The sequence below is a fragment of the Arvicola amphibius genome, chromosome 9 (assembly GCF_903992535.2).
Source record: "Arvicola amphibius chromosome 9, mArvAmp1.2, whole genome shotgun sequence".
NCBI classification, from domain to species: domain Eukaryota; kingdom Metazoa; phylum Chordata; class Mammalia; order Rodentia; family Cricetidae; genus Arvicola; species Arvicola amphibius.
The window spans coordinates 8,458,197-8,746,554 of NC_052055.2; the positions used below are offsets into that span (position 1 = coordinate 8,458,197).

The 288,358-nt window shown below is 37.9% G+C and overlaps 1 protein-coding gene and 1 long non-coding RNA gene across 3 annotated transcripts; one reads left to right on the top strand and one right to left on the bottom strand.

Annotated features, from left to right (window-relative positions):
- Positions 1-16,169: 16,169 nt before the first annotated feature.
- Positions 16,170-118,329, bottom strand: LOC119823417. The gene is made up of 5 exons (XR_005286949.1): positions 118,271-118,329; positions 109,122-109,258; positions 72,659-72,817; positions 20,782-20,877; positions 16,170-18,933 (listed from the first exon to the last, which is right to left on the bottom strand). It is a non-coding gene; the product is annotated as an uncharacterized LOC119823417 (long non-coding RNA).
- A 220-nt stretch (positions 118,330-118,549) lies between these two features.
- Emc2 (ER membrane protein complex subunit 2) lies at positions 118,550-149,462 on the top strand. Of its 2 annotated transcripts, XM_038343423.1 has the most exons (12): positions 118,550-118,619; positions 119,234-119,354; positions 124,239-124,352; positions 125,534-125,598; positions 125,937-126,022; positions 127,814-127,871; positions 139,281-139,366; positions 139,510-139,569; positions 142,351-142,432; positions 143,176-143,286; positions 145,383-145,487; positions 149,101-149,462. In XM_038343423.1, exons 3-12 carry the CDS (start codon positions 124,241-124,243, stop codon positions 149,185-149,187), a joined length of 852 nt encoding a protein of 283 aa, XP_038199351.1. In that variant the 5' UTR covers positions 118,550-118,619; positions 119,234-119,354; positions 124,239-124,240; the 3' UTR covers positions 149,188-149,462. The 2 variants fall into 2 exon arrangements, with proteins under 2 accessions (XP_038199351.1, XP_038199350.1); XM_038343422.1 differs by lacking the exon at positions 119,234-119,354 and having other exon boundaries at positions 118,552-118,619.
- The last annotated feature ends 138,896 nt before the right edge of the window (positions 149,463-288,358 follow it).

The window sequence follows — 288,358 nt, forward strand, 5'->3', positions numbered from 1 at the left end:
GCTTACTTAAAGAATAAAATTCTCATTTTGTGGATGAAGGAGAACTGAGGCCGCAGAGAAGTTAATTAATGTTGACTGATAGCTAGGATTTGAACATTCACAGTGCTTTCAAAATCTCCATTTTTATCAATTTCTGTGTCTGGTTTTTGGTTGGTACTGCAATGGGGGCAAAAAAAATGTTCCAAGACAAGTCATAAACACTTTCCCGGATGTTGGGTGTCTTTAATGATGTTTTTAAGAGTTCACAGGATGCTTTAGCTATGAAGCCTAAAGATTCTAATTAGTATGTTTTAATTACAGTGGTATAAACTGGCCACATTGTGGCATTGCTCCTCATCAATGAAAAGTCAATTGATGTGTCACAGTGGGTTGATATTTTTTCCCTTTGACTTTTCTTTGCAACAATCTTATTTCTCTGGAATATTTTAAAAACTGTTCCAACCACTTCCTGTTGGGTGGGATATTTTTTGGTTATGCTGTTTGCTTTCACTATGAAGCCATTTCATGTAGACATGTTTATCATCCCTTTTCTCCCTTCAGAGGCACCTCCCTACAATTTAAGGCTGTTAATAACCTCACCAAAGTGACATTTCTAGTATTTATTTGTTTTCCTCATCGGAAACACTGAAGGAAGGGTAGTGGCTTTTCAACAGTTCTAACTCCAACCTATTGCAAAGCTGTAATGAAAAGTGATTATGTACTCTCCCAATGAAATTATATCACAGAGGGAGCTGTTTACAAATAAATATAAGAAACTAAGTCCTTTAAATATTAGAATTTCATACATACATGCAATGTATTTTGATCATCTTTACCACTTAACTCCCCCATTCATCTCCCATCCTTGCCTCACTCCCAAAATCCTGTCTTCCCCCGCCTTCCTCTTTCTCATCCTTCTTTTCCTAAAGCACTGAAAAGCACTGAGTCCAACAGTTGCTGCTCACATACACATGGGTGTGGGGCCATCCACAGAAGCCTGGTTGGCTTACAGGAACCACACCCCCAAAGAAAACACACTCTCCCACTACTAGCTGCCATCAAACTGTCCATAGCTCCTCAGCTATGGGTGTGGGCTCATAAGCCTCTCCCATCTCTGTGCTGGAAGGTTGACCAGACTGCTCTTGTACAGGCAACCACAGCTCTCTGTGTTCATGAGTTCAGTGGTCACGTCATGTGCAGAAGACATTGTTTCACCACACTCTTCCCCAAGCTCTGGCTCTTAGAATCTTTTTGCCCCATCTCTGCAACGTTCCCTGATCCCTGGAGAGAAGAAACACGACGCAGCTGACCCATTTGTAGCTGAGTACTCCACAGTCATTTGTTCTTCCTACTTTGACCAGTTGTGAGTTAAGGCTGAGCACCCTTGACCACACAAAGAAACTCTTTGATGAGTTGTAAGAATGGCCTAATCTATACACAAAGAGACAAGTATTTAGAGAAGAGTTAGATACCATGTCCTTTTGGTGAAATAATAGTAGCCCATGAGATCCTCAGCCATGAGTTCTTGGTCAGATTTACTGCATCAAGCATGTGGAGTAGGCCTTAAATCCTATCAGAAAGTAGTCTGTGGCTCCACATTGTACCAATGGACATCTCTGGCTCAGCCAGTCATTATTGTAGCTTACAGAGTTTATAGCCAGGAAAGACCATTGACTACGGCATCTCCCCAAAGCCTAGAAATCATTTTCTGGTATTGTGAAGCTAGTCAGCAGGGAGGAAGTGTTCTGGTCAATACCAACTTAATTTCTCCATGTCCTGGTACCAAGCATGTGGTGTCTGCAGCAATAGGGTCTCACAATCATGTTCTGGTGGGAGAAAAAGTCAATAATCTCAAGGTATGTGAGAGAAATGGCAACTACTAAAAAAGGTTTATTTAATGACTTAAAATACAGGTCATCCATTTAGGACTGAAAAGCTAAAACATACTTCCAACTAAATTTCTTTTGAAGAGTAAACAGCACCAGGAAGAAATCCCTTACACAAGTATTTAGGATGCATTTGGCTCTATCAGCCCCATCATCATTAGCCAGGGTCTGTGTTCACACCAAGGATGTGGCATATGCGCCAATTTATACTTCATCTAATTACCAACTCTAATATTTTGCTCTTGGGGAAATATATCAATAATGGCTGCCAAGAAATAGAATGGACCTGTTGAAGGTGGAAGACAAAGTCATTCTTTTCCCTGTCTTGTATTTTACAAAATGATCCCAGTATTTCCTGTTTCATGGAGAGAGAGAGAGAGGTTTACTATTCTTAGAGGAGAGGTGGGCAAGTTATTCCCATCCGTAGAGGAGTTATCGGCAACTGATAGCTACTAAACGAGGAAGAATCGGTTTCTGTTAAGGGCGTTGCTACTGGCAGGTGGACTACGGTCCAGCGAAAGGCCACACATCTGTGTCTATGTAGGCAGTGCAATCTGGACTTCATCCTTGAGAACTAAACTGCAGGGCACAAAGTTGGGTGAGTAGGGAAAAGTGTGTGAATGAGATGAGTTAGGATGGGGGTAAATATGATCTAAACAGTACAAGATTCTCAAATAGCTAATTCAAAAAAAATCCCTTGCAGTAGTATCCTGATTTGTAACACATTATTATGGGCTGTAGGCCAGGATGATAATAATGAAAGAAGATGAATTCCATTGTATTCTTCAGTCACTGTCTTAATGTGCTCTAATGTTCTGCACCTGTTAGAGTTAAGAGTATGGGAGGATTGTGAACCCTGGGAAAACAGGTCATCGTGCGTGCTAACCTAATGTGAGCGAGCAGTCTTCTTTATTTACACCAGTGGTTGAGAACCCCCTTGGGGATCAAATGAGCCTTCCACAGGGCTCGCTTAAAGCCATTAGAAAACACACATATTTACATTATAGTTCATAACAATAGAAAATTACAGTTATGAAGTAGCAATGAAATAATTTTATGGTTGGAGTCACTACAGCATGAGGAAGATTGAGAACCACTCCTTTCTGCGTGTATTGAGTGTGCGCATTTGTGTGGGAGTGTGTGTGGAGGGGGTTTAAATTGTGATTGTATGTCCTCAGTCACTTTCCCATCTTGTTTTCTGAGATAGGGTCTTTCATTGAACCTAGAACTTTGCAATCGTAGGAAAGCAAGTCCTTACCAGATATGTCATTTGCAACTACTTCCTCCTAGTCTATAGCTTGTCTTATTTCCATGATATTGCTTTTCACTGAAAAGCATCATCATTTTTTTACAGTCCATTTTAATAAAGATCTATTTCGCAGTTCTTCATGGACTATGATTTTGGTGTTGTCTAAAAAGTCCTCGCTATACCCCAGCTCACCTGAGACATTTTTGTTTTATCTCTTAGGAATTTTATTGTTTTACATTTCATATATATATATATACATATATATATATGATGCTTTCATATCTATTTTAATTTTTTTAAAAATATTTATTGGATTACAAATAATTAATTTATTATGGGAATATTAAACAAAATGTGTTTTTGATGTTTTCCTCCAACCCTCTTGCCCATCTTCTCTCTCTTCCTTGTATTTCCACCCTGACCAGCCTGGCTATTTTCTGTTAAAGCACTGGCCAAAACCAGTTTCTTTATTAACCAATAAAAGCAACACATTTACAGAAAAACTTCCCACACTAGGAAGAAGGAAGCGACAGTTAATAAAAAAAGTTTTGAAAAGCATTTTGTTTTCAGAGAAATACAGCACATTTGAAATTTTACAACTACAATCATTTATAAGACATATATAGGATATATAATTCTTAACATCTATTTTCTTTTATAAAAATGAATGAAACAGAACATTTATAATAGTAAGAACTGTTAATTTCTTAATATGAGAATATAGTTGTCATATTTAAATTATTCTGTCTATCTACTGGAGATAGATTTGCTGTGTATTTGGTAGTTTAATTATGATTTACTTTAATGTAACTTAACAAATATTGTGTGGGATATGTAGACAAAGTGTGTCAAAAATTTGATGAATCTGTTTGATCTCCTTTTATACAGGTGATTTTTCCATAACAAAAGATTGAAGTATCTTTTCATCAACTGAACCAAATATTTCTAAGTATCTCATGATGTCTATAAGAAATAACTCAACTGATTGCCCATTCTTGTTTTCAGGAAATCATGGAGCTTTGTCAATTTTGACACAGAATTTTCTTTGATCCTTCTTTTTTTACAGTAATTTCTACAGTTTTATTTCTTGTCTTTGTCTATATTTATAGTTTCAGAGCATACGAACCATCATGGTTTATAATTTCCCCTTCAGGAGACAGGAGGTGTTCAGTGATGGATGAGAACCAATGCTTTGTGTACATTTTCCACCGAGTTTTATTTAACCCAAGTCCCAGATTCTAAATGCAGAAGTGGAAGTGTCTGAATGTCTTCAGTCAGGAAGCCTAAGTTTTTCCATGAGAAACCTGGACAGAGCATTTGTTTGGAAGCTGTTTTTTGGCTTTCACCTGCGGCTGCTGTCCTAACAGTGAAACGTGCTTTCTCTTCTGGATAAGAACACTTTTCTCTTACTCACTCTCTGCCTTATTTGCAAGTTGGAGGCTCAGAGGAGACTGCCTGTCTACCCAGCTGCAGAATGTGTATGCTATGCTTGCATTTGTTGCCATGGAAGCTGAAATATAACCGATAAACTATACACCCCTAACAGATTAAAACTGACTTCGGAAAACTCTGTAGGATTGTTATAAAATTTATGATGAAATTATCTGTTTACTACCACTCTCCATACTTAGGTGATAGCTTAGGAAATATAATTTTTTAAAAATAGAATCCCTTCTCTGGAACAGTGTTTTGATGGCAGCAAGATTACTGATGAATAAATTCAAGTTCCAAACCTGGTCTAATACAGTTTTACACCATAACAAACTTATGAGCACTATAAAAACATAGATGTTGAACATAAGAAATATTGTATTTATGAGAAAATGAAAGTTCCTAAAATCCAAGCCTAAATGTATATAAATACACGAACAGTACAAATTATTTCTACCTTAACATGACACTTTTGTTTTACCCATATTTACCTATGACTTGTCTCACTACTGAATTGTTCAAAATGTAACACTAGCTACCATTTATTCAGCATTTATTACCAATAGAAAACTAGGTTAGTTAACCTCATTTAATTCTCGCTATTTTCTGGCAATTGGATCTTCTTATTTTCATCATCAGTGTTGAAAAGAGATGAACCCTTGAAAGATGACACATGAGAGGATGGATTGTGAGATGTTAGTCTTGGTCTGAGGCACGTTAGGTGGGAGCTGGATGAACCCCACTAGACTTTCACCTCTACTACTTTGATAAAAGCACACTTATAACACAAGCATCATCAGGTCTCCCACAATACATTTATAAATAGTTCTTACTGATCCCAGCTAGCACTGAGTTTCTTAACAAATCATGCTGTGATTTCTCAGGAAACAGGAATGAAAACTTCTGTAGTTCTTAACTGAGGGTTGTTATGTGAAGAATACTCAAAATCTTACAGATAAATGAAAATGTACACCCTCCATAAATGTGGCTGTCATGTTCAGGTGGATAAAATTGGTTATTTGGAAACCTGAAAAAGTACGGGATGATAACTCTTTAGTTAATATGTGTTTATATTATTTATTTATGCTAGTAGTTAGGATTAAAGTAATTTGACAGCAACAGACAGGTGGACCAATGGAACCGAATTGAAGACCCAGATATCAATCCACACACCTACAAACACCTGATTTCTGACACAGAAGAAAAAAATATAAAATGGAACAAAGAAAGCATAGTCAACAAATAGTGCTGCATAACTAGATATCAACATGTGAAAAATGCAAATACATCCATATCTATTGCCATGCACAAAACTCAAGTCCAAATGGATCAAAGACCTCAATATAAAACCAACCACACTGAACCTCATAGAAGAGAAAGTGAGAAGTATGCTTGAACGCATTGGCACAGGAGACCACTTTATAAATATAACCCCAGTAGCACAGACAGTGGGGGAAACAATTAATAAATGGAACCTCCTGAAACTGAAAAGCTTATGTAAAGCAAAGGACATGGTCAACAAGACAAATGACAGCCTACAGAATGGGAAAAGATCTTCACCAACCCCACATCAGACAGAAGTCTGATCTCCAAAATATACACAGAAGTCAAGAAATTGGTCATCAAAAGAACAAATAATCCAATAAAAAATGGAGTACAGACCTAAACAGAGAACTCTCAACAGAGGAATCTAAAATGTCTGACAGACACTTAAGGAAATGTTCAACATCCATAGTCATCATTGAAATACAAATCAAAACAACTCTGAGATTCCATCTTACACCTGAAAGAACGGCCAAGATCAAAAACACTGATGACAACTTATGCTGGAGAGGATGTGGGGTAAAGGGAACACTTCTGCATTGCTGGTGGGAGTGCAAAATCCCTTTGGCATTTTCTCAGAATATCAGAAAACAACCTTCCACAGGACCCAGCAATACCACTTTTGGGTTATACCCAAAGGATACTCAATCATACCACAAGGACATGTGCTGAACTATGCTCATAACAGCATTGTTTGTCATAGCCAGAACCTGGAAACAACCTAAATGGCCTGCGACTGAATAATGTATAAGGGAAATGTGGTACATTTACACAATGAAGTACTATACAGCAGAAAAAAATAATGACATCTTGAAATTTGAGGGAAAATGGGTGGATCTAGCAAACAACACATTGAGTGAGGTAACCCAGACCCAGAAAAACAAATATCACATAACTCATAACTCATAAGTGGTTTTTAGACATAAAGCAAAAAAAAAAAAGCAGCCTACAAATCACGATCCCAGAGACCCTAGACAGCCATGAGGACCCTAAGAGAGACATACATGGATTGAATCTACATGAGAAGTAGAAAAAGAAAAGATCTCCTGAGTAAATTAAGAGCATAGGGACCATGGGAGAGGGCAGAAGGGGAGGGGAGAGGCAGGGAGTGGAGCATAGAGAAAAATATATAGTTCAATAAAAACAATAAAAAATAAACACTTTATGGGGGATGCTGGAAAAGAAGTAATTGTTTTTAAACTTCCTGGGAAAATTTATGGTAGTACACGCTAAGTCAAAAGAGGAAATGAGAGAGGGAGAGACAGAGATGCACAGAGATAAGACAGGAGGAGAGAGAAACACGCGGAGAGACAGAGACCTCTCTTATACTCAGGATTTGCCTGTGCTAGCCAAGTGCCCATCACAGAGCTCCAGCTCCAGGCAGAGGGGTGATTGGGATTGCACTGGAGCCCGTCAGGGTTTTCACTGCCTGTTGGATTCATCCTGAGTCAGGATAAAATACAAGCAGCAAACCGCACAAAGGAGAACAATGCTGAAGGGCATGGCCTGTGGAAATTTTGAAGGGATTATTTTGTCATCTGCCCTATTTCTTGGTCTCTTTGCCCATTGGCTGCTCTGAACGTTATTTTAGAGATGGTTGAAACACCCCCTTTCCAAAGACAGCATTCAAAATTCTGTCTTTGGAAAGGGGGTGTAGTTGTTGAAGCAGGCTTTTCAAATGATGCATACATGGATATATGAAATATGCAAGAGCCCAGAAATTGAAATAGCTGGATCTTAGTCTAGACTCTGTTCTGCCATTATCTGGCTGAGTATCTCAGACACTGCTGGACCATGGTTTTCTCATCTGTCAGATATCAGTAGGGGGTGCCAAATAATTTTTAATGTTCCTTTCAATTCTAATTAGTTTCAAAAGTTGTGGTACAATATGTCTGGCAGACATAAATTTCTTTTCCAGTTCTTCTCTCATGAGCTATTTCCAAGTATTGGTCCTCAGGCAAACACATGTCCATTTCTAATCAATGAGCTGCTACTGGCTCTCTGGTAGAGGATCTACATTACTTCTTTTTCTGTTTTCCTTTGGGACCCACCCTGTCTTCCCTCCCTCTTTCCCTTTCCTTCTTTCTATTGAAACCAGGTTTAGTCCTGTAGTCTACAATGGCCTTGAACTTGCAATCTTCCTGCTTCAGATTGTCAAGTGAAAGGCAGAGATGAACAACCACCCCTGATTTCAGGGCAGCATTTAATAATGACACACAAGGACAGAACAGTGTTTTGGGTCTGTAGAATCTATTTCCTTCTGGATTAGACAGGTGCAACAACCGTTTGGTGACAATGGGATGACAAAGTAAATACTAAGACGACAGACAGAAGCAGAATGATAGGAAGAGCACATGTGTCCTCACCGGCTTTCTTGAAAAGCCGCTCCAAACTTAGACTGCCTTTTTATTATGTGAGAAAAACGCACAGTTTAAGCCACCCTTGTAAGGTTTACCCTTATTTGCAGTGAAACTTATGCCTGACTGAGCCTAAAGAAAAACCACATGGCTTGAGCCAAAGAAGGGTTAACAAGAGAGAATGAATAGCATGTTTATCATCTCAAAGAGCTTATGATAAATAGAAGGTAAGAGACAAGCACTGAGCTTGCCATAGTGCCTGACTGAATACATGAAGAAGACGGATGATACGAACAGAAGCAGGGTGCAATCATATCTGATGTCAGAGAATATATGGGGATGTTAGAGCTCATAACTCTTAGAGGTTTATTCTGCCTCCTGGTAATTCCATTATTAGTGATTAAACAATTAATGAAAAATTAACAACTAGAAATTGGGTTAAAAGCACTTGCCTGGTTAAGTTGGTCTAACTCTTAGGCTGGTCTCACTAGAATGTTCTAGTTGTCTAGCTGGCCTCTGGAACTGAAGTCTGGAAACTCTTTAACAAAATGTCCTTCTGCCAGGCGGTGGTGGCGCACGCCTTTAATCCCAGCACTCGGGAGGCAGAGGCAGGCGGATCTCTGTGAGTTCGAGACCAGCCTGGTCTACAAGAGCTAGTTCCAGGACAGGCTCCAAAGCCACAGAGAAACCCTGTCTCGAAAAACCAAAAAAAAAAAAAAAAGTCCTTCTAATTTAAGTTTCTTTTACTTAATGAAATGGACTGTAATCACCTACTTCTTTCTCATAGATTAGCTAATCTCTTATGCAGTTACTACAGCACCATATGTTGCTGTTTTATCAAAATGTGTACTAAACTCAGTTGTAGCCCCCACTTCCTTCACAGACTGTCCCAGGCTGCTCCCGTGTCCCCTTAAACAGCTTGTGCAATCTGATATTTATTTATTTATTTGTTTGTTTGTTTGTTTATTGTGGATACAGTACTCTGTGTATATGCCTGCAGGCCAGAATGAATTAGTGAACAAAAGTGACAGCATGCTCTCTCCCTTGATATTTGTACTTTAAACATCTTGCCGAAGTATAGTACAGTCTGGTCCCATTTTAGAATTATCAGGGAAGTTTTATAACTGAGCCTAATCCCTCCCCTTCAACACCACTTGAATGTAACTGGCCTGCAGTTGCTTGCATGCAGAAGGAGATTGAGAAGCGCTTCAGTGACCGCTAGTGTGAGGGAAAGGTTACCAAATAGCACTAGAAATGATTGCTAAATTTATAGCCACCAGGAGCCAATTATTTGAAGTCTCTGTTATACTCTTGGCTTTGAGGTATTAGATGACTAAAAACATTTTTTATCTTAATCTGAGGAGATTTATTGAAAAAAATCCTTGATGTTTTTGAGGAAAATTACAGGGAAAAGTGATTCTACCTGCATCAGGTATCAGCCAAGCTAATGGAAAGCAAGACGTTCTTTTTCTCTCCATTCCTCCCTCCCTCCCTCCCTCCCTCCCTTTCTCCCTCACTCTCTCCCTCCCTTTCTCCCTCACTCTCTCCCTCCCTTTCTCCCTCCCTCCCTCCCTCCCTCTCTCTCTCTCACACACACATACACACATACACACACAGACAGAGAGACATACACAGACACACACACACACACACAGACATACACAGACATACACACAGACAGATACACAGACACAAACCACCAACCTCCCTCCAGATTTTAGGTCTATTCTTGGTTCTCTCTTTGTGCAGCCTTGCTCTCATTGCCTTGCTAGAATGCTACTCATATTTGTGATGTACTTTTTTTTTTTTTTTTTTTTTTTGGTTTTTCGAGACAGGGTTTCTCTGCAGCTTTTTTAGAGCCTGTCCTGGAACTAGCTCTTGTAGACCAGGCTGGCCTCGAACTCACAGAGATCCGCCTGCCTCTGCCTCCCGAGTGCTGGGATTAAAGGCGTGCGCCACCCCGCCCGGCTTGTGATGTACTTTTGTACGCTGCTTCTCCAACTGCACCAAGCTGGAGAGCTGGTTCCTTTTTATCTTTCCTTTTTTTTTGTTGTTGTTAATGAATTTCTGACATTTGTTTAATAAAGAAATGATACCAATCCATGTAAGTTATTTATTTTTGCTAAGTTTATTATTTGAGAATTTCATACATGCATATTATGAAAAATGATCATATTCACCCCAATTCTCCCTTTAGCTCCACTCATATAAATAGTATTCTAGTATGTTCCCCATCTCAAATTTATGTTACCTTATTCTTTTTAGAGAAGAACCCCACTAAGTCTAATTTGTTTGTCTATATCTAATGGTTGTGGAACCACCCACTGGAACATGGGAAAGATGCTAATGGCCACACCCGAAAGAATGATTGTACACCCCTACAGCAGTTAGAAGTTAACAGCTCTTCAGCTGGAACCTGTGAGCTCCTCCCTATGCATGCTGAAGATTTGGTTTGTGTCGATCTTGCACAGAAAGTCATAGATGTTATGTGTTCATGAATGCAATAGCCTTGTTATTCCAGAAGGCAGCATTTCATAGCACTCACTCCATCTTCCAACTCCTCAACTCTTTTCATTTCTTCTTCAAAATGTTCCAGGTCTTTGAAGGAAGAATTGATATGAATGTCCCATCTAAAACTGAGCAATCACTATCATTTGTTCTTTGCATATTGACCAGTTATGGATCTCTGAATTGACTACTATCCACTGCAAAAGAAGTTTCTCTCATCAAGGTTGAGAATAATCTAGGCTTACAGGTGAAAACACAAATATTTAGAAGGCAATTTGACAGCATGCCATTTAGGAAGATAACGATAATAGGGTATCTAGCTTCAATAGCCAGTACCAGGAATTAATTTCTTCCTGTGTAAGAGACCTTAGATCCAGTCTGAAAGAGGTTGGTTACCCCATCACACCCATGCCATGTTAGCACCCATACCTGGCAGGCTGTTATTATAGCAAGCAGGTCCAGCACTGGGGAAGACCACCGATGACTTGAATTTCACCTGTACACCAATATTTCCCTGCTTCTTTTTAATATAAACAAAGACAAAGAGCTTGCTCAATGGGGACAGCCTCACAAGTCCATGAGGGCTACTTATCGACAACAGTTACCTAATTCCAAACCTCCTTTGATGAGCCACATACAGATTAAGAAACTTTCATATTAAAAGTACACAGTTGCTGGAGACAATCTATAGTCTTGGCATGGTCAGCAGCTTACTACTGACCTAACTGTGTGTACCGAAAGAGGCCAATAGGGCAGAAGGACAATGGCAGGTGACTTGTTCCTTTATAGAGAAGGAGAAATAACAGTAGGATTACTTAGGAGGTGGGAAGTTGGGGAAAGACCTTAAAACTGAATTCTGCTGAATACGGGAGTTAAGTTTCAAGTTCGAATAGTTTCTCCTGCAGTTTACGCCAGTAGAAATATGTGGAGAGAAAGGAGCATTTTTGACTGGTGCATTCTCGGCAGTTGGCATGGAAGAGAGTAAATTTCGTAAAGGTGAAAAGAAGAAGGCAACAGAAGGACAGAGGCACTGAAGGAGCAAAGACACACAGCTGAGCAAGGCAACTGCATTAGACTGATCAGGCTGTAAATTAGAGGGCAGAAGGTTGATTTGAGGAAAGACTTTGGAGACTTTTGAAATTCTGTCGGTAATAGAGATTCTTTCTAGAAAAATATCACAGTTTTTGAACAGGATAAATATATGAACAGACTAGAATTTTAGAAAGAGGAATCCTCTCCCAGAAGTACGCTGCTTAAAAAAAGAGGGAGAGGAGAAAATCTGAAAGGATCTCATCTTTCCCGGGGACACCATGGACAGAGAGAGAAAGCATCATCTAGAGAGCCATGGGGATGCCAGACGGAATATTGATGGCAAGAAGAGAGAAGCCCTGAATTAGCATGTTACATACCCACAGCGTTCATGCTGCAGACGTGTGCTAAAAACCAATCTCTTGTAACAAGTTTTTTTTCTCAAAGTTCCTTGTTAGGGTTATGTATCTCACCCCATTCCACCCTTCACTCACTCGGGAAGCACTGACCGCACTCTGTTAAATTCTATTTGATAGTATTAGACGACTGTGCTAAGATGAACAAGACTAGTCTCTTGCAATGAAAGGAGACATCAAAACAATGAGTGAGAAGGCACCATAAAAAGCGCCACAATGACCTCACAGGGCTGCTGGGTAGATTAAATGAGGTCGTGTCTGTAAAGTGCTTAGTTAGGCACAGTGCCTGGTACCCAGCAAGAGCTCAATAAATAGCAGTTCGTATTCCACATCAAATCCCACGGAATACAAAGAGACTGATGAATTGCGGAGGACGTTGAGGACAGCTTCAGGGAGGAAATGGGATAACCATCCAGGCAGAGACAATGATGGCTCTTCTAGACAGAAAGACTCTTAGAAAAACTCTGGTATCTTCTAAAAAAAAAAACAGAGAAGGAGGGATGGCGGGTAGCACTGGATGGGTATTTTGGAATGGTGGAGTGAAGACAGGTAAGGTAGGTTGGGTATAGATTTTAGAGGCTTTCAACATGCAGTAAAGATTAGACTGTGTATTTCAGAAAATCAAAAGTAACCATTGGTTTCCACAAGAGCATGAGAGGGCACACTGCTTACTGGAGAGATTCTGGGAACAGTTCAGAGGTGGTATGTCGTAGGGTTGGGTAATGCAAAACCATCAGAGGCAAGGGAACAACTAAGTTACAAAATTGTTTTGGCAAATTTCATGAAGTAAACTTAATTTTTTTTTTTTTTGTTTTTCAAGACAGTTTCTCTGTAGCTTTGGAGCCTGTCCTGGAACTAGCTCTTGTAGACCAGGCTGGCCTCGAACTCACAGAGATCCGTCTGCCTCTGTCTCCCGAGTGCTGGGATTAAAGGCAAGCGTCATCACTGCCCGGCAGTAAACTTAATTTTTAAAAAAATTTTGTTTCTACCACTTCACTTTGAAAACACATTTACCCCCAAAACATTTGTAACAACCTATATTCTTCTAAAGTTTTAAAAGGTTTTGAAATTATGTTTAAATAGTTTTTATGTAATTTAAAATTCATTGCATTTTTACCAGCTCATTATCATCATAATAATATAGTTAAATTAGAAAGCTCAGGTATGGAATATGTAGTATTCTAAAGACAGACTAATAACTTATTAACTTTCAAATAATCTTATTTTTTAATGGGCTTGCACCATGGTATCAAGGCTGGGCTGCAGCAATCCTCCTGCCTCAGTCACCTGAGTAGAAAATACAAGCATATGCCACCATGCTTAATTCCAATGATGTATCCCAAAACACAGAAAATATCATAGTTTAGCACAGAAACAAAACACAACGAAATGAACTTTACATGTGCAATATTCATTATAGCATTTGGTATTGAAATAACTTTATACAGAGCATGAAATGATCTCAGGGAACTATTTTAATGTTGTGTCCGTGTCCGATGGTAGCATCTTGTAGGAAAACAGTATGTCAACCACAATATGGCTAATGTCATAGTGTGATTTCTGAGTTCTTTATCTCACTGGGGATCAGTTTCTTTCATCCTCAGCACATGGGCCAGCTGTTATCACTGCTGCCTTAAACGTGGTACCTGAGCAACTGCCTTACGCTCTTTTCCTTTTCAGGATTGTTTAAGGAAATGCTCACTCCCGTGAAAAGTGAGGAGCGCTGCTATATAACATATAGCCACTATATAACATAGTAACTGGCTGTACAGTGTGATGGCAAATATTTTCAAGGTGAGAGGATCTGGAATCACCTAGAAGTTGACCCTCCAGGCACGTGCATGAGGAATGCTCTAGATTAGATTAGCCCAAACCTGTAAGGGATTATCTAGTTTACCTTGTTAAATGAGGTGGTAAGAACAGCCTTAACTGGGAGCGGTCTAGACTACAGAAATGAGAAAGCAAACTGATCGCTAGAAATTCTGTTTTCTGACTGTGTGCAACACGACCAGCTCCTCAAACTCGTCCACCAGACTTCCTTTGTCTCAACGGACTGTACCTTCTGACTTTCAAATGGGTCTTTCTCCCTTAAGAGCTTTTGTCAAGCTGTTTTATCAGAGCAAGAAAAGTAAATAAGACAGCCAGAGTATTGTGAGTTGTTAGCATTTTCCCTCAAAACTAATTACATAATTTTTATCCCTTAACCTTAAGGTAGAATTACCATAAGATAAATTTAAAAAGAATGTTATGGAATCATCTCTGTAACATTTGTAAAATATTTATTTCAGTTTAGACATGTAATGAATATTTCTGGTCTAAAATGACTAAGCTATTAATCATCTAGAATAATTCTAAATAACAGCACTTACTATTTATTGAACAAATGGAGGTGTTCTATGAGATGTTCTGTTCTCTTGACCTGTAGCCATGCTTGCCTACCTAAATTAATTAACAACCAAGAAATGAACATGAACTGAAAAAATGCCAAGACCAGCTCTCTGAAATGCTACTTTGTCTTTTAAGAATCTACTGTATCATTTCCTTTTGGAGAAGAAAGGCCAAGAAGGACTTTTTTTTTTTTAAAAAAAAAAAAATTGCATCAGGAAAAGGTATTGCAGTGTGGTATGTATATCTTTTCTCATGAGAATGGATATTTCTCTCTTGTGGATTTTTTTTAATGATTCAAAGATGTGTTGCATTTGTTTAGCTATGTAAAGATGTGTTGTTGTTTTACCTTGCCTGCCTAAGACACATTATTGTTCTAATAAAAAGCTGAATGGTCAATAGCTAGGGAGGAGGTATAGGCGGGACTTCTCGGCAGGGAGAGTAAGTAGGAGGAGGAATTTAGACTCCAGAAAGAAAGAAAAAGAGACAGCATGGAGCCACCAGGGACCAGCTAACTAGATACAGAGAAAGCAGGAAAGCAAGACATACAGAATGAAAGAAAGGTAAAAAGCCCAAGGCAACATGTAGATGACTAAAAATAGATTAAATCAAATTAAAAGAGTTAGTGAAGCAAGCAAAAACCAAAGTCATGCATTCATAATTAATAATAAGTCTCTGTGTCTTTATTTGGGATCTGATTGGTGGCCCAAAGAGAATCCCAATTATACCTCACCATGGATGAAATCTCATAATTGCTTGTTTTAAGATGAAGGGTGGGCTTGGAAAGATGGTAAATTTGCAAAATGTTGAAGAAACTTTATCAACTATTGATCTTTCTTCTTAAGTGCACTCATGAGAATGAAAACCATTTTATTTTAAAATACTTTCATGAAGGAGGACAGTTGTCTACCCCAATGAAACCTGGAAGAGATTTGTATTTATACCAAAGTAGTCATAAGATATAATTTTAAATAATATTTGGGGAAAGAAGCACAAAGACCAACATTCCTAGTAACCACAAAATCACAGTAATACCCTGTTGATGTCAAGTAAATCCTTCAGTCTGTAAGTTATAGAGCCACCAAGGAGGGCAGGAGTAGCCTCAACGTCATGGCCCCTAAACAATATTTGTGATTATGTAAATAATAAAACAATCATTTGGAAAAGTAATCATTTACTGTTGAGAAATGATACATTTAATTATATTTAAAATGATTATAGAACGTTGGAGAGAACTCAGAATGTAACAGAACTTGCTACTTGTCTAGAAGACTCACGTTCAGGTCCCAGCACCACACTCAGCCTACCATGTTCCATACTCTGGCTTCATGGCATCCAAAGCTGACTTCTAGCCTTTGCTGGCACCTGCACACATATGGCATACATATGCATGCACATGTGTATACCCACACATGCACATTCATGCACGCACACACACACACACCTTTCAAAGTCACCATATCATATAAGCAAAGGAAGGGAATATAAAATACAAAATGTAATGCTTTTAATAGCTAGTGAAGTGTTTATGCAAGGAGATAACAATTTTTATAATTGCTAGTTTGACAAGTGTTAGAGATACAATGGATTCAAAATGAACTCCACAACAAAGTGTATCATAATCACCAATAATTTATTATACACTTAAAAAGTGTTAAGATTATGAATCTTATGATGTCTTTTTTACCTCTATAAAAATGTAAAAGCGTGTAACTTTTATATCTCCATTGTCTGAAACCATCATGACAAGCTATATAATAACCACATCCATTGCTTATTTCTCTTTAAATTTTATTTCTAATTTTTTATTTTTATGTATATGGATGCTTTACCCGCATATATGTATATCTATATCTATGTACCATGAGTACATGCCAAAGTCAGAAGTGGGCTTCTGACTCCCCAGGACTTAAGTGGGAGATGGTTGTGAGGTGTGATATGGGTGTGGGAACTGAACCCCAGTCCTTGAGAAGAGCACCCAGTGCTGTTGACCTCTGACCTATATCTCTAGTCCCTCCAGTGCTTTCAAAGGTTCCTCATTTCCACTGTTCATTTTTAACGTCTCTATTAGCATATATTATTAGAACATATTAGTTATACATAATAATGGGTTCATTGTATTTTCATGTATATATATATAATATATTTTGATCATATTCATCCTTATTTCTTCACTGTCCCTTCAAATCCTGCAGATTCCATCTTTTCTCCCCAACTACTTTCCCTTCTTTTTGGTGTCCCAGTGAGTTTAACTAGTTTTTAATGTGTATGGTTATGTGAATGAGAGGTTATTTACAGGAATATGAACAGCTTGCTAGTGACTACACCACTGAAGAAAATGTCTCTCCCTTCCCTCCATGATGGGTAATCCTAGCTCCTGAGAGCTAAAGAGTGCAATGACCAGGTCTTGCCCAAGAGATAGCCTTCCACACACCCTCCTCATCTTTTGACTCTTCCCTGACTCTTCCCACACTCCCTTCGATGATGTTCTCGGAGCCTTGGAGGGGTTGTATAGATGCCCTTTTAAGGCTGAGCACTTCACCGACAACTATTCACGATACCATGGACAGTTCTGAGTCTCTGTTGTAATGCTGTCCACTGCAAATCTCCCGTGATGCGAGTTGATGCCAGCAACAACTCATAGCTCCTGTATTCATAGCTTCCTCTTTCCTGTCCCTGTCTAGGCGCCACTGATCAGCTAAATTTCATAACTATATATTTGCTTTCTAGAATTACATGTAAATGAAAGCATACAACGTTTACTGTTATAATTGTTTGGCTTCTTTTACTCAGCTTAACAATTCATAGGTTTATCCATGTTGCTGTATGTATTAATAGCTCATTTTATTCTGAAATTTCAATGTACCAGTATTTGTTAATCCACTCATGAGTTCATGAGGCATTTGGGTTATTTATAGTTTAAGGTTATTGCAAATAAACCTGCTAAGCACATTTGTCTTTAAATCTTTGTTTATACTAAAACTTTGATTTTTTTTCTTTAAATACCTAGACGTGTAACGACTGGACCACATAGTAGGTATATTGTTAACTTTTGAAGAAGTTGTATAAAACTTTGCAATGACTTGGAACTTAAACTTTAATCAGTGATAGGTGAGAATTCAAGTTGTTCGACATTCTTGACAACACTTTGTACAATCTATTATTTTAGCCAGTCTACAATGTAGTATTATCTTATTGTAGTTCTAATTTGTATTTGCTGAAGGACTGATATTGTTAATCATCGTTTTTATGCTTTTTATTATTAATATTATATATCCTTTTTATGCTTTTTATTATTAAATTAATATATCTCTTTGATAACTTACATATTCAGACACTTTCTCTTCCTGAGTTTTAATCAGTTTGACAGTTCTTTATATATTTGTATATTAGCCCTATATAAGAATTAAGATCTCCAAAAATTTTATCTTCCCGTAGAGTGTCATTGTATTCTCTTGTCCGTGTCATTTTACAAGTAAAATTTCCATATATTTTAATTTTTAAGGAATATGCCTTTAATATTTGTCCAACATCTCTTTTCCTTTATATTATTTACTAAAAGTCCTTTACTTCTAGATTTTTATACTCTATCTGTGATCAAGTTTAAATTAAACCTGTGGCGAATAATACAAATTAGGTGTGTATTTTTTCATCCAAGGATATTTCAAGCAGCATTTACTTACAAAAGTATCTTTCCACTGAGTCACCTTAACCTTGTCAAAAATTAATTACCCGTGTTACACATGGATCTGTTTTAGGTTCTTTGTCTATTTCATTTAGATATTTGGCTATCTTTCTGGCAAGGATGTTGTCATAATTAATGTAGTATTATAATAAGTCTTGAAAACAAATAGTATTTGATTTTCTCCCTTTTCATTTAGTTATTATACATATAATGATACAAAAATGTAAAAACTCTCTCCGTTATTCTAGTTTACTCTGAGAAAATAAAGGTAAAACCTTCAGTTAAAGTGGTTTTATATGGGGTGGCTCTCAGTAGATATATTGCGGTGATTTTTATTTCTACTTGTTCTTGGACGTTAATGATTATTGGGTTATTAGTTCAGATCTTGGGTAGAGATTAGGTTAAAACATATGCTAGGCATAATTTCCAAAAATTATCCTTTCCCTTGATTTCTTAGATGTACATGGAATGAAAATGAGTGAATTTTCATGTAAAATTCCATTCAAACTCTGCAGAATTGAGCACCATTATCCGACATGATTACATGTAAGAGATGAGAAATATTTTTAATCAAACATAGTTCCTTGAGACAATCCTCATTAGTCTTTACTGTCTGTGATGGTTACTGTTGATTGTCCATTTGCCAGGATCCAAAATCACTAGGGGAACAAATCTCCAGGCACACCTGTGGGAGATAATTAAGATTACATTGTTCTATGAGTACACTTATGAAGGATATCTTGATTAGGTTAATTAGGGTAGAAAGATCCACTGTGCAGGGTGGCCAGCACCTCTCCATATGCATGTGTACTAGCTGCATAAAATGAAGAAGCACCTGAGCACACACTCTCTGCTTCTTGGTTGTTGATGGAATGTGACCAGCCACTGTGACTTTCCCACCATGATGGACTGTACCTTTAAACTGCAAGCCAAAGCAATCCTTTCATTCTGACCACGTGTTACAAGCCATTCTGCGATGAGACCAAACACATCTGTAACATATCAGGTATGTACTATTAGGAGTTCACATGCCTTTGAAGATTTTTTCATTCTGTTTTGTATAAAACTGAAATTCTCAGTATATTATACATCAACTGAATTTGTAGAATTTATATATAGGAAGTTAGTTTGGAGCCAGAGGATCTTATAACTGAAAGCTATGAATTTGGATTCAGACAAAATGGGTTTATATCTTGAGTCTTACTGGCTGTCTGGCTCTGATTTTGTTACTAATACTCTCCAGACTCCTGTCTATAATTAGAAACTTAGCAGTAATAAATATGTTGGTTTACTCTTAGGATGTTACAAGTATGGAGTTAAATGTTTATAAAACTATTGAACTATAATACTATCAGTAGCTGTATATAGGCATAGTTACACATAGTTATGAGCTCACTGTATGAGTGATTCCTAAATGTGTCTACATACCAATGTTATTTAAGGATCTTCAAAATATATCAAATCCCAAACCATACCTTTACCAAGCAAATTACAATGTCTTTGGAAGGGACACAGGCCATTTTAAATCTCCTTATAAACTAATCATTAAATGATTTATATACATTATCTTATTTAGTTATACAGTTCTCTGAGTTGAATTTTACCTCTGGTTTATAGACAAGAAAGCAGAAAGCTAACTTTAATCTTGAGAATGCTGAGAAAAATATTCTCAAGAATGTGATCTCAAGTTGGTTTGGCTTCAAAACCCGACTTTTAACTAGTTTGCTGTATTTAGTCAAGATTCTTAGGGAACCCCAAATTCATGCTTTTTAAATGAACCACTAAATAGAGCATAGATACATGGTTATAACTGCCCCCATATAATACAGGAGTATACTCTCTGTTACGAACATCTGACCCACCAATGTGAAGAAAGAATTAAAGGAACTCAGGACATTTTGATTTTATTTGGAATGGAATATAACTAATTTATAATTTATAAAATAAACGAGAATTTTTAACTGACTTTCCACTATCTTATGTCAAGGAGTTGTTTTGGCATATGATACTCCATAATTTGGCATGTGCCTTATTGTTTTCCAGACTTTGGAATAGCCAAATAATAGCCAAACCACTATTCAGAGCTTCCATTCAATGTTTTTCTGAGAATCATTCCTGATGTGCTGCAAGTACACTGGCCAAGATAACCTGATGACTGCTTTCTGGAACATTATGCTATTTGCTATAAAATGCATTCCTCAGTCACATCATTTACTCTTTATGCACCTAATTTAAAGCTCAGTTTAACCAATATCTCTGCTCTAGTGGGAACACTACAACATGTTCTGTTGTCTAAGTGGCAGATGGCTTTGGACATCATTGGCTATTGCTCTTCCAGGCTTATAAACAAGTTACAAGAACTGAGCGAAAGAATGACACTTTTGTGGACATGATGACATAATTATGGGTGTAGACCTAATCATAGAGAAGAATTCCCAAAGAGCTTCTGTGAGTATAAATTACAAAGATCCTGCCATAGGGGTATTTTTAGGATTTCTTAACTCCCACTGTAATTGTAAAACCCCAAACTCACTTGAGAGATTGTGAAGGCTTTGGACTTGACGTGGAGGCAGCTGTTCTCTAGCCCTATCTGACCGTTTTTGGCTGAGGGCTCTCCAGAATTCATCCCCTGAAATGACAGTGGTTTGTTTTAGTGTAACACACTGATGCAAATCAAGAAGTTAGCAATACTTTGACATTTTCAGTGGTGTTTTCCTAACATCACAAAACATCATTTTCTAGTAGGCAATGCACTAAGCCTCTGAAACTGTAAGCCGGCCCCAATTAAGTGTTTTCCTTTATAAGAGTTGCCATGGTCACGATGTCTCTTCACAGCAATAGAAACCCTAACTAAGGCAGCTTGTGTTACTTTTTTATGTTCTTTTCTATCAGTTTCAATTATATTATACTTTCATTACTACTGGTAACTTTCTAATTTTAAATATTATCGGAAATTATCAACCGTTGAGTCTTCATTTTTCATGTAAGATGATATTAACAAGTATTCAGATCTCCATTTCTTCTGCCAATTTTTAAATATCAGTTTCCCTGTTTTTACAATGCCAATGCTTTCTTTTCCTTTGTTCTTGTTCTTTCAGGGTTCAAAAATCAAGGGACCATGTTAAGCCAGTATCTTAATTAGAGCACATATGTGTAATATAACTGTGCTAGATTTTAGAAGTGACAATTGAATAAAAACAAACAAACAAACAAATAAATAAAAAGAAAATTATATGAGTGCCCCTAGGTGTGAGAGAAGAGAAAGTTTGTTGTAGACATGTGGGAGAGCACAGCCACAGGCAGGGATCGATGTCTGGAAGACTCCCTAGTAGACATTACCACACTGAGTTGGGCATGTAGGGAGAGAGGGAGGAAAAGGGAGAGGGGAGAGATGGGAACTAGGTACAGCAGCTAGAAGGCCAAAGGTACAAAAGGGGTAGGTAACCAAAATGTCAGGATTATATAGGGAAGAGCTTCTGAAGAAATGGTGGCCCAGCCCCTGGGTTGGAAAGTTCAGGGTAGAGGGCAGGGTAGAGGTAGCCATACCCTGTAACAGGTAGGTGCTCAGGGATGCTGGGAGAACCTGGAGACCAGGTGTTATTCTTTTGGTCCCTGCCCCTTTCCACGCCCACTCCCAGCGACCTCTGGTCTCTTGGAGTCATCCTCAATCTCTTCCCTCTCTCTCTTCTCACTGCCCCCCTTTTGCGTGTGCACACGGCCCCCCTCTCCCTCTCTCCCTCTCTCCCTCTCTCCTTTAATAAAGCTTTATGTCTATTTTCTGTGTCTGTGCCGTTAACCCGCCGCTGCACCGCCTGTTCACCCGCCTCCCTGGTTGCGCGTGTTCCGCCGGTCTCCGCGCAGCTGCCCAGCTACTAAGTCTTTAAGAATAAAACCAGGTCCACTTTGATTTGCTAAATAGGCATGTCAGTTGTTTGTCCCAGGTTTGAAATTTGGCAACTATGTGGTTTTAATTTTCAATTCCTTAATGATATATTTTGATGAGAAGATGAAATTTTTCTGTGTATATGTTCATGTGTGTGCATATGTGTATGCATGTAGGATATGTATCTATATATATGTTTAATGTACATATATAGAGGGAAGAGGTTGACATCTGGTGTTTATCTCAATAAAGATTGTGGTGGTTTGAATGAGCCATGTCTCCCACAGTCTTGAACATCTCAGCACTTATTCCCCAGTTGGGGGCACTTTTGAGGTTATGGCCTTACTAGAGAGAGAATATCACTTGTGATATACTTTGAGTGTTGATAGTCTTTGTTAAATTCCTTTTCCTTCTCTCTGTTTCACGCTTACACGTGAAGACATGGGCTTCCAGCTTCTTACCCCTGTTACCCTAGCTACCACTTGCTACCTTGCTCTCCTGCCAAGATGAACTCTCGACCCTTAAAATCTCTTAAATAACAAAATAAACTCTTCTACAAGTTGCCTTGGATATAGTGCTTTGTTACATCAGCAAAAATGCAACTAATACAGAAGTTGGTACCAGAGTGTAGGCTGTTGCTGTGAAAACCTAACGATGCTTTTTGGAAGAATGTTAGAAGACTTTCGAATGTTGGGCAAGAAAAGGAAAATAAGGCAACCAGAGCTTTCCAGTTCATCATTGTAGTTGCCTGGGTGACAGTAGTTCTTATACCAGTGTAGACTGTGAAGGCCTACATCAAGAGATTTCAGAATCAGTGTCAGCCACTTGGCTAGAGGCCATCTGTGTGATATTTTGGCAAATAACCAATCTGTCTGCCTTTTGCCCTTGTTCTAAGAACTTGTTTAGGGTTAAACTTAAAAGTCATGAACTAATTTATTTGGTGTAGGAAATTTCGAGAGTGTAGAAGGTTGAGTTTGTGAAATGGTTATTGTTGATAATGGTTATGCAGGTCTACAATGGAGAAGCACAGTGGGGCTGAAACAGGAAATGCACAGCTTGAAGGAGAGAATTCTGGGATGTGTAATGGTAAAGCCAAGGTGGGATAAAGGAGAGGATATGATTCAGGAAAGTTGGGTAGGAGGACTCATTCCAGCGGCCTGTGGAGAGCACAATAGCCTGCCTGAATGCTTTTGATGTTGCCATTTTCCTACCAAGGGTAAGGAAACTTACTAGTAAGAGAAAAATTGACTCCAGTTTTTGTTTCTTTGTTTTTAGCTTATATAGAAGGTCAGTAATTTCCATCAATTAACTCTACTAAGCAGACACTGAAGAAAAAGCGGCAATGGCAATGCAATTTTCCTCTATCAATTGTTAGGGGCGTGGATTTGAGTTCGATCTGAGCAGACTGAATGAATCACAAGAACGCCTCTATTCTGTCCCTTAGCTCGTATTCCTGCCAGCACAATTACAGTATGGACAGGCCTCTTTGTCCCCGTGGAATGAACAGGTGGGGAATGTTAGCATATGACGACAAGCACAAAACAATAGCAACACTTCCGGCTAAGTTTATCCTGCTGAGAATGCATTTTTAATAGCAGCTGTGAACTGCTCTCAGAACAGGGTTTGCTAAAACATGCCTTTGCAATGTAGACCTGCCAGGCTGAGGAATTTTAAAGTATTCACTGTTAAGGTACACTGTTGATTTTCCTCAAGTATTATTGCAATGATGTTCCCTCTGGTAAAGTGACCACAGGACTGGCCATAGGAAGAGGACATGGATACCCTCTTATTAGTAGCAACTTGATAGATATTAATAGCTAATTGAGTGTTGGACCAGGGATTGAGTACTGTGTTAATTGATGTATATACATTACATAACCAAAGAGGGTAGGTTTCTTACTTAGGGTAACCCCTAAGTTATTGCTGTGATGAAGCACCATGACCAAAAGCAGCTTGGGGAGAAAGCATCCCCCAAGTTCACAGTTCACCACCAAGAACAGCGATGTCAGAACCACACTCGGCAGAAATCTGAGGGTAGAAGCTGCTGCAGAGGTCATGGAAGGGGGCTGCTTACTTGCTTATCATGGCTTGCTCAAACTGCTTTCTTATAGAACCCAGGACCTTCAGCCCGGGATAGTATCACCCACAATGGGCTGGGTCCTCCCATATTGATCATTAATTAAGAAAATGCCTTTAAGATGGATCTTATGGAAGTACTTGATTCTGTCCTCTCTGATGACTCTATCTTGTGCCAAGTTGACATGAGACCAGCTGTGACATTAAGTATCTTTCTTCCCTTTCACAGAGTAGGAGATGCAGACAATTCAGATGTAAATTTTCTCCAGCTCTTAAAGCTACTGGAGCAGCGGGGGGCAGCCCTGCAAACAGATCCCACTAATTAAATATACTCTGACTACACCACAGCCCAAAGTGCAGTTGGTCTAATTTTAACATTTAATTAAGAACAAAGACGTGAGAGAGAACACTGATCTGCATGAAGAGCTGGCATGTTAACGCATGTTACTATTTTCCCGAGAAGACGCACAGGGTGTTAGTGACAAAGGCTACTGTATTAATTCATTTTATATGAATTTACTCTTTGATGTCACTAAGACTTCTCGGGCTCTCATTCACAGCTTGTTTAGCAACAACCTTTACTCAACCTTTGTTTTCTAGCTGTGTCTTTAAATTATACTTCTCACCATGCTGGTAGGCAAAAACTAGAGCCCTGGCCCTTCTGGCTGCCATCACAGAGGACAATCCCTTTCATGTTCTTTTTCACTGGAAGCATGGATTTTATTTTGTTTCGTGTTCCTGACACACTCATTTCCTCACATAGCACAGTTCTTACACACTACATTAGATTTTTGCACATTACTTAAAAAAAAAAAAACTTTACCAATTTCCCAGAGTCTACCCTGACATACACTTTTAGCTAGAGAGCATCTAGCAGTGTCTGGCACTGATTAAATGCTGAATTAATAAGCATATAATTTCTGAGTCTATAAGTTTGTATTTGAAAAACAATCACCGAAAGGTCAGTGTAATTTAAGATATGTCCTGGCCGAACTTGGCCTTTTATCTTTATGCTGATAATTCTCCCACCATTTCTTTGTCCCCGTTGCTTGCTCGCTCCCTCCTGCTTCCTCTACTCCGAGGCCCCACTTTCCCTTATTTGCTCTCCCTCCCCCTCTAGCCCTACTGTTTCTCATTAGGGGTTGTCTCTGCTCAGTGTCATTTCAAAGACAAGCTGCTCACGGTGGCAGGAGGATGCCACTGGCATCGCGGCTGAAACTTTCACACCTCACAACCTGAGCAAAAAGGAAAGTTGTCTCTTCTAGCATTGTGCATTAATTCTGTGTGGGTTGTTGCTTTTCATGGAACATATTGCAATATGAGAATAACTCAGGAAGACAGATCTTAAGTTTCTCGAGTTGTACCTGCTACCCTCCTGGTGGGTTAACTAGGTTTTCATTGCAACTGTACTGTATCACAGACAGCCTCTCAAGTCTCCGGTCCAATTACAGAATCTGCTGCTTGGGTCCCAAGCTGCGGTCACGCGGTCCTCTAGGCTACATCCATCATTCCTCACCAGCACGCGGTACTTCTCCTATTCCCTTCACCTTTGATTTAATGTCTCGGGATTTACTCCTCTTGCAGTAAATTAGGCCATGCCACTATCTCTGAACCACTTCTGAAATGGTTACAATTTAGGCTAGCCAGTCGAGACTTATGTCACGTGTGCCACTTACAGATAGGAGGTAGGGTTAGCGTTCCCGAAAGCAGGGAAGCCAGAAGAGTAATAAGTGGCTGTCCAAAGACCATGTGAGCCAAAAAAGAAAGTGACAAAATGAACGAAAACAAGCAAAAATTCAACACAGAATAGTATGCCTCCTTCGTATACATACATACATAATACATACATACATACATCTATTAATTTCAAGCTTATAGCTTAGTTTGGTTTGGTCTTGGGAAGGAGGGCAATGAGAGGTTCATTTGATCACTTTCTATTTATGCTGAACTTTTTACTTGTGGGCAGGGCTCCAAAGATGGAAAAGAATACACTTTCAGAGTGACAAGGAAAGATGAAGAAATATTGAATGGCAGACGTGTTTTGCTTCTGTCACCTGACATACAGAGAAGATGCTACTCAAACTTAAACATTTAATTTGGAGAGAATATCAGACACCCTGAGTTAGAGCTATCTGTATGTATTTTGTTCTAATTCGAGTGGCATCAGTGGCAGGGGGTGGAGTGACATAATAAGACATTGCTAATAGTATTAGACTAAAAAATATTCATAATTTTTTTCTGGCAAAAATAGTATTAGAGTAAAAAATATTAAATATTCATAACTTTTCTGGTATAAAAGCCCAAAATATATATGTTAGAAATAGGAAATACCAGATGTTAACAAAAATAAAATTCTAAAAAAAGTACATATAAATTTCCAAGGCACTATGGATACTTAATAATGGTTAAGGAATAGTTATTTCTTAATACTTTTAATACTTAATAAAGGTTAAGAAAAAATTAACAATTTAACAATGCTAAATGCAAGATTACTGTTACTTCTGGAGTCATAACTAGAGAGGATTTTGTTATTTGGATTTATTCTATTATTTATTTATCAGTATGTGTGTCAGTATGTGTGTATGTATACAAGTGTACATGCTTATGCCTACGGAGGTCCGAAAAGGGTGTTGTGTCCTATGGAGCTAGAGTGATAGGCAGCTGTGAGTTGCTTGACATGGGTGCTGGGCACCAAACTCGGGTCCTCTGGAGGAGCAGCAGTAATCTTAACCACTGAGCCATCTCCCCAGCCTCCTTGAGAGTGGTTTAGTGGATTGCTATGAATTATTAGTGAAGTATTTGCTCTTTAGAACACATTTCAATTCTAAGACTTCTCACCTCAATATTTTTTTCTTTAGAAAGAAACAGGATATTAATAACACACACACACACCTCCTTTGTAAAGGCATTTGAGTTTCATAAGCCTTTTGTTGTGTTCGTCTGAAAGGGGATTTTAAAACTACTTTAAAGATTTACAGTATTATAACTATTCTTGCATTTATGTCAGGAAGGCCACAATTTTCTATATGTTTATTGTGTTGAGATGAAATTAAATAGTTAATAAATCCTGGTTAAAATAGTTCCAGTGTTCTTGAAATTGCTCAGGGAATGGCATAGCCAATTACTTTTCTGATGGCTTTTATTATTTTTGCCATGACATTTGGACCATTTTATTTTTCTCTGCAGGAGCAAATTCTCCATTCTGGTTTCTGTTCCACGAAGCAGGTGAGGAGAGGCCACAGCCCGGCTGGCTGATCTTAGAAGGCAGCTGGTCTCCACCAACACTTCCTTCATGGCTCCTGTGCCACCAGCACTTCAGCTCACATGCAGCTGTGACTCTTGGTGGCTTTGGAGACAAAGACCTCAGACATCTCCAGAACAACAGTTTTCTTTGGCAACAGTATCCATGTGTCTCCAAGTGAAAATTAAATCCAAACTTTCTGCATCCTGAAACCCTTGCCATTCTTCTTTGAAAACCCAGTGAATCTGGTACTCATGAAAACACGGGTTAGGGAGGCTCGGTCTGAAAGGCCAAGGAACACATGTCTGTCTTCTTTCTCTGCGAGGCTTTATGTTCATGGCTCAAGAAAATCCCCAAAAGGAGGGACAAGAAATCAGTGAAACATGAAATAGAAATGATGCCAAAAAGGCAGGGACTCATCCTATGGCTAACATAGAGGAATGGTAGTTTAACGCAACCCAGACGGTGCGGGTGAGAAGTCCTGATCACTAAGGCACAGTTCAGGAGTTTGCATCTTCACAATCTCAATCTGACTATGTGAGCACTAGTTGCGCTACGTGTTTTATCTGCATTGCTCCCAAACAACTAGCATTCTTTATTTTTAGTTTTTTTAAACACCCATAATAGTGGTTTTCAATGATTATGCTCAACATATAAAAATTGAAACTAGGAAAATAAGTAATAGATATTTTAATATATATTCATGTTAATAAAAACAAAAATCCACATGAGATTTTGTTTTTATTTGTTTCAAAGTAGTCAGCTTGGTCCAATGGAGGATGTGGAGATAAGAAGTTCAGTGGTTGGAAGGGCGAGTCATTGAGATTTGGGGAAGAACGGGATGGGTGGGAAAGGGGAAAAAGGACTGAAGGATGACTCTGGTGTAATTAGTTTGAGCATCAACCAGCAAATTCAATAAGGAAGCATAGCACATTGGGGAAGACTCATGGAGAATTTGAATTTAGTGTAGAAACAGTTGTAATTTGAGTTTGCATAATAAACAGTTTAACATTGGGTGTGAAGATATACATCCATAATCTCAACATTCCAATGTCAGGGTCAGGAAGACCTTTAGTTTGAGATCAGCCTGTCCTACATAGCTCAGGGCTAACCTGGGCTACAGAGCCAGCCTGCACCTTAAACAACAATTAGTCCAAGAAATTTCCTCCTAAAGTAACTTTGAATGCATCCTTTGGATCCCAGACAACAATATTTTTCAAGTCTAATCTTTCCTAATGAGGAGATCTTGTGTTTAATTAGATCTTGTGTTTAATCTCTAGAGTTTGAAAATTATATCAAAAATTTGACACTCTTACTTTGGAAAACAAAACAGTGTCCCATAAATATATAGTAACTCCTAGTTGTATCACTACATATTAAGCAGTATGTAAGTTCTCAGATATTCTGTCTAGAGCACTGTGAGAGGGTACTTTCACTTGCCTTGCTTTCCAGAGAAGGAAAATGGAAGCTTAAAAGAGATCTGGGAGGGGCTGCAGAGATGGCTCAGCAGTTGAGAACACTTGGTTTTTGCAGAGGATCCAGGTTCAGTTCCTAACATCCACATGATAGCTCATAACCACACACACTCCAGTACAAAGGGATCAAATGCTCTCTTTGATCCACTGTGGGCACCGCATACTCAGCACAATATATATATGCAGGCATTTGCACATGTGTCCAAAATCAAATCAAATCTTTTTTAAAGGCCTAGGAACACACAGTACTTAGTAAAGCTAGTGAGATCAATTATACCCCAAAGACCATATTAAAACCATTAATACATCCTTTATGCATTCACATACTTATTTATGTAGAATGGTATAGCATTAGTCCAAGCTGGCGCTAGACACTGTGTTGAGTCTGCCGGCTTTGCAATCTCCCATTCTCTTGCCTCAGCCTCCTGTGTGCTGGGATTAGGTGTGCAACACCACACCCTGGATTTGTTTTCATTTGCTCTTTTCCAAAAAGCAAATTACTATTAGGAATTCATCCCAAAGTACTTTATATGCTAGGCAAATGCTCTACCAGTGAGCTAATATACTCAGCCCATTTAAAAAAATGTTTTGAAACAGAATCATTCTAAATTGCCCACGATGGCCTTGAATTTATGACCCTCCTTTCCCACTCTCCTGAGAAGCTGAAATAATAGGCAATGGGTCACCAGGGCCAGCTTAACTTTCACTTGTTCAGTTTGAAATATTATAGTATTGATTTCCATCCATATATTCACAAGCATTTCCAACTTTTATCTATCATGAAAAATTTACGATCATATTTTAAGTTTCATGCAAAACAGAAGGAAAAAAATTCCAATGTCAATCATAAAATACGTAACATATTTACTGGTTACAATTCAACAAGTTATTTGGTGTAAGAAAGTCCTACTACATTGCCATCAGAATGTCATTAAAATAAATGCCATGGAGCTAAAGACATGGCTCTAACACTTGAGCACTTGCTGCTTTTTTCAGAGGACCCGGGTTCAGTTCCCAGAATGCACGTTGGCTCACAATAATCTATGAATCCAGATCAAGGGGATCTGATGCCATCATATGGTCTCTGCATGCCCCAGACATGCACATAGTATGTAGACATACATGCCAGCAAAACACTCATCCATGTAAAATAAAATCTAAAAATAATACATTCTTAAAATGTTACTGAAGAAGCTGAAAAGTACTTCAGTTATATACATGAGACAACTTTTTACTGACAATCAAGCTTGTGAGTAGTATTTTGAGTGTGTGTGGTACAAGGGTGGCCATATGCAGACATATGTGCAGATGGGTTTACCTGTGTACCTGCATGGGCAGACCAGGGAAGAATGCCAATTTCCTGTTCTATCACTTCTTCCCTTGAGACAGGGAATCTTGAGGTAGGCTGGTTGCTAACATCCACCAGTCCTGGCCCCTAAAAGCAGTCGGATTACAGGTGTGCACAAAGCCATTCCTGCTTTTATGTAGGTGCTGGGGATTTGAGCTCAGATATAGCAAGAATTCTTGTATAGCAAGCGCTCTCTGGTCACTTCCTTAGCCTGAACAGTATGTTTTTCTCAAGCTGAAAATGTGGACATTCCAACAGGATGAGTCTGCTTGCTTATAGGCACTCTGTCTAGATGTTAAAATATCATTGTAGGTACCTTAGTTCTTAGGGATGAACAAAAGCCTAAATAAAGGAAAGGAGATTGATTAATTACCAAGTTGACTTAAAGAAAAGTGCAATCACTGGAATTTATTTACTTATTATAGAAATGACCATATCTCCAAGCATTCTTCTTCACATCAGACCTGAGAGGAATCTTGTGGCACAAAATTCAAGGATGGATTATTAGTGACAAGTTCTTTGATGTTCTACTCCTGCTCGGTTCCAATCCCTATTAAAAATGCCAGAGACTGCCACCTCTATGTCTAATTCCACAATATCCCTTTATTAAAGCATTTTATACAGATAAGATTATATTTAAAAAGTCACCCTTCTAACACATTGGACTCTCAGAGGTGAAAAAGACAGGTTTGTTGTTATTTGGGGAGTTTTACTGCCCTGCCCTGGTGATAATGTAGTTGCAAACTAATTCTCTAAATAGAATTTTTGTTATGGAAAGTCTTCATATTGTGTATAAATTATAGGATTTTCTTTGGAAAAATATTTCTCCATGTCTCTGACAGGTATTACATAACCAAAAGAATAGCAAGAAACAAGCCCAATAAGTGAATATACAGGCGTGGTGGTACCAATATTTTCGGCACCCACAACAGTGAGCACAGCTGTGAAGACAGACCGCATCTGTGTCTCCATCTTTGACTTACACGCACAAACTCTGAGTGTTGGTAATGGAATTGTTATGACCAGGCAGATTCTTCTAGAGTCATCCTTGCTGTCTTTTCTTCATAAATAAATCTTGATATTCTATTCTCTCAGATTGCTGCCTGCCCTTTTCATTCTGAACTGGATACGTCCGGCCAAGTGAGACAAAGCAGAACAGCGGCCCCCTTCTCTCACTGTTCCCAGCCTGCTGGGATGAGCTCCAGTGAAATTAGCCCATTACATATTCCAAAGATCAGTTTTTTTTGAAAAGTGAAAGAAGTGATTGTATTGTAACCTTATTCTTAAGCGTTAGTAAGTAGAGGATTGGGGAAGTCTGTAAATGAGATTATCCCTTTTCAGGCTTTAATTAACATTAATCAAGGTATCCTCGTGTGCCTGACTCACACAAAATTCCATATGATTATGCTTTTGTTCAGGCAAGTGAAATCAATCTTGAAACCAAATTTTCTCTTTTACCTCAAATTATTAGGACCTGAGACAACCAAGTTTTTTCTTCTCTATGATTAAGGGGTCATTTCTCCCTTTTTTGTTTCTGGTTGATGGTAATTGTTCTAGTCAACTACTACTCAACACTAATATAGTTATGCATGCTCTCTCTCTCCCTTCCTTCTTCCCTTTCAAATTGAATGCATCTGGAAAAGTATTTTTTAAATGATGAATTGACAGTACATTGGGATTTTGAAGACAGTATGATTCTTTCTCTCTCCTTCCCTTATTCTTACTCTCTTCTTCTTCTTCTTCTTCTTCTTCTTCTTCTTCTTCTTCTTCTTCTTCTTCTTCTTCTTCTTCTTCTTCTGCTTCTGCTTCTGCTTCTGCTTCTGCTTCTGCTTCTGCTTCTGCTTCTGCTTCTGCTTCTTCTGCTTCTTCTGCTTCTTCTGCTTCTTCTGCTTCTGCTTCTGCTCCTGCTCCTCCTCCTCCTCCTCCTTCTCCTCCTCCTCCTTCTCTCTCTCTTGCCGCTCATGTCACAGCGAACATATAGAGGACATAACTTAGCTTTTATTGTTTGTTTCTGAATGTACCAGATAAGCTGGTCTGTGAGTTCTCAAACATCCTCCTGTCTCTGCCTTCCAGTTTGCCTTAGGAGCCCTGGGATTATAGACACAGACTACTAAATTTGGTTTAACATGAGTACAGAGGATCTTAGCTCTAGCCCCCCTTACACTAGCATGGCAAATACATTACTGATTGTGTCACTTCTGCCCAATGATTGTTTTAAGTCTTTCCTACATTCAAGTTAAAATAGTGAGATATAAGGAAAATCCAATTTTCTCTTTTAGAAAAAAATTAATTAATTTAGAAATTGAAAAAAAACAATGCTAACTAGCAGGTTAACAAAGTCTTCTTTAAACTCATACTGTTTTTGTTCTATTCTTCTTTAATGTTAATGTGGTGCATTTTTAGTTTATATTTTAGATGAAGTTATGGAGAGGGAGGGAGGGAAGGAGAAGGGAAGGGAGAGGCATGCTGGTTTACTTTGGAAATGTCAGTTTGTGGTTTATTTTTTCATTTCCAATTTCAATTGCTATAATAACTGTACAATCCATTCATAATCTGAAACAACTCGAGATTTTTTTAAAGTTATGACAATGCACAACTTAGAAATCTGGTGCCAGAGAAATGGCATTTGCCACACTGCCCTTGCTTGACTGCCTTTTGATGTCTTGGTGCGTAGTATGATGCTTTACTGCCAGTCTCAATGAAGGCTCAGGCTTTGTCGGGAAGATTTATCAGCATTAACTTAGCACAAAGCTGTAATTGTCCCAGAGAAAACATTTGTCACTATAAATGTTTGTTTTCAGGTATTGGGACACTTTCCAAAACCAGGCTTCAAGTAGAAAAGAGAGTCTCAGTTCAAGTCCTTCCTAACAGAGTTTCTCAAACATGTTTTAAAAGTCCATCATTTCTATGAACATTATAGATGCGCCCAAGCACTTCTTCTGGAAGCCATCCCTTGGTTTCCATGAGACTGGAGAGAGAACCACAAGCGGGTATGTTAAAACAATGGTCTGAGGAGATTCTGTGGCAGGAAGACTGAGAAACACTGGGGAAAGTGTGTCCAGCTTTGCATATGAATTCGTGTATAGCGCTGAGTGAGTTACAGAGCCCTCTGCCTCACTGTTTCCTCTTGCATAGTTCCTTATGCGCTTTCACCAGGCAAGTGAAAACAAAGCGGGTTTTGTTCACAAATATAAAGCTTCAAGAAAATAATGTACCAAACGTGAAGCGCATACACAAAGCATGCGATATGTTTTAATTCTCTCCTCTACAGTTTATGGAAAAGAAAAAAGAACACAAACAAAATTACATGTACGTACAAGTTGTTCTAGCAATTGTGATTCAATCTCTTGATTAGAAAGGATGACAAGGCCATGTTGTGGCAAACAGTCAAGATCAGAGGACATAAGCAAGGGTTAATGTTTATAGGACGTGGGGCAATCAAAGTCCACTCACAAGGAAGTCCAAGAAGATGAAAACACTCCTGAAGCGTCAATGACAGACCCTCAAATTTGAGCGGAGTTTAAAGTGCCTGATGCACTTAAGGTAGCCTGAAATGGACATCTACTGACCATATCCGTTAACTTGTCAAGATGTGGAGACTTTAAAACCTGTTCCCAAATTAATTAACCCATCGTTTATTCTTATCTGTGCCACAAATCAGAGGAGTTCAAAAGTCACTTTAAATGGCACTCATGCATTTCAATTGATTCCAAATGTTGGTTTATTATACCATTAGATTTGTAACAAAATAAGACACATCCTTTGTAATGCAAATTTTTGAGACTGAAGTGAGGCCACTAATTTATAGTGTATAAATATTTTATTTGTTATAAATTGCAGATCAAACCTAGGACTTTGTCTGCCAGATAAACACTCTACCATGGAGCTATATCCTTGCTCTTAGGTGATCGCTGTATTCTGCCTCCTATCTGAACTTTAAAATATACAAAATTCCCCTAGCCAGATTTAGTTTTTTAAAAATCACCCAATTTATAGTGAAGAATGTAAGATATACATACATTCTGGGTAGAAGTGGATAAGGAGCTGTTGGGTTAGGCATTATGCATATGCTGTGACGGGTTAAAAAATGGTTTTACAAAAACTCAATTCCCTGGAGAACAGTCCTTGGGAAAGAATAGGCATTTTTTTTTTTGAACTAAGATTGAACTAAGAGGAAAGTGGAGTGTATTAGGTGTGGAGAACTTGAACTAAGTCATGAGAATGCATGCTTCAACACACACCAGATGGTTCTCAAGTGGGCATAATGGATGTCCTATAATTTAGCACAGTTCTCACATTGTCTGATGTTGGCATGAGGTCTCACAAGTTAAGAACTCAGCCCCATAAGACCATGCTTACTTTAGATGTCATTATGAAATCGGGGCCTCCACTACTTCTCAGTGATAGGTTATAAATATGTGTTGAAGACCCTCCCCTACTTTTAGCTAGATAACTTGCTAGGGTAGCCCACAGAACTCAGGGAAAGGCTTTACTGAATATCTACCAGCTTATTGTAAAGGGTTCAGCTAAAAAGCAACAAATAGAATTGCTGCAGAGGGCAAAAAAGGAGGGAGGGATGGAGGCTGGATCGATAGCTCAGTACAGCAATCTCTTAAGAGTATTTGCTGCTCTTTCAGAGGACACAACTTAATTCCCAGCATCCACATGACTGCTCACAACATTCTATAACTAAGTTCCAAGGAATCCAATGGCTTATTTCTTCTGGCTGCCATGGGCATAAGGCATGGAAACGGTACACAGACAAGCATGCAGGTTAAACATCAATACAGATAAAATAAAACAAATTGTCAGTGGGGAGGGTAGAGCTCCCATGCCCACCCTGTTCTGGTGTACTGCACCTCCATAACAGTTCAGCATCCTGAAGCTCACCACATCCTATGTGATAGTCTTTACAGTGGGTTCTAGCTTCAAATGTTCTGTTGGGTATTTAGCCTGGAGTACATTTGGAAGTCAGGAAACTAGTAATGGGCCAGCGGGTTAGTGGATGCCTTTAGGGAGGGGAGTAGCAGATTATAGTGAGATGAAGGATAGAAGGGAAGTAACAGAGTTAAGAAAGTTTCAGTCGGACAGTCGAGTGGCAGGGTAGAAGAAGCCAGAGGGCTAGAGAAAGCCTAAACAAAGTGAAGTTCGCATGAAGCAGTCACACGGGAACTTTTGGTCCAAATAAAATTATAAGAAAGGGGACAGTTGAACATATGCTCCTATGGAAGAATGGCAGGGGACTACTGGGAGCAAAAGGGAAGGGTATGGTCATGGGGAAGAGAGTTGTGTAAACTAAAGGTGTATGAAGAAGCCTTATGAAACCCCAGTAGCTCAAAATGTACTTACAGTTCTTTTAAAATAGTTTGAACAGAAATATTCCACATGGACCAACAGGGCTACTTCATACACTGAGACATGCTGACATGACTGGAAAACATAAACTTATAGTAACTGTGGTTGTCCATCCACAAGATCAAGAGAGATTAGAAATTCCAGCATGAATGAGAGATACTCTCTCTAGATCCTAACCCTAGCTGAAGAGCGAATAGCATTTGACAGCTGTCAAGTGAGGTCACTTCTCTTCAGAGGTAGCTTTTGGTAGGTTGCCTATATCCAAGTGGCCCCACATCCATGTGCATTTGGTCAGCATTAGTTGTCCTTACTGTGTTATTTTATAAAAAGATATGAAGTTGGGAAGGAATGGAAAGTAATGTTGGGAAACAGTGCAGCGCACAACACGTGTCTGCGCTCTATGCACTACCATACAGTTTGTGAGCTTTGGGCACTACCATACAGTTTGTGAACTTTGGGCAAGGGGCTCGAGGCTGAAACACACACAAAGACACACAGACAGAGAGACAGAGACACGGACCTCTAGTCACTGGTAAGAAGCCCTTTATTCAATGGCACCACGGAGGCTTATATACAAAACAGTCAGGTGGGCCAACAGGTGAAAACCTTATCCTCTGATCCTCAAGGTCAAGGCAACACGTGCTTGTGAAGCAGAGCTGGTAAACAACATTGACACAGCTTTCAGTAACTCAAATCAGAAGGAAAGTAAAGATCTCTAGCAGGGAAGAGCAGTTGGAGGCCAGGACTCCAAATGGTCCTAACAAGCCAGATAAAGGAAGCTGGAGGGAGGGAGTAAAGGATGGAATGACCAAAATACAGTGTATACATGTAGGAAATTTTCAAAAACAGCTAAATAATTAAAAGACAAAGTAAGGCCAAGACTAATTGTCTTGTATTTTTCAAAATATTAGACTTTTTACTTTTATTGATCACATACATAGCCATTCTAACAGCGATGCTGTCTAGGAAAAGCCAGAAAATATTCTGAGTCGAGTACCGTGTCCTGGTGGTTCTGGTGTAAATGGACCCACAAGCCCTGATGATAGAGCACAAACAAAGCCTTGTATCAATGCAGAGATTTTTCCAGAACCAGATGCTTTCCTTCTTCCCAAACTTTACACACCACCCTCTCTCTGTTTCTTAGGCCAGGTATAAGGACACAAGCAGGGAAAAGCTACTTCTTCATGTCCTGAAATTATCAGTCATTTACTGAAGCAAAAGAAAGTTTGTTTTCAACCCATAGTCTCTGTGTGCTTTCTGGAGTTTCCTTTCTCATTTAAGTTATCAGCATGCATTTTCCTCTACACTGTAATATGGCTGTTATTTTATTTCCAGTTCGTGAAAAGAATGCCTGAAAGACGTTAATGGTATCAATCTCAAACTACTTCCAAAACCCGCATGGTACAAATTTCCAGTATCAGAAAATAACACACAGTCTCTCTATATACGGGAGATAGTTTGTGAATTATTTTTAAAAATTTACGTATTATTAAAAACCCACACATATACAAGCAATATAAAATAAAAACAAAAGACATTATTCAATAAACATACAAGATTTGACCATTTTTAATACTTCATTTCTTTCACACTGCCCATCCATCCATCCATCCATCCATCCATCCATCCATTTATCAAATATAAATTTACTGAAGTATCATCATGTATAGAAAACTCCAGATTCTAGAACCAGACTCCTTATGTCTAAGTCATATTTAACCCATTTGTAGATTGCGGCGTCTTGGTAATGCCATAGTTTTCTCACAGCTGAAATAAGGATAGTAATACTATCTTTTTAATGGAATTAATATAAATATTCAATTAAGGGTGACAGAATGGCCAAGAAGCATAAGGAACTGAACTCAGGACTGCATGTATGTTAAATTCTTAGATCATCACTTAGCATTATAAATGCTCTATTTGTGTTCTTTTTGTCATTTTATAGAAAAGAACACACACACATTTGAAGAGAGAGACTCTCACTATGCAGCCCCTGCTGTATTAAAACTCACTATATACATCAGGTTTCCCTAGATCTCACAGAGATTGGGCTGCCTATGCCTCTGCAGTGATGGGATCAAAAGCATGTCACCATGCCTGGCCAATTTAAATCTGCTTAAGATAAACACAATTCCTTTAAAAATTTCCTCCCTAAAATTATTTTTATTTTTTAAATTATAAAGTATGACAAACATTTGGCAGACTTGCTTCTGAGAGAGACTTTGATGAAATGGTAAGTTTTATTTGGGTTTTGATTTGTTGAAAACATTCTCATCAGATATATTATGTCCTGCATCCTAGTAGCATCTACGTCTTATCAAATTCATATCACTTCAATATCTCTAGGGTGCCAATCCTCATATCAGAGAGTAATTAACATTATGAATTTTATAAGATGGAAAAAATTAACTTTCTGGACAAAACTAGGACAACAAAATTTATATATTTTGGGGCGAGTTAAAGAGTGTCCATTGCTACTAAATAATCAACTCTACTGATGCTTTGGCTGCAGTGGGAAGAAGAAAGAAGTGCATACCACAGGCCAAAGGCAAGCACTAGCCTGTCTCCTTTCCAATAACTGCTCGGAATTCCTAAAGATGGCGGTGCAATTATCTTCTATGTTTGGAGAAACAGACTATCCTTTCTGACTTTTTTTTCTAGACTCCTTTTACTTTTCCTATTCCTACTCTTCTTGATTTGAACATGCATTTTATTGAAAGAGCAGGATTAGGGCAGGTAAACCATCTATTTTTCAACTTCCCTTTTCCTCTTTTCTCAAGACTGTTCCATGTTCTGGGTCCTTTGTTTCACAACTGCGACTCTCTCACACAGTTTTGTGTGTCTAATGAGTATCTATCATCACTGTCACATGAAAAGTACTCTGAGAAAAACCAGAAATTGCCAAGGGAACGGTTCTGGGGCTCTCAAAGTGCCAACTGACATAGTAAACGGGTGAGAGAAAGTGTGGGGCTGAGGATCAGAACCAGGCAGAGTAAACTCTTGAGAACTTCTATTCAGTGTCCTCTTGTGAAATGCCACTTGAAATATGAAATGTTGACACCACACTTAATTATCTCTATTGTAGAACTTTAAAAATGACACTTAAAACTTCTCTAGAGTGGCATTCTGGTGGTTCTAGGGAAAACAATATCCTCACAAGATTAGCATCTCAATGTGGCTACAGGCTCCTTGTTGGGTCATGGTCTGTGCTTCTCTGGGGATTTCTGCTGCTTTCTGTGGTTTGAGCTCTATTCTATTCATCCTACAAACCTTACAAAACAATTGGTAAACCTAACAGTTTTATGGAGTTGGAGTCATTGTTACTAAATCAAAATTCAATGGGTCTCTTTAACTTGACAAGAGAGGCGAACAATCCCTAAGCAAAATTATTGCTTTTATTGTACTCTTTAAAACTACCCATTCTTATAGAAAGAGGAGAGGAAGCAACTTGTGTAATTTCCAGCCTTAGGCATCCAACTTGACATGTCAACTGTAGTTTGAGGTATGGTGAAGTTTTATTTCCTGATAATTGAGGGGTGATAGGCTTTTTAAATGATTGTGATGTGTTACTTCAAGTATGTTTGACCGTGATGTGTCTGCCATGCAAAACCTTTGAAAAATGAAGATGCACATTTTCTGAGCCCAGTCATCCCCCGATGTCACCCCAAATTCTGTGGAGTAAAGAAATCAAAATGAAGAATGAAGCACAAGGGGCTGGGGAGATGGATTTGGTACGTAAATTGACTCCATGCAAATATGAGGACCTAAGTTCTGATCCTCAACCATGGTGTAAAGAAGCAGACATGGCTGAACAAGTCCATAATCCCAGCTCTGGCGGGACACAAACAGGCAGACCGCTGGAGCTGTTGGCCAGTTAGTCTAGACTATCAGTGAGCTCCAGCTTCTGTGAGGGATGCACATAAAGCTTAAGGTGCCCAGCTAAAAAGGGAGACACTAACATTAGCATCCGCTATGTTAGCATAAACAGGCATGCACATACACTACATCACACACATGCAAGAACAAAAAGAATGAGGTGTGAGGTAGATGGATGGTTATGTGTGCTCTATCTCACTCCCATTTCTTTCATGCCTAAGCGTGATTTTTCTCGCTTGGAAGCAAAGACGCAAAGAAACAGGCAGAAACCTCAATGTCCCAAAAGTTTTTATTCATAAGGACATCTGTTGTTCCTACATGCAACAACTATGACAAAATATGCTGGTTGTTATCTCTCCTCTTTTTATAAGAAAGGGTCATTTTTAAGAGGTCAATGAAAGCAGTAATTTTGCTTAAGGAAGAGAGATGCTGCATGCTGGCTCATGTTATTTGGAGATGATTCCAAGGGGGTAAAGATGGTTTGATGGAATGGTTACTGAATTATCTGGGGGGAGAAATAGAATGTTACTTAGGAGTATCTAAGAAGATAAGGCTTCTATAAAATATTAGGGAAACCTATTTATAAAACAATAATATTTCAGAGTAGGCCTTCTCTTCCTTATTAGTATGATAGAACATTTGCAGGTCTCTGGAAACTATTTGAAAATCAAATAATTGCTCCTTTATTTAAAAATATATCCAGTGTATTGTGCTGAAATAAAATTATGATGAAATTGGAGATTCAATTAGCTTTAGGAGACTGGGGTGGTAGAATAAATGAAATTAAGCAAGATGTGAGGTCAGTACCCATAACACATTTGGAAAGTTCTGTACGTTTGCTGCAGCAGAGATGGTTATGTGTGTTTGCATTCATGTATTTTAACTTTGCCTTTTCTTTTAGAATCAGATCCATGGGACTGGATCACCTAGTCATCCAAGATCCCCTTTCGTACATAGCTAAGCATTTGGGTTGCTACTTTAAATAACGGAAGGAACAGCCATGAACTAGCCAGCCCAAGTGCCCTGCGCCAAACCAAACTAAAACAAATAAGCAAAACCCCAAACTAGAGGCTCTCGTTTGACTCTAAGCTACCTAGCAACCAAAGGGGAAAAAAAGCGAGGGGAAATGAAACCAGAAACATTAATTTCAATTGTAGCAAAGCAATAACAATGACAAGGATTATCCCCGATTAGACTTGGAAGAATTTTCTCCTTCTGTTGTACAACCAGGAGGAAGAATTTTCCTAGGATCTGAACAGAGTATACAGCAACCACTTAGCTGTCAACATTGCTTCTGTCTCTTAGATTCTTAGCTTCTATTCTCTTTTTATTTTTTCTTTTATTGAAAACAGATTTTTTTCAATACAGTAAATTCTAATTATGGTTTCTCCTTCCCCATTTTCTTCCAGTTCCTCTCCCTTTCCCCTCCTGTCTGGATCCACACTTTTTCTGTCTCCTGTTAGAAAATGAACAGGTGTCCAGGGAATATAATAAAATAAAATAAAGCAAAATAAGACAAAACAGGACATAACAAACAGAAGAAAGAAAGCCCAAAGGGAAAGCACCAGAAACACATATGACACAGAGATGCACAAGTGCTCACACATGTCTATTTCTACACAGTGGTTGGCGCGACCTTGCTGGGTTGTAAAATTTCACCCTTCTATTTCAAGTCTTCCAGGGGCACCCAGTCTCCCAAAAAATCTAAAGATGGCTTAGAAGGCCTCTGGCAACAACTTAAAATCTGATGACATTGAGTTCTGATAAGGTTAAGAACTTTTGTTTTGTTAATTTTTATTTTTCAGTTTACTTTAAAATTTGGTTTGCTGTTACCATCCCTTTGGAAAACAATCTATCAGTATCTAATGACTTGAAAACATGTACTGTAAGGAATTTTGTTCTTGTATCTGTACATAAGAAAAACCTCATTGATAGAAAGCAACATAGACAACAATTTTATCAAAACATGAAGTATAATAATTAATAGCTATATTTATGACATAGACCAATAAGTCTTGGTGTGTGTACATAGTGAAACTGGGTGGCTGAGGGGACTCTGTGTGACAGCACTTGCTGTCAAGCCTGATGACCCGCGTTACGCCTCCAGAGCCCGCAGGGTAGGAGAAGAGAATGGACGCCTCACAGCTGCCCTCTGACCTCCACACACATGCCAAGGTCTCCAGCAGTGCCGGAGTCTAACTTCGTGAACTAACAGCAGGCTGAGTGAGGGGTGAGGTTACATCAGATTTTAGAGTCTTTATGTGCCTTTAAATGCACCATAATTTTTAAAGGTGATAAATGGGAATTTCAAAAATGAAGAGAGAGCTTGTTGGGGAGTAGTGGTGCCTAGGAATGAAGGGACTTGACTTCCTCTCCTCTGCATGTCCACTGATCTGGTGTTTTGTCTTAGTAGCCCCTGTCTGCTTTACTTCACTGGAGTCTTGTTCTTCACTGGGTTTGTGTGTGTGTGTGTGTGTGTGTGTGTGTGTGTGTGAACACAAATTTAATCATGTTGATTTTTCTGTTTGCACATCCTAAAGAATTTTTCATTGGTTGAAATGAAAATAAGTATTCTTACTGGGATACAGGGAGGCTTTTCAGTGCAGGCCAGGTTACACTTTCTCTTTCCAGAAACCTCCATTCACAGCCCTGTGCTCGTTCTCAAGCTCCTCCCTCTTGACGCACTTCTGAATGCCAGCATCTAGCACACTTCATGGGTCTTCTAGCTCCTCTAGAGGTGGCAAGCTCTTCTTCTCTCTCTATGTCTATAGTCATATTGAATATTACTTTATTAGGTAGCTATTCTTTTTCTTCAATATATTGAACTAAAAGGCACAGATATTATAGCTGCTTCACATTGTTTTTTTATTTGCAATTAAATATTGTGGTGGTTTGAACAGATATGGCCCCCATAGGCTTATGTGTTTAAATGCATGGCCATAGGCAATGGTACTATTAGGATAATTAGGATAATATTGGTGGCCTTGATGGAATAGGTATGACCTTACTGGAAGAAGTATGTTACTGTGGAGGAAGGCTTTGAAGTCTCATATATGCTTAAGCACACCCAGTGGCACAGACTCCTGCTGCCTGCAGACCAAGATGTAGAACTCTCAGCTTCTTCTCAAGCACCATGTCTGCCTGCACACTGCCATGTCCCACCTTGATAGTGGACTAAACCTCTGAAACTGTAAAGCTACCCCTAATTAAATGTTTTTATTTAAAAGAGTTGCCATGGTCCTGGTGTCTCTTCACAGCAATAGAAACCTAAGAAGCTGGTACCAGGGATTGGGGTGTTGCTACGATAGTCTCGACCATGCTTTTGTTTGGAGGGATATAGACTTTGGGAGTTTGGATTAGAAAAGCAGTTGAATGCTTTAAGTGGGCCTTCTTGGGCCATACTAGTAGGAAGGTGGAAGACAGGTGCTGAGAGTGATTTGAATTGTGTGGGCCTGGCTCAAGATATTTCAGAGGTGAAGGATTTTAGTATACTGTCTAGAAATTGTTCTTGTGACATTTTGGCTACTTTTTGCCCTTGTTCAAAAAACCCTGCCTGAGGTTACAATGGAGAGTTTTGGATTAATTCCCTTGGCAGAGGAAATCTGAAAACAGCCTAGTACAGACTCTGTCCTGTGTTTTTGAGTAGTAACTCTAATGAAGAATTACAATGAAACGAAGCAGGCCAAACAAGTCAAAATACAAACTGTACAGACTGAAGAGAAAAGGGACACCAGGAAGTAGAATGAAGCGAAGTCCTGTGGAGGGGATATTTGTACACTATGTGTAGGTGTATTGCTGTGATCTGTGTAATAAAAAGCTGAATGAGCAATAGCTAGCTAGGAGATATAGGTGGGATTTCCAGGGAGAGAAAGGAAGAGGGGAGGAGGAGACACCGGGAGACACAAAGAGAAAATAGTAGGTGCAAAATGGAACAGAGGTAACACCATGTTATGGAATGTATATTAATATAAATGGGTTAATTTGTTATAAGAGATAGTTAGGAACAAGCCTAAGCTATAGGTTGAACTTTCATAATTAATAAGAAGTTTCCATGTTGTTATTCGTAAACTAGCAGTCCAAAAAAAAAAAATCTGACTAAACCTCTGTTGAAGATTAACAGATTAAAACATGGAATAAAGGGAGTGGTGACCTTAGGACAAGACCCCACCCAGTTAAGCTTCCAGTTTGTGAACTGGAATTAAAGAATAGTTTAGGCCAGCTGTGCTGTGCACACCTTTAAGCACTTCAGAGGCTGAGGTTGGCAGATTTCTGAGTCTGATGGCTGGTCTACAGAGCAAGTTCCAGGACAGTCAAGCTTCCTCAGTGAAGGAAATCATTGAAAACAGAAAGCTGAAGATGTAATTGGACGAGGGGGCCATGTTCCAGCCCCAGTAAGTGGCAGAACTTGGCAGCTTTGGCCTTGTGGTTCTGGCGTTAGAGTTAAGGATACAAGAAAGGGGTTGTGGAATCTTCCTCCAAGACTAAGGAAAGCTGCTGAGGCCAGGCATGTGTTAGGGGTGTCCCTGAATGAAGGCCTAGAGAAACCATTGTGTGAAGCTTTAAAGATGAAGCCTGGATTGCCTTAGGGACCCCCAAATTCTAGTGATGTCAGAGCTGTGGGACAACTGCTGAGAAGAGCTGCAAATACAGACTGAAATCAGCTCAAGAGAAAGAGGTATGTTGCAGTCAACAAAGCTGAAAGGGGTTGGAGATCTGAAGAACGCTTTGACGATGCAGAGTTTGGAGTTTGTACAGCTGGTTTTCAGTCTTGCTGTGGCTCAGTATTTCCCCAGTATTTTCCTTTTCTTTCATTTTGGAAATGAAATGTATATCCTGTGCCATTTTATGTATGTGATATATTTTTTTTTGATTTTGGCTTTATAGGGGATTACAGTTAAGAGATTGTAAGAATCTCTGAAGAGACTTTGAACTTTGGATTTTTAAACTTGGTTGAGACTATGATAGACTATAGAGACTTTTGAAGCTGGACTTAACGCCTTCTGCATTATGATATTGCTATGAGCCTAAGGGATCCTGGGAGTGGAATATGATGCTTTGAAAAGGTATGTCCCCCACAGACCATGTGTTTGAAAGCTTGGCCATACGGAGTGGTACTATTAGGATGTGTGATCTCGTTGGAGTAGGTGAGGTCTTTTGGAGGAAATGAGTCACTGTAGAGGCGGGCTTTGAGGTATGATATATGCTCAAGTCACACCCCGTGGCACAGACTCCTTCTGCTGCCTGCACATCAAGGGGTAGAACTCTTAGCTCTTTCTCCAGCACCATGTCTGTATGCTGCCATGTCTCACCATGATGATAACAGACTAAATCTCTGAAATGGTAAGACAGATCCAATGAAGTGTTTTCCTTTATAAAAGTTACCTTGGTCATGGTATTTTTTCCCCCAGCAAGAGAAACCGTAACTGAAATAAATATTTATGTACTTTGTACCTGGCAGTACCAAGAACTTATTTATACACTAACTGAAAGAAGTGACATCTATAGTAATACGATAGATGGCAAGACCATAGCATCAGGTGAGAGTGAAACCTACTTTCATTGTTTAGCTATTTATTTGCCCTTTCGCTTCCTTAAAACCACGACTTTAGCTTACTTATATCCTTGACACTCACTAGTTCTAAGAGAGACAAAAATCTTCATGCAGTATTTTGTTTGTGTTAGCTAAGAGTTAGCATAAGATAAACTGGCAATTCAAGAACGCTCTTTTGATGGGTTGAAAGATACTATGTTTGACCGTCTAAATTAAGATAACACTATCTTTTCTTCTAGAAAGATATACAAGCCGATCTGGCTCCTCTCTCATGGTAGGTAAGACCTGGCAATATACCTGCAGGAAAGACTGCTTTCCTCAGGGTTTTACTTCAAAATACCAAATTACTTTCTAATTTGAAAAATAAAATCCTGCCTCTCAGTTGGGTGTAAAGACAATCAACTACGGCAATTTCTGAAAATATGTCAGGCTGGGCAGTTACTTATAACTGGACAAATTCCATGTTTTCAAAATCACTAGCTATTATTCTAGCCCTGAATTCCAAGCATCATGAGTATTAAGAACTGATTTTAAAAACCAAACCAACAAAGTGCTCCAGGAATTGTTAATCTTTCTTCAATTTTTCAACCACCAAGGCACTTCAATTTAGGAGAAAAAAAAAAAAAAAAAAAAAACAAGATACTTTCCAGTTACTCAAGTCAAAAATGCCTTAATCCAGCTTCAGATTGAGGACAAAATACGCCAAAGAAAGAAAAGGAGAGAGGTGGGGTGTTTTTTTTTTTCCTTTTTCTATAAGAGGAAAACTCAACATTTTTAAAGAATACATTTTAAAGTTGAGTTCCTAATCATTACTGCTAGAGGGGCGGGAACAGAGAGAAGGAAAGTTGTCTGAGATGGAAGAAATATACGCTTCCATCTAGATGCCACAATAGTTACCCCCAAATTCTAGAGATGCTAAGTCTGACTTCTAAATTGTTTTCTTCAAAAGCATTATGATACTGTCACTGTGAGTTTTTTTTTTTTTTAAATAGTTTTGCCACTGTTTTTATAATTTCCCTGCTTGGTTGAAATATGAGGCCATGGAGTATAGCTTGGCCCTGGTGTTTTTTCTCATTTAACCTTACACATTAAGCATGGAATGGCCCCATGCTGATTTCTGTCACACTTTGTAGGAGGACCCCAGCCAGTAAGCATTCTTTGTGTCTTGCAGAGAACTGCTAGCTTAACTGTTACTTGGGAGAAATAGAGGTGTTTAAAAGTTGAAAAGTCTCAAACACATCACTTTAGGTCTGCCTGACAAAGTCTCAGCCACAGCACAACCTACCACATCAGTAAACACGATACTTTACAGCATTATTTTGATTGTTTTTTTCTTTTAACTTTTTCAAAATATCCAAAATATATTATTTGAGTGAAATTAGAATTTCATGATTATAGTGTAACTACCAACTTTACAAATGACTATTAATTCACTGTGAGAAATACACAATGTAAACATAATTTGCAGTACATTTCAATGTTTCCACTTGAAAAACAATGAGCTCTGAGAACGTTTATTTATAGCGTAGTTGCATCTAGACTAAGTGATACTGAGGACTTGGAAAAGTTGAAAGAAAACCCAGTTCTTTACTATAAACACATTGGCAGTCTTAAGAGTCTCTTGCTAAGTGGAAGCAACATTTTCTTAAATGGTTTTATGAATTTTTCAAATTTTACTATATTTATTCTACTAATTGCAGAATACTTGTTCTCCTAAGAAAGGTAGAAAGAATGGTTGATCTAAAATTTTCAGATATCATATAAGGAAAGAAAAGCAAAACCAAATATTCCAATACTCCAATGTTTTTCTGTGTGTAAGTTTTCAAAAAAAATATAGCAAATTTAGCATTGGTTGCAACCAAATTTTTACATCTAATAACTATATATGCTTTGTTTTTATTTTATTCCTAGGTAGCTAGACAATGTACATTTCGTTTTAACTAGTTTTGATTGTATTTTTTTTTATTAAAAATGATTTTCCCTAGTGACAAATGAAACTCAAGTGATGATTACAACAAAAGAGATTTGAAGAGGTTTTCCAGAACCAGGGTCATTGGTGACATTCCCATTAATCACACACAGTCTCCACACAGGCCGTCTCACAGAGAAGCCTCACTCTAATAAGCATAATATGCAGAGGTTAAAATGGCCCTGTTGTATTTATCTTTCACGGCACAGCTTACCCAAACCAAATTTCTGTCATCAACAATTATTAATCATCCATATGCCCTGCAGAGAATTTTAATAAAGCATATTACGAACCTGAGGGTGGTGGTGTTGTCAGAAAGACACAAATGTGACTCGGATTTATAAAAGGAGATGAGGGTCCCCCTTACTCCACCACATCTGTTTGCCACATGTTCATAAATCACATCAATGTTTTGAACATTTCTGCTAGCACCTTCCTGTCACCTCAGTTTTATAGTTCATAATTCTACCCTTCACACACACACATACACGAAAGGAAGGGAAAGAAGGAAGGAAGGAAAGACAGACAGACGAAAGGAAGAAAGAAGGAAAGAGGAAAAAAGGGAAAAATTCTCATTACATTTGGGATTGTAAGTAACATTTGACCAGGTAATGTCCGGTATGAAAAGAATGCCCATTTCTGGAGATTTGGTCATAGAAAGCAAGTTTGGTAGATCAAATAATTTCTTATTTATCCCCAAAGTACCCTTTTGTAATATAAAAGCACCAAGGACCACTCCTGCCAAGTCAAAAGGAAAGCTGCATCACGTTTAAATCCATGAAATTCTGTTTCCAACAAGAAAGCTGCCAACTTAGAAACTTAAGATTTTCTGGTCAGTGGGATATTCAGAGACTCTGTAAATGCTGCTCCGTGCATTTTTACTTCCCGCATTGCAAGTGTGTGTCTACATGTGTACCGTGGGATAGTCCTTAAGAATTTGGCATCTGTAGACAATGAGCAAGTGTAAATCCAGATGGGTAAGATTCAAGAGTACATTTTTCAAAAACAACCAAGGTGATCTATTGATCTATTTAAATATAAATAAATAAATAAATAAATAGGAACAAATTGAAAAAGCAGATGAACTTAACAGAGCCCTGTAATTTCACAGTGAAACTGAGGTTTCTAGGTAAAATATGGTATATTAGCTTCTCCTATTTATTGCTCCAAACACGGATTATTTCTGAATAGATACAGTAACCACAAAATGGGCATATTCCTCTCTAAGTTTGAGAAAACAGAAGCTGTGTAGTACTGAGAATAAAAGAGTCATTGAAGCTAGAATGGGAAGTAAGGCCAAATGGCCCAGTCTGGACATTATCTGGGGTTGTGATGGAGGTTCAAGCTAATAAAAATGTGTTGGCAAATAAGGCAGGGACTGAGTCATAGGTTTGGTTATAGAGAAACACAATGGTACAATACCACTTAAAGCTTAAAGTGAGAGCCTGGGTCTGGGTGTATACTTTCCATCCCATCTATATGAAGGCAGACAGGGGCTTTCTTGAGTCTGAGACCAGCTTGGTCTACTTATAAAGTTCTAGGCTAGCTAGAGCTAAAACAAACAACACAACAACAACAACAACAACAAAAACAAAACAAAACTCCAAACCACAACAGCAGCAACAACAAAAAATTGTGACAGCTTACAGAGATAGTTCTCACACTGCATTGGTGATTTGGCAAGAAAAAAAAAATAAAAGGAAGGGGGCTTCTTATTATAGGTCAGTAATATGTGGAATCTGGGATGGAATCCATATACCATACTTGGTGGAGAAACTAGGGTCAAGGAAGTAAACATTTATTCACTTATGATAACAATGTCATAATATGGAACTTAGGCAGATCCTTTATAAATTATTCCTCCAACGATATCCCACATCTAGGACTTAAAGCAAATAGACCTTCATTTGAGCATAGAATCTCAGCAAAAAGGAAAATTTAGTACTAAACCAATAAAATGTATGATAATGTGAAAACAAGTTCATTTTAAATGTTCAAAGATATAAATAACTTTTAAAAAATCATAAGGACTATGTCTAAAAGAATCATCTTTGAAGAAAAATGAAACAGATTATTTGAAATGATAAGCAATTAAAAAGAAAACTATGAAATCTTCTCTGTAATACAGAAAATTAGCAAAGGCTTTTAATACATTATCTAATATACTCATGCATATGAGTTCCCAATGAGTTAATTATTATTTCACTATTAACTCACAAGCAGTATTATACAAAGATGCAAAGGATGGAATGTGAATATAAGAGATGCCTACTAGCATTAACATTCTGCCCAGAATGACAGATTGGGAGAAGCAAAATTCTGAAAAAAGGAAGGTGTCTTAGTCAGTGTTCTATTGCTGGGAGAAGTCACCATGACCAAAGTATAAAGCAATCATTTGAGTACTTGTATTTATTTATTGGAAGAGAAGACTCAAAAGGTAATAATGTTGTTTACCCTTGGCTTTCCTATGCACATTCCATGTTACCTCGTACACAATTGCAATTCATTAAAATCAGTTTGTAGATGAAGACATGAAAATTTTTGTAAATCTGCTGGCATTTGGGTAATGATCTATGTAAATTCATTAACAGTTTTCCCCTAGTCACAGAGAAAGCAGATTATTCTCCCTATCTCACATCTCTCTAGTAAATGGAGAGAAAAGGGGAATTCTAAGACTTATGAAGGAACATATGCCTTCAGAACCTTTAGGAACAGACCTTCCTGCCTCGGATCCAACGTCTTAAGTTTGAAAGCATTAAATACATAAGGTACATTGCTTCGACTGGACTATGAAGAAGCTGTTGGCTTTGCAATTCTTGAAGACATTTGTTTCTTTGCTACAATACCCAGAATCTTATGCTTCAACGGGTCTTGTTTTTCTCAACACACTAAAGGCAAATGCAATACACAACGTGTGCTGACTTTCATCTTTACTAAGGGCTTTTGTGTTTCCTTCCTTTCCCCTCCACTCCTACATTGTTCCTGTGAATTCCACATTACCATGCAGTCAAGAGCTATATGACAAACCAGTGTCTAAATATTTCATCCATGAAGGAAAAGACAGCTTTATTATAAAGAGCAGCTTAAGCTACACCTTCCTCTCTGGGTGCAGCGCTCTTAGATGCCAGATGGCTTCGCTTCCACATTAAGTTGCAGATCTTCCCATGACACTTGCCAGGAGAAAGTTTGGGACACCTCGTCACATGTTTCTTGAAGTAGCCTCTTGATACTAAGGAAACTTCTCCAGATGTAGCCAGTAAAGATAATACCTTGCGAACCGTAAATAAAATGACCTCTACTAAGCTCACGTCAGGAGACTGTCATTCTGGAGGAAGACGTGTTCCCCCCTTCACAAAATTCCATAAGTGATTGCAGAGAAGGAAGGTAGAGCAGCATGAGTTCTGGGCTATGTTTTCACATTAGAATTATCCCAAAGCAATTAAATAGGACATTCTCAGGAAGGCAGAGTCCAGACGCTGGGAGCTTGTGTTTGGTTAGACTGAGAATAGGTGGTACAGGGCCGAGGGGCAGGAGCATAATACTCTTTAAAAGTAGGGTTAAAAAAGTACACACAGTCATTGGTTTTAAAACGATAGTCATAACTAAGCAAAAAAAAAGCATAGCAAAAACTCACACGTGATCGTGATTTCTATAAATAAAAAATAGTGACCTTGGTGCATCTCCTTGCAGATATTTTGCACAACAAATATGTGTCTGCATAAAACTGTTTTGTTTCTTAAAATTTTTCCACTTCATATGTCATAACAATATTTGGGATTATTATTCCATGGAAAACAGGGTTAGAAATGTAAGAAGAATGTCCAACATCACCTAACTTACATTTATGTCTCACCTCACATGGTCTAATCTACAGTAGAATAACCCTGTAAGCAGGCTGACTTCCTCCCTCTCTCCATCCCTCCCCCTTCTCCCTTCTCTCCCCTACTCTCTGCGTGTTTTAAAATGTGGGCTTTCTTTTCTTTATTTTTAGGATGTAAACTTAGAAAAAAGTATTGCGGGGAAACCTGGAACCTTCTTACTTTGCTGGTAAAGATGCAAACTGGTACTGGTCCTTAAGAAATCGCTAGGCAGTTCCTTATAAAAATCAACATGGAATTATATGTTAGCTGCCTGACATGGGAACAAAATACCTGAGCTATAATAAACTTGACAAGAAGAAAGGAAGGCTTAAGGCTTGTTTTTAAGATTTCAAGGGTTTCAGTCCATTATAATTGGCCTCATTGTTTTGGCCTGTGGCAGAAGAGTACGTGGTGGTGGCAGCTTGTGGTAAACTCATCTGCCTTGAGGGCAGATTTCTCAAAAGAGAGATGAGGAGCAGCAACATGGATCAGTAGGTAATGTCACTGCAATCCAAGCCTGCTGACATGAATTTGATCCCAGGAGCCAAGATGGTGGAAGGGGAGAATATACTCCCTCAAGTGGTTTTGTATACACACACACACACACACACACACACACACACACACACACTCTCTCACACACACACACACACTGAGAGAGAGAGAGAGACAGAGAGAGAGAGAGAGAGAGAGAGAGAGAGAGAGAGAGAGAGAGAGAGAGAGAGAGAGAGAATTCTTTAAAAGGAAAAGGAATGAAAGGAGAGTTATTACTATCCTCTTCAAGGATGTAGCCTCAGTGACCCAGCTCTTCCATTTAGGCTGGAAGTCTTAAAGGTTCCGCCTTTTCTAAATAATGCCACTCTAGGGAAAATGCTTTTAGCACACGAGACATCAAGACACATTCTCGTTAGCAGGTAACCACACAATGCAATGCCACCCTGAGCGCATAGCCAAGATAAATTAACAACTGATGGTATCCGTGAAAAACACGTGCATATTCAGAATAGACAAACACAGACTGGGAGTCAACCAGTGACTGTTCATCATGGAAGAGAAGAAAATAGAGGATTGATTCTTTAAAGGCAAGGGCGTTCTTTAGGAAGAAATGGACACATTCCAACGTTAACATAAATTCATGGCTAGCCATGGCTTTGAGTATGTCTGAAACGGATTACTCAAAAATAGACCGCAAATAAGCGAACTGGGTGGTGTGTGAGGAACAGGTTCATGCAGTTGTTTTTTTTTTTTTTTTTTTTCCATGTATCCAAAACAGAATTTTTAATTTTTTTTTCCTCATGGTTTATTTTTTTTATATTTAAAAATTTCCATCTCCTTCCCTCCTCCTCCCCCCCTCCCTCCCCTCCTCCTCCCCCTTCCCTCCCCTCCTTCTCCCCCTTCCCTCCCCTTCCCTCCACCCATACCTCCCCTCCCTCCCTCTCAAGGCCAAGGAGCCATCAGGGTTCCCCACTCTATGCTAAGACCAAGGTCCTCCCAACTCCCCCCAGGTCCAGGAAGGTGATCGACCAAGCTGAGAAGGCTCCCACAGAGCCCGTCCATGAAGAACAATCAGAGCCCAGAGCCATTGTCCTTTGCTTCTCAGTCAGCCCCCGCTGTTGGCCACACTCAGAGAGACGGGTTTGGTCGCATGATCCATCAGTCCCATTCCAACTGGAGTTGGTGATCTCCCATTAGTTCTGTCCCACCGTTTCCATAAAAAGATATAGTAATCCTCCTGGATATTGGAAGTAGACACGATCGCCAGGCAAAATTGGGAACTTGAGGGTTGGGCAAGACTGGGCCAAGGGAAGATGGGGAGAGAAAAGTGTGAAGGGGAGAGCGGGGGGAGCTCGGAGGAATGGGGTGCTTGGGATATAGGAAGGGTGGATATGAGAGCAGGGAAGCATATATCTTAATTTAAGGAGCTACCTGAGGGTTGTCAAGAGACTTGACCCTAGAGGGGTTCCCAGGTTTCCAGGGAGACGCCCCCAGTTAGTTCCTTGGGCAGCTGAGGAGAGGGAGCCTGAAAAGGCCAGTTCCTATAGCCATACTGATGAATTTCTTGCATATCACCATAGAACCTCCACCTGACGATAGATGAAGAAAATGACAGAGCCCCACATTGGAGCACCGGACTGAGCTCCCAAGGTCCTGATGAGGAGCAGAAGGAGAGAGAACATGAGAAAGTCAGGACCGGGAGGGAACCTCCAGCTGGCGACAGATGGGGAAGGTGACTGAGCCCCACATTGGAGCACTGGACTGAACTCCCAAGGTCCCGATGAGGAGCAGAAGGAGCGAGAACATGAGGGAGAAAGTCAGGAACGAGAGGGGTGCGTTCATGCAGTTGTTTAAACAGAGGTGCTGGAAATCCTTGCTCTGCAATTCGGGGTTGTGAGGGCGGGAATGGGGCTGTCCTTTTTTACTCGCCCCCCCCTCTTCATTTTCTCTGTGGTTCTCTCGTGAGTGCTATTCGGTGGGGACTCCTTTACCGTCTGCACATTAGCGTAGGGATGATACTGTCTCAGTGTTAGCACGTGCTAATACTTGGTTCTGGCTTAAACGTTTGATATTGTAAGTTGCCATCTCATGACAGTTCACTTCAAACCCAGCCCAACAAAAATCGGAAGTAAAGTCTGTGTCACTCAAAGACACTGTCAACTTGCCACATCAAGAGAACGACATTTTGCCATGTGTGGTGCATTGTATGTGTGCACGTATGTGTGCGTGTGTGTGTGTGTTGTGTGTGTGTATGTGTGTTCCAGCGCATATGCATGTGGGGGACTGAGGTTGTCAGTCTTTCTCAATCATTCTGTAGTCTTTGAAAGTCTCTCACTGGACTGGGATCTCACTCACTGACTAGGCTTGTTGGCCTACCTTCAGCGATGAGCCGCTGGCTGTCTCTGTGTCTGCCCTGCAAGGCTGGGGAGACTAATGTTTTCACTATATGTGTCTTTATCATGTGAGTTTTAGGGATCTGAGCTGAAGTAACAGGGTGCATGGTAGGCACCTTATTAACTGAGTGATCTCTCTATCCTTAAAGCAACTATCTTTTAAGATCTGAGTCCTTACACATCTAGTTAATTGTGTTTCTGTGTTTTCTTCTTTATATACACACTTTCAAATAAATTCTGTGTTATTATAAAAGAGTTTTCATTTAAAGCCGAGTGGTGGTGGCACATGCCTTTAATCCCCTGAGGTGCACTCAGGGAGGTAGAGGCAGGCAAATCTTTGTGAGTTCGAGGCCAGCCTGGTCTTATAGAGTGAGTTCCGTGACAGCTACCAAAGTTACACAGAGAAACCCTGTCTCGAAAAAAAACAAAAGTTTTCACCTAAAAATTCCATTCTCTGTAACTGAATTTATCTTGAGGTCTTTAATTCACTTGGTCTTGGATTTTGTGCAGGGTCATAGATATGGATCTATTTTCATTCTTCTACATGCCGCCATCCAGTTATGCCAGCAACATTTGTTGAAGATGTTTTCCAGTGTGTGTGTGTGTGTGTGTGTATTGCTTCTTTGTCAAAAATCAAGTGTTTATAGGTGTGTGGGTTTATGTGAGGCTATTGAATTTAGTTCTATTGATCCATGTGTCTGTTTTTATGCCAATATCAAACTGTTTTTATTATTATATCTCTGTAGTAGACCTTATCAGGGATGGTGGTACCTCACAAGTTTTTTATTGTACAGGATTATTTTAGTTATTCTGGGTTTTTTCTTTTTCCATATGGAATTGAGTATTGCTCTTTCAAGGTCTGTGAAGAACTGTGTTGGGATTTTGATGGGGATTGCAATGAATCTATAGATTGATTTTGGTAAGATTGCAATTTTTATGAGCATTTCTATTTTCTGACCTCTTCCCAATTTATTTCTTCAAGGACTTAAAATTCTGGCCATATAGGTCTTTCACTTGTTTGTTGTTTGCTTAGTTATCCCAAGATATATTATGTTTTTTTGTGGCTATTGTAAAGGGTGTTGTTTCTATGATTTTTCTCATCCCATTTATTATTTGTATATATTATTTGTATATATGCTAATGATCTTTTTGACTTAATTTTGTATCCAGCCACATTACTGGAAGTGTTTATCAGCTGTGGGAGTTCTATGGAAGAATTTTTGGAGTCACTTATGTATACAATCATATCATCTGTAAATAGTGAAAGTTTGACTTCTTCCTTTCCAATTTGTATCTCCTTGATCTCCTTTTGTTGCCTTATTGATCTAGCTAGAACTTCAAGTACTATGTTGAGTAGATTTGGAGAGAATGGACAGCCTTATCTTGTTTTTAATTTTAATGGAATTGTTTTGAGTTTCTCTCCATTTAATTTGATGTTGGCTGTCGTCTTGCTGTATATTGTCTTTATTGTGTTTAGGTATGTTCCTTGTAGCTCTGTTCTCATCCAGAGCCTGATGGAAGTGGATGCCGACATTCACAGCCAACCACTGGCCGAGCTCTGTGAGTCCAGTTGAAGAGAGGGTGGAGGGATTATATGAGCAACGGGGGTTCAGATATTGATGGGCAACCCACAGAGATAGCTGATCTGAGTTTGTAGGACCTTACGGATTCTGGACAGACAGCTAGGGAGCCAGCATGGGACTGACCTTGACCCTCTGCATCTGGGTGACAGTTGTATAGCTAGGTCTTTTATAGGGTCCCTATTAGTGGAACCAGGACCTGTCCCTAATGTATGAATTGGCTCTTTGGAACCTATTCCCTATGGTGGAATGCCTTGTTCAGTTTTAATGTAGTGGGGAGGAGTTTGATGCTGCTTCAACTTGATTTGCCTTGCTTTATTGATTCCCATGGGAGGCCTTAACCCATTTGAATGGAAATGGAGAAGGAGTGGATGGGGTGGGGGTGGTAGGAGAAAGGTGGGGGGGAAGAGAATGGGAGGAGAAGAGGGTAGGGAAACTGTGGTTGATATGTAAAATAAATATAAAAAGATGAATAAAAAATCCATTCTCATGGTTAATCCCCTGAAAAATATAGATATATAATGACTTAGATGGACAATGGTTGGAAAGAGGAAGTTGGGGTTGCTAAAAGTACTGGGGAGAGTTATGGAGTAGCCTTTTATATTGCTAAGAAGTACCCTTTTATATTGCTAACAGCAAATGCTGACCTCTTCCCTATGTGTTGAGATTTACTAGATTAAAGACAGGTTTAGAGTCAACTGGGTTACTCCAAACTAGACAAATTTGACTATTTCTTGAAATTATTCTTGGATACTTGAGACAGCAATTTGGGGCTATTTGGGGATTTTTTTTCCTTCCATTTGGCTTGCATGTGGAGCAAAATAATGTCAAATTTTCTGGCCAATCATTAATTGATAAAGTATGTATAGTAAAAAGTCAACCACTAGCTAATCTCCCAGGCAGACATCCCAGAACTAGTGGGTACATTCCCATAAATTAAATTACCAGTTGAAGACCATGGAAAGAGGGACACAGGACTCATTAATTTAAATAAAAACTTGAAATAGTTTCCAATCGTATTTGGATTGGAAGTGATTTAAAAGAAACTGTGGGAAGAGAACTTTTCTTTTTTTAAGTCTGTACTTAGTAAATGAGTCCATATCACAGTTGCATTCTGGATCCACTCAGGATGAGAAATCCATATAGCAAATGAATGACACAGAACATAAATATTATACTATGACAATCTTCTGATATAAGTTATCCTTATTTCTTGAAGAACCATATACATTAATTCAGGATGGGATTATTACTTTTGGCAAAAATTAAAATAAAATAAAATGCTAAAACACTGCCCCTGGCCAAAATACAATTGTAAAATGTTAATCTGTCTTCCAAATTAATTTTTCAGAAGTTTGTAATGTCCTGAAATCATGAGCATGAAGTATATAGACTGCCCGCAGGCCATCCATCCAACCTTACACTACACACAGGTATTTTTTTTTAACATTTTCCTGTAATATTATCTTGATTATAATTGTTGAGCCAATACTGATATAACTGCGCCTTTTGGGTGTTGTGTAATAAATGCTTAACTATGCAAAGATGGGTTGTATTTGTTTAATTATGTAAAGATGTGTTGTTTTATCTTGCCTGCCTAAGGCACCCGATTGATCTATAAAAAGCTCAATGCCCAAAAGCGAGAGAGGAGGTACAGATGGTAATTCTGGTCAGGGAGAGTAAGCAAGAGGAAGAATTTGGCTCAGAAGAGAAAGAAAAAGGATGCTAAGGAGATGCCAGAGGCCAGCCAGCCAGACACAGGGAAGCAGAACAGTAGGACACACAGGATGAAAGAGAGGTAAAAATCCCCATAATACAGATGAGTAGAAAAATGTTAGATTAAGTTAAAAGAGCTAGTTTCATAAGCCTATGATAAAGCCAAGCATTCATAATTAATAATAAGTCTCCTTGTCTTTATTTGGGAGCTGGTTGATGGCCCAGAGAATAATTCATTGAGGTTTATTCCTTATGTTGTATACTTGTATAATATCACTATTAATCATTTGTAATACTTTCATTGCCCCCTCATTTCCTATCATTTTTCCTGTCTTACTCTGATCTCCTGACAATATTGTGTTATTTTTTTCTGACTTTTTCTTTCTCTTAGTTCTTTTAGAATTTCTTGAATTTCTTTTCTTCTTCCTTCCTTCCTTCCTTCCTTCCTTCCTTCCTTCCTTCCTTCCTTTCTTTCTTTTTTTTTGAGACAGAGTTTCTCTGTATAGCCTTGACTGTCCTGGAACTTGCTTTTTAGACCAGGTTGACCTCAAACTCAGAGATCTGCCTGCCTCTGCCTTCTGAGTGCTGGAATTAAAAGTGTGCTCATCAGAAAATTTTTTATATTTTTTTTACCTTAAGTTTTGTTTCTTTTAACAGCATCTTATAATCATAATTGTACCATTGATAGCCTTTTCTGATTGATTTCCTTCCCATTAATCAGCACGATGCACTAAAGTTTCTACCATGTCCTTTTTGTGGCCTAATAGCAAAGTTTTATTTATTAATGAGTAATGCTCCATCGAGTCTATGTATAATTTATTTCCTTGCTAAATAGCATCTTGGTAGCTTAAAAACTTTAATAATTATAAATTAAAGTTTTACAAGAGTTTATGTGTAGAGTTTTGTGTGGACATGCTTCCAACACATTTCGGTATACCAGGGAGTGACAGCTGGATTGTATGAAGTTTACCTATTTAAGTCACTGCCAAACTGTCTTTCAAAGTGGCTATACAATTTTGTATGCTCACCAGCAATGAAGGAGAACATTTCTCACTCTATGACAGCGGCATTTGATATTATCTAGGCTTTGGATTTTAGTCTTTCATACAGTAATATCATAAAACAATATGATCTTTTCCTTAATTTGTAATTTTTGTGACAAAAATTGCTGAGCATATTTCCAAAGCTTATTTGCCTTCTGTATGTCTTCTTTGGCGAGTGGTCTATTCATGTTTTTCTTTTTTTATCAAAATTTTAATTATGGTATTTTATTTCTTATTAAGTTTCAGTAAGGTTCTTTGTATGATTTACAAGCCACTCCTTTACTAGATATGTCTACAAAGATTTTACTCCAGTGACCTGTGCTGCTACCTGGAGCCATGGTGGCCTCTGGGCTTGAGTTGCTACCAAGGGCCATATCTGGGTCTGTGGTCCTACAGGAGCCAGGGTCTGAGCTGGTATTCATGGCTCCTGTTACCGCCGAGAGCCATGTGGATATCTGGGCTCTGGTTAGCCACCTGAGTCGATGTTAGTGTCCTAGGGTCATGCTCCTGGTGGAGCCATACTGATCTGAGTGGCTTGCACTGCCTCAGGGCCCAAGGTGATGTCCTAGCCCAAGTTGCAGCCAGGGAACATGTCTGGTTTAATGGTCCAGTTGCAGCTGGAGTCTGTGTTGATCTCTGTGATCCATGTTACTACAGGGGCTCATAGGAACCATGCATGTTGGCATCTGAGGTCCATGCTGAGCTGGCACCATCTTTTACTGGCCCTGGGAGAGCTGACCCTGTCTCTCACTGGCCACTGAAGCAGAAGAAGTGGTCCCACACCTCATAGGAAGCAGGCCTCATACTCAGGAAAGATGGCTTCATCCCTCACCATGGGTGTGAGAGAGCTTGTCCCATGGCATGGGCATAGAAGAGGTGGCTACATGCAGCTCCTGCAGCACCCTTTAGAAGCACCTCCAAAAAGATGTGTGATTGCAAAGGACATCAAAAAGCTGCCTTTCAGCTTTTCAGCTTCCTAGATGACTTACGGGGAATCAATCTTCTTATCCTGCTGAGACGGTAGACTAAATCTTCCCCCTTCACAGGAAAATCCTTGGGCCTCTTGTACTTGACAGCTAACGGCAAGCACTGCGTCTATGGTGATCTCCAAGGATTAGGAGAAATTTGGAATTGCCTGCGTAGCTAAAAAAGCTGTCTCATTTTTGCTCATTTATCCTTCCCAGGTCTGTCTAATGGCATTTGATGGCTTAAGGTACTGGTAGCTCATTACTTTATTTGTTAAGTTTCCTGCTAAAAATACAAACAGGTATGCCTCCTTCACAGGCTTCATAGTTCAAGATTAACAGGTTTTAGTTATATCTTAAAAATCCAGCATTCCCAAATCGCCTTAATTGTCTGCCTAACGGTGTTTGATGACTTAAGGTAAAATACAGAGAGGTGTGCCTCTTTTAACAGGCTTCATAGTCCTGGACTAACAGGTTTCAGGTGTATCCTAAAAGCAATAGCCTTTTGCAGTGACATCAAGATGTAAATCTGTTCCAGTTCTCTTACAGGTTCCTGGGAAAAAGTTCTACTTCTACATCAAAAATCAGGTCTGATTAAAAAACAAACAAAAAAAAAATCAAAAAAAAAAAAAAACAACTGTCTCCAGAGTCTATTTTAAGCCCTGCCAGTTTCAAGCATATTTTACTGGTCATTCCTGCTATCTGGGCCAAGAAAAAGTGCTCTCCAGACAACTCCAAACACCTGCACCAGCTCCTGGGCCATCATCGTTGGTACTAACTCTCCTGGATCAAGGACACCTATCAACTAAAATATGGTTTTATATGCTATTGTGTCCCAATTATATACCCGAGCCTCACCTATACAACCAGGGCACGTTCCTGTCTCATTCTTTGTAGCAGTTAATGACTTCCCATGGCTAGCCCCATTTTATAGGGTCAATAGTAACAATATATTTTTTCTCCAAGCCACCTGCCTTCTCATCTCCCTCAAAAGGCAGCTGCCTGAGGACTCCAGGATGACAGCAAACTGGATGCCACTCCAGCCACTCCTTTGACTGAGCATGAGCCCAACTCCCCTCTCTTATGTCACCCCATGCCTGCAGGAAGTATCCAGACTTGAGCTGACGTCCCTTTATCCAAAGAGAGCCTAAAATGTTGGTCATAAACATCATCTTAGCTCCCTGTTACCCCTTATACAAAGAGTCTGTAATGTAATACCCATCATCCATCTTTGGAAACCCCCTCCCCCTAGAAGTTGCCTTGGTCCGGACTCCACCTCCAGAAAAGCCTACCAAGCTCTGACCCCGTCCCACTGATTCTCAGGACCACTCATACAGCCTATTGAGGCCACTGTCCAAAAAAGGAATATGTGGTTTTCGGGTTTTGTGTCCCCCCCCACCCCCACCTTGCTTTTCTGGCCTGACCACCCGGGAGCACTGCAGTAAACATGGGCATTGATTCGGTCTAATTTAGTCTGATTAGAATTATTTGCATCGGCTGAGAGGCTTGTCTTAAGAATATTCCTAACAAGTAGGATATCAGAAAGGAGTTCCCATGAAGGTCCAGTATCAAGCCGGAGGAGGCCTTGAACCAGATCAACAATTCATTGCAATAAACATTTGCATGTAAAGTTGAGTGGATAAAAGGGTATATTGTGTGACACAGCTCCCCAAACTACTAAGATAAATGAAGAGGTGATGAAAAAGTGGGAAAGATACAGAGGTGAAGTAGTTTTGTTTGTTTATTTTTAATTAATAATTAAAAAAATTTCATTAGGAGGGTAGGGAGTGGATATGGAGGGACAAAGACATGAGTGGAATTGGGTACATGATGTGAAATTCCCCCCAAAATAAAAGAATTATGATAACAATAATAACAGTAATAATAAAGATTTACTCTAGATCATAACTTACCTTTTCATCTCCTAATAGCATTTCTTCCAGTAGTAACATTTTAAAGAAAGTTCTAATTTATGCCATTGGTGTTGTATATAAGAATTAAAATCCAAAGTCACACAGATATTCTACTGCAGTACTGCTTATTATCCATGAAAATTCTTGTTCTGAAAGTATAATATCTAAGTTTTCAAAGTTGCAACTATAGAAATATGGCTTGGCAGAGTCCTTGTGAATATCATGGAAACGAGTTCATGATAAAAATGAACAGCTTTTACTCTACTCCGTTGTGGAATATTACTTTAACTATTGTGGTAGTTTGAATGTAATTGGCCCCCATAAGCTCCTAGGGAGTGGTACTACTAGGATGTGTGTCCTTGTTGAAGGAAGTATTGGAGGAAGCTGGATGACACAGGCCTTTAATCCAGACCTTGAGGCTGGAGGGCACATCTTTAATCTGGGCAACACCTTCTGTTGGAAGTGTGTCAGGGTGGGCTTTGAAGTCTTTTCCTAAAGCTTCTCTCAGTGTGACAGCCAATCAATAGACTTCTTGTTGCTCTCGGTCAAGATGTAAGGATTCTCAGCTCCAGCATCTCATCTACACTGCCATGATGATAATTTACTGAACCTATGGAATTGTAAGTGAGCCATCTCAATTAACTGTTTTATTTATAAGTGTTGTGTGGTCATAGTGTTTTCTCATAGCAATAGAAACCCAAACTAAGACAACAATGTAAAGATGTGTTACATTTGTTTATGCCATAGAATGTTACTTTAACTGTGTAAAGGTGTGTTAAATTTGTTTATGCTGCTTTTGCTTAATGATATAAGTGTGTGTTACATTTGTTTGTGCTGCATTTGTTTAATTATGTAAAGATGTGTTACATTTGTTTCACCTTGCCTGCCTAAGGTGACTCTTTGGTCTAATAAAAAGCTGAATGACCAATAACTAGGCAGGAGAAGGACAGGCAGGGCTGGAGAGAGGAAATAATAAATGGGAGGAGGAATCTAGTGCTCAAGAGAGGAGAGAAGAAGAGAATGAGGGAGAAAGTGAGGGACATGCCCATGGCCAGAAGTCAAGCAACCCACCAGCCAGTCATACCTGTAGGAAGCAGGAAGTAAGATAAACAGAAAGAAAGGTAAAAAGCCACGAGGCAAAACATAGATGAAAAGAAATAGGTTAAGTTGTACGAACTAGTAGAAAATGAGCATAAGATAAGGCCAAGCATTCATAACTAATATAATTCTCTATGTCATGGTTTGGGAGCTGGTGGTGGCCCAAAAGAAAAAGCCTGATACACCACTCTCTTGACATGGCATGCTATCAGAAACTCAATGAAGAGCTAATACCCATACTCTTCAAATTAATCCACAAAATAGAAACAGAAGAAACATTGTCAAATTCATTTTATGAGGCCATAATAACCCAAACCACATGAAGACTTAATGAAAAAAAAAAGAGAATTACAGACCTCATAAACAGAGATGCAAAAATTCTCAATAAGGTACTCACAAACTGAATCAAAGAGCATGTCAAAAATATCATCCACCATAATCAAGTAGACTTCATCTCAGGGATGTAGGGATGGTTCAACATAAAAATATGCCAATGTAATCCACCATATAAGTAAATTAAAAGAAAAAAGCATGATTATCTCATTAAATGCTGAAAACATCTTTGGTAAAATCCAACATCCCTTCATGATAAAAGTCTTGGAAAGATTCGGATAAAAGGGAGATACCTGTGTATAATTAAGCAACATACAACAAGCTGGTAGCCAGCATCAAATTAAATGGAGATAAACTCAAAGCAATTCCACTAAAACCAAGACAAGGTTATCCAGTCTCTCCATATCTATTCTACATAGTATGTGAAGTTCTGGCTATAGCCATAAGACAACAAAAGAAGATCAAGGGGATTCAAATTGGGACGGAAGAAGTCAAACTATCATTATTTGCAGATGATGTGATAGGATACATATGAGATGCCAAAAATTCTATAAGGAAACTCCCACAGCTCATAATCACCTTTAGTGAGGTGGCTGGATACAAGATTAAGTGAAAAAATTCAGTAGATCTCCTATCTATAAATGATAAATGGACTAAGAGCGAAATCAGGAAAATAACACACTTTACAATAGCCCACAAATCATATAGCATATCTTAATGTAAGTCTAACCCAGCAAGTGAAAGACCTGTATGACAAGAACTTGGAGTCTTTGAAGAAAGAAATTGGAGAACATATCAGAAGATGAAAAGATCTCCCATACTCAAGGATTGGTAGGATTAACATAGTAAATATGGCCATCTTACCGAAAGTTATCTACAGATTTAATGAAATCCCCATTAATACACCAATGTAGTTCTGTACAGACCTTGAAAGAACAACACTCAACTTCATATGGAAAAAGAAAATTCCAAGGATAGCTAAAACAATCCTGTACAACAAAAGAACTTCTGGAGGTATCACCACCCCTGATTTTAAGCTTTACTATAGGGCCATAGCAATAAAAAACTGCATGGTATTGGTATAAAAACAGACAAGTAAACTAATGAAATTAAATCAAAGGCCCAGGCATAAATCCACAAACTTATAGATACCTAATCTTCAACAAAGAAGCCAAATTAATAAGATGGAAAACCCAGACCCAGAAAGACAAACATGGTATGTACTCACTTATAAGTGGATATTAGCTGTACAGTAAAGGATAACCATGCTACAATCCACAGACTCAGAGAGGCTATGTAACAAGGAGGGCTCAAGGGTGACACTTGGATCTCCCTGGGAAGAGGGAAATAGAAGAGATTTTCATGGATGAACTGGGGACAGGTATGGAGGGGAAATGAGGGATCAGGTTGGGGTTGGGGTAGAGTACTGAAAGAGATGACTAGAAATTTATTACTAAGAAGTGCCTGGTTTCTGTATAGAGGCCAGTTTAATTTTTTACGTTTTTTCCTACATTGACTCCTTCTTCATAAATCCAGGTCTTTTTGGAAATCGGCTATTCAAATTCAGATGTTTATTTAAGTTTGTAACAGCTAGAATGATGTGCTATAATACTCTAAAACAGTGTCTCCAAGCTTCTAATTCATATCTAGAAAAGGCATCTCTTGAAACAGGTTCCCCATAAAATGTGTCTTGAAATAGTTTATGCAGTAGCTTACTTTTGCTCTAAAGAATGTAATGACATATTATAACATATTAACATCTTTAAAACCTTGCCACTAAAACCACCCAGACACTAACTGGCTTGGTCCTTCCCTCACTTATTTTCCTCTGACATTAATAATCATCCCATAAAACATACTTTGAGACATGGACTTAACTTTTTTTCAGTAATACATTTTTGGAAATACTGTGAGGTCAAAGCTGTGTTAATGATTAACTTTGTGGTTGTGTACGTGTGTATGTGTCTTTGTGCACATGCCTGTGAGCATGTGTGCATATGTACTGTATGCCATATTCTTGAGGAGGAAGGTACAAAAGGAATACAGTAATCTACAGTGACTAGCATAAAAATCCCAGTTATTTTATAATGGATTTATAAATCTATCTACTGTCTATAATGAACCAACTATAAGATTAAGAGAATATCCTACAACATAAAAGAAATATGATTTATGACTTGCTGGGAATAAATGTATACTTTGACTCTCCTTCCCCTTAAATATGTCTGTACTTCTGAAGCTTTTAATCTAAAAACCATACAGAAAACTATTTCACTTCATGTTTGCTTTTATGGGGATATATGTCATGTACATGAAAATTAGGGTGTATAATTGAGTGATGACTTTGGTCTTTAGTAAAACCAGTCAGAATAATATTTGGGCACAATTGTAACAAAGTTTAATTTTACTACTTTGCTATTTGTAAAAGGATTGTGCGACATCTTGTTAAAATGAAATCCTCTTTACATGTTCAGGTAGCAGCCATTCTGAGTCACCGATTTTTTTAGAATATCTTTAGTGATTTAATATCATGTTTAACATAAACAGCTGAAAGAAATAGATCAGTTTAGCACTCTTTATAAGAAACAAGTTGTAATTAGCAACGTTTTGGAAACCAATTTTAAGACATTAATAAACATGGAACATACTAACATGAAGTTATTGTCTTTGGTAATTAGAATGTTCTGTTTAAAAGTAAATTTTACTAGAATACCTAGAATGACTGACAGTTAAAATAATAGTGTATTGGAAAAATGTTTTGTTTATCGTAGTTCATATTATCATTAGGTTGTATGTTTCAACAAATAACAGGTAGAAGTATTTCAATAAGAATGAAAATTTGATGCCTTTCCTATGTACAGTGTATTATTCAGAGAAGAAACTGTCCTAGGAGTTGGTGGAGGGAAACAATCCAAAATGAGTCACTGGTATAACCACAGTAATTGGATTAAATGTACTATAAAAGTCCCTTCAAACCTTAACTGTCATATGATATGATATAAGGCATAGAAAGCACACGCAGTCTTGAATCAGGTTTTGTTTGAATTTTGCTTCCAGTAGTTAACTGTATGACTGCAGTTTGTTTAATCCCTCTCTTAGCTTCCTGACCAATAAAATGAGATGAAAAATAAAATATTTAGGGAAAACAATAGAATGAACATTACAGTATCTAGAAAAAAATCAAAAAGTTTCTGGTAATAAAGTATCAAGCAAATTGGGTGTTCTCTGATGGTCCCAGAATCAGAATGGCATCAGCTTTCTTAGGAACAACACGCAAATATGCTTCCCAAACACTGAAAGAGAATTATATTCAATTAAAACTTCTGTACCCAACTGACCTTTAGGTCATGTCTATAACATGTCTATAACACAGAAACCTTTGTAAAATATAGACAAAATCTAACACAGGATGGTTGTCCAGGGTAATTCTAGCAAATAGCAAGTAAAGTTAGAAAATAATCATCAAATTTCTTGTTAACCAGGCACATAAAAGATTCACTCACAAACAAAAAACTCACTTGATGTGGGATGTCCTTCTGTATCTGTGTTGCTTCTATCGTTTAATGAATAAAGCAGTTTTGGCTAATGGCTTAGCTGAGCAAAGCCAGGTAGAAATCCAAATATAGATAGAGAGAGTAGGTGGAGTCAGGGAGACGTCATGGAGCTGCCAAAGCAGAAAGACACCCAGAACCTTTTTAGTAAGCCACAGCCTCGTGGCAATACACAGATTAATAGAAATGGGCTAATTTAAAAATCTAAGAACCAGCAAAAAATATTCCTGAGTCATTGGCCAAACAGTGTTGTAATTAATATAGTTTCTGTGTGATTATTTGGGTCTCGGTGGTTGGGAAACGAAAGTGCAGTATCCTTTCACAAAATGGCACCCAATGTGGTTTTTATGATTTTGCGCTTTTAGAATTTTTTCTAAAAAATTTTGTTTTCTTTCTTTCCTTTTTTTTCCCTAAAAAAAAAAAAAACCCGTTTTCTGAAGAGAGAAAGAAGGGGAGATGTTCGGTACATGGAAGAGGTGAAGAGGAACTGAGAAGAATTGGGGAATGGAAAACCACAATCCTAATACATTGTATTAAAATCTTATTTTCAAAGAAAGAATAAAGAAAAACAATGGCCAAATTCATCTGCTATCATCTGGTCCCTGTACACTGTCCTCAGCAAAAGATCTCCACAGGAAATACAATGGATCACTAGGCTGCAGTTCTGACAATATGATCAGCAGAGAGAGACATTGTTGAGGCAACACACACATGCTCACTGTGAGGCATGCACAGCCCACTCTGGACTACGGTGGAAAATAACTGACTCTTACTTGGTTGTGCTACTCATCCCATGCTCAGCTACCGCCTTCTGTGTTGTCACTCATTTTATAGCTAGACTAAAGTGATGAACTGTCCTGAGCCCTTACTGGAATGTTTCCAAAATTTCCTTAGTCATATATTTGCAAACCATCTTTCTAGCGTAAATTACTCTGAAAATTTAATGATTATTTTCTGATTCTCGCATTTTTCAGTCCAAGAAGGTGACTTCATTCCTGTCTTTTGAAGGCATTCCAACATATCTTTTTATGTTGGAATATCAATCCTGTTGTAGTATGAGTGACCTCCCAAAATACATATATACCCCAAACATAAACACACACATATTTACATATATACATATGACTATCCAAAATCAACTGAACACATATGTCAAATTCTGAAAACAAAGCTATCATAAATGAAATATAGAAGTAGGAATCTTCTCAGCACTCATTTTATCCCAAATGTATTCCTAGTGTTGGAATAGAAATTAGTCCTATTAAAAGATAGTAAATTATGCAGACATATTGTATAGCAGCCAAGGAAAATCTACACAATGAAGGGTAAATGCATAAGACCGTTGAGGATCTTGGCAACAAGAAGTTTTGTATTATAATTATAAAACTTTACCATTATTCAGACCTAGTATAGTGTTTCAGCATTAACATGACTCAGATGGACTGCATCTGACTATTATTCTTATTTTACAATCGCTTTGATTTTAGAACACATAATATATGTATATACATATACATATATACACATACATTTATATCTATGGACCACAGCTAATTTTAAAATCACAAACATGAACACACACACACACACACACACACACACACACACACACACACGGGTCTCCATCTAAGCTCAGCCCCAATATTAGCAAAGAAAAGCTGATTTAAAGGTACTGTAGAACAGAGGGCAAGTTTCAATAGCATTTAAGTCTCAAGCTGGAAAACATTAAGTACAGGGTCAATTCAAAGTTCTTATAGAGAATCGTTAAGTTTGACCTAATCTATAAGCGCTGGTGCTTCCACTAATTCCAGTCACCTTGATCCTTTGAGTCATTACTCACAGTGGGGATCCTGCTATAGCATGAGAAGATCAATGTAAGCCCATCTCTGTTACTGGAATGTCTTACACTGGAGAAGTTAACATCTTCGTATGGAGGAGGTTAATCACAACCATCTCTAAGTCAAGATGAAGACTATCAGGAAGCCAGACTAAGAACAATTAAAATGTGGAGAGATTAGAGAGCAGGGCAGCAGGAAGAGAAATGCTAGTTTATAAAAAGAAAAAAGATGGAAAGGAAAAGCTCTGCCAACACAGAATGACGGAAACAAGAGAGTAGAGAGACAAAGGGAAAATGTAATATGGCAGATGCCTTGTGTTCGAAAAGTTAGGTAACCACATGTACTTTCAAATGAAGGCCTGGTTAAAAGACAGTAACCTGGAAAACATGGGCACTTTCCCGTATGAGTCTCTGCACACACAATTCCATATTTCTCAATGGATTGAATTTAGAAGATCTATAAACTCAGATGAGAAAGGCTCTATTCTTACTTTCCTTATAGCCAGTCAAACCTAGAACTTCCTATAAAATGACCAACAAAGCTCACTTACTAGTAAGCTTGGAGCATGTCATGGGTTAAAGTTATTTGTATTTTCATAACTATAACTGGTAGACACTGTAAATTGCCTTTTACACTTATTAATTCCCTGGAATTGTACTGGTTTCTACATCTGCTTTTTTAAATAGCTATATGAAATGTGTCAATAAACAACTCTATTACCACATCATTGATTTCTATATTAATATTTTTATATCTGTATTATTATTGACTTCTTTTGTGCTGTATGTGTTTTATCTCCAACATACAAAAATACATTTGGGAGCAAAAGTTCAGTTGCCCTTAGATTATTATCAATTTAGGAAGACTTTCATGTTTATAGCTTTTTCTTTTTTAAGTACAACATGATCATTTTTAATAAAAAAGAAAAATTAAATAATATAGGTGTGTGTGAGTAAAAAACAAATGTCTTTTGTTATTTGCACAGATTCTTCTCTGTCCAGCTCATTTGTTATGAGATTTTTCTAGACATATTTAAAATTTTATCAGATAATTTACTTTAAGTATATAGACACAGGTAAACACAAACACAACATACATAAAATTCTACAGCCTAATAGGGTTGCCCACAGATTTACCTTATTTTTTATTACAGATTTTTGGAAGACAGGGTTTCATGTAGCTTAGGAGAGCCTTGAGATCTCTATATTTCACTGCGGGAAAACTGTGAAATCTTATCTGTCTTGCCTCTATCTGCAGAGTCGCGGAATTCCAGGCATCTATAACCACACCCAGTTTATATGGTGCTGGGAATCAAACACAGGCCTTTGTTCAAGCTAGGCAAGCAGTCTGTCCACTATGCTACATCCCTTGATGTCTCATTATTGTTTCAATTGATGCATAATACTTCCTAGTGTTGATATAATTACACAAATTGTTTATTTTTATTGTCAGAGAAACAATAGGCATCCTTTCATATAAGTGATATCAAAAGATTTTAAGATTCTTATGACATAGGTACTAATTGATGTTAATGGGTCTCTCTTTAATAGCGAAGAGAGGTCCTAATGGTCCCTACCAGTAGGGAAGTTATGAATCCGTTATTTTCTGGACCACAGAGAATTCCAACACAGAGAGCTAGAAGGCTGAGATACAGAAAGAGACACCCAAGGAGCACAGTGCTGTAACTGTTTCAATGGGCAAAGAAGTGTGTTGATTGTTCACACGGCTACAACTCTGCCAACTGGATATAATTAATGTCTGCTTGAATACGCACTTCTGGGTACTTCTGAATTTATCTGCTGCTTAGACTGCTCCAGTGCAATTGCTACTTTAATGGAAATTTGCATTGTTACACTTAAATATTTATATTGTTATACATAAATTACATTTGAATGTAATTTACATTATACTGTTATACTTAAATAAAAATTGCATTCAAAAAATCATACTTCTTTATTTTCTGAGAAAATCATCAATGCTCTTTTCATGTTTTCCTGTGTGAAATTCATTATACCAAATATTAATCTTATATGTTTACAGAAAATTTTATTGTTCTCTTTAATTTTGTAGTTGTAAAACTATGCTTGTCTTCTCAGTGTTTATAGAATGAGTATTTTCTTTTGATGCCAAGAACTTGGCGTAACTTTGTGCATTTTTATTCCTAGGAATAAAAAAAAAATTTTTCTTTAAGACTTTTTATATTTTTCATTAACGAAAAGCCAGGCTCCTGCCTACCATATTAGTCTTTTCCTTTTTAACTCCGCTCCTTTGCTAGCTTTAAAGGATTAGCTTTCGTTTCTCTGTGGTTAGACTGATCAGGCTTCCCCGCTTGGAATTCTAGCTATGTGTCACCTTTCAAAGCCTTTTCTATTGTAAGTTTATTAAAGACACTTATCCAGGTTCCTTTTAGACTACTTTTATGGCTTAAATTTAATATTTTATCCATCTGGAATCTATTTTAGGATAATGAGTTAGGTAAAATCTGGCTTAATTAGTTTCCAAATGGCTAGCCAGTCATCAAAACACAATTTATCGACTAATGAGTGTTTCTCCAGTAGCTTGTACTGAATTCTCCAACATGCTCAATGCTTTCTGACACGTGCCAGTGATCTTATTTTTGTTTCAGTATGTGCTGTTTTAAGTCCTGAAACTTTGTAGGTATTTTATATTTAGCAATGTTATCTGTTTCTTGTTTTTAATTTAGACTTTCCCTGGTAATACACAGACACAATTGAAACAATGGTTAAATCCATAGGTTAGAGATAAATGAAATAACACTTAATCTCTTTAGAAAATAAATGTGTTTTCCTAAATATTGATATCTTCAGCTGAGTTTAATGTTTTTGCACTTTTTAAAGAAAAGCTTGGTTCTGATTCTTAGCTTCTATTGAGACTTACATTTTTTCTTTGTATAAACTTAAACTACTTTTAAATATGTATAGGAAATCTATTTATTATTATGATTATTTTATTATTTATCTTTTAAACTAATAGTTGAGTTGTCATTGCTGGTTTGCCTCTTTGGATCCTACTAGACAGATAACTATAACACTTGAAAATACTGGCTCCATATTTTATAGTACTGTATTTTTTTTCATTTTCTTGCTTAATAACATATTTTCCAAGATAGGGAAAACATCAAAGTGTAAGGAAGAGGATGGGGCAGTTTTCTAGGGACCATATCATATTATGACTCTTACATAAAAGAAAATGCTACGTACTTTTGATCCAGGGGAACCACTTTTGTGTGTAGTTTTCACCCTACAAATCATTAGGGAGTCATGATGTTTTCTAGGTGAGCATTCACCTTCTGCTCATAACTGCTTCAATAATATTAAAGTAAAAATTGATAGTTGTGGACAGCTATAAATAACCAACCTAAAGGCACTCACTCAATCATGTTTTTAAACACTTGTTTAGCTTCGTTTTGCCAGTAACTTAAACCATGTGGAAAGGACGCATTTTTCTGTATATATACATTTTTCAAATTGCTTTAATGGCAAATGACAGCATTGGGTATGTTTTTATTAGTTTGTATACTTTCAGAGATAGAAAGGTGATTTTTTTTATCAATGTAACATTAAACAACAACAAAACCATGTACCTTCTTAAAGCAATGACTTTTTTTTTTTTAACCTGTGTTAAATCGTGTTTATGCAGCAGAAACTTCACTGGATAGCCCGCTGAGCATTCAGCTCTATTCCATCTGCTGGAAGCTAATGCGTCAGTGACGAGACACATCTATTAAAGACCATTTGGTGACTACTCTTGGGACCCTGGAGTTGAATGCATGAATAGATTTCCAAATTCTCTGAATGTCTTCAGAGATCTGCTTGTGAAACTGAAGACTGACCTTCATACCATCTAAAAAAAACACTCATTTAGTTTGCTGGCAGAGATGTTGTGTGGCAGCCACAGGATTGGATAGGAACAATACACAGAAAACATCTGTTTAAGAGATCAATAACCTAATCTAACAGGGGGTAGGAATGAGAGTACCACCGAGTACGAGACTTTGAATAAAAACACTTATTTATATGACATAAAACTAGCCATTTTCTCCTTGGTTAACTGGCAATGGGGGTGTAGAGGGGGAAGATGGGTGATGGGGATATGAGGAGTCAAAAGGTTAAGTTAGAGCAGGGATGGAGAGGGAGAGCAATGGAAGAGATATCTTGATAGGGGGGTTATAATGGGTTTGGGGAAAAATCTGGTGCCAGGGAAACTCCCAGGAATCCACAAGGATGAGCCCAGCTAAGACTCCTAGCAGGAGAGGAGAGGGGCCTGAACTGGCTTTCCCTGTAGTCAGACTGGTGACTGCCCTGCCCTCAGAGCACTTTCACCCAGCAACTGAAGAAAGCAGGTGCAGAGATCCACAGCCTTGATGCCCCGGGAAGGATCTTAGTCCTGCCTCAACTTGAAATGCCGTGCTTTATTGACTCCCAAGGGAGGCCTTACCCTTTCTGAGTAGTGGATGGGGGGAGGATTAGAAAGGAGGCAGGGGGAGGGAACAGGAGGGGAGGAGAGGAGGGAGGGGAAACTGTGGTTGTATGTAAAATAAATATTTAAAAAATGAAGAAAGAAGGAACATTGTCCTTTGCTTATGTGTATAAGAGCTCTTTTCTGAGCTATTGAACACTTGGGCCTAGACCACGAACAGAGATGAAAGATGTGATAGATGTTAGAGGGTAGAGGAAGCCGTGGTGGTGACGGCTTAAACAATATGTTGGATAGCTAGGTGATTCTACAACTTTCCCAGGCGAACATAGGGGGCTCTCATCTAACTTGGCAGCGCTACGGTATTTCCCCACCATTAGGGATGGACTGAATTGGTAATATATTTATACTTACTATTACGTTTTCGCTGAAAAATTGGTCTTCCTGCACAGGTTCCTGCTCTAGATGAGAAAAATGTCAGAGTGTCAAAATTTGCTGTGAAGGGTCAGTATTGATGCTTAAGGAATCCTGAATCCAGTCGCAAACAGAAAGATTTTCATAAGGCCCAGGAATCTAGGAAGAAGAAAGAGAAAAAAAATTAAAACTACCAAGTTGCAGTCTATAGTTTGAGCATTGCAAAGCTAACGGGGCCTACTAAGTGGTGAGACAGCACCACGAAGGGCGTCGTTCATGCTGCCGATGCTTCAGACACTCGGACACTCGTAGCTGAGCTATCAGTTAGCTCTGGAAACCCGAAAACATAGAGAGTGCAGGACAATTGTTTTTTTTTTTTTTTTTTTTGGTTTTTCGAGACAGGGTTTCTCTGCAGCTTTGGAGCCTGTCCTGGAACTAGCTCTTGTAGACCAGGCTGGCCTCGAACTCACAGAGATCCGCCTGCCTCTGCCTCCCGAGTGCTGGGAGACAATTATTTTTAATAGCTTTTAACATTCTGTCCACTGATCCCTAAGTAGATACATATGATGCCATTATATGACCATGTTCATTTTATCAAACTGATATTAGGTTAAAGGTATAGGATTTTTATCAATCTCAAAATTGCATAAAATTTCCAATAAAATGACATATTTGGAAAGCATCACACACACACTTTATAGAAACCCAGATTTCAAACATACTATGATGATTAATACTGCTAGTTGAGTTGTAATTCTGAATTTAGTTATTTCCTGACTAATTATTTTAATATCTACTAGAAAAGTAATAAGAAATAGACATCATGATTTTAAAAATGAGTTCTAGAATTTAGTCTCAATAGACTGTATTCCCTAACTTTAGTTCATGGGAATTTGAATAAGAAAAGAACAATTAAAATTGTAGTCTTTAAATGCAGGTACATTCCACTGAAGTGCCCAGTAATTATTTGGTTTATTTAGGGACTGTATTAAACAGGTTTTTGTTGTTCCTGTTGTTTTGTTTTGTGGAATATTTCTGAAAAATATTCTTCAAAAGGAAGGTTTAGTTTGGCTCACATTTTCAGAAGTTTCAGTCTAAGCCTAGCTAGAACCTCTTCCTTGAGCCTTGGTTGCTTGGGTGGTAGAAGTATGTGGTCAGAGTCTAATTAATTCATATTGTCAAGGACTCAGAGAGAGACAGGGACAGACAGGAGATGAGGATAATACGTAGTCACTAGGACACAGTGCCACTAACCTTGACTTTGTTCACAGAGGCTTTAACTTCTAGCTTTTTCTAGGTCCTCATCATGCTATGATATCCTGAACCTGTGAAGGCACAAGGCCAATCCCCTCTTAATGATTGGACTCATCACTTTGAGACCAAGACATTAATACATGAACCTTTGAAAAGGGTGTTGGTATCCAAACCAACATTTTGCCTTCACCGGAGAGAAATGCCAAGCTAGATATAAATGTCCTTATAATTTCCTAGCAATTAAAATATTCATTTTAAACATACTAATGAAAATCATCCCCTCATTCTTAGTACCAGAAAACTGCTAGTAGTTTATGGAATTAACCAGAGTAGTTTTAGTAATGAGACAGAAATTCAATTTAACTGATTTGGGGGAAACTGGTAATTCATTATTGATACACAAAGCTGTGGAGGGATATAAAGATAATTCATGGAGTGAAGGAAACATTGAACTGCTACCAGGAATCTGTTCATTTCTTTGCTCTTAATTGATTTTTTTCTTCCCCCACTCTTTAGCCTTTGCTTTGTTTAGTAAAACAAAAAAATTAAACAACAACAACAACAACAACAAAAAAAAACAAATGGTCCATGCAGAACAGGGAAGTAAGTTACTGATCAGCAAGCCACTCTGTCTTTCTATTCACATCAGTGCCTACTGTCTTAGATCTACAAATCTTAAGTGCTAAGGTTGATCTTCTGAGGTCAAAGACTGAAATTTCCTAGTTTAGGAAATCAGATGATTTGAAAAAACAGAAATTTGTGGCTAATTTTAAAACTCTATTAAAATTTCCATTTTTTTAATTATTTTTTATAAAAAATTTCCATCTCCTCCCCTCCCCCTCCCCCTTCCCTCCCCTCCCTTCCACCCATACCCCCACTCCCTCCCTCTCCAAGCCAAAGAGCCATCAGGGTTCCCTTCACTATGTTAAGTCCAAGGTCCTCCCAGCTCCCCCTAAGTCCAGGAAGGTCAGCAACCAAACTGACAAGGCTCACAGAAAATACGAGGCTCCTCTGAGCAGTAGCGGATTAGGGACTCCATCTGTGCAGGATCCAGACAGACTGACAAACTCAGAGTGATATTACTACTTTCAACTAAAAAGAAGACGAATGAACACATACCCACTTTTATTTTGTCCCCAGCTCCACCAAAAAGGATGAGAAAGTGAATTTGCATTAAAATAGACCCCAAAGAAGAGAAGACAGAGGAGAAAAAAATTAGCACAAGATTCTTGAAGCTGTTAAGCAGCTCATTAGGTGGTAATGATTTAGCCAGTCTGAGAATGCTAAATCTCAAACCAGCAGCAGAAATAATGAAGTTTATAGCCTAGTTAGCATCACAGAATGCCAAACTGCAAGGAATTAGTAGCTTGAACGTAGAAATTATTGGCAGAAGGATATCTGAAAAGCAATGAAATGCTCAACCTCTTCTCTGCAACTGGAAGATTGCACCAGCCCATGATAACTAAAACTCTGAGGTTTATTGGTTCTCAAGGAAAATACAACAGGGCTCTAGAAGGTAGTTCTGGAAAAATGGTTGTCCCCCAAAATGTGTATCAAATCCTGGAATTGGAAGCATATCAACAAAGTATCATAAAGTTATTCTATTGTGAAGACAACGGTCGTTAAATTACACCTCATGGTCAAATCTTGTCAAGTGTTGGTCTCTGCGTTTTAATATGAGCAGACTTTCAAGTTTACTGAAGATGAGAGCAAAACAACTTCATGAGCATAGAGGAAAATAAAAAGCAAAAGGAAAAATGTAAGGTATTGGAAGAAGCAGAGGCTATGCAGTGGGAAAAAAGATTGATAAACATTCAAAGCCTCAAGAGATGTGACGATCATGTAAACTGATAATAATCTAGAGTTCTTAGGAATTAAAAATATAAGCAGGAGAGGTTAAATGGGGAGGGCCATGGGAGGGCAGTGGGGAGGTGGGATCTATGTGATTAATCGACACTGAAGACTTTTGAAATGCCATAAGAATGCGCAATACTTCAGAAACTTCCCCAAATACATGTACAAAAGGAATTTAGATGGAGTTATCCTATAACAGAGGTACAATGCCTTCGCACCCCAAACATTATATACTTTCCCACGACACTTCCAATTTTCACCATTTCCCATCACCATTCCTTCCCAAATTATGTGCTCTGTTTAAAAAATATTATTTTTATGAACTCTCTGAAAAATTCAGAGAATTTATTTTTAACTTATTTGCCTCAGTCATCTCCCTATTTTCTCCTAGATCCACCTCACTTCCTTACTCCCTAACCTACTGTCCTTTTTACTTTAATACAACCTATGGGATGTGTTGGTGCTACCCTTGTACTCATGGGTTTGAAACCATCTTGGAGCAAGGCCAACATAACTGGGCCCTCACTCTTTAAGAGGACTAACTCTCCCTTCCCTGGAGGCCACCAGCTGTTTATCACTCCTTAGTTAGGGGTAGAAGCTAGGAAATGGCTCCCCAGGCTGGAATGTTGACTGACTTGGTCTTGCCTAGGCCTTGTGCAGGCACCCACAGCTGCCCTGAGTTCAGGGTGAAGCAGTGTTGTCATATCCAGAAGGCACACGTATAACTACACATCACTAAGGACTGGTCAAGGTGCAGTCCCCCATCATCATGATCCGGGCTGCAGACTCTCTGCCAGACGTCTCTAACAAGTTGGCACAGCTGCGAAATTTCTCTCTGAAAGACAAACCATCCTTCTGCATGAGTTTCTTAGGTAAATTCCAATTTCTTGGGGTCCATTATTTTAATAGTTTGATAGTTAGAGAAGCCCAAATGTCTCACTCGAGTATTTTCATTCTTGCCATGTAAAATACGGGGTAAGTCTTTCCACCTCACTCAGATATCTCTGAAAGCACCCTCACGCCATGCGCAGACATTTTCTTCCTAGGTGATAGGGTTAATCAAGTCTATGACTGATCAGCTATCTTAAATCCACTCCTTGACAAGCTGAAGCCCAAATATATCACTAACATCTCATTTCTGTTCGCTCAAGTATCATGTTTATCCCATAATGCAAAAATAAAATACATTTTATGCATCTCTAAAAGCCTCCAATATCTCATTAATTTTAAAATTATTCAGACTTTAAGTTCATAATCTTGTCAGAGACTCAGTTAAACTCTTAACAGTGAGCCCGTACAAAAGAAAAATGTTATATAATGTCTACACATGACATAGCATAAATATTCCCAACCCAAAATGAAGGAATGGGGGCATTCCGACTTCAGATTCGAGCAAAGCAAGAACAAAACCCCAGTAAGACGAACACCAAACCCTACAGCTCTATGTTGGTCATCTGAGACTTCGATGGCGGCCTCTCATCTCAGGAGCTTGGGGACTCTGCAGTTCTGCTTCCTGGAGCATACTTGCCTACTTCTAGTGTTAGCTCCACTTCATCCTTGTGGTTTTCTCAGCTCGTACCTCACTGCCCGCCATCTTCAACATGCTGGAATCTCCACTGCAATTTAGGCTTCCCTAGCTCAAGGCAATGGCCTCTTAGGTTCCTTCGAAGGAATCTGTCCTTGCTTCATGTTGCCTGGTTTCGGCAGCTTTCTGGAACCTTGGTTAAGTCTTCATCGTCTTTGCACTCTTCCGTTTTGTATGCCTGTAAAATGAACACCGTGTAGAGCATGCCGCCCTGTTTCTCCGCAAGCTCAAGATGTAGTCTGGTCCCTTTCGACCCAGCGGTAGTGTTCTCTGGGACTTAAATGGCTGAGGTTTTTGATGATTTTTTTTAACGTTTCTAAGCCGTTGGAATTTCTAAAAACTAGAAAAACCCTTTAGTGGTATATTTTTTTCTCAGTGTAGGTCCTTTCAAATGAATTTGCACTTTCACAAATTGTGGCTCTTGATAGGTAGAGTCTTATTCTCAGGACACCTTCTCTATTGTCCCATTGAACTATAGGTTTTCTTTAATGACGTTGATCCTTTTAGTAATCACAGCCGCTTTCTCCAGGAATACCTTGTCAGCAGCTCTAAACTTGTTCACACTCCTGTCTTCCCCGACTGCACTGTTTCCATCTCTCTCTTCTCCCTTTGCTCTTCTCTTTTACTCGTAGTCCTGGGGAAGGTCAGAGAACTAGTCAGGCTGAAACCTGAATGCTGTGATAGCTTGAATTTCCTCCAACAAATGAGTTCCATGACTTTTAAATGCCATTCAACTAAAGTGCTACAGGACATGGCCAGAATGAAGCAAACCCATGTGAGAATTTACATTAATGTCCTCCAGCACAGTTCTCAATAGGCATCCTTGCTCTGCTCTGAAACTTCCCAAAATAAGCCTTCGATGCCTGTATTAAATTATCTATCTGCTCTTCCAAACTCCCATAAGAAGTACTCACCAAATTTTCTTTCCATCCTAAGACTTTTCTAGACTTCGAGGCCAAGTTCTCCCACATTCTCTTTTCACATGCCAGTTCCAAATATCTTAGGACCAGTCAGGCACCCCACAATAGCCATTTACCCTCAGTATCAATTATAAGTATTCGTCACTCTTCTCATTGCCATCACAGCACAGCTGACCAAAGGACCTCACCAAGGACCTATGTTGGCTAGAATCTGAGAGTACAGTCTGTCACCATGGGACATACAGGGCCTTGAGATCAGCTCTAGCTCAGGCAAGAGGTGCATGATCACACTGGGTCCAAATTCAGAGGGACTGAGAGATGAATGTTGGTGCTTGTTTCTTCCTTCTATTGAGTCCAGTACCATCTGCACTCAGGGTGTATTTTTCCTTCTCAGTGTCCTCATAGACATACTGTGAACTCTGTCTTCTAGCTGACTGAAATTCAGCCAAGTTAAAAATCAAGATGGTTCACGATAAAGAACATGCCTTTGAAAAGCATCTACAAAGTGACAATGACATCATCAGTGAACAACGAATAACTGAAACTGTGTCATATCTATAGCAGAGAGTTATGAATGAGAAACAAGTATATATATGAAGAGATGGAAGACAAAGGAGATTAATTTGCTTGACTACAACAGGAAGATATCTGTAATGTTTAGTTTTTAAATGGTAGTATATTTAGATATAAAAACAACAAAAATATTTTCCCCAACATTGTTTTCCATAATAATTTCTTTCCATAATACAGCTTATATAATCTCTATAGAATTTATTTATCTTTAACTGTTAAAAAAAGATACCTAGTGATGCATGATGGCATATGACTTTAATCTTAGCACACAGGAAACAGACAGGGTTATTACTGTGAGTTCAAGTCCAGATAGGTCTACATGACTACTTTTTGGACAAGCCAGAACAATATAGTGAGATGCTCTCTCAAAACAAACGAACTCACCTTAATTATTAATAGTATCATTATCTTATGACAGATTATTTGTGGTGTAAACTGAAAAAATTTAGCACAATTAAGTCAATACATAATATTTTTTAAATTATAAAAGTACATATTAATGTTCTATTTTATAGAATAAAGTCAAATAACCTTCCGAATTCCTTCATTTTTTTATTTTTTGATTTCTCAAGAAAGTGTTTCTCTGTAGCTTTGGAACATATCCTGGAACTAGCTCTTGTAGACCAGGCTGGCCTTGAACTAACAGAGGTTCATCTGCCTCTGCCTCCCAAGTGCTAGGATGGTCTTCCTTAATGCATTCAATATTCTGATGTTTTATCTTCACTGAAGTTTCAAAGAATAAAAATTGTTTTTAATTGCCTAATACCTCTTTAGGAATTTGGACAGTGTAGCATGATTAGAACATTCTAAGTTTGTTTTCCCTCATGCCACAAAATCTTGATGAATTTCTTCAAGTATTTTTAAAATAACAAACAAAAATCCCCCAAATAATTTGAGAATCTGCAAATTAAATAGGTCAAGAACGTTGACACTAATATAAACTAATTTGACAAAGGCACAAATTTTTGTTAGATACAAAATAGAAAAAATCAGTTTCCTCCAAATCTATTGCAATTATAATAGAACAAAGATTATTATAAATATGTAAAACAGATTGAGTGAACAACTGATAAAATCAAGAATATAGTCAGTAAATGTATACTGGCACAAGACAAACTATTGTAAAACTATGAAATCAACAAAGGGGAAGAGATGAACACAGACACATTTATTCCAATTACTTTTCATTAGTGGAACTGATTATTTCTGTATTTAGTGTTTCAGTTCATTTGTTTTAGGGCAGAGTGTTCTTTAGATATAGATTATATGGAATATTAGAAAAATTAGTTGATAATGTTAATACAAAATGAGAGAAAACCAAATAGGTGTGAGGCTGATCTGAGATGATACATGCTTAGAGACAGACGAGGCAGTATAGGGAGCGTGAAATAACAACAGGAAGCAACTGTGCAACATTTCAAGACATCTAAAAAGATGAGCTCTAAGTGAAATGCTTCAGCTTACCTCCTTTTTTGCTAGTTAGCAAACATAATAATATATATATTGTATATGTAATTAAATATATATTTAATTTTCCCCATCTCTTCTCTCCCCAAGATCCACTCCCCTCTGTTTCCTCTTCAGAATAGAGCAGGCCTCCAAGAGACAGCCAAGTAGGACAAAACAAGATGCAGTAAGACAAGGCAAAAGCCCTTTAGCCTCCATGGATTGCATTTTTAATGGTAAGTTTGATAAATGTATATTTGAAAGAGAAAATTGTGAAACAAAATGCTATGCATAGCATACGAATAAGAACTTTCAGTTGATTGGTCGTAGAGGTACAAATTTAGGATTTTGAACTTTAGGACAAGGAGAAATAGAGAAGAAAAATAATGATGTGTATTCAAAGATGGAGAGGTAGCTTAGTTCAAAACAACCTTCTAATGGTTAGTTTTCTATTCTTCCTGTTCTGTGTTGGGCATATCCCCTCTCTTCAAATGTTTTGTTTAATAAAATGTTGGCTAATAACCCAGTGGTCTTTTGTTAGTAGAGGGGAATGAATAGAAGGCTAAGTGCACAAAGAAAGGCCATGGAGGCAAGATAGTGAATCAGGATCAGGATTGGGAGCAGGGAGATGACTAGAATTTGAAGACTTTCCCATCCTCCCAATCATCGTAAGGAATACCTAAGTTTCCAGTGTATTTAGAACATAGAGCTAACCAACTGTTTTTGCTCACCATACTAGGCTGACAATGTTAGGGTCCTCAGAACTCCCATCAGTAGTTCTTTCCTTCAGCTCAAATAACGTGAAGCGTACGAGTTATAACACATGATAACTAGCTGCAAGGGAATCATGTCTTTGAATAATGACATGTCACACATAGATTTTGATGCAATAAGGGGATTAGATTTAAAAGATTTAAAATAACCGACGCTCTATTTAAGTGTTTCACAGCATTAGCTCATGTAGTTGGTACAAAAGGTCTGAGGCCATGAGTGCCGGTTCATTATTTATGAGGAGAGTAGATCTGCATACACCATAACACTTTCCAAATGACGGGAGTGAGTAAGAGCCTTCACTACACCACAAACACACATATCCAAGTCTTATGGGGGAAGGGACTTTAGTCTGCTTACTGTCGTTGTACTAAATACCAGCAAATTTATATAGGAAACAGGATCAGATTTTCGTGTATGGTTTTAGAAGTTCTGGCTCGTGATTAGACAGAATCATTCCTTTCCCTAGCCAGTGGGAGTGCGATGGCAGAGAACATGGGTGGAACAAAGCTCCTCACTGGTACAAACTCAAGTGAGACAGATGGCCCAGCGGAGAAAGGTGACTGCCACACAAGTGTGGTCACTAAAATTTGATTCCTGCAGGCACCTATGTAAATGTGGAAGGAAAGAAACAACCATATGAAGTTGTCTCCAGGCTCCCCTCCCCAACTTATAATTAAAATTTAAAAATTTTCTGGTCATGAAGCAAAAAGGAGCCAGAGTTGCATAATCTCTTTGTAAGAGCATTTTTAATGATCTTGAACACCTCTTGCTAGACCATCATTGTTCTTAGCAAGCCTTCAGCACGTCGACTCCTGGTGGCCACTTAAGATCTAAATCATAAGGAGAAGAGAGAAGACAAATCAGGCTTACTTCAAATTTGTGTATTCTCCTGAATAGGAAAATTGGCTTAACATATTATATGTAAATAAAAAAAGTAACTATTTTAAAATGTCAGTATCTCTCAGTAATCAAGATGGTGTAAAAATTGCTAAAAGTTATTGTTCATGCTTAAAGAGGTTAATCTCCCAAATGCTTCTTTCCACTGTACTTTCACGACAAATTTCCATCTACATTAACAATCATATTGCAAGCAATATTTCTTTTTTCTGTTATAAAGAGAATTGAATTTCCTAAGTGAAGTTCTATGAAGAATCTTTAAGCCAAAGCTATTAAAAGTTAGTCAATAAATATGTTATTTTATTATCAAAGGCCTGATGAAAGTATGAAACTTTAATACAAATAAGGGAGAAATTTAATGCCATTTGATTTTTTTTTTGGTTTTTCGAGACAGGGTTTCCCTGTAGTTTCTAGAGCCTGTCCTGGAACTAGCTCTTGTAGACCAGGCTGGCTTCGAACTCAGAGATCCGCCTGCCTCTGCCTCCTGAGTGCTGGGATTAAAGGCATGCGCCACCACTGCCCGGCATTTAATGCCATTTGAAAGATTGGAATAAATATTGGACTTAGGAACTGAATCACTAAAGAGAACAATTACAGTTTCTAAATGAGATGTTCATGTTAAATTATGAGTTTGTTATGTGTCTAAAAGTCTATGCATGAATGGGTGCCAAATGTGGACCTGCCTACCATATAAAATTTGATTTTCTCATAATGATCCATTCAAAGCACAGTTTTTATGCTGATTTATGTTTCCAAAGCATGCAGTCTTCCCTCCTCACATTGGTAATAACTGCTGTTTTTATAGGGTTGGTGTTGAAAAAAACCAACTGAGCTTTACTTTCTTTTTCTAGTTATAATCAAAATGAAATCTATTGATTAAAAATGGTGATGGCAAGGTTTACTTAGTGTTTTTATTTTTGTTAGTTTTCATTTAAATTGTATTTGGGATAACATATCATTTTATTTTTAATTAACTCATTCAATTCATAAATAAATCAAATATAATTTATTTATTGATATATTACACATAATATATATCATATATATAACACACACACACACACACACACACACATATATATATATGACATGGAAAAGATTCTCTTTAAGTACTTACCCACACTTAGAGCTATTGAATATAGATCAGTGTTCTATCAAATTTTCATTAAAATTATATAGCAAAGGAACCAAAAGCTACTGATCAAAACAGTACATTTTCCATTCAGATTTTCCTTTATGCATGCAATATTCCTAGGAGTCATCCACTATGATTATCTTCTTTTATCAACAGGGGTGCTATGCTGAAGAATAGAAAGGTTAGCAACGCAACTGGTAAATGAAGGAAATGAGTCCCTAACCGTTTACAGTATCAAACTTGAAAGGTCACTTTAACTTCACAAAGACCAATAAAATGCTTACTGAAGAAAACATCAAAGAAGATGTCTCAGAGTAATCTATATGAACAAAAGTATAACGATTTCTTCTATAGATGTCCCTCTCTCCAGACTGTATTTGCTCTTCATTAGTTCTAAAAATCAGAGTCTGGCATGCATTGACTCAATCAATATTTGTTCTTTTTGGTTTCTAATTTTCTTTTTATTACAAATCCAAAGCATGAAGAAGCTGGCAGATGCTTCACCTAAGGAGAGTGTCCTTGTGTTTTGTTTTTCTTGTTCAGGACTGTGTGCTCACCTGTGGGTCCTATGGGAATGAGATTCTTAAGATCTACAAATACTGCTACTAAGAGTCTATCTCCTGGGGCTGGGGCTGGGGTTGGGAGATTATCAACCAAACAATCCTATAGCCTTGTTTGCAAGACAGAAGAGTATAGTTGGCAAGGCGAACAGCAGAGTGGGCCCAGTTTTGTTCAAGGTTTCTCTGTGATCGAGGAGGTGATTTATTTCTGGCTGGATAGCTCCTGTTATTTCAACATGGAGCAAAAGATTGCCAAGGCTTATCATTAGGTTTTAGATTCTAAACAATAAAGTAAGGAACTTGCCTATACAGTTATATAAAGAAATTTAATGTTTATAAACTCTTGTCCTTGCTGGTGTTTTGTAACTTTCTCTAACCTATCCAAGTGTTTTTATTTCTAATTATATTCTGAGTTTATTCACAGTTTCTCAACATAAACATAAATTTGATTGATGAATATATTAAAAAGTACGATGACAATAACCCCTAACCAGTGTAAGGGTTTTTGTTTTGTTTTTCTAGGTTTTTTGACACAGAGTTTCTCTGTTTATCCCTGGCTGTCCTGGAACTCATTCTGTAGACTAGGCTGGCCTCAAACTCAGAGACCTGCCTGCTTGTCTCTTGAGTGCTGAGATTAAAGGTGTGCACCACCACCACCCGGCTAAAATTTTAGTGGATTTTATTGTTATCATTATCAATTACAAAGTTACTCAAAGCAATTGGGATTTTAGATGTTGTTTTACTTATCTTTGTTGTTGTTTTCTAGACAGGGTTTTTCTTTGTAGCCCCGGTTATCCTGGATCTTGCTCTGTAGATCAGGATGTCCTCAAACTCAGAGATCTGCCTGCTTCTGGGATTAAATGCATGTGATACCACCACCAGGCTAATGTGAGTTTTATATACAACTGAGAAATAGTAATTTTTCTATTTCTACAGCTTTATCCTTTTTGGAGGACTACTCTTGAAAAGAAGTGTTTGGTGATACATGTCAAATAAATGGAATTGTAGGCAATAAATCACACTATTTCAGTAGTAATATAGTTATTTGATTTGAAGACTTTGATTATTGTGTTTTAAGGACTGTGGTCATATGTTTTAAGGAATCTTATTAAACCTTATTATACTATGAATAATAGTCAAATTTGAGAATGTCTCCTTATGGAGCAAATTGACTTGGTTTTATATGTACTTTGTTTTCCACTGGGCATTATTTCAGCATCAGTACTCTTATTGCCCATTCCCCCATGCCTTATGTAAAGCACACTAAGAGTCTCCAGTTAGATGAGAATGCCCATTTACCCTGATTGTTTCTAAGGTATCATAGCAGCTGGCAGTCACACACATAGTCATAAGAACACTATACGGCCATTGTCCCTCTTGTATGACTTTGGCTTTCCCAACCCCATGTCACTAGTAATTTATTACGACTTGTTACTAAATAAATCTGATACAAGGATTCAAGAATACTCCAAAATTTTCAATAATAAAAACATGATGGAGGATTCTCATTGGCTAATAAACTGCTTTGGCCAGCCCTTAGGTGGGTGGAGTAGACAGAACAGGAAGAAGGAAGTGAGGTAGATGTCTCAGTCAGATGCCACGCCCCTCCTAAGTGAGATAAATCGCCATGTCTCTGCTCTCTGGGGCAGACTGCCATGCCTCTCCTCAGGGACACAGATGCGATGAAACCAGCCACCAGGTCAGACATGCTGAATCTTTCCCGGTAAGACACCATTCGTGGTGTTACACAGATTATTAGATATGGGTTAGTCAAGATGTGAGAATTAAATAATAAGAGGCTGAAACTAATGGGCCAGGCAGTTTTTAAATGAATACAGTTTGTGTGTTGTTATTTCAGGTGTAAAGCTAGCAGGCGGCCAGGAGCCAAGTGGCGGGATGCAGCCCACAGCTCCACCCTACAAAAACAGGACTTAAGAGGTGCAAATATAGAAATGGAATTCCTTTAAGAAAGACTAATTTTCTAGCCGGAAAGTCTGTGTAAGTGATGGAAAGCAATACTCCCTTGAAAGATTCCACAAATAACTTCTAACACAACACCGAGATCTTTTAGGTTTTAATAATGCAGGTTCTGACAAGTGATGTTCATTAATTTCTTCACTGGGTTGGATTAACCTGGAGGAAAGCTGTACAAGCAAGTCACATGGGATGGCAAACATAAGAAGATGTATGAATTCAACATCTAGGCAATCGTTTCTCTTTAGGAAATACGTGGTTCCAAAATTCCTTCACTAAAAATTAAAGCAAAACTTTGTATAAGTAACTTCCAACCCCAGCATTATTTCTGATGAGGAGAGAATAGAAAAAAACCACCATGGCCATCAGCCCTGAGAGGTGTGGCCGCGGTATTCAGAGACTGTCATCTGTGAGCTCTCCAGCTCTAACTGGCCTCCCGAGGCACTGAGGATGCTCTGTGTTTGTCACACTTGAAGGGATCTTGGCATAAACTGTTAACAGCTGTTTGGATCCTTAGCCTATAATACAAAGGGCCTGCTGGGTCTGGCATTTGCTGATGCAGTCTTGGAGTCAATGGAAAAGTCTGGCTTCTTTTCTGAGGTTCCCACAGTGTAGAATATGCAGACTGTAAAGTATACAAGAGGTTAAGAATTGCCCTTGCCTCAGCCAACTCTCTTCTCCAAGGGGACTCCAGGACTGGTTAATAATACTTCTTTTTCTTCTTTTCTTAAAGAGCTCTGGAATATTTTCACCTTCTGGATTTGAATAAAGTTTTCCACAACACAAGCACTACAATATCGCTGAGATTTATCATAAAAAGAGATTGTGATGGGGATCCCAGAGCAGAGGCGGCAGAATGACAAATTGTAGGGTGAATACAGGATACAAGCATCTTACGCTTTTTTCCCTCCTTTCTCTGTTTTCTCCCGGCCCCATTTATATTCTCATAGTGTTTCATTTTACTTTGTTTAGTTAATTTGAATTCATTGCCAACTCTTTAAAATCAGGATATTCCACGTTTGGAAAAAACCCAGCAAAACACCAGACTATTACCATTCCCTGGCAGCACAAAGTCTGAGTTCCTACCTTGCAACAAATGAGGGCTGGGCAGAGGCTGCCCTATGATGGTTGCTTGAGTCCTGAATGCCAAAGACTCACTGAAAGGTTCTTGCTTATGCATGCTCCAATGGGCTCCACTGCACCCTTCCATTAGCAATCTTTATAAGCAGAACATGCTTTTAAATATATATGTCTAAGAATAAAGAACAACTTTTCGAATAAAGAATAATAAAGATATTATGCAGAACACAACTCTCTTGTTTGAATGATAATGTGTTCTTTATTTTGAACATTTTTCTTTTAAAGAAGCAAATTATTATACATAAATCTTTATTCCTTCCAATTTGTGATCATCTTTCTGCATGTATGTTGACAACCGTGATCTTCATTCTAACTTGTTTGTTTACTTGCCTGGTTTTCTCCTATCTTGGTCTCCATATAACTGTTATTGAAGTATGGAAATACATTCACAACATCTCTGTCTAAAATTCGATGAGGATGTTCTGTTGAATTATAAACAATTCTGAACACTTTTTAATGAAGACTCTTTCATCCCATTCATCATTGTCCCTTGGGTATTATTGAGCTAGAGCTCTTATACCTCTTGATAACGTCCTGAGCCTTCTTACTATCCTAAATAGTCTCTCCATCTCCGATGTACCCTGTGCTGCTGTTTCTAGTGTATCATGTGAACAGTAATAATCACACCCCATAAGAAGGCTGTTTATCTAAATCTTTTTCTTTAACGAAATATAAATTCTATGAAGGCAGGGCACGTCTCTGTCTTATTCCTGATAACATTCTAATCACTTATACTGGTACCTGACACATAGGTGCTATTAATGTTTCAGTGAATCGATGAAAATTATTCTTCCTTCTTCCAGATGAAAGTTTCCCAGTATGTAAGCCCTGAATTCCATCCTTCTGTTCTGAAAGGAGGAGATGTGTCATCAAGTGTTGGAAAACTGACCAAGAATAAGAATGCAGCCAGACTTCTCTTGACAGCTGCGGAAAATAAGCACAAGTCTTCCAAAGTTTTCAGGAGATAAAAGTTAGTGCATCCCTCCCTTAGACATCCCCATACACTGTGCAACTTTCCAAGTGAGCTGGTCCATGGATGTCAGCTTGGATTAGGTTATGCATTCTCACAGATTCTGTGTGAGAACACAGCATCCCAGCATTAAACTATGTCCATCCTTGTGTTGCCATTCTTGTTCAGTAGCTCCAGGGCCATCCTTAGATATGAATAATTGTGAAAGAAAAGAGTTCTGGTATCACTGTAGGAGACAGAGTTCCTTTTGCAGATTCGTAGACTCATCAACACAAGAATTTAAAACAGACTCGGAGAGAAATTCAAAGGTGATGTCTTCAGTTATAGAAAGAAGAAAGAAACTACAAAAGAAGATACAAGGAAGCAGAGACTTTAGCAGCTTCCAGGAGACATGTCACTCTTTTTGATACAGAAGTCAAGCAATTTGTGAGGTTCCACAGTTGTGAAAGTCTGTGAGTTCTTATATAGTGAGAGTTGGGTAGCTGTAAGGGGACATTTTAGAAAGAATGAGAATGCATGTGTGCCAGCACAAGCAGTGTTAGGCAAAGGGAGAAGAGAGATGGAAAATGCAGGGAAGGGAGAAGGCAGGCTTAGCAGTAAGTCTGAGAGTAACTGCATGGAAAATGGCTCTTTGTGGGATATATGCACATATCTCACTAAGGAATCAGTTATTATTCCCATTTTCTTATCATATCTTTAGGCATTGCATATTATTTTTATGCTTTGACTTTGATCTGCTCTTGTGGTCATTTTTTAACTCCATCAAAGACTTCAGAAGGATATAATATTACCTATGTAAACTGGAAGTGCATTATAAACAACTTACAAAACTCTAGAATTGACAGAGACATCTTGCTGCCTGGACAGTCACCCAAAGTTCTTAATGGGATTAGTAATGGGTCCCAGAAAACAATGAATGCTTTACTCCATGGAACTGTTAATGTTTTATCTAGTCACATGAATGATAACTTTTGGGAGTGAACAGATAAACAATGAAGAGACCATCACCAGCAATCAATATCCAAGCAGGACAAGTCAGCCTTGATTCCTTCCTCTGCCACATTGCCTTTAAAATGGCCAGGGGGCTCACCCTCGTTTTCATGTTCAAGTCTGGGTATTTCCAAGGTTATAAACTCAGCAGCTTAAAGAGATGATCTGAGCCTGGGTTTTCCTTCCATCGCCTCCATCATTATTCCTACAACGGCTCGCACCTGCAGACCTTTCTGTCTCAAGATGAGTACTGCAGCTCTAAGCTGTACATTTTCATAATACCCCATGAAATGTCCAAAGAGGTACACATCCCTGTTTCTGTCACATTTTAAGCTGAGGGCAAATTTTCCAAAAGGCTCCTAGCAAATCTCCTATTATGTTAGGCCTAGTATTTCCTGCTTTTACAGGATCAATGATAAGAGAAGTGGAATAATCATTACGGGTTTACATGAATCAACATTCATTCTCGGTGCTGAAGTGAGTAGCCTATTGGGTGCCATACTGCCAAATACCTGAGCAAAATGAGCTCTATTTAGAGGGCATGGAATGAGATGAAGAATAAGTATTGAAGAGACAGTGTTAGCAACTACAAGTGAGCATCGCAATGACTCTCTTACATCTCCATGGCCTCCGGTTTTACTCTGCTTATGAGTGTTCTTTGCCTGGGGGAGTGTGACGAAATTCTCAAGTTATGAAACAGGAAGTGGATGAGCGTCAGCTTCCTCCTGACTAGAACATTTCTGAGAGAGTTCTGAGTCTTTACCAATACAGTGATGCCAGTTACCATAGTGATTAACTACCCATTCCTGCACCTTCATCATCTTCCCTCATACTGTATCCTGAGATTACACCAAAATCTTTGATTTAAAGACAGATTTCAGGAAAACTAAAGTCAGCAACTATGAGTGGCTGTCACTTGAACTCAGATGCTCATCTTCTCTGATGTCTTCCTTCACATTCAATCAAAAGTTACTTTTTCCTTTGTGGGACTCTTATATAACATAAAGCACAAAATACCATACTTTGAGTATAATCCTCTCCTATTGCATTGTAAATTTTTTTAAAGTCAGCAGTCTTTTATTACAGTATCTGTTAAGACAGTAGGTATTGACCCAATGTCTCATACATGAACAGAGTCCACAGAGCCCAGTTTATGCTTCCTGAGCCAGAGACTCAGCGAAAAACGCTGAAAAGGAACCATAATTCTTGGAATACCCAAGCCATGCCCTTGCTTGTCATCACTTCCATTACTCTCCGCTTCAGCTATTGCCTCAGAGGTGAAATATCTGGGCTTCCCCAGCCACACAAGATATGCATGTGGGGTAAATATGCTCTCTGTAAGTTTAAGTCCCTCAAGACATTTATTTTCTTTGCTCACGTTTCAACATTCCCCATCTCTGATGCAGAGCTTTTAACCTAAACATTTCCTCACAGATGGCAGATCGTCTCCAGACACACTGAACTCCTCACTGTGAAAGCCCGTAAGTCACTGGACTAAAATATGGGCAGCAGGGCAGAGGGCTCAACCGCTGCCGCCGAGAGGGAACTCTATTTGAGGAACTCTAATTCTTAGTGACATATTTAGTATATTTCCTTTTCTTTCTCTTAACTTTATTGCCTCATCAGTAAAACTGAAACTGTCTCCAAGTATTGAAACAGAGTATTTGGTATATAGGAACTCAGTGGGCCACTGTGCATTGGTTTTACCATAATTCTAAAATTTTTAATGATCCCTGGTAAAAAATATAGAAACATAGTTAATTGTTAATAAAATAGATGACAGTTCCTGGTGTAAAATGACAGTGAAAGGAATAAAAGAGAAGCAAATATGGAATCATGAGTCAAATATTTTCAGACCAGGTCAGACCCAGAGTCATGCCTATGTAGTAAGTGTCATCATTGGGTTAGCATTGGCATAGTCACAGCTGTTTTGATGCCCAGTTGGCATTCTGTTGCATTAACTAAACAACAATTATGGGAGTATGGAGAAAGGGTGAGGTTGCTCAAAGGTCACACAGAACGAACTGTGAGATGAATGGTGCCCTAATGTTCTGCCCTGCAATTGCAGGGCGTGAGGCAAGAAGAAGTTATTGCAGTCAAGACTGAGGTGTAGTTAATAGAGAACTGATGGGAGAGTTACATGCACACTTAATTTTAGGCTGCTTTCATTTGTACACGTTCTTTCAAAGGAGCAGCAACTAATTTCTATTCATTATTTTTTTTCTCTTTCAAAACACCCCTCTAGTGAAGTTCTCAAAAATTGAACATAATATCTATGTTGTAAAGACAAAATAGCATAACTAAGAATTCATAATGTAAGCACATACAAAGAGCTATTGCCCAACACTTAAAAATAGAAGATATTTATTTAGCTAATATTTATTAATTTTAACCTGTGTTCCAGCACTCTACCAGCCAATGGATATCTACAGTTAACAAACAATGCGATCAGTCTTCATTCCATCCAATGGGAATGGAGTATTTTTTTAATGAATGAATGGAGTCATTAAACGTTATGGAAAGTTGGTAAGGGAAACATTCAGGATGCTAAAACAGATTAAAATGGGAACATCTTTTAGGTTGGGCAGTAGTCAACATTTGAGGTGACATATCTGAAGTTAGTAAAAGAGATAAACTGTGCTCTGGGTTGGCACATAAACAGTGGAGTGGGGGCAGCTTGGCTCTCTTGAGCAAGTGATGGGAAGCCTGTCTGAGGAAATTGAGTGAGTGGTCAGGGGCAGGAGATGAAGCAAAGACCTGGTAAACGCTGCTTTTATCTCTGAGTCATTTCAGCTCTTCCTTCCCTTGAGAAGTGATAGGACTGGGAAACTGACATTGTTTTATTAGTAATGTTAGTACAAGTTCCATCTATTACATTCAAAGTTTATAAAGCTAAAAAGCTGAGCTTGTGTTGTGCTACAAAATTCTTATATCAGATATTCTGTCAAAAGGGATATGTGTATGTTGATTTGTCCTTTTGTGAATTAGAAAATGGTCAAAGGCTTCTTCTCAGAAACCCATACAATAAATATTATAACTATATTTATGGGAGAGTACTTGGGATTACACTTTGGGCCTTGTACATGCAAGGCAAGCACTCCACGACTAAGCTATCTCTCTAGCTGGTCTCTTTTGTTTTATATTGATATTGTGTTTTCCTAGGTTGTTCAGTCTGACCCTGAACTTACTCTGCCATTCAGGTAGTTCTTGAACTTATGATACCCTTTTCTCAGCACTTAGAATAGCTGGTGGTGCAGATCTGCTACACCAACAATGGCTTGTAGTTAGATTTAAAAGCTATTACTCACGTGGGTTATGAAGGGGCAGTCAAGGCTGCACCACACACCCTTAACTTCGAAAGAAGCTGGTAAAGAAGTTCTGTGAGCCATATTTACAAAACTTTAACACAAATGACCTCTGCTTCATCTGGGGAATAGGAATGACAACTTCAATAAGTCAGATGCTTCAAACTACTTAGTTTTATTTATTATCATTATGTGTGGATGTAATTATATGATGTATGAGCATACGTGTGTGTGTGTTGGGCACACGCACCAACACATTCCTATGGAAGTCAGAATTCAACCTAGTGAAATCAATTCTCTGATTTTACTGCTAAGCTATCTTGCTTCTTCCATCTTCTGATATATTTATATTTATATCTATCTATATATCAGAAGGAATTATGTAGACAAAATTTCACTATTACTCAATATTAACTTAGACCTAATTTTTTATTATTTTTGGCTGATTTATTTTTTATAGAAAAAATAAGTAATTTCTATGCACTTCTTAAAGAGAAAACAGTTAATTATGGTTTGATAAGAGGTAGAGAGAGAGGTCCTATTATACCTGGTTTTGAAACTGGATTTTAGTCTGAATGCTATTGATAGCTACTGAAAACCTTACCAAACTGTGGTTAAACTGTTTGGAGAGTCAGTACATTTTAAGATGTGGTGCATACCTGTGATTGCTAGGGGTCTTAGCTGGGGTCGTCCTTGTAGCTTCCTGGGAGTTTCCCTTACTCAAGGTTTCTGCCTGACCCTGAAATGCCTCCTTTCCTTGTTGGCTCTTTCAGTAATCTCCCCCCTCTGCACCCACCTGATCCCTTATGTTCCCATCCCCATATGCCATCACTCCACCCACAAAATCTTTTCTATTTCCTCTTCCCAAGGAGATCCAAGTTGGTCCTCCTTGCTACCTAGTGTCTCTGGATCTGTGGGTTGTAGCATAGTTATCCTTTACAGATAATATCCACTTATGAGTGAGGACATGCCATATTTGTCTTTCTCGGTCTGGGTTACCTTACTTGAAGAAGAACACTAAAAAGAAATCCCACACTAGCTCAGAACTGAATATAATAAAGGGGTATTTATTTAGGGGTAGACTCACAGATCACAGTCCTCTGCACGAAGAGGGAACAGGAACAAAATCACACCACTGGAAGAGAGAGCGTGCTTTACATTGGCATTTATAGTATAATAGGCTATGCCCAAGTGGGTGGGTAACTTAAAGGCTACTGGAGGTAAGAATTCCTATAGCACTCACACAGGGGATTTTTTTTTTCTAGCTCCATCCATTTGCCTTTGAATTTCATAATGTCATTGTTTTTAACAGCTGAGTAATACTCTATTGTCTTTATCCATTCTACAGTTGAGGGCCATCTAGATTGTTTCCAGGTCTGGCTATTACAAATAAAGCTTCTATGAGCATAGCTGAGCAAGTGTCCTTGTGGTGCACAACTGTACACTGAACTTCTCATCTCCTGTAACCAGGCAAGATTATCAGCGGAAGTACTGGGGCACCAGCCCAGGTACATAATTTTCAACCTACAGTCTGTCCTGTCTATGGGATGTGCTGAGGTACGGGTGGTCAGAGACTGGGAGTGGCCAACCAATGACTGCTCCAGCCTGAGATCCATGCCATGAGGTTGAACCCACCCCTGACACTACCTGGAGTTCCAGGACCCAGAAGCTGGATTGCCCAGAAACTAGTATAGAATCAAACACAACTGGAGATAAAAATCGTCAATGTAATGATGCCTAGCGATACTCTGCTATACTTAAAGACTGGTACCTAATCCAACAGTCAGAAAAGTTTCATCCAGTAACTGATGGAAACAGATGCAGAGGCCCACAGTCAAACATTAGGCCAAGCCTGGGAAATCCTGATGAAGAGAGGAAGAAATAATTGTAGGAGTCAGAGGGGTCAAGGATACAAGCAAACAAGTGTGCTTCTGATACTTAAGGACCTAGTTGCTACAATGTTTTAAAAGCTCTGATGAAAAAAGGGATTAATCTCTTAATCCCTTTCTTAATAAAATATTGCTATAATTCAAAAATGGTTTTTAGGTCGTTAATATTATATATAATGTTATATATAATGTTATATATAATGGATATTAATAGATACTTAGCAAAAAAAATCTTGGACTTTTCTGTTTTTACTCTTTTGAGATCTGGTCTCACTATATAGTTGAGGTTGTCCTAGAACTCTCAACACTGTTCAGCCATTTAAGTGTTGGCTGAACAGGTATATTAAAGAAGATAGAAATATATACATTTCATAGGGAGTAGAAACACAGTGCAGCATATAAACAGACACGTCCTGTTAACAGCAAAAGACTTCTCTTTCTGTGACTATGATGAATAAAGGAAATATAAAAGACAATTTTTATTTATAAGATTCGCTAAACTACTCTGTGGCTACATTGACAAGAAATAGGCTTAACATTAATTTATAGGAAACATTGTGATATTTATTTATTACTTTAAGGTAAATGACACTGGCTGTTTTAAAGTTAGAATCCAGTCTTAGCAAGTGTTCTAAGAGTCTTACAGATTAATATTCTACTATAATCAGAAATAGTGAAAGCAGTGTGATTATTAATACAGCACTGAAGAAAATAAAACACTTGCTCCAAGTATTTCACAGCCTAACTTTGACAAATGAGGCCCATGGGGGAAATAGGATGACCAGGAGGTACTGGAATTGGATACATACATCCATTGCTACATTACAGCTTGCTGATCCACGAGATCTCAAAGCAAACACATATCACCACGGATCAGCAACTCCCCCGAGGGCTATGTGTACATGTGTAAAAATAACAGAATCTGAACACAAGTGTTTGTGCTTCATCAGTTAGTCTGAAATTCGATCTTATCCACTCAAGCCCAGAGAAATGTGCTGTTTTAGCAAATAAAATAAAATAAAATAAAATAAAATAAAAAATTCCCTCTCCAGGAACAAAATATTAGTATTACCACGGATGTGCCCACTTTCCTGGGCATTCTCCATTTCAGATGTTCCTAATAGAACTCTGACATTGCATTTAATCAATCCATATTAAGGGGGAAGCAAGAGGACTTGACGTTTCTTCTGGAAAATCACACATATCAGTATAAAATCTTGGTATTTGCCACAGAATTGTTCTGTATTAAGTGAAAACTGCTGTTTAAGGAAACAACAAAATATTTCCTGAAGAAGATTTGGAACTTTTTACCCAACTTAACTTGATATAAAAATGCCAAAAGTGAGGCAGGATAATAGACAGCCTTTTCTGTGTTGGTATTTATTCACTGAATGAAATTGCTTTTGTTATTTGTGTCTTTGTTCTTTCTGTGACACAGTTCATCCCATATTATATATAACTTTAAAACAATATACTTTGAAGACAATAATTATAAAAAACTTAGCCAAGGAGAAAAACTCAGCTAAAATTTGGGTAGACTATGCTAATTGGACAACTAGACATAGCATCTTCTAGACAGTCTGTGGTTGCACTGTGGGTAGCTTACAACTGTTCTTGAGATAGAAGATTATATAATAGCAAGAAGAAATGCAACTCTTGATAATTTATCTTGATAGGATAGCTGTTTGTAGTGCCAATATCATCAATTTTGGAATTTCAATATTTAAGAGGATGTTTTATATAGACTGTCCTCCCTCTATTATACACTGATTTGTACTGGCCAAAAGATGATCATTGACACTCTTAATCCAATATGTATTTATTCAGTTTTTATGAGCTATAAACACACGTTTGAATTAAAATCATATGTGTCAGAGTCACATTTAATGACAATAGATTAGACAGATTACCATAAACAAGCAAAGTCATAGGCATCTGTACATCATGCCTCACAACAGCCAAGTCTCTGGTGGCCAGACAAAGACTAAGATTTTCTTTGATTTCACTCTTCTCTCCTCCTCTGTCCAGCTTTTGTGTATGGATAACTTTAGCTACTAGTCCTGAATCCTCTTCTAGTTTCTGTCAAGACACTATTCCTAAACTAAGCATTGTACTCACTTACTGGGCTCTAAATAGCAACTCTAGAACAACCACTCACCGGAACTCCTTCTCATCCCCACTTGGATATATGTCTTTATTCGAGTCTAGATTTCATGGGGTGACCTTTCATGAATGTGAATGTGATCATCAATCTTTTCTGGTTGAATATCTTCATTGGCTTCCACTTCAAACAGAATAAAATTCAATATCCTTACCATATTCTAAAGGCTTTGCCTTGCCATTTTCTAACTCTTAGCTTCCTTTCTCACGGTTCACAGCATTCCTGGTCTTTCAGCTCCTGCTTTCTTCAGGTCTGGACACATTTGTGCTACTCTTTCCTCACACTTCTTCCCAAGGACTGGCTTAGCTTCCATACCTGTGTCAAGTGACAAGATTAAGGTCTCATGACCTCCTCTGAAAATCTTCTGAAGGCCTCTTGTGTTCGTTGAACCCTCTCACGCCAATTATTATTCCTCTGACTATTTTCTTCTTTCCTCTTTCTTCTTTCCCCAGACTTGGCTTCATATTCACAAGAGCCTCTACCACATTTATTTTCTATCTTTTAAATTAGGTGTTCTTGTTTGCCTATACTGCCTAGGTAAGCTCTATTTTCTCTTTGATTATATACTTCAAAGACACATTGAGTACTAGACTAGGGTCACTGTAACAAGAATGCAAGGACAAGGGAAGAAATCTTCCTACTTTAATGATACTAGAAATGTCATTTGACCTCTAAGGACCAGGAGAGGGAGGGGGAGTGGAGGAGGGGAGGGGGAGGTAAATGGGAGGCGGAATTTTTTTGTTGTTGTTGTTTTTCGAGACAGGGTTTCTCTGTAGTTTCTAGAGCCTATCCTGGAACTAGCTCTTGTAGACCAGGCTGGCCTCGAACTCAGAGATCCGCCTGCCTCTGCCTCCCGAGTGCTGGGATTAAAGGCATGCGCCACCACCGCCCGGCTGAGGCGGAAATTTTTAATAAAAAAAGGAGGGGGCTGGAGAGATGGCTCAGTGGTTAAGAGCATTGCCTGCTCTTCCAAAGGTCCTGAGTTCAATTCCCAGCAACCACATAGTGGCTCACAACCATCTGTAATGAGGTCTGGTGCCCTCTTCTGGCCTGCAGACATACACACAGGCAGAATATTGTATACATAATAAATAAATAAATATAAAAAAAGATTTTTTTTCCCAGAAAAAAGTGTCTTTTTAAAAATGAAGGTTCATTTTTTGTCTAATCTGTTAAATTAGAAGAAATTATTAATAATAAAATAGACTGAGAGCTCCAGATTGTTATAAAAGGGTTAATAAATGGGAGCATGGAAAAGTTTCACTTAGGGGCAAGACTGTGTGGAGTAGGAAGTTTCATTTGATCTCTCTCCACAGGCTAAGTTCAGCAACGAGAGAGCCTGAAGGCCATTCCTTTGCCTTTAAGAGACTCAAGAGTCAAACTTTATGGGACAGCTTTTGGCCTACTATCTACCAGATGAGACACTCAGTACAATGCCTGAGTTAATTTTCTTATCTATAAAGCGGAATTACTTCTGACCTCATAAGAATCTGAGGAACTTACACTTGTGCAGAAATTAGAATGGGAGGTCTACTGGGGAGAGCTCAGTGCTAATTAGTACTTCACTTTCTGAAGCTCTCTCAACATTTAAGGCTGTAGGTTAGGTTTCAGTGCCTCTTGGAACACTTAAAGGCAACTCTCTTTCTAGTCTGGTTTTTCTTCAAGTCTTCGTGTCTCTATACTATGAATTTGCTTTGATCATTCATGAAATACTCACTACCACCCACCAATTGTTAAGCTCCACAAGAATGGGTGATACCCCATTCAAGTACTTCTTATTTCTCTTTAAAGAGCAAAGGTTTCTGTACCAGCCGTGCACATATAAATTGTGAAATTATAAAAAAATTTACCTTCTCAGTATAGTTTATTTTTTCAAAGAAACTTTATTGGGCATTCTGGTAACTTAATTTTTGAAATATCTCAAGAGGAGTTTATATGCTATTCTCAAGTGTTATACTTTTATAAACTGAAGTTTCCTCTAACTGATTTATTATTGGAAGAGTATTACACTCTCCTTATGTTCTGAGTCTAATGTGAATGTCCCCATCTCGTACTTAATGGCAACACTTTCATAACAACATGAATTCATAGCCTAATTATTCTCAATTGCATGTTGCTACACCCCTTTCTTCTGAGAGACTGCTTCACTTAAGAGAATATCATATTCCTTTGTGAATGTAGAAGGAGCAGCAGAGTGGCGGGCTGCGTTCCTGCCACCCGGCTAGCTTATGCCCTGAAATAATTACACGGAAACTGTATTCATTTAAACACTGCCTGACCCATTAGTTTCAGCCTCTTATTAGATAATTCTCACATCTCGCTTAACCTATTTCTAATAATCTGTGTAGAACCACAAGGGGTGGCTTACCGGGAAGATTCTAGCCTGCATCCATCTCGGAGAGGAGAGTCATCGCCATTGCTCTAGGCATCTGCCTCACTCCCAGCATCCTGTTCTGTCTACTCCACCCACCTATGTTCTGACCTATCAGGCCAAACAGTTTCTTTATTAATTAACCAATGAAATCATCAGATAGATAGAAGACACACCTACATCAGTGAAACTTCTAGAAATCATACTAAGAGCACATGGAAGGGTGACTGAGCACTACAGACTTATTCTACAGGCTATTATAGTTACCTAATAGATGATCAGAAGCAGAGCAGGAAAAATTAAATAACCCTTAAGTCAGAGGAAAGACAAATTTTAAATCTGTCTCAAAGATAATGTGTATTGGTCTATATTTGTCCATCTTATTTTTTGATCTCATTACAACTCTCACTGCAACTGGATCTTGCCATTTCAGCTAGACTGGCTGCGCACCAAGCCCTAGGAACTTCCTGTCTTCGTCCACCTCCAGTGTTGGAGTTCCAGATGCTTTCAGCTATATGTGATATTGTATGGGTCCTGGGAACCCAGATTCAGGTCCTTATATTTGCATAGAAAGCCCACTGAGCCATGTCACAAGCTCCATGGAAAAGCGTTTTGAAGGTCTGCTAAATGTGTCTTGGGATATTGTAGCACAATTAAAATAAAAATATTATAAAAATAAAATAAAAATAAGTATTACAACTTGACAGAAATAGAAAAGATTTGGAAAGATGTTTCTTAAATACATTAAGTGAATGGAAATAAAAAGAGTAACAAGATTACTTTGCAACACCATTTACTTTTCCATAACTCACAACCTCACGTTTGTGATCTGGTATATTTATGGTTACATACGACTGCAAAGGCTAAAGGACTACACAAAAAGCATGAAAAATTGATATTTTTCTTGGAAGAAAAAAATTTTAATTTGTAATTCTGAATTATTTTCTCTAACATTATAAAGAATCAGATAAATTAATCATAAACACTAATAATTACTTTCAAGACTCACCTGATACCAATTAGCTAAGCTGAAAGTACTTAGAAGCACAATGAGAGCAAACAATGTCAGAAGTTATATATTAAGCACACAATTCATACAATCAGTGCAAGGCTGGAGAGATGGTTCAACAGGTAAGAGCACTTACTACTTTTTAGAGTGTCCTCTGAGAACACCCACATATGAGGAAGAGTCTTACATAGATAGACATACAGAAAAAATTTAAAAATATAAAGAAATGGATGTCAGTCATTTAGACCATGGGTTAAAAAGAACAGAAACCATTTGAAATAATTTAAAACAGTTCTTTTATTAAAATTAGTAAAATTATGTTATTGTTTTTAACAGTTAAGTAATATTCCATTGTGCAAATGCACCACAATTTCTTTATCCATTCTTCTGTCCATAGACTTCTAGGTTGTTTCCAGTTTCTGGCTATTATGAATAAGGTTGCTATAAACATAGTTGGGCAAGTCCTTGTGATATGGTAGAGTGTCTTTTGGGTATATGCCCAGGAGTGGTATAGCTGGGTCTTGAGGTAGGCCAATTCCCAATTTTCTGAGAAAATTCCATATTGATTTTCATAGTGGCTGTACAAGTTTGCACTCCCACCACCAATGGAGGAGTGTTTCCCTTGCTCTACATCCTTTCTAGCATGAACTGTCACTTGTGTTTTTGATCTTAGCCATTATGACAGGTGTAATATAGAATCTTAGAGTCATTTTGATTTGCATTTCTCTGATGGCAATGGATGCTGAACATTTCTTTAAGTGTTTCTCTGCCATTTGCTTCTTCTGCTGAGAATTCTCTGTTTAGATCTATACTCCATTTTTAATTGATATTTAGTTTGTTGATGTCTAGTTTCTTGAGTTCTTTAAATATTTTGAAGTTAAGCCCTCTATCAGATGTGAGGTTAGTGAAGATCTTTTCTTATTCTTTGGGCTGCTGTTTTATCTTATTGACAGTGTTCTTCGCATTACTGAAGCTTTTCAGTTTCAGGAAATCCCATTTATTAATTGTTGATCTTAGCACTTGCGCTATTGGTGTTCTGTTCAGGAAGCTGTCTCCTGTGCCAATGCATTGAAGGATGATACTTTCTCTTCTATCAAGTTCACTGTAATTGGTTTTACGTGGAGGTCTTTGATCCACTTGGTCTTGAGTTTTTTTGCAGAGCTCTGAGAATCTGGTAAAAGTGGCCAAAGTATTGTGAGAATCAGATGGGTCAACAACCCCACAGGAAAACCCACAGAATCAACTAACTTGGGCTCATAGCAGATCACAGAGATGGAACTGCCAAACAGACAGCTGGCATGGGATTGACCTAGACCCTCTGCATAAATGTTATGTTTGTGTAGCTTGGTCTTTTTGTGGGACTCCTAACAGTGGGAGCAGGGGCTGTTTCTGACTCTGTTACCTATTTTTGGGTCCCCTTTCTCCTGCTGGGTTGCCTAGTCTTGCAACTTGATATGCCACAGCTGACTGATAAACATGGAAGGCCTTCCCTTTTCTGAAGAGAAAGTAGGATGAGTGGATGAAGGTGGGAAAGGGGAGGTTGGAAGGAGAGGAGTGAGAGAAAAATGTGACTGGGCTGGGAAAAATAGTTAATTAATTAAAAAAGGAGCCCATGGAAAGGGAAATAAATTATGGTCAATTATTTATTTGTAACTTTAACTATTTGAGCATAAATATATGATATAGTTGATATAATGACTTGTAGTTAATAAAGCAATCTGCATGACAATCTGTAGTTTGGCCATAAAACTACTAGCTCAGATTAAGATCAAATAAGAGCTTGTACACAAGAAAACCCAGAGAAGTTAGCCAAATTATCTAAAGACAGTAATGTTGCTAGTCTTTGAGCCTTGATTTTCATATCTTCAAGGCTGGTCTTATTGTAATTAAGGCTACAGTGAGGCATAATACTATTAGGCATATTAATCCAGATTGTTTTTATTTTTTAGTTAATCTATTTTATGTATAGGGGTGTTTTGCCTGCATACATGTCTCTGCACCATGGGAAGAAGGTGCAAGATCCCCTGGAAATAGAGAAACAGCTGGTTGTGAGCTGTCATGTCGGTACTGGGAATAAAACTCAAGTCCTCTGGGAGAATAATCAATGCTCTTAACTGGTAAGCCGTCACTCCAGTCCCACTAACACTATATTAATAAATAAAAATTATGTCAGTAGATATAGGGATGGGATGTACATTCTGAGGGTAGGAGAATGTTCAATAATTAGATAAAATCATCCAAGTATATATCATGAGCAACAGACAAGAATGAGGAGGTCACTGGGGCTGGGACATGGAGGAAGAGGAGAGATTAACAGGCAGTGAGAACGGCAAGTCACTAGATAACTAGGCTGTTGTATTGTCATATATTCAGGGTATGATAGAACCTGGGGGATGAAATTTAACTGAGAAATGTTACAAGAGCTTGGTAGCACAAAACCTCAGCATTTAAAGGGAGAGGTAGGAGGATTGCTACAAATTTGTGGCTAGCCTGGGCCACATGGTGAGTCTGAGACCAGCTGGGCCACATAGGAGATCCTTCTGTCTTAAAACATAGATCAAAACAAACTTTTAAAAATATACTGGCTTTTATATTCATTATAAGAGAAAAGGGAGTTTTGCACAAACCAGCAAGAAAGAAGTTGTGATAATCCAGGTGTGAGAGATATGTGATAAGAAGTGGTAAAATTTTGCATGTATTTCAAAGATAGAGACAACAGAATATGCTAACATATGGGATTTAGGGGGTGAGAGAAAGATGATAAGGTCCTGGCTTGAAAAACAAGAAGGATGGAATTGCAGTTAGTAAAAAAGGGAGACTTTGGGGGAAGCTGGCTTAGAACGAATGGAAGATTAGAACATCAGGAATGAAGTTTTAGTCATGGTAAGTATAAAATGTATAGTAGACATCCAGTTGGGGGTGTTAATTAGGCAGATAATATAAGTCGGAAGTCGGAAATGAGCACTTCATACTGAGAAGTCATCACAGAGGATGACATCTAAAGTGCTGGAACTGCATGAGAGTATTAGGAGTGAGTAGAGCGATGTCACGATGATGCTTACTTTATCTTTTTCAGGGGAGATGAGAACCAAAGCCTATCCATCTCAGACACAGTACCAACAGACCAAAGACACATTTTTCTAATCAAGTTAAGCTTGCTGAACCAATGAGTTTCACTAGGTTTACTTACGTTAGCAGAGTCAAGGGGTTATGTACAAAAGCACAGACAATTTACTCCATTCTACTTTTTCAGTGGCTACTCCATTCTACTTTTTCGTAATATATTCACACACACAGTGACAGGTTTCATAAACATCCTTCCACTCAAGAATAATATATGCTTTGATTGTGTTCACTCCCTCCTCCCCCTTCTCTCTATCTTTCTCACTAGTTTCTTTCTTTTCCCAAATAGTTCTCTGTTTGCACAGAGGATTCTTTACTTCATATTATATCAATTATAAATATGATCAAATACGAGAAAAATGGATGAATATCGCTTATTCCATTTAATAAGATCTACGGATACATCCATTTCCCAGAAAACTAGCTTCACTTTTCTTTATAATGTATGTATATATACCACATTTTCTTTAGTTATCCATTTGTTCATGGACACCAAGGTTGACTCAGGTACTTAACTATTATGAACAGTTCTGCAATAAACATGGATCTGAAAAATGCTGACTTAGATTACTACAGGGAGGTATTCTTCCAGGAGTGGTATAGTTAGCTCATAAGGTAGTTCTATTATTAGTTGCTTGGGAAACTCCACACTGATTTATATAATGACTAGACTAATTTACATTCCCACCACCTGTGTATAACTATTCTCTTTTATTTATTATTATTATTCTTACCAACATTTTATTGTCTGTCTTTTGATGATAGCTATTTTGACTGGGTTGGGATGGAATTCTCAATGCACTTTTGATTTGCATTTCCCTGATGGCTAAGTGAACATCTTTCATGCTCTTGCTAGATATTTGAACCTCATTTTCTGAAAGCTGTTTGTTCCTTTCATTGGTCCAGTTACTTATTGGATTGCTTAGATATCTTGAATTTACTTTTAAAGTTATTAATATAGTCTACATATTATTCTTCCGTCAAAGGCAGAGCTGGAAACAGTTTTATCCCATTCTCTAAGCTATCTTTTCACCCGATGAGTTGTCTTTGATCCATTTTTATCCATTTATTGCTTGTGGTGAGAGACAGGGACCAAGCTAGATGTATAGCTAATCTTGGTTGTTAACTTGACTATACCTGGAATTCAGAAACTCAATCAGTTAGGCAAAGTTCTAAAGGATTTTCTTGGCTGTATTATTTGAGGTCAGATGACCCACCCTACATCTGGGACACCCCTTCTCTTTTCAGCCACATAAAATGACACGGCACATGGAAACATTTGCTTTTTTGCCTGCGTATATGCCCTCTTTCCAGCAAGTTCCTCTATCCTTTCCCCAAGGCATTCCTTCACAGCTGTTAGAATTTTATTCATCTGGATCCCAACATGGACTGAATACGAGCAGCTCCCTACAGTTTCCCTGGGATGGCAGCACCAGACTGGGACTTGGGAGATGTTCAGCGTTACAGATCCATGGGCTTTCCACAAGGACACAGCCACTGCTGGACTACTCGAAACACAGCCCTTCAGGCACTTTAGTAGAAAAGGGAGATGTGAGATGACTTAGCCTATAAAAACTCTTGCTGTACACACCTGAGAACCTCTTTCAATTCCTAGAGACCGTGTAAAAGACTGGATGCAGTGAAATGCTTTTGTAATCCAACCACTGCTATGGAGGCAAAGACAAGAAAATTGGCTGGAAACTTAATCAATGGGAGAAAGAAGAGAGACCCTGGTTGCACAAGGCGGAAGGAGGGAGTCAACCCCAGAAAGCTGTTCCCTGACATCTCTGTGTGTGCTGTGGTAAGCTGGTGACATCCCACATGCTCTTAAACAAAGATAAGCAAGCAAATTAATAAAAATAAAAAACAATAAAAAATAACTCAGTTGTCTCCCAGTAATCAGAAGCTACACCCATACAATTTCACCAACAAGAATGCCTAAACATGAGCTGAACAAGGAAACCAACAACAGACACACCAAAGTTGATAGGGGAAGACAACAAAATCTCAACCCTACACAAGAACTACTGGCAGCTAAGGGATACTAGGAAAGGGAGAAATATTCTTGCCCAGAAAAGAATACATAAGTGGTCATCCAATATCAAATATTCATCCATGAAAACATACATGCAAGTAACATTATATGGATAAAGTAGGTTACATTTAAAAAATATATATGTGTGTAACAACATAAATGCATGTAGTATACATATATACATGTAACAATAATTAATAAAAAAAGGTCATGAACTTAAAAGAGAGCAAAAGTTTGGGAGGGAGGGAAAGGAACTAAAAATGATATCATTCTATTATAATCTCAAAAATAAAATAAAACTATTTTCTAATGGTATAAGAATAATCTCAAATCGTACCTTAGCCATTGGTTGTAAGAAACAGAAAAGGACTCAACCTGGTCTACCACAGAAGAAAATCTTAAGCAAAGGTTGCATGAGTTTGGAACAATAACATGGAGTACTGTCAAGATTCAGGAGTACTACTTCCCGTCTTCAGTTTCTCTGTAGAAACCCTCTTCAGCTCTGTACCCAAGTCATTACTGTTTCTCTGAAGAGCAGATTTTTCTGTGTGTCACCGACAGAAGTGCAACACAACCACTCCAAGACAACTTTTATATGATCTTCCAAGACACCCTCGAGTTGTAGAATTCTTGAGTCTTAAGTTAGTGGCTGGAAAAGAGCATATGAGTGGCCTATTTTTGAGAGAAATGTCTAGAACTGATCTAATCAAATGTGTGTGCATATGTGTGTATATGTACATATGTATGTGTGTCCTTGTATATGAGTGTGTGCCTATGTGTATATGTATGTATATATATATATGCCCTTGTATGCATGTGCCTGTGTATGTATATGTATGTATGTATGTTTGTGTGCCCTTGTATGTGAATGTGTGCCTGTGTGTGCATAGGTGTGTGTGTCTGTGTGATTGTGTGTGTGCGTTTGTGTGCATGTGTGTTTGTGTTGAGAGGGTTAATGAGGATGCCTGATCTGATCTAATACTCTTATAGTAGCGACTTTGAGAAGAAAAGAGTTCATGGGAAAGAGAAACATTGAGAAATAAGTTTGCTGTTTAAGGTCCTTTGACACGGTGATTTGACAAAAGTGGTTTCTTTCCATCTCTAGCTGAATTCCTCAACAAAGTGAAGAATAAATAAATACGGAATGATTGACGGGAATTCTAAATGAGGTGACAAAGCATAAAACATGTGCCACAAAATGCACATCTCTCTTCTCACTCTTGAATTACTTTCTTCATGTGTGCGCACTGGGATTTTAAATCAAGGGTGTCACAGGAAACCACCCAGTCCTGTGTTTCCTTCTACAGACATTACCATAACCGACCAATATTTCAGGACACAATGAGTCCCTGATGAAGTGGGTTGTCCCTTGTGGATTTCATCTTGGTTGCCACTGGTATGATAAAAGACCCGGGGTCCAAGTTCATCTCCCAGAAGTTCGCATTCCTACCATTTACTGTTTTGCTTATTATTAAAGGATTAAAATTACATTTGTATTTCCATGTGTGTGAAGCCATTTCTTACATTCCCACTTGTAAGCAACAAGGAACAAGACAAGGGAGATGAGTGATGGAAATGCAAAATACCTGAACTAGCATGTCCACTGCCCTGGAGAAACTGTTTATGCCCATTCATTGATAATTGCCTTTATTTCCTTTTGAAGTTGTAAATAATTAAAAGAATTAAAGCTGTATTATTCGACACTTGTATCATGGTTTTTATCATTAAGAACATTAAGAGGAAATTCTAAACATAAAGACAAAAGAAAAAAACATTTGTATATTAGTAAGACTTATCACTGGTATTTTTATAGGTTAAAAAAGTAATATTTTTGGTTACGTTTAGGAAGAGATGGGAAAGGTAGGTGTGACTATAACCCCACTGCACTTGAATTTTTAATGGGTTTCCTCAATGTTTTATAAATTTATGGAAACATTGGAGCTTCTTTGGTCTCTGGATGAATATTCAAGAAAGCTGTCTATATATCTGACAAACTAAAATATATAGATTGGTAAAGTATTGCTGAAAAGGATACTTCTGAGATACTATTTTTTAATCTGCACCAGCCACCCATTTAACTGTCACTAAGCAAATATTACAGAGTTTGTACCAGAACAGAATGATAATGGAAAAGAAAATAGGAAGAGTCCAAGGAATGATGACTTCATTACAGTGATCATTTTAACCAGGGAAGACTTATTTGAGCATTAACTACTGCACTACACTTTCAGACATTTCTACATTTAATTTTCTCGAGGATCTTCCAATGTGAGGAAGATTCCCTTTCATCTAATAAGACAGTCAGACTTATAGGAGCTTATGTTTTTAAATACCAAAAATGCCAGAAGTTGAGCCAAAGTTTCAAGATTCAGAATTTTGACCAGCTTGGATCTTGAATCTAGAACAGAAGTGTTGGGGCACAGGAGCTGCAACCGAGAACCCAAACCAGTGGAAGAGTTTCTGGCAGGCAGTAATTGTGGTTAAATATTGATATTAAATATCCATATTTCTGATATGTGCTTGCTCAGTTTTTTACTTGCATGAATATAATTCAACTAGGGTGTCTATTTTTAAATGAAATTTCTTCAGAAAGAACTCTCTTTAGATATCTGTCCACTGGTAAATCAAGGATATCCTTCAGAAGCTGAGCATTCAAGTTTTCCAGCAAACATTTTTATTTTGTTTAAATGAATACACTCTTTTCTCTCAAATGTAAAAAAAAGTCGTTTTTTAGTTTCAATAAATTTTCTACTTAAGTTAGTTTTATATAGCTTAATTTTAAATGACTATAATCTGAAAATGCAGAGAACTACTCTTAAAATCAAACCATTGCACTCTAGTTGAACTGTTGTTTTTCATTTAAACGTGCTTAGCATGCATCTTATTGTTGATAGGCTTGTCTGTGTTGACATTTCAGTATTTATTCATTGATAATATGCTGCCAATTATAACTATTATCATATGTGATAAACCGAATTTAGCTCTTGATAGTTAAAAAATATTTAACTATTATCATTAACACTTCTCAAAAATGATATCCACATCCTTTCATTTTCCATTATTTTTTAGAATGTAGAAACTTATGACAAATTACTAGTCTATTAATGAACCAAACTAAAACTTGTGAGACTAATTCACAATGTAAAACTATACAGTACAAAACTGTTCTCTAATGCCTTTTACTCATATTGAGTTGGGCTATATTGATAAATATAATTTCAGACTATTAAATTATCCCCTGAAGATAAATTATAGTTTCTTTTTTTAGTTTCTTAATTACTACAAACAATATATCAAAATACTTTTCAAAAGTTTGATTGTATATGTTATTCATTTCAATAGAGTGCAATATATTTTTAAAGAATTCTGATAAAGTAAAACCAACCCCACTATGTAATAAAAATGTAACTAACTTTGAGAGATTATAGTATTGAGGGATTTATAATTTACAGTATTTCCAATTTTTATTCCTATACAAACATATTTCTTGCTTTACTATTTTATTTGGATGCAGGAGTTTAGTTGGGAAATTTACCTAAAAATTGTTTTATAACAGAAAATAACATTTCTTTTTAACACTAATATTGGAAAATTTGACTAAATAGGGAATAGTAAGGCATCTTTTTCCATATAAGGATATTAATAAAATTAAAACATTAGAGCAAAAATAAGAGAAAATATAGAATTGTAGTGATAGAACCAGACAGAAATTTGAATGTTTACAACAGGCACCACATGCAGTCAGGATTCTCATGGGAGTTTCCTGTATCATCAAGTGTCTAGCTTAGCTCATATCATTGATTTAAACTTTTCCATCTTCTAATTTTAATAGCTCTGCTTTCCCAAGGGCTGCCGTAATTTATCCCAGTTTCTTAAAATAAGCATAATTTAAAGTAGAAACACTATTGCTGAATTTTATTGTCTTTTTCCATTTGCTAACAACACCCCTATTTGTAGAGATAAAGTATCTTCTGCTCGTGTTCCAATAAAAATGCTTTTTACATGTTCACCATTTGTTACTGAAGCCATTTTTACGTTTATGAAAAATGTGTAAGGCACTTTTTCTGCTCCAGTGTAAAATTTAAGAAGCTGAATTTTGTCGAATTTATGAGACAAGAGCTATATTCAAATCAAATCTGCTACAAGTTTGTGTCATGAGATACTTGAAGCCTAATTTTATTTTTCTTCTTAGATCAGCCTGGAGCAATCCTTCTCCAAACATGTCTCTAAAATAAACACAGCTACAGTAGCTCGTGCTTTCTAATACACTCACTCCTTCAAAGATTTACTGAGAAAAGAGAGAAAAAAAATCTTAAATAAGCCCCAGCTGGGAACCATGTGCCAACACACGCAGTGACTTCTTTCTTTAAAGATACAGAAAGTAAGAATAAGAACCAAGTCCATTTATCTGAAAGTGTTATTCAGAAAAAGCCATTCTAGTTATTTCCAGCTTGGAAAACAGGTGACTTGCCATTTCATATTGCCCCAGTTTACCTACCAAATGTCATGTAGAAATTTTGTCAGCATTACCAAGAGCGTGCTGTGACGCCATTCCAGATGGAAGTTGGCACTGTTTTCTGAGAGAGCTGGATTTAGTCCTTTTTCAGGAGTTGTCGAGTGAATCCTTAGAATCCCCTGGTGTTAAAAATAGCGATTTTCAGAAACAGTGAAGTGAGGTAAATACTGGTTATTACCGAAAAAAACCAAAAAGATGACAAATCTTTTCATTTTTTTCCCTCTACACCCTATTCCTTATAATCTCACTAATCCAAAAATATTCCCAAATTGGTAAACAATATTTGGATGGAGCTTCTTATTTTCCACAAATACTCACTGAGCCTCTGAGCTTAAGTGTTGAACACAACATACCAATGACAAGAAGAATTTAAAGTTTGCTGAAAAACTTAAGTTAGTGATACTTTCAAGACAACAGAATAAGTAGGTCTAGGGAGAGGGAATGTATTTAGCCTCTTCTATCTTGTCCTTTATCTATACTGTAGGGTTGGCGAATGAAGCAATTGAGCAAGTTCATGTTACAGAAAGACCTCAACAACTAGTATTTGTGCATAATTGTGACCTCAGCATCTGAGAAGCCAGGAAGGGAGAACTGAGACTTTGATGCTAGCCTGAACTACATACTTACATCTTGCCTCAAAAAGCATCTAAAAATAAAAAAAAAAACCGAAACAAAATATTATAAGACAGAATGAGGAATGCTTGCTACTAATAATTCTTGTCATAATTAACAAGTGTCACCATGACTATTTGACATTTCAAGAAACTAGGGCTCAGCAAACACATTGCTCTATTCACTAAATTTATATAGCTACAAGATCTGTAGAAGACTAGTATGTTGGCAAACCATTGCTACTACTCAAAATTTAAAGGTGCTGTACATATTTGGCATGATATGCAGAGTTGGTAATGAGTTAATATAAACTAGTTCATAAATGGAAGTCTACAATCTTGAGTTCACCAAATATACAGGCATTAGAATCTGTCGACATGTTTCAGACCAACTACACCTAAAAGATTTGAGGATCAAATACAACTCAAGTGACACCCATGATACTACTTGCTACTAGTTTTTCAAGGATGAATTCCCTATTTGAGTTTGTCTGATGATTTTTCATGATTAGATTATATGCTGGTGCCTGGAGAGTCTAGAAGACAGTGTCAGATCCCCAGGAGCTGGAGTTACAGACAGTTGTGAACCACCATGTGAGTTCTGGGATTCAATCCCATGTCCTCTGGATGAGCAAATCTCAAAATATTGCCATTACTATAAATTTATGTAAACTGAAGTAATTCTCATATTATCTCCTCTTCTTTGATGGACAATTGTTCCAGTCCACAAATCAGAATCTCAGAGAACCTACACAACAATGAGGACCCTAAGAGTGACATACATAGATCTAATCTAGTTGGGTAGTAGAAAAAGACAAGATCTCTTGAGTAAACTGGGAGCATGGGACTTTGGGAGAGGGTTGAGGCAGAGAGGTGAGCAGAGAAAAATGTAGAGCTCAATAAAAATCAATAAAAATAGAAAATAAGAACTCAAAAAAAGATTAAAAATATTAACATATTCTAGAACTACAAAGAACAAAAGGAAACTACAATATTATAGCAGCAAACTAATTTATATTGAAGTGGTAACAAGATGAATTAAGTTGTAGCATTTAAAACAAATTTATGTTGTTCCTTATATTTTATAATGAAGATTATTAAGTAAAAATTATATTGCAGGAAAGTGTCTAAAAGTAGAGAACATGTTGTTTCCTCAGGGGAGTAGGTGGTGAAGTATCATGGTGTTAATGAATTGAACTTAGAAGGTGCACACACTTTCTGGAAACACTCTGCCAAGACATTGGCCTTTTACCTAAATGAATCTATGGGGTTGACTAAGTACTGCTCTATTATGTGTAAAATGGTATATGATTTATGAACTGAACGTTGAAACTTTATGCTCAGTGTGGCTATTTGGCTTTTAAGCTAATCGTAGGCAAAAGTATGATTAGTGAAAGAAAAGGATAGCCAGTAAAGTGAGCGGCTTGTGATTAGTGGCCAGGGTGCACAGCTCACAATTCTAGCGCTTAGAGAATGATTTAGTTGCTTGTAGGTATAATGAATGTTACTATCATCCCACTAACGAGAGGGGTTGCTCCAAAAGGAAAATTACATCTCTAACAGAATAACACATAATTATTAGCATATGTATAGACAAATATTTAATGCTTACTGAAATAGTGCTTTTAGGGGCATTTATCAAGTTATGAAGTTATGGTTTTATTCTGCAAAGTAGAGTGTAGAGTTTCTCCAGAGACCACCAGGTCATAGGGCTAATACCGAGGGACTCTTGGATATTTAGTATTCAACGTGGATATTTATGAATATATATTTTTACACAAGGACTGTTAAGATTTACACAGATGTATGAATGTCTCTGAATAAAATATGCACTATGGGGAAATTAAACAAAAATTGTTAGAAAAAGAAGACTCAAGTATGGTTATAAATCTCAGAGAAGAAGCAGCTCTAATTTATGAGCCATTTGGGAGAGGTTTCTGGGTGTATATTCTTTCTGGACGTTCCTTCCTCCTCACCCTTACAACTGTGGCATAGAGGGGCTGATCACCCGTGTGAGCTCTACTGGGAAAAGACTGACATGACCTCACTGGAAACCATTCCCAGAGACTCCCCTTTGCTTTCTGAAGTAACCATATTAAATCTATGGCATGTGCATTTAAATCTACACATAGTGTAAATGACAGAAAACATAAAAAAGTTAAAATTATCTAAAATGTTACAGTTGGGCCAGAAAAGGGAGTTGGGCTTTTCTGTTTAAATGGTAATATTAAATTATACCTAATCCCTTAAAATGTAATAAAAACAATGTACCATATATTCTTCGAACAATTTCATGCCCATTTGAGTTTTGGTAATTTAAGCTCTAAAGGAAATTTCCTTCCAAACATTATGTGTCAAATCTATTGACATGAAATGAAGATCAAGTAGTAATTGTTCTCTTAAATACAAAATGGATTGAGATTTTAAATAAATATGGATTGTGGTTATGATCTACTCTCAAAACTTATATAGTGACTATAAATTCTATGGTAAATCTGTATATGACATTTTAGTAAGACCAGTTTACTTTGATAGATAATTGTTCTGGCAAATATATTGTGCTGCACTACATGAGGGACTTTAATTCACTGTGACTAAGAAGAACATATGAATGAAAAGAATCTAAATACATAATTTGAGGAGGATTCTGAGTACCACAAAATCAATTAACACGCTATTGTGCTTTGTACTATTAAATAATGAACATTTAATGGATGCCATAAAGATTATTAAGTTTAATAAGTTGTTTTAGTCATCCATAATGTTTGGATAAAGCAAATTGATTAAATAAACCATAAGACAGGTATATTCTAAAACTCTTTGGATCCAGTTCGATATCTAATAGGAAAGGTTAGCCCATTTCAAAGAATTTGAACTAATTCAATGTTATTCTTGTTTGATCCTGCTTCATTCTGATTCATTTTCATCTGAATACTTGAAATAATCTATAGATAAAAAGCAAAACCAACACAGCTTTCTCTAAAAGGAATAATGCAGATTGCAATCATTGGTCATTTTTCATGATGTTGATACAATCTAAGCTAGTGTCTCACATCATGCTGACACATTAATGCATACTGTGGGTATTATTATAATTCAGTAATTAGATGCTTAGGTATTTTATTCATATTTATCACCATTATGGGCCAGTGTTTAGTCAGGTAAAGTCAATATGCTAACATAACTAAACGAAACTTATTTTCAAAGAGTGAGATAGTAGGATGCAAATTTTTTGATAATATTGAAGTACATGTCTGTACTTTAAGGATTACAATCTTATCTGCAGAACAACAAACTTTTTATTTGTAGTTTAGCACATTAATAGAATGGGATATGAAATTATTGTTATTGATGTGATTTTTTTTCTGAGTGTGCCTAAGTAAATCAAATTTAATAGATATGCTAAATACTATAGACTATAACAATCTATTCCTTACTTAAAGGAATATTATTTGTAATGAAATTTCCCTTGAATATGTATTCCTCATAATTTACTAATTATTATGTTATGCATAGTAACAGGTTGTGTTATTCTATTTTCATGCACACATAGCATTTGTTTATATTCATTTCCCAACTACTATTCATTGTCTCTACTACTGGTTCCTTTCTGGGCACAGTGTACTTTTCTGTTTCCATGACATATATAAGATGACATGTATGTCTATATGTAGATATAAATCTCTAGTCTATATTAAAGAAACCTACTATTCTCTGTTGCGCTCCCTGACTTCCCTTTCTAACCTTTCCATCCTTGCCATATAGTCTTTCTACTTTCCTCTCTCTCTCTCTCTCTCTCTTTCTCTCTCTCTCTCTCTCACACACACACACACACACACACAAACACTCACACAGACACACACACACACTGTATATATCTCAGGTATTTCAACTTGAATATGTCATCTAGCAAAGCATCACTATAACTTCAATACAAATAACCCAACTTTGGTAGTAAAAATTTAGGCATATTGTTTTATTTAGTGTCCGCAATAAGAAAATACAATGTTCATTAGAATATTTTAAGTATGAGCCATCAATCCATTGCAGTAGAAAATAATAAAGTATGTAACTGAGGAGATAAAATTAAATACTGAAGTGTTTTTTTATGATAGTCATTAACTAGAAACTATTTTTCATGGGGTGGTCAAGAAAGGCCTCGTTATAGGTAGATGCACTTAAAAATGAGATCTGAATCACAAAAGATAGTTTCCAGAAGCTCTGGAAAGGACAGTTTTAGGAAAAGACTTGCAAATAACAGGTCCAAGGCACAAATGGGCATGGCATATTTACGTAATTAAATAATTACGTAATTGAAAAGAGATAAAACAGGAAGTAGGAGAAATGCATGCACGTAACAATAGGCAAAGCCCCATATGACCACAGAAATCCTTTGGAGCATAGTTTTATCACTACAAAAGAGTATTTGTTAAGTACTTCAAGAAAAGAACATCTGGGATCTGGTGTTGTATATCACACCGATTTTACACAGCCAGAATGAAACTAAGTTGGTTGGATGTCAGTTACTCAGGCAAGGGACAGTGATGGCTTAGATGAAGGCCAGAGCATTTAAAAAGTCAATCTGAGGAAATATTTGGGATGAGAAATGTAGAATCTTGCTGACAAAATAAACATGGGAGAAACATCAAAGAAAGGAATTAAGCATATTTCCTCTGGCCAACTATCATTTAGCTTCTGCAAGCAAGTGATCAATCAACTATGATGAGGAATACCAAGGTGGGTGAGGAAGGAGATATTAAGTAGTTGTGGTTGGGATATACACCAGTGAGTATGTATTAGCTATTATATAAGTGAATACATCAATGAATACCACTGGGTATTGGAAATTCATGAATCTAAGAGGCATCAGAAGTTGTCTTGGTACTAAGACCTGGAGGAGTTCTGGAGAGGCACTGGTCTTGTCTACATGGGAAAGCCAATGGCAGTGAAGGTGGTTCAAATAAAAATGATCCCATTGGCTCATATATTTGAGTTCTTGGTCCTCTTGGAGTGGTACTACTTGAGAAGGACCAGTGGACTGCTGGAGGAAGTGTGTCGCTGCAGCTTGGCTTTGAGGTTTCAACAGTCCAAGCCAGGCCTAGGGGCTCTCTCCTCCTTCCTTCTGCCTGTGAACCTGGATGTAGAACTGTCGGCTACTTCCAGTGCCATGCCTGATTATGTACCATGATGTTATCTACCATGGTGATAATGAACTAAACCACTGGAGCAGTAAATACGCCATGGTTATAAGAGTTGTCATGGTGTCCTTCACAGGAACAGAACGCTAACACACCTGCATTATCTCTTATGACAGGGATTGGTTTGAAGTTTATTTCCCAGACATTAGAATAGGAACATCTGTTTGTTTCCAGGTTCTATTTGCTTTCTGTTCATGTTTTGCATCCTTTTAGCCTAGTATAGTGTTAAATTAGTGATAAATTGTTTCAATCTGCTAGTCTGTATTTTTTTAATGTGTGAATTGAAACACTGTATTTTAGAGTTTCTATTGAAAGGTGTGTATTGTTTCCTGTTATTTTGTTAATCTTTTTGTGTTTGGGATTTTTTTTTTATTCTTCTGTCTAATAAATGTTGCAATAGTAATTTTTCCTCCTGTAATCTCTTTATTGTGCTTATCTTTTTTTTTCAGACGAAAGTATTCCTTCCAATATCCTATGCTGGGCTACTTTAGTGGCCAAGAAGTCCTTTGGCTTTTATCATAAAAAGTTTTCATTTCACCATAACTTATGGCAGATATTTGCTCGATATACTAGCGTGAGTTTGCAATTATATCCATCAAAGTCTAAGAGATATCAGCCCTTCTTGAGTTTGAAGTGACAAGCCAGCCTTTATTCTGACTGGTCGCCTTTGTATGTGACTAGGGTCTTCTCCTGTACATTTCTCAACATACACTTTGTTCTGTATATTTAGGGCTTTTAAATATAATATGTAATGTGGGATTTTTTTTCTGGTACTGCTTATTTATTTTGCGTGCCTCTTGTATTCAGATAGGATTCCTTTCCTATATTTGAGAAAATATCTTCTGTGACATCATTAAAATATTTTTATATAATTTGAATGAAATATTTATTCTTGTATATTTAGAGTATGTGGGTTTGTCATAGTTTTGCCATATTCTGTTCATACATTCAAAAATTTTCATCTATCTTAACTGGATCATCCAATACTTCTCTTTTGTCTTCATATCTTCATGTATGACATATTCAATAACATCCATTCAATTAGTGATGATTTCCACTGAACTTTTATTTCACCTATTTTATTTTCCATTTTCACCATCATTTTGGTTTTATTTCCAGTAATTTTATCTCTTTACTAAATTAAATTTGACAATATGGATTGACTCCCTCATTTCATTTTGCTGTCTGTGTTCTCTTATGTAATATTTAAGTCCTTTGCAAGATGTTTTTACCATAATAAAAGTCCTTTACATTCTGCATCTAAACTTTTATGTAAGACATTTTAACTGGGAGTCATTTCAGTGAGGTTAGTAATTTTTGGAGGCATCAAGTTGTCTTAAGTTTTCATGTTACTTAATAATTGAAGTTTCCTTTCTTCTTTCAGTGGACATACTTACAAAATTAATATGAATTTAACATTTAGCTGTGGTGCTATTTTTAGCCATTAGATTGGTGCTCCATGTACCAGGCTTTATCTCTAGACTGCACCTGCTGAGTATTGCCTGGTGATATTAGAGCGGAACATGACTATAAAATGCTTATTAAACAGCAATGAGTTCAGGGAGTAGAGGAGCTGATGATACTGTGTGCACTGATATGTCAGTGTGGGTAAAGGAGAAAGTGAGCAATCCCGATGAGACTAGTTCCAAGTTTGATGTTAAATGGAAGTAGCGGAGAGGGGCATACATGAGTGTGGTAATAATTGAGTCAACAGAAAAAACGCGGGTGGGGAAGGTGGGACACTTGGTTAATGGCAGACTAAAAGCAGAAGTAATTATATGTGTTCAGATACTATAAAGTAGGTCTGCCTTTGAGTTTCGGGAGATGAAACAGCAACAGGAATAGGCATGAGAAAAGAGAAAGGAAGGGAAAAAAGAAAAGAGGCGGGAGGGAGAGAAAGAGGGGGTAGGGAGGAGAGTACAAGCCTGGGCAGGAGAGCAAGAAGGAGAGGAAGAAACAGTGGGAGACAGTGTTCTATAACACAGTGTCTTTTTAGAGCATTAGTATGAATTTAACTGAAACTTTTACTATTTTTTAGAATGAAATCTTTTTTGTATTAAGGCTTCTTAGTCTGAGGAGGAACTCCTTCAGAATCTAATCCATGTTTATAAGTTTCCTAGTCTTTTCTGTCTTTTCAAGGCTCGTTGGTGGCAGGTGGCATTGAGTCACCCCCCCCCCACCCCGCACCATCTTAAAAATTACCAAGGGCAGCTAAGAGGGAGCTGTTGATCACAGGTGTACGCTTTTGTTTATAGGAGGTATACCTGTGTGAACACTCTCGTGGAGATCTTAGTCAACAATAATATCACATCATATAGTTAATATTTTGTTAAAAGCTGTTACTTGTTCTCTACTTCCCAACATGGTAACTACTAGAGATGATGGATGAATTAATAAACGTGGTTATCATCCCAAATAATTAATCTGTACATTGTAAATAAATAATTTTGTTTATCCTATCTCAATAAGGCTGGGGGAACAACACCAAAAAAAACCCCAACTCATCACCCCCGCCCCCCCCCCCCCCCCCCCCCCCCCCCCCCCCCCCCCGCCAAGCTGGGCTGTGAGTTACAACTCTTTCATCCTCAACTCTATGGTTTTTTTTCTTCACTCGTCTCTAGCTCTAGCTGATTTGCAATGTATTTTTATCTCTCCCTCTGACAACCTTATATATCTTTTTTTTCTACAGTGTAATATCTTCATTGCTTGAAATACTAAATGCTTGGCTGGGGACCCTCACGTTTCTTGCTCGCAATACAGCCATTTCACTTTTGCTACAGGAGATGCGGTCTAATGTTTCATGAAAGCATACTTTCGGTGTGAAGTTCTTCCGGGAGGAATGAAGAGGCAACGTTTAGGCGCCCAGGGATCTTTATTCTTCTCTTTATCCATTCTTTATAAGTAGATACACATTGGGTGCTCTTATGGAAGTTTTAATCTAGACTTGTGACTGAAAGGATAAAGAAAATAAATACTATGGATGCAGGCATGAAGTTGGGTCTTATGAACATAGATTTCCTTGGCACCGAGGGCAGAAAATGCAAATGGAGACTACCACATTATCCTTCAAATCGTTCGTAAAACTCTGTTGTTGTCCTGTTTGGTTGAATATTAAAACCCCATAGAAAGCCAATGTCATGTATGGAGGAAAGTTAGGGGTAGGGCAAATAGTTGACTAGAACGTTGTTTCAGAAGTCTCTGAAGAAGAGAACGAGTACAACTATGTAAAGGAAAATGAAAGACAGGGAATAGCGACTAATAAAGACGTCACATTTGTTAATATCTCAAAAGGAAAAAAAAAAGAAAAGAAAAAAAAAGTTACCTCAGGCCAAGCCAGCTCCGTAGCCCGGCATCCTTTTCTGCAGCTCGCGCACCTCCCCCGGTCCTGCTCTCTGGCCCCGCCCTGCCCTCCGGCCCCGCCCTGCCCTCCGGCCCCGCCCCTCCGGTCCTGCCACTCTTGTTCCGCTGGCTCCGCCCCTCTAGCCCTAAGTGCTGTGTAAATACACAATGGATCCCGCCCCCTCTCCTCCGTCCACCAATAGGACGTGGCTTCGTCATTAGCCACCGCCCGGCCGCTGGTGACGATTACGTTTCCCCGCCCTCTCTCCCGCCTCCGCCGGGTTCTAGGAAGATGGCGAAGGTCACAGAGCGTTACGACGTGACTTGGGAAGGTAATTTCGGGCGGGGAGGGCGCTGGAAGCCCCGAAACCCTGGGACGTGGTTCCGAAGGGCCCGGTGTCCCGGGAGAGATTCGTACTGCGCTGTGTCCTCCGCAGGGCAGCTGTCCCTGAACGGGCCAACCCGAGTGGTCACCGAGGCGGGTTCCCTCCCAGGCCCCGGCGACGTACCTGTCGCCTTGGCTGGTCCCTGCACCTTTCCTCGGCCTCTTTCCGCCGTCAGTCCTGTCATCTGCTTAGGAGGCAGGAGGGACACGGGGCTGCGACTGTCACACTTCGTGTGGCTTCTGGGAGGCGTGGAGGAGGCGGAATCCATGTTGTAAAGCTTGTCTGAAGCCAAGAAATAAATAGGTTCAGTGAGGCCTGTGCTAATTATTTGGAAGGGTTATAGTGTGTAAAAAGGTGTGTGGAACAGCCATAAACAATTACGATTCTTCCACATGCAGTATATATATATTACTTTTTTCTGAACCGGGTCGTGAACCTACGCAGACCACACACAACATGGCTTTCTACTTATTCTCTGCCAATACTGCATTTTTCTGAAGGGAAATGTAACTGGTTAATTTGGCGGCATGTGTTCATAGGTGATGGTCTTTTCCTGTCAGGTTCACCAAGAGTGGAGATCTTCAATAAATCTTCAAATAAAACATTCAAATCTTCGATCAGCTCCGTAAGGGCTGTTACCTCTCTCAGAAACGTTGGTGGGAGTCATTCTTAAGAGAATAAGTGAGTTTTTTTTTTTAAAGCGTGGAATTTGTGTTCGTGGACAGTATGTATTCCAGCAGTTAGCATGGTGTAGCACACTTCTGTAGGTAATTTGCCCACTGAATGACTTCGTGGGATCGTTAACATATAGCGTGAAATTTACACTTGTTGTTTGATCAGTAATAAATCTCAAGTATTATACAGGGCAAAAGTTTATTATACAGCCCCAGTGCTCAAAGAGTTTACAGTTTAACAGAGCAGCCAACCTATCAAATTTTTTTTTGAGACAGGGTTAAGGTGTGCATTCATTTTTATTTTTATTTATTTACTTATTTTTTTTTGTTTTTTGAGACAGGGTTTTGCTGTAGTTTTAGAGCCTGCCCTGGAACTAGCTCTTGTAGACCAGGCTGGTCTTGAACTCACAGGGATCCGCCTGCCTCTGCTTCTGGGCGCTGGGATTAAAGGTGTGGGCCACCAATTCATTTTTAAAAGGTTTGTGTCCAATTACACCTTTAGCTGTACAGTAGATATGTAAGGGGATGTTCTTTACAATGCTTTTAAAAATGTTTTAAATATTTCATGATTTTTCTAAAGTGGCGTTATGAAGGTATATGACGTATAGCTTTTAAAAGCTGTGAGCATGCGTACCATCAAAGGAAAAGTAGGTTTGCCACTACCAGCAAGCAAAATGACTATGTAGCACTGCTGCTGTCCTCTGGGCATTTTAAAGTGTTTTGCCATAAATAGATTTGGAATAGTTAGTGCTTTGGAGATTTGTTGAGTACCAAAAGAAGAACTCATTTAAAAGTGGTCAGTAAGCTCCTAACTGGAGGAAAACAGTTGAGCTATGGGTTGATCTTATTAAGTCACACTCACTGCTGGAGGATCTGGTGGCATCCAGCCTGTCCCAGTTGTGTGGCCTGACTCTGCTTATCTTTTCTAAGTTTCCTGATTCTCCATGCTCTTGTGTTAGGGGTAAGCACATGCAGTTCCATTCACTAAGTGTTCTTCCCTCACAGTCTCACTCCTGACTCTCACTCCTCCCTGCTTCCAACTTTAATCTCTGGGAGCCAAGCTCAAAAGTTACATCCTACATCACAGGACCCTGTCTACTGATGTTACTGTTTTTTCTTTTTTCCTTCATCCCATAAGAAACCACATTTTGAGATTTTATGGATGTGGCTTCCATGCCATATCTAGAAAATACAGTCTTACAGCCGACTTCCTGGCCTCTGACTCCCAGTCTTTCCACCCCCTCCACTTTCTGGAATGTTCTCTGAGCCATAGATGGAGGGACTGTTTTGTAGATGTGTCTACTGATGTTACAGGTGCTTTCTGCGCCTTCCTTTTCCTTTAAGGTGCTAGGAAGACCTTGTGCCCATCAAATGTTTTTATGTTATCCATCATGTTATGCCATTACAGATCACTCCCTCTATGCAAGATTTTGAGATTTTATTTTTCTGTATGTGTGTTCATGTGTGGTATTGGTATGCCTGAAGATGCCACAAGTTTCTACTAGGTGTTTTGTCTATGATTTCTCCTCAGTTTTTCAAGACAGCGTCTCCCACTCCACCTTGAACTCACACATTAGCTAGACTGATTGGCCAATTGACTCCCATTATCTATCTGCCTGTTTCTGTATCCCATTACTGAGATTAAGGGAGGGTGTAGCAATGTCCATCTTTTTGCAAGGGTTCTAGGGATCGGACTGAGGTTTGTATTCTTCTGTAGCAAGTACTTTACCAGCTGAGTCATCTCTGCAGTCCTTTGCCGCTGTTTCTTAGTAGCACTCTTCTAGGTTCACTTCACACTTTTCCCACCGTCCTTTTGGTTGGTTCTCTTTATCCAGTTGCTTCCAAATACTGGAACATACTAGACTGATTTCACACCTCATTAGTGCATTGCAGTATATAATTGGAAGAAGACTTCTGCTGAAGTTTCAATACATTGAAATAAATTCTTCTCTTCCTTCAGATTTAGTACCCACACTGTCCCTTAGGCCCCATGACAATTTTCATCATCCTATAACTGACTTTATGATACAAATTTGTGGGACTGAGTAATTTTTAAAGGGTATATGCAGATTCATGTAAGTGAATGTGTAATTGGTGTTCCAGAATTCACACTGGGATGGTGGAAGTGCAGGGGTAAAGGAAGGAGTTCTGTACAGAAGACACAACAGCAGGCAGGCTGGTTCCTCATTTTTCAAGGCCCAGGTGTCTTAGCACAATGAGAACTGGTCCTTAGGGAGAGATACCAGGCTAGCCCCTTTGGATCCTCTCTTATCGATATTAATTACCCTTAGTGTACAGACAGTAGTTCATAGCATGAACATGAACATGGTGAGTAGCTTACATATGTAGTATAGAATAAAATGACTTTGGATTTGAAGAGCATGCCATCTTTGGGGGACAGCCCAAAATGAAAAGTATATTTAAGGAAGGATTACTCCCAAAATTTGTTTCTAGCCATAAGTTTTCCCTTATTTTACGTACACAAAAAATATTTTGTGGTAGTTTACACTTAGTAGAATGTTTTATGTAAAGTACTTACTCTTAGGAGCCCTAAACTCAGACCACATAAATGGGGGCAATATATGTATGAAGTTGGATTGAAGACTATAGTAATGCCTGCGGAATTCACAAGTGCATGACCTCTTAACAGTAATCAAAATCAGCTTAAAAGCAAAACAAAAGCCCAAACCATAGCACTGTCCAAACATGTGGTCTGTCTGCTTTGCTTTAAGTTGGGTGAGAGACTATAAAGCTTGTAATCCTGTGATTTAATAACCTAAGTGGAAGAAGTGTTAAATGATAAGTCCCAAGTCACCATTTCTAGGTTGATGAGGCAGAGCTGACTTAAGTCTTAGTCCGTCTGACTAGATCCCTTGCTCTTTCTGCTTCTTAGTGCCTATTGTCAGGTGTCAGCATGTTTTTATCCAATGCAGAAACAGATAGTAAATAGCAGCTTTGTGTATTATTTGGCTCATATTGCCTATTCCTATAACATTACAGCTCAGAAAAAAAAAAAAGCCATAGGTTGAAATAAAACTTTGCTTACAAAATTATTGGCTGCAAATTTTGGCCATGAGGTGGTAGTTTCTTGACTCAACTTTAAATTTTCTGACAGAATGCAAAATAAAAAGCAAGCCAGAGGTGCTGTAATTAGAATGAGATAATAGTGTTTGCAGCTATAAATGAATATTGAATGGCTTAGGGAGAAGCTTTGAGATTTGTTGATTCAGGGAACATAGAAAATTAGCAGTATGTATAAAAAACTGAACATAATGTTAACAGCTGAAATATTAGTAACAGCCATTTTTAAAAAATAATCCATGTTATGCCAGATCCTGTTTCAGTATATAAAATTAATAATGTTCATTACAGTAGCCAAATTATGCAAGTATTATTTTTATCTTCACTTAGTAGATAAGAATATTGAAGTGCAGCGACTAACTCAGGTAATATCACACAAGTAGAAAGTGTCAGTGTTGAGATTTGAAGCCTAGCAGTTCGAATGCTGCATTTCCACTCAGATCTCTGTATACAGATTAAAATAGAAAGCATGTATGCATTCAGTTGATAGTTAATCATACCTTAATTATGTGGCTTAGTTCAGGCCAATATAACAATATAACATGTACACCAGTGTGGATGTCTGTGGACTCTAAATTGTTTCTGTGCATTTCCGGAGGTTAAAAACAGAGATCTAGGTCCCGGCAGATCCAGTGTTTAGTGCGGATTGGACAACTACTGGCACTGTTTACCTCCCAAAGGCCCATCACCACTTTGAGTCTTGGGATTTAAAAAAAAATTGGAAAGTGCAATAAACATTTAGCCTTCACTATTATATTAAATTGCATCTAGAAAATTTTGGTTTTGTTTTTATTGTAGTCAGTTCTTAGCACTCCAGACTGGGCTTTTAGTTTTATTTATTTATTTTTAATGAGATTTTTGTTTTAAAGAAAAACAGATTTTTTTTTTCTTTTGGCTCATGGTCATTCAAAGGCATTCTGATTCTCAGCTACGGGGGGAAGACCAAAATTTTTTGAATAGACAAGACTTAAGGGGCTGATTTCCTTTTTAAAAAAATTCAGGAAGCTCTTCTGTCATAAATAGCCCCCTGTGATAACTAACAGCCCTGTTAACTCATTTCTTTGGTACTGATTTTGATCCATTCATTTGGAAAAAGCCCTAAAATCTAAAGCCCACTTAAAGGTTCCACCCCAATCTTATTTATTCGAATCAGACTTCCAACCTGGGACATTTGGGAGAGGCATTTAAACCACAGCAGAGTTCTTGATTCTAGAATTTCCTGTTGTAATTTGTACAGTTGTTCTCCTGTTTTATTTTCATTATGTTGATTTATATCAGTTTATGCCAATCTTACTGATGTTTTTCACATTATTTACTAATTCAATCAAAGATTTCCTTAGTTGTGTTGTTTTCTTGTTTACTTCCTGCATGGCAGGGTACTATTAAGGAAACTTGATGTGTATATCCCTTTGTTGCTGATAGCCCAATATGGTAGTCTTGAAAAATTTTTATATCCATGAGTTAATTGCAAAAATATGTTGAATATTTTGAGATGTCTATATATGATTGTACACTTTTTTTAAAAAAAAACAATACTCTCACTTTTATAAAACTCTGAAAGTAATCTATATTTCCCCTAACTCCTTCAGTTTAGACCTATAGCTGTAGGGCCTTTGTAGAAGACCCATGGCATGATGTTCATTATGGTTAAAGATGACTGAGATATCACAGATTTGCCTATAAGTTAGAGTTCATTTCCTTATGTAAATAGTTGATTTCATTTAGTCAATGTTTTGAAATCTGTATATGTGTGCATGTATATATCCATATATGTGTATGTGTTAAGAACTTAAATATTATATTTTTTCAGAAATGCGAGATAAAATGAGAAAATGGAGAGAAGAAAACTCAAGAAATAGTGAACAAATCATGGAAGTTGGAGAAGAACTGATTAATGATTATGCTTCTAAGCTTGGGGATGACAGTAAGTTTTCAATATTACGTGTAGGCCCAGCATGTCTTATTTGTGATTCTTCCTAGTTAATGTGTTTTATTAATATTTTACCTATTATGTCTATCACTCCTTTGTTTCAAGACATGTAATGAATGGTGCTTTAGTTTAAGGACAATTTATATTGTTAATAGTAGTTGCTCAGTTACCTGTCTATTTCTGTGATATAGCAACATGACTGTGACAACTAAGAGTCTGTGGTGTATAGTTTTATGTCAGGTTGGCATAAGCTAGCATCTTGTTGGAAGAATGATCTCAGTTGAGAAAATGGCTCCACCAGATTGGCCTGTGGGCCAGCCCTTGGTGCATTTTCTTGATGGTTGCTGTGTATTGGAGCGCCCAGTTCACTGTGGACAATTTGTAAAGGAAGGCAGTCTGAGCAAGCCACAAGGTGCAAGCCAATAAGCAGCACTCCTCTATTGCCTCTTCAGTGATTCCAGCTCCATTTTCTTAGGCTGAGTTCTTGCACTGACTTTCTTGGATGATAGATTTCAAGCTATAAGGGGAAATAAACCTTTTTTCACCCCAAATTAATTGCTCTTGGTGATGGTGTCTTATTACAGCAACAGAATAGTTAAGAAAGTGTTTTTGGAGTTAGGGTTCCAGGAGGTCAGAGTCCATAATGGTGGAGGGAGCAGGAAGCTGAAGACTGTCTTCTTGAACTACAGTCATGAAGCAGAGGCTTTGAAAGTTTAAGTCCTGCCCCCAGAGATGGATTTCTCCAGCAAGGCGACATCTCTTGTCCCTCCCTAAACAACTGGGAACCAAGTCCTCAAGTGCGCCAGAGACTGTGGAGGACAGTCTTGTTTAAACTACCACAGTAATGAAGCCATTGAACAGGCACATAGGTTTCAGAGGCTCACAGAGCTGGTAAATGTTTAGCTAGTGTATATTTCCTAATGGTATTCTGATCTGGTCAAAATGTTTTTCATGGAGAATTTTAAAATTTAGTATGTGTTAAATATTGAATTTTTTTTACTTTAAAAGATTTTATATTGCTGAATATAAAGATGTATTCTTAAGTTTATAAATATTATAATTACTAATTTTCAGTAATAAATAACATTCTTTAAAATAGTTGAAAGAATTTATTTATTTCTGTTTGGGAATTTCTATATTAAATTCAGGTTTTTTTTCCCATCTCATATTTCTAGTTTGGATCATATATGAGCAGGTGATGATTGCAGCCCTAGACTATGGTCGGGATGACTTGGCATTGGTAAGTATTTAAGCTAGTTTATATTTTGCCCTATATTTAATTCACTTTACGAGTTATATATTAGTAAATGATTAAGGCTTACTGTAGGGCATGTTTTGAATGCCTTCCATAACAAGTTTTGAATGCTGCTTTAACAGGGCTGAGGATGCGTGGCTAGAGTGTAGAAGGTTCTGGGTTTGCTCTCTAGCATCGTGCACATAAAAGAAAACGACAGAACACTCTACCAGTAAAGAGTAAATGAAGCTAGATACTTGGGGCTACGGTCAAAACTACTTAGAACATTTCTGCAATGTAATAACACTTGTTCAAGTCTAATTTTGTTTAATGCTTGTTTTCAGTTTTGTCTCCAGGAGTTAAGAAGACAGTTCCCTGGTAGTCACAGAGTTAAGCGGTTAACGGGCATGCGATTTGAAGCTATGGAAAGGTAAGCATGTAGTAAACAATCTAATCTCACTTAAGCATGGCAGATATGGCAGCTGTACCTACAGTACCTCATTGATGCAGAAGGGCTTTGCAGTCCTTAGCTCTGTCTGATGTAAGGGTACTTCTCATTACAAATCACACTCGTACTTCTAGGAGACAGCATGACACGAAGTGTAACCCATTTGCCACTTCTGACTAGTGAAATTAGGTCATGTGCTACTGGAAGATGCACTTTAAATCCCAGTTCCAGCATGTTCTAGTTTTGGACTTGGCCAATGAATACTAGGTATTTTCAGCTTTATTCCTCTAAAATAAGGGTATTGCCAGCTTCCAAGGGTTTGAGGAAAGCATACCCATAGTCATGCGTATGCTCTCCAAGTACATGGAAGACATGGTCATTATTTGGATCAAGAGTTTTCAATCTTGTTGAGAAATAATTCCTTTAGAACAATACATTTAGCCCAGAAATGGAGGGAAGAGATGATCTGTTTTCAACTAAAGCATAGGTGGGGATGCATTCAAACCTGTGCTGAAATATGTGCAGTACATTGTGGGGAAATCCAGGAGAGTTAAGGGTTTATTGGGATTGAGGGTAAGGTGAGGTGGAGTTTTCAGCTGGAATTGGAGCTGCAGATAACAGGCAATTATGCATACGGGTCACTAATATGCCCTGCCAACAGGTGTCAACTGAAGATATGAAGAAACACGATAGGTTATTTAAGGGAAGTGACAATCTTTGGATTTATCTGTAAAAAATATTTTATGTACTATATAATCTAAAATAGATCAGTTTTAAGCTTCTTAGTTCTGATATCATTACTGTAAATTATAGCAGAATATAGAGGATGGGTGAAAGAAATTAAGACATAGAAAATAAACAATCAGTAACATTTTAGAAGTAAAGGGAAAAAGATAAAAATGACTTAGTTTTCTGTCTTTATGCTGAGTTGTCATCAACCTAAGAAAACAACAAAAATGGGAAATAGTAGGTTTTGGTTGGAAAAACTGAGTTTGGTTTAACATTATGGATATCAAACTGAATAAGTAACAATTTATTCAATATATACAAAGGACCCATCGGACCAAAATGGAGACTAGAATTCCCCTTAGATTTGTCACCTTGTATTGTAGGGTAGTGCCATCACTCTAACGGGAGTGAGAATGTCATCCAGTGTTACCTGTACCTGGATGCTCAAGAGTTTTCAATGTGTTCTTGTTGTTTGTCACTTTAAATAGTCCAGCCTGGGGAGTTCCTGCTCATTAGAAATATAGAAATGAGTATTGGTGTCTCATCTGTCTTACACTTTGTCCACTTTCCACGTAGAGCTTTGAGTGTGTGTGTGCTGGTCATGCACATCAGTCTGCTAATGCAAGTCTGGCTGCAGTACCCAAGTCTGCTGTTGCTGTTAAACCTTTTCCCTTTGCTTCCAAGATGTAACTGATGCCTGTCTGCTTTCTCAGTTTCTCACCATCCTTTTTCTGTGTCTTCTGCTACTATTTTTAACTCCAGTGCCACAATCGCAACATAAATCTCAGCATCATCAAAGTAGCCTCTGTCACAAGTTGTTACTTTCCTATTTAGATGAAATTAATGGTTTTCTTTTAAAGAAAGTTTTTCTGTAAATACTTTATAATTTTTGTTTTCTTAAGAATAAACCAAACGTTCACTGTAAAATGAAAATAGGAAGACTTGCATAGCAGTTATGAATGAAGATAAAGCTCTATTTAATATATTTCTATATTTATGACATTTTAAGGTAACGGTTCTTGATATATCTTTCTTTTTAAATAGATATGATGATGCTATACAACTATATGATCGAATTTTGCAAGAAGATCCAACTAACACTGTAAGTTTGTACATTGTCCTGAGCATGACTTAAAAATTATGTAAGGCTAAAATGAATGAATTGAAGAAATACTGAGAAAGATTTTTCTTTTTTTTTATGTAGTTTAGGTGAGCCATGTTTTAGTTGAAAGATATTTGATACTCTTATTTCACTTGGTGAGGGCAGACTGTACTATATAAAAACTCCGGTGGAGGAGGACTGAGAAACCAAGGACAATGGCGATGAGCATGAACTCTACAGCATGGACAGGCTCACTGTGAGCCTTGTCAGTTTGGTTGCTCACCTTCCTGGACTTAGGGGGAGCTGGGAGGACCTTGGACTTAACATAGTGAAGGGAACCCTGATGGCTCTTTGTCTTGGAGAGGGGTGGAGTGGGGGTATGGGTGGAAGGGAGGGGAGGGAAGGGGGAGGAGGAGGGAAGGAGATGGAAATCTTTAATAAAAAAAATGAGGAAAAAAAATAAATTAAAAAAAAAAACCCACAAGGCTTTTTCCATGTTATGAAGCTTTATGAAGCACCAGTTTATTTAGTGAGTGTGGATATTTTTTATTTATGCTAATTAAAAATGAAAGATATCATCTCAGTGATAGTTATATGGAATTAATGCAACTATTTATTTCATTTTGCTTTTGCCTTTTTCCTATTTAATGCTTGAATTAAATTACACTAAAATGTCAATAAGTATTTGTTTTAAAATTCCCTAGTTTTTTTTTTAATGTGGTAATGTTTAATTTAATATGCTGACATCATAGTTTGCCTCAGTTTTCCACTTATGGGAAGTTATAGGGGAGTTGTAGACAATAGTCATCTTTATGTCTTTCTATATTGCAATACACTTAAATCTGCAAAAAAATATTTTTAGAATTAAAAAATGTTTTAAAAATTGTTTTATTTTTATGGGTATGAGTGTTTTGCCCACATGTAAGCCTGTGCAAAATTTGTGTTCAATACCTGTGGAGGCCAGAAGAGAATTGGAACTGGCTTTAAAAGAAGGTTGTAAGCCACCATATGGTGCTGGGGTTAGAACCTCGGTCTTCTGGAAGAGAAACCAGTACTGTTAATGGCTGAGACAGTTCTCTAGCCTCTACTTTTGGCATTATTAAAGAAACACTAGAATTTAGTTTTATAAAAGAAAGATTGTTATGTTCACAAAGGTAAACTAAGAAAAGCTAGCCAGGTAATGGTTGCACATGCCTTTAATCCCAGTATTTGGGAGGCAGAGGCAGGTGGATCTATGTGAGTTTGAAGCCAGCCTGGTCTACAAGAGCTAGTTCCAGGATAGGCTCCAATGCTACAGAGAAACAGAGAAACCCTGTCTTGAAAAACCAAAAAGAAAAAAAAAAAAAAAAAAAAAAAAAAAAAAAAAAAAAAAAAAAAAAAAAAAAATATCTTTAAAAGTTACCGTTTTACTGTTTAAAAAATCATATAATGTATATAAATAGATTTTATGATACCAAAATATTTAATTGAACAACAGTGGCTCTGGGCAGTGGTGACACATGCATTTAATCCAAGTACTTGAGAGACAAAAGAAGGTGGATCCTTGTGGTGGATCCTTGTAAGTGTAAGGCCAGCCTGTTCTATAGAGGGTTCCAGGATATTCAGGGCGACACCGAGAAGCCCTGTCTCGAAAAATAAAAAAAAATAAAAAAAAGGAAAGAAAGAAAGAAAGAAAGAAAGAGTGTATAGTGTGAATTCTAATTTGTCTTAATAATAAAAACTGAGAGTTAGATATTAATTTACTCTATCTATGTTAAGAGTTTCCGCAAACTCCGTTAATACCACGAGAGTAGCATATAATTCTGACCTTTGTACAGAATCATAAGGGCTTTGATCCACTTTACTTAAATTTTCTGATTTGTAGCCTGCCTTTCCTGGTTTATTTGCATAAGTAAAGGTTGTAGGGGCTCCAGTTATTGGTGTTTCCCATACAGTGCAAGGAAGGATTCAGTTAGTTCTCTTTATCAATTGAGTTCTCTTGCTTTGGGGATATTTGTTGTTACTCTCTCGCAAAAAAATTACTGCAAGCTCTTTGCCAAGGTTCGCTTTCTGCCCATAATTTCTCAACTTCATCATTAGTAAAAGGTACTACAATTTCTGCTGGGTGTCTTCCTGCTAACTGATGAAGTGTCAATTTTCTTTTTAGATTCAACTCAGAGACCTTTTCTACATAGGTTTTTAATTTTTTATTCTGCTTATGTGTAAAAAAATCCATTCTAAGATAACATCTTCCCTCTGCATTAATATTCCTGCAGGAGAATGCTTAGAGGGTAAAATAAACAAAATACCGTCAAGCTTTGGAATCCGATGATCCACATGTGCATCCTGTCATTTCCACCAAAGCCAGTTCTCTCTCAGCTTCAGCTGATAATTATCTTGGACTATTTAAGTTCTTGTCTAAGGTTTTGAACCAATTATTCAGTTCATCATTTTTTACCCCAATAGTGGGCCATAGATAGGAACTGTCTCCTAGCAATCTTTGAAACTCATAAGAGTCTGCACATTTGTACAGCCATTGATCATAAACCCCCACTTCGGCTTACTGCTTTTGCATCAAGTGATAGAGAGTGTTATAGTTGCTGAAATACTTCATGGATACTAGGTTCCTACTTTTATTATTACCTTAGGGAAATTTCCCATAGAATTTGTAAGGAGTATGCTTTAGTTCTTTGTTTTTGTTATTGTTGATTTTTGAATGGAAACATTTCCTTTCTTGGTGATGGTTTTCAGAATATAGAAAGCTTTGAGAAAAGTTCAGATCATAGCAACCCTATGTCTTACCAAAAAACAAATTAAGAGATAATGTCTGTTTGTCTAGATACTACTAATATAAATTTGCTAATTAATTACTAATCATTTTAAAATAATTTTCTAAGTCTACCTGTCTTAATAGCCTGTGCCTTAGAAAAATTACTTTAAATAAAAGTACTACTTAGGGCTAGGGGGATCGGCTCAGTAGTTAAGAATATTGTCCGTTCTTCAGAGGATTCTGGTTCCTTTCCCATTACCACATGGTGGCTCACAACCATCTGTAACTCCAGCCCCAGGGGATCTGATACCCTCTTCTGACTTCTACAGGCACCAGACATAAACATGATACATAGGCATGCAGACAAAAAACCTGTTGACATAAGATAAAATAAGTTATAAAACACTTATACACATAAGATAAAATAAATTATAAAGTACCATTTTTCTATTGTTGAATAATTTCTTATGTACTTTCTCAAAGAATTTACTAGTCTCCTTTGCCATTTAACCATATTTTGAAAAAAGTACATCAAATTTCTGGAGTTTCTAGGTTTCCTGTGCTTTTCACATGTAGGTTAATATGAGTAGCTAATAATCTGTTTTCTTGGAGTCAGACATATTACTTCTGCTGTGGTTTAAGTGGGGATATTTTTATTAAATTACTTCACCTAAAAGCAAGGGCTGAGTTTGTACTTAGTGGTAGAGTACTTGTGACAGCCTTATTTTCATCTCCAAATAACATACAAGAAAGAGTTAGGTAGTTTATAATTTGATATGACTTTGTCTTTTCATATTTTACATTTTATGAACCTTAGTTGTTTTTTAAGACTGGCTAACGGGAAATCCACTTTATTTCTTTCGGAGTATTCAGTAAGGGACAACAAGTAGATCCAAGTGTTAGACATGTTAAACAAGGTGACTGACTGGATTCAGGTTTCTCAAATGTATTATTGCTTATGAAATACAATCAGATAAGCTCCTCCTCTGTTTCCTAAGTACTTACTGAGCACTTCTCTTGAGCCACCATAATGTTTGTGACATAGTAATAAAGGCCAGTTCTGTTCTTTTACCCTTAGGATGGAAGCCCTATATTGGGTATTGAGGGGAAAGACATAAGCCATTCAAAATTTAAAACTAATATATCTACTAGAAGACTTCATGTTAGTATTAAACAGTTGAGTTACTGTGTTGAAGGCATCTCTGTTTCTTTTTCTAAAGCAAATTCTTGGCATAACCTCAAAGATGAAAGTCCTGCATTGTTTGACACTGACCATCTGACCCTTTTGTCTTGTGCTTCTGTGTTTAATGAAGAAATGGATCTGTACATCCACTATTAAAGACCCTCCTCATTCACACACATTCATTATTCCATCAGAAGCTCTGTGTGTTTGCTCTCGGCACCAGACAGAGGGTGCCTTAGATAGAGGCCTGCCTTGTCTTTGTTTCTCAGGAGGTTTCATTATATGACAAGCATCTTTTCGACCTTGGAATTGATTTATTAAGTTTTGTTTCTTTTGTGACTTTCTACAAGAGTTTTGACCCTCAGAGGCTGTAAAGAATGAATGCGGCTTAAGTGAAATAAAGGCAGTGAGTTGGAAAAAGACATTAAATCCTGTGTGAAGGCTGTACAAAATTTCCCAGAAAGTACAAGCCTTCCTCAGGGAAGGGAGGAGCATGATGACTAGTGTTAAGTTCTCAGAGCTCTGGGAAGGGTGTGGAAAGGAATACTTTCTCCTTACCCACTTTTTAAAATTTGTACAATATTTTTTTTCAAAAAATTTTGGATAATCACATTAAAAATTATAGATACTAAAAAAATGACCCGTGGGAAAAAACTAAGTCAGTCCTGCGCCTGAGCTCAAGTTCTTCCCTTGGGCATACTGTTGATTTACTATGATATGCTTTCAAGGAATTTTTTTAATGCACAGACAAGCTGCATATTTATGTATCTCTCTCTCTCTCTCTCTCTCTCTCTCTCTCTCTCTTGCTCTCTCTCTCTCTGTGTATGTGTGTGTGTGTGCTATTGTTGTTGTTGATCAAGTATTTTAAGTTTTATTTTAGAACTAGATAGAATTGCCTCAGTGCCTGTGGGGATACTTTGAGGTCACACTTTCTTTGTGACTGGAGAACCAGGATTCCTTTGCTAAGCAATTCTTCCTTCTTTTCTGGGCCCTGAAATCTGGAGTTCAGGGAGTTCCAGATTGTGTGTTATTGGGGTGGGGAATACAGTAATCGTTTAATCCATTTCTAGAGGTTATTTCTCTGCATGCAATCTTTTAAAAAATGTGTTTTGTTTCATATCTTCTACTAAACTTGCTAATTTAGTCCAATTGTGTTTAAGTTATTACAAGGCTTGGAACTAATTTGATGATTTGTTCATGATCCTTTAAAATTTAAAGCAATTTATATGAGCATGTGTGTGTGTGTGTGTGTGTGTGTGTGTGTGTGTGTGTTTTCGACAGGATCTCTATGTTAAATTGTCCTACTTAGGGCTGCCATTGCTGTGGTGAAATACTATGACCAACTTGGGGAGCAATATGTGGAGGAAAGAGTTTGTTTGGTTTATACTTTCACATAACTATTCTTAAAGGAAATCAGGTACGAACCTGGGGGCAGGAACAGATGTAGAGGTCATGAAGCAATGCTGCTTACTGGCTTGTTCCTCATGGCCCCTTAAGCTTTTCTTGTAGAACCCAGGACCACCAGCCCAGGAGTGACTCCACTTACAATAGGCTGAGACCTCCCCATCAATCTCTAAGAACTGCCCTTAAAGAATATAGCCAGATCTTATGGAGGCATTTTCTCAGTTGAGGTTCCATCCTCTCTGATGACTCCTGTTTTTGTCAGGTTGACACAAAACTAGCCAGCACAGTAATATAGGCTGACCTGGCACTCATTTTTTGGTTCAGGGTGATGTTTACTGAGTTTCTGATGGGGGCCATTTGTTGACTGAAGTTTTCTGTCCTGCCCAGTTCCCACAATTGTTAAGTCCCAAAGAAATCACACAGATTTCTACATGAAATCATGGAGGTCTACATGAACTATAAACGGATTGACCCATTAACTCAGAATTAGCTCTTATAACTTATATTAGCCCATTATTCTTGTCTGTGTTTGCCACATGGCTCAGTACCTTTTTCAGCGAGATAGTAGTCACATCTTGTTTCTTCGGTGTCTGGACAGGATTGCAGAGGAATGAGCTTTTCTCTTCCCAGAATTCTCATGTTCTCATTGCCCTACCTCTACTTCCTGTCTGGTTGCCCCACCTATACTTTCTGCCTGGCTACTGGCCAATCAGCGTCTATTTAAAACATAGTTGACAGAATACAGAATTGTCCCGCACCATGGTTTCAATGTTTCTTTGTCAGCCACCCATATTTGGGGAATATAGGCATTTAAAACTTATAGCTTCTATGTGATTTTAGCTGGAAAAAACCTTACAGGAACATTTCTGTTCAAATTCTGTTCTTCCCCAAATCTGGTTCTCCTGTGTCCTCTCCTTTAATTATTTAAATAAAAAAGAGAATATCCTATGTTTCCTATTGAGAATGCAGAAATATGTATATTATATTTGGTAAATAGATTTAGCCTAGAAGAAACCAGGTATTACTCCTTATTTATTTGGTTTCTGTTGAGGAAAACAATAAGCTATAGGAAGTGTTGTTGACCCATGTTCTCAGTTTTGAGAAGCAGAGTAAGGTGTTTGTGATCTGTCGCTTTTTTTTTTTTTTTTTTTTTTTTTTTTTTTTTTTTTTTTGGTTTTTCGAGACAGGGTTTCCCTGTAGTTTCTAGAGCCTGTCCTGGATCTAGCTCTTGTAGACCAGGCTGGCCTCGAACTCAGAGATCCACCTGTCTCTGTCTCCAGAGTGCTGGGATTAAAGGTGTGCACAACCACCGCCCGGCTGATCTGTCGCTTTTTTAGTAGTTTGCACTGCTGCAAACAGTTTCTTTATAACTATATTGTATTTTACAACGTATCCAATTCTAAACTCAGAATATTGATTGGGGTTATGGGGCTAAGGGATAAATTATTGAATTTAGTAAGGCTAAAATTCTAGTCTTTTTTTAAGGTTCATTTTTAATTCTTCAGAATTAAAACTAAAAATCACTGTAGCAGGGGGAATAAGTGGTTGTGAGCCACCTGATGTGGGTGCTGAGAACTGAAATCAAGTCCTCCGGAAGAGCAGCAAGTACACTTAACAACTGAGTCATCTTTTTAGCCCCTACAATTCTAATTTCTGTGAGGACAACAAAGAAGATATTATTTATTTAATGTTTTCTGGTTTTGTTAATTCTGATGTCAATAAGGCATGTATAATTAAAATAGCTTATGTTATATTTTCTACTCTACCACCACCTTAGAGGAAAGCTATACTTAGAGGTATGGTAAGTGAATGCAGATAACAGGAGGACAGTAGAGTTGAAAAGACTAAGGGTGTTGAAATGTCATGTTTCTTGAATATTAACTGTGAGTCCTTGTGGAGCTGAGTATTTATGTGTCATCTGATAATTATCACTAATCCTATAATTTTGTCAGGTGTTATTGTATTTTTAAGGAGACCAGGTCATAGAGGAGTTAGGAGACTAGCTAACATCATGCACTAACAGACTCTGAAATGGCAGTTCAGGTCTAGAGACAGCCGTTGATCATGATCAGATAAGCCACGAAGGTGAATAGAGTTGGGATTCCATTTTGTCCCTCCTGCAAAAATTTCATTCTGCAAATGTCATTCAACTAGACTGTGATTGCTACTAAAGAGTGTTCATAAAGGCAGACACATGCCCTTCCCATTTCCTGAGCACAGTTCCTAGTGAATTTCACACTGGAAAGTCATGATAGAAAAATGAAGTTCTTTTCTTTACATACATTCCATGTGCTCTGAGTAGCATTCAAAAGCCAAGCGAAACCTTTTTTTGAACCTTACTCTGGTTGCTTGGTAATCATTCAAACCCACGTCTCTGTGGCTCTCTGGAGATGTGTTGTTTGACTCCGGGAGAGAATTTGTGAATGGCAATTGGACAGCTGAGTGGTAAGTGTCCAGAGAACAAGAATCTGCAGGAAAGCAGACTGAAAGTGTGCAGGAGTCTTAGGCTTTGCTGTGTAAGTCGAGAATGACTCTTGTTTACATAAAATGAAGAGATTTAATTATCACTGCCTATTATCCAGGTTCTTTTCAGTTGTAAAATATGTGGGGCAGCTGCTTTCTGTCTTCCTTGTGTTTCTGCACGCTCTCTCCGTGTCCAGCACTGTTAGTGTGAATGAGGACACTGGCATGTGCTGCAGTCCCCTCTTAGCCCTGGGAAACTCTGTTGTTGTTACAAAGCAGGACGATTTTATATATGATACTCTGTGTATTCTCTACTTAAAATGTGAAGAAATGGCAAGCTCTTAAGACTTGAGTAGCTTTCCCTTTATGATTCCTCAGCAAAAAGAGTACGTTTTAAAGTTTCCTTTTTTATAATAGAAATCTTAATCCAGATATTGAAATTACTTACAAGATACAGAACACATTTTAAGACTTAAATTGACTTCTGCCAAGATTTATCCAGATAAAAAGTTTAGAAAAATTCAGAAAATTGTTACATATTACTGCATAAGAAAAGGTACAAGCAACAGAAACAGAAAATGATATTGGGTGAACATTTTAGACTAAAATGTAGTCTGGTAGAGTGCTAATCTACTGTCTACCCCAAATCCTCGTTCTGGTGGTCTGCCTGGCCGTGCTCTGCTTGCCCATTGATGTGCACTAATAGTGCACAGCTGAGTGCTTACGGGGAACCTCCACAGCTATTCGTCCTTGTTCTCTGTTTTCCATTTGCAGTAGTGTCTCGTGCCCTGTGCCCTGTACCATGTTTGATCTTTGTGGAATCTTAGCGCCTGCGTTTGAACTCATGCATTCCTCTGGTCTCACTCTGGGTTTTCCATCTATACTCAGCAGTCTTAAAGACTCCTCAAGATAGTTAGAAAATAAATGTAATACCAACCTTGTTTTTCACTTCTCAGTAATCAGCTCATTACCTGATATCCTTTCTATACATAAAAAATACTTACTTGATATGTTTAGTCCAGTTCTTTGGCTCTTCTTAGGCAGGAAAGTCAATCAATCTGTGTCTTCTACTCCATTTTGACCAGAAATGAAGAATGAAGCACCTACTTCATACTTACCCCTGAGATGGTTTGGAGGGATGAAAAAGTGTGTGTGTGTGTGTGTGTGTGTGTGTGTGTGTGTGTGATGGAATTATGTTATAATCCCAACAAATAAATAATTTTAAATATTAAAAACAACAGCTTTACAAATTATTCTGCACATGTTGAAAGGTCTTGGTGTTCTCAGCAGTAGAGAATTAGAGAAATGGTTTTGTAGTCAAATAACTGAGAACAAGTCACAGCATCATTGGGTGTGTTCAGAACACCTTTCCTGAGATTCATGCCACGTGTTTATGCCTGTTCATACAACACCTTTTACTATCATTCTAAGTGTATTATTTGTACTTCATGTTTGCTCTTTGACTATCTAATTTGTAACTTTTGACTCCAGTATTTTCAACAAGTTTTCATGGTATTTGTGTAACAGTATTGTCCCTTCTTTGATACCGGTATTGATTGGGTCAAGGCATAAATGAGCAAAGCAAATCTGTGCCCATCCTTAAAGATCTTAGTAGAGGTTGTGGTACAGCTTAGAACATAGATGTTATCATTGACAAAGGCTTAAGGAAAGTAGCAGTTCGCCCTTTATGTGCTCCTACACTGTTAGTTGCTTTAGGTTGGCACTTGAAAGGAAGTGAAGGGAGCAAGATTTAAAGCACGTAAGAAAGTTGGTAAGTCACAGTAGAGAATCAATCAACTTGTCAATTTAATTTCAAAACCTATACTCTTTTGCTCTTATTGGAAAAAATAGTTTTGTGAAAAAATAGGCTTAATTTTATTTCAAATTTAATCGTGTTTTAAATAATGCTGGATGTTCTTATCTAAAGTTATTTTATTTCCTCGAACAACTCAGTTTCTTATCCAGGCTTAGTAGTGTAGTCCTATAATACCAGGTCTTAGGAAACTGAAGAAGGAGGATGAATTCAGGGCCAAACTGGGCTACATAATGACACTCTTGTCTCAAAATAAGAAAAAAGACAGAGACAGAGAGGGAGAAGAAATGAGAGACAGAATGAGCTAGATTAAGCCTCCTTTTCAGTACTTAAGGTTCCCACTTTAACATTTTTCTAATGAACCTAAAATTTGATTTACCTTCAAAGCTTTAATTTTAACTTGTGAATTCTTGATATTTCCTAAATTTTAAACTTATTTTGATGCTTCTGTTTTACCTAAAAAAGCAAATCTCTCCAAACTCCAAGGAAAAAAAAGAAAAAAATGAAAGAGTATGCTTACTGTGTGGCTTTGTGTGCTTGTCCTTTTAGCCTGAGCTGAATAATCAAGGATATATTTTCTTAAATACGTCAGTACTAAAATAATTGTTAGCATCATTATATTTTTTTTAGGCTTAATAGTGAGTCTCTTGATTTTTCTCTATCTTTTTCAGAGCTCATCCCATTATGTGTAACTCCTAGTAGTTTAAAGAGGCTTCATCATTTTTCCCTTTTTTTGTCTGTATCTTGGGGAAAATGTATTCCATAGAGCAAGAAATCATGTTCATAATAAATAAAGTCTACTTGTTCCTAGTCATATTTTATTTTCTTTATCCTGTATTTGAACTTAGCAGAGTTAGAGGCGATCTACATGCAATCCTTTGCAGGACTTATTGTGGTCTTGAACTTTCAGTGGTTCTCCTCATGCCTTTGCTTGTGTGTTTCTGCCAGGGTGCAGTGTCCCATACACTATGGCTATCTACCTGTTGTATTTCAGTGTGGGCATCTACATCTGGAGTCCTCTCAGCTTCTCTTCCTCACTCTTCCCACTGTGCCACAGTGTATTGGGATTTCCTCTCTTTTGCTGTGTTCTTAACTGCATTAACTTTGCACTAAATGCATCTTTCTCATGAGATAATTCCTTTAAAAATTATTTAATTTCTTGTTATAGTTATCATTTCATTGTCTGGCACAGTACCTGGCAAACATCAGTTATCTCATAGTTAATTGAAGAATGCATAAATTAGTAACATTAATTTCTTTATCATTTTTATAACTTTAAAATGTAAGTTTTTACATTTTTTTATCAAGGCCTATTCTATTCTTTTTAAAGATTCATAAGTAATTTGCTTTTCTTTTAAAATTGTGAAAAAAATTGTCAGAAGCCAGATTTGTTTAATGTCATTCAAGTGTCAATTGTGTGATACCCTCCTCCACCCCCCAATCTCCACTGCCTCTTAAGATGGTGACCCTAGGAATGTGATGGAATGAAGAACATTGGGTGGGTAGAGATTAAGATTCCCTGCTGGCTTGTAATTACAAGACTCTGGATGGTTATTTATTGGGATGAAATGATGCATACGTTTTGCATGCATCAAAAGTAAAGCATGTGTGATTGTTGGAGGAATGTCTGAATTCCCCAGTGGGATGTCATGGGGATGTTTATAAACTCTCACCAAGCAGTTCTTCCACAATGGAATTTCATTGGCATTGAGATAATAATTTGCACAGTCAAATTACTTTCTTTACAAAACCAAGGGACTCATGAGGACCTAATCCTTTATTAATGTCAACCCATAGGCTGCAAGAAAGCGTAAGATTGCCATTCGCAAAGCCCAGGGGAAGAATGTGGAGGCCATTCGAGAGCTGAATGAGTATCTGGAACAGTGAGTGTTTTACAAGGGGATTGTGTTTTGTTATTCTGATAAATCTTTTTTTTTTAATTAAAATGGAATTTGCATTTGATTTTCTAGTTTGTTCATTTATAGAACATTTACACATACTCTTTTCCCTTATTTTCTCCTATCAGATTTGTAGGAGACCAAGAAGCCTGGCATGAACTCGCAGAACTTTATATCAATGAACATGAGTAAGTTGTTAAAAACAAGTAGAATTTAAGAATGAAACTGTAAAGTTCAGTAGACTCATTTCTAGAAGATTGGAAAAAAGTCAATCACCTGTCATTGTAGATGAGGAGGAACTAATTAAATGAGCAAATAAGTAAAAAAATAATAAATAAAAATTGCTTGTTATGTCAATAGCTTTTAACTGGGTCATTTGTTTTACTAAATTATTTTTAACCAGAAAATAAGCTTTTCTTTTAAATACAAATGGGATCCTTTGAAATCTGAAAGGCTTTTTGCTAAGCTATTTCTTTTGGGAAATCAAAATTGTGAATTTTAGAGTTCAAATTGTTCTCATATACAAAGAGTATTATGCTCCCTGCTGTTTAAAAATTCAGTCAATTGTATGCATTTATTAACCTCAGTCCTAAGAGAGTCAACTCTTCCCGAGCATAAGCATCCGGTTGCCTGGGTTAAAAAGTAAGTGTGATCAAGAATGTTGAATGCTGTAGGAACTTGGTTATTGGGTATTTAATGTTTTTGTTAGCTTTATTATTGCCGTAGTGACAAGAGGAAACCCTAGTGAGCAAGGATTAGTGCAGAGTCCTAGTGGAGGTTTACAAACATCGTAGCATTAGCACCAACCTCCAAGTGGGGTATGAGGCTTCTTTTTCATTTAGGCCTAAATCTGAATGATATCACATTGCCTTCCTTTTGAAAGAATAGAATTAGATTCCCATGCACACTTTCTTGTGTGTGTGAATAGTTAACTTTTCTCTCAGTACTACACACGGGTGGCACCAGAGAGAAAACAGAAGGAGATGTGTATGTTGCCTTTGCCCAGGTCTTTACAAGCGACTGTGGGAATCATGCTCATGATTTTAGTGAAAGTGGCATCGAGAATAAAAGCCATAGCTGTCATGTAGAATGCACATTACATCCAGGAGCCGTTCTTCCCCTTGTGTTGTGCCAGAATCTCTTCCAGGGTGAAGGATCTGTTTACTGGATTGTATTCAGAGTAAGTGTATATATAAATAAGCCTGCATATGCTCAGGATGGGGTGGCATACAATATTTCAGTAGAAAACTGTGTGCATTACAAATGCTGACATTAGATTTTATTTTTATAAAGGGGGGCAGTCATTTACAATTTCTTTGTACTTTTTGAAGATCCCTAACTAAAAGCATTTTTAAAGTTTCAAATTATCAAGGAAATCTTTTCTCAAGGCAAAAATATACCTAATGCAGAAAACCTAGAAACTCCACTAAAACACAAAGTCACGATCAAATTTACTTAAACTTCCACCCCCCTAACTGCACTGTTCCCTGCCTTCCCTTGTTGTATGCTGCATGAAAATCACTTAAATCTTGGGAGGACATTTCATCTTAACCTTAATTTGAATTTTTGGTGGCATCTTAGATATTGAATGTCAGACAGAGAGCGCTTTCTCCTTTTCACCCATGGTTTTGTTCTAGATTTGTGTCCAGTCCTTTATCCGTCTACTTATTTAGTGGATACCTTTTCAAGAACGAATGCTAAGCTTTAGGTATAAAGATAAGAAGAGCTGAAAAACTGCAGAAGTTGGATAGGAATCTCTGTGTAAGATCCTCCAGAAATATATGATTTTGGGGAGTTTTTAGGGTGAATTTAGTTCCTTATTCCCTTTGTGTTTAACTGCTGTACCGGCTGACAATTTCATTACTATTGCCAACACAAGTTTTCATAGTGCAGTGTGGAGCTGTATCCAGGCAAGGCAGGCAGTAGTCATATCGTGGCTCTCTTCAGTGGTACAGCCTGGGTTGTAGTTGACCTCCTTGTACCTCTCTCTGTGCAGAGAATCAAAGCATTAATATTCTACTTTTTTTTGGATGTTTTTGTAAGATAAAATGGGTTAATACACTTAAATATTTTGAGTATTACAAGGCAAACAATGAACACGTAATGAAATTACTTATTACTGTGTATGTAAGTGTGGATTTTAGAGTATATATTTCAGAAAAGATGTAAAGTGTTAATATGCACATATTGATAAATACTAAAAGTAACTTTAGTTAGCCTTGTTCTTTTGAGAAGGGTAACTACTTCACTGGGAATAAACCTTGCAACAACTAAGCATTCTTAAGGGTTTTCTTTAATTAGTGAGGATGGTTACATAGCTTTAAGCATATAAAATTAAGGTGAATTATAATCACATGGTCTAAAAGCTGTTTTTACCAGAATCATCCTGGCAGCTCTCTCTGCTTGTTTTCAGCACCACTTGATTTAATAGTAGTGGAGGGAATATCTGATCTAACTTAATCTATTATAGATAGTTTTAGCAAAACCTAATTTCATTTTGATTTACTATTTGAATATAAAAGTGAAAAGTCTTTTTTGTAGGATATATTGAAGGTTGTAAAGCAATTTTTACAGTACAATTTTAAATTAAATTTTAAAGCAATTTGTACAGTATTTTGTTAAATGCTGTATTTCCTTCTCCTACTTTAGCTATTTAAACATGAATAATAAATTTATCGGAGCTGTGCTATGTACAGCTCCCAGGGTAGGGCCTGTGCAGTTGATGTGTAGGTGCCACAGTAATGACGCAACTTTTAGAGAAGTCATAGCTTTCTTTGGGATTTAAACATAGATTTATTATTCATTTCAATAAAAGTCTACATACTAGATTTTGAATTAATAAATGCTTTAAATCTGCTTAAATAGTTTTAGAAATAAGTTTCTAATGTCACTAAGATTTTAAAATATTTTAAAGTATGTTTAAGAAAGTTTGTGACTTAAAATCTCTATATCCCATTAATATTTTGCAGTTATGCCAAGGCAGCCTTCTGCTTAGAGGAGCTAATGATGAGCAACCCGCACAACCACCTGTACTGTCAGCAGTATGCGGAAGTGAGTGAGCGCAGCTCTCCTCCCGGTAGCCAGCTTGTCAGCACTTTATGACGGCTAATGAGTGCTTAGGGATGCAAGTCAAAAATTTAAATATTGGGTTGAAATCCTAACTTTTCAGATAAACGGAAATTCTTTGTAGTTTCATACAGTATTTATGTTGATCTTCCTAGTTATAAATCAGTTAATTCACAGTTGTCAATATTTAATTGCTTCTGAGACATTTATTAAGATGATGGCTTTAAATACATATTCTAGGCAATTCATGAAATACAGGAAATATGCATTTAATTTGCACAGTATTAGAAACCATAGTTTAATTGACTACTGTAGTATTATAAAGACCTTATATGAAAGGATATAAAAGGACTATTGCTTCCATTATTAAAGCGCAGATATAAAATAGAGAATTCCTATTTGGAGTCTAGATTTATAATACCAGTAATAGAAATGACAGTGTTGTGCCTCAGCAAGACCATTGAAATGAAAATTGTGCTATACTTTCTTAGTGTGGCAGTATCTTTATAATAGGTGCTCTGATCCTATGTTCATAGCAGAGAAAAGTTCAGCAAGGGCAAGTGTGTGTTTTCAATTTTAGATTACCTACCTTACAGTGAATTCTTTTAGCATGCTGCATTTGTTTATGGAATATCTGTTCTTATTACTTAATGCCTATCTATGATGGAGCATGCTACATTTCAAAATAGTAAAATAAACAGGTTTCAGCAATCTGTAACTTTTAACAGGTCAAATACACCCAAGGTGGACTTGAAAACCTTGAGCTTTCAAGAAAGTATTTTGCACAGGCACTGAAACTCAACAATCGAAACATGAGAGCTCTGTTTGGGCTTTACATGGTGAGTTGGTGTGCGTGTTCAGCGTTACTCTAAAGAATCTGGCGTCTAAGCCTCCCAATCTCTCCCTGCGTGCTTTCTGTGTTCTGTTGATGAGCATAGTTGATTATGAACAGGAGGTTGCAGAGCAGCTTTCGCTGTGATGGTTTGTGCTTCTTTGCTCTTTGACATTTCATTTGAGATGTGTTTGCCATATCAGCCGAACAGTGTTAGATACTAAAGCATAATATATATATATATATATATATATATAGTCCATTTGTTTGATATTCTTGGGTGTGTACCCAGTATTACTGTACTTCTTTCCTAATTATAAATATAAAAGATATTTTAATCTATGCCAATAAAAAGTATTAGAAGAAAACTTTATAGTATATCAAATTTTAAATATTTTAAAGGTGTAGAAAAACAATTTGAAAATTATTTGTGAAATTACATAGTTATCAGTTAGCATGGCCCATGAAGACCTTAAAAATATTTAACAAGTACTGTAAGAAGCAGGATATTTTGCGGAGCTTTAGAATATTGTTAAGACGAGTACCTGTTTGCAGTCAGAAAGGCCAGGGAAACTGACATGTCCCCTTGTTCTTTGACATTGTAATTTACCTTTTCTTTTTCCTTCGTTTTGAAAGTTTATCATTTCAGAATTTCAAACACGAATATATTTTTATAAAAATCACCTTCTACTCCTTCAATATCCTCCCCTTCATTTTTCCTTCTCAGATTCATGTGCTTCTTTTAAATATCTACTGAATCCAATTAGAGTTGTCAATATTATACTAGTCTCTTTTTATTGACTCTTGATGAATGTCATTTTTGTTGAAGCCAGTGAAAGGTAATTGGTTGAAAATATAGTGATAATAAACAAATGACATAATTTTCGGGAACGAAATGTGATTCAAGTTTGCCTCAAAGAATTTGAAGAAAATTTTCTTTGATTCTACCAGAAACAATTACAGTGGCTTGGAGATGCACCATTGTTGGCAGTATCTAAGAAATAATGGCCATCTTTAAAGCTGCATGACAGTTTTTACTAAGAATTCTTTGCTTGTACAGGACATTGCTGAGTGCTGGTTTTCATTTTAAATCGGTAGTCACATCAACTGTTTAAGTACATATTCTAATTGCTACCTGAAATTCATAAATGCTGCAACTGAGATATGCACACACCATACAGTTCCTATTTTAAGGTGGGATTCCAGCCCAGGCATTTGGTTTTTATTTAACCACTGCCTTACCTGAATTTCATATATAAAATTTGCCACAAGAATAAAGATAACCCTCTTACTTCAGAGGAGAGAGTACAAAGACTGTGAAGGAGACCAGCTATAAAAGAAAATGTATCCTTTCCTGAGTCTCTTAGGCAGATCCTTATAAGAATAAGGTATATTTAGGAATACGACCAAAGTTCAACCTTCCTTTTCCCAGAAGTATAAAGATATATTTTAAATCCAACCTGTTATTTTGAAGGTTTATAGGTCATTTTGTAGATATTAGACTAAGAATCTCTCATTAAACTACATAGCTTTTAAAGGCAGGTTGTTCTGTAGAGAACAATTGCACTGTAATGACAAGGGATTAGAGATGAGTGTCCTCTTTAGATCAGAGATCTCTAACCTGTTTTTCCCAAGCTAGATTATTTTTATTGGCCTTAACATATTTTCACCTTTTAATATAGGAAGTTGTGCTAAATTGTTTTTGAAGTTCTTTCTGTTAATATTTGATAATCTGATATTGAAGATTTAATATTTTTAAGTAGCAAGAAATAACAATATCCTAAGTAAAATGCTTTGGTTTATAAAGTACATTTCCAACAGTGTTAGAAATTTTACCTTTAAGAGCTGATGTAGATATATAGTTAAATAATATTAGGTATACTTTAAAATGTTCTTTGTCTTGTTATTTTGGATTATGATACATTTTAAATTATATTTAAATTTTTAGCATTCTTTTTATTCAACATTATTTTTATTTTAAAATTGTTTTTGCTTCAGTGTTTTAAAACATGTTATCAACTCTCTACAGCTATGACACTTACATGTTTTTATTATCATAGCTAGAAAAGAATTTTATTTTTGCTGTTTCTTTTTTGTTTTTAGTCTGCAAGTCATATTGCTTCTAATCCAAAAGCAAGTGCAAAAATGAAAAAGGACAACATCAAATATGCCAGTTGGGCTGCTAATCAAATAAACAGGGCTTATCAGGTCAGTACTGACAGTTTTGGTGTGTAGGTTGCTTGATACCTTTCTTTGTCACTTTGGTCTCTGTAAACGACAAAGGCAAATGTCGGTTACTGGAAGTTGTTTGTACTGCCTTGGACCTGTATCACATACTTCCTTTCTGACCTTTCCCCCACAAAGCAATCTCTTAGTTTAATGATATAATTAACCTTTAATTTGTAAAACTCATTTGTTAAATATGAAGAAATTATAAAGCCAGGAAGTTAAACCAGAGGATGCACTTTAGAAGCATATTGGATGTGAGAATGCATTTGCATTGGTATTATCTCAGGAAATAATAAGAGGAAAAAGAAAGGCTTCATGGTGAACTAACCAGACCTCTTATTAAAGCTTGCATTGTCTGCGTGCACTTCAGAGCGCATATCCAATTTCTCTAGTTGTTAGTTTTCTGCAGCTCATTTCTAGGGAATTTCCCCTTTTTTTCAGGAAACTTTTTTCTCGGGAAATTTGTCCATGAGAAAACTACCTGCCTGCTTTTTGTTTTGTTTTTTTAAATCCACATTTGTATTTACAGGACAGTTTGGCAGTTTATAGTCTTTTTGGCTTACATTTACTTATGTGTTTTAACTGTATTTTCCCAATGGCTTATGGATAGAATGTTGCCCAGAAACCTAATGCCATTCCAACTTTTTCTCATAAATGATTTAGATTTTTGCTTGGTTGCCCAAAGGAATTTTTTCTTTATCTTTAAATTCAGAGGTCTGTGATATATTTGTTGATTGTTTTGGGGTCAGTATTTCTAAGTGCACAGACCCCTTGTTTACAGCAGTCAGCCCTGTTACTTGAGAAAGGACACTTTTAGAGTTATGATCTCTATCCTCTTTGCTCCAGTGTTCTTCTTTGAGACTTCAATTATAAATACATTGCTTCTCCTCTTCCTGCCCTTTACTCGGTTTCTTTCTCCTTTTTCTGTCATTCTGTTGTTTTTAACATAATAAGATAGTTTGGAGTTTGTTCATGTTCTCTTTCCTGTTTCCACATTGGAATGAGGTCCTGAGCTGTTAGGACGTGTCTATGGGATGGAGTTGGGGTTGTAATGAGTAGCTTTCCTCACTTGTCTCTTCTGTCTTCCCTCTTTGTTACAGAGCATTCCTTTGTGACTGCTCTGGGTGTCTGCTCTTTGTCACAGATAGGCCTGGCTCGGATGTGCTGGCTGCAGTCCTCTTGGACTCCACAGAATTCTGTAGGCCTGGGGTTCTCAGGTGTTGCCCTGAGCTTGAGATGCCCTGTGGTGTTGACTGTTGGTTTTCTTTTGCAGTTCATCCCACCTTAGTTTCTTTCTATCATTTCTTCCTCTAGAAGAATGATCTGAGAAGTAGAACTTCCAGACCCACATTCTTGTAACTAGATAAAGCTTTAAGAGCCATTTGAGAATTTAGGAACGTGTATCAAGACATATAAACCAGTGTAAAACATAAAATATATATTTGTTACTGCAGTGTTTTTCTACATATTTATAAATTTGAAAAAAAATGGGGTTTTATCAGCAGTTTTTCTTTGCTTCCTCTTAATAAAACAAAACATGGCCACTGCTTGCTCTTTAACTAAGTAATTGGTATAGCATGTTGAGGAGAACAGACATTGGTTTAGTGAGCTGGAAGTTTCTTGTAAGTCTGCTGACAATTTTCCAGATCAACACTTTCTGTATATACTGTTAAATTTGTCTGTCTCAGATCCATATGTTATTATGACTGTCCAAGTGGATCTGTTACTGCCCTTTTGGAAAATGGAAAATTAAATCATGATTTGAGGAAAAAAATTAGATCCTGGCTTATCAGTTCAATTGCCATATAATTCTGGAACAGACTAGATAATTGTGTGTCAGGAAGAACTTGGAATGATAGATTTATATTTGCAACTTTTTAAATGTGTTTTGATATACTTTTGAGGTAGCTTAGTTTGTCCTAAGTTGTAATGGTTGTCAGTAGTGTTGACACTATCTTAACTTCTGTATTTTTATTAGATTACTTTGAAGAACCGTGCTTTTACTTTTGAAAGTATATTTATATGTAAATTTAGCAATCTAATATTTAAAAACAGATGTTAAGGTGTCCCCAAATTTTTGTTTTCACTTTGCTCTTAAGATAAAATTAGAATAATTATAGAATAATAAATTAGAATAATTGTTTTATACCCTTTCCCCAACCCGACAAGACTTTTTATCAAAATCAGTCCATAAATGTTGTGATTAGAGCCGTTCCTGTTTATACTGAATGAGCAGTAAAAGAAAGCCTTTCTGTGCTTGCCAAATCCCACAAAGGTAAATTTATCAACTGGATGATAGAGCAAGAGGCATACCTTTTCTATAATCTTTAATTACTAAGAGAAATTATTTTCACAAAGTTTTAAATATGATGTTGCCATAATTCGTAGCCGTAACTGCTATTTTTCCCACTTCCCTTCCTTAAGCTTTGATGCTGCGTTATGGAAGGCAGGGTTCCTGTGTTTACGGTACCATCGCTAAGATGCTCTCTAATCGTCTCTTCTGCCAAGTAGACAAGGTGCTACTGAGCTGTAGCACCTAACGCTGGAGGAGTGACTGTGAGCATAGGCAGGTCAGAGGAGGTGACCAGTCACAAAGCCTGTGCTCCTGTGACCTGTGTGCTCATCCCGTCTTTCTAGACAGGTCATGAATAGTTTGCCAAATTCAGTAATTATGAAAGAAATAAACACATAGTAAATCAAGTATTGCTTACTGTCATAAGGTAATTGTTGGAAAATGTGTTAGAATTACTAGATGTTGTTAATACCACATTTTAATCAATACTTTGACCATGGGAAAGTAAGGACTACAGATAGAATAGACTTCCCCTCCCTCACAGAAACAATCGTTTATCTGGTAAATCTGTTGTGTTTAATCAGGCTAATGTAAACGGTGGTGAGTGTCAGCACAGTTAGAAAACTCTTTTTAAAATCAGCATGGGGTATTGAGCAGTGATTCCCCAGTGATTTAAGTCCATGAGTTTTGAAATTTAAAGTATTGTGAATTTACTTTTGTATACACAAACCTAGAACTTGATATATTGTTTTTGGTTTTCACTATAAATTCTAATCTGAATAAACAAGAAACATATCATCCAGTTAACTAACAAATCTGAGACGTTAACAATGTGACCCCTATTTTAAATAATGTTAAAGTGTGTGCACTTTTACTTTGAAATGCTTAGTTAAAGTCCTTTCATTTGTGCACTTGCTTGACATTCCAAACATCTATTTGTATGGTAGGCAAGTAGATAGCAACTGCTGTCCTCTATATGTATGGCTTAAACTTCCTTTAAGTTTTACAGTGCTTCATAAATGCTTTAGAGTCTGGATCTAGGGCAGTTTTCAAATCCAATCTAAGCTTTTATAGGTTATCATACTAATTAAAATCAGCTTAAACTGCTCAAGTACATGTAGTAAAATATTTAATGCAAATGTCCGTAAAACTCTGAGTTTGTTGTATTGAAAAACATGTGATTGCACACAAATGATGCAATCATATTTTTATTAGCAATAAAAATATAACCATGAGTGTGATGCTTAAACTTTGCAGTGATATTGAGACTAATTGAATTCTTTTTTTCTTTCTAATTAGTTTGCAGGTCGAAGTAAGAAGGAAACCAAATACTCTCTTAAGGCAGTTGAAGACATGTTGGAAACATTGCAGATCACTCAGTCTTAAGGTTTCAGAGACTCTTTGACATTAGATTTCAAAACTGTACAGCTGAACTTCTTGGCCTGTGACTTATTTACTAAATGCCAAATGCTGTTTGCATTCATTTTCTTTGAAGAGGTCAGTTATAAAGAATGTGTTCAAATAAACCTCAACTGCCTTGTATTGATAAGCAGGGAGTTGGAGGGAGTCCATGGAAGAGAGATTCAAGACCTATTGATTGTGTATCTGTCTTCTTGTTGCCCCCATTTACCTTATAAATAAACCATGATTTATTAAACTCATGCATGAAAATCCAGGTTTCTTTTGTTATACTGTAATTAGTATGCTATTATAGAGCTCATTTGTCAGCTAAGTTATGCTCATTGCTGCTGAGAAATTTACAAAATTTGCAGCTTGCAGAAACAAGTTACTTTGAATGTTTTATAGTGACAGACTGGATTTTGTAGCCTGTGTGAATGTTTATTTCAATTTGTTCTAATAGTAAGTCTTGCTTAAATTATGCCATTCTCTAAAGTTGGTAATATCTCTGAAATTTTTTTGATATATACATTTTTGTCCATAAAATGTTTTGAAGATAATATGGGCTAAACATTGAGAATTAGCCTTTTTACACATTGTGTTTATTAAAACTTTTAGTTGTGAAATATAGAAAATATGTTTAGGATCATAGAAATATCAGTGAAAGATATTGTTATCACTGGGTCTACTTAGTTTTGGGGGTGAAGGGAAAAATCTAAACTGTCTTTAGGAATAAAATTATTACAGTTCTCATATACAGTCACCTCCTTACTACAGTTTCTTGTTGTTTTCTTTGTGTGGTCCATAGCCATTATTCTGCCTTCTGCAGCATTTTGCATATAGGTTAGAGAAGACCGAGCACTAAGTACTCGGCAGCTGTCTATTCAGGGCTCTGTGTTCACCATCTGTCACTAGGGCTTGTGCGGAAAACCAACAGCTGTCTTCATTATCAGCCAGTATTAACTCTTAATAGTTCTTTGTACAGTAAATTATTTTAATGTTTCATCTAACCTTCAGTGTTATAGGTATTTTCACTTTATTCTCTCATGGGTCATGAACAGAAACGTGGTATCTTCTGTGAACTAACTCTGCCCACGTGAATACAATTTTCCACTACTGATTTGTGAGCATGAAGATCTACTTTTTGTGTACACAAACCTACTAACTGCATTTCCAGCATTATGAAACGTTTATGTTTGCCATAAAGAACCTAGTGCCTGCACATTGTCCCGTTACCTTTTCTCCCTCTCTTGTCCTCCACACCAGTCACTGGAGAAGAATTTACTTCTTCACTTGTATTTGTGTGGTAATTTAGTTCTTCCTCTAGCTGCTTACCTTGGCTTTTATTTTTTAAAGTAACTTCCTGCCAAGAACTTTGAAGTACATTGTTAATAGTAGTAATTTATAAGTTTCTGCTTAGGTGCACTGACAATCTCTGTTCTTTATTTACAGTGAGTTACTTTGTTCAGGTTAGTGACAGAACTTTCTTTCCTTGGGATTAGAGGAGAATCCAGAGGAGGTATCGTAACTCATAGGGAACAGAGCTGGTTTGCTCCTTATGGTCAACAGTCAGGTAAGACGGCTTTTACTGGATGGAAAGCATTTGCTGTCTTGTCTGGCTCTCTTAGACGTGGCTGTTGAGCACTGGACGTGATCTGGACTCTAAATGCAACTGAGAAGCTCAGGTTTTATGGTTTACATGGATGTAGGCACAGATGATGTGTGGTAACAGCCATAGGTGTGAGATCTGACAAGGTTAGGCCAGTAAATGAACAGAAGCTTGCTGAAAAGGCCCTGCTTCCAACGGAGAAGATGAAGTTGGTGAAGTAATGCTTTTTGCCTCCTTTCCTGTTCTTGAATGTCAGAAAAGTGCTTCGAGTTCCCACGCTGTTTAGAACCGCGGAATGGCAAATGAGAGAATGACAGTTCTGCTTCAGAGAGGGAGCACAAGTTAGACAGCCATGGGCTACACTGCCACACGCCTGATCAGCATGGGCCGCAACCACTGCTGTGCTTACTATTGCACGAGAAACATCCACTCAGTTGTTTGAGACTCCAACTGTGGGTGTTCCTGACTGATATACCCACTGCTCCCAGGAACTTAGGTTTGACACATCCGAAATGCTACTTCACATAGATGTCTTAAAGCAAGAAGACAGTTCTGTATAACAGAAAAGCATCTCATTGCATGTCAGCTCCTTGCATTCTCACCCAGCAGATAGGATCTTTTCTTAAGGGCTTTCTTCTGACCTTTAATCATAAGAACATCAATTCTGGGCACAGCAGAGAGAAACAAACAGAGATGTGAGGTCAGTGCTGCTGTGTGCTGAAAGCGTATTATCATACTGTTGATTAGTAACTACATCAAGGACGGACTTAGTCTATGAACAGTAGTCCAGTTATTCTCAAATTAGCTTCTTTTCCTAAAATTAGGATTTTAGGAGTGATTTTGAAACTTAAACTTCATTTAAAGAAAGAAATTTGAGGACTGGAGAGTTGGCTCTGTTAAGAGCTCTCATCACTCTTGCACGGAACTTAGGTTCAGTTCCCAGTACCACGTGTAGCTCACAATCCTCTCTAACCACTGCCATGGCATCGGGCACCTCCTTCAGGCTCCCGTGAGCACCAGGAATACGCATACATGCATACATACATGCCTGCAAAAACACCCATACGTACAAAATAAAAATATTATAATTTTGAAGCTCAGAGAAATTAATGTAGTTTTTAGTAGAATGGAGTGTCATAAATTCTCAGATCATAGTTGTTTGTGATGCCTTATGTATGTGTCTGCCTAGTAATGTGTTTTCCTGTTTGAGGGAGGGTATGGGGGGGGAGGAGAGATTACTTGTAGTCAGTGAGAACTATTTCAGGATAGAAGTGCTTTCATGCTCTTTCCCGTTGAGCCTCTGATGCTCTCTGTTTTCTTGCTTACCCCTGACAGTCAACCTCCTATTATAGGCAAAATTGTCTTCCCCCAAATTCATATTCATTCCGTACTCATTGTTTTGCATACTTGTAATTAATTTTTTTAGTAGTACTTCATTTCAAGATACTTGAAGACTTACCAGAAATTGTGAAAAATAGGGCAGAGATTCTCCCTACGGAACCACAGTGAATTGTCAACAAGAAATTGATATTGTAGCAAAACTGTTAATTTTACATTTTACAAATCCAATGGTTTTTTCCTCTCTAAAAATTTACATACAGGCATTTGGTACCACTTTTGCAGTTAGAATCTGGACTTTCATATAAGCTCCCTGTACTCTGTAATAGTTGCACTCCTGTGCACCTCTAATGTTCAGTGTCTCTGACACATAAAGACCAGTACATATACAGAATATTAGCACAAATTACACCAGAGCTGTAAGCCTGTATTTGAAAACCAATATATTTTGTACTAGAAAAAAATGTTCAATCAACGTAAAGCATTTGAAAAGCTTCAGTTCCTCATCGGGACCTTGGGAGCTCAGTCCAGTGCTCCAATGTGGGGCTCAGTCACCTTCCCCATCTGTCGCCAGCTGGAGGTTCCCTCACGGTCCTGACTTTCTTTCTCATGTTCTCTCTCCTTCTGCTCCTCATCAGGACCTTGGGAGCTCAGTCCGGTGCTCCAAGGTGGGGCTCTGTCATTTTCTTCATCTATCGTCAGGTGAGGAGCAGAAGGAGCGAGAACATGAGGGAGAAAGTCAGGAACGAGAGGGGTGCATTCACTCATGGAGACGGTGGGACAGAACTAATGGGAGATCACCAACTCCAGTTGGAATGGGACTGATGGATCATGCGACCAAACCCGTCTCTCTGAGTGTGGCCAACAGCGGGGGCTGACTGAGAAGCAAAGGACAATGGCTCTGGGCTCTGATTGTTCTTCATGGACGGGCTCTGTGGGAGCCTTCTCAGCTTGGTCGATCACCTTCCTGGACCTGGGGGGAGTTGGGAGGACCTTGGTCTTAGCATAGAGTGGGGAACCCTGATGGCTCCTTGGCCTTGAGAGGGAGGGAGGGGAGGTATGGGTGGAGGGGAGGGGAGGGAAGGGGGAGAAGGAGGGGAGAGAAGGGGGAGAAGGAGGGGAGGGAGGGGGGAGGAGGAGGGAAGGAGATGGAAATTTTTAAATATAAAAAAAAATAAACCATGAGAAAAAAAAAAAAAAGCTTCAGTTCCCATTTATGGTTTAAAATAAGACCTCAGAAACGAAAGGAAACTTTCCCAACTCTGTGAATAGAGTCTACAGGAACTTATTGATGAAAACTAAATATATTCTCTGTAAGACTGGGAGTAAAGACTGCTCCCTTTTACAACTTTTGTTATGGTAATTGTTTTTAAATAGTATCCTTAACCTTAGACATTCATAAAGCAGCCATTGGTGTTCATATGTAAGCATCTGCCTATATGTATATAAGTACACATCAGTATGCTTTCATATTTGCAGTTTTTTGCACCTAGCTGTAGCCATCATCATCATGAGGTACAGATGATACAAGCTTTGTATTACAAGCACAGCAGCAAGCAAGAACCATGAGTTCTTTAGTCGTGTTCTTCTATGATTTATAATAGATTTTGATATGGAAAAAACTAAATTAGAAGCACATTGCAAGAAATCACAAAAAAGTACCTTTTAGGCAAATGGGTAAGAATTATATGAAAAGATAACATCTTGTGAAACCACTTGGTAACAGTGTCTGCTGTTCACATCAATTGGAAATCAAATTGAAGGTCTCCAGAGTGGTAATGAGGAACCACTGATTTCAAATGTTGGCCTGAAATGACTGCTGAATTTGGATCTAATTTCATGTTATTGGCCTACCTGTCATTCTCAGTAGGTCAGAGAGGATGAGAGACAGTACAGCCCCATTGTTTGGTAACTTCTTGGTGACTTACAGCAAACTGCTGGAATATAGAAGCCTATAATTTTTTAAATTAAAAATTAGAGTTGGGGAGTCAGGGTGGCAGCAAAAATGTTTTAAGATACACACGGATTCATACACACACATAGACGCATACATATATATAAATGCCTTACTGAAAGGAGCTTCAAATAGTACCTTCTACACGGTACCAAACAGTTGCTCACCAAAGGCAGCCAAGAGTCCGGACTGCAAATGTACCTTGCGTTCTCAGCATCACCAGCGGGCGTGTCTCACAGCCACCTGGCAGCTAGAATATTGTTTTTAGTGAATATGCAGAATAATTTTAAAATAGCACAGTTAATGATGCATACCCCGTATGACCCCAATATCTGCACAAAAGCATTATTATAGAGATCAGAAAAACTTGAAGATAGTACAGTTAAATGTGTTGAAATAGTTCCCTTTTTTTCATTTTGAGGTAGGAACTGCTATGGGTTTCACATTCTTGATCAATCAGAGTCTTTAATTTTCCACAAGGAAACATTGACTACTCTATAGCATATTTTGTGGTATTAACTTGGGTTAATAGCATTGTATTTGTAATTGGTATATTAATGAATCTTAAAGTTAGTTGCTTAGTTTAAATGCATAATTTAACAGTCATTGATTTGAAACAAAAATAAAACCTTCATGTTCAGTTCTACACTTTTCCTTCCATAAGCCTGTAGAAGTGTGCCACCTAGAGTTTTAAATTTTTTTAATTATAGAACCCACAAGCTAGGTTGGTGTTATTTTCAACTGCAAAATGTGGTTATGTTTTTATACAAAATTATGCCAGATGTTAGAATAATTGTGAAACATCCTAATATATATATACATATATATTTATGTACATATGTACATATATATATACATATATATTTATACATATATATATTCTTCCTTTTTAACATGAAACTTTCTTAAAGTTGTTATGTATTTGATGGATATTATTCTAGATTCAGCAATTCACTCAATCTGTCCATGTGAGATAAATAACAAATCAAGTTCAAGAGTTACAACTTTTAATGCCCGATTCAATAAACTTAGCATTAATTTTAACATATGATTATTAGTCAAATAACTTGTATAAAGCAGTGCATATGAGTATATCTAACCAATACAGCATCCTTTATCCTTAGTGTGTTCAATGAGTTTATAAGTGTAACTGTATTAATTGAGGGTATAGCCATGAATAATCTTTGATGCTGGAAATTTGCATTTTGGATGCAGATCAACCTGTAATCCACTAGGAATCATTTCCAAATGCTAATACAAAGTAAATTTTAAAATGCTTTTATTTGGTCCCTGTGGCCTTTAAAGTAGTATTGTAGTTTAAGTTTGGACTACCCCCGTGTGTTTGAACACTTGGTGCTCAGCTGGGGTCTGTTTTAGAAGTTTATGGAACCTGTAGTATGGAGCTTCTTTGGAGGAAGTAAGTCCCTTGAGGAGGTAGGTCACTGGGGACAGGAAGTAGGTCCCTGGCGGAAGTAGGCCACAGGGGACAGGAAGTAAGACCATGGAAGAAGTAGGTCACGGGGGACAAGATTTGGGGTCCCATAAGCAACATCTACCTCCTTTCCAAACTCTGCTTCCAATCGTTTAGGCAATGTGGCCTCGTGTTTCTGCTGGCATGCCTTTGCCATGATGGGCATTATTCCTTTTTAAAGCATGGATGTAAAACAAACAAAACCCTTCTTTGAATTTGCTTTCGTCACAGCAATGAGAAGAATAAGCAATGTATAGGCTTAAGTGATACAATTACTTGGAACAAAATAAATACTAAAGAGGACTGGTTTTAAAAATTATTCATAGGAATAAAGGCCTTTAATAGACACTACTGTTGAGTTCTCCCAGCTGTCTAAGTAGGCAGTGCTAAAATGCATTGATATGTACTAGTCATTGTGATAGATTTCATAAACATCAAAAAATTGAAACCTAAGTAAGAAGTTTACAATGGTCAAGAGCCTTGGTTCTAGTTTTGAAAAAAAAAAAACAAAACAAATCTCTGTTCCTCATCTTTCTTGCAAATGGTACCATGTAACAACTGGAATATTTTTATTTGAGGTTGGAACATTTGAGGGCAAATGATATTTCTTACAGGATGATCCACTGAGTCCAGATTCCTTACTGAAACAGTGTTTTCCTTCTCTGGTGTCTTGTACACATGCTTTCTACAGACTAGAGCAAATGCCCCAAGTAGGAATGCCTCTTGTTTCAATTTCCCTTCTCCTCTGACATATACTGGTTCTAAAGTGTGCTGATTTCATAGTTTGTCTCCACGCCAGCTGATGTCCGGGAGGGATATCAAAGAAGTGTTAAACTTCTCAACACTCAAAATGAGGTTATCAGACTGTGAATTTAATTAGCAACATTTGAGAGTTGTATGTTGAGTTTATTTTTAATTGGATATGACAAATTTTGTTTAAAGCACAGCAGGAACTCCTTGATAGTAGCTACAGTTTGCAGAAATTCAGAGTGAAAGATTTATGAAATTTCCCAAACTGCTAAGAATATGAACCAGACAGAAAAATTATCCACCAAGTTACAGTAAATGTCAGTGGTTTAAAAAAAAAAAAAAACTAAACCCAAACTTACTTTTCAGTTTTAAAAGATATATACGTTTTATTTATAATATAGCTTTAAGGCTTTACGCTACTCAGAGTATCTTGCAGTTGCCATGGGGAGCTCTGTTGTTCGTCAACGTAGGGTTTCCTGCTTGGCGCAGTATATATTTATGATGGCATCTGTGTTTGCTGGTTGTTGCATTTGCAGTGGAACTTGTGTTTGGACCAGTTGAAGAGAAGGGAAAAGAAAGCAAATTAAACTTGACTTCTTGGCAGTGAAGCCGAGGCTTCTTGCTACTCTTGTTACTTGCATCCACTCATTCCAAGAACACAAAACGTAACTAACTGGTCGTGTTCCCTTGTTCTATACCCTTGGCAGGCTTTTCTACTAATAATAAAAGCCCACAAGATAATGCTGCCCTGTCAGTTGACAGGGCACTTTTAATTGGAATTTTAATATGGGAAATTTCCCTGAGTAGAACGTCTAAATTTTATTGGTCTTACCAAAGAGGAATCATCAATATCATGTAATGTGTCATTTACTTAAAACAAGTGGGACTTTTTTCCCCTGATTTCTGAGACAGGATTTTCCTATCACCTAGGCTTACTTTGAGCTCTTGATCCTTCCTGTAAGCAGAGACTGTTCATGCATTTCCCAGCCGCCCAGACCTGAACAATCATACAGAAACTATATTAATTATAACACTGTCTGGCCAGTGGCTCAGGCATATTCCTTGCTAGCTCTTACATTTTAAGTTAACCCATTTCTATTAATCTCTCATCGCCACAAGACTGTGACTTACTGCTAAGGGTCTAGTGTCTTTCTCCTTTGGCAGCTACATGACGTCTCCTGACTGTGCCTTCTTTCTCCCTGCATTCAGTTTAGTTTTTCCTGCCTATGTCTGTTCTGTTCTGCCATAGGCCAAAGAAGCTTTTTTATTAACCAATGGTAATATATAGAATACAGAGGGGAATCCCTCATTATGAACCTTTTTCCTCTACCTTTCAAGTGCTAGGATTACTGACATGTGCTATCTCATCCGACCACAGCTGAAAATCTAAATGAGCTAATTTAAAAAGTCTGCCTTCAGCTTTAATAAAAGAAACAAGATAGGAAATTAATTTGTGTCTGGTATTTCTTTTTAAAAACAAATTGTAGTGTGTTTTTTAGACTCATTATACATTGTAGTTCAATACAGTTTTAAAAGTCCATCTATGTCTTCTACAGAAACCCATTTGATGTTCATAGGATTATCATCAGGCATCTAAAGCACCATCAAGAACAAGAAACACCTTAATATAGGCCCTTAATAAGTGGAAGTAATGTATAGATATATAAATTAGGTTCACTATAACTTGTGTATTTTTATTCTAATTTTCATATTATTGGAGACAGCGTTTGATTAAACATGTACTAAGAATATTGTGTGTCCCAGTTATGGTGGTACAAATCTGTAAAGAGTGTGATGAATAATTATCTCATTCTTAGATCTTGTCTGCAAGGAGCTTCCATTTAGTTTGAAAGATAGTTAACAAGAAAGAAAATTCTTATTATCACTAACCAACTTTCCAGGATGTTATGGTAAGAATAAAGTGTAATGTCTCATAAATTGCTTATGTTTTTGATGTGTATTGAGGACCTTCAGTTGAAGATGAAACTAAAGGTTAAGATGATTTGTATTTGTGACCATTTGCATTCAAGGTGGAAAGAGGTATGCCTTTTTTTTTTTTGTTATGTATGTAGTCCTGGCTGTCTTGAGAACTTGCTATGTAGACCAGGCTGTACTTGAATCAGAGATCCTTCAACCTCTGCCTCCTATGTGCTAGGATGGAAGGCATACACCATCATGTCCAGCACACCGCAACCCACCATTGCATGGCATGCCCTAGTCATAAGGATGAGAAAACAAAATGGTTTTTTTTCAGGCACAGGTTTTATGTCTTTCTTGCTAGGATAAAACATTTAGAATGGAAATAGAAAGGTGAGGATGAGGCACAGCATTTGTTTAATAAAACAGGTATTTCCAATACAATTTAAAATTTCTAAGGGATATCTGTAATTTTCAATTAATCTGAAATACCTCTGGGACAGTATCTTTATCGTGAATAACCTCTTTCATAATAATGCATGATTTGCATGATTTGGACATTTCAAGAAATTATTTTCTAGTTTCCATGCCATGTTGTAAAGATGTTTTAGCAAGGCCAAAGTTTCAGAATTGTCTATTTTATTCTCAAATTATGATGTGATAATTATTTTGATTGTCAGGTTGATGGGATCTGAAAAACACTAAGAGGTATTGCTATGGTTAGGTCTCTGAGGCCTTGTTCTTCATTAGTAAGTGCAGCCATCCCATTGTTGCTACTGCTGCCTTTGAGGGACTGAAGTACTTTGACTCTACAGGAATCTTCCAGGCTTTCAGCATTATATTGGGCCTGCTAAGTTGCTGCTCTGTGAATTGAGCTGCTACCAGGATCTCAACCTGTCCAGTGTACAGTCACTTTTGGGTTGCCCAGTCTACAGCATGTAAGCCATTCCAGTAAATCATATTTTCTAATGCATGCACTCTCTGTTCTCTTCCTCTAGATAACCCTGATCAACAGAGATTGTGTGAGAGAGAAAAGGTTGCTCCTTAGTGTGTCTCCACATACATACTATGTACAGTATCTTTTATTCCCATTTAAAGTAAAATTGGATTGAATTATCACTATATTTAATCGTCATCACCTCTTGACATGAAGTAGTGATTCACCTTTAAAAATTATGATTAGACTTAGACGAGCAAATGGTTCCACGGAAGATCATTTTGAGGTAAATTTGCACATTTATCATATTTAAGCATTTTATTTTATTCTCTTTCATCAACCACTAATTATAGATATAAATTTCATGTTAAGGGATCAGGACTAGGTTCATTAAAACTAAGTAATAACCAATGTCTTTATGATGGCCAGTAGTGATCTTTTGGTTCACAAACTGGGCTGTGACGACAACTGGGGCAGTTGTCATTGATCCTTGCTAATCATTCTCTTTCTGCTGTATTTACAACTCAGGTGTTTCATTTGTAAGTGAGAATTTAAAAAGTAGTTTTTATATTCATTTTAAGACAAATGCAACTGTTCTCTTGTAAAATCATTATCCTCTAGAACCTGGTGAGTGGAAAATTCTCAAATAGTAACTTAAAGGGAAGTTTAATAAGAGACGAGAGCAAGTAGTTAAAGGCTGGAGCGTAAGATGCATTACAATTTGAGATGTTGAAGGAAAGTAATTGTAAAGGAAGGAGAATGTAGGAAGTGTAATTTACAGAGTTCTGTGTGTAATAATAAACAAGAAGAACAGCACTCAGAAGGATGGTACAATTGTCAGAGGCCTCAAAACAGGTTTCAGCCTACAGAAGAGGCAAGCCACGTTCTGGTATTAAGAATATGCATTTCTTGCTTTCACATTTGAATTGGGCCTTGTGCTTTGAGTGTTGTATATTACTCCTCGTTGCCTTATTGCCTAAGACTTAGTAGCGTCTTACACAGAATGGATACCAACTCTGATCTTGGCAGTACACAACTGATGTTGAATTCAAGTTAGAAAGGACTAAGATGATCATTTTTAAAAACTTCATGAATATTTGATTTCCACAAATTGATTTCCACTCATGAGGGTAGTTCATAGGACTGATAATTTGAAGACTGGGAAAGAAAGGACAAGATGGTTGTTAAATAAGAAAGAGGAAAAGGGTGGTTAGTAATTAAATCACTTGGATTTTTGTCTATGATCCAGGAAGATTGTGAATCCTACCTCTCCCTTATTTGTAGCCATTGTGAATCTATACCACTACAAAGCTCTTTTTGATTTAGTAGGGTCATAGATATTTTGTCTTTTTAAAATAGATGGTAACTTAAATTCTTAAAAAAACATCTATGGAAATGTGCTAATGCTTGTGTATTTTCAAAAGATGAAGATAAAACATTTAGTTCAATCCAACACACATAATTTTTTAAAAAGAGCAACAAGTGGGGGACGATATGAATTCAATTCTCACAAGTTGACACAAATTTAGTTCAGGAACTACCAAATAAAAAGCAGGATGTTGTAGGAACCTAAAAAGAGAAAGAGAAAAACAGTCACATTATCAAAGAGTCACATTGTAGCCCTTGTACGTCATGCCATGAAAGGTCTACTCCATCAGTAGTGTTGGGAGGATCACTGTGTTACTGGATGAACTTAAAGCAGACATGAACTGGTGGAGATAAGAGTGTCCCGCTCAAGCAGGGAGAAGGAAACCTCCAGGGATTGAAAGGAGGGAAATAGGAAGATTTTAGAAACACTGAACTTAAGATCTAGATGTGGGGAGAAGCAGCTTAGTCTAGTAAAAACTGTTTTTCATTCACTTACCTGGCTGCTTTAATGACATAACATTTAATAGAAAATAAAGAATAGACAACATACATATTTATTGCAAGGTGCTTTAAAATAGGAATATGGTTCTTTGAAATTGAGTTACTTAGGATGCTATCCATCTTTTAAGCTGGAATCATAAATAAAATTAAATTTGAATAATTTTTTTAAAAAATACCTTCAAAGGCTAAAAATTAATACATTTAAATACACATGGAATAGTATATGTTACTAACATACAGTTAGTATTAAGGTTCTGACTGTTAGATTCAGTTTTTTAAATTTTAAAGTAAGTAACTTATTCACTACTGGCATATTCTCTTGTCTTTTGCTTTAGTTAGAGGTTCTATTGCTGTGATAAAACACTATGACCTAAAGCAACTTGGGGAGGAAAGGATTTACTTATCTATAGCTCTCAGGTCACAGTCCTTCGCTGAGGGAATTCAAAGCAGGGACTCAAGGCAGGAACCTGGAGTCAGGAACTGAAGCAGAGGCTGTGTTGGATCACTGCTTACTGGCTTGCTCCTTGTGGCTTCCTCAGCTTACATTCTTTGGTTTTTCGAGACAGGGTTTCTCTGTAGCTTTGGAGCCTGTCCTGGAACTAGCTCTTGTAGACCAGGCTGGTCTCGAACTCACAGAGATCCGCCTGCCTCTGCCTCCCGAGTGCTGGGATTAAAGGCGTGCGCCACCGCTGCCCGGCTCAGTTTACATTCTTAAACAAGCCAGGACCACCTGCCCAGGGGTGACACCATGCACAGAGAGGCAGGCCTTCCCCTGTCAATCTCTGAGAAAATGCCCCAGGGGCGAGAAACAGGCAGTCAGCACAAGAGAGAGGCCACATTGGCTGCCAATAGATGCCTACACCATTCTACCCCATGTCCCGGTACTGGGCATGTAGGCACAGGATTTGTCTTTTATGTTTTTATTGTATTTATTTATTTTTGTGTATAAGGAAGTGGGCATGGATGTGGAGACCAGAGGACACCTGCAAGAGTTGTTCTTCTGCCATGTGTTCTGTGGTTTGAACTCAGGTTGTGAGCTTTGGTGCCAGATGTCTTTACCCCCTGAGCCACTTCTCAGTCTGGAGCTATGGAGTGATTTTTTCGATCTGTTACAATCTACCTTCTTATTCTAGTTTTCCTTCTTGGAATGGGAATATTCAGTTAGTGCCATCGTATGTTGGAAATATATAACTGCCTTTTTAAATTTTACAGGGTGTATAGTTATACTAGTTTGCCTTGATTTTCAGAGGAGTCTTTGAATTTGTACTTCCAAATCATACTGAAGATGTTATGACTATAATCTATGTTATAAATTAACCTAATACATTATGAAATAGGCATAGAGCTTTTGGCAGCCCAGAAAAGAACATAGGTTTTGGTATCAAGTTGGCTTGTGATGCCTGACCTTGGTATCAAGTGGGTTGGATTGAGAGATGCATAGAGTAGTAAAGTTCACCTCTTTGTGTCTGCAAATCTGTTTCTAGGGAGGGGTCACTTTGAATGTGAATGGTATTTATCCAGTTGGTTGGGAATCCAGAGTAAATAAAACGGAAAGAAAAGGATACTCACTGGTATCAGTGTATTTATTCTCCTGGTTCCTGGGCTTCTGTCAGGAGGTGAGAAGTTTCCGACACATGCTCTTCTCTCATGATGCACTGCCTCGTGGAAGCACCAGAGCAGTGAGGCAGGTACTGGGAGTAGAAACCTCTGGAGCTGTGAGCCAAAGCAATCCCTTCCCCCAAGGTTGTCTCTGTCAGCTGTTGTGTCATAGTGAAGAAAACTTGTCAACATTGTAAGCTTAGTCCTGTATTTTTAAAATCCTTTGCATACCCTGAGTCAGTGGCCTCTCTGTTGTGACTACCTAGGAGAACTCAGTCCCTCAGTTCACTTCCCAGCATTTAAATGTGAAGAGATCCTACATACTGGATGCTCGGTTAACATCTGTTGACATGGACTCAAAGAGGAAGACTGTAACTGAAGGTGGTTTTGGATTTTGCTGCTGTTGTTGTTTTGCTCTGAGGGTGGACGATGAAAGACTAGAGCTGACAGTGACCTCCGTAGCTCTGAACTGAGCTCGTGCTTCTCTTAGCACAGAGTTTGTCTAGGGCTCATATTGTAGGATGACGTCCAAAAGCCTTTCTGTGCCTTGTAGTGTCCATTGTGTTGTAGATCAAAAGTAATTCTATATAGAAAATGTCTTAGTATTTGTGAACCACGTGGCCTCCCACAATCAATCAGCTTTGCATTGCAGTGAGAAACCACCATAGATACTACCTTGATACGTGAGACCAACCCAATGAAGGCTTCTTTATAAAATCAGGTGGCAAAACAGTTTACTAAACTGGGTTCTAGACTGTTCACAGCAGTGGACCGCATTCCCTAATATCACCCTAATTTTCTACTAGAGGAACCATCTTTTCCGAGATTCAGATCTTATGATACCTCCACAAGTCTTTTTTTTTTTTTAAAGATTCTTACTTGAATTTTTAATTTTCCACACTGTTTATGGAATGTGAAAACTCTTAATAAATCGGAAGACTTGAACAACAACAAAAGGATACCTATTAATTTTGCATACACAACTTAAAGTATATAGTTATAATTTAGCATTTTTCAAATTATTTGATTCATAGATTCTGATAAAGATGCTCACTTCAAATCTAAAGGTTTTTTTTTGTTGTTGTTGTTGTTGTTGTTAATAGCTCCAGCATTTGGCTATTTGGCATTTGCAAATGTTCTTTGGAAAGGTATGTGAAACATTTTTGAAAAATCCACTTAATTCCATGAATATACATGCTGAAGATGATGTTTCTTTTATGTGAGAATAACTACTTGCCAATATTTAATACAAAGGTAACACTTGGAGATTTTATTTGTGAACATTCAAGTTTTATTTGATTCATAACACTGTCAAATAGATTAGCTTAAGACCAAGAAAACTAAGAGCACCAATTTTTGGCACATCTATAAATGATGACATTATTTTACCCACTTTTTTGTCTTTATGTAAGACAAAAAACTGAGGCTCAAAAAATTACTAAATCTTTGTAGCAAGGAAATGAATGAGATTAGCAGCACCGCAGCAGAGCCTTGGATTAAGACATCCTTTGGAAAGTAGGAGACCAGCCATAAAGGTGTGAAGAAGTTAAACACAACTGTTCAGAGGAGACTTGCATTTGAAAACGAGGAAAGGGAGACAGTTCATTAGCATATAAGATGTTGCCTTATGCTTCTCAGACCTTTATTTCCTAAGAGCAAGTCAATCTGGGATTTTGCACACTGGGAATAGAAACTAATGTTCTCTTTCCATTTTATTTACTTTTGTCATTGTGTGTGTATGTAGCACACCCAGGCTCGTCTCCGATCCATGCGCTACCATACAGTTTTTGAACCAGGCAAGAGGCTGGAGATTGAAACACACAATGACGCACAGACAGAGACACAGGTCATCCTTGATGCCAAAATCATTGAAACAGGAATGCCCCAAGAATGCTCCCTTTATTGTGTCCAGGGGCAGCTTATATAGGAATCCTTAACTGATATACACGCCCCAGCCAAACCCACCAGAAACCACTCTCCTGCCATCAGGAACTCCTGAAGGTCTTATGCTCAGAGCAGCTGAAAGCTGTTTCAGAGCAGAGGAAAACAAGTTGTTTACAAGAAATTCAGGATCGTCGGGGGTCCACTGTTCCCAGTGTGTGTGTGTGTGTGTGTGTGTGTGTGTGTGTGTGTGTGGCATGGAGTACTGGTGTGTGGGCACATATGTGCACATATGGTTGGTGGCCTGAGGTTGATGGTGTGTGGCTTCCTCAATTACTCTTCACTTCAGATTTTGAGATAGGATCTCTTACTGAACCTGGTAGTTACCAATTCAGCTGGAATGGCAGGCCGGCCAGCCTTACAGATCTCCCTGCCTCTGCCTCTCAGGTGCCTGCATCACAAGTGAGATACTCCTCATGCTTTACATTGGTTCTGGGGACCTGAACTCAGGTCTTCATGTTTACATGTCAAGCATTTTGCTACTGAGCCATCTCCTTGGTTGATCTTTTCCTTTTGAAATATGGCTATATCTATTCTTGGCACTTCAATCTAGGCAAATTTCTTTTTAATTACAAATTCGAGAGGAGCAGTCTGAAGCATTAAGTTATGTTAAAGGAAGGCTGTTTGAACTGATGGATGACTTTTAAGTCCTCTTCACTTATGTTTTAAAATACCAGCCTTAAACTTTTTTTTTTTTTTTTTTTTTGGTTTTTCGAGACAGGGTTTCCCTGTAGTTTCTAGAGCCTGTCCTGGATCTAGCTCTTGTAGACCAGGCTGGTCTCGAACTCAGAGATCCGCCTGCCTCTGCCTCCCGAGTGCTGGGATTAAAGGCGTGCGCCACCACCGCCCGGCTTACCTTAAACTTTTATATAGACCCAAAGTCACATACTTGCTCTCAAAAGGAATAAGGCAGAAACTTTTCCTAGGCTAGGACCATGGAGTAGCCTGAGTAGAAGGAAGAATTCAAATCACAGATGAACGTATTTCACCATCAGGCAAATAACTTTGTTCTGTAATTAACAATTGCAGGTCAGATAGAAGATAATCTGTAACAGTAAAGAACTGCATTAGCAATGTGAGTTCCTCCCAAACAAAGAATTCATGAGAAATTAATTCAACAGAATCAAAGACATTAGAACCTAAGATGTGGAGTCCAATTCCTTTCTATGGCAATATCTGGTCTCCAGCTAAGCTTACAGGTCATTGATTTAGTTTTCTCTTTAAAACTAAGGACAAGATGTTTACTTTTTGAATTCTGAGTATTTTTCAAGTGCACCCACTACCTCGTTTCAAACCCAGGACCTTCAACAAACTCCTCAGCTTCTTTTTAGTCCAAGTCTCTGTTTGTTCCTATGACTCGAGTCAGTCAGTACCTGGCTCTTGATTCCTTAAAGCAGAGAGCTCTGTTCTCTTGCCACTTTCTTCCTGGCAGTGTTTTCCACAGTATGACTTAACTAGAGGGATGTTGAGCATTGTGGCAGATTTGGATTTCATGAAATAGGATAGTCACCTGGTACAAGCCAGCTCAGACACACATTGTAAGTATTCAACTGCCAACAACTGTAGCTGTTTTGTGAGTTGCCAAACAGGAGTTATAGGACATACCTTCTGTAGATAGGGTGTGATCTCAAACAGCCTGAGTCAAAAGTTCCTAGAATTTTCCTCTTTGGATTATATGTTAAAGAAATTTATTTCACCAGTCACGTATCTGCTAGTGCTGTTTTCTTTGTCTTACAATTAACTCCGTGAGAATAATTGGTCCAGTGGACTAAAGCCTGTGATTTAATCCAATATTTGTGGCAGTAAAATGCCAAGTGCATATCAGTATGGATTTATAATGAGCAAAACAATAGCATGTGGCTATGTTCAGGAGATAGATACTTCACGGTATACTAAATCCCAAATCTTGCTAATATTTTGAGTAAAGTTTAAACACTTCCCTTGGTTGCATGTCTGCTTCTTTCCTTCATTACCAGTGATTTTGCTGGTGTGTAGCATTCATTTTTATTTAAATGCACATTTTCTTTGTAGAGTTTTAGATAATCAACAACAGTGTGTCCTCTCACTTCATGGTCAAAGAGGAGTTTTATGTCACCATCCTAGAGGCAGTCGGACCTTGAGAATGGCGCCAATAAATAAGGCAGACTGAAGTCTCGTGCAATAGCCAACTTTACTCAGATCTCCAGACTGCTTATACTCTGAGGGCTAAGAAATGTCACCTGAATAAAGCTCTCAGGAGTTTATGCTGTATACAATCTCAAGGACAAGCTGCACGTGGCAAAACCATGTTTTTCCATAGAGGCTTATTAATAATAGTTTAAATGTTTAACTGAGTAATGTCAGCAAACAATAGGAGTAATCTGGAGTGAGCTCACTCCTATCTGCTACACCTTGGAGGAGCACAAAAGCATATTCCACAAACAATTCTATATTCTGAAAGAACCAAGATCACATGACTCTTGTTTTGTTTCATTGGAATTTCCTCACAAGCACTCAGGATTCCCTCACATGAGCCCATTCCTAGGCCACATTCTGACACATTAACACACATATCTATAGGTATAATGATAAGTGTCTGTAATCCTAGCACTTGAATGACCAATGTAAGGGAATCAAAGTTTGAGACCAGACTGGGATATATTACAATTTCTTGTATCAAAACAAGATATTAAAAAAATAAGCAGACAATAAGCAAAAGGATATTTATTAGCAAGGCTGGATTAAGAATAAACTTTCCTAACATGAAATTTTGCCCTTAAACACATTGTTGCAGGAGGAAGCCACTTGCTGGTTCCCAGCTGTTCAGCCCCAAAATAATCACACAGAAACTATTAATTAAATCACTGTTTGGCCCATTAGCTTTAACTTCTTATGGCTAACTCTTACATAGTAATTTAATCCATCTCCATTAATCTGTGTATTGCCACGTGGCAGTGGTTTACTGACTAAAGTTCTGGCGTCTGTCTCCGGCAGAGCTACATGGCTGCTCTCTGCTTCCTCCTTTTTTCGCAACATTGTGTTTAGTTTTCCCTGCCCAGCTCTGTTCTCCTGTGGCTCTGCTATAGGCCCAAAGCAGTTCCTTTATAAACTAATGGTATTCACAGCATACAGAGGGAAATCCCACAATATCCCACAGAATTTTTGCCGTTACGTTATTAGGAGAGGTCATATTATATAGTGTTGGGACCATTTGGAGTCCTGGCCTCCAGCTGCTTTTCCCTGCTAGAGATCTTTACTTTCCTTCTGATTTGAGTTACTGAAAGCTGTGTCAAAGTTGTTTACCAGCTTCACGAGCTTCACAAGCACGTGCTTCACGAGCACGTGTTGCCTTAGCCTTGAGAATCAGAGGATAAGGTTTTCACCTGTTGGCCCACCTGAATGTTGGGTATATAAGCCTCCATTTGAATAAAGGGCTTCTTACCAGTGACTAGAGGTCCGTGTCTCTGTCTCTCTGTATGTGTGTGTTTGTGTGTTTCAACCTCTAGCTCCTTGCCCGAAGCTCAGGAACTGTATGGTAGCGCATGGAGTGCAAACAGGCTCATTATCTATTTTTTTTTATTTATTTCTCTTGCATCCCTGCTGCAGTTCCCCTTCCCTCTCTCCTCCCAGTCCCTCCCTTTTACACCCCTCTGTTCCCACCCCCTAATGTAGAATATTCTTGAATTCTGTTGACTTTCTACCACACTGCTCTGAACAGGTAAGGTGAGCACGGATGGGGGTTGGGTGAAAACCTACCCTGTTGGGTGCCTCTGTCTTCTTTCCAAGCATTAAGCAGACCCAATTCTGTTTCACTTCCAAGAGTGGGGAGCTGTCAGATAGGAAAGAAAAACAAAGTACTTGAAGTTTCTTTTAAGGTGCAGATGTGGAGTAGTGTTTCCTTTCTTGGCTGTTAGAAGGCGCCTTCATCACGGTACAAAGGAATTTTCCTGATACCATGGGGATTTATTGGCACAAGCTATAATATGCCACAGAGGTACCATTCCCCTCAGCAGAGTTATGTCTAATAGATGACAAAGCAAACACACAACAGACTCCCGATGCACAATGCACAGGGCCTGAAAAGAAGGGGATGGGAAATCTGAAAAGGAAAGCAAGGAAGCAGAACAGAGAAATAAGTTTGCTGTTTGACCTCAAACTTGCTTAAACACAGAAATCAGAAACATCGGACAGTTAAAAGAACAGCGGCCATTGTCCAAAGGCATTAGGTGTTTGGCTAGAAGATTAGAGGTTCTCTTTTTGGCAGGCAGGGCAGCTAGAAGGTATGAAAGAAACAAAACTTCCTGATCTCAAAGGATTCTGGGAAGATTATTCATTGGATACACTTAAAATATCAAATTGGTAAGCCTTCAATAATATACTTATACCCCTTTATGTACCTTTGAACATGGATCTGCCTAAAAGTAGATGTTGCAACCTGTGTTAGATGACTAAAACTTCAACCTTCCAAATTCAGGGTTATGTTCAGACCTCTTATCATAAGAAAAAAAATCACAGTTCTCACCTCAAACAATGTCAACAAAATACAACTGTTCTACCAAAAAACGTAGCAATAAAATGACTCCTAATGACACTGCTAGATTCATAGATCAGGGTCTTGCTCAGCCATCATCAGAGAAGCTTCTTCCTGCAGTAGATGAGAACAAATACCGAGACCCACAGCCGAAAATCATGCAGAGAGTGAGAGACCTTGGAACACCCAGTCCTAAAGAAGACTTCTCCAACAAATCTCTCCCCTCAGGGCTTAGAGAATCCTGTGAGAATGGAGGCTGAAAGTATTCGAGCCGGAGGGGATGGAGGGCACCAAGAAAGACTCTGTAAATCAGTGTGAATAAAGCTCTTATGAACTCACAGAGATGGAGGTAGCATGCACAGGGCCTGCGCAGATCTGAACCAGGTCCTTTGCACATATGTTATGGCTTCTAGTTTAGTGTTTTAGCGGGATCCCTGAGTGTATGAATGAGTGGGTCTCTGTTTCTTGTGCCTTCTCTTGGGCTTTTTTCTTTCTGACATAGAAATACCTACACAATTTTTTTTCTTGCAGTATAAGGGGAATCTTGAGGTATTGGTACACATGCCAATATACGATGATGAAGCTTGTCAAGGAGAGCTATCTCCCTTATTGTGCTTTTGTTTAGGGGAAAGTGGAATACATACATAACAATTGAGTAATCTGCAGGAAATATGGCTACTTTGCCAGTATGGATGCTATACTTATAAAGGCCTTGTATGTTTATAAAAACTTTATATTCTTTAATTATCTTTAAAAATGTTTCTGGGTTCATGAGTGAGATTGGCCTGTAATTCTCTTTCTTGGTTGAGTCTTTGTGTGGTTTAGGTATCAGGGTAATTGTAGCTTCATAAAAGGAATTTGGCAATGACTGTTCTGTTTCTATATTATGAAATACCTTAAGGAGTATAGGTATTAGGTCTTCTTGGAAGTTCTGGTAGAATTCTGCATTGAACCCATCAGGTCCTGGGCTCTTTTTGGTAGGGAGGTTTCTGATAACAGTTTCCAATTCTTCGCGACTAACAGGACTATTTAGAGCATTTACCTGGTCCTGGTTTAACTTTGGTAAATGGTACTTATCTAAAAAAGTGTCCATTTCTTTTTTTTTTTTTTTCCCATTTCTTTTACATTTTCCAATTTTGTGGCATACAGGCTTTTGTAGTAAGATCTAATGATTCTTTGAATTTCCTCTGTGTCTGTGGTTATGTCCCCTTTTTCATTTCTGATTTTATTAATTTGTGTGTTCTCTCTCTGCCGTTTGATTAGTTTGGCTAGGGTTTTGTCAATCTTGTTGATTTTCTCCAAGAACCAGCTTTTTGTTTCATTGATTCTTTGGATTGTTTTCTGTGTTTCTATTTTGTTGATTTCTGCCCTCAGTTTGATAATTTCCAGTATTCTACTCCTCCTAGGTGAGTCTGCTTCTTTCTTTTCTAAAGCTTTCAGGTGTGCTGTTAAGTCTCCAATGTGTGCTTTCTCCATTTTTTTTAAGTGGGCACTTAGTGCTATGAATTTTCCTCTTAGCACTGCTTTCATAGTGTCCCATAAGTTTGAGTATGTTGTGTCTTTATTTTCATTAAATTCAAGAAAGACTTTAATTTCTTTCTTTATTTCTTCCTTGACCCAGCTGTGGTTCAGTAGTTGACTGTTCAGTTTCCATGAATTTGTAGGCTTTCTGGGGGTAGCATTGTTGTTGAATTCTAATTTTAATCCATGGTGATCCGATAAGATGCAGGTGGTTACTAATATGTTCCGTTTACCCATTGAGACGGTGGGACAGATCTAAAGGGAGACCATCAAGTCCAGTTGGAATGGAACTGATGGAACAGGGGACCAAACCGGACTCTCTGAATGTGGCTGACGGTGGAGGAGGACTGAGAAACCAAGGACAACGGCAATGAACATGAACTCTACAGCATGGACGGGCTCACTATGAGCCTTGTCAGTTTGGTTGCTCACCTTCCTGGACTTAGGGGGAGCTGGGAGGACCTTGGACTTAACATAGTGAAGGGAACCCTGATCTGATGGCTCTTTGTCTTGGAGGGGGGTGGAGTAGGGGTATGGGTGGAAGGGAGGGGAGGGAAGGGGGAGGAGGAGGAGAGGAGATGGAAATCTTTAATAAAAAAAATGAGAAAAAATGTTTCTGGGTAAAGAGCAGAACTTTCAAGAAAATAGAACAATGTCATCCAAAGTCTTGCTAATTTCCATATAGGTCTCTCGAGCTTCATCCATTTAGATGATTACTGTGTGCCAAGCATAATTCAAAGTATTGGCAATACAATGAGAGTATGACAGACGTGGCTCTTCTTATTATATACTCGTCTGAGCTCCCAAACTCTTACACAATTTTGGATCTGGTTATAATTTAATATAATTAGAAGAAAAGATTCCTTTGTATAAATTTAGATTGTTACTGAAATTATTTGTAATTGCCAAGCACTTGTGAAACACATTTAGTATGAAACAACAACCCATTCAAAAATCACTAGTATTTCTTGATAAATCAGATTTTCTAATTTACGCTTGATGTGGCACAATAGAGCATACTTTCATAGATCTACAAGAGCAGGACTTGGGAGAGAGGCATGCAGTAAAGGACAGTTTTAAATTTTGCTTTTTATTTCCAAAATGGGTTTCTGTCATAGCTGTGGAAAGGCATTGCCATGTAAATTGTCACTAAAGAACTCTGGTGTGATTTATGTTAAGGGGTTTGTGCCTGTTTATGTACCCTAGAATTTGCTAAAATTAGTAATGTGATAGTCCATATTTAGCAAACCTACAGCACAAGGAATAAGGACTCATGTCTATTGGGGAGCACTGTTTGTTTAAATTCTTTTTGTGGCATTCATGAAATGCAAGGGATTTCCAACTCAAATTCTGCAGTATTAGGCAGCAAGTTCTACTCTGAACCAAACCAGATGGTGATCAGCTCTATTCCGATTATCCGTTAAGTGCAGGGATGGCTACCAGACTTTGCTTGTATTGCTAACATTTGGAACAGATTAGCAGCAGTTAGGCTGAAATGAGAAACCTTCATTTTACTAAAAGGTCCAGAACATTTCATACCATAAAATCTGAAAGACTAGTAAGAAAAACTGTGAGGAAAAGAGTTCATTGTCTAGCTTGGCTTCTCCATGTAAGATATGTTTCGTCCCTTTCCAAAGAATGTTGATATGGCGCACTGGGAGGTTGGGGTTTGTTAGCCCATCAACCTCCTGGGGTGCCCATTCACAACTTTTTAAATTTATCTCTATAGCCATTATATAGTTTTGACCAAGCAAAAGGATTGCTTATACTTTGGAGAGATTATCTTTGCAAGAAGTTTGTACACCACACACACATATATGCGTGCACACACACACCTCTACCATATACAACACACATACACATAAGCATACCACATATAACACACATTCAAAGACATACATAGCACACACAGGCATTCAAGCATATGTATCACATACCCCTCCCACTTGCATGCACACACATATATGCATACACACACCAGTATCACATGCACATATACACATATCACAATACATTCATATAACATACACATGCATGTGCATACATACCACACACATATGCACATACATATGCATACTATACACATACACACTCCAAATACACACCACACAAATACATGCATATGCCACAAATACACAACCACACACATATAGCACCCACAAATATACATCATGCACACATGGTATACACACCCAAAACACATATAACATATACACACATACCATACACACCACACCTATATCCACACCATCTACTCATGCTCATAACACATACACACGCACACACACACACACACACACACACACACACACACACACACACACCATGTTTAAGTTCAGAGTTTCACCTAGTAACTAAGATGCATAAAACATTTCAGTTGCTAGAGTTATCCTGTGGCTTTAAATGTATTTGATTAAATTCTCTTTTCCCATTCTTTAGGTTTCCATTTTGTCTTGTTTACCAAGTCATTTGTCTTACAGTTCTTTGTTTCAGGAGGTCCCATTTATTAATTTTTGCTCTCAGAGTCTGTGCTACTGGTACTCTATTTAAGAAGTGGACTCCTGTGACCATGTACTCAAGGCTACTTCCTACTTTCTTTTCTTTCAGGTTCAGTGTAATTGGATTTATGTTGAGGTCTGTGATCCAATTCAACTTGAGCTTTGAACATGGTGATATAGAAGGATCTCTTATATTAAAAATGGCAGAGTATACGCATAAACCAACACACATTCTCATATTATTGAAATCAGTTTTATATTGCTTATGACACCTAATTCAGTGTAAAGGGTATATAAATAGGTATGTTGCATAGTTCAAAAAATACTGGTAAGAAAAATCATATAGATTTCCAGTATATACATATTTTTCAGAGTATTTTCACCCATAATTGATTGAATCTATAACTGCCAACCCAAGGTGATCAAGATGAGCTGGGAGAAGAGAAGGTGCACAGGTAGCATCAGGTCTAAGATTAAAATGCAATAGGGAAAAAGGGATACATTTAGCCTTGAGTCCCAGTAAAATTTGGCAACTCTAGGTCTCTGATAGAGAGAGGTTTTACAGAACCTCTGCAGACTGGCAAGGAGTCCCAGGGGAATAAAGATGGACTAGATGGAATGGCTGAAGGGGGCAGGAGGGTCAAGCTAGAACTCTGGCACTACACCTTGAGCTAAGTCCTGTGGTTCATGACACCCATAAATAATTCAGTATTATCTTACACAGACTCCTGGGCTAAATATATTTATTACTAATGGTGCTATAACCTGAGTGGTGAGAGTCAAGCTGTTTAATATGTATTTATATTCTAACAGTTTGTAGTTGTCTAAAGCCAATAATTCACATACATTGAAAGAAACATGTTTTTATTTTAGTCTTAACCACAGTTACTTGCTAATGAAATATGTGGGCCTCTGGGGACCTCTGTACTTCTCAGACATTGGAATAAGGTTGGATGCCAGCACCCTCATTTCCTGTTCTACTTCGATTTTCAACACTTACTTGCTTTTTATTCCACAACCACCAAAATTCAATGTGGAAATGATATGACATTTCCAGAAGGAATGTGCTATGATCTAATGCTGAATTGGTACATTACCTTGAGCAAGCCGTTCACATAGTCGCTGATGAATCTCAAGTATCAGTGCATTTCCCAATATTTTAGAATATCACACTGTGCCCTGTAAGCGTGCTTCTGTAGATATTCGGAAGTACTTTAGAGAATAATTTAAGAACAACAAGGGGCTGTATGTAAGTCATTTGCATAGAGTTGTCTTGAAGCTAGGTACTATGACTTACAAATTGGGTAAGAAACCCAAGCTTGGGAAGGAATGTAAATTCTACCCTCATGCTCCTAGTTAGTAATTAGTAGTGCTGAGGCTTGAACTCAAGCCCTCTGGCTCTGAACCTCATTGCGTCATGCCATGTGTCATAAGATTTGCGGGATTAAGCTTTTCACAGCTTCCTCTCCCCGTGACCTTTCCTGGGTTCCAAGCAAAATTGAAATTACTATTTTTCAAAACATGTGGAAGTGCTTGAAACTCATGGAAATGATTTGAAGTCACGTCTATTTCTTTTTTCTATTTTAGATTTCAAGGGACACCTGCTAGTCTGAGCACAGGTTAAATAACTTCACAATAAATGTGAAGCCTTAAAACGGCTTCAAGAAAGATTGTTTAAACCTTGAACAAGACAGTAAATCTCACATTTATTCACAATTATTTACAGCTAATTTTTAATGTGACTTGAAGATAGTGCCACATATCACTTTCCCCCAGCTGCCAGGACAGTCCCTTCTTCACCAGCTGCTGGCTAATTCAGCATGCGCCACCCTGGAAACGGTCCAGTCCTTCCTGCATGTAATTTCTAAATCTCAACAGACCCGTGCAAAACTGAAACATAGCTATAATCTTTCATGTTGGTCATAGTTCTATTTAATTATCTGAAACATGACCTGATAAATAGTGCAATCAGAAGAATTCTACTTTAACAGCAATGACTTCCGCACCAGTCTCTGCTCTCGTCTAATGTGGACAGGTCTTGGATCTCTATTGCTATGTTATGTAAACTCTTAATCAACGACGAAGAATCTTCAAGTTGCTGCTTTTCTTTTTGTGGCAGTGCCTAAGTGTCAATAAATTTAAACCCAGCCAAATCTGAAATTTTTATTTGTATAACTTTTAGGACTTTATTTTACCCTGGACTTATGGAAGTGATGAAAGATGAGTATTAGAACTAAGAAATAATAAATCATTACAAAAGAAAATCGTTTTCAAGGAAAAGTCACTGAATACAAAAATAAAAAAGAACACATTTATATCGAGTCCATGAAAAAGATCACAGTTGAGAAAAGCTTCTGACTAGTGGAGAAGTGACCTCCATTTCAAGAAATACACTAACATGAATGGAATATCTTATAAATGTCAAAAGTTTCATATTCTTATACTGCCTGAATCTTAAGTGCACCAATGTAAACTTGCATTCTGTGGATGTGGAAAACGACAGCTGAGTGATGATAGAATCTCCCACTTTCTTAAGTGACTAGCTTGGATGTGGCTCACCTTGCAGACATGGCTTTCCTGACTGGCATGTGCTACGTTCAGGTGAAAATACATATGGCAAAGTCCTTTGTATTAACATGGTGGCATATGAATAGAGGATATTGAATTTTATTGACAAATATGTAATTGAAATATAAAATGGCATGTAAACTTTTAAAAAATTATTTATTTTTAATTAAAAATTTTCACCTCCTCCCATTTTCCTCCCCCTCCCCCTCTCCTCCCCCCCCCTCCCTCTCCAGTCCAAAGAGCAGTTAAGGTTCCCCGCCCTGTGGGAAGTCCAAGGTCCTCCCCCCTCCATCCAGGTCTAGGAAGGTGAGCATCCAAACAGACAAAGCCAGTACATGCAGTAAGATCAAAACCCAGTGCCATTGTCCTTGGCTTCTCAGTCAGCCCTTCTTGTCAGCCACGTTCAGAGAGTCTGGTTTGATCACATGCTATATCAGTCCCAGTTTAGGTAGCCTTGGTGAGCTCCCAGTAGATCAGCCCCACCGTCTCACTGGGTGGGCGCACCCCTTGCTGTCCTGACTTCCTTGCTCATGTTCTCCCTCCTTCTGCTCCTCATTTGGATCTTGGGAGCTCAGTCCAGTGCTCCAGTGTGGGTCTCTGTTTCTAGCTTCATCCATTGCCAGATGAAGGGTCTATGGTGATATGCAAGATATTCATCAGTATGGCTATAGGATAAGGCCATTTCAGGCTCCCTCTCCTCAGCTGCCCAAGGATCTAGCTGGGGACATCTCCATGGACACCTGGAAACACCTCTAGAGTCAAAACTCTTGCCAACCCTAAAATGACTCCCTTAATTAAGATATATACTTCCCTGCTCCCATATCCACCCTTTCTCCATCCCAACCGTCCCATTCCCCCAATCTCTCCCCATCCTCCCCTTCACACTTTTTTCTCCCAATCTCCCCTTACCCCCATCCCATCCCCACCCCCCAGTTTCCAATTTTTGCCTGGCAATCCTGTCTCCTTCCAATATCCAGGAGCATAACTATATGTTTTTCTTTGGGTTCACCTTCTTATTTAGCTTCTCTAGGGTCACAAATTAAAGGCTTAATGTCCTTTATTTATGGCTAGCATCCACTTATGAGTGAGTAATACCATATTCATCTTTTTCTTTAACCTAATTAATTACTATTAATTATGATTGTTGACATTTATTGAGCCAGGTATCAAGTAGCATTTTTGTCACTAACAAAATACACAAGCAAAACAAATACAAAGAAATATTTATTTGGGGATCCAGTGACCTCCAATGGAACAGGCCTGAGACAATGATCTCCACAGGAGCAGTTACAAGGGAGCCACCACTGACGAAGCAGACCCAACCAGAGACCTCTGCAAGACTGGGCGTGAATCAGCGACCTACAAGGGAACAGGCCTGAGGCAGCAACCTCTACTAGAGCAGGTCTAATGCAGAAACCTCAGAGGTAGGCGCCCCAAGCAAGCAACCTTCATAGGAGTAGGCCCAATGGACCCCCACTATTGCAGAGTTACCCCAGGAGTGCTGAGCATCCTCTGGGAACACCCAGTTACATCTGGGGTGACTGGAGCTATGGTCCTAACTGCACCACAAGGAGCAACCAACTGAGCCTTGGATCCACCTGGAAGATTTATCACTAGAGACGCAACCTCAACTACACCAATCAGAGGAAAAGATGGGTAGACAAGGTAAGAACACACACAACATCCCAAAGAGCAACATGACACAAACAAAAACTAATGTCCCTACAACCATCCAAATATAGATGAAGCAAAAGAAAATGACCTAAAAATAACTTTAGAAAAATGTTTGAGGCTTTTAAAGAGGAAATGAACAATTCCCTCAAAGAAATGGAAGAAATGAAAAACAAAAAAATTAAAAGAAATCAACAAATACCTTAGAGAAAACCAAGAAAAAGCAATAAAGCAGATGAAAGAAATAATTCAAGACTTGAAAACCGAAATATAGACAATAAAGAAAACACAAACCAAATGAATCATCAAAATGGAAATTATGAGAAAACAACTAGGAGCCACAAATGCAAGCATAAATAGCAGAATACAAGAGATTGAAGAGATAATCTCAAGCATTGAAAATACAATAGAACCTGGTCTACAAGAGCTAGTTCCAGGACAGGCTCTAAAAAAGCTACAGAGAAACCCTGTCTCGAAAACCAAAAAAAAAAAAAAAAAAAAAGAAAAAAGAAAATACAATAGAAGAAATAGACTCATTGGTCAAAGAAAACATTCAATCTAACAAAAGCTTAACACAAAATATCCAGGAAATATGGGACACCATGAAAAGAAAAAAAAACCTAAGAATAAAAAGGATACAAGGGGAAGAAGTCCAATTAAAAAGCACAGAAAATATACTCGATAAAATCATAGAAGAAAATTTCCCAACCTAAAGAAAAATATGCATATGAAGATACAAGAAGCTTACAGAACAGCAAGTAGACTGAAGCAAAGAAAAAGTCCAATTACCACATAGTAATCAAAACACTAAACATACAGAATAAAGAAAGAATATTAAGAGCTGCAAAGGAAAAAGGGCAAGGAACATATAAAGACAGACCTATCAGAATTATACCATACTTCTCAGTGGAGACAATGAAAGCAAGAATGTGCTGATCAAGCATTATATAGACAAAAAGAGACCACAGAAGCCAGCCCAGACTACTATTCCCAGCAAAACTTTCAATCACCATAGATGAACAAAACAAGATATTTCACGACAGAACCACATTTAGCCAATACCTACCCACAAACCCAGACCTACACAAAATACTAGGAGGAAAACTCCAACCCAAAGAAGTTGGCTACAACCACAAAAACAAAGACAATAGATAATCTCAATAGTAAATCCCAATCAATACCACAAGGACATGTGCTCAGGTATGTTCATAGCATCATTGTTCATCATAGCCTGGACCTGGAAACAACCTAAAAGCCCCTCGACTGAAGAATGGATAGGAAAATGTGGTACTTTACAGAAAGGAGTACTACACAGCAGAAAAAAATAATGACATCTTGAATTTGTGGGCAAATTGTTGGATCTAGCAAACATCACATTGAGTAAGGTAACCCAGACCCAGAAAGACAAATATCATATGTACTGTCTCATGAGTGACTTTTAAACATAAAGCAAAAAAAAACAGCCTATAATTCACAATCCCAGAGAACATAGACCACACACACACACACACACACACACACAAAAGACTCTAACAGAGATATACATGGATCTATTGTACATGGGAATTAGAAAAAGACAAGATCTCCTAAGTAAATTGGTAGCATATGGGGACCATGGTAGAAGATAGAAGGGAAGGGGTGAGAAAGAGAGGTGAATGAAGAAAAATATATAGCTTAATAAAAATAATAAAAACGAAATATTTATTTGAAACCACAGGTTTTAAAGGGTTTTATTTCATTATGGCAGAGTGTTGAGCAAAGAACAGAAGTTTACCTTATAGTTTCCAGGAAACAGGAAGGGAAAGAGAGAAGTCAGTCACAGGAGGGAGAAGGAAGTGAGGGTGGAAGAGGTAGTGGAGGAGAGCTAGGAGGAATGGGGGGAGGGGAGATTGTGGTTGGGATGTATTGTGTGAGAGAACAATCTATTTTCAATTAAAAAATTAAGATGACAGGCATGCCATTGTCAATCAATACTGTTACCAGTGTTGTGAAATGCCGTCAGATTTATGAGTAGACGTATCTCTCCTACTTCCTATGGGTATCTTTGTGAACTATCTAACAGACATGTATTTTTCTTTGGATTCTCTTGTGTGATGGATTTAATTTTCTTGTCAGTTGGGGAAAATATATATTTTTTCTGCATATGACCTTAGGGGCTATCATATTGCTCAAGTGTTCTTAGTGGTTAGTCCCAGTGTGTGGTGAAGAATCTCTGAGGTTCAAATTTTCCATTCAGAGATAAAACGTTTAAAAGTCTATTTAGCCTTGTCAAAGATAGAAAGTTTGAATACTTTTTTATGTAGGTGTGGTCTAAATCAGGTCCCTAAACACTTCTTGATTTGATAAATACTGTAATTAAAATTCTTGGCAAATTTCTATTTTTAGCATTGCATGAATTATCCTTTGGTTTATTGCTATTTAATACTGTCAAAAGAGGTATTAGGTGCTGTAATCCATATAAAGATTACTTATAATATCAAATAAAGAAAAGTCCAGTACATTTTATATCTCTAAACTTAGAATTTCTGTGTAATATAATGAAGTGAAATTACTTAATGTGCATTCATATGGTCAAACTCACTGTACATAGTGTTTTAAAAATGAAGTACAGTCGTATGTCGGTCCCTGACATCATCAAAGTCTGTCTATGTCTTCTGCTGTTTCTGTACTGGGTCCTCTCACAGAAAGGTCAGAATCTTGTAGATAAAGTTACAGGCTCTGCAGTCAGTTGACTTGTTTCCAGTATTCAAGCTCTGGTGATTTATATTTTCAAAATGCGATATAGAACATGTAGCAGGTATAATAAATACAAATTATGCTGCATGAAGCAAAGCACATAGAAATGCTCAATATAAAAGAACAAATCCAAACAAAATTTCCATTCGACACATACTTCTTAGTGTATCTGAGGCAAACTTAAGCTATGAAGAAATTTGGAAATGATCCTGAGGTTTAGGTTTATATAATACATCAAGGTAGAAAAGAGGATGTATAATTATATATAGATTGGCATTTCTGCATGTCATACTGTTGGAATGTTTACCCAAAAGAACTCTTCCAATTCTAAAGAGAAACTTTAAGATGAGTTTTCAAACACAGAAGTTGAGAGTGGAATCATACTAAAAACACATGACAGAGCTTTATTTTGTTCTGCATCTCTCTGAGTTATTTTTTTTAACTAAACCATCCTTTAATACATTTGTTAAAGATACCAAAAATGCTTCTGATATAAAAAGAAAGTCAAAAAAGACTTTCTGATGTGGCATAAAACATTACTTGCTTTAGGATCCTTATGTACAGAAGAGATAGACTGCCTCTGACCACATTAACAGATATCCAGTTCTTTTTTTTTTTTTTTCGCTAGTGTGGAGGTTTCTCTCTGAGTTCTTAATCCAAACTCTTCATGTACCATGCTGTCTTGTAAACACCGGAGACTCCATAAATATGTGATTTAGGTGACCATGAAGAGACAAGCACAGGAGTAAAAAGTTATGCTCTTTCCTCCAATAGACGTGATCTCACATTTTCTTTGAGAAGAATGACCTACATAGACATAGAAAAAGGTCATAACTATTTAAAAACGTAGTCTGATTCTTTCTCCCAGAGGTTAGTAACTGAAATGTCAGCCAATTGTAGGCTGATGCAGAGGGATCCTTACGTGGCAAGAGGAAGAAAACAGGCAGTGACGTATTATGTTGGTAGTAGGTACTGCTGTTGGGTAAGACCGAAAGCCAGGTTATATTAGCTACTTTAGAAATTACTTTCTTTGTCAGATCATGAGTCCTCTGTTTTCTCAAGTAAATAGTTTATCTTTCTTTGTATTTCTTTGATGAATTTTCCTTTTCCTGTTTAGGAGTAATGGAGATGAATGCCCAACTTGAAGAATGTGTAGGGAGAAGAGATCCTGGTACAAAGAACATGAAAATTATAGTTCTTAGCAAAATGTGTATTAGTGATCAAAAGCACTTGCTTAGCTTTTGAGAATCATTAGGATGTATGCCAATAATTCTACCATGTTTTGAGTATTCTTCATTTTTTTATTTCTTGTAAAATTTTGAGACACATGATACTTTATATTTTTACAATTTGTATTCTAAAAATTAGTGCATAAGATGATGACTTCTTGGTAAAGAGTTCCTTGAATTTTCACACATGCCTGTTATATAAATATCATTCAACTGAGCTTAGAAAACGAGTCCATCGTCCCAAGAACCCTCTCATGCTAGTTGCTCCCCTTTGCAACCTAATTTGCAGCCACTGATCTTTTCTCTGTCACTTATTTCATTTTTGAGACCATCTTGTAAATAGAATAACAGATATGTAATTTTCTAAGACTGCCTTCCTTTTCCCGAGGATAGAACTCTTGAAATTCATCTCTATTTCTGAATATATCAATTCATTCTTTTAGCTTTTGGGTAATATTTACTTCAGAGAAATTAATATAGTGTATCTTATCATTCTTAAAGAAAAACAATGTTTGTGAATGTTAGAAGTTCTGAATAAACCTGCTTTACAATTCCTTTATAAGCTTTTGTGTAAATCATATAAAATCATATCATTTTGTGTAAATCATATATATCACATATATATGACACACACAAATATATATATATATATATATTAGCATACCCAGCATTTGCACATCGTCTGTGTTGTTTTCCAATGCACCTCTTTAAGAAGTCAAAATGTGATGTATATCAGCTATAATGGTTAAATTCTAAATATCTGTAATAGTGACTGATTGACTGAGAGGAACGACAGACACCACAGTAAGGCCAACAGGAAGGAGGGGACCCCACTTATAGCCATTAGAAGGGCTTCCTACTACCACAACTTACACAACAGAGGAAGGAAAAGTAACATATGTAAAGAAAATAACTTATGGATTTTATAAATGTTTATCATTCATATTCCCTTTTCTTATCCCTTCCACTATCATGTCTTCTTTTAAGAGAAAGATATTTATTATTATCAGTTCTGATAATAGTATACTTTTAGCTTTTCATCTTTTTAGAAAATGTTTAAAAGCTCTGTTATTGTATATGTGCACGATTTGATGTGGAGTGCATGTGTGTGTATTTCTTTAGTTCTGTAGTTTTATATATTTCACCATATTTTGGAAGTTTTAGCAAATTATATCAACAACAGTTTTGTTTCTGATATGTACTTGTGTGTTTTTGTTAACAAACTAGATTTTTGAGACACCAATGAAATAAATATCAGAGATTTTTATACATTTTATTATAAATCGTTGAAGTTCTGTTACTTTTATCTGTTTCTTTACTACAGGTCCAATTTAAAAAGACTTTCATTGAGTTCTGAGGTCATCGTCTTATATCACCTAGAAAGTGCTCTTGAGACTTCAAGGAAATTTCACATTTTCATTATTCATTCTGCAGCTCTAAATTCTCCATTTACTTTTTGTATATTGTAAAAATATCGTGAGATTTTTAGGATATTTTCTTTCATAGTAGACTGATTTTCCTTATTTCTCAAAGTATCTTATTATATTTGCTGTAAAGGATTTACCAGATAATTCCAATATGTATGTCATGAGTGCTGGTGTCTGTTCACAGTCTTATCCAATTCAGGCTCAGATTTCCTACTTATTCATCTACTAAGTAATCATAGGTTATAGCCTAGATATTTTCAGTGTTGCATTTTGAGAGTCTGAGTTTTGCTTAAATACTACTAAGGATGCTGATATTCTTTTTCTTTAGTAGGCAATATGCCCATTTAGGATACAAGCTTCTTACAGATATGTGCTTTCAATGCCAGTTCCATTTCCAAAGACTACAACCTAGTTAGATGAACCTAATATATTCACTATCCATTGGCCAGTCTGAGGAGTTTTCTCACATTTTTTTGATGTTTAAGACAATATCTCTACATATGTAACTTGTAGTTGAGCCTACAAGGTCACAAGTAATTATATAGAGTTACTTTTACAAGCTTTTTCATATCCCAGGGACTTTCCTTTGTCACCTTTGCAAACAACTGGCAAGAAAGTGGAGACTTGATTCAGCCCATTTTTCTACCACTTGTCATGAATGCACTGCACCAGGAATACATGCATGGGGGGAAAGACAGAAAAGAGCCATGGGGCTTTGTCCTGCTATTACTGGGTTAAATAATGACAGAGAGAGGAGCCAGGGGGCTTTGTCTTGCTACACTGGGATAAATAAAATCCAACAACCATGAAGAAACTATTTTTTTATTTTTTTATTTTTTAAATTATTTGGAATGGGCTTGAAAGAAAAAATATTTTTTTAAAAGCTTGTATCATTCTAATTTCTGTCCAAGAACGCTAATTTAATTTCAGTCAAATACAACTCTTATTCAAATCTTTGGAGTTGTCTTGTTCAGCACTAAGGGATTTTTTGGCAGGATAAGAGATTTGAGATCAACTGTGGATTAAGGATCAGAAAACGGGAGTTGTACATATAAGGGAACAGGAAAAGAAATGAATAGTATATCTGATAGATCTGGTCTCTAATGTCATGACTTGATGTTGAAGATGAAATAGCAAAACTAGCCCTAAACAAAGCTAGATTAATAGGATATTGAATTTCACTAGAATTTCAGGGCAAAGTTTTACAGTGGCTTAATTTACAAATATGCTTATGTTTTAAAACTATCTTTGATAATGGATTAATAATGCAAAGATCATATTTTGGTGTTTCTGGGAGGTCTGTGGAAATCAAAGTAAATAAAAACTAAGATTTATTACAATATTCTCTTCACCTCTCCAAGGTAAGAACAGGAAAGATTCCATTTCATGGACAAATCCTCTAAAGATCTAGTTTTACATAACAAAGTATCTAATTGCCCATTTTAGACTCTGAACTGGTGGTTACTTAAAACAATGCGATTGGCTATCAGAATAAGAGTAAAATTATTTTTAAAAATAAACAGAGCCTCCTAAGTGGTGCATAAAAATGATGTCACTGAAATCTGAAAACACTCCTCAACAGTTTATGTTTATACAATAATGTCCTGCTGATGTCTCTGATGTAAAAAAAAAAAAAAAAGGCAAGAAGCCTTAGAGAAAATGAGCTACTTGAACCCAAGCTGCTGAATGCATTTGAGCCCTGTAATTTTGTCAGAATATTACATCATCCAAATGGGGGAGATAAAGTGGAGGTGTAAGGGATATGAAGTGCAGTTTGAGTTCTTGACTCCTGAGACAGTAGATTGCAGAAGGTGATAAGTTTAAACTGTGGAGGAGAAGGTAAAGTCCAGAGCTGCTCGTGATGAATCCTGGCTGGGGTGAAACCAAGGCAGTGCCCGTCGTCTAAAACACACAGGCTTTTCTTTTTACTATTAAGATGTGATTTCCCAAGGCTGAGTGTAAAGACGAGTGCAGAGTATTACTGAGATAACTAAAACTTCAGTATATGTAAGTGTATAAATATTTCTAATTTATATATTATTATTCCTAGTATTTCATTTCTGCATTACTATTTCATCAAGAAATCTTCCGGACTGGAGAAATTAAGTCAGGCACAAAGTAAAAGTGCTTTGATTTTTTTAACGATGAGAGAAAAAAATTCGTAGGGCATAAGTAGTAAAACACGGGGATAATTGTGAAAAAAAGTATCTTGCAAAAAGCATCACATCTTTCTAACTAGTAAGCATAAGAGGTGAAGGACTCTGCTAATTCCTGAGGTTGAAAAGGGAGTTGTTTGGGATGAAAAATACTGATTTTCTTTAGCCAATCTAGTTTTGGGCTCAGGGGAAAAGATGCCATTCTGTTACCTGCATTGGCTAGGATTTGTAATAGCCAACTAGTCTATACTGAATTTGCTGAGTTTTGCCATGTGGATATCTTCAGGGGCAGGAAAGAGCAGAGGCAAAAAGCTTTCCCTCTGCTGCCAAATTCACAAATGTCAATCATCACTTCATTATTTATGTTGAACTCATTGTTTGCTTTATCTTGTATTTCATTTATGCTATCACAAACTAGATATAATATTTCTATTTCATAGTATTGCCATGAGCACTAATTGCATTAATTAAAAATGCTTAGTATTGTCTTCTGGTACTTTAGTAACTTCAAAATGTTAGTTATACAATGACAATAAAAAAGTCTACAAAACAATTCATGTGATTCAACAAGAACTCTTCCCTAAAAAATATCTTATGAAAGAATTCTACCTTGCATGTAATTCAACTCAAGAAGAGTTATAGACTTTCAACATTTCAAAACTTAGTATATAAACAATACTACAATTTAAAAATGTTTTAATTATGTTTATAAAATTAAATCCTATTCAGATATTTATAGATACTGGGAAATCTATCAGCGAACTGTCAGTTTTTGTTCTTGAGAACTATTTGAAAATCCTAAGTTCTGAATCATTTCCCCTTCCCTTGTACATAGCAGATAATATCTAGAAAAATTAGTTACCTTCCATTTAGCTACCTACTTCAGTAATAGGATGTTTATTTTTTCCACAGAAGCTATTTTCTTATGCAGAAGACCTAAAACACTTTGAATTAACTTTCATAGCATTGATAAATTTTCTATCTTTTGGTATTGAGTCTTGTCATTATCATCCCAGCTATATGGTTTTTCTTTTCCTATTTTTGTAATATTTACCAAAATGGGTGAATAGAAAGCAAAGTTTAAATGAGCCGAGTTTTAACGGTATAATTATTCAAGAATACTTTAAACTTTTAAGTTCTTCAGACAAATTTCTGAAATATTAGATTGCTGAGCCTTTGTTACCGTTTGAAGTGTCCCCCAGAAGGCCAATGTCTAAAGGCTTGGCCCTCTGCTGGTGTATCCAATCATTGACAATGTGATTACAATATTAGAACTCTAATTTCATCAATGAATGTCTAATTTGATGGCATAATTAGGAGATGGTGGGAGGTAAGGTTAGTTGGAAACAGCAGATCTTGGGGCAAGGTACCTTATAAAGGTAATTTGTCTCTGGTTCCTTCCATTTTTTGCTGCTTTCTGGACATCATGAGATGAGCAACTCTGATGTGTCTAGCATTCAGCCTTACCAAAGGCACAGACACTGGAGACAGCTGACCATGAAGTGTTATGAGCCATATACCACTTTTCAAATTGCTAAGTATTAACATAGTGGAAAGACTTCACACCTAGATGAAGAACTTCAGGAAATCAATGGTTACTGAGAGAGGAAGAATCAGTTTTCTTCACGGATACATCCCCTGATAGGGTATCCAATCCTAAGTGATCAGTCCTGAATACATTTATATAAAAGCCACACTAAATGGGCTCAAATTTGTGTGTGTGTGTGTGTGTGTGTTACTTAAAGAAGAGAAGGTCATGAGTTTAAGGAATGAAAAAGACAAGGAATTGAAAGGAGGGGGTAGAAATTATGTAAATACAGTATTCATGTGTAATATGTTCAAAATAACAAAAATATTTTCATTATAAAAACTGGCCAACAACCTTCTGCTCCATAGTTCCACAGTGCTATGGCTAAGACACACACTTTCTGAATATTTGGATTCAATTCAGAGTTGCCGGTCCTTTCCTTGTTTATATTCATAATAACTCACGTTCCTCTTCTGCTTTTCCTTAAAGGCTCAGTTCAGTTCCACTGTTTATTAGGGAAAAAAATTTTGGTAATGACTTTCTTCCTTATGGTATCCATGGTATTTTCCACATATCCTTTGAGGGCAAACTTGCGATATTTTTACTTCATCATGTCTAGCTAAGCTTCCATATTATGGTTTAAGGTTCCATAGAAATCTGGAATTTATGTGACTGCGACTGTTACTCTGCTATTATTTTCCTCTTGACACAAGGAACAGAAACTCTACTTTACTTCATTAACTCTGTAGCAGGGCAGGCTTAGCCTATGATTACTGAGTTTGTTGATGTCAACCAGAGGGTCATGAGTAGTCCTCTGGTCTCTGTTTTCTATAATTAACTCAATCTACACCCGCTGCTCTTGAGTTCTTTTATGGGAATCACAATTATTTTTCAGCTCCCTGGAATTTGGTATGCACTAGAATAATTTTCCTCTCGTAGGGCTCCACAATTCAGTATATGCCATAATCAGATGAGGAGCATGGCTTTCTCAACAGTGGGCATCACATCAGAAAGAGGTGTGAGCAAGGCCAAGAAACCACCACAGTGAAGCAAGAATAGATACCCCAAAAGAGATTTTTTTAGCCTTGAAGACAGAGTGTCCTGAGGTTTTATTCTAGCATATGAAGCCAAATTTTCCTGGAAGGATCCCTCCTATGGTTTTACTGCTGTATACACTATACAATTCTATACACATGATACAAGTCTATCAGAAGCATAGCCTACAGGATGTTTCTTGATTTCATCCACAGAGACTGCTTCACTGGCCTATACCACAAATTATCTGTTTCCTGTTAATTGTCAGATCCTTCAAGCAAGTGCTGCTCCTGTATAGGTGACTGGAAACATAGGCAGATGACGCAGCAAGGACCAATGACAAGCTTCTACTACTCCATAAGATGCAAGAAGTGCTCTATTCCAAAGAGAATGTGCACTAAGTCTCTGCAAAAGCCATTCTCTTCCTGAATTGTTGCAGACACACGAACGGCTAGCTATTCTGGACCAATCCTTCTGTAATAAAATTTCACTGCTCTTTGGTCTCTGCAAATGGTAGGCAAAGTCTTCTCATTTGCTTTGTGGCTCAATAGATAAAAACACTTGCCACCATGCCTGACAATCCAAGTTGAACTCCAAGTAGGAGAGAACTGACTCCTGCAAGCTATCTACACACACACACACACACACACACACACACACACACACAAAAGCAATAATATTCTAGATAATTTAAATAATTTATTTTTGAAGTAGAGTGCCCATGTCGTCCATGTTGGACTAGACCTTGTGATATGGCCTAGGCTGGCCTCAAACTCGTTGCTTTTCCTCCTCATTTTCTCACATTGTAATATGAGAGGCCTGTGCCACTATGGCCAGCACATAGTGATACCGTCTGACACAGAAATCACTTTAATAACTGTTCAGGGGCTAAACATCACCTCAAACAAACAAACAAAACAACAACAACAAAAGAAAACAATAGCACTCCTCCCAGCGAGACATTCTGAGATGAAGTCTTGTTTTTGTGCTTGTGCCAATAAGTTCATTAGGGTTAAAAATCCTCAGGCTCTTTGGAGTCTAATGCCTTTCATAGGTGTCTCAGCACACTGCCGGGAGAAAGCCAGGAACTGCAATCAGGCAAGGTAACACTTCCCACGAATTGATTGTCATTTCTGTGTAACCACTCACGTTCGTTAGAAACTTACATGGAGTGCCGATGAACACTCCCTGCACAGTCTTTTCTCCAACACTGAACACTCATGTCCTATGATACATCCTTTACCAAAAGGAAGAGAAATGGAAAGAATTAAACTGTTACTCAAGTCTGTGAGCTCTGGGAAGAAAGTCCCACTTTTCTTTACTAGATCAGGAACATTGCCCAAGAGAAGGCTAAAGAGTTGTAATCTCTCCCTTTCTCTGTCTCTGCTTCTCTCTGTGTTTCCCTCTGTCTTTTCTTGCCTCTCTCCCTCCTTTCTCTCTCTCACACACACATAGTTGACAACAAAAATACACAAATCAGTAATCAAATAAAAGGCCCACAGAACGTTTCCTTTAAATTGCATGCAGCAGAAATCTTTCCACTTAGCAACACGAAAATAGGCAACTCTCAGTGTGAGCGTGCCGTGATCAGTAATCACTTCCTGCATCTAATCTAGTATATGCTGAGGTTTGAGTCTGGTTTCATGTTAGGTAGGAAGAATAGCAGCCTCCAGAACAGTGGTTTGGTGAATACGAGTGTTGATGAGACCCTCTTAGCTTGGCAGTAAGAAATGCTTTGCAGACAGCTCTAAAAACTGCTAAGCCCCGAGCGTCAGGACAGCAGTCTCACTGAAAGCTGCCCCAGTGAATCCCGTGGATGACTGGAGAAGCAGCGTGTGTGTTATGGTTTGTCTGAGAATGTCTCCCACAGGCTAATTTGTTTGGACACCTGGTCCCCAACTGATGATACTGTTTTGAGAGATTGCAGACTCTCAGATGTGGGCAATAACTGGAGGACATGCTATCCATCTTCAGTTCTTTCCAGCATGAGTTCAGCTTCGTGTCTGCTGCAGCAATGTGACGTGTCTTCTACAAGCAGCCTACATTCCTGCTGCTGTGCCTTTCCCACATGATGTGTTGACGTCCCTTGGATCTGTGAGGCAGGGTAGATCCTTACTTAAGTCAAACCTGCAGGGTCTTTCACCATGGTGATGAAGAAATGACTCACAGAGTGCGCATGAAAGTGAAACATGCTTCTCTGTTTGTGTGACCCCATCTGCCTAGTTACCACCGAGTTTTTCCATCTGCTGGCTTCCCTTCACTCCTATTGAGAGTGCCCTTACTCCAAGCTGCTATCTCTCTGTATAAAATCGCACTTATGATGACACATGCCCCCACACTATTTCCAACTATCACCTCTTTAACTTTGGTTAGTCTGTCTTGACTTTCCTTCTTGAGTAGTTTCCAGTAGACTTTACAAGTGGACAGCCTATTGATTGAACTAATTCACGCTTAAGTTTGAATAACTGAGAGGCTTCTTATTATTCCCAGAATGTCTACATTTTAAGAAGACTCCTATTATCCAAAGAATCAATAGTTAGAAGATTTCAGGAATTGTGAAGTAAAGTAAAATAATTTAGGCAGTTTGGGGAAGATTTCCTGGTGGGTAAAGTCAGTAGACAACTAGTTGCTCATAGAACAAGCCAAGTTTTGTTAATGAACCAGCTTCACTATGGGGACTTGGACTGAAAAGTCACAAAGCTTGTGAAATCCCAGTTAGCAGTGGGAAAGGGAAATGTTCTTGAGAAGAAAATTTCATAAAATGGGTCAGATATAGACAATTTTAGACTTTTGGGGGCTAACCATCTTTTTCCTTAATCTTTTTTTATTGGTGAGCAAAGAGTCAGTAAGGGCTGCCACTTCCTGAAGAACACTTGTTCCATGTAGTATCCACCAAGAATAAAAGAGCCAATGGTGGTGGATTGGGATCTATAAAGTGATTTTTCCACTACTGGGGAAGTTAATCTGCCTGGTGGGTGTTGTTCCTTGGGATCTTTTGGACAAGGAAGTAAGATGGGGAAGGTGAAGCTGCTGAGCTGGCTTCTTGCTTTGGGATCCTGAGCACAGCTTTTCTTCTCTGAATGTTGGTCTCTTCTCTGTTAAGATGAGATAATTGTGATAGTTTACATATACAGTGTTGTTTTGATGCCAAGGACTTATTGAAACAATACAGAAATCCAATAGATAGCTAGGTTGGGAGGTTCTCTTAAAACTTGGAGGCTTTGTTTATTAGTCTGTTATCAGCTCTGTTTAAATCCACAGGACACTTGGCACATAAAAACCAAAGCACACCCTGCATGGTGATTTTCCATAACCTTGATTTTTCCTTCTGAGTATGTGTACCATCCCATCTTCTTTCTATGTAATTTTAGCCAAAGCTATTTTCACCCACTTGTCTTTTTGGCCATTGCACATGTGTGTGTTTTCCAGAGGCTTAATCATACTCAATAGATATTTTTCCTATGATGCACCTAAGCCGACTACAGGGAAATGAGTTAACTCAGTGTGATGGATTTTCTTTGGGGAAGTATAGGGGATTAAGAAAAGTGTCTGTGGGATGAGACAACATTCTCCTTGGAAAAACCTCAGTTCCATTAGTACAAATTCCACTAAAGAAGGCCACTGATGACCTGAACTAGAAAATCCCCATGTGTCATCAAACTTGAATCATTGCCTATAGTACAACACTGTAAGTATCATTTACGTCTTTGGAAAGCCAGTTGAGAGAGCCTCAACAGTTTTCTTCAAACGTAACAAAACCTCTATATGTTCAGGGCTGGTAAGATGGCCCCACTGGAAGAGAAGTAGAGATGGGAGATGAGGGAATTATTGCTCAGGGGAAGCCACATTCTTCTCAACTTAGAGTTAGTTGTATGATTTTATATTTATTTCCAGTTTTTGTTCACGACTACTGAGGATAGTTCCATTAGATATGTTAACATTTTTTCATAGAAACCATAGTCGGTTGATAGGTAGAGCTCTTGTCACCCCACTTCTCCTCTGACTTCCCCCATCCTTTATTAGCTTGCCTCTTCCTTCGTCCCCCTCCCCTCCTTATTTTTTGAAATTGTTCTACCTCATTCATTTAGCTATTCATTTTTTCCAGTTGTTCTTCCTTCCTTCTCTCCTTCCCCACTCCTCCCTTCTTCCTTTTCCTGTTTCTTTTTATTTTTTTTAAGTTTATACTCATGGAACTGAGTAGGCTGCAATTTTCACTCTGTACCCTGATTTATCCACACAGAACTTTTTTTATATATTAAATTATTCATATTATTTTATTCTCTATATTACTCATCTTAAAATACTATTCTCCACCATAAGCAACTATTTATTCTATATTTATTCTGAACTCTTCAGAATTATCCTTTGGCTTTTGGTCTATGATTTTAATGTATAGATAGACACAGAGTTATCTCTTTATTCACTCGACATTGTTTTAAAGTCTATCTATTATCTATATATCTATCATCTATCTATATATCTCTCTATCATCTATCTATTTATCATCTATCTATCTATCTATCTATCTATCTATCTATCTATCTATCTATCTATCATCTGCTATCATCTATCTATATCTATCTATCTATCATCTATCTATCTATCATCTATCTATCTATCTATCTATCTATCTATCTAATTTATATCTATCTGTCTGTCTGTCTGTCTGTCTGTCCAGTTCATTTAACTCAATTCCTATAATAACTCTCTTATTTATTAATTCTTATCTTTTTTCTAACTACCACAATATTACACAAAATGCATATACTTTAAACATATATCTACCAGCATAACCTTCTAGAACTGTGAGCTCCAAATTGGATGTTCCTTTTTATAAGTTGCCTTAGCATAGTGAAAGAAAGCATTGATTTTTCTCATCTAATATATAAATGAATGCTGTGCCAATAAAATATCAGTTATATGCGAATATCTAAAAAACAACCTGGAAAAAAAAGCAACACAACAAGAGTAATCCTTCAGATACAAAAGCTGCTACAAATATTTCCTGAATTGTTCTAGCGCAAAATATATTAGTGTGTTATTAGAATAAAATAGCTATTTCCAAAACCAAAAATAAGGGGAATTCCCAAGAATAGATTAGTTAAATATTTTGTAAGAATGACTTAGTAATTTTGACATGTAATAAAAGCAATGTATTTACTATTGCTCAGCATTGCTTTAGTTGAAACATATACTGGATTGATATCATAATAATCTAATAAGGTGTTTAACCTCACTTTTCAAGTGATAAAACTCAGACATATGCATAGAAACATTAAACAACTTAAAGATTCTCAAGTAGGAACTCCAACCCAAGCAATTTAGCTCTGTAACCCTAACCACTATTCCGGGCAGCAATCTTAGAATAACATTGGCTTATTCTAAGCAGGAAAATAAAATTAGTTCCTTACTTAAAACTGCAAACACACAAAAATAACCTCTGGACAGTCATCCTCTTTTAAAAGCTTATGACATCACCTAGGATTTCTGGTCACTGGATCTGGTGGGTGGGTGGTGACTAATTCACCTCATAGCATAAATCTAAACATTTTAAATTTTTTAGAATTTCCTGTTGGCACGAGGAAATTAGTTTTTCTTTATACTTGCTAAATTTCCTCTTGTATATATTTTACAGAAAAAAACCCTTGCAATCAAGTTTGAAGAAGAAGCAAAATTGGCAAATGAGGATTGACAATTGCTGGCTAAGATGTAGCTTGGTTGTGGTAGACTATGTAAGGCTCTAAGGTCAATTTCCAGCAGTACAAAAGCATAGCTGATGATGATCATTCTGGAAAAAATAGAGAAATAAAGAAATGACAAGCCTACCCCTAGTCCACACCAGAACAGAAACCACCATCTGGAAACTGCATGTTTTTCAGAAAAGATACAAAATACTTGAAAGGGAAAATTTTGATTCATATTGATCCCCACACCCTCAGAAGATTTTAAGACATGTCAGCCTAATGCCAAACTTCTTCCTATACTTTAGTTAGGTGGAAAGAAACAAAAAAGTCATCTCTAATGATGTAAAGATAAAAACATGCATCTAGAAACCCATAAATTCATCCTTGCGTCCAACCAGTGAGATAAAATATAGACATACAAGTGTGGATTCATGATATTACCGAGATGATTAACTTTAGGTAACCAAAGGTACTGCAAAATCTTGCCAGGCAGTGGTGGTGCACACTCTTAATCTCATCACTAGGAAGACAGAGGCAGGCAGATCTGTTAGTTCAAGGCCAGCCTGGTAGACAAGAGCTATAGAGAAACAAAGCCTGTCTTGAAAAACCAAGAAAGAAGCTGCAAAACTTTACTTGCCCTCCACTTACTTTAAATTTGTATTAAAAATTTCCTTTGACACAGCTCTTAGCTTTTCACTAAGTGTATTTCTAGCTAGCTCTTACATATTAAATTAACCTAGTTTTATTATTTTATATTTTACCATGAGGCTTGTGGTTTACTGGTAAGGTTCCAGGGCATCTGTCTCCTTGGCAGTTACATGATGTCTCCCTGACTCTGCCTACTTTCTCTCTACATCTCTGTAATCGAGAGACCTTGGGCATCTAGATGACTAAAAAAGAAAAGATAACTATCCATATCATCTTCAGGGTAAAATTTTAGGGATATCAATTAGGGGTTGATTATAAATGGTATAGCGTTGGGGATTGGGGTGGAAATTATGTAAGCTCAGGGATTTCTTTAAAAAGAAGGGAAATTGGATGGGATAATAGGTAGCTCACATTTAATAATAGAGAGTAATAGAGTGAGTACTTCTGAGCTATTTATAGACAATTTAAGTTGGTATAGATTATTTTATATTGATTAAAATCAAATTATATTTGTTATATTGAATATGCTTCTATTTCTGTTTACAATATTTGCACACCTACGCAGTTATTTTGTCATATTTTATGCATGCATGTTTCTACCTCTGCTTAAGGCATTTTGTGTATTGATAAAATTTTAGGATATATTTATCTTATTGCACTATACATTTCTACCTCTGATCAAGATACTTATATGTTGTTTACATTTTAAGGTCATTATCCTCACTGGTTGAACAGTTATTTAAAGATTATCTAATATTCTAATATGAAGTCTTAGTCTTTAACTATATAGATATTAAAAATTGTAAGTCAATAGTCTTTCATTCATGTTTGCCATGCTTACAGTTAAACTAATCAGATTCGTTGTGGAAATTGTTATTTCACATAGATAGGTAATCTTCAACCACTTCAAAGAACTGTAGCATAACTTAGGGATCTGTTGAAGTGAGACATGATTGCTCCTGGTAGCACCAATTTCTTCCTGAGAGAATGTTGGGCACCAAAGACATTCTACTTGGAGCTTGTTTTCTTCCTGGCAAAACTGGCCTTTGGGCAAAGAATGCCCATGTCTTGATTATTGACAAAATATGTGGTGTCCATACTGAACAAGCAGGATACAAGAAAAAAGACTGCCAAACCTTGCCAAGACAGGGTAAGACAGTTTTAAAGTTTTTCCTGCTTCTGAAAATGATCTGTCAGTTACTCTAGGCTTACTTTAGCCAAAGTTGGTTGCTCCAACATTACAAATGAAATTTTGGGTGATTGTCCAGGTCATCTCTGTCATTTATCACACATTTTGGAATTTGCTTGATTGCACTTTCTGCTTACTCAAGTAATACTATTTCCCTTCTCATGTCTTTGATGGGGTTGAAGACTAGATAGTCATAGCTACTTTCCTCTCATGATTTAGTCAAACTATTTGTAATATATGACTTAGGCTCCTGAGGATAGGATAATTATTGAATCATTTAACATGTGTTTCATGCTTAATATTGTTTATGCTGGTTGTAATTCTAATTTTTATACTTGATATCTGTTCTTATTATATATAGTTTTGTATTGGTTTGGAACTCTCTTATTTAGACAAAAAGGGGAGGTAATAGGGAAACTCCTTCAGCCAATGGCCTTTGAGATGCTGGCCCATTTTGGGCATGGTCTTGGTTACTATATAAATATGTGGAATGATGTATACCCTCTTGGCTGCTGGATTTAGTTCCTGTTTCTTGCTCATGCAGAGGACTGTTGATCTGTGACTCTATCCCCAAATAAAGAACCTTTTGTTATATTCCATTTTGAGCTATTTTATTGTAATAACAAAACAGAGAGGTTAGGTAAAAAAGAAGAATCTAAGGGGATACATGGATTTCCCTGGGGAGAGGAATAGAATAGATTTTAATTATAGACTGGGGGCAGGTGGGAACATGAACTGGAGAATCAGGTTAGGAAAAAGGGTAGACAGAGAGAGTAAGGGAACAGATGGCTGAAGTTAGGGACATTTGATGGTTAGTATGGAAACCTAGAGCAGTGGAAACTTCCTGGAAGTATGAAGGTGATCCTAATGAGGACTCATGGTAACGGGGGATAGAAAGTCTCAACTGGCCATCTCTTGTCACTAGAAGAGACTTCCAGTGGTGAGGCTTGGTTGCATTTAATTGAGTTCCTTATCAAGTAATTCCAATGGAAATCCCCAAACAACCCAGGCTGTTGCTGAGACAAAGAGTTGTTCTATGGACACTAGAGAGGAATATAAGATGGAAGGAGACAGCTCTCAGTCATTCTCATTCTGAGAATTCTTGGAGGCAGGATCTCCATTTCAGACTGAGGTAGAGGTAAAAGCAAGTTGCTAGCTGTTTTACTTTTCTGATCTTCAGGTTGAACCAAAATATCTCTCTCTGGGTTTTTATTAATTACGTGAAAAAGAGCCTAAACTGGAGGTCTCCATCAAATCCCTCCCTGAGAGCTCACTGAATCCTGAGGAATAGGAGGTGAAAAGATTGTAAGAGCCAGAGGGTATGTAGTGTGTAAAGGAGATCAAGGCCCCCTCAACCAACTAAGCAAGGTGCATATGAACTCACAGAGGCTGAAGCAGCAAGCATAGGACCTACATGCGTGTGCACTGGGCCCTCTCTATATATATTATAGTAATGTCTTTATGGGACTCCTGACTATAAAAATGAGTGATTTCTGATTCCTGTGCCTGATCTTGGTACATTTTCCCTCCTGTGGAGGTACTGTGTCCAACTTCAATATGATATTCTCTGTGTCCAGCTTCAATATGATATTCTCTGTGTCCAACTTCAATATGATATTCTCTGTGTCCAACTTCAATATGATATTCTCTGTGTCCAACTTTGATATATTTTCTGCTTCATTGCCTTGTATTTCTCTTATCAAGTCTTGCTTTTGTGTCCTAGATACCTGTTCCTTTCTAAATGAAAGACAGAAAGATCTTGAGGGGAGAGGGATGGAGAGGAACTGTCAGGAGTAGAGGAAGGATGAACTATAATTGGCTATATTGTATGAGAAAAGAATCTATTTTCAATAAGAATGGGAAAGCTTAAACCTACAGAATATATATTGTCAAATATATCACAATTTGATCACAACATATATTAAATCTTACAACATACAAAAATAAATAAAATTATTCTTACTTAACCCTTTCACCTATTCATCTTTCTAACAACAGATCTTACCATAAGAAGAAGATAAAGTTGCTTATATAAGCACTCCATACACAGGAAAAGGCACACACACACACACACACAAGTACAATATATAACATATAATTTATACTGAGTGGCAGAGGATTTAAGATGGCCCTGGATGTTTACATTTTTTACCACAACACACTTCAGGCGGTTTGCAGTATAATTCACCTGCTGACTGAGGTTTAGTGCTTTCAGTGTCATGCAGAAAACCTAACCTGTAACAGATGCATTTAAACCTCTTCGGGTGCTCAGGAAATGTTATCAGTGATGAAGCGAAGTAAAGCCAATAGTAAAAACCTGTGTACAAGTCAATTGATTGATGCTGCTCGCAATGATTTTATTTGTAAGAGCACATTTTGGATATGTATATCTGGTTTTTGCAACACTATTTAAGAATAGCTTTGGAGACCTAACTGATTCCACTTTTTTTTTATTTCTGCTTTCAAATTATTTAACCTGTAAAAGGAAATTCAAAAACCTTGACTAATCCTTCCTCTTGGAACACATTTACTGACTCTTCCACAGTTTTCTCTTTGTTTTGTGATTACAGTCTAAGTTTCTCTTGCTTAATCTATTTATTTATTTATTTATTTATTTATTTATTTATTTATTTATTAACTTTTCCTCATTTTCCTGTCTGTAAATGCTAGATTGGTGAGAAAGCAGTTTAGCCATTCCACAAAGCCAGCTGTTTTCCACTAGAGACTGATAGCAAGGATGTGTGTGTGTGTGTGTGTGTGTGTGTGTGTGTGTGTGTTTCTCAAGATTCCAGAAGGCTTCAGGTAATGGTAGTGTGCACGCCTGCATTTTCATTAGTCAGATTAACACCCATGCTCAAAATCTAAGGTCCCATAGAAATAACTACCACTTTTCAGAGAATGCTTCAAAATCACTGGATTAAACAAGTATTTTTGTTTGTTTTTTGAATTTCCAGTACCAATCTACAATTCCTTCCCGTGAAGTTTTTCCACACTGTTGAATCTTGTTGTGAATATTTAGGACAATGGATGTTTGTCTCTGTCTTCCTCCCTTTGAAATTTAGTATCACTAAGGCAAGTATATATTTTTGTTATGTGTCCATTTAGCAGCTATCTTCTACCATATGAATGCAAAATTAAGAAAGGTCAGAATATTTTTCTACTTTATTCTACTAAATTCCTAATAAGTAGAGCAATTGTTGAAAAATAAAATTTGGTAATAAAAAATGATTTAGTTTCATCACATTACCATCATATTTATTTCTATTGTGTTTTTACATTCTTTTGCTTAAAATAATCTAAAGCATAATTCAGCATAGTAATGATGACATGCGAAACATTAGGGACATGTTGATACAAGCACAAGCAGAAGGGTTACTATGTAGTTAGGACCCTTGAATGGTTAATTTCTCTGAGCTCTATTATAATCATGTATGAAAGGGGAGAGTAAGGTCTTCAAGACTTCCTAAACTCTGTATTCTAAGAATTCAAGGTTTATGTTAAAGCAATTAAACTAAATTTGACATTGAAAGAGAAAGTTAGAGTCATTAGGGTAGGATGCTTTCTATAGTGGACTGGTGGCCCCAAGAGACAGAAAAAGTAAGAGTTAAAGGTGACAAATAAGAGAAGTGGGCAATCAGGCAGGACAAAACCATGAAAGCTCATGAGAAGAGTATTTGTTGTAGTCTTTGGCATGAAGAAGCAGGATCAAAGGTTCAGTCTGTCCTTTGAGGAGATAGATGTCTGTAAGGATGTGTCTCAAGTTACAGTCATTGCAGAAAGAACTGTTGAAGAGTAAAGTTCGTGTTGAGACCCTGGTATGACCATCAGTGCCTGGGAGACTTCCTTCTGTGGCTGGCTTCCTAACTGTTGCTGGTTGCTTTCTTTCTCAGGTTTGGGGATACAAGATGAGCAGACAGACTGACCCCTACCATCCAGTAATCTTATGCTTGGGATATCCAAAGAGAATTCTTTGTGGCCCCATCTGAAGTCTCCTTGAAGAGTGCATGTATCCCAAGAGCATCTCTCTCTGCCTTGCCTCTGCTCGCCACCACAATTAAAAGAATGTTTTTTCTGAATACTTATTTTGTTTGCTTGGGGTTTCATAAGGTCTTAATCTCAAATTGATAGGCAGCGAAAACAGAAATTGGAGGACCTTTTTCCCCTTTGAGAAAATTCTACTTTCTCAGTAAACACATGCTTTTGCAACATTCAAAATGACTTTGAGTAAATATTTGGTTTCATTTCCTCCATTCTTAAAAAACTTTTCAATTGACACCATAACATCACTGAGACTTTATTAAATTAAAAAAAATCACTAGCATCAAATATAATCGGATGAAAACAAGATCGCTTCTCCAGCTTATGAGGCTCGGCCACAATTCCAGTAGGGTTTCTTAATTAAAACCAAAAGGAAACAAACTGACAGAATTCCACAGGAATTCATTGAATGCAACTATAAAATTTAAAAATATAAAACAATGTTATGACATATCTTTTGAATAAGTATATGGATTCTTTCACTTGTTTATTTAACTGTAATTATAACATTGAAATATTACTATGAAAAAACATCATTACTCAAAAGGAGACAAGGATATCTTTAGAGGGATGAGGCTTACAGTTCTAGGGATTAAACTCAGGCTCATGAATGCAAGGCAAGACTCCACCAACTGGGCTATATCCCCAGCCTCCAAAACTTTAATTTAAAAAATGCCATTACCTTTAATAATCCATTCAACTACTGACTATTTAGTCAGAATCTATAGAAACCTATGGCTTCCTAGATTTAGAAGTGGCTATCAACTGTACTAATTTATACAATATACTGCCTGTTTTTTTCTTTTTGTGAAGTGCTGAGGATCTAAAGCCAAACATTGTAAGAGATTATGATTTCAGTTTTTCTCAATGGTAAGTAGTAATATATGACAAGAGTATTCTAGGCTTGTGTTGCACGGAAAGGGAAGAAGGATTTAACGGCCCTTTTAGTAACAACCACGCCTTAACCTATGAAAATTTAAGTGTGGTCCACAGTGGTCTGAGAATAATGATGCTGTTTAGGGTCCCAGATTGTGTGCTGTTTGAAAGGGGCCTCACTGGAAGGAAGGAGAATCAAGGAACTTTCTCAGACCATTTGACTGGGTAGTTTAGTGAGGTTCTTTTATTTAAATTTTTTTTTGAGAATTTCGCACAATAGATTTTGATCATATTATCTAAACTTTTCCCCTTAACTCATCTCAGTCTACCTTATCTTCTAACACTCAAAACTTCACTACCTTTTTCTCTGTTTTTAAAATTAATAACCCATTTGTTTGAATTTTTGCTGCCCATGTAAGTCCTGTGTGTGGAACCACCCATGAACTCTAGTGGACCTAACATGAGCTACACACTTAAAGAAAAAAGAAAACCAAAATGGAATCTGGATCTCCTTTTCCCAGAAGCCATTGCCTGCTCATCTCCCCAGCTGCAGAACATCTAGAAGGTAAGGATCACCTACGAATGAGTTTTCATTAGAGGGAAGAACAAGTCTTCCCTTGCTGCTTTTTACTTACTTGCACTACCAATGGAGGAAAGTCCCTCTTCTACATCGTGAACAAGTGAGCCACCCCTTTGAAAGAACAAGTTCTATAGTGGCTAGATGGCTGAAGGAAATATGGCTGCATAAAATTCTTAGGAGATTGCTTACAAAGTCCCTCAAACAGTGAGATTTAAAGTCATAAAATCAGTTTTCTCAAAGTCCTGGGGCTGGAAGTCTGAACCCCAAGTGTTAGCAGGATGGACACCTGGAGACTGTGCAGACCTAGCCACTCTCCTCTTCCAGCTTATGGAGATTGTGGTGGTCCTCAAAGCTTCTTGCCTTATAATACGTCACTCTGCCATCCACATCCCTCCTCACACAGTGTTTTCTCCAATGTGTCTTTTTGTGCCTATATCTAAATTTCTCTCCTCTTGTTTATGTACCAATTTCAGAATGAGCTTCTTTTGAAATCTGTTCCATTTTCAAAGACCCTGTCTTCCAACAAAGAAATCACATTAATTGCTGCCAGGGCTTAAGAATCCAACATCTATCTTTTGTGGGATGGGGCAGAATTCAAATGTACAGCAACTCTCCTGATTGGGATGTTACCTCAAGAAGCTATAGAGACACACGTATCAGGTGTCCATTGTCCCTGAAGTGTGTTTTGAAATACTTTTGAGGCATGCCAGAGTTCTGCAGAGATGTTTGAAAGGGGAGTAGAGCTAAGAATCTTTATAACCACATCTGCATCAAGGATACCTCAAAGTAACCTCTAGAGTACCTGTGGCTTGGAAGAACAATAGTATTATGACTAAAAATGATGATTGTAGACTCTGAAGTTAGGAAGAGGATTTTGGACAGCAAATTTTGACTTGGTGGGTCTGGATTAAGTATGAGATCTTCTATTTTCTCCAAGCATGCAAGCCTTCCCTCCAGCTCCCAGATTCATTATAAACCATTGGATCATGATTGTGAAGGACAGCAGCAGTTCCTAAGGTTTGCATAGTGAGTCATCAAACTGGAGACCAAGGAGAGATGATGGTTTAGTTCCATCCTGAGAACCAAAAAACCAGATGGTATAGTTCTGTTGAAAGTTTGGCAGGCTAGAGAATAGAAAAACCAATGTCCCAGTTTGAAGGCAATCAGTCAAGAAGAATTCTCTCTCACACCAGAGGAAAGCCAATATGTATCATTGTCTATAATCTATAGTCTATTATTTAGATGCTAATTTTGTTCAAAAATTCCCCTAAAATCACTCAGAATTATCTCTTGACCACAAATTCGTGGCCCAGCTAAGCCAACACATAAAATTAATCAATACATTTACTTTCTAAACATTTGTTCTTTGTCATATGACTGCTTTAATTCTTCCAATTTTTACAAGAATACTCATGGGGTTGAGTGGTTATCAACACTATTTCCCCAATGAAGACACAAAGCTAAAAGAGAGTATGCAAATTTCTTAATATTTCACTCATCATAAAAAGTAGATCCAGGACTTTAATACATGTTGTCTGGATGCAGATGTGGTAATATTATCCTCTGCTTTTGGCTAAGTTATGGGTGAAGCTTAAACCAATTGTTCCTCCTAAGAAGCCACATGGAAATTGAGTGTGTTTGATTTTGTATAATTCATTCATGCTTGCCGATTTATTTGTAAATAGTAGGTGACTTCTTTGAAGAATGGGAGAGGAACTTTATTATGATTTCAAAATAAGCAAGAGTGGTCAGATATTAATATCTTGAAAACTCAAATAGTTTAGAAAGGTTTTTTTGTTGTTTTTGTTTTTAATTTAATTTTATATTCATTGGTGTTTCGCCTGTGTTCATGTTCTGTGTGAGGATGTCGGATACCCTAGAACTCTAGCTACCATGTGGGTTGTGAGTTGCCATGTAGGTACTGGGAATTGGACCTGGGTCCTCTGGAGTGCAGTTAGTGTTCTTAACCACTGAGCCATCTCTCCAATCTCTAGAAAGCCTCACTAGCACATTATTTATTGGAACAACATGGAATCATCTTTATTTCTAACACAGTGGATACAAATAAATCTCCATGAAGGCCAATTATAGACTTAGTTATGACACATCTTACCTGTCTTTTAATAACATGGTTAAGTAAGCGCTTCCAAATGGTTGACTGTTTGGTCATAGCCAAATCCCACTAATCATAGGGAACCAGAGGAATCATTTAGTCACATAAAAAAGAGGGAAAGAGAAAGAACTGTATGATCTAATGAGGTTTTCCCATTTCCAGTATCTGTAAAATGTATTATTTAGTAATACTTTCAGAGATGCATATGCAATTTGAAGCAAATAATATGATAACCAGAAGTGTCTATTTTGGGGCTCAAATTCAACTGCAATTGGTTTGGTGTACTTGTCCTTGCATGCCTCTCTCCTTACTAGTGGAAAGCCTTCACTGAGTTATGCATTAAGCAAGGGCTAGGACCTTTACTGAGTCTAGTGAAAGTTTGCTTTATTTAGCACCTAAGAAAGTTTAAGTAGGTTCTGGTACCTACTTGCCTACATTTTAACTTCTAAAGTTTTTTTTTTAATAAACTGTCTTAGCTACTTTTCTATTGTGATGACAAAACATTATTACTAAGGCAACTTATAAAAGAAAGTATTTAATGTGGGGTTCATGGTTTCAGAGTGGGAGAGTCTGTGACCAACATGGTAGGTAGCATAGTAGAAGGTAGGCAGGCATCTCAATAGAGGAGTAGTTGAGAGCTTACATTACTATCCACAAGCACAAATTAGATAGAGCTAATTAGGAATAGCATGGGCTTTTGAGGCCTCAAGGCCCATCCCAAGTGACACACACCTCCTAATCCTTCCCAAGCAGTTCCATCAACTTAAGACCAAGTATTCAAATATGTGAGCCTATGGGAGCTATTTTCCTTCAAATCACTATAAAGTATTCATCAAATTTATGAAAAAACAAGATGCTGCTTTGGAGAAAGATACTCTTTTCAGTTCTAAAGAAAGTGGAAGAATAGTAATGCTGGAGTGACAAACTCAACTGTATTTCGAAAGAAGTCACTTATGAGAGTCACTTGGTCTAGACAGCATAGACATGGGTTAGGAAATAATCTTTTTTTTTCCATGAAGCAATACAAACTTTTGCCTGCATTTTCCCCAGCTGTACCACCAGCAGAGTTTAAATAAACACAGCGGTCTCGAGAACTATTCATTTGGCACAATGGTGTCTGATTGTTGGTTTCATAGGTAAAGGGATGAGCCTGAGAAAACCCGGGATTAGGAGCCTGAGGCATTATAAAACCACAGTGTTTAACAATGACAGGGAAATCAGCAAATCATAGAAACTTTAGTAACCCAAAAGAAGGTCATGTGTACTGCGTATAACATAGCCATCCCTTATTGGGATGGGGTTTTCCATGTTACAAGGTTGGCAAAGGCTAGGCCAAGAATTTTGCATAGGTTTATTAGAAGGAAGAGTGTATGCTTTCTTAGGAAGGGCTGTTTTCATTATAGGAATGTTAAGGGACTGAGTTTTGGAGGTGCCTAGAAACATATTTAAGGTCTGAAAACAAAAGTATTATCTTCAAGTATGAAAAGACAGTTGTAAAACTGGACATGTTTGATAACTTCATGCATTCATGGTATGAAATTTGAAAACTAGTTCAGATATCAACTCCTATGTCAAGTAACATACTGTATGGTGAGAAAATAGTGACATTAAATCAATAATGTAAGGAGTGCCACCTAAGAGAATGACTGACTTGGTATTAAAGGAATAACACAAATGGTTGGGGAGATGTTTTCATAGGAAAAACATTTGCCACTCAATTGTGAGAACCAGAATTTGAACCCCAAGCACTCACATAAAAGGCATAGCAACCACCTGTAACTCTAAAACTTAGAAAGTAGAAACAAGGGACCCCATGAATAAGCTGTATGGCTAGACTCCATTAATCTGTATGCTCTGGGTTCTTTTAAAAACTCTGCCTCAATAAATATAATTGAGAGTAATCAAGGAAGATCCTGGACATCTATCTTGACCCTCCACATGAACACACACACACACACACACACACACACACACACTCATACCTGATTGGGATTCCCCTCTGTACACTATAAATATTGTTGGCTTATGAATATAGCTGCTTTGGTCTACAGCAGGTCAGAACTGAGTAAGGCAGGAATTACAAGCAGATAAAGGAGGAAAGAAGGTGGAGTCAGGGAGACAGGTGCACTGGAAACGTGTTGGTAAACCACAAGTCTCATGGTAAAATATAAAAAAAGAATAGAAATAAGTTAATTTACGATATAAGAGCTAGCCAATAAGAAGTGTGAGCTAATAGGACAGGCAGAGTTATATTACTACAATTTCCCTGGTCTGGGCAGCCGGGAAAAGAAAGCAGCCTCTGTCTACACACACCCACTCTCAAACACATACACTCAGATACACACTGTCAAACACATATGGTCACACACACACACACACACACCTGCATGCTCATCTCACCTCATGTGCACCCACATATGTGCAAACATGAATATGTATGCAGCTACACATACACACGCATACACACACACACACACACACACACACACACATGCAAAACCAATAGGACATAAAATAACACAAAAACTGTAGGAGCAAGAATCAAGAAAACTTGTTAAGACAACTCAAAAGCTGAGCAAGCATGTTTAGAATTTGCAACTTTATTGTCAAGAGGGTCTTCTGCTAGAAGGGGCTTTGTTGGCAAGCAGGATAGAATTTTAGCACAGGGACATCATCATGGACATTGTGGGTCAGTCCTTGATGGGCAAGATTTTTCCAAGGGGAATGTGTGACACAGAGAAAGGTCCCTTTGGAGTACTTTTCATGTACCGAGGTTCTTTCTCTCACAAATCATCTATAATCTTAAAAAGTCTCTCTTATTAACACTTCCTCTCAAACTCCATGACTACCATATTTGAAAATAATCAGCTTGTGTCCACTTATTGGATTGCCCAATTGTGAAATATGCCTCTTAAAATCTTTACCATGCAACTTAGGGTCTTGGAGGCTCAGGCACCCATCACACATGTATATTTCTCCAGAATTATAAATAAGTCACATTCAACACCAATTAACATCATCATCAAAAATATTGTTCATGGCACGCATGTCATGCAAGGAGCGAGCACTGAGTGTACAAAGCTCTCTATCCTGGAATTCTCCCAGCCCAAATGACTTCATGCAGAGAAAATAAATAACAGAGAACAGGCAGTTTGAACAACGTGAACTCTTTTTTATTTGATTTGGTTTTCCGGTCTCTACCATCCCTTAACAGAATACCTTACACAACTGAGGTGTTTGCTACAGCGAGAGGTGGACAGGGCTCTGTAGGCTTTGTCACACTTGATTTTACAAGCCAACTATAGCCCCCATCGAGACACCCAGCCTTTTACTGTGTGTGGAAGCTTTGCCTTTTTTTTTTGCCTTCCTCTGAAGGAAAGGGAGGAAATGTGATAACACAGCCATTTGTATCCAGCTGAGTTCCTCCTGAAAGGCCTTTTGTGGGTTCTTCCAGCCAGAGAGAAAGGTACTCATTGTTAGCTGCTTGTATTTGATGATGACCTCTCTGATAGGGGTTTATCTTCAAGTGCTGGAAAGGACAGTGGTCTTGGAGGCTTGTGGGAAGGATTTTTGCTGTGCTGAGAGCTTGATTGCAGCTCCTGGTAATTGCAGCACCTCCTTTCCTCATCACCTTGTCAAGGTGAGTCGGCTGGGGTCTGCTACCTGCACACCACAGCTCTTTGTTGGAGGGTGTCTTAATCCAGAATTCCATAGTTATCAAGAAGTGGCTTGTGTCAACACTAGCTCTTATTGTGTTCTGAAGCACTTGGGGGCCTCTGACTTCTGCTCTTGTTTTTGCAGAGCAAATCGCAGTGGAAGACAGACAAAGGTTAATTTTTAAGTTGATTCTGCATTGCTATTTGCAACATCTCCCTTGATATCTGAATCACTTAGCATATGACCCTAATGTCAGATCATTTTGTAAAAAGAATTTTCTTTGCTGATCACCTTTATGTCTGCATCAATCACTTGGTAATGGAAAAAAGTCAATGTAATGATCTGTTTTGAAAATAAACAGTGAGCTTGACTTTGGCCTCCAGAGCCTATTATCATGTGGTAACATCATTCTAATCCAATGACATTATCTGCTCGGAATATTAAGATGGTGGAAAATATTTCACTTTTGTTATCAGAACAATGAGGCTGTGATATTTAATTACAGAGAAGTATGTTTAACTTGTGGAAACTGGTATGTGAATTGTCAGAAGATTGATGGTGGTATCTAATTTGAACAGAATATTATTTAGTCACCAACAAAATGGTTGCATGACTGTTTCCTTCATTAAGCTCTCTCATCAACAAATGAACTAATTTATGTACTCATTACACTGAGTGCTAGGAAATAGGAGAGGGGCTAGAATATAGCGAATAGCATCTCTGGTCAATTGTGTTGTTGGAAAGAGAAACTTTTAGGAATGACACAGCAAGAAAAGTACTTCCAAGTTGAAATATCTGCAGATCATGGAAAGTCATTGTCACATTCTTTCCCCTCTCCTCCTCCTCACTCTTCCTCCCTCTCTCCTCTACTCAGCATCTGAGAATAACCGAGTTGTTAGTAAAACTAGAACCATAGCTGAGTCTCTTGACCAGTGTTCTGTAGTAGTGAATTCTTGCTGAAGTTCTGATACTCACCTGGCATCAATCTACGGCAGAAGTAGCTGCAGGGAGAGAGATTCTCTCAACTTTACAGCATCCCTATTCTTAGTCTGAATAGGAATTTTTAGTCTTCCATTTCACCCATTTGAGGCCAAAGAGCAGATTCCAGGGGAACCTGGCTAACTGCTGGCTCTTTTAGCAGCTGTGCCAGAGTTGCCCAGTGTCTTGGTTTTGGCTGCTAAGAAATGTCTGAGTCACTCACTTGGAGTGTTCTCAGATTCACAAATGTGCCACATGGACCAAGAAGCAGATCTTTGTATATATATAAAGCTGGCAAGAGTGGAGGTAGTTGTTCTGAGGGCTGCCACCATATTTACATGGGAGCTGGGTTCATAAACACAATTTAAGAGGACAACAATGCCCTTGGTTTTTTGACAGGAAGCCAAACTCAGTTTCAAGGCTGGTGACAGCAGAATGGGGGAGAGCAACAGAGCCTGTAGGTGGGGTGACCCTGAGCAATTTAAAAAACTGATAGAAGTATGGACTTTCAGTTTGTTCATATTTTTTAATTGAAAAGCAAAAAATGTACATACTTATTGTAGCATGATATTTTGATATATTGTAGGATGGTGAAGTCGAATGAATGAATACATGTTACGCACTTAAATGTTTTAATGTTGAATACATTTGCAGTCTTTTAAAATATGCTTTCATAGCTATCTTCCCTCGGAAATACAGTTCTATTGTCAACTAAGTGCCTTCTATAGGCTCTTAGTACATGCAACAAGCTGACAACTTGTCAATACTCAAGCCTTCGAGATAGAATGCATACCTACAAGAAATCATTGAAGAACTGGCCTTTTTATAACGTGAACTTTGATATTAGGTTAACTCAGCAGTTGGTATTAAGTAGACACTTGTATTGTTCTATTTATATTTTGGTTTTTAATAACACAGTCATACTGGGGAACCTCCTCCAGACAATGGTCTTTGAGATGCTGGACCAGGGTGGACATGGCCTTGGGTACCAAAAACGTTTGGTCTCAGGCACGTTTCATTAATTTTTGTTACACACACATTTTTTTACACACACACAAACACACACACACACACACACACAAGACCTGTTCAGTCCTATACTATTAGTTTTGTATTTATTTTCATGGCTAGTCATTTGGTATTGGATAATCAATTGATGTGCTCTTTCCTGGGGAAGAATATTCCTCCTACTTTTTTTTTTTTTTTTTTTTTGGTTTTTCGAGACAGGGTTTCCCTGTAGTTTCTAGAGCCTGTCCTGGAGCTAGCTCTTGTAGACCAGGCTGGCCTCGAACTCAGAGATCCGCCTGCCTCTGCCTCCCAAGTGCTTTAATCCCAAGTGGGATTAAAGGCGTGCGCCACCACCGCCCGGCTCCTCCTACTTTTGGCATTCCTCAATTACCTATAGTTCTCTGTGTAAGACTGAGGCCTTCTGTACAACTTCCACACTTAAGGACCGGGTATCATTGAGAAAGAGAAGGTAAAAAATTGTAAGAGCCACAGAAATTGGGAGTTTGCTATGAGATTATAGGAATGTCAGAAATTATATTAATAAAGTCTCAAAAACGTGGCTACCTAACCATGGACAGTTTTTGTAAAGAGCAACAAGGGAAATGTCATATTCAATGGATTATAGATAGACTGTACATGGCAAACCGGAATATAAAGTGACATTGTTGAAAGTAATCCATAGAGACTCGGGTTGCACAGGATTTCACAGCACTTGGCCAAAATCCCCACCAGGCTTCTGAGGGTCAGACACAGTGTTCAAACACAATGTCCTAACAATACTACACTTACTTATCTGTGGAAGAGAGTCAATGAGAGCTATGATTTAGAGACTGTTTTCAGAATTAAAAAAAAAAAAAAACTTGAGTGCTTTGTAAAAGTCAGGATATTGTGAATGTAGATTATTTAAGTGTGTAAGGCATAGTAACAGTCTGCATGGAAAAGTGGCTTGAGACCAGGGAGACAAGGAAAAAGAAGAAGACCCCTCCACAACTTCCATCTTCAGCTTTACATAACTAGACATTTAGGAGAAAAGTGTAGTTTAGGTACAGATTAGGCTTGTTATTATGTTTTGTAGTTCATTAACTTTTTTTTTTTTTTTTGGTTTTTTGAGACAGGGTTTCTCTGCAGCTTTTTTAGAGACTGTCCTGGAACTAGCTCTTGTAGACCAGGCTGGCCTCGAACTCACAGAGATCCGCCTGCCTCTGCCTCCCGAGTGCTGGGATTAAAGGCGTGCGCCACCACTGCCCGGCCTAGTTCATTAACTTTTAAGAAAATTTCAAGACATAATAATTCCATGTTTTTTCTTTGGGATTATAGTTAGCTAATTTCTTCCTTTCCTTCTTCCCTTCCTTCTATAAACCCCTCTTTGCTTTCTTTCAAATACATGACCTGTCTTTTCATTAATTGCTATTCCATGCATATATGTACATGTGTGCACATATATATTCCAAAATATATACTGCTCTCCCTAGCAAAAATTTAAACATTTGTCCTTATAGTCAAAGATAAATGTAGTGCTCAACTCTCACCAAGGAAACTTCTCTTTGCAATAGATGGAGATCATTTCAGAAAATCACAACCAATCAGAATGCAGAGGTGTGTAACCTAGGCCCAAAGGACATGTCTACAAAACACTCTACCCAAGGTTAGGAAGAATGGTGGCTGAGGGGATAGGAAGATTGTAAGAGCCAGAGGACCAGTGAGTTTTCCATAATGTTTTGATCATCTCAGTCTCTTGTTTGTCTGAAAATCTGTGAATAAATCAGCTATCAAGAGGAAAAAAAAGTTTATAACTAATTATTTTCCTCTTTTTTAGAGTGTCAATAACTGGTCAAGTGCTGGGTCCCTTGCCAAGGGAGAGACATGCAATCCTACCCTTTACCAGTATCTTCTGATGATATTAATGAATACCCAAATGCCTATTACAAGAGCTTATTTTTCACCAGTGTTGTGACCTGCTTCCAGTTAGGTGAGGACATTTGGATTCTGGGACCCCTACCTCGTTTGAATGAATCTCCTCTCATCTATCTACCATCTGTCTGTCTGCCTGCCTACCTACCTGCCTATCTTTCTTTCCTTCTATCATCTATCTATCTATCTATCTATCTATCTATCTATCTATCTATCTATCTATCTATCTATCTATCTATCATCTATCTATCTATCATATCTATATCTATCACATATCTAGCTATCTATCTATCATCTATCTAGCTATCTAGCTAGCTAGCTATATATGTGTATATGATTTATTGGAATGACTTACAGGCTTCAGTCCAGCTAACCCAACAATGGCTACCTATGAATGGAAAGTTCAAGAATCTAGTAGTTTCTCAGTCCCACAAGGCTGGATGTTTCAGCTGGCCTTCTGTATAAGCTGGATTCCAGAAGTAGACTTCAATGCCAGTGAAGGAATGAATGGATGTGCTAGCAAGGCAAGGGCAGAGAGGCAAAGAGAAAAAGCTTTTATCTTCTATGTCCTTATACAGATTTTCAGCAGAACGAATGGCCTATATTAAAGGAATGTCTTCCTGCTTCAAGGTCTGAATTAAAGGCTCGAGTCTTCCAAAATTAAGATCTGGATCAAAGGTATATGTCTTCCTACCTCAAAGGTCCAGAATAGAAGTGGATTCACTCACTTCAAAACAAACAGAAAGCCTCTCATAGTTGTGCCCTCTATTCCTGGATTGGAGTTCATTTCAAATATGGTCAAGTTGGCAACCAAGACTAGCCATCCCACTGGACTCCTTACGTTACGTGTTTAATGCTCCCCAAACAGAGTGGTACATTAAGTGTCTCAGCACTCTTTAAGATAGCAAACCTCCAGCAGGCACCAAATACCTGTTCAGTAGAAATGCCGGGTCAAGGACCTGCAGGCGTTCTGTCATGCCCAGTCACCTACTTATTAGCCTGCATCCTCCCCTTTGCTCTGTCTGTATACGTGAAGCACAGGAGACTGTTGACAGATGGTTTGTCCTAATGGATTCTGGAGAGAGCCCAGGACTGTTAACTGTCATTGAAATGAGATTAGAGTACATTTGCCAGAAAGACCTGTATTGACTGGGAAGGTCCTTTACCCTTGGACCTGCTGCTGCTGGTACTTACTGGTGCTGCTGCCGCTGCTGCTTACTGCTGCTATTGCTGCTGCCTTTGCTGCTGCTACTGCTGCTGCTTACTGGTGCTGCTTCATAAAGAGAACTATGACCCAAAGCCCCATTTTTATGAGGATGCATGGTCTTCATTTTACTTGTTCTGTTATTATGTATATTCTTATAAAAAATCCAAACTCCAATATTGTTTCACTATATTTTCAGGGAGATAGCATATTTTCCTTAGGCTATATTTTAAGAAAAATTAGATATATTTGAATTGACAGTTTATATGATATTCTAGTAAACTAATCATATGTAAGTATGCTTTTCTAACTTACACATACAATCAAAGAATAAATTTTTCATGAGCTTTCTTATAAAAAAACCTGCCTAGTTTTTTTTCAGTCTTGCTAATGGTAATGTTAACTTTGAAATTAGAATTGAGCAATTTTATTTCCCAAGAGAAATAACATTGAGTTTGACTGTTAAAATGAGCAAAAGGCAAGCACTTTCATTTCCCCTAGTGTGAAAAAAATGTTTTTTTCTCATGTTATCTTATAAATGACAGAGATTTTGGTTTGACAATTATGTTTCCCAAAAATAACAGTCTGAGTTCCTTAAATGTCTTTCCCTGCTTTCTTTCCCCTTTTTCCCTTTTCTTTTCTTCTCGTTCTCTTCTTTGTGTCTTGGCAGTTCTAAGCCTGGCAAGATTTTTGGAAGTTCTTCTGTAATTCTTGGAGAACACCTTTAGGGATATGCTCACATTATTAAGAAACACATCTCGGCTAGACACTTTAATGTGCGTCTGGGAGGTTAATCCAGTCTGGCTACAAAATATTGGCAAGTCATTGTCTATTACCAGAAAGAACAGAGAATGAATGTGGAATTCCCAACAGCTTCCCCTGGTCCTCATTTTCCTGTTCGAATTGTTGGTGCCATAAACATTTTCATGTATGTGACCCACTTTTGTGTCTTCATTTTGTCTTATTACAGTCTCAAGGACTTTCAGGTGTTCAGTAGGAGCGACGAGGACGGCCTTGACTCCTATCTGTTGGGAGAATTTTTACCTACTCTGATGTTACAGAATCTTTCTCTGCTGTTGGAACTCAAGGCTTCTCCAGCTCTTAATTTCAGTGCTAATACGCTTCCCGGTTTTAGATCGGGTCCCAGATAGGTGACAACAGGGATAAGGCCATCATAACTCGTCACTGGTTCATTCCAATCTACTTTTTAGTTCTCACATATTTATCCCATTGTCCTGTTTGATTTTTGTTGCAGCGGAGCTTTTGTTGTCTTTTTGCATGCCTGCCCCCTCAGCCCATGGCATCCAATAGGAGAAAAAGAATGGAAAATGTTTCCTCCATCTTACAGGGAAACAGGATACTTTTTTAAAAAAAAATTAACTTGTATTTTGTGGTTGTTTATAAAAATGCCTTATACCTTTTAAATTGCAGGGGGTGATGTTTTAATCCTGAACACACAAAAGAGGATTCCCCCACCATATATATATATATATATATATATATATATATATATATATATATATATATACATATTTCTGCTTGTTGGGGAAGTGGAGACTTAACTGTAATAGATCTCAGTATCCAAGACAAGTAGCACATGGTACAGGGTAAAACAGTCTCTTTTTCCTATGATTTTTACCTAGACAGATCCTCTCAGGTAGGTTAATTCTTCCCTTGCTTTTGATAAAAGTTTGGGAATTGCTCATTTTGAGCTGGTTAACTTAAAACCTTTCCAAAAATGTCTTCCTATAATAATATTTATCTCATACAATTTAAGACTTAAGTTTTATGTTTCAGAATAGACTATATAAATATATTTTTTAAGAATTTTTATCATCAGATTTTCTTTATGTTAATAATAGTATTTAATTGATCAATCATATTTGTCACCATTTAAGTAATCATGTGATATTTTGTTATCTGACTATAATGAAGAATTATTAAATTAAGTGTACTAGGATAGCCAGAATCTCACTCCTTCTGTCAGTTTTGGTGGTGAGAATTTTGCAAGTTACATTTTCTTCAGCTATGTTCAAATGTGTATCCTAACACACTGGGGAAGACTTGAAGATGTGGACAGGAGCTAAGGTGGCATAGTCTATTGTAACTTGACACTCCTAGATTTGCCAGACATTTGAAACTATACTCAATCACCGTTTCCAAGTTGAGAGACTATCTGTTTGCTGCAGGTCTTTCACGATAGCTCGTTGGCATGGTCGATTCATGATCCACATTAATTTGCAGTGTTGATATCTTAAAATCTGTCCAACTGGCTCTGTCAGTCAGAATTGACTGAGAACTAACCCTCCTGGGCCCAGACACTCTCTCCCTTGCTCTTTTTCCTAGATCTCATACACATATAGTATACAGGAATATATAAAGTCATTTTCTCAAAGCCTAAACCCTGTTGCTCATGAGTCAGACCAGAGTATACCACACTCTTTAAACTTCTGCTTTCACAAGTCAAACTGCATAAGAATTTGTGAATTTTTCTGGACTAGGTTCACATCCAGTAGAGAATGAGACTCCAGAGTTGAGCAATACACTGACAATAAATAAAATTAGTTTGCAGCCAAAAAATTCTTCAAACAAAATAAGTTTTCCACTACTGAGCTGGGAGTTCAAGTTTTGCACAACCAAGGTCGTAGTTGTGAAACTAAGATTCACTATTTTTTTAGTGCGCTGTCTGCATTGTGAGCAGCTTGAGGAAAGAACCTAATTTTTATGAATTATGTTATGTTACCCATAGTATCTAATGAAATGCCCAGAACAGAAAAGTGCTCAGCTAAGTTTAGTCAACATGAAACAAATAGATGTCTCAAATTTTGAATTGTTAATTTGCCTCTGTCCTATAAATAAAACTACTGCTATTTAAAATAGCCCACCTTAACAAGAGAAGTGAATTTCTATAATTTAATATACTTTTTGCCAATCTACTTTTTTGTGGATGGAACTCGTCCCTTTGCCAGAATAGAATAAAAAAATTTCCAGAAACATGTACATCAAAAAACTGTCAACTGAAAGGACAAGAAACCGTGACTAACAGGAGTCTGACTAAGGAGAAGTCCAGCCATTCTTTGCTCTAAGTGAGCTCATAAAAGTGTGTATGTCTTATAACACAATTCTTCCATAAGTCTATTAAGCAGTTTTCACACAACAAAGCTTTTTTTTCCTTTTAATTTCAGGGGAAAAGGTGTGTTTTGTCAGTGATTTCTGTTTTAGCTCAACTGTTTGCATGGTTGTGCTAGAAAGAATGGAAATGAGGGTACAGAATTTTTCATTATTCTTCATGGGCTATCTGTTAAGTAATAATTTTATAGTTAAGCTAAACAGTTTTAATATTAAATGTAAATATTGAAAAGATCAATCAACAGTTTATTAGGAACACACAATTCGAAGATTATTGCTTTTTTACTCAAACGAGAAGAATCTTCAGATTTACTAAGTTTTCTTTCAAAATTTATTTTACTGTGGAAAATTTTGCAAAGTTTTTTCACAAATCTTCTTTATGCAGAATTTTGAACATTTTTTTTAGTCACTTGAGTCTAACAGAGCAATGAAGGAATGCCTTAGCAGAGTACAATGCAGGAATGTCTTAGCATAGCACTGCTGAACCTTCCTAGGAAGAAGGTTAAATAGACTAAGCTTCAGTTGAGAAGTGGTGCTTCTTTGCAAAAATAAGTAAAAATGAAAGGTATAAAAGCATTATAGTTTCTGGAAAACCTGAGAACAGTCTAAAGTAAAGGGGAAAATGATGCTAATATTTTTAGTGTGTGTTTTTACTTACTGTGCTTTGGGAGTGTGTGCTAATAACATGATAAAGCTTAGAAAACGTGAACAGGTATGCCTCAGTTATGAGACTTCAAAAGTAAATGTTCAGTATGTGAACCGCAATATAAGACTACACGGTTAGAATTTCTTTCCTTCAGAGTTCTAGCTTAAGTGTAGCAAGCTTCTAGGGACTGTTCTTTGATCTATTACTCTGTTATGAGGGTTGAATAACTTAATGGATAGAAATCAATTAGAATGTAGTTTACACCCTGTAAACATCCAGCGGTATTAGTTACTTTAATTAACCATTGAAATGATTTGAATCTGAAATGCCGCCACAAGCTCATTTTGAAGATTTAGTCCTTAGCTGGTAATGGCATTTCAGGATGCTCTGGCAACATTGGAAGGCAAGGCTTAGCTGACAGAGGTTAGCAGAGGTGGACCTTTGAAGGTTACATCATCCCTTGACTCCTGCCTTGCTCTCCGCTCTCTGATCTGCTATGCTGAGGGAATGCTTCTCTGTGAAGCTTCTTCGCTAGGATAGACTCGAACCTGTCTGAAACCATGAGCTAAGAACAACAGTAATGATAAAATGTTATTGCCATACCCCAGAATGAAACTTTGTATGTAGTTACTTTTATTTTATGTTATTGTCAAAAATGATGACATTCTGCTATCATATTTGTCTCTTCTCCAAGACATCAAACAGTAATCAATTCCTTTTTTATTCTGGATATTCCATTTCTACTACAGTTCTCCCTTGCTACTCCTTCCTCTAAACTCTCCCATATTTATCACCCCATTTTGCTTCAAACTGTGACCTCCTTTCTTCATCAATTATTGTTGCATGAATATTCAATTACTTTGCACAATATTATAATAAGGCAATAGAAATCATTTATTTACTGCCCAATGTACATGCATATGATATGTGTTCCAAAATTAGACATTCTCTAATTTTGTCATAGTTGACTTTCTGCTACTCTGTGAGGTGATTGACAATTCCTCACTTAAAAGCTGCTCAGCTAAAATTATTTTAAGGGTCACATAAATCTAGTAACTTGAGGCTTTGACTTGTATTTCATCTATCTTTGATGGAAACCAGGCTTGTTATCCAGCAAATGTTGGCACCATATATTAGTAATTTATTGGTTATTCATGACAAGTGGCCCTTGGTTAAGATGCATGCCTTGATTAGGTTTTTTCTTATGAAAATATTCACCTTACTTTCTGCACAGTTGGTTGTTAAATATGTAATATTAAATATTTCCACTGAAAAATTTCCCCAGGCAATGTCCTGAGGATTGGATCCAGCGATTTTTGCATGACTGGCAAGTTTTGTACCTCTGAGCTGCCTATAAGTGCAGTTCTACAAACTCTTTGATGGTCATTGTTTTATTTTAAAAACCTGTTTCATTTGTGATAAAACTTATGGAAAATTACAAAAGAACTCCTTGTCTTTGAGATAGTTTTACATTTTTCTCTTAAATCAAGCAACACAAAGTAAGGGACTTTGTTTAGAGTCACTGAAAAGCTAATCTTATTGAATGGTCTTCTGACATCATGCCATAGTCTGAGATTTAAAGATATGGGCAGATATTTATTCAAGATATACCAGAGTATCTACTAGAATCACATCACTGAAGACTTTACTCACTATGTAAAGAAAATGCTAGAGAAATGATTGTCAGTTTTCTTGGAAGTTATGGCTGTTTCAGTTAAGAAATACTAAAAATCATATTCTAATTTTTATTACACGTATTTATATATTTGGGTTGAAGTCACAAGCATACTCTAATATCTGTGAAGGTCAGAGAAAAACTTGCAGAAATTGGTTCTCTTCTTCTACCACATGAATCCTTGGGGTTGAACTCATAACCTCAGACTTGATAGCAGGTCGTTGAGCCATCTTGTCAGTCTGATATTTAAGTATTTTTATTTTATAACTTTTATGATTTTTCCTCCTTCTTTTCTTCCTTCCATATTTTTCTCCCCATTTCTCTCTCTTTTCTTCCAATTTGCTAGTGTATAATTGATCAAAACATTCTATATTTGGGCATGCAGTTTGTAATGTGATGATTGTATACAGTATAAAGATGGCAATCAATTAACACATTCATCATGACACAGTTACAACACATTTGTACTCTTGTGGTCTACTGGCTTAGCAAATTTTAGGTAAATAGTATAGTCCTATTAACTCTGACACCGTACCATATACTAGACTCCCAGATATTACTCTCCATACAGCAATGTTTATTAAGGTGCTACTGAGCTGTGTCCCCATCAATGTCAAGCCAGCATCCAGTTACGTACAGACAGTGCTGTCCTGCGAGTGTTGTTTCCTGTTTCCAGGAGGGAGGGATGCTATGTTCTCACAAGGTGAATTTTATGAAGGCCAAGGAATCAAAAAGTGGATGAGCACCTCGCGTCAGGGCTTTAATGCTTTACATGAAGGAGCTGCCCTCGCTCTTGTCTTTTATAAGGACGTTAATTTCATCAAGGAGGAAATTGCCCTCTTGACTCTCTTGCCTTTTAAGTCCCCATCTATAGGCTATTAACTTTCAAAACATACACACAGTTTGAAAGGGACATACTCAAAGTCTAGAACATACCAAAGAAAAGAGAGATGCTTACTTGTGGCCGAGGGGTACAGAACCCAACCGTGAGAATTGATATAGTATGTTTGTATATTTTGAAAGTGTTTGTGGGGCAGGGCATCTGGAAAATTCTGCTTTCTAGCACACATTTGTATATCCTCTTAATTATATACACACTGAAAGCAACTTTAAAATATTTACTGGGGAAAGCAGGAAATAAGAAGGAAAGTATCAAATAATTGGTCCGAATCAAATTATTGATGAAAAGTAGAAGAACATAAAGAGCAGAAGGGTTTGGTCCTGCCTCAACTTTATGTGCCAGGCTTTGTTGACTCCCCATGTGAGGCCTTATTCTTTTGGAGGAGTGGATGGGGGTTGAGTTGGGGGGAGCAGGAGGAGGAGAAGGAAGGAAAATGGAGTTGGTATGTCAAATGAATAAAAAGTCAAAAACATCTTATAGAAATGCTGAACAGAGTGCCAGTGGACATGAAGTCCTCAGCATTGTGTAGGCTGCACTAAAAGAAAGAAGAACTCAGTAAACCCATGACTTACAATATAAGAACGAATGAATGACACAAACCATGAAATCCCTGGCTTGTAAAGACTATACAAAGACAGTTTCCTCCTCATGTCAGGAGAGAAAGAAGGAGGCTTGCAGAAGTCAGAAAACACCATGAGAAATGTAAAACGCACACTCATTTTAAGGCACGACTAGATAAACATTCTTCAAATCTTGGCAAAGAAGAGTAAGAAACTGACTTCAGAATCTACTATAAATAATTAAGTTTGAAATTCAATTTGAGTCAACATTTCATATATATATATATATATATATATATATATATATATATATATATATATATATACATATTTCCTTCCATAATATGTTTTGTCCATTTAAAGTAACTTTTGTTATGATCTTTCATCAAGTATGAAACTGAAAGATCTATATAGTTATTATTATAGCTGGTTAACTGATAAAAATCTTTCATTTTTCAAACAAATTTTTTGCGTGTCTAGAATGGGACAAAATCAAATAAACTTTACCCTTCACAAAATTTTCTGTTAAAGAAGTTATACATTCTGGAATTCTCACATGATGCAATTTCAACAGATTTTGTTGTGTACATGCTGAAGTCTACATATAAATTCCTATAGCTGGACCAAACCCTAGCTGCGTATTGAGATGCCTACCCAGACTCTTTATTAGGCCATATCAGTGACATCTGTGGTTTAGAGTGCCTCTATATAAAATTGAGGTTCTATACCCAAATTCCTTCTATCAAGGATCTTCTTTTTCCATGTAGATACCTCATTTTTTCAGCTGCACAGGTCCCCAGTTTTGGAGTCTCTTTAGCTCATCACATTTAGTCCATCAGGAGCTTCCTTGGGCACAGTCGAGAATTTTACAACTTTTCTGCACTTCTAAAACCACCATGGTCCAGGGCACCCTTACTTACCACTGATGATGACAATGACCACTAATATGTCTCTTTGCTGAGACTCTTGCTTTTTGGAAGTAGTTTCCAATATGTTAGCTAGGATAATCTTTCTACGTGGAGGTCAGATCATATTTCTTTTTAATTTATTGTTTTATTTTTGTAAACTCTGTAAGGACATTCATGGTTATCAGTTATGTCCACTTACATATATCAAGAGTTTAGAACATTATGTTGCCCATGACTGAACAAATAAACTATTTTTAGAAGAAAGTGATAGCAATTAGAAAAAGGAATTTACTACCCTCAATATCTGAAGTCTTTAAACTCCTCTCGTGTTCTTTTTGCTGCCTCATGGTGCTTGCTGGCCATGTGGACAGGCTTCTCCAGGTGAAGCTCAGGATTTCCTTCAGATGGGACATACTGGCTGATAGATGCCTGGATTCACATCATGAATGTGACCCTGTGAAGGCAGAATTTGAATGCCACAGTTTTGTTTGTAAGAAGACAGATGCACAAAGTCATCCTTGTGGACGGACATTGTGAAGCAAATTAAATCTTGTGACACTGCCCCTGTCTGCCAAGTCTTCCATACCAGCAGTACAGACGACTAAAATGTCATTTGTGAGTATATACAAACAAAAACCCAAATATGCCAATCCACTTCTCAGATTGCTGCGTAGCCAGAGCTAGTAATTTTGTCAAGTTGGACAAAGTCTTCTAGGATGGAAGCTAACCGGTGACATTTGGCTCAGTTGAAGCCATCGGTGGTGTTACACACACATGTGGTTGGGTAAGACTGAGGGTGACGTCTATTTACTTATTTATTTTATACTTCTGTCTTGTGAAATTAAATCCATATCTAAATTAGTGGTATGACGTCTGAAGGCTCATGATAGGGACTTGTATGATTTCAGTTCCACGGCTTAAGACTCACTGTGTGTTTGAGTATTTGCATCCATTTCTTGATATCAGCAACAGTGAAATTTGCCTCAGAATAGACATTTTCTTAATTTCCATTAGAAAATGGATGAATCAGTTATGTTACAATTTGTCTTAATCTCCATTTTATTTATTTATTTATTTATTTATTTATTTATTTATTTATTTATTTATTTTTTGGTTTTTCGAGACAGGGTTTCTCTGTGGCTTTGGAGCCTGTCCTGGAACTAGCTCTTGTAGACCAGGCTGGTCTCGAACTCACAGAGATCCGCCTGCCTCTGCCTCTCGAGTGCTGGGATTAAAGGCGTGCGCCACCGCCGCCCGGCTCCATTTTATTTTTGTTTATAATCCTACCCCATCATTGCCTAAGGATGGGAGTTTGCTGGGAGAGGCCTTACCTGGCCGCTGTCACCTTTTCAGAACATTAACATTTGAAGATTTGCAGTTCTTGAACTCTGCCTTTCTTGGGCTCCTTCTATAGCAATGCTTGGCACTTGCTGCAGCTTGCTGAAGTTGCCCTGACCACGCATGCTTTCAAAATCCTTTAGAACTTCACTTTCGCATATTAGCGTGTCTGGTAGAGAACAGAAATCTTTCCACTCATCTGTGTCTCAAGTTTCTATGGATTTTTAACAAGTCCCTCCCAATATCAAAGGTTTAGACAACTATTTTACACATGGTCTTAGGTGTGGAAAACTTCCAGAACAGTTTGGTGGTTTGTCTCTCCTCTGCTATGGTGTCAACATCTAGAGTTTGAGGCTGTAAGAAGTCTGTTGTTGCCTACCTGCAGCACCAAGAGCCTTTTCATGTGTCTTGGGCTTCTTCTATAGTGGTCTTCTTGGAAGAATCATATATTTTGCATCAATAACTCTTGAGCCTTATTACTCTATTGGTCAAGGCAGTCACAATACCTCTTGGATTCAAGTAGAACACAACACATGCAGTCCTTGATGAGAAAATGACAAAGGCAGTATGTAACACGTGAGTTCTAGAAGTTATTTCTGAAAATACAATCTGATCTAATCTAGAAATTTTGTGGTTTTACTTTATATTTAAATGAGATTAAAAGAATTTTTAAAATTTTATCTTTGTTATAATTTTTAAAAATAATGTATGAATGAATGAATGATAACCTAGCCACTAGGATAAAGGTTAACACCTGAACTGTCTTTCATTCTGGCTAGGAGAAGATTACACTGGATATATCAACCACATAGACCAGGTCTCATGTTCAGGAGTAGTTGACCAACATATAATTGGCTCCACAGCTTTTTGTGTGCTTTTATTTGGTTTGCTTTTTTTTTTTTTTTTTTTTTTTTTTGGTGTGTGTGTGTGCTTGTTTGTCTTGGCTGCACAGAACCGAAATAATCACATAGAAACCATATTAATTAAATAACTGCTTGGCCCATTAGCTATAGCTTCTTATTGACTGACTCTTACATATTAATATAACCCATTTGTGTTAATCTGTGTATTGCCATGTGGGTGTGGCTTACTGGCTAAAATTCCATCTGGTTCCGGTGGGGCAACATGGTTTCTCTTTGACTCCACCTCCTTTCTTCCAGCATTCCATTTAGTTTTCCCCACCTACCTAAGTTCTGCCTTATCAACAGGCCAAGCAACAGGCCAAGGCAGTCTCTTTGTTCACAAGTGATATTCATAGCATACAGAGGGAAATCCCACATCAATATAATAAAAAGAAAAAAGTACACTTGAGTAAAATGTACCATATATGAACTGAAGAATCAAATATGAGGTCTTAAATGAATGTCTTTGTAGACTCGCCAGTGAATGAACAACATCAAAAAGAACAGGTACTATAGGTAAAATTTTGTTAGAGAATCTTCACAATAAGTTATGGTTTATGGTATCTTAGGTGACTATGGCATGATGTTTTATTGGTGCTATGGTAGACCATTCTTTGATGAGGCAGAGTGTAATCATCACTAGGTTATGGCAGAGTTCTTGTACCAAATGTAGTGCTACCACCTCAGCAGTTGGCTGGGAATTTAGTTCGAAGTCTATTTTACTTAAAAGTGTCTATGACTTTTCCAGTTTTACTCTTTAGTCTCAAATGTCATTGCCAATCTCAGAGTATATGTTTTAGTTATTCAAATTAACCCATAAGACAAACTAGAAAATAAAATAAGTTGCACATTATTTATGGCTTCACATAATTATTAAAATCCATTTAACATGATTAATGATATTACGATGCTTTGTATGTTATTTAAGATAAAATACACATTTTTGTTAAATCATTTAAAATAAAATCATAATTTCAAGTCTAATATTAATAATTGTAACTCTGTGTTCATGTACAAATTTCTGTATAGTAAAATTGGAATGATTCATTGATGAAGGACTTGTGGAGACCTGGACAGCTTCTCTTGATGTTTGAAAGCAGGATTACCTCCTCGAATCTCATTCCCACCTACGAATCTGACTGTTCTTTATGCTCAGTACTGCGGTTATTTCTTTATTTCCCCATAGATAATAGCATCGGTACTTGGCCTGTTCCATGTGCCTCATGGATGTTGACTGAGTCCCTTAATTCTGGAGCGAGGTTTCTAAGCAAATAGAAAGAGTCTTTTTTTGTAAACCTGTTCTTCTCTGGACATGCTGAGAAAGGGAAGCCAAAATGACACTTCAATTTGCAAGAACCACAAAGAAAATGGCCAGTGCCTCCGGATAATGTGGCCCTTTCATGTCGGGTGCTTCCTGCTGTGCCCAGAGCATTTCCACTACTTCCACTCACCTGCAGCCCTCGGAATTTCAGATAAAGAATGTTTTCTAAAGATCTGGGGCTCAGAAGTCCTGCACTAAAATATAACTGGATGTGGAATGAATCAGAAACATGTGGATTAAATTTCTCTGACAATTTCTTTGGTTATAAAAATTAAGGGGAAAGTGCTTGCCCAGAAGCATTTTGGTTGATGACAACCCCAACATGGTTTGAAATATCTGATTTCTGGTTGGATAAACAAATAAATAAGAATACAAACAAACTTCATTTTCCTCTTGCAAAACCTCTGACATTATATTAAACCTCAGGGCTCTTTGAAGCCAGGTTTTAGAAAGCATCTGGAGAAGCTCTTGGCTTTAGTCTTTTGTCTCATTAAAACGATGCATAGAAATGCTCCTGTCCATGTACATATAAGCAATGGTGATGTTTCTCAATGGATCAGCCATGGATTGAGATAAGACAAATTTCAAAGTTTATTTCATTTCAGAATGTTAACTTGAAGAATCATCCAAAATTAGTCCTGCGTAAGGTAAACAGTTGACTCATTCTTCTGAAGCCATCCTAAAACAGCCAAAAGCTTGACCATAGCTTATATACATGTAAAGGGGAAATTTGTTTTGTCATTAAACAGCGGTATTGAGAGTAATTGAATGCACAGCCTCTACTTATTAAAAGGAAGTGTATGAGAGTCAAAAAATAAATCCCCTGTGATGTTGTTACTTCTCTTATTCTTGTCTTTCAAATACATCAAATAACTGGTCACTAGTTATGCTGACAGACCAGCACATTAAGAGAATCAAGGAGATATTTTGTGATTAGATAAACAAAAGGCATTCATGGCCCTGTATAGAGAGCCAGCCAGCAATAGAAAGACGTTTTAAATGTAATGGGCCATAAAATACTCCATAAATGATTCCTGTACTTTGCATTACATAAGTATTAACAGTAAAAGTTATTTAAAAATAAGGTGAAAATGTCTTCTTCCAAGTCAAAGATTTTGACCTGAACTATGAACCATGAATCTGCATTTTTTTATATTATGCATGCGTGCGTGCGTCCCTCCCCCCCCGTCTCTGTGTGTGTGTGTGTATAAATGTGGAGTCACACATTTGTGAGTGGCAACTTGAAGGAAGGAGTTAGCTCCCAGTACACACACACACACACACACACACACACACACTTAAATTCTTTTTAAAAAAAGTCAGAAGAAAAAGAATGATTGGCGGTGCATCCCTGTAATCCCAGCACTGAAGAAACTTAAAGAAGTGGATTTTCAGTTTGAGGTCCCTCTGGGATATGTAGATGTCAAAAGGGAAAACTAACTGAAGCTGTTATTGGGAGGAAGAACCGGCAGGATGTTTCTGAGTCAAGAGGAGACGGGCAGCAGCTGTTCTCCTTCAGCACCGTTTGCATGCATGCTATTCTAGATTGTAACTATGGATTTCCAGATAGGTGTTTGCTCATTCAAAACATATGAAAGTTCCAAGTATATTCTGAAAAGGCAAAGCACAAACATATGTCTTCATTTGTCATATTTATTAAGGCTACATCTAATAAAAAGAAAGAGGGAAAAGGATTAAGGGAGTAACTGGGGAAGGAGCAGAAGTCTGCAAAGGGGCCTGGCACAAGTCCTCAAAGGACGGAAGGAAGCTTGGAAGACAGCAGGAATATACCAAGGGAGACAGAAAGGGCAAGGGCATAGTCAGTAGGAAGGATTTGAAGAAGCATGCATGGTCCTGCTGAGGTGGCCCAGAGCAGAGCAAGAGATCTATAGGAGATAAAGACCCACGGGGGGGTGGGGGGCACTGTTTTAAACATTACAGACTCTGCTTCTGCCTTGAGAGCGTGGCAGTGGAGGCCATTACAGGGATTTGAGAATGGTCCTGCTTACAGAGAGTGTTTCCATCGTAAGGGGAGTGAACATTAAAATAGCAATTTAGTAATTCCCCTTCTGGCATTCATGGAACCAGCCATGCACAGTGTTTGTGTTGGGAGAACACATACTGTTTTCTCTCTTCTTAACATCTATGTTTGCATCCCCTTCTAACTGATAACTATATCAAATAATATGGTTGTTTTCTGTCAGTGAACTGACATCAGAAAGGTGTCTCTTCAAATATTTGTGCATGATTGATAAGTTCTTTTATAAAAAACACACATTATTATATCCTCTGAGTTCATGTTATTTCTATGTTAAATAAGGTAGTACTAAAGATTGGTCAAATTCCCTTGGATACTGGAACCTACTTAACATTATTCTGGCTCACAAAATACTGAAATAATTAAAATGATATTTAACTTCATTACATGAAGTCTCATAGATTAACAAATAGTGACAATTTTTGCAATAAATATTATCAGTAAAAGAATTAGTCTAATTTTCTGGATGAATAAATGAATCTATTTAGTTTGTCAATTACATGTAGCTCAGGATACTTGTTAGATCCTTGTTAGATCAGGATAAAGTCTAGTTTAACTCAGGCTCAGTATCAAATCTGGAATATTCTAAAAGATGAGGGCTTTTTACAGAAATGGTATGGGAATTTCTTAATGCTCTCATTTATTATCCAAAGCCCTTAGCCTTGCAATGAAGTGGTCTGTCCAGCGTCAAGCACACATTTAATTTGAAACAAGACAATGACATGTTCGAACGGGAAGGAGCTGCGGAGAGGATAGGCTCACTTCTACTTTAAGATAAGAAATGTGTTCTGTGGGACTTCCACATCCTGCATGCACCTCTGTCTTCATTAGCTCTTTCATTAAGCCGACTCTCATTCTAATTCAGCATTGTTCAGTACACCATAAAGCCTCCAGTTGTCTTAATGCAATTATTTGGCTTTATATCACTTTATCTTCACCAAGATTAAAATAAGAAGTCTAAGTCTTGGTTTTCAAGTTGGGTTTTCTAGTAGCAATCAAATCCTGAGACTGAGCCACTTTTGCTATTTGGCCAACCAGACATTTAGAGCATAAACTTCTGGATTAGAAAAATAAAGAATTCAAAGAAAAGGAAGTAATATTTGGTTGAGTTGGCCTGGCTTCCTTTGCTTCTCTAGTCTTCAAGAGGACAATTTGTACAATTTCCCTTACTTTGATCTCAGCTACCCACACTACTGAGACGTAGGCACAAATTATTTACCAATCCCTTCATCTATAGACTTTGAAAGATGGGGAAAGAATTCATTCATTGTGAAATTTCCCGACTGAAAGTGCCTACAGTTATTTCTGCTGCTGACTTGGACCAAAGACGGAGAGTCAGCCCTAGCCAGGGCTGCCCTCAAGCCCCCCACCCAGCCAGACCTGCTGGCCTTGCCAGCATCATTTCCTGAAAGATACAGCTCCTCATGTGTGTCCGTTGTCATGCTCTTGGAAGATCAGGGTACCCAACCAGGAATCTGTTAATGGAGGTTAAGAACACCAAGTAGTCTTTTGTATTTTACTTGGAACTATGATAACCACAAAATGGCTCTGTGTATTTTGTGAATCAGCTTGCTGTCCAATCCATGTATTCTTTTATTTGGATACACTTCAGTGAGTGTGCTGTTCTTTGGTAAGAAGTGTTTGATGTTCAGAAACCTTGAAGTCATTTATACTACTTTCTTTCTCCCTTTTCAAATAGACATTCACATTTTGTCCACCACAAAGAGAAGCAAAGCCAAGAAGTCGAAGCTTATTTTGCAAGACCAAACCCACAAACTCTGATTGGCTTCTAATCTTGGCTAGACACATTCTTTAGAGTTCCAGACCTTACATCAAATGGGACAGTATCATGTCCCAATGAAAACTGTGAAGTGGGGTAATTACCTGAGTCCAAATGTCTTGACACAAACTTTGAACAAAGTGCTTTATTATAATTAGCCTCAGTTTAGTTAATGTGACAGTAAGAGTATGAATTTCCCTGAGATAGTGTGTGTATTTCGTATTCAAGAACCTGACATAGAGGAAACAATTTATGATAATATTGGAGTAATTTCCTTTTTTGTGAGGTTTACTTATACTTCTGTTTATATTAATGGAGAACAATGATCTTCATTCATATAGGAGTCTAAATACAGCATAGTCTTTTTGGTTTTAAAATGTCACATAAGTGGCTGGAGAGATGACTCAGCAGTTAAGAGCACTGACTGCTCTTGCAGAGGACTTGGGTGCAATTCACATAACATGGCAGATCACAACTGTCTAAAACTCCAGGCCCAGGGGAACTAATACCGTCTTCTGGCCTCTGAGGTTACAGTATACATGTGGCACACAGCCATACCTGCAGGCAAAACACTCATATATGTAAAATGTAAAATCAAATTATAAAAAGTCACGTAAAATATCTCTGTTAGTTTTATTAATTACACAAAAGTGAGGATTTCATTAAGACTCTTCCATACATGCGTACAGTTATCAAAATACCTTAAAATATCTTCGATGAGTATTATTGTAAAGAAATTTCTGTACAACATTAAAACATTTTATCATCTTTGCTTTCCCTTTCTCCTTTCACGTTTTAACTCAAACTAAAGTTAAAATCAAACTAAAGTTGTTTCCCCCATGTTCTGTAAACACAAATTCGTATTTTCAGTGTTTCTAATAATGCTGAGCATATATTACATAGAGTTGTTGCTATTTTAGTTTGAATTTATGGAGAACTCCTTACAGGCAATGCACTACTACAGACGAGAAGGTGAATGAGGACTTTCTAAGAGCATAACTAGCAAGTGAGAAAGGTAAGTGATTAGATTGTTGAATTGATGCAGTGGTACTAGGAAGAAAGATCAAATAATCAGTGAAAATTCCTGCTAGAGGGAGGAGAAATGAAATTTATCATCTAACTGCCAGTGGAATAGGTGCCCTTATTTTCAGAAGCCGAGAACAGCCTTAACTCTCTTTTGACTTGCATTTTGGTAGAAGATTCTAAGAATCCATTGTTGGACCACCAGTCCTTATTGCACAAGATAGTCTAATTAATTTCCCTTCAATATATGTATTAAATATTACATATTTAATATAGATTTTTTGATCTATTCCTCTAGAGAACTCTAATGCAGAAGCCTACTTAGTTTGGAGTACAAATGGTGGTGTGGACCATGTTATACCTTCAGCAAAAACTTTAATTCTGAAAATTCAATGAATATACTATTAATAATGTTTGGGGAGGCAGAAATAGGGCATGCTGGGACTACATGTCAGGTCTTTGAGCATGATAAACAGGTTCTCTACCACTGAACTTTATGTCCAGAGCTATCTTTTTTTTTCCTTTTTAAAATCAATCCTGTAAATTTGGAGCCCATCATAGAAGCAGCCACTGCATGCGATTTTACTTAAGGAATATAGCAAAACCTGCTGTCCTCGTTATCCAACTTTCTACAGTTTGTTCCTTCACACACCTCATTTGGTTGGCTTTTGAAGTTTCCTTGGTCTTACAGGGAGGTGTCATTTTAAAAAAAGGCAGATATGACTGAGAGTTATAAGCAGTAGGAACTTAGGTTTCTTGCAGATGACCAACAGAAAGAAGCCAATCGCCATAAAAATGAAATAAATAGAATACAAGGAGTCCTAGGAAGAGGAGGAAGGCAGGAACCAAGGCTTTGGAGCAGCTCCTTGGGAAAGCATCAAAAGAAGCAAAGGAAAAGTTTTACTTATTTGATATTTTTAACCTCAGGACTCCATTATTTGCAAGGCAAACTAACCAGTGTTCTAACCTTCCTGTCTCCCTTTTCTTTTCTCCTCTTCTGTGTTAGGGGATCTAGCATGGAGTGCTGAGGAAGCCATCTGCAAGCTGAGGATCACATGAATAGCAGCAGACAAGCTTTCTTTCCCCTGTGTAGTTGCTGGCATGTATCCTGTGGGGGTGGGTTTGTTCTTGATCATCAACACCTGCTGGAGCATCTCAGTAAAGAGTTGGTTCTATGCTAGTTAAGTTGACTTATAAATATTCCCACACTCTGTAGTCATGGAGACTGAGACATAGAAATCGCTGGAAACTGAAACAGAAAATTTAGGTGTTCCTGTGGTTGATGCCACTCATCTCAGCTCCAAGAGGAGTTACTTATTTTTACTATTTTGTCATTGCTGAATTTTTCAAATTTGAACACTTTTTAAAAATGTTTACATGGATTAACAGAACAAAACAGACATAATATAAAAGCTTTCCTAACAACTAAACGATCCAGACAGCAAAAATGTAAGGAAATATAATGGATCACATTGTAAGCACTTTGTCCAGTGTTTACTAAAGTACTATTGCTATGTGAGACCCACGGGAATATCAAAGAACCTGATCAAATATGCTTTCCTCAAAGAACTGCCTGCTAAGAAAGAAAATTACTGTTCCACATTTTCACCAAACAGCATGGTTGCTAGTAGTTATACATCTTTGTTAAATCAAAAGAACAAATTTATTGTATAGGATTTTCAAAACCTTAGATTTCGAGAGGTAAGCAAACCAAGATAGAGAGGGTTTATGTAGCTGATAAAATAAATACCCAAAACTATTATGTTTTGCAGTGCTAAGTGAAAGACCCTAATTTCTAGGGTTCAGGGAAGGATTCCCCAGATTCAATAAGCCACGCCAATGGATGCAAACAGCAAGAGGTTCTTTAATGTTGAAGGCGCCAATGGGGAACTCAATACTCCAGTGAGACTGAGCCCCCTTGGTATTCTTCCAGCACGCATTTATAGGGTCTCAGGGTTACATAATAGGGAACCATAGCAACAGCAATATCATTGGCCAACTCAAATTAACATATGGGGGGATCAACATCAGGATGAAAACAAGCCTAACAGGATAAAAACAAGTCTAACAGGATGAAAACAAGTCTAACAGGATACAAACAAGTCTAACAGGTCACAAACAAGTGCATTTCCTTTTGGTAGAAACGGTCCACAGCACTAACTAGTAAAGCTATTATAGTATTATAGAGTAAAGTGTCAGTATTCTCTGGTTCAGCATATCTTATAACCTGTATTAACTGTATAGATTGTGCACTTAAAGCTGTTACCAAGTTGTCAGAACCTTAAGAACAAAAACAAGTCTAAATTAAGCCAGTTTTCAGCCAGTTTCTGCCTCCTGAGCTTTGATACACAAAGGACTGGGTGTTTTTCTCAAGACTGCTCCTGCCACCCACAGATATCCTGTTTTGCCCCCTTGGCAGGTGCAGCTGGTCTCAAGGCTGCTTCTGCTACTTGTAGGTATCCTGTTTTTCCCTAGTTGATCACAAAAACATCTTAAGATGGAGACTAGGGTTGGGGTCTTTCACTAAGTATCAAAACAGGGCCTTGTTCATGTCAGGCAAGTGTTCTTCCCCTGAGATACACTTTCAGCATTTGAATCCAAATATTTACATTTATCACAATAAGTAGTATCAGCTGCATAAAATACTGCTTCCCAGAAAGGATTAGACATGTAAGCTAGATATCCTGAGCAACATATTTGCAGCGTGAGTGTAAGCAGTGTGAGTTCTGCTACAGAGATCTGGGAGGATGAATGTTCTGACTTCCTGAAGCTTCAAAATCTTCCCTGAATCCTACATGCATAGGAGACTTTCCTTCAGGTGAAACAGAGTGTGAGGCCTGGTGTGGGCCCACCTTCCACAGCTTCCTACGACTAAAGAAGGGCAGAGGCAACTGTACGTATATGCCAGGCTGTAGAGGAAGCCAGGCTGTAGAGGAAGCTAGGCTGTAGAGGAAGCCAGGCTGTAGAGGAAGCCAGGCTGTAGAGGCAGCCAGGCTGTAGAGGAAGCTAGGCAGTGCAAAACCTCAAGCAGCAGCTTTCTGTGCCTCATCCCTGAGGTCTGATGTTCCTGTTAGCTGTCAGGGATGGCAAACTTAAAAAATATCCCACAGATATAGGGATATTTCAGAATAAGGGTGTCTTGAAAGCATGTGTTACTTAAAAGATCGAGGTCATCTCAGAAGCTACACAATCTACCCCAATCTTCTGTGACAGACTCCCTAATACTGGGAGTGAAAGATGATAATGGTGACCTCTAAAGGCACAGATACGCAGGGCTAGACAGCATTTTGTTTGGTATTTGTATCTCATATTTGAGATAGACATCACTTAGTATTTAGATTAAAAGATGAATCCAGTGAGTTGAAACAACATACTCAAGACAATCTGCCCAAATTGGTAATTTGTGGGATAAAGAAAATAGAAGGTTGTTACCAACAGAAGGGTTTTTTTAAACTACTGTATGCAATTTAAAAACAATCCACAGCAAGATAAATGTTTTCCCCTATTGACATCAATTCGGATACCGTATGCTCAGGATGGCTATAGAACCAACCCTTGCATTGAGTCCTTATTCAACTGTTTGTGGCTTTGGGTATCACTCAACCTTTTACCCCTCTGAGCACTTTACTGAATAGATTTTCTATAAAAGTAAAATAGTTGTCTTTATCGAATTATATTGAGAGCTCTAAAATTATCTTAGTACGTTATAGCTCAGGGCTATGTAGATGTAATCATTGAGAGAACATAAGCTTTTAAACAAGAAGTTAGGACTGTATATGACTAAAATATTAAAATGGTTGCTCAAAATTTCAATTTCTTAATCAATCTATGCTTATATATCTTAGTTTCTACTTGAGACTGTTTTCCCTTCATACTGTTATGCTTTGTGATCATGTATTAAATCTGTACTATATACTAAACATGTTTTTATGTGTATAAAAGATCAAAATAACCTGGTGTCTACAACCAAGTTGTTTAAAACTCCTGGATGATAATCTGTGACTCAGAAATAGGGACAGAAAAGGCATGGCAATGAAGTCTTGTTCTGTTAGTCTCTCTTGAAAAATAACCTATTCTCTACTTTTAGAAGAAACAAAAATGATAATCAACTCATGCTTTTATTCACCATCTACTCCATATTTAGGGAGAGTTCAGTGTAAACGTTTTAAGTTAGTTTTGAGTCTATGTCCAGACTATCATAAGGATGGGAGCTCATTTACAGAGAAACACCTCTAGTATATAGGAGTTTTAGCTGCTCAGGAATGCTGCTAGATACACTCTGATATGCAGGGTAACCCCTACAACAAACAGTTATATGACCCTATGATCAATTTTTAGAAACTCCACATTTAAACTACATGCTTATCTGGATGCATTGGGAGGAAGTATTGCATTCTTTACACATAATTTGGCCACAATAGCCTGTGATTTCCTAGTGACAGAAGACATGATGTCACAAATAGACTTAGTGCACCTGCAAAGAGAGGGAACCAAAGACACTGTCCAGTGAACTTTAATGTTCTATACTGAAACAAAATCACAGTTTTGATTTTCTTTGGCTCATTATTAAAGTCTGTTACTCTTACTTTAAACATTGTTTGTGTGTGGATGAGAATAGCACCATCCTGTTTTGATGGTTTAAGGTGTCTAAAAAATCAGGAAGGTTGAAAAGTAGCAGACTAAGGAATGGAACATTTTTCTGTTAAAGGGTCAAAGTTTGAATGATCAGTGTGGAGGACCCTACCTCTTCTCATGTCTTACAATGAGGACTTTCCCAAATCATTCAAGTCTTTGTTACAACTGAATCCATTTCTGTCACCGCCCCATCACATAAGGGAGAGAAGCTCATGTCCTCATGTCCTCCTCAACTCTTTTCTGAGTATTTGTGTGTATTTAGTAGTTGTTAGGGGAGAGAGTCATTTTCTTTGGTAGTGTAACTACTGCTTAAGGTCTCATGTACCTGGAAATAATCTTCACCTATGCTCCAGTGAACAACCCTAGAAAATTCACTGGATCACCAAGGAAAATAAAAGGACATGGAAGTAGAAAGGAGCTAGCTGTGAAGAGGAAGTGGATCCACAGGAGCAGGAGAGTAGCAAGAGAGGGTAATTTATAGGAGTGACTATAACTGACACACACTGTGTGTGCTTAGGACAATGTCACAGTGAAACTCATTGTTGTGCATAATTAACATATACCAAAAAACGCATTACACATTCTGTTCATGATTTAAGACCCCGTCCATTGTAGACTAGTCCAAGAATAAGTGTTGCGTTTTCTTAAATGAATTTTAAGATTCCCATTACTTTTTTCTTTGTCATTTTTGAAAAAGGTATGCATAAGTACCAATAAATGTGCATATATTATTTAAAACATATGTAGTGTCTTCAGTTAAGCATTTTAAAGGAAAGGCAGTCTACTTTAAATATTTTATTTTCTTACAACATCTGCCTACTAAACGTGTGCTCAGCAGAAACTTAACATTGTGCTGATTAAATATCATTTGTGGGTTTCCTGTCTCATGGCCTCATTGTCTACCAGTGAAAATGAAGCTATATAAGGCTTTATCACTCCTTAACATATAGGAATTGTGTATCTATAACACAATGAAGTTATCCATTGTTTCCCTATATTTCTTAGACCTCTAATAGATGTAAATAGACTCTTTTAGACATTTTGCTGTGTTTTAAAATATAGTCATTTTTGATATTGTCAGGGAATTAATTTCAAGACTTCTGTGGAACCAGAATTAGTGGATATTGAAGCTATTGAGCGAAATGTTTGCATTTTACCTATATAAGCACTCTGAAAGAACTTAACTTATCTCAAAATTACTGGAAAGACCTATTTCTAAGCCATGTAAATAGCTGCTATAGGGAACTGTGACAAGGGTCAGGGCAAAGAACCCACAAACACAGAGAGTCAACTGCCTCGGTAAATGGGGGAGATAATGCAGTAGTGTTGTATAGAAAGGCAGAGAGAACCAACCTAGCTTAAATTAACCTGTCTGCATATTTTTAAATACTTAGATTTCCTACATAGTTTCCCACAGAATATTCTTTCTTGTATTAAAAGCTCTGGAGGGAGAGCGGAGGAAGGTGAGAGGTGAGGAAAGATAAGAATTCGGATGTGTGTTTCTCACAGAGCAGCAAATGGTGAGAGACTTTGACCTAGACCCCAAGAGCTTATCTCCCATGTTTGCCAATCCTGTGGGAGTGAGAACTAGCAGATTTTCAACTGTTAACTGAACACAAACCACACATGTGAAAAGGCAAGGATGGAACATGAAAGCAGGGCACGGGGTTCTGTAATTCTACATTGTTTTTTCTAAAACTATACTCACACCACAAAGAAAAAAAATCAAAATATGATGAGGTAAACATTCTCTACAGTTATGAGATGAGATCACACTTAAACACTAACATATTTCTTTCCATTATCTCCTTGAAAGTGTTTTAATCTATTGCTTTCCAGTTCACAAGTAGTTTGACTCCTTCCTTCCAGCCACTAAAACTTCTTTTGGACCTTTCATATGTTCTCTTCCAAACAAAACATGAAATTATATATTGCAGATGTGAATTCTTGAGATTAAGAGTAAGATCATAATTTAGGGTTTAGAGATAAGATATTAAAGTCAAAATGTTTTCAGAATATCCTTTATCAAATACATATCATATAATAGCCCCAATGTGCTTACATGACTGGCTGTTATGCAAATATAACTCTTACTGAATTATTTTGCTCTTGAGAAATATCTCTTCATAATATGTTCCCAGAAGCAAGCTTAATTTTACTACAGGGATGGAGACTGATATACCTATAAAAAAGAGAGACTTTTATATTTGGAAAATATCAATTACATTCTATCTACAACAAATGCATTCCTCTAATATAAGAACAGTATGTAAGAGTTACATGGTAGGTCAAGCATGCTTTATATAAACCTTCTGTATTCCAAGCCACACAAGAATATTAATCAGTGCATTGCAGGGTTGCATAATAACATAGTCAATTGATTTGAAACTATAGATACTTAGACTTGAATTTTTAAGAACCAGCCTCAATTAAGCAATTCAAGATCTCATTGAAGTTCTTTTATTATCTTCACTGATGACTCACTTTTAAAAAATGACAAATCAGTGATTAGTCTATTGTTTCAATTGTACCCATTTTACATGTTATTTACATTACTTTGTTTTGCATTTATAATCTTTAAAATGTTATTTTATTTATATATGGGGGAAACTATGAGTGCCACAGCAAAATTTAAAACAAAATTCTCAAACTTAATTATAACCTGAATTGCCTTCTCACAAGTAAAAATATCATATACTATTACACATCTTTTCATTTCATTTGATTGATTATCATCTTGTTGGCTGAAATGTGTAATAAAAGCTTAAAGGATTACCTGGTCATTAGATGAGCTGTTCTCAGTATTAGTGTTTACCATACAAAACTCATGCATAGGTTATTTATTTGTGCTACATAAAACTGAGTCATCAATTAATGCCTTATCAAACGTGGCATTATCTTCTCACTCCTTTTCACCAGACTTGTCAGCTAAGGATGACAGTGGCTGTAGAGGTGGTCTAGACTAGTGTCAGATGGCTGGAAAACAATTAGCAATCTGATATGGAAAATGGCTATATACAATGTTATCACCCTTCCTTGCTCTTAAGTGAAGACAAGAGGCTATGGCCGTAAGATTCCTATTTGTTTAAATGTATGCTGTAAAAATTCAGTGTTTTTCTTCTGGGATCTCTCTATATATACAACCTGTCCATTAGTCACCTCATATATTTTGTTATCACTTCATACTTTATTTTCTTCCTTTGACCTCAGGAAGAGTCCCAAGTAGTTCTAAAACCCATTAGTATCTCTGAACACTCACAAAACATCCATAAATGATTAGCTAATGGTTATTACTAATTAGTATTAAGCAATCTTGGACTTGCTGGGAGATCTAAAAATCTTTTTTATTCAAATTATGTTATCTCTCTTAATACTATTATTTCTCCATGGATATACAAATAGAATTGAAGACGTTGACCATCCAATGAAGCCAGTAGAATGAATATACAAATTTCATTTTTACTCACCAGTTGCAATTGGATTTATTGAAAAGAAGGGGTCACAAGTTAATCCAGTATACAGAGAAGGGAGAGGAATCATTCTCACTACTTTCCCTACCCCACAGTTCTCACTGGTTCTTTGAATAAAGCATTTCTAGACAAAGAGTTAGGAATGTTGTATTTGGGTCAATTTTCAGTTTCTATGGATACTAGTGTACATTAAAAATAATCCATAGCAACGTGGGATGTTATACAATAGAAATATGGGATTTAGAACAATAAAGATAGAGATAAAGTTTTGATTCCATGATGATTCCATGATGTTCTGATTGAGTGCTTTGAGGAAATCATTTATAAAGTAACAATGCCCGATAATAATGAGTTCATATGACTTTTAATTGTTTTTATTGAGTCATATAATTTGTCCACTCCTTTCCCTTCTACCCCTCTCCCATACCTCCTATGGTCCCAATTTACTCAGGAGATCTTGTCTTTTTTGCTTTCCTATGTAGATCCATGTATGTCTCTCTTAGGGTCCTTTTTGTTGTCTAGGTTCTCTGGGGTTGTGGATGGTAGGCTGTTTTTTCTTTGCTTTATGCCTAAAAGCCACTTATGAGTGAGTACATATTATGGTTGTCTTCTGGGTCTGGGTTGCCTCACTCAGTATGGCTTTTCCTAGATCCATCCATTTGCCTACAGATTTCAAGAAGTCATTATATTTTACCACTGAGTAGTATTCCATTGTGTAAATGTATCACTTTCTTTCACCTATTCTTCAGTAGAGGGGCATCTAGGTTGTTTCCAGGTTCTGGCTATGACAAACAATGCTGCAATAAACATGGTTGAGCACATGTCCTTGAGGCATGCTTGAGCATCCTTTGGGTATATACCAAAAAGTGGTATTGCTGGGTCTTGAGGTAGATTGTTTCCTAATTTTCCTGGAAACCACCATACTGATTTCCAAAGTGACTCTACAAGTTTGCACTCCCACCAGCAATGGAGGAGTGTTACCCTTACCCAACATCCTCTGCAGCATACGTTGTTATCAGTGTTTTGGCCATTGTGATAGGTGTAAGATGAAATTTCAGTTGTTTTGATTTGCATTTCTCTGGTGGCTAAGGGTGTTTCCTTAAGTGTCTTTCAGACATTTGAGCTTGGTCTGTTGAGAGTTCTTTCTTTAGATCTATACCCCATTTTTGTTGTTGTTGACTTATTTGTTCTTTGGATGCCAAGTTTCTTGAGTTCTTTGTATGTTTTGAAGATCAGTCCTCTGTCTGATGTGGGGTTGGTAAAAATCTTTTCCCATTCTGTAGTTTTCCATTTTATCTTGTTGACTGTGTCCTTTGCTTTATAGAAACTTCTCAGTTTCAGGAGGGTCCATTCATTTGTTGCTGCTCTCAGTGCCTGTGCTACTGGGGTTATATTTAGAAATTGGTCTCCTGTGCCAATGCAAATGCATTCAAGTGTATTTCCCACTTTCTCTTCCATGAGGTTTAGTGTGGTTGGTTCTATGTTGAGGTCTTTGATCCATTTGGACTTGAATTTTTTGCATTTGTGTAGACATTGATCTATTTGCATTCTTCTACATGTTAATATCCAGTTATGACAGCACCATTTGATGAATATGCTTTCTTTTTTCCCATTTTTGTAAAGCATACATGATGCAGGAATCTCCTCTGTATTCTGTGAATACCATTGATTAATAAAAAAGCTGTTTGGGGCCTGTGATAGGGTAGAGCAGAGCTAGGTGGGGAAAACTAAACTGAACACCGAGAGAAACAAGGCAGAGTCAAGGAGATGTCATGTAGCTACCATCGGAAACAGACGAGCTAGAACCTTCCTGGTAAGCCACAACCACATGCCAATACATTGATAAAAAAATGGGGTAAGTTAAAATGTAACAGTCAGCCAGTAAAAAGCTAGAGCTAATGGGCTAAGCAGTGATTTAATTAATACAGTTTCCTTGTGGTTATTTCAGTTCTGAGCAGCTGGGAACAAACAAGCAGCCTCCTTACAATACATACATGATATACTGAATTCCCAGTATAATATCCCTCACATATTAAAAACTCACAACAGATTATTCATTATTTTTATCCTGTTTCTGTACCCAAGGGAGCAGATTGAGGAAGATTTCTTACATTCTGAGGGAAGGAAACTTTTACAATGTATGATCACTATGAGAATACAAAAATACTTAAGGACAAATTCCCACCATGAGGGACCAGAGGTTTCACTGAGATCTACAGAATGGAGTTGTGCACGGTTTATTGAGGCTTTCTAGAAACCATAACAAATAAACAAATAAATTCCTTAGAATGCCCTAGTTCCTGCTTCCTGAATTATGCCATTATCTTTACTTACTCAGGACTTGGTATAAAGATAGTCAAATATAGTTGACCAAAGTTTTAATACTTCTGTTTAGAGACTATGGACATATTTTAAACTAATCTTTTATCTTTTTTGAGCTTATAGATTAAAATAAACTTTCTTTATACTCATACTCAATAATAATAGTTTGTGAGCAATTGTACAGGGTGTTCCTACAAAAAAAATGAATCATCCTTTTATCAGTAAATGACAATTGTGGGTCTAATAATTTAATTAAAAAGTTAAATATTTAATGATTTATTTTATACTTTAAATTAGCGTGGATTCTTTTGATCGATAATCCACCATGCTTCTAATATCATGTGAAACTGTGGGTCTCTAGAATATTCATACCTTCTGTCTGACTTAGCTAGAAAGTGGATGATCCCACGGCACCCTCCTTAGTTTCTATAATTTGTTAGAATGGTTGGCTGAAATTAGGTAAATGTTTACTAGTTATATTACTAAGAGGGTGGCAAACAGCATAGGAGAACTGGATACCTGGAGTATCTGATGCACAGAAACAGTGCAGTTGAAGCATAGTGGTTGCCGTTTGGAGGACGGTGGAGAGAAAACATGGGGAAGCATGAAGAATTTGGATCAGGATGATAAAATATTCTGGGAATGGATAGTAATGTGTTGGGACCATTTGGAGTCCTGGCCTCCAGCTGCTCTTCCCTGCTAGCGAATTTTACTTTCCTTCTGATTTGAGTTACTGAAAGCTGTGTCAAAGTTGTTTACCAGCTCTGCTTCATGATCACGTGTTGCCTTGGCCTTGAGGATCAGAGGATAAGGTTTTCACCTGTTGGCCCTCCTGACTGTTGAGTATATAAGCCTCTGTGGTGCTATTGAATAAAGGGCTTCTTTCCAGTGACTAGAGGTCCGTGTCTCTGTCTCTATCTCTGTCTCTGTGTGTGTTTGTGTGTTTTAACCTCGAGCCCCTTGCCCGAAGCTCGCGAACTGTATGGTAGCACATAGAGCACAGACAGGCGTGGTGCGCTGCAGTAAAGAAAGCTATACCATAATTCAAAATACTTGTAACAGCCAGTGTTATGCTTGAAAATGCTTATAATGGTAAAAAATGCATATGATGTTTACATATTTTACCACAATGAAAGATAAATGGAAAATGGGTGGGTGCAGGGCTTTTCTCCTCTGGGTTGCCTTGTCCAGCCTTAATATGAGGAGCAATACCTTTTCATTTCCCGTTTCCTTTTCTTTTTCTTTTTTTTTTTGAAAAGAGAAACTATCTTTTTTTCATTAAACATACCAAGCCAAGTTCCTACTCTCTTTCTTCCTCTCATTTCCTCTCCTTATCCCCCCAACCTCATCTCCCATCCACTCCGCAGAGAGGGTTAGGCACATGGCTTTGGGGAAGGTCCGAGGCCCTCCCTACTATGTCTAGAGATGCCTGTTCTTATTGCAACTTGATATGCCATGTTTGGTTGATATCCCTGGGGGGCCTTCCCTTTTCCTCAGGGAAACAGAGGAGTGGATGGGGGTTGGGAGTGAGGGGGAGGGAATAAGAAGAGAGGAGGGAAGGGGAACTGCAATCACGATGCAAGATGTGAGAGGAGAATAAAATTTAAAATTAAACAAAAAGATGACAAGCTCCTTCAAGGTTTCAGCTCCAGCCAATTTGTAGCCATGATTTGGGGTATACCACTCTCAAATATAAGCAGGTTTATTGAAATTTCTTATTTATTTATTTCATGAGGTGTTGGGGTAGAATCTCGGGAGTTGACTATGTTAGACAAATGCTATACCCACTGAGTTATGTCACGAGCTTTGTGTATTATTATTTCCAAAAAACTTAAAACAGCAAGTGAAATTTTGAAGACATGAACTATTGTATTCTACACTAGGCTGATATTTCCCTCCTACCTGGCTTCGAGCACCACAGGTGTGGTAAATAGTTCTTAGTGCTTTCCTCAAAGGAAAGAGATCTATTGGCATTTATGAATTAACTTTAATTTATGTTAAAAATATTTTAACTTCTAAATTTGATCAGGAAATCACAGATGCGTTCATAACTGGCCACTATGTAGTATAGGCACTGTTACTGCTGTATTAGGAAGCTAATCTAAGGACATAGAATTTTCTTTGAGTTAAATGGAGAAGCTGTGCTGTTCATAAGGAGCTACAGAAACAAAGGAAAAGGAAGACATGGCCTAGCCAGAACTTTGAGCTAGAAGGATGGCGGCAAAACACTATAGTATATAAAAACTCCAAACAAGTAGAATTAATGTATGACTACCTATTATGTTAAACAGAGTGAAGAGACATTCATCTGTCAGCCTAGCAAAATCCCTTGGGTTCTGTTACACGTTACATTTTGTCCTTTTACATCTATATGTTAAAGTCATAACTTCTGTACTTCAGACTGTCATGTTATTAGAGACCGCAGCTTGTAAAATCTATTTATTTTTCCGTATGGGTGTGTGCATATATCTATTGATGGGTGGGTGTCCCTGGAAGCCAGGATTCCATAACAGGAGTGAATGACTTGATCTTGTGCCTCCTATGATCTAAGGCACGAACTGAATCCCCTGGAGCTTCATTTTTAAGTGATTGTGATCCGCCCAACGTGGGTACTGGGAGTTAAACTTAGATCCTCTGAAAGAGCAGTGAGCGCTCCTAACCACCGAGTGGTCTCTACAACCTTGAGAGTGAGCAGTCTTCCAGAGTAACTGAGTTAAAATAAGAGGGACGCCTGCCCTTTTCTGAGTGGAGACATAGGAGAATTGGATGGGGAGGCGGGTAGATGGGAAGTGGGGGAGGAGAAGAAGGAGGGGATACCTCAGTCGGTATGTAAAATAAATGAAAAAAAGTTATTTACGTTGGCTATTAGGAAATAGGGCTGCCATTTTGCCCCGTGATAAAAAGCTGGGTTTACTGTTTGTTTTGTGATTTTTTGAGGAAATCGCTGAAAATGAGTGTCCTTGTATCTTAATTTTTTTTTTTTTACAGAGGAAAATAAAAGTTTTGAACCAGGATCACTTTTTTTTTTTTTTTTTTAAATGAGCCTGCGATCCGCAGTAAGAAATGAGGACATCATGGAAGAGTGGGCAGGAAGATTCTAAGAGTAAGAGGACCAGGTCTTCTGCGAGAACATGTCTTCTATGTATGACAGTGAAGCTGTCTATGAAACTTGGATAAGGCGGCTGCCTGAACTAGAGTTGCAGGGTGGCGACACTCGTTGGTATGCCATGGTGAATGGGGGCTGTCTCACGGCTTACACCCTTAGGTGAAAAGCAAAAAGCAATTAATGACTTCCCAATGAGGGAGAATTAATCTTCTCTAAGGAGGAGCACTGTAGTTAGTAAACCAATACCAGGTGGTCAGCTTTAAATCACACACATACATGCAATGCTAAATGGACTCAGAATGTGTGTGTGTATATGTGTACATGTGTATACATATACACATATACACACACACACACATATATATAATGAATTTATAACAACAATAAAAAATGCAGTCATGAATTTAAGAAAGGATGGAAATGTGGGAGGAGATAATGATTTAAATACAGTACACATACGTAAAACTTTAAAATAAGTTTAATGAACAAAAACATGTTCGTCTGGAGCTATGTATAGTGGTTCACACCTAGCACTCAGAAAACAGTTGCTGGAAGATCAGAATCTGAGGTCAGTCTGGGCCACATGAGACCTTGTCTTTTAAAAAAAAAAAGGATGAGCCGGGCAGTGGTGGCGCACGCCTTTAATCCCAGCACTCGGGAGGCAGAGGCAGGCGGATCTCTGTGAGTTCGAGGCCAGCCTGGTCTACAAGAGCTAGTTCCAGGACAGGCTCTAAAAAAGCTGCAGAGAAACCCTGTCTCGAAAAACCAAAAAAAGAAAAAAAAAAAAAAAAAAAGGATGTGAGGAGATGGCCAAGTTGACAAAATTGATTGTCATTCAAATATGTGAACCCAAATACATATGTCTAGAACCCATATAGAGACCACATGCTTTACACAAGCATCAGAAATCCCAGTAATCCTGTGGGAAGAAGGGAGGTGGAGACAGAAGCATCTCTATAATAGGCTTGTAGTTTAGCTAGCCTGGACTGAAAAGATAACCAATAAGAGGTTTTTAAACACGATGAAAGGAGAAGAATAACAGCTGGGGTTGTCCTCTGACCTCTGCACCTTTGATATACACAGCATGTCCACACAATGAATGTGTATAGCACACACACACACACACACACACACACACACACACATGTTATACACAAAGGAAAAAACCTAATTAATTAGTGAAGAGGGGCATGCTCTTTGAGTATGTGTGGGTAGAATTTAGGATGGTTTATTTCCTTTGTCTCCACCTCATCCCATTCTATTCTAACTCAGAACACCCTAGGCTAAAAGTAGACTTAAATCATGATTCCATGCTAGGGAGGAGGGTGTTTCAAATAATAGTCCCTTAGTCAGCAATTCCCTTTTCCCAAAGTAAGGAAAATCATGTTTGTGACTTACGAGACATAAAATCTGTGAGTACTGGTGTTTCTGTGAAGGATCTGTCATCTCTCCATGAAAACTCCTGGTTTTTACGCTCAGAGTCACTACAAAAGTCACATCCTATCAAAGACTATTTTATGTTCATTCTTTCCCCCAAGAAACAGCACTTTATAGCTTTCTATCTGAGCTACTATGACTCAATTGCGAAAACATTGAGTGTTGAGTTGGGAGAGGTATGGCTGTCCTTAGATAAATTTCTTCTGCAAGTAATTTCTATGCTGGATCTGCTCTTCTCAGACCATGCTGTGTGCCCTCCTTTCCTTCTCTACCTGAATTTGTACCTCAGTCTGCCTTTTCATGTAGGTCAACTGGTAGCAAGTGAATGAGATTAATCAGGATACAAACCGATGAACCAAGAAAATAATCTATTGTATTCCTTGTCAGAGTCTATGATGAAAATACCACCCTCTCATTTTATAGGTCAGGAAACTGTGGCTCACATTTACACGACCTCATATTATTAAGTGACAGAGCTGTGGCTGCATCCCAGGTGTAGTCATTGGTTTGGCTTCTATTTTATCCACTTTGCTTCATTCCCTCTAGAAGATTAAGTCGACTCCATCATCCGTGTTGATTTCCAAATTCTGGTAGAGTTTAGCCATCTTCACCCTACCCGATTTCATTGGCAACCACCCTTATGGAAAAACTTGTTACAATTAAACTTATTTTCTGCCATAATGCATGGCGTAAACATGTTGTATGCAGGTGAAGAGAAAATTGACATGAAACTAATGTATGATACTTAATTCCATTTGTTCTTTCTGTGTGTATGTGTGTCTCTCTGTCTCTGTCTCTCTCTCTCTCTCTCTCTGTGTGTGTGTGTGTGTGTAATGTGTGTTTATGTGTATGGAATCAGAGGACAACCTCAGGCATTATTCCTCACCTTTTATTTTGTTTGATGGTCTCTTGTTCATTATTGTACATCCCAGGATAACCGATCTACAAGTTTCCAGAGACTCTCTTGTCTCAACATCTTGCCAAAGGAATGTTGGGAATGCAGATAAACACTAACATGTCTGGTTTTATGTGTGTTCTGGGAGTCAGAACTCAGCTGTTCACTCTTATTTGACAAATGCTTTCTCCACAGAGATATGTCTCTAGCCCTGGCTGATTTTAATGGGAAAATTACTGTATAAGAGAAGTATCTTTCTCTATGGGGAGTAAATATATGTCAACGGCTAAAGAGAAATTTACCAAGTAAAAGGTGGCAGAAGTTTTTTTGGCAAGTTAAGGTTTCTCATTGATATTTCTCTCCTGACAGTTGAGTAAAGAGGAAATGTGTAGGCAAAGAGCAGAGAACAGTCACTTAGAGTGTTCACTGCCACATGAGTTAACAATGGGGTGGAAAATTGGAATGGGAACAAACTAAGTAGAGTCACAATAATATAAACTATCCTGTTTCTCCATAGCAACAAAATGTCACCGAGGAATTGATGACTGGTGTGGCAAGTGTGAAAACCAGAAGAGAAAGTGAAGCTTTGGCACTCATAGGTGTTGCTGGACTTCCACTATTATTAACGCATATCCCTTTAAACAGATACTAGTCATTTTCCCTGTATAGAACAACTCTTATCCCAACACCATCCATGAAGCTAGAATCTGTTAACCCTGGATAGAAGCAACAACAATGTGAACCTATTAGAACTTTCTGAGATAGTTATTCAGCGCCAGCTGAATATTCAGCACTTTCCAAGCCTGGCTCTTTTTTTTTTTTTTTTTTTTTTTTTTTTGGTTTTTCGAGACAGGGTTTCTCTGTGGCTTTAGAGCCTGTCCTGGAACTAGCTCTTGTAGACCAGGCTGGCCTCGAACTCACAGAGATCCGCCTGCCTCTGCCTCCCGAGTGCTGGGATTAAAGGCATGTGCCACCACCACCGCCCAGCAGCCTGGCTCTTTTTATACAACAACTTTCTCTGTCTTCATCTTCTACTTTAGCAGAATGACTGATTTTTCAGGTCATTGTTGATTGAAGATCAGACAAAAGAAAAGGGACCCCAGCTCCTTACTAGGTGTTTGGGGGAATCCCCTCAAACTTGACGTAATGGTTGATCTGCATATCTACCAAGGCCTCTAGAATCTGAGTAATGTCAGTGCATCTATACAGCCTGAGCCCACAGTGTCAGGGGGCCGCAGAGGAGCTGTGGTTTAGAGCGAAGAGTTCTGAATTATAGTCTCAGCAGCGGATGTGATGGTCTCGCTGAGGTTAGCTCTCACATGCCCTCAAAGACAGGTGTGGGATGCTATTTAAAAGGGTGTGCCCTTGCTATCCTCACCCATGAGACAGATTCTCATACACATTCTTTTTCCCCCTGTACTCTCCAGTTTTAAATTACTAGACACACTCTGCCTCTTCATGATCTAAAGCATACCATAATCTAACTGTGCGCTCCTAGATTTCCACACCAAGCTCTTTACCTTCCCCACAGAATCGTCCTCCCGCTTAGCATCTCCTGTGCCTTTTATACATGTTACCTTTGGTGCTTTGCTCGACATTCTTCCCCACCCCTTTTCAATATTATTTCAACATAATCCATGTTTTTGACCTTGAGATAGTTGGTCTCCGTTCATTTTTCTCTACTACAGAGTGTACCCTAGTCTTTTATGGGTACAGTTACATGGGGGCTGTCAGGGGAATCATTGTTAAGTCCTCTTATCCTTGCACTCCACAGCTATGCTTCTTTCAAAACACCTCCCTTGGTTTTATCCATTCTTCAGAGGCCTGAGGAAATACCTAGAATCTGCAGTGTCAGCTCTAAATGATTCGTTATTTTTGAAAGACTTACAGAAATCTTCCACAAACTTGTCAAACTTCATTTCCTGTTCCTCCCTTAAACACATCCTTAGTTGAGACAAGACCTCACACACTTCAACAAAAGTGGCCTTATTTTTAGCTTTCCCATCTCTCCTCACTTCAAGGTTTATAGGTTATTGTAGTTTATCTGGATCCTGTACATTCAAACCCCATCCTCAGTTCCTGACCTTTTTTTTTTTTTTTTTTTTTTTTTTTTTTTTTTTTTTTTTTTTTTTTTTTTTTTTTTTGATGAGGCTCTCTGGTCTCCCTAGCCCAAAAGTTTGATAGAGTTTTACAACCTTGAATTTCAGTTGGTCTTTTTGTTAAAACATATTTTTTTTAATATTGATGCATGTATATAGCATTTTGGTCCAATTCAGTCTTCCCTTCTATTCTTAAAATGAAGAAGAAAGAGGGAGCACATGGACGAGGAAGGGGCTAGTGCCAAGGAATGCGGGAGAGAGCAAGAAGCTGAAAGGTTGGGTTGTTCACATAGTTTATCGGGTAAAGACTTTTGTCCTATAGTCCCAGTGACCTGGATCTGACCCCTGGAACCCACATAAAAATGGAAGGAGAGAGCTAATTCCTCAGTTTTTTTTCTTTGACATATACTTGCATACCATAGGATGTATGCCCATGTGTGTGTGTGTGTGCACACACATACCAGCACCAGCACCTGCACCACTGCCATCACCACCACCACCACCACCACCACCACCACCACTACCACCACTACCACCACCAGCAACCCTCACACCACCACCACAACCACCACCATCACCTTCACCACCATCACAATTAACAACAACAACAACAACAATAAAGACTTTTTAAAAACCATGAAAATGGTTTCTCAACATCTGTCAAAACCTTCACTTTGGGATCTTTGATTTCCAGAAATACAGGATGCAATACCTATGCTGTTTAAAGCCATCATATGTGTGCTAAAATATCTCAGCAGCAACTGTGACATAAATACGAGGCTAAAAACTAATAGGCAAAGAGGACATGGAGGGAAGCAAAGAATTCCACTACTAATAGCAAATCCTGTCAGAACAACAGAAAGGGATGGGATCTGCATATTGTAGAGGACTGTTGAGATAGAACTTTAATAGCAAGACTTCTCAGATGTGGAAGAAATAGTTACAAACAAAGGTTTGGCAACTCAATAAAAACCACCAGGCTTTCTTTTTGATGTAGAGAACAGAATCTGGTCTTAACAGGAAGAGAACAAAAATAGTGACACACCTTTAACAAAGAAAACCAAGTTTATAGACTGCCCAGGATTTATGAGCAGAATGCAAAGTCTGCGAAGTTATTCACTGGATGGAGTCATTTGGTACTTCCTATCTGATGGGCTCCTTATTTATTCCTAGTTTCCAGGGATCACCAACATCTCCCTTAGCACACATTCTGTCACTGCAGCCCATTTCCTGAATCTGCACAAGTCATGTTTGAGCATGAAAGTAGAACTGCAGGTAGGGTCAGTGCACATTCCAAAGGTTCAGTGAAAACCTTTGTTTTTCCAAAGGCTTTTCAAGCTATTTCAAGGTCCAGTAATACTATGTCAGTACATAATTATTTATCAAGAATGAGATTTGCTTGGTGACCCTATGAAGAATTTTACTTAGTAAGATCTGTTAACTTTCCTACTACTTGGAGTTCAGATTCAATATATTCAAGGTTGTCTGTTAGACTTCACTGGAGGAAATAAACCCTTTGCACTAAAAGCATATTCATATATATATATATATATTATTTCTACCAACTATCTACCATTATTAAAAGATTCTAGAAAAACTCATTTTTGTCACAATATTTTTCTCATTGTTTTGCAATTTTTCAAAAGGTTCAAAGAAGTAAACCAAATCATATTTAAGTAATGAATTCTAAATAATATGATGAAATTTCAGAAGTCTCTACCATTAGAAAAAATCTCTTTAGATATAGACTTATATATAAATATTGTCATAATTTTAACTTACTATTCTCAATTGTACTGGATAGAAAGTCTGAAATATTAAGCGTAGCCTTCTACTACTCCTCTTAGTCACTAACAATTATTGAAGACATTGTATGTCTTGCATTGCTTTAAGTATTCTACATATAAAGGCATTTGTGATGTTGTGTGACTTTTCCAGTAGAGACATGAACTACTATGTATTTACCCATGATAGGGCACAGGTGGCAGACCAAAGAAACAATTCCACCCAACTCTTGATTAATGAACTGAGTTTCCTGGGTTTTACTTGCACGATCATGAATGGATGAGGAGCCTGTGCAATGCAAAGGCACCTGCAGCCCAGAAATCCCAGCTCAGAAATGCTGACCGCTTGGAGCACAATGCACAGCCTTCAGTCTCTCTACCAGAAAATGAGGACTGATTTTAGAATCTTGAGAAGAATCTTTAAAATTCTCCCATGTTCCATGAACTTCTTAAATCTTCTGAGTTTTGTTAGCGTCTTTACCCCTATGAGAACTCTCTGCTCAGAGAAGGGCAAGTTTTGACCTCAATAGTGGTTCTGAAAACCACTCTGTAATGTTATAATAAATTGATTGTATTCATTACCCTAATTTTTCACGCAGTTCCCAAGTCTTCATGACTTAATAATTCCTTTCAAGGAATGACATATGGCTTGATCGTTTGATTTGATCTGACCAAGAGGATAATCTCTTCGCAAGTAGAGGCTTGAAATAAAAGTTTGTATGTTTCTGTTCTAGCTCTTGGACCTTTGAAACTACCAGTGAACAGGCCTGGGCTAATCTTCCAGAGAAACACTGGATGCATGTTGGGGAAGCTACAATGTCTTCATCCCAGCTTCCTTTTTCGGTGATGGGAGAAGTAACCGACTGAAATCAACTCATTCTAGATTGCAAGATCTGACAAACGGCCATTGCTTAAAAAACAAAGTTTTAAGGTGCTTGAATATTTGCCAATAGTTAATTGGTATCATAAGTTGATATTATTTTTATTTTATGTTGGAGCCAATTGAATTTTAGAAAGATTAATAATGTTGCTCCAAGTTCTGTTAGACTAATAGCCAATAAAAACTGTGTACTTACTCATATGTGATAAAACTATAATTTGGTAAGCTGAAGTAAATAGTTGAACATGTAAATAAGTATGCTAGTTTCACATGTACCATGTATGTAATATTTGTGTGTGTGTTAGAGACATTCATAAGGGTAGAAATTAAGCATTAGGAGCTTCTCTCATGCATTTGGATGATTACAGATCATTTATTTATTTGTTTATTTATTTATTTATTTATTTACTTACTTATTTTCGAAACAGGGTTTCTCTGTAGTTTTGGAGCTTGCCCTGGAACTAGCTCTTGTAGACCAGACTGGCCTCGAAATCACAGGATCTGCCTGCCTCTGCCTCCTAAGTGCTGGGATTAAAGGTGTATGCCACCACTGCCCAGCTAGATCATGTTTTTAAGCATAAATACTATCCACTTTTTCCTCTTCTTATAATGATCATTAAAAATCATCACAGTAATGTTGGTACCTAAGGTTGAAGCCTATATATTATCTTACTAAAGTGGCAGCATTTCTAGTTAAAAATCCCTATTGGAACTTACAAAGTAGCAGAGCCCATGCCAAATATACATGTTTTGTAAGTTTTCATGCATTATTTTAAGAATAAGAGTATGGTTTAATAAACTATTATAACAAGCATCTCGACACCAGGTAGCATAGTGTTTCTAGCACTGAACCTCTTCTGAGGTTCATTACAACTCTTTCCATGCCCCTCAGAAGAAACTGCTGTCCCAACTTCTGGTACTAATCTAACTTTTTGAATTTCTGTTCCAAATTCAGCAGTTGAAAATGCAGCATTGGCCACTATAGCGTAGTTATCATCATATGTTTTCAGTACATTCTTTCAAATATTTTCTGACCTAAAAATACTCCATTTTTATAAAAAAAAATCTGGGTTGCTGAAGAATTTTAGATATTTACTTATTTGAATCCCAGAAATGAAAATATATGAGATGAACACACTTTCAGGAAAAATGAAAACATACCAATATCATTTATATAATCAACCCATGAGAAATGTACTCAAGAATCTCTGACTCAGAATAGCATTGTCATTTTGGTCTAACAACCCCTAAATTTCTTCACTGAGCTTCAGGGACAAAGGACACATATTATTAAACAAAATATTAATAACTATGTTTCAAGCAGCAGGTTTTGATTGGCTTCCAGAGGAGCTATTTGCAATGGTTCTTTTCAGCCCATACTTGGTCAAGATGACAAAATCGTGTTAGTTATTTGTACAACATGCTTTAAATACCATGAATAAGATAGACAAATGACTTTTCCTTCAACCCTGCCTCTTTGCTCAATTGTTTCTAATGATACTTTCAAATTAAGAAATAAAAATCAAATGCTGGTCATTATGTGGGATCACAGAGCTTTAGTTTGGTGTTACAATTCTATCTCTCTCAATTCTGTACTCCAGACAGAATGATTTGGAAAACCACATGGCTTAGGATATAATAAAAGATTAATTTTTTTTTTAATTTTTTGAAGTTGGAAGTGAGTTGATTGACTGGAAATCTGAGTACTGCTCAAAACCCAAACCACATGTTTGATTATTATAATAGTGATACATATTCATTAGAGAGAATTCTGGTAAGAGCACAAAACTATTACAAAGGGGGAAATCTGCAGAATGAATGTCTGCCTTATTAATAGCCCATTTTAATTCATCTTCTCAGAATATATATTTTTTATCACTTTCAGGGACCAAATACTGTTGGCACTGTAAATTCCACTCTTCTTGGTCCTGACCAATGCTCTCTTCTAGTCTGTAATGGTGTTTTATTTTCCCTTTCCATCTTTCAGGTGCTGTTATGGTATTGACACAAATCTAGAAGTGGTCATCCACCCTGTGAATACATCTTCTGTAGTGGTTTGAATGAGAATGGCCCCCACAGGCTGATATATTTGAGAATTCTGGAAAGAGGAAAGGTAGAGACGCAGTCACAAGCCCAATGCAGAAGAAGCAAGATGAGAATGCTTTACTGAGAAAAGGTACCAAGTCACATGGCTAAATGTAGAGAGACAAGAAGTGTGGGTTAATTTAAGATGTAAGAGAAAGCTAGGAATATGCCTAAGCCATTGGCCAAACAGTGTTGTAATTAATATAGTTTCGAATATATATTTAAGTCTGGGAGTCTGGGAAACAAAAGTGCACTCTGTTTACAATTGGTGACTAAAACACTCATAATATGCTTCGGTCCATGTGAAGGAAAATTCCTTCCGATGGGCTGATTACCAATCATAATTTCAATGATGTGGAAGGGTGGAATGTTGCTAGTCTAGAACCAAATTAGCTCAGGCCATCCTTCATCCATTAACAACCACTTCTTGTTCTCTTTGGTATGTGACGTAATATCTTTGTGAGGATTTGGCTAATCTTTGGAACATACAAACAGAACACTTAGTTCTTATCAATCAAGAGCTAAGAATGCTGTCTGGTAGTATCTGAGCCCTATAGTTGAGATTTCCTAACTTCTCTTTTTCTTCCAAAGTGTTTTAAATTGCCCTGATTTATGTTTTCCTTTGTTGTTACTCCAACACTTCACATGCTTGTCATCACAGTAGAACATGGAACTTGGGGTAAACAGAATCTGTGTTTCTGGGCCTTGGTCATTCATCTTTGGCAACTACCTCTTGTCTATTTTGAGGTAGAGGTTAATATTTTAAGTGGACATCCATAATCCTTTTTGTTGTACTGTTTAAATCATTCCTCAAGGCCTTTGAATAAGAGATGGATGGCAGTCACTTTTAATATTCTGATAAGAATGGGCCACAATAACAGAAGAAATTTCCTACTAGTTGAATGCAATGGAAGCATGAATAAGGATTTAAATAATAATTATAACATGTTTAGCTAAGTTTTTTGGACTCAGATTTATACTTTTCTTAGTTAATTAGGAAAACTATACATTTTAAGAAAAACGTCAAAACAGTAACATACCACTTCACACACATTTTCCATGAGTTTTGAGGACCAAATCTAATGGAAAGTTCCAGGGGCCGATAAGATGATGTACATAGTAGGCACAGGCTCTTGATGCAGAGTCTGACCCACCCAGGCTCAACCCCCTTAAACCTTGTGGCAGAGACAACTAACTTCTACTAGATATCCTCTGACCACACCCACACTGTGACTTGTGCACGCACACACAGGGCCACACATACACATATTCATGCACTAAATAAATAAATGTTAAAAAAAGGATTTTGAACTTTATATGCAAGGGATATTTTAGGCAGTGTGTGACTCAGTGTAGTGCACTTGGCTAGTGTGTTCCATGTCTTTGTTGAATTGAAATGACTATTAGGAGATTTTCATATCATCTAAATATTTGTGAGCTAAAGCTGGTAGAACAGATTCAGAGACCATGTACTTAGAGTATAACATACCATCACTTTAGGACCCTGATCAAATGATTAAACATTTTGTACCTAGTTTTGCATTTGGAAATTGAGTGCAACATTAGTTCGTATACCTTGGGGTTTTTGTGAATATTTAGCAAATTGTTGAAGTGCCCTTAAGTGCCAGTATTCAACATTAGTGACAACATGAGTCTTAGCCAGTTTGTGTGGGTATACCTCACAAGACTGAGTTTCAAATGCACAGGTATGTGTCTTTCAGGGCATATTTTCTGGGAAACTTGGAGTTTTTAAAGAACCCTGTAAAAGCCTACAACTTGTGAAATTGCGACTTTAGGAGTAACCTGGGTTCTGTGCAATACTCACTGTGCCGTGAGTGACAGTTTTTACTTTCAAGTAGAAACACCCTCCTGATGTTCACACATTGGCTAACTTCATTACTCTTGGGATGTGATACTGTCTTGATTCATTTTTGTCCTTCACGACTCAGGTTATAAAAATAGCTTTCTATGACGTAAAAGAACTCACAGCACACCCTCTCCTCTCACCAGTGCGTGAACCACAGACTATTCCTTGACAACAACATGGGGGGTGGGTTCCTCCTTGCTTATATCATCATATTAAACATATGTACTTTTCATTTTAGCTAGGATTATAGCTGACTTTCTTAGTTACAGCATGCAGAGTATACTTCTCCCAAACAAGCTCTGTTTCTTGTAATTCGCCATCTTCCTTTTGATTCTCTAATTCCACTAGCAGTGTGGAATGCTCTGCTTGCTCATGTTATATCTCAGTTGCAGTCTTCAGTCCTGAGTCACCTATTTTCAGAGGTCTTTGCCTTCTGCCTTGTGTATTAGGAGCAATCAGGCGGCCCCAGAAGGCCTTCCTGGAAACATCCCAAAATATTCCAGCTTTTATTTTTGGTTTTAGTTTGAAAGAATTACAGACATGTTGGCCTTGGGTTCTTAGATTTTTCCTGGCCACCCAAATGAATACTGCCGTAGAGATCTGTTGTTAGAATTCTTGGCACCAGTTTGGAGATCCCTTAATTTTCACACAATCAACTTGTCATAGCAAGCCTCCTAAATTGCAACTTTTTTTCAATGGAAAAATTTTCTGTGACCAACATTGAGGATGGCTATTTTCATTTGTTCCTTCTTTACTTTATCAATGAAATGTGGGTCCTAGTGTAGAAAAGCCAATAGGAACAGCATTGAAGATTTATTGAGTAAGAAAACATCAGCAGAAATTTGGAAGTTTATAGAACACTTACTTGGCAATGTATTTCTTATGCTTTTACAGATAGAATTTGTTGTTACATAACAGAAAAGCAAGATAACAAAGACCAATTTTCCTTTCATAAGAAAGTTACAGTTAGGGTTGAAAGGCATAGAAATAAATAGGTGAACTCAGTGGTGTGTAAAGTACTGAGTTTGAGAGGACAAAGATCAGGCATTAGGAACATTACAGTGTTGGCTAGAAGGACAGTCCTGGAAGAAGTCACATCTGAGCTAACACGAGGAGATACATGATTTAGCCAAGAAGAGAAAGGTGAATTTTAAGAATCTTACACTGATGAAACAACAGGTCCAAAATGTCAATGATCAGTCATGGCTGGATTTTCCTAAAGGTCTCACTCATACATTGTGCTAGCTGTAATAGGTGATAAAGGTGTAGGGGAATGTGGTACAGTAGTGGTATTGGGATATCCTGACTTATTGGGAAGCCAGGATATACTTAGAGCCACAGTAGGACAGCTCTGAAGAGGTAGAGCCTCAATAGGACAGCTCTGGAGGGGTGGAGCCTCAATAGGACAGCTCTGCAGGGGTGGAGCCTCAATAGGACAGCTCTGCAGGGGTAGAGTCACAATGGGACAGCTCTGGAGGCTGGAGCTGCAATGAGACAGCTTAGCCCTGGAGGAAAGGTATCCTGACTATCTGGAAGCCAGAAATTAGCGCTGTAATAGGACAGCTCTGGGGGCTGGAGCTCCAATGGGACATTATTATACTGTCCCCAAAACAGGGGGAATGAATATCTGTTTCTTCTGAATCTGGCTTGGCAGTGAGACTTGCTTTGCTCAAAGAGAATGAAGTAGAACACATAAGTGTTTGTATACTACAGCTTGACCTCTTGCATCTCTGGGGTCCTTAGACCCTGATTTCTTAATCTTGGTCCAACCCGAGGGAACTATCAAGTGCATTTTTTAAAAAGTACCTGTGAGAGGCAAAATAAACTCCCTGTCCCTCCAAATATATCCAGATCCGAAGTTCAGAACCTGTAGATATCTTACTCTGAACATCTAAACTTCTAAATTAAAGATTTTGAATTGAGATGTCAACTTGCTCAGTTTAGATCAATCACAGGAGATAAGAGTCAGAATCAATTACCAGTGTAGAATCGTCAACTCTCTCTCTGACTTTTTTAGTTTCGATTAGACTTATGACTTCCACAACTGTAAGGTAATAAATCCGTGTGGTTTTAAGCCACTCTATTTGTGGTAATAAATTATAGCAGCAATATGAAACTAATATACCATGCAGGATCAACAAGTTGCCAGACAACTGGCCAAGTTACCACAGCCACATGTCAGAAGCCAGTATAGATAAACTGTGCTGGTGCGGACCAGCAGCACAAATCAGGCCATTCACAGAAAACATGTGCTATATTGATAAGCAGTTGTTTTTTATTATTGGGGTGATTTTGAGGTTTGATTTTACATATTGCGGTGGTTTCATATACATGAGTAGCTACCTGACACATCTCTCTTAAATTCTAAATAAAAAAGTAAAATACAAGAGAATTCAGTTAGTTAAAAATAAATTTTAAGGCCAGTGACAAGGGTCAGCTAGTAAAGTTCCCAGTCACCAAGCTTGATGACTTCAGTTTGATCCCTGGGACCCACGTGGAGAGAACCAGCTCCCCTTTCCAGTTATCCTCTAACCTGACACATGTACTGTGGCACATGTACACAAAGAGGAGGGGGAGGAGAGAGAGGGAGAGACAAAAGAAATAGTTTTAAAAGTTTTCAACTTATGGACTCCTATGTGAATTCTACATCTGAAATTATAAATGAAGGTTTTAGTCATTATTTTCTAATGTACACTGACTACAGCTAATTGTATAACAATGGCAAAGACCCTACCAAAGAAATCTGAGCTTGCTTCTGTTTCTAATGAGCACATAGTTCTTTCCCTAGATAGCCTGTCTTGAGCATGTGACGCAAATCACTTTTCAGCATCTGTATGTTCTTTCTTTCTTTATTAAATGAGTTAATTTGTTGTTTCCCAGCCCAATCCCAGTTTCCCCTCCCTCCCTGCTCTCCTGTCAGCTCCTCCATTCAAGCTCTACTATCCCTCCCCACACTTCCCATCCACTTCTTCTCCTTGCTCTTTAGAGATGTGCAGTCCTCCCATGCCAGCCATGGTACATCAAGTTTCAGTAATACTAGGCAGTAATAGGCTTTTCGTATTAAGGCCGGACAAGGCAGCCCACTAGGAGGGAAGGGTCCCAAAGGCAGATAACAGAGTCAGTCACAGCCTCCGATCCCACTGTTAGGAGTACCACAAGAAGACCAAGCTAAGGAACTGTGACATGTATGCAGAGGACCCAGTTTAGTCCCATGCAAAATTAGGTGCTATGTGTCCAGGTGTGGAGCGTGACTTGTTTTGTTCTAGCAACAGAATATGGAGTAGCCCATGACCTTCAAATGGTCTGTTCATTTCCTTGTATCATGTTAATGCAGCTTTTTGTCTTACTCCTACCTTTTGGGGGTCGGGGTATTTAAAGAAATTGGAAATTAAATGCAGGTGAATTTCAGTATTCACTGGAACTCCCTCCTGATACTATCCTATATGTTTCTCTTTTTGATTTTTTTCATTCGTGTCTTCATATTCCTTACTAATATTTTCTAAATCTCCATGCCTCTACCCTGGCAAGAGGTATTTTGGTCAAGGTTGGTCCCCAACACAGAGGTTAGTTGATTCTATGGGTTTTCTTTTTTTTATTTATTTTTATTATGTATACAGTATTCTGTCTGCATGTATGCCTGAAGGCTAGAAGAGGGCACCAGACCTCATTACAGATGGTTGTGAGCCACCATGTGGTTGCTGGGAATTGAACTCAGGACCTTTGGAAGAGCAGGCAATGCTCTTAACCGCTGAGCCATCTCTCCAGCCCCAATTCTATGGGTTTTCTTGTTGTGTCCTTCACCCCTTTGGCTCCCAGGATTCCCTGAGCTCTGCCTAATGTTTGGCATCTCTCTCCACCAGTTGCTGGGTGAAGCCTCTCTGATGACATTTGGGCTAGGCAACAATCTATGAGTATAGCAGAATATCATTAGAAATCATTTCATTGACTTTTTTATTGAATACCAGTCATGTATGGTTCTATCATAGGTCTCTGAGCGGTCCTATCTCTGGGTCCTGACCCTCCAGGCAATGTCAAGCATGAGCTCCCTCTCCTGGTATGGGTTTATGCTGGACCAGTCACTAGATGGCTACTCTCACAATTTCTGTACCACCCTTATCCCAACACATCTTGCAGATAAGGCAAACTGTAGGTCAAAGGTTATGTGGCTGGTTGGGGTCCCACTTCCTCCCCTGGAAGTCTTGCCTTGATACAAGAAATGGCTGGTTCAGGCTTTGTATCTCCTATTGTTGGTAGTCTTAGCTAGGGTCGCCTTCACAGAATTCCATTGCACTAGATTTCTAGTTCATCCCAGAGATGCCCCAGATTCCAGTGTCTCTCCCGCTACTCTCTCCCTTCATCCTCCTCCAATCTGATCCCTCCTCTTCACATGCTGATCCCCTATCCACCTGTGATATCTACTCATTTCCTGTTCACAGTGAGAGATGAGAACACTTACCTTATAGAACTATTTGGAGGCTGAGATTAGTTTACAGAATTTTGTATTTACATGACATACAGAAAGTATTCAGTTCCATAAACCAAGTAGCAAAATGGGGGGGTGGTGGATGGTTATACGGAAATTGGGATATATAATTGTACAAGAAGTTACAATAACTATTATTTACTGTTTGTATTGTTCCAGAAAATCTGTGCTTATGCTTTTTAACAGTGGCACTAACCCTGCGATGTAGATATTGTTAGTCACTATTTTGCATGAATCTATGTTGGAATTTCAGGGGTAAATAAAACTAATTTGCCTCACACAAGTAGTCAGTGTTGGGAGCAGTGAGACCTGAGATCCTGAATTTCCTGTAATCCCCTGATCTGAGTGCCTACAGCTGCTCTGAGCACGAGACCTTCAGGAGTTCCTGATGGCAGGAGAGTGGTTTCTGGTGGGTTTGGCTGGGGCGTGGCTATCTCTATATAATCTGCCCCTGAACACAATAAAGGGGGCATTCTTGAGGAATTCAAGGATGACCCGTGTCACTGTCTCTCTGTCTGTGTGTGTCTGTGTATTTTAACCTCCAGCCCCTTGCCTGAAGCTCGGTAACTGGGTAAAAGTGTACCCAATGCAGACACAGGGGCGCAGTGAGCGGCAGTCAGTAACTCCAGGTCTCCCCAATCACATTCTCTGACTCCAAAGTCTTTATCCTTTATATATTTCTTTTTCTTTCTTTCTTTTTGCCTGATGGCCTGCAGGTGGTTGTACTTAAACTCTTTGCAGAAAGGCAAACTTTTAAAAGGCCAAACCCTGGGTCTGGTGAGATGTCTCAGTGGGGGAGAGCATTTGTTGCTCTTGCAGAGGACCTGTGTTCAGTTCTCAGTACCCACATGGGAGCTCACAAGAATCTGTAACTTCAGTTCCAAGGGATGCAATGCCCTCTTCTGGATTCTGAGGGCAATCCATGCATGTAGTACATATACAGACAAGCACATATACAATCCATGCATGTAGTACATATACAGACTAGCAGGCTTACACACATACACATAAATAAAAATAAACAAAAAAAATTTAATGGGGACACATCCAGCAGGAATTCTTCTATAGTTTATTGCCCTAAGAATCACTTTCAAAATCCCAGCATGGTTTGTCTAGATTTTCAGTACATAGCTTTCTTGCTTTTTATTGTTTCCCTGTGCCTTGCTCAGACTATACTGACATTTACCACTGTGCTCAATGTTATCAGGTTCTTTGCATTTCTGGAATCTTAGTAATGGCAAAACTCCTTCCTGGGTGCTTTCTTCATGGTCTTGGATTAGATGACTCTTACATGTCCTTTGCTTCTTTTTTTTAACCCTTTTCTTGCCTCAAAATAAAGGTTTTATTTTCATAAGTTGCTTTGGTCATTCGTGTCTCTTTATAGCAATAGAACAGTAAGACCCACACATATCTTAGAAGCAGTCTAAGTAAGACAGACATTAACTGGGTCTAGCTCTAATTTCTTAAATCCCTTTTATGTTTTGCAGATTGTTAATAGAAAATCTCCTTAATGGCTATGATTACTTTGAAACAAGTTCACATAAGGCAGATTTGCTTATAGGGAAGCTCCGTGGGCCAAGACCACAGCTTCTTTTGTGCTCTCCTCTGCTTAGGCTAAGTCATCTTTTTGGAATGTCGTGAGAGGACATTCAATCCTTTGTTAAGAGACTTGACCAACCTCAATTATTTTACCCTGCCTATGTCTGCTGAAAAATTCCAGGGAACAACAGACAGACTCACATGGGACTTTGGCTTGACTCAAGTGAAACGCGTATGGAATGTAAAAAGCAAAGATAGTTTGTCAGAGTGGTAAACTAAATGTCACAACTATGGAACATATTCATTTTATTATGAAGTTTGTCCTTACTTGAATGTCCTATGTATTGTGCAATCTATATACTATGTGAACTTCTTTGGTTAGTGTGAAAAAGGATCTTGATGTTATAAATCAAACTATTTGCTGCATACTATGTAGCTTATTTTGAGTTCTAACAATGTAGTTTATCAATTTCCTACAATACATTATTGTTAACTACCTCTGTTAGGTATTATTTAGTTTGAATTCTCTAACAATTCTTTAATACCCTCACTTGGACCGTTAATTTCTTCTACCCTTTCCTTTTCCCATACCACTATAATAAATTTGTAGGCCTGAAATTTGAAATATGCTTAGCCTGTAAGGTAATCAACACGGTAAAATCAAGACTAGATGTATCAAATTTAGAATCTCCAAGGTTGGCAGGGCTCTTGGTAGTGCCTGATGGTCTTTCTATTTTATAATGGTTAACAGCTTTAAATTTTTCTCTCTTGGGAAATAACTTCAACATTGACAGGAAAATAAAGATCACCAGATGCAAACATTTTCCTTTGCTAGAGCATGAGAGTGCACATGGTGACATCCATCCTTTCCTGAGTGGAAAGCCGGTCAGTATCTATCTACAGGCTGCACGCTCTCTATGGATGGACCGTCCTTCAGATTCCTCTATTCATATTACCTACTAGACATCTCTACTGTATATCCAGTAGGCTTCCTAGAATTCAGTTGGAAAACGTAATATTAAGTGAATTATTAGTCTCAGAAAGAGGCATATTGCGTAGTTTTCTCTCACCTGAGGGCCCTAGATGTTATAAGTGCATAATATCAAATACGCCCTGGTGATGTGAAAATAAAAGAGACTGGGGAGCAAAGAGGATCAATGAGAGGGGCGAGAGGAGGGGTGATAAGAGGGATTAAAAATTAACTTTCCAATCAAACAAATGGACCCATATACATACACACACAATTCTCTCAAATTTCCTGACCAGGATTTTCTGTACTATTGGTGAGAACATGAGATTATAAAAAAGCAAAAGCAAAAGCAAAACAAAACCCTGTTGAGTAAAGCAGGGGTGCTAAAGCGGCAGTTCTGAAAATACCTGCTGGAGGCCAGGAATGGCTAAAGAGAGTTCTGGTTCCTGAACCCTTGTGATCTCTTATCTTTGCTCTGAAGCTATGTGAAGACTTGACCAGAGCAGAGCCTTGGAATGTCCAGCTAGGCCAAGTGGATGGACCAGCTGATCCTCTTTTCCATGACTCACCCCCAGTTTCAGCCCTAAACCTTTTAGAAAGTCCCAAACTAGTAGCTCACTGATACCTTATTTTCTGGGATCCTACTGCACAAGAGCACGCTGTCTTTCCTTTTTGTAAACTCCCACCTATGAATTTATAAGTTTCTTTCTAAAATTTACCCTGTGTGGTCTGTGAATTTCGTTCTTTGAATTCATGAGATAGGAACTCTGGAAGCCACTGACTTCGGAAGTTTGTGACTGTGTCTGCAATCCCAGCTTCTGAGTTAAATCCAAGGCCAGCACATAGAAAGGTGCTATCACTCAAAGACATCTGAAAATTTCCCATGTCACCTTCAGTTACCTATGTTAGTTAGCATCAACATTATTGTAATAGTAAGTTAGAACCTCATCCTAGCCCCTGACATCCATCTTTGGAAGCCCCCTCCCCCTAGAAATTGCCTTGGTCCTGACTCCACCTCTAGGAAAGCTGGCCAAGCAGTGACCCCTCCCCAGGAGGGTCAGGACAACTCCCGCAGGTTATTTAGGCTGCTGTCCAGAGAAGGAACACGTGGCCTCCCCTGCTGTCTCTTTCTTGACACGCTTTCCTGGCCTCCCGGGAGCGCTGAATTAAACATGGGCATCTTTTATTCGTTCTAATTTGGTCTGATTGGAATTATTTGTGTCAGTGGAGAAGTGCTTCTTAAGATTATTCCTAACAGTTATGCTTTTGGATTTCAAGTTCTCTAGTCATCCTTGCTAGCCTAGTCACTCACATATCTGCCTGAGATTATTTCAGTGCCCCTGGGTTATCCCCTCTCTTCCAGCGTGACTCTATAATCTATTCCCAAAGCAGTATCTAGAATCATTCTGTAATGGTTCCAGGAATATACATAAATCAAATCATGTCGTCTACCTTCATATTTGCATCATATTCTTATACTGTATTTCCCCATTAACTCTGTGGCTGTTGATTTACTCCTGTCCTCTGTGGTCTTTTCTGCCTCCCTGATATGCCTTGAACATAAGGTCTTTCTTTGACTTTAGACCAAATCCAGACTTTAGACAGAACCCCAGAAATTATCCACGTTTTTCTGTCTTGCTTTTTGCTTAATTCAGGCTCAAATGTTTTGGTCTCTCTGAATCTCTCTGATCTCTGTTCAAAATTGCTTGATACCATTGGCTATTCTATATCTTTCTTTTATTTTAGCTTTCTCTTTAGCGACTACCTAAAGTTCTATATATTCATTTCTTTTGTTCATTGTCTCCCCTCTCCATATATATGAGAAAATTATTTCAGTAGAAAAATGACTTTCTTCTGGTGTTCAGTGACAGTATAGCTTTTTTTTTTCTTTTAGAAAGAAGTACTTAGCACGTGTCATTGAAAAGAAAAAGTCATTTTTGGAAAAAAATTGAAGCATAGTCCTGAAATTTCATGTGCATGGAAATTTGTTCTTATTCCTTATCAGTCCCCAAATACTATTCCATAGAGCAGACAGACCAGTTTCGGGATGGACTAATTCTATGTCAACTGGTGGCTCTGAGAGGGGTGGAGTCATGCTAGTATTTCCTACGCCTTTTCATTGGAATTTTCCTCTCTCTCTTTGCTCTTGCTTCCCAGAGAGGCAGAGTAACTGAAAGACTGGCAAGTTTTCCAGGGAAACCTGGCAAGTGCAATTCTTCCCACTCCCAGTTGTCGGCCTGTCTGCAGAGACTCTGCTCTGGTAGACTGTGTGGAAACTTGCTGGAGAAGGCATTGGGCTGCCTTTCCCCATAGACTGAGTGGGTGAGAGAATTTGCATCATTTGAAGGTGTCTGTCTCTGCAGTTCTCTAGTTGCTTACATTACTCTGTTGAGTTCAGAGTTGGTTTAGAAGGAAGGGGAGAAAGTAAGTAGGCACCTAATAGTCTCCTTAAATGCCAATGTCATCTTCCTCAAAGCCATTCCATGACAGGTACGTAGAAACTGTTTTGTGCTAAAGAACATAGAGTCATTTGGACCCTCAGACATCTAAAAACAGAAGAAAGTTTGATGTGTTTCTACTCCATGTTGCGACTCCTGCTTAACTCTTTAGAGGTGTTGTTAATCCCTCAATGAGTATCCACCTACAAACTGGCAATTCCTAACCTCGCTCATCCTCCTTCAATGCACAACGATAAGAGACTTAGTCCTAAACCTGCGGTTATCCTGTATTCCAGGAACAGCTCACCATTACAGGACAACCCCTTCACTGAATGAATGTAATTGCATAGCATGAGGAGGCTGCACTTTGGAGCAGGAGTTATTATCTTATAGGAATAAGGCTATGACTCACAAGCAATGATGGTACAATAATTTGTTCTTACTGCCCCGTGGAACTAGAACTGTGATAATGAGCAAAGAGACCACACTTTGACTCAGACTGACTTGCCGTGCATCTTATCCAAACTTTTCCTCTAAATAAACTCAAGGCTCACATCAATATCCCAAAGACGGATATGGGGCCACTAGACCCTGTCTTTGCTTGTTCACCTTTCTAATGAGCTACCTTCATGACATCTCTTTCCTAAAGTTTTCATCATTTCTTTTCTCCTTAATAGATATTCACTGCTGAGCCTAGTCTGTAGGTTCTTCTAGAGTAGGTTTTTGCCCCAAAACTCTCGGAGCAACTTCTATTCATAATTCCGTACACCAGTGAAAATTACCATTTCACAAGCATACTGTGTTACCTGTGCTTGCTAGTTTCTGGGGTCGAGATGTAGTCTTAGAGTTGTTGGATTGTCCTGAAGAGACAACTGTATAGCCCTCTGCAATTATGTTCACCACATAGCATGCAGAGTGAATAGTTCAGCTAGAATTTCTGTGGTTACATATATGGGTATCCTATTCTGAAGTGTGGATAACAAAATAAAGGACATGCTACTATCTAAAAATATAAAATTAAGACTAGAGACATTCAGAAGAGAAATATAAATTTCTTCTTTGGAAAAATCAGATCTTATATAGCATCATATGGATATCTATTGTTTTCAAATTTTCACAGATTAAATTTGAATGAAAATCAATTCCCTTCAAACTGTAGAAATTTTTAAGAAATCATTATAAAAAATGGAATTAGACTCAGAATCCATAACAAATGAAAAACTTTTTCTTTGGGGTTTTATGACTACATAAAATGCATTTTATAGCATTCACTTGGGGCTTTTAAATGTTATACTCTTTTATAGGCAATTCCAATCAGGATCACTGATTTACATGTAAGGGAAATGGTGAGTCATTACAGTTTAGAAGGATAATGTCTGGCACAGTTAAAAACGGAAACTCTAAAGTCTAGCCAGCTTCATTTTGTAAAGATTTGCTAACTACCAAGAATGAAGCATGGTGCTAAAACCTGGAGGTATCCAAGTTAGTCAGAATCAATATCCGTGTTTCTATATTCTCCCCCTTAAAATGGGGGAAAAGATATATGAATTTAATTGGTTAAGTATGTACTTCTCTTCTGAGGCATGGTGATAGCTTGCCCAGGTATTGGCCAAATGGATTAGAGCTTTCAGAATTCTGGGGCTAGAAAGGTTCTGAAGTATACAGGAATGGTCCAAATTACATGGTAAGCAAAACCCAAAATACAACACAAATACTCTTGGAGAATTCCAAGATCTATTATTTTGAAATGTGAACTTTAATCACCATAAATTAACATCCCAGGGACCAGCAGTCTGGTAGTCACTAGGACCAGGTATAGAATGAGAATATGGTGAAAGAAATGGAGATTTTTTTTTTTTTGCCAATGCAGAGAGTAGGATGGCCAGCTGGAGACTCATTTCTGGGGCTACTGGCCATGAAAATTGTGGGTATAATGTCTGAGTTAGAGCAACACCAGCAAACACCAGATCATCAGGGTGCAAAGAAAAGACACAGATTCTATGAAATCAGATAAGTTAATTACTATTTTCAGGAGTCTCATCCTTGAAGCTTGGTAGATGGGAATTCTCCCAGAAGCAGCAGGCTGATGTAAAGAGGGGTTCTAGAAGAAGAATTAACATATTCAAACACAGATGGACTTATGGCATTTCTTCTTTTCATATCACAATCTTGTCTCTAGATCTGAGGGTAAAGCCATATCTTCTAGGCACATCAGAAACAAGGAAGAGTGGTTTTCCAAAGGCAAAACAGGAATATCGCTTCCATATTTTAGAGGAGCTAGCTCTACAGCTGCAAAAATTGTGGATGGAAAGTTGACGTATCAAATGTAAACCAGAATGAGGATTATGAGAAAGAAATAAAAACTATTAAACAATACTGAATATGGACAAACAAACAACTGGCTGCTGGAGGAAAGTTAAGGGCCAGGGAGATAACAATCATCATCTTGGTTTATCCAGTTAGTACTTTTGTAGTCTCTGGTAAATTTTAAAAAAAATTGGAGCGTCAATGGTAAATCCAATATTATGATCCATACCTAATAATTTGACTAGAAAGGTTAGAAGATATTTCCAGCTTATAGAGAGTTAATTATTGTTGACTTCTGAGAGAATGAGCATTTCAGTTGTGCATACTGGAAGCTGAAATGATGACTAGAGAGGAAATCAAATTAATAAACACATCGTACCTCTGCCATTCTTCTGATATAAGAGAGGCAATCAATAAGAGATGATATCTAGATGGCAACAGTAGGTGAAGCTAACTTCCACCATCACAGGATAGGAAAGAACTGTGAAAGTAAGGATAATTGGTAAAAAAAAAATAAGCATGAAGGAAAGAATATAGAGAAAAATATAGAAAAAAGTCATTAATTAACAAGTGATCTATCTAGCTGGGTGGTGGTGATACACACCTTTAACCCCAATTCTGGGAGGTAGAGATGCATGGATCTCTGAGTTCAAGGCCAGGCTGGTCTATAGAATGACTTCCAGGACAGCCAGGGCCACACAGAGATACCATGTCTTGAAAACCAAAACCAACCAACCAATCAACCACCCAAACAAACAAACAAAAAACCCCAAACACTTGATGTTTGACAAAGAGATGATTATTTCACCTACAAAGCTAAAGACAGGAGCAAGAAGCCGAGTAAAGCTAGCTATGGTGACAGACAGATATCTGGAGTTCATTTATACTCGTGTCATGACTGAAACATTGGGCCTTTACTGTGCAACCGATAACCCCATTCCATCTGTTTTCCTATAACACTTGCTACTTTTGATTACCATGAAGTCATTTTCTCTGGATTCTCACTCTGATATCAGCTTTGCGGATTTTTTCCTCTGGCTGCCTCCTACCTGGTGGTTCTTAGCAGGCTTCTCACCTTGACATTTCTCTTCTCTTTCCACATGATTCCTGAAGACTCTTCCAGTCTGGTGACTCTTGTTTGAATATTGGTAATCCCCAAGGGATATTTCATAGTAAAACTCTCTGCTAGAACTTTGGCTGCTGTGACTAACTGGCTAGCAGCTAGGCTTTATAATTTTCATTCTCCCAATCATAATGTAACTTCACTATTCAATTCTCCAGTATTTAGCAAGTTAGGTGAGAGAAATCAGGTGGTTCTGTTTTGTTTTAACTTTGAGACAAATTTCAGGTAGTGCAAGATGTAGCTGGAGTTAGCCTTGAACTGCCAACCCTCCTGGTTTCGTCCTTATATGTTGGGCTTAAAAGTATGCACCACCACACCTTGGAGATAATCAATAGAGAAAATGTTCACACATCCAAGATTAACCCTGTCTACATTAGTTCAAGGCCAGCCACGGCCACCTAGTAAGTCTGATGAGAGAGAGGGGAGTAATTTCTATTGATCCTTAGTTTTGAAGATTATGGTTCAAGGTTTGATAGCTTTCTTGCTTTGGGGATGTGGAGAGGTAACTTATGCACCAGGAAGCTGTTAGCAGAGAAAAACCAGTTCACCTCACAAACCAGAAATAAAATGTGATGAAGAGGAAGGAGCCATAGCTTTATAATCTTCTCCAAAGATGTAGCCACAATAACCCAAGGACCTCCAACCTCTTAAAAGTCCCACCTCCTCCTAACAGCACCTCCCAAGAGCACTCACTTCCCAATAGCACCTGGGAACAAGTCCTAGAACTCAGGGACATTTAGTAAGGGAACAATCAACAGTCAAACTAACGGCTATCATCAGCCAAGACCCAACTCATAGTCTCTCTCAAGACACTTCCTTATCTGACTCACTCTACCCAGATCCCCCTAAGGTAGGATTTGGTGCCGGCTGCTGGAAAGATGGACAGCAGCCTCAAAGGTCAGTACTTGTCTCACCTTCCAAGAAGCATCTCACACTAGATAATGGCTTCCTTGAGCTGGATTCAGCCAGCCAGTGAACAGAATGGCAGCACAAAGGCCCAGTCATTGTGGTCTTCCTCGGGGCAGCTCTTCAGTGCTCTCTTCACTCCTGAGCTTGTGAAGCTGGTGAAGGCATTGTTGAGCTGCCCTTGCAGTCTTTCTTCCTCTGCTTCCCCAACCTCCCTTCCACTAAATCTGATCTCTAATTGATATCCAACTGACAAGTTTCTGTGTCAGTATCTGCTTCAAGAGAACAGTACAACCTACCAGTACAACCTACCAGTCATTGGTTGTGTTTCAAGCCACAAATCAACATGTCATTTCTACCTTACCCATTCACCTACCTGTTGCTAAAAACCTGACAATTCTTTATTCCATTTCTCTCTCCAGTTACTTTCCAAACTGTTTTCACCTTGCTTTTCCGTGTTCTGGCTTAGCTTGCACGTCTGTGGCAATCCGGTCTTAACAAATGTGAAAGTTATGATTCCACTCATCCCGCAGACTAAGAGGAGCCATTGTTCTCAGCTTCACCAGACTTCAAACATACAAATGTCTTTCCTCTGTCTTCTCCTGAAAGAGGAGAGACAGTGGTCCAGACCACTGCTCATTCCTTAGGATTTTAATTTGATTCATCAGACACTTAGAAGCCAAATCTTCCTCATCCCGGTGTACAACTTCAAAACTAAACTGACATTTCAATATTATATCAGAAATGTCGTGGTGTCTGACATAAGAGAAACTGAAAATATGTGGGTAAGTAATAAGTGAGAAATACCACAGAAATCAAGGTATGAACAATGCCCGATGTTGTGGTCATTTGAGCCTGAAAGTCAGTGCTTGTGACTGACACAGTGCTTGTCTATCAAATGACCTAAAGGCAGGTCAGTGGGAAAAGAGAACTGACTGTAACCACTGTCCATGCCCTGTATTTGCAGCTCCAGCTTGCTGGGACTGAAAAAGTTACCTCCATCTTTCCATTCTGAGCATGGAACCCAGACAACTGTGGTCAAGGAATAACTAAAACAAATTTGGGGTTCATCTTGTGTTGAAATGCGGTTTGGTATTAAACTAAAATCCTTATTCTCAAAGATTGACCAGGATGATACTTGGAAGAAAAATCCATGTGGTTAAATTTAGGGCCCTGAAAAACTTCCACTCAACAATCCTCTCTGCAACATTTTCTTTTGATTATGATTTGGATATATTCTCATTTACTTTAAGCCTTGCTGTCTTGGAATCACCTAGTCTAAGATTTTCAAATCAGTGGCGAGAGAATTGTTGGCCAAAGTTACTGCTCCCCTTATGCAAATAGTCCCTTTTAATTATAGGATTTCCACTTAAAAGTGGACCTCTGTGGTCAAGATGTTTTCAGTTTAGGATTGTGCAATAACAGGTTTGTGATTTTGCCACAGAACCTGGTCTTTTTCTACTCTCCCTTGTAGCTCTTGTCTTTTCTCTTTGCTGAGGTCATCTGGAAAACACAGACAGGCTTATAGGTAATTGCACACTGACTTTTCGTTTGCAGTTTAAGGTTGGAGCATTTAAAAGAAAGGAGGCATTGGCACAGATCACTGCTCATTGCTTAGAATTTCAATTCTATCCAACACACGTTTGCGGAGTACTGGCTGTGCGCCTTGACTGTGAGTCTCTGCATTTTCATCTTTCTAGAAGTTGTGTTGAGGGGAGACTTCGGTGAGTCCTAACCCCTGTGACATGTTCTGTAAGGAGAAGCAAGGTAGACTTCAAAAGCACCAACGTCAATCTGACTCTGCACCAATGATATTGGTCCCCTTTCCAGCTGGGTGATACCAGGCCTTAGCAGAGCAGCGGTGATGAACCAGCAATTAGGCAGCGGTGGTACCGAGTGGAAGATGGGAAGGGCCTTCTCAGGAGGCAGGGCTTGGGAAGCTAAGGGGTCCTACGTAGCTTATGAGGCAAGTGTGAAAGAGGGGGTAATTAATAACAGAGGTCGACATTGGTGGAATCAGTTTTTCCCTTACAAGCATTTACTATCTTCAAACCCCGATTTTCAAGGTTCTCTAGATTCTAGTGATAAATGTCATTTTTCTGAGTGGGGTGAAATATAATGATACACAATGAATGGAGCTAATGATTGTGAAATGCATTTTAAAAGGTGGACAGACCCACGTGGAGGATTTGAGAGGCAGAGCCTTAGGTAGCCTGAGGAGAGAAGGGAGAAGGGGAGAAAAGACAAAGATAGTGGTAGAGAAAGAGAAAGGGGAGAGATTAGAAGAGACAGAGGACATGCATGCATGTAAATACCCATGAAAGAAAGTGTCACAACAGAAAAAGATAGGGAATCCCAGAGAAAATGGCTCACTGAGAAAACTGGACCCTACTAGATAGCATAATTTTATGATAAATGATATGTTACCTCTCTTGCCAATCATTAAACACCTTGATATCCCCAACTTTCCCCCCTATCTATTAGGCATGGATTCTAGTGATAACAAATTACAGTAGGAAAGGCCAGGTTGAGAGGCTACAGAATCCAAAACTATCATCTCCCATGATAGTCAACACACTCTGTAGTAGACACAGGCTCATTTTCACATAACAATAATAATTCCTTGTGCAAGTAATATATGAGAGTGAATGAATTCATCATTATATGCCCACCATAAGAAAGCAAACAGTCACCGTGGGGCTCTCTGTGTTCTAACTGAGGAGATAGCATTAAAATGAGGGAGAGCAAGATGTACTCTGAAATTATGGATATGAGAATAAACATCCAGGACAAGAGAAGCATATGGAACAGCAGCTCACAATTACCAATAGTGACATATGGTGGGATAAGAAGACTCTAGAAACTAAAACCATGAAAGGAAGGTCTTGGTCGCAGACTTCTGTATTAGCACTAACAATATAGAAACTCAGGTATTAGATATGCAGAAAGAAAATTATAGCTCAACTCATAAAAGATTGTACTGTCCTCTCAGAGAACAGCAAATGGAGGTGCTTCAAATCACGTGTAAAGGGAGAAGTAGTCTAGAGACCACTAGTGGTGGCTGCGGTGTGTGCACTGATATAAAGATTTAGAGAAAGAATGATGGCAGCCTCTGAAAAACAAAGACTTAGTACCTTCTTCCTGAATTCGTAGCTATACTGTTTGCATCCGGGGCTGATACAGAAGCAAGGAGCTCCAGATAACCTAGTCTAAACAGTGTCTGATTCAAAAGAATGCTCTTGCATCACAAAAGCAAGTTACATGTCCACTGGAGCATGAAATAGCTGGGTAATTCTAAGGAGAAACCATGCTATTAGACTAAGCATAAGAAATGAGTAAATATTTTCCTTTGCAAAATGACAACAGAAGCAACAACTAAATGTGTGTGCCCTTATTATCTCAGTGTTAGAGGCAGGATGATGCAGCGACAAGCAAGATCTCACCACATAGTGAGCATTTAAACACTAGAACAACCAGACTTTTCACACATTACCTTTTAGGATTAAATGAACCCAGCAGTTAAAAGTTATAGTGAGACACCTTAAAATGTATTCTATGTATTATTAGATAATCAGAAGCAATATACAATTTCATTAATATTGATCTAGTAATAAACATTATTTACTTAATAGCCAGTTCACCATGTTGTAGTTAGGAATGTGAGCATGTTTAGCATCATTGACATCGTCATCTTCTCTAAAACATTATGAATATGGCTTGATTGTGAAAAAACAGACAATGATTTTCTAGAGTTTGAATATTGCTCTCACTGGTTCATCCTTATTTTATCAACTAAGATTCCTTTCAGGATTTTAAATGGGACCACAGTATTAGAATTAAAGGAAGACTCTCTTTTATGGTTTTTACTGTCTTGACTCATGCTAATGTGTCCCTATGACAACTTCTATAATTCATTATCTCATCACTGAGAGACAGGAAATTGCAAAACATAAGTACATTAGCAGAATTTATAATACATTTTGGGGTTATCTCTTTGCATAAATTTAAGTGTGTCAAGGTTTGATAGTTTAAAACCAACCAACCAACCAACCAACCAACCAACCAATCAACCAACCAAACAGAATCCAAACCAAATACCACATTTGTTTACCACATGAGAGAATGTAACATCACAAATGTCAATCCTGGTGGCACTTCTCAAGGCAAATGATGAAGTCAGGTCATTTTGCAAAATTAACACTGGTGATCTTGTTCTTATTTTCTAATACAACTTTGGGTTCTCTGTAATGGGTTTCTTACAACAAAATCAAGTTTCATCCTGTACTCACAGGACCAATGCCTGTTTCTCAAATTAATAGTGACAGAGAGAAGTCTAATCGATTGAGTGTGTGTGTGTGGTGTGTGTGTGTATGTGTGTGTGTTTATATGTGGATGTAATAAAAGAGTCTGTGTGTTTTTCTTCTTTTCTATTCTTAAAACAATCTTATTTTACATGCCAATCCTAATCTCCCCTCCTTCCTGTTCTCCCACTTTTCCTGCCTTCTTCCCAACCCACCCCCATCCACTCCTCAGAGAGGATGAGTCCTCCCATGGGGAGTCAACAAAGTCTGTCGCATCACTTGGGTCAGGACCAAGACCCTTCCCCTGTATCTAGGCTGAGCCAGGTATCCCTCCATAGGGAATGGGCTCCACAGAACTAGTTGATTGAAGCTAGTGGGAGCTCACTGACTCTGTATTATTTTTTCAAAGTGGCCATTGTCACAGTGGGTAGAATTGAGAGGGATATGTAATACGTAAACACTCTGTTGCCATTGCTCATATTCCTCTCAAGAATATACTTTTGATTAAAACAGTCTCCCCTGTAATATAGCATGTACGAAAAGAGCTAAAGTTACGCTGTCCCTGAAACTCATCCTCTGGCCAGTGTGTGTCAGTTTTTGTACAGGTATGACCTTCCAAAGGTCATCCTTGAGGGATTTCTCTCAGGAAAACATCGATGGTTTCAGATTCCTCAGTGGGCAGAGATAAGGGGCAGATAGATCTTCAGTAACTTTTTTTTTTTTTTTTTTTTTTGCCCTTGATGAGAGGACTCAACGTGATGGAGGATCTACTTCGTGACACCTCAGCTGGTCTCTATGGGATCTTTGGACCTTTTGCTTATGTGTGCACTATCGATCGGACCTTTTGCTTATGTGTGCACTACCCACCAGTTATCATCTGCGCCATCCATCACTTAATGTTTGTGTGGAACAGATGTTTATAGAAATACTTGACTGCCGTGTTAAAACAGTTTGCACAATTCTTGTTGGGAGAGGAGATTGTTTGTCAGTTTCACAGTACTGAGACCACTGACACATCTAAGGGATTTGAATTTCACTACTCTACATTTTTCAAAACTCAATATTCCCTTTATCCTCACTAGATTGCTGCAGAAACAACTCCAATCAGTGAAATTCAAATCCCTTAGGTGTGTCAGTGTTTAATTCATTTCCCCCTTCAGTGTTCATAATTTATAAAAGTAGCACTCGTGGTTCTTATTCACTCTTGGAATGAGTACTGTAGAGTCCACACCTCTTCTCACCCACTCCATTTCGGCTTTATACTTGCTCCTCTTTGAATGGAAAGGAACTGCACACCCAGTACCTCTCCCCGCAGCGCCAAGACTAGTGCAGTCATCTGACTCATTCCATGACACCAGTGATTTGCCTGCTGAGAGATGACTCTTTATTAAATATTTTCCACTCTCGCCACATTTCCTGGTCCTGAAGCTCTTGTTTCCCTGACTTAAAGCAAAAAATATGGTTTGGTTAAAGCACCATGCTCTATTTCAAACCAGTTTGCCACGAAACTTTGGCTGTTGGTATATCATTTAGGAAAAAAAAAAAACAAAAACAACTTTCAATGTTTGAATATTATTTAAATGATCTCAAATGAGTTTGTCGTCTCCTTAGTTAGGTGATAACTTACTTTACTCTGCTGCTTTTAAATTGCCATTTTCGTCACCATACTCTTTTAAAGAGTTACTTTTACTTTTTGAGAATATAATTGCATAATTTCCCTTCCCCTTTCCTTCCACCACATCTTCCCATATACCCCTCCTTGCTCTTTTTCAAGCTTGTGGCCTCTTTTTCCATCAATGGTTCTTACACGTCTGTCTGTATATGTACCTTCTTAAACATGTAACTACAGCAACCTGCTCAGTCTGTATAATGCTATTTAAATTTATTTTACCATACTCTATATAGACATGTAATATCTATACTATTTTCTAAGCATTGTTGAATATACCTCTCTTTACATATACCCACATATAAAATATATGTAAGGGACTCAACATTTATATTTTGTACTTGAGAAACTATGTCTGTAAGATGTTGTCTAAATAATAGTCATTGGTGGTTCTCTGACTCACCCTACCTTGTTCAAGATATATGTCACAACCAGCAAAGGATGGAAGCTGCTAACTCCAGTATCTAGTTCTACTACTGTTATTGGCAATTCTTTTGCTACCAATAGTATGAGACAAGTTGATGGCAAGGACTATTGCCCTCATAATGATTAGGTAACTGAAATTGAGCATACTTCAATGAGTTATTCTCTGTCAACAGACACACTTATAGTGTAAACAGAAAAAGACAGGAAAGTTTCAAATATGCATATTTGTGTATTATTTAGTTATACCAAACACACACACACACACAATTAAGAAACTTTGCTTCTTATCAAAGTGAAATAAATATATGTACTTTGTAGTTGAAGACTGCTCCTTCGTTCCCGGACACCCAAACCTGAAATAATCACACAGAAACTGTATTAATTACAACATTGCTTGACCTATTAGCTAAGGCTTCTTATTAACTAAATCTTACATCTTAAATTAACCCACTCCTATTATTTTATATTTTAATTATGAGGCTCGTGGTTTACTGGTAAGGTTCCGGGGCTTCTGTCTCCTTTGGCAGCTACATGGCACCTCTCTGACTCTACCTTCTTTTCTCCTTTATCTCTGCTTGGAATTCTGCCTTGCCCTATTCTGCACTGCAATAGGCCCACCCAAAGCATCAATGGTAATAAATCATATTTACAGCATTCATAGGGGAATCTCACATCAGAACTTATACAAAATTACCACTTTTGAAACAAAGGACGGTCTGGCTGTATGAAAGGAGCTTATAATGCAGAGGAGGGATAGTGGGGTGGGAGGGACTTGAGTGCAGGTCCAGTAACAGTAGTCAGAGTGCACTGTACCCACGCACAAAATTGTCAGAGAACAAGTTCTATAAACAATAGTTTAAAATATTTGAGGTATACATCTTGATATTCTTGTTCAGTTGGATGAATTTGCCTAGTTCTCCAAAGCTTTGTGATCGCACTTGGTCTAATGCACTGGGAAATCTCATGTAGTTATTGATCTCTGCTGTTATGTTAATCTAATTTACACAGTCCTTGGGCACATAAGATTTGATGATCTATAGAACCAAGGTCCTGGACCCTTACACAGCCTATACAACTCTCTTTAGAAGTCTTGGTACCTGTTTTGGTGACTGTGTCCTAGAATACAGGGTCATTTATCAGGAAATTTAAGGATTTCTTCCTTTCTATTTTATATTTCAGATGATCAAAGGCATTATCTTCTTTTTTTTTTTCAACTCATTTGAAATTTCTGAACGTCAAGCATCCTTTTCTCTCTTTCTGCTTCTCACTTTCCTAAAGTCCCTAGGATTATTTTTTTAATGAAAGGTTAGTCTGCTGAATGAGACAAAGTGACTACAAGAAGAACACACCCACATTCTCCTGCCAAACCCATGACTAGAGAAAGGCAGCATTTTTGGCATTTTAATATTTGAAAAAGTTACCAAGCCCCAAAGCCTTCTATTTTTCATTGGAGCTGAAATACAGAAGAAATGTGGTTGATGATATTTCCACTTTGCCTAAAAGGTAAACTGTCTGTCCTCCAGTTCTTGGTGATAAGTGGAAAATACTAGTGATTATATAGATGGGATCTGGTTTAGGACCTCAATGGTAAGGGTTATTTTCTAACTTTAATAAGATTTAAATTTTATTCACTGAAATCAGAGGAAAACACACTCAGAGGAAATCACATATATTTGTGTGCTTTTTTCTGTTTTCAGCCCAACAATGATAGTCAGAAATCAGATGAAAGCAACAGTTTTCTCTAAAGTGGAAGAACAGAACTTTCATGGTGGTGAGATGGCTCATCAGGTAGAAGTGCAGTCTGAGCAAGCCTGATGACCCCAGAGCAATGCAGAGCCCACAGGTGAAGGAGAGAATGGCCTTCCAAATTCGTTCCCAAAAGTTGTCTAATCTCTACATGCCTGTCTTGGTCATATCTGCCAACTCATGAATATGTACACATACAATTTTTTTTTTTTGTTTTTCGAGACAGGGTTTCCTTGTAGTTTCTAGAGCCTGGATCTAGCTCTTGTAGACCAGGCTGGCCTCGAACTCAGAGATCCGCCTGCCTCTGCCTCCCGAGTGCTGGGATACACATACAATTTTTAAGTGGTGCACTCTTCAGCAGAAGTGAGCAATATAGTTTCCCTTCCTCACATACATTTTTCTTGTGCTCAGAAAAATATGTATGCAAATGGTTATTCTGAATTGGGATAAATTATCTGGTCTATTGTCGAGTCCTTTCTTTGCTCCATGATAAGAAGCATGGATTATCTCCATGCTAGCCCAGCTCTGTTGTGGAGAATCAATCATTAGAGTCGCTCCCCTGCTGCGCTAAGCATTCACTGGAGCACAGGTGTGCATTGACTTGGAAGCACCCTTTGTTTAGTGCTGTATCCTGAAAAGTATTGGACAGAATGGAGTATTTCAATTTGACCCAGTGCTACCCATTGCATAGACAATACAGGACGCTTTGGGTCAGATATAGATTCTGCGTATATGTAACCTGCAGAGCTGTTTAGCTGTGACTAAGCCCCAATGCACCCTATAACTCTTCTCTCTTTTAAAAACAAAAAATGTATTAATTTGTTTTGAGGCTTAACTTTTACAAAGTAGTTTTGATTTGCATTTCCCATATGGTTAAGGATGGCACATTTATACAATAGAGTATGAATCAGCTGTTTAAATGTTGGCATCATGAAATTTGCAGGCATATGGACGGAACTCGAAAAAAATTATCCTGAGTGAAGTATCCCATACCCAGAAAGGCAAATATGATGTATGTCTTCACTCATATATTGATATTAGCTGTTAAGTCAATGATAAACAAGCAACAATCCTCATAACCACAGAGGTTAGATATAGAGTAAGGTACTAGAGGGAGCAGATAGTTCTCATTAGGAAAGAGAAATAGAATAGATATTTATGGATGGATATATGGGTCTAGAATGTGAGCATCAAGTGGGGATGGGAAAGGAATGGGAGTAGTGGGAGGGAATATGGGAAGAGACAGCTAAACTTAAGGGCCATTTGAGGCATAGTATGGAAACCCAATACAGTACAATCCCCCTAAAATATATACATATTAATGAAATCTCCAAATAAATAATGGAAGAGACAGAGACCCAACTGGCCATTCTTATAACGAAACAATGCTTCCAGTACTGGATTTGGGTTATATCAATTTTAATTGTTGACCAAAGAGGTACTATACAAATCTCAAACTACTCAGGCTGTTGCCAAGACAATAGATTGCTCTCCACAAAAGGACTCCCACTGCTGAAGATAAGACCTACACAAATTATTGAACATGAAGATGTTGATCTGGTGCCTACAGAGAGCCTTCACCCCTATGCTCTAGGGTCTTTGTTACAGAAAGGTACTCTGCATACTACCAAAAGAGAATCATTAAAAACAAGCCAGTCACAAACTCTTTTACCAACCATGTAATGTCTGCAGGATATGCTAGGGTAAAGGTGGCACAAATTCTGTAGGTGTAACCAGCTGGTCTGATTTAAGGTCCATTTCACAAGATCGAACCCATATCCAATACTGCTTGGCTTTCCAAGAAGCTGAGACTACATGGCCCAGAGACATAGTCAAAAGCAAATACTAGCATTCTATAAAGAAGAAAGAAAACAGAATATAGAGTAGAGATAAAATGACTCCTAATGATGCTCTGCTGTACTCACAGATCACTGTGAGTACATCATCACCCTTCATCAGAGAAGAAGCTTCCTTCTACAGCAGATGGGAAAAAATACTGAGACCCACAGCCAGACACTACACTGAGAGTGAGAGAGACCTTGGAACACTCAGCTTTCAACATCACTGTGAAATTCCTCCCCTCAGAGCTCAGGAATCCCCAGTGAAGAGGAGCTGGAAAGAGTATTAAGCCAAAGGGGATGGAGGACACCAAGAAAACAAGCCCCCCTAATTCAATGTGAGCAAAGCTCTTATGAATTCACAGAGACTGAGGCAGCACGCACAGGACCTGCATGAGTATCACCAGGGCCTCTGCTCTTATATTACGAGTTTAGTTTAGTGTTTTTAGGGGATTCACGTGAATGTGAACAAATGGGTTTCTCATTCTCGTGCCTTCTCTTGACCTCTTTGCCTTTCGGTCTCTTTTGTCACAACTCAATGTGATAGATAGGTTTTGTTTTATCTTATATTTTATTTTGTTATATCTTGTAAATGAATGAATTGGTGTAACCCTAAAAAAAGAAAAAAAATCACAGTTTATCAAAATTGATTCAAGATGAAGTTTTAAAAATCTGAATAGCCTTATATGTAGTAAAGAAATGAATCCATCCTTTATAAGAACACTCCAAACAAATAGGACTCCCAGCCCAAATGGTTAGTGGCGAATTCTGTTAATACTTTAAGGTGAAAAACGCTATTAGCACATAGACTCTTATGGTGCTTGCACTAAAAGCCTAAGAAAATAGCAGATCAACACTCTTTATGAACACAGACAAACAAGAATAGAACCAATTTATAAAAGTACTAGCAAATTGAATCCAGACGAATATAAAAGGATGATACATCACCACCAAAAGAAATGTTTCCCAGGAATTCTAGGCCAGTTTAAACTTCACAAGTCAATCAAATTGGAACTGGCATGTGGGCATAGACCTGGCATCCCAGGATTCTAGAGGCAAGTCAAAGGTCTAGAGAAACAGTTCAAAGGTCATCCTTGGCTACATATTGAATTCCCGGCCCATCTAGGCTACATAGGACCCTGTATCAAACAAAATGAAACAAAATCAATCAATAAAATTTTGCATGTTAACACAATATAAAAGTAAATAAAAATCTCCAGTCATGCTAGATCAGAGTCCCAGAGAGGGACCAGTGTTGATGTTTGTAAAGAAGTCCACTAGAGAAAAAGTTCAGCTAGAGTGGCATACCTATGTTTAGAGGGATGATGGCCTGCAGTCAGTGAACAGCTGGATAAGTCAGATTCAAACAGTGCCATTCATCCTGCCAAAGCAGTGATGTTTGAACCACAGAACAACGTAGGACCTGAGAAGATTTCTGGAAGTCTTCACTGAATATGTTCCTGACAAGATGAACTCATCCAAAATGTGTGATGGGCAGCATTCACTCTTGAAAGTAGTTTCATCTGTATTTGACTGGCACTTTCCAACTACCTTCAACAGACACTCCACCTGGGCTCTGAGCCGAGCCAAAGGTTAACAGCAGCTCAAGGTCCTGAAATGCCTTGACTTTCAGGGTAGCCTGAAAACAGGATTCTCCTCCCACCCCATATACCCACTGCTCTGGGCCACCACACTGCAGGTTTAGATAGTCTCTGGTGCCAAAGGCAGCCATCCTATTTCTGTTTGTGGTTATGCTGAGAGTTTTCACATGATGATTGACCCTTCAGTGACCTTTGGGACCCAAGAGAAGCAGGTGAATCTGTGGTTAACGCAATATGCAAGTGTTTAAGAGGATTTTCACAGCCTGGGAAAGTCTTCGATGGGCTGGCTCTCCTGAAATGTTGAGTCCTGTTTTCCGTGGCATGACAGAGCTGGTTTGTCACTCTGTGGTCAGGAGCAGGGAAACTGGCAGGGTGGGGAGAGATTAGCGGGCCACAGATATGTCACTGGCATTGCACAGCAGCTGGGAGCTGACAGTCCACACAGACCACAAACAGGAGACAAGCAACAGCTCAACTGAATTAAAAACATTTATGATTTAAAACATACGATAGGAATGCATTTGAGTAGCTAAGAATTTGGCAAATTACTTTACAATTTTCATTCTTATGACCTTAAAAACGTAACATGTTAAATGAGATAATATACACCAGGAAGTTAGCCTGGTGTTGGAATCAACATGATCAATCAATTAAAAACCTGTCAGTTTTTACCATTATCCTGTATGTGGGAGTAGATGAGACAACCTCACCTTTGCAGCAGGACTAGGACATTGGAATTCTCCCTTGCTTGCTCCAGAGAATTTTGATTTTTTGGGTTTCTGTACCTGACACTGTGCTGCGGGTGGAAAATCTCCACTCATGACTTTGGAAAGGGTAGGCACATTGCTGCAGCAGCTGCCATCCAGTGGAGTGTGGTTGGTTTGTATAACTGAAGCCAAGCCAAGTGAAGGCAGCACTAGAACATGAGTCTTGCTATGGTGCTAAATAAAGAACTGTGAGTCCATTTGGGGCGGGCAGGGGAGGAAAAAACGTGTTGCTAACAGTAGGGAATGGCTTCACTTAAGGATAATAGGCTGTGTTTAAATATTGAGAGAAAGCTGCACAGAAGTGTATTTAGTTGTCCAGATCTTTCCAGAAATATGACTTATTTCTTTCATGTGTATGAAATTAAGGAAAGTTAATATACTCTTTTCTTTTGGGACAGTGACAATTTTCTTTTGAGACAGTGTCAAAACCTTGCTGACATGTTCTGGCAAGCTGATTTATTTTTCTGTGAAAGGTATGTGACGGATATATGCCGGACCAAGAGAGCTGCTTTGTGGGATGTCATCCTGCAGTCGGGGTCATGCTTCAGCCTCTGAGGAACTGTTCTGAGTAAAACATGCATAGAGGTGGGGTCCTTGGACACTGATTCATTGTTATGAGGCAGGTAACATTAATAATCTAGTATTTCAATTCCAAGGATTAACATAAATGAAGGGTTGCATTTAACTAGCCTCACTTTTTCCAGACCTGTCTGAAAAGGATCCGTGCACAAGGGTTCTTCTGATGCTGAAAGACGCCAAATCTCTTAAAATGCACAATTATATGAATTTCAGCTGCAGTGAGCAAGTGGTTCAAGGCTGTTGCTTTTGATTGGGAGAATATCATAGAGAATGAACAGGATGGAAATGGTTCGGTAAAATGTGATCCACAAACCGGGGATTCCAAACGCTGCCTTGGGAAGGGCTGAACTGAAAATTCTCAAAAAGACACAAGGAACAAAAATGATTCAACTCACAAGTTTAACTACCTGAAGTAGCAGACATGTCAATAGAAAATCTTGATCACAGTATTTTGGGGGACATAGATTCAAATCCCAAGAAAACCACCAACTTCTGGTTTCAGTTACCTCAATGCTTAGGTGGATTTTTATGAAGTCAAGTGTTTGTAAAGAGCTACATATGATTCAGAATAGATGCTTAAGAAATTTTCTAGTTCATCCAGTTGATATTTTAGCCATTTTCCCCAATATAAATTTTTATTGATTATTTGGGAATTTTATACAATGAACCTGGATCCCATTCCTCACAGCTCCACCCTCACACCCTTGTGGTCTCCCCCACCCAAATAAATAAATAACAAATAAACCAAGTCCAGTTTGTATTGCTTATACACTCATCACAGCCTTCAGTGGCAGCTCTCACAATGAACATCAACACAGTCTCTGGAAGCTTAAGGGTGGCTTTAGAAGCATCAATTCTCACCTTGGAGAGCAACAGAAAAAATGCTGGCACTGATCTTTTGGGAAAGGCTAATTATAAAGATACACTCTACTATTTATCTTTTATGATTAAATCTTTGGATGAGCAACATAGCTGTGAACTACGCGTTGTTGGAAGTTATCGCATTCCTGTGCTGAGAAGTCCTCTAATGTCAAGTACATGAGTTTACCTTATACCATGAAAGGTGCGCAGAAGAAACAATGCTGTAACTAACACAAGGCATCATGCCATTTTGAGAATCAACTAGCTCACCTAACAATCCTATGAAATAGTTTTGTTACTTACACTCAGTGAGAATTCATTTTAGGAAAGACATTCATGCCACATTCTGTTCTTACCTGGTCCACTAGGTAACTAAATGGAATAGTCACTAGCTACAAGAAATACTAGTTTCTGCTTTTGCTATCACACATCTTAAGAATACAGGGCCTATAGTGCTAAGGTGCTGTGTAAAATCCTACAGGGGAAGTATCTTGACATTGTGAAATGAGAAGGCTTACTTTGGGTACAAGCACAATCTTAGATGGTTCTTTAGAATGCTCAGAGATAAATAGAGTCATCCCTCAAGATGACTATGAGGATATCAGAGAGAATGCATCCAGAGAGGAGTCATCTGAGCAAGAACACCAAGAGGCAGGCATTTTTGAAGGAGCATTAACACAAGGTAAAACTCTAAAGCAGTTAAGTGATAGGCTTCAAACAGATTTAAAGCAAGCTTTAAGAATCACACAATGTGAGATCAGTTAGTGTATGGCAAAGAGAAAACATTTAGAAATGTGTTAAGTTGTTAAGTGAAGAAGAATCCATTTGTGCTGAAAACAAACACGGCCACAGTTTTGGTCAGTCTCCCAATTAATAGATGAGTCCTGCTATTAGAACTACATTGAAGACTATTTGGCTTATAAGTAATACTGTGATTTAAGTTTAGGTCTGAAGAATTACATATTGTTTATTTCCACCCCTCACCCTCATACTTCAATTCCTCTGATGCACAACTCCTACCCCTCTTGAGTTCATGCCCTCTTCTTCTATAATTGTTGTTGTATGTTCGTGTCTGTGCATATGTGTGCATGTGCTTGTGTGTGTGTGTGTGTGTGTGTGTGTATTCTAAAGTCAGTGTGTAGGTTAAAATGTTTTCAAATTTTCCTATTGATTTCACAGAATACTAAATTAAACATCCTTTTGGCTGGGATTTTCCCGAGGCATGTGTTTTCACACAAATACCAGAATTCCCAATGGGAATTCATTCCAGTTGTCACTGTGGTCGATGGTAGAATAACACTTTCCAGTGTTTTTGTTAGACATGAATGCTCAAACTCAATGACTCAACTTGATTCTACAGCCACATACTGATGCCTGTATGAGAAAACTTAATAATCATTAATCTTTGCAGAGTTAGTACTTGAACTAAGGTGTTGCCAGGAGCTCTAACTTGTACCATAGCCTTCTGAACGTCAAATGCATAAATTTCGTGAACGCTTGATACTATGCGTTGTTCATGTGACTACACTGATCTCCACACATGGGGTGAACCAGAGATTAATCCTTTCCCACCAACTGTGAAAAGTGGCCGGTCAGAAGCAGAGCAGAATCAATCACCCCCACCCTCAAAGGAAAGAGAAACTTCTTAAACGAATCTGGAAGTTGGTGGAGATACAGCCCAGCTCCCTTTCCTCTTGGTTGGGATATCAGTTTTATACAAAAGACAAATTTTCAAGTGGGAATATGTTGTGCTGGGCTGCACGAAAGCACATCCTTAGCAGTTTCTTCTTCACCTATTCACCTTCTTTCACCATTGCCTATACCTGGCAAATTATTTGAGCTATAATCCTTACCTTAGATTCTCCTTGGAGATCTAAAACTAAAACAGGGTATAATGCAGATTTGCTTAGAAGTTTCTAGAATGTGGCTGTCACTATGGTTGCTCTAGAAAACAAAACATTCCTTGTTTATTCAAATTGGAATAGTGGTCTATATAGCCACCACAATGCAGTGAGCATTCTTGAAGAATCTAACAGGAAGCGCTCTTCACTACCGTATATGGTGATTACATTAACATTTTAAAATCACAATTCGTGGAACACAGTCAGCCGCCAGGTGTTCAGAGGAATGGTGATTCTGTTTCTGCCCAGTATTACAAGCTCTGTAAAATAATTCTGGTTACAACCTTATTCTATTTTTCAGAGAACACAGACATAAAATTCAAAAAAATCTATTAGCCTTTTATGGAGCTCAGTGGCAAAAAAATATATTTAGAAAAAAATGACATGGCAGTCCAGAGAATGTGACACACAGCTTAAAACGCACTAGAGTGGGACACGGTTCTCATCCCCAGCTTCCCAGACTTGTCATTCATCGGCAAACTGATGGGAATATAAAATATTGATATGATACAGTATATGGGATTATGAAACTGGGATAGTATCATTCCTATTAATCTTGTAGTAAGATGATATTTAAAAGAAAGAAAAAACAAGCAGCTAAAAAAGACAGAGGAATAAACATCAACTAGCCCTTAAGAAGAAGCTATAAGCTCCATGAGTTAAATGTCATGGGGGACAATATAGAATGTAAAATGTTGAAAGGTGGCAACCTTTTATTACTTTGCAGAAAGAATTTACTTTAGCATACAAACCCAGCTCACAGTCCATCATTTCAGACAAGCCAAGGCAGAAACTGAGTGAGCTAATCATGCCGCCACTCAAGAGTGGAGAGAAGGGAATGCACCCCAGCTGCCAGTCTGCTTGTTCTCATCAACCTTTTTCCAGTCTCATAGTTCAGGAACCACGGCCTAGGGAACGGTGTCACCCACAATGGGATGAGTCTTTCTACATCAATTAACAACCAACACACCCCCCGCCCACAAACACGTCACAGACCAAACTGATCTAGATAATTCCCCATCAATAAATTCTTCCCATGTGATTATAGATTAACGTCAACAGTAAATTAATCACTATAGGCATGGCTCAGAAGTTAACAGTGCACACTGCTCCTAAAGAGGGGCTATTACCCACATCAGGTGGCTCACAGTTACCTGTAACTCCAGCTCCAAGGATTGCAACACCATCTATTAGTCTCTTCTGGAACTTCCACTTCATGCATATATTTCCACAGAATCAGAATCATGCATGCACATAATTTAAAAATAAAATTAGTCTTAAAAACCAAAGTAGCATAATTATTTTTTAGGAAGATCTATGTTGTTTTAAAGTAAGCACTCATATCTATAGACTTCTTTATTAAAAGTGCTTTAGTTATATCACAAAAGTCTGGTAAGTTGTATTAAAAGTTTCTATGTTTTGTTCCTGATTTCTTGAGTGACTTATGGATCAAGAATGTGTTATTTGGTTTCCAGGTCCTATGATAGCTTCCAGAGTTGGACTAAGTGTTGGTTTTTAGCTTTATTCAATATGATCTGCTAATATAGAAAAATAGTTTTGATTGTATTTTTTGCTAGGATTTATTTTAACTCAGAATATGGTCTATTTTATACATGGTTCTGTGGGTTGCTGAGATTAATGTATATCCCATTGCTCTTGGATAGAATCTATAGATATCTATTAGTCAGATTTAATTGATAATGTATTTTACGTTTGAGGTTTTCAGTTTAGATGATTTATCTAAAGACAAGAGTTGCATATTAAATACATTCATTACTATTGTTTATTTTAATTTTGAAAATTTTATTTTTCTCTCATATATTGCATCCCAACAGTGGTTCCCAGTTCTGTCTGTTCTCCCAGGCCCAGATCCCCTTCTCCCTACGATCCACCCTCCTCTTTTCCCTTCAGAAAAGAGCAGGCCTCCAGGGAAATCCACCAAGCATGGCATGTCAAGTTACAAGAAAACTAGGCATATTAAGGTTGGATGAGAGAACTCAGTAGGAGGACCAGGACTGCAAAAGCAGGCAAGAGTCAGAAACGGTCCCCGCTTCCACTGTTGGGAGTCTTATAGCAACATCAAGCTATACATACAACCATAGCATATATGCAGAGGACCTAGGTGAGACCCATGCATGCTGCCAGACTATAACTTCAGTCTTTCTGAGGCCTTGTTAGTTGATTCTGTGGGCTATTTTCTGGCGATATTTTTGACCCCTGTGGATCCTACAGTCCTTCCTCCCTCCCTCTCTTCTGCAGGATTCTCTGAGTTCTGCCTAATGTTTGGCTGTGGGTCTCTCACCTGCTCCCATCAGTAGCTGGATGAAGTCTCTGATGATAATTATGCTAGGCTCCAGTCTATGAGTATAGCAGAATATCATTAGGAATCATTTCATTGACTCTTATTTTTTTTTCTTTTCTTGGTCACGTTGGATCTCTATCCTTGATCTCTGGGCGATCTGGGCCTTTCAGTCAGTATCAGGAATGGGCTCCCTCTCATGGCATGGGTCTCAAGTTGGAACAATTATTGTTTGGTCACTCCTACAATTTTTGGACCACCTTTATTCCAGAACATCTTGCACACAGACAACTTGTAGGTCAAAGGTTCTGTGGCTGGGTTAGAAATCCACTATCATTGTATAAGGTTCTATAATAACTCTTATGCCCATTAGTATTTTATGAAATTGGGAACCATAAAATTAATTGTTCTTTTATTATATTGTGACATTCCTTATCTCTTCTGGTTAGTTTTGCTTTGACATCGACTTAACCAGATTTCAGCGAGCTATCACATCATATGTTCAGCTTTTGTTTGAATAATAGATGGAGTTCCAGTCTTGACTCTGAATTTGTGAGTACCTTTACCAGAGAGTTTGTCTTTCTTGGTAACAAGAGGTGGTTGTATTTAGTTTTGTGGGCTTTTGTTGTTGTTCTTAGTTAGGTTTTGTTTTCTTTCTTTTGATTTGTTTTCTTTTTGACTAGGAATCAGACCCAAGACTTTAGCATGCTGGGCCACAGCTACTGAGTCAGTTCCAGGATCCTGTTTTTCAACGCAATCCACTTGTCTCTGCCTATTTATTGGTAAATTAAGGATATCAATATTTAAGGTTATTATTGCAACTTGCTTACTAATTCCTTTGATTTTATTGACCTCTTTTCTAATTGGCTGTAATGATTTTTTCCTTTTTTGGGATGCTGTTTTACTGTGTTAGACATGATGGATTCTGTCCTACCTATCTTTTTTCATAGATTTTTCTAATGAAATTTGTTATTCCCTTGCTCTTATTATTAAGACATTTTTCCTCCTCTGTACACAGCATATTTATTGCAATGCTGCCGTGGTTATTATGAACTGCTTTAGTTTGTGTTTATATTGAAATGACTATTTATTCAAAACTTTTCAAAGATAATTTTGCTGGCTGTAGTTGGTTGGAAGCTACTATTTTCACTGCTGAAAACATCATTTTGTACTTTATTGGCTTGTACAGTTACTGATGAAAACTTTGATATCATTATGTGTTCAACATTGTCCCTTTGAGCATTTGATATTGTTTCTTCATTTTGCATTTTTGATATTTTGACTTCAATATGTCACAGATAAGTTCTTCTCTGGTTATGTTTGTATGAGGTTCTAAATGTCTATTGCATCTGAATGTCTATTTATTTCTTCAGATGTAGAAAATTTTCTGATATAATTGAATTGAATAGATTATTTCTTTAACTTTTAAATATCAGCTCTTCTGTATGTCTTGTTAATTCACATGTTCAGCCTCGATCTCATGGTTATGGAATGGTCATTGTATCTCTTAATGGTATCTAAATGGAAAACTTTGTCTTCTTTCTTTCTTTCTTTCTTTCTTTCTTTCTTTCTTTCTTTCTTTGTTTCTTTCTTTCCTTCTTTCTTTCTTTCTTTGTTTGTTTCTTTGTTTCTTTCTTTCCTTCTTTCTTTCTTTCTTTCTTTCTTTCTTTCTTTCTTTCTTTCTTTCTTTCTTTCTTTCTTTCTTTCTGGATGTGGATGGGTGTTTATTACTGTCAGAAATAGAGAGTATCCTCCCACTGTGATACAATCTCAAACAAAAACTTCCCCTCTGGAGGTGTCAAAGCAGCCTCATTAATTCCCTGTTTTGAGCTCAACATGGTATAACTTGTGTAGCAAATGAATATATTCTTAAGAAACACTTATTCCCTCTGACTTTCACCTATTACAATAGTAAGCCTCAAATAAATGGGTCTTTCCAAGAAAACTCATACTCATGAGTGGCAGGAAGGAGATTTCACATTATCCTTTCTTTAACCATTCTTCAGTTGAGGGGCATATAGGTTGATTCCACGTTATGGCTATTACAAATGATGCTGCTATGAATATAGTTGAACAGATGCTTTTGTAGTATGATTGAGCATCTCTTGGGTATATTCCCAAGAGTGGTATTGCTGGATCCTGGTGGTCTAGTGGTTAGGATTTAGCATTCTCTACCTCTCTTACCTTTTCTTTCATTCCTGATATTCAATTTTTTGGTTGTTTGAGCCTTTGAAAATCCATATATCATTTTACTTGTAAGCTTTTAAAATCATCATCTTATATTTCTACTAATATTACCTATTTTTTATTTCAGTAGTTAAAGAGTCATCATATTTTAGAGAAACCATGTTACCTTACTTTTTCATATTTATTGGGGTTTTGTGATGCGACTTGCCTATCTGTTGGTTTGGATAACTCTTCTAGTATTATTGGGGATGGTCGTAGTGAGCAAATGGCCTATTCATCAGGGTTGAATGTTCAACTCCACTCACTGCTTAGAAAACAAACTTTTATGGAAACAGCATCAAACTGTACAAGAAACAGAACTATGCTTAAAATCATTTAAAGCCTACTAACTCATCACCACTTGTCATTGACTGGAGAATATAAAAATTAACACAGAATACGCTCTGAAATTAAAGTTGTTTAGAATAAATATGGGAATTAAAATGAAATAAGTAAAAAGAAGAGGAATGGGGAAATAAAGGAGAGAAACAAAACTAAACAAAAGTAAAAAATAAATAGAAAATGTTATTAAGAAAAGAAAATAAGAGTTACAAATTAGAAAAAAATATTTCCCCCAAATGGGAAGGTTCCAAGCAAAATTCTGTAATTATAAAAGTGGGGATAAAATTAAACTCATGAGCATCTCTTAAGACAATAGTAGCAACAAATACCATTATGAGTATACTAGAGAGAGGAAAGTGGGAGGAATCACATAAGAATAAAAGAGGTGTAGACTAAGTAGGGAGTAAAAGGGAGAACATTGTTCAACAACAAGAGAAACATTAAAAAATGGGTGAATGGGTAAAAGAATAAAAACAGTTTTTAAGTACAATGAAGTAAAAATGTTGCTAAAATAAGAGACAGTGGGTGGAGACACAGGAAAAATTGACACTGTGTCTCCACTCACTTTCTTTTTGTTACCCCTTTCATAGTATTTTTACATCATCTACTAACTCTAAGCCCACAAGTATTTGTAACATTAAGGACTAAGGGTTAACCTGCTAGAGGGATGCACCTGTGGGCCCCAAGTATACAACTAGAACTTCTGAGTTTGGGGCTTCTGTACAGTAGACACAAATGGAAGGCTCCAGAGGTTGATATACTCACTGAGCTGGTCTTGGGGCAATCAAATTTAAAGTCATCCTCGGTTGATCAGATCTGCTCTCAGAAATCCAGGACATGGATTTCGTTATTCACTTTACTCCCTAAGAGATGCCTCCTGCCAACCTCACTTTCAATTTTATTTGCATCACACACACATCCATAACTGTTTGTCAGGGCTATCTCCCACCAAATGGTCTAGCACAAAGTAAATTTCAGCCTCTTTGTCTTGTGGCTGCTCCCCTTTCTTGGGTTCCCAGAATAGTTTTTTCAAAACAATAAGTTCACTATCAAGATAGCACCTGGCTAAGCCATCATTACAGAATTACAGAGAGTAACAGAAATATTCTGCTCCACTTCTGAATCATCTACTGGGAAAATCACTGTCTCACCAAACCCCACAATTGTTTTTGAGGGCTGTGAGATCTGTGGGTAGGACAACAGTATCTTTATAGCAGGGCCATCTGGTTTACCTTCTGTAGGAGTCTTTTGCTTCTTCCTGACTAGAGAGCCACACAGATGGAGCCGTGTTCAGCTTGGATTCCTTTCTGTGTGGACTGTCTGTCTTGCAACTGTCCTCCCAATATTTGGGTCCTGTAACTGCCCTTGAGAATTTCTGACACTCTTGCTCCATTTCTCTCCTTGGGATAAAGTTTGTTTTTCCTTTCTTATTCTTTTCCTTTACTAGGTTACACAGTGGCAGCTCCTAGTCTGCCATCTTACTCAGAAATCCTACCTTGTTCCCCTGTTTCTTCAAGTAACATATTTTACTTTCTAAAAGAATGCATAATATTTATTATGTTTATCTTCTATTTAATTCTCCCTGTTCTACTAAATGGAATGTAAACACTTTGAAGGCTAGAATGTCATAATTTTTAACTGATATTTCTCAATATTATAGAACTATGCTTGACATATAATGGGTACCTCAGAATTATTTATGAAATGACTGAATGAAAATATTATTCCCACTGTTGTCACTTCCTGGCACAAAGCAGTTACTGAATATCTAAACAAAAGAACCAGAAAATATTAATGGATTTGACAAGCGAAGTTATACATGTTGAGGGGAAATTTCAGCGTAGCCTTAAATATGAACACAAACCCCCAAATGTAAATCAAAACAT

Coding starts and splice junctions, on each gene's coding strand:
- Emc2 (XM_038343422.1), top strand. CDS start 118,580: ATGGCGAAGGTCACAGAGCGTTACGACGTGACTTGGGAAG. Junction 127,872..139,280: donor AAGAAGATCCAACTAACACT/GTAAGTTTGTAC, acceptor GTCAACCCATAG/GCTGCAAGAAAGCGTAAGAT. Junction 139,367..139,509: donor CTGAATGAGTATCTGGAACA/GTGAGTGTTTTA, acceptor TTCTCCTATCAG/ATTTGTAGGAGACCAAGAAG.